The 273108-nt window shown below is 30.7% G+C and overlaps 24 protein-coding genes, 3 long non-coding RNA genes, 1 other non-coding gene and 3 pseudogenes across 37 annotated transcripts; 13 read left to right on the top strand and 18 right to left on the bottom strand.

The window, feature by feature from the left end:
- Positions 1–27332: 27332 nt before the first annotated feature.
- Positions 27333–30665, bottom strand: LOC107639911 (E3 ubiquitin-protein ligase WAVH1). The gene is made up of 2 exons (XM_021122741.2): positions 29297–30665; positions 27333–29204 (listed from the first exon to the last, which is right to left on the bottom strand). Exons 1-2 carry the CDS (start codon positions 29705–29707, stop codon positions 27465–27467), a joined length of 2151 nt encoding a protein of 716 aa, XP_020978400.2. The 5' UTR covers positions 29708–30665; the 3' UTR covers positions 27333–27464.
- A 12524-nt stretch (positions 30666–43189) lies between these two features.
- LOC148563183 (uncharacterized) lies at positions 43190–44076 on the bottom strand (annotated as a pseudogene).
- A 6226-nt stretch (positions 44077–50302) lies between these two features.
- LOC107642308 (auxin-responsive protein IAA9) lies at positions 50303–53897 on the bottom strand. Its single transcript, XM_016345615.3, has 7 exons — positions 53420–53897; positions 52370–52830; positions 52105–52295; positions 51749–51975; positions 51477–51618; positions 50714–50775; positions 50303–50592 (listed from the first exon to the last, which is right to left on the bottom strand). Exons 2-7 carry the CDS (start codon positions 52805–52807, stop codon positions 50555–50557), a joined length of 1098 nt encoding a protein of 365 aa, XP_016201101.1. The 5' UTR covers positions 52808–52830; positions 53420–53897; the 3' UTR covers positions 50303–50554.
- Positions 53898–67169: 13272 nt separating this feature from the next.
- Positions 67170–68208, top strand: LOC107641608 (uncharacterized protein At5g65660). Its single transcript, XR_002362241.2, has 3 exons — positions 67170–67497; positions 67573–68058; positions 68119–68208. It is a non-coding gene; the product is annotated as an uncharacterized protein At5g65660 (long non-coding RNA).
- Positions 68209–79738: 11530 nt separating this feature from the next.
- LOC107642306 (Homeodomain-like superfamily protein) lies at positions 79739–81737 on the top strand. The gene is made up of 2 exons (XM_016345613.3): positions 79739–80394; positions 80826–81737. Exons 1-2 carry the CDS (start codon positions 79846–79848, stop codon positions 81558–81560), a joined length of 1284 nt encoding a protein of 427 aa, XP_016201099.1. The 5' UTR covers positions 79739–79845; the 3' UTR covers positions 81561–81737.
- A 340-nt stretch (positions 81738–82077) lies between these two features.
- On the bottom strand, positions 82078–84206 carry LOC107642307 (transcription factor bHLH93). Its single transcript, XM_016345614.3, has 4 exons — positions 83447–84206; positions 83188–83361; positions 82903–83070; positions 82078–82806 (listed from the first exon to the last, which is right to left on the bottom strand). The coding sequence occupies exons 1-4, from the start codon at positions 84068–84070 to the stop codon at positions 82720–82722; spliced, it is 1053 nt and encodes a 350-aa protein (XP_016201100.1). The 5' UTR covers positions 84071–84206; the 3' UTR covers positions 82078–82719.
- A 24506-nt stretch (positions 84207–108712) lies between these two features.
- Positions 108713–112671, top strand: LOC107642305 (Glycosyl hydrolase family protein). The gene is made up of 6 exons (XM_016345612.3): positions 108713–109540; positions 110025–110191; positions 110310–110407; positions 110486–110833; positions 111135–111551; positions 111893–112671. The coding sequence occupies exons 1-6, from the start codon at positions 108767–108769 to the stop codon at positions 112498–112500; spliced, it is 2412 nt and encodes an 803-aa protein (XP_016201098.1). The 5' UTR covers positions 108713–108766; the 3' UTR covers positions 112501–112671.
- Positions 112672–117492: 4821 nt separating this feature from the next.
- LOC148563182 (uncharacterized) lies at positions 117493–118768 on the top strand. Its single transcript, XR_015883593.1, has 3 exons — positions 117493–117743; positions 117941–118028; positions 118398–118768. It is a non-coding gene; the product is annotated as an uncharacterized LOC148563182 (long non-coding RNA).
- Positions 118769–119857: 1089 nt separating this feature from the next.
- On the bottom strand, positions 119858–124785 carry LOC107642304 (glycine-rich domain-containing protein 1). 2 transcript variants are annotated; one of them, XM_088486593.1, is made up of 10 exons: positions 124648–124785; positions 124038–124209; positions 123766–123883; positions 123419–123673; positions 122605–123060; positions 121926–122464; positions 121582–121765; positions 121147–121302; positions 120341–120812; positions 119858–120277 (listed from the first exon to the last, which is right to left on the bottom strand). In XM_088486593.1, exons 2-10 carry the CDS (start codon positions 124193–124195, stop codon positions 120153–120155), a joined length of 2463 nt encoding a protein of 820 aa, XP_088342719.1. In that variant the 5' UTR covers positions 124196–124209; positions 124648–124785; the 3' UTR covers positions 119858–120152. The 2 variants fall into 2 exon arrangements, with proteins under 2 accessions (XP_088342719.1, XP_020978398.2); XM_021122739.2 differs by having other exon boundaries at positions 119858–120812.
- Positions 124786–125967: 1182 nt separating this feature from the next.
- On the bottom strand, positions 125968–128890 carry LOC107642303 (endoribonuclease E-like protein). The gene is made up of 6 exons (XM_016345610.3): positions 128531–128890; positions 127829–128106; positions 127354–127519; positions 126991–127235; positions 126508–126695; positions 125968–126374 (listed from the first exon to the last, which is right to left on the bottom strand). Exons 1-6 carry the CDS (start codon positions 128742–128744, stop codon positions 126158–126160), a joined length of 1308 nt encoding a protein of 435 aa, XP_016201096.1. The 5' UTR covers positions 128745–128890; the 3' UTR covers positions 125968–126157.
- A 6575-nt stretch (positions 128891–135465) lies between these two features.
- Positions 135466–138533, top strand: LOC107639910 (ABC transporter G family member STR2). Its single transcript, XM_016343470.3, has 3 exons — positions 135466–135988; positions 136592–137307; positions 137506–138533. Exons 1-3 carry the CDS (start codon positions 135479–135481, stop codon positions 138485–138487), a joined length of 2208 nt encoding a protein of 735 aa, XP_016198956.3. The 5' UTR covers positions 135466–135478; the 3' UTR covers positions 138488–138533.
- A 7226-nt stretch (positions 138534–145759) lies between these two features.
- On the top strand, positions 145760–152484 carry LOC107642298 (nodulation receptor kinase). Its single transcript, XM_088486590.1, has 15 exons — positions 145760–146238; positions 146659–147163; positions 147357–147835; positions 148200–148350; positions 148529–148600; positions 148701–148772; positions 148998–149069; positions 149182–149253; positions 149350–149525; positions 150105–150331; positions 150462–150588; positions 150659–150727; positions 150972–151161; positions 151522–151654; positions 151940–152484. Exons 1-15 carry the CDS (start codon positions 146142–146144, stop codon positions 152276–152278), a joined length of 2781 nt encoding a protein of 926 aa, XP_088342716.1. The 5' UTR covers positions 145760–146141; the 3' UTR covers positions 152279–152484.
- A 602-nt stretch (positions 152485–153086) lies between these two features.
- BRK1 (BRICK1) lies at positions 153087–154355 on the bottom strand. Its single transcript, XM_016345609.3, has 3 exons — positions 154223–154355; positions 153655–153934; positions 153087–153455 (listed from the first exon to the last, which is right to left on the bottom strand). The coding sequence occupies exons 2-3, from the start codon at positions 153785–153787 to the stop codon at positions 153331–153333; spliced, it is 258 nt and encodes an 85-aa protein (XP_016201095.1). The 5' UTR covers positions 153788–153934; positions 154223–154355; the 3' UTR covers positions 153087–153330.
- Positions 154356–155324: 969 nt separating this feature from the next.
- Positions 155325–162493, bottom strand: LOC107642300 (putative cytosolic oligopeptidase A). The gene is made up of 17 exons (XM_016345607.3): positions 161980–162493; positions 161694–161861; positions 160900–161023; positions 160406–160482; positions 159955–160098; positions 159636–159866; positions 159476–159566; positions 159086–159207; positions 158395–158502; positions 158063–158308; positions 157446–157591; positions 156914–157031; positions 156500–156659; positions 156284–156315; positions 156069–156134; positions 155790–155861; positions 155325–155541 (listed from the first exon to the last, which is right to left on the bottom strand). Exons 1-17 carry the CDS (start codon positions 162388–162390, stop codon positions 155458–155460), a joined length of 2400 nt encoding a protein of 799 aa, XP_016201093.1. The 5' UTR covers positions 162391–162493; the 3' UTR covers positions 155325–155457.
- Positions 162494–163286: 793 nt separating this feature from the next.
- On the bottom strand, positions 163287–168024 carry LOC107642301 (serine hydroxymethyltransferase, mitochondrial). 2 transcript variants are annotated; one of them, XM_016345608.3, is made up of 15 exons: positions 167572–168024; positions 167373–167423; positions 167163–167249; positions 166774–166895; positions 166607–166683; positions 166251–166375; positions 165889–165981; positions 165608–165700; positions 165295–165492; positions 165027–165131; positions 164552–164617; positions 164364–164441; positions 164077–164188; positions 163721–163831; positions 163287–163621 (listed from the first exon to the last, which is right to left on the bottom strand). In XM_016345608.3, the coding sequence occupies exons 1-15, from the start codon at positions 167665–167667 to the stop codon at positions 163473–163475; spliced, it is 1563 nt and encodes a 520-aa protein (XP_016201094.1). In that variant the 5' UTR covers positions 167668–168024; the 3' UTR covers positions 163287–163472. The 2 variants fall into 2 exon arrangements, with proteins under 2 accessions (XP_016201094.1, XP_088342717.1); XM_088486591.1 differs by having other exon boundaries at positions 166814–166912; positions 167155–167249; positions 167572–167836.
- LOC110271676 (uncharacterized) lies at positions 164099–167110 on the top strand. The gene is made up of 2 exons (XR_002362240.2): positions 164099–164234; positions 166223–167110. It is a non-coding gene; the product is annotated as an uncharacterized LOC110271676 (long non-coding RNA).
- A 1409-nt stretch (positions 168025–169433) lies between the features above and the next one.
- Positions 169434–169507, bottom strand: TRNAN-GUU (transfer RNA asparagine (anticodon GUU)). The gene has a single exon. It is a non-coding gene; the product is annotated as a tRNA-Asn (tRNA).
- An 11606-nt stretch (positions 169508–181113) lies between these two features.
- On the bottom strand, positions 181114–190601 carry AGL21 (AGAMOUS-like 21). Of its 5 annotated transcripts, none has more exons than XM_016345090.3 (8): positions 190469–190601; positions 190141–190342; positions 183845–183923; positions 182424–182485; positions 182181–182280; positions 182020–182061; positions 181634–181745; positions 181114–181495 (listed from the first exon to the last, which is right to left on the bottom strand). In XM_016345090.3, exons 2-7 carry the CDS (start codon positions 190320–190322, stop codon positions 181635–181637), a joined length of 576 nt encoding a protein of 191 aa, XP_016200576.1. In that variant the 5' UTR covers positions 190323–190342; positions 190469–190601; the 3' UTR covers positions 181114–181495; position 181634. The 5 variants fall into 5 exon arrangements, with proteins under 5 accessions (XP_016200576.1, XP_020978395.1, XP_016200575.1 ...); XM_021122736.2 differs by having other exon boundaries at positions 181114–181498; positions 181662–181745; XM_016345089.3 differs by having other exon boundaries at positions 181662–181745.
- Positions 190602–196051: 5450 nt separating this feature from the next.
- Positions 196052–198429, bottom strand: LOC107639909 (L-type lectin-domain containing receptor kinase IX.1-like; annotated as a pseudogene).
- A 1442-nt stretch (positions 198430–199871) lies between these two features.
- Positions 199872–202024, top strand: LOC107639908 (L-type lectin-domain containing receptor kinase IX.1 pseudogene; annotated as a pseudogene).
- A 1479-nt stretch (positions 202025–203503) lies between these two features.
- LOC148563181 (lectin 5-like) lies at positions 203504–204860 on the bottom strand. Its single transcript, XM_088488725.1, has 2 exons — positions 204707–204860; positions 203504–204156 (listed from the first exon to the last, which is right to left on the bottom strand). Exons 1-2 carry the CDS (start codon positions 204858–204860, stop codon positions 203504–203506), a joined length of 807 nt encoding a protein of 268 aa, XP_088344851.1.
- Positions 204861–205788: 928 nt separating this feature from the next.
- Positions 205789–206652, top strand: LOC107639907 (lectin 9-like). Its single transcript, XM_016343467.3, has one exon. It carries the CDS (start codon positions 205789–205791, stop codon positions 206650–206652), a length of 864 nt encoding a protein of 287 aa, XP_016198953.1.
- A 9952-nt stretch (positions 206653–216604) lies between these two features.
- On the bottom strand, positions 216605–219246 carry LOC107642296 (gibberellin 20 oxidase 4). Its single transcript, XM_016345603.3, has 3 exons — positions 218689–219246; positions 217513–217834; positions 216605–217085 (listed from the first exon to the last, which is right to left on the bottom strand). The coding sequence occupies exons 1-3, from the start codon at positions 219189–219191 to the stop codon at positions 216804–216806; spliced, it is 1107 nt and encodes a 368-aa protein (XP_016201089.2). The 5' UTR covers positions 219192–219246; the 3' UTR covers positions 216605–216803.
- Positions 219247–231813: 12567 nt separating this feature from the next.
- Positions 231814–232329, bottom strand: LOC148563180 (uncharacterized). The gene is made up of 3 exons (XM_088489083.1): positions 232186–232329; positions 232080–232092; positions 231814–231998 (listed from the first exon to the last, which is right to left on the bottom strand). Exons 1-3 carry the CDS (start codon positions 232327–232329, stop codon positions 231814–231816), a joined length of 342 nt encoding a protein of 113 aa, XP_088345209.1.
- Positions 232330–236712: 4383 nt separating this feature from the next.
- Positions 236713–242553, top strand: LOC107639904 (uncharacterized). The gene is made up of 16 exons (XM_021103509.2): positions 236713–236780; positions 237535–237586; positions 237844–237965; positions 238113–238163; positions 238371–238487; positions 238684–238803; positions 238904–239039; positions 239373–239549; positions 240083–240229; positions 240496–240602; positions 240705–240798; positions 240906–241047; positions 241185–241344; positions 241569–241685; positions 241849–241975; positions 242293–242553. Exons 1-16 carry the CDS (start codon positions 236713–236715, stop codon positions 242551–242553), a joined length of 1998 nt encoding a protein of 665 aa, XP_020959168.2.
- On the bottom strand, positions 241928–244863 carry LOC107642292 (putative mannitol dehydrogenase). Its single transcript, XM_088488720.1, has 5 exons — positions 244705–244863; positions 244514–244627; positions 243769–244288; positions 242980–243133; positions 241928–242891 (listed from the first exon to the last, which is right to left on the bottom strand). The coding sequence occupies exons 1-5, from the start codon at positions 244800–244802 to the stop codon at positions 242686–242688; spliced, it is 1092 nt and encodes a 363-aa protein (XP_088344846.1). The 5' UTR covers positions 244803–244863; the 3' UTR covers positions 241928–242685.
- Positions 244864–248564: 3701 nt separating this feature from the next.
- LOC107642295 (8-hydroxygeraniol dehydrogenase-like) lies at positions 248565–250907 on the bottom strand. The gene is made up of 5 exons (XM_016345602.3): positions 250627–250907; positions 250291–250404; positions 249515–250028; positions 249137–249290; positions 248565–248883 (listed from the first exon to the last, which is right to left on the bottom strand). Exons 1-5 carry the CDS (start codon positions 250722–250724, stop codon positions 248675–248677), a joined length of 1089 nt encoding a protein of 362 aa, XP_016201088.1. The 5' UTR covers positions 250725–250907; the 3' UTR covers positions 248565–248674.
- A 4288-nt stretch (positions 250908–255195) lies between these two features.
- LOC107642293 (putative mannitol dehydrogenase) lies at positions 255196–260861 on the top strand. Of its 3 annotated transcripts, none has more exons than XM_088488723.1 (6): positions 255196–255379; positions 255908–256021; positions 256762–257275; positions 257869–258022; positions 258490–258703; positions 260423–260861. In XM_088488723.1, exons 1-5 carry the CDS (start codon positions 255279–255281, stop codon positions 258693–258695), a joined length of 1089 nt encoding a protein of 362 aa, XP_088344849.1. In that variant the 5' UTR covers positions 255196–255278; the 3' UTR covers positions 258696–258703; positions 260423–260861. The 3 variants fall into 3 exon arrangements, with proteins under 3 accessions (XP_088344849.1, XP_088344848.1, XP_016201086.1); XM_088488722.1 differs by having other exon boundaries at positions 258490–258717; XM_016345600.3 differs by lacking the exon at positions 260423–260861 and having other exon boundaries at positions 258490–258837.
- Positions 260862–263619: 2758 nt separating this feature from the next.
- LOC107642291 (putative mannitol dehydrogenase) lies at positions 263620–265465 on the top strand. Its single transcript, XM_016345597.3, has 5 exons — positions 263620–263760; positions 263855–263968; positions 264052–264565; positions 264805–264958; positions 265050–265465. Exons 1-5 carry the CDS (start codon positions 263657–263659, stop codon positions 265253–265255), a joined length of 1092 nt encoding a protein of 363 aa, XP_016201083.1. The 5' UTR covers positions 263620–263656; the 3' UTR covers positions 265256–265465.
- Positions 265466–266402: 937 nt separating this feature from the next.
- On the bottom strand, positions 266403–268723 carry LOC107642294 (putative mannitol dehydrogenase). Of its 2 annotated transcripts, none has more exons than XM_016345601.2 (5): positions 268196–268723; positions 267952–268065; positions 267221–267734; positions 266889–267039; positions 266403–266781 (listed from the first exon to the last, which is right to left on the bottom strand). In XM_016345601.2, the coding sequence occupies exons 1-5, from the start codon at positions 268294–268296 to the stop codon at positions 266576–266578; spliced, it is 1086 nt and encodes a 361-aa protein (XP_016201087.1). In that variant the 5' UTR covers positions 268297–268723; the 3' UTR covers positions 266403–266575. The 2 variants fall into 2 exon arrangements, with proteins under 2 accessions (XP_016201087.1, XP_088344850.1); XM_088488724.1 differs by having other exon boundaries at positions 267221–267833; positions 267929–268065; positions 268196–268452.
- Positions 268724–269621: 898 nt separating this feature from the next.
- Positions 269622–272561, top strand: LOC107642290 (putative mannitol dehydrogenase 3). Its single transcript, XM_016345596.3, has 5 exons — positions 269622–269811; positions 269883–269996; positions 270234–270747; positions 270853–271006; positions 272127–272561. The coding sequence occupies exons 1-5, from the start codon at positions 269708–269710 to the stop codon at positions 272330–272332; spliced, it is 1092 nt and encodes a 363-aa protein (XP_016201082.1). The 5' UTR covers positions 269622–269707; the 3' UTR covers positions 272333–272561.
- The last annotated feature ends 547 nt before the right edge of the window (positions 272562–273108 follow it).

The following is a 273108-nucleotide window of genomic DNA, read 5'->3' as shown; positions in this document are numbered from 1 at the left end:
TCATTTATAAGTAATATGGTTGATTAATGAAAGACTGAATCTTAGTTATTGTGTAAAGTCCATTAATAAGGAAAACGTGGGGATTATGTATATATAGTGTTGAATTAGTAATAGTTAAATTGGGTTTAAGTGTGAGTGTGATGCGCGTCAGCAGGTTTAACATTCGGACATAGCAACAAGAAAGGATGGCGAATTGGCGATGGAGGTGCCACATCAGACGTACTTGGCCCCAACCTGTCCGAGGTTTAAAGAAAGAAACAATCACACGCACCTCCCCAACACATTCCGATCCAATTTTTCCAATTTCCACCGCTACAGTATAATACTTGAGTATAATATGATTTCTATTTTTTTATTTTTTTTCACCGAAGATATGAAAATTTAAACTCGTAATTTTTTAAATAAGTATTAAGAAATTATGCTATTTAGACTATAATTTATTATCAAAATGAGTTATTTGATTAATAGTTTTTTAATTATTTTAACCAATTAAATTAAATCATCATAAAGTTGGCCATTTGAACAACTTGGCATTCCTTTAATTTAAAACAATCATTTGGGCTATGAGCCTATGACGTGCCGCTGAATGAGATTTTTCTTTTTTGGCTGGAAGTAGCTGGAATGAAAGTTGCTCATATTTGTTTGATTATGAGTGCGTTTGTATTTTTATTTTTTTTCGCACAATGAACCGAATACATTATTTATTATATAAAATTAAATTTAAAACAATTTTTTATATAATGAATCGAATATATTATTAAGATAAAACAATTGTATAATATTAAATGAACAAAACATTATCCATTATATAAAACTAAATTTAAAATAGTTTTGTGCATAATGAACCGAACACGTTATTAAGGTAAAATAATTATATAGTATTAAATGAACGAAACATTATCCATTATATAAAATCAAATTTAAAACACCTGTGTCTATAATTTAGAGATTATCAATTCAATTCAATTCAGAACACCTGCGTCAATTCAATTCAATTCATAATGAACTGAACACGTTATTAAAGTGAAACAATTGTATAGTACTAAATTAACGGAACATTATCCATTATATAAAATCAAATTCAAAACAGTTTTTTGCATAATGAACCGAACACGTCATTAAGGTGAAATAATTGTAAAGTACTAAATAAACGGAATATTATCCATTATATAAAATCAAATTCAAAACATTTGTGTCTACAATTTAGAGGTTATCAAATTCAATTCAATTCAATTCAATTTAACAATTGTATTTCATTCAATTCGATTGGAAAATAATCCATTAGCAAAATGTTAATATTTGTTGGTGATGATCATAATGAAAGAGGAGAAGAAAAAGAAGAAGAGGAGAAGGAGGAGGAGAAGAAATAAAGAATATGTGTGCACGAAGAAGAAGGAGGAGAAAGAGGTATGTGTAAATGAAAAAAGAAGAAGAAGAAGCGCATGAAGGAGAAGAAGAAGTGCGGGAGAGGAGAAGAAAAAAAAATGCATGTAATGACGCTCTTTTAATAAGAATGGTTTTTATTGGTATTAAACTTATTTGAATAAATTTGGATAAAAAAAATACTTAAATATATAACAATTTTATATATTTATTATATTAGTTGATGTTTAATATGGTTGTTATTGTATTATTGTTGGTGTTTAAATTTAATTTGTATGCATTTCATAAAGACAACTAATTTTTCAATTCATTATTTAAAAAATTATTCAAACGTATAAATTTGATTAATATAAAAAATATACATAATAATATTTAGGTTAGACATAAAAAATATGTGTTAACTAAAATATATCTGACACATAAATACAACAATTCAATTAATAAAAAATCCGCTATAATCACTTACCTCTTCCTCCTCCAAAAAATAAGGTATTAATTTCTCCTATTAGACTTTCATACAAAGTCAACTATGAAAATATTTTATACGATTCTATTGAAGTTTTACGATGACCAATGCCCTACCAACTTAAAAGTTGATTTGCTAACAAATTATTAGTACTTACTCTAATGTTAAAAGTCCCATTAATATACAAATTTTAAAACTAATCACATTAAATATCGGATAATTAAAGATATTTTATCACGCTCTTGGAGACACATCTTTTACTCTCAATGGATAAAAACATGTATACTAAACAAGAGTAAAAAATGTGCATGTCTTTAATAACTTGAAGTGTGTATTTAATTTTAACACAATAAAATAATTTAAGGAAAATTAAATATACAAGAAAGGAAAAACAATATATATATATATATATATGAAAAAATTAAAATTTAAAGTGCCCACCGTTCCTTTGAGTTTTACACTTTATTTGGATGTTTGATGGAAAATGAGAGAAAAAAAATGGAAAGAAAGAAAATGAAAGGAAAATTAATTTTTTTTACATATTGTTTGGATAGAGAAAAAATAGATAGAAAGAAAATAAGAGAAATTTTTTTTTATTTGGATAGAAAGAAAAGTAGGAAGAGAGGAAATTATAATAGTATAAAATTATCTTATTATCCTTACATATATTATATATAAATGATACTTTATTAATGTATTTAAATTATTTTTCTACTAAAAAAAATCTTTCAAATTATTTTTTAAAATTTTAAATATCATAAAAAAAAGATATATATTTATTTTCCAAACAAATACATATAAATAATTGTGTAAAAAAATTCTTTTATACCAAACAAATACATATAAATATGAAAGGGTATATATGTACTTTTGTTCATCTTTACACTTTCATCCTAGCTTTCTTCGTAACTTTGGGCAGAAAAAATTAAACTAGGCCCCACATAAATTTTTTTGTTTTCCATACAATTATTCTAATGATCCAAACAAATTAAAGAAAATTTAAGTTTTTATCTATTTTCATCTTTTTTCTTTTCTTTCCTCACAAATTCCTTTATTACAAACAAAGTGTTACTGAGCTTCTCCCGTGTGTTGGAGAGAAAGTAATTAAAGTAGAGAAACATTATTTGAAAGATAGAAACTTTGTTTAAAAGAAAAAATAATCCTATATATATTGTTAGGTTAAGTAAAAATTAGTGAAAGAAGGAATATAGACTATCTATATGAATATTTATTGAGGTAATGCTTTAAATGATTTCTGAAATTTTTAATTCGTTTTAATTAAGTTTTTTATTTTTTAAAATGATTAAATATATTTTTTTATTTTAAAAAACATAAGTTTCTATTAATTCAAATATTATCAATCGTTTTAATGTTATTAATGTGTGTAGTTAAGTACTAATTTGACAGTTTATTGTAAACTGAGGTAGACAAACAATAAATTTAACTCAAATTAGTACTCTAAATTTGTTTAAAACATTCAAATTGATTTATACACAATTTTAAAAACTCTAACTCTCAAATTTTTATCTTCATTATTTGTTCTTTCTCCCTTATTTTATGTTGTCATTCTTCTCATCTTCATCATTCATCTCTTTTCCCACTTCTCACTCTCTCATTTCGATCGCTTCCTCTTTTTTTCTTCTGCCGCCCTCCGCTTCTCCCCAACCCATACCGAACCTGTTTTCAAGTCTATTTTCAGTGCCAACAGTTTCACTCCCAAAATTGTTCTCTAATTTGACGTTAATGCCGCAACTAGTTTTCCTCTCAGAGAAAGCATCGTAAATGGATTCGAAGTCACGCCATTGTTTAGTGCATTCTTGCTTCAGCTAGCTCCTAGAGGTAATGGTGGGCCTTCTGAAAAAGCTTTCTTCCTCTTCGGTCCAATCGAGAGCGAAAAGAAAAAAATTCGATTTTTTAGGTACTGCGATGAGAACGGAAAATTCTTGATGAATTACGACAACATTCAATTTGATCTCAAGCTCCACCACGACAATGCGTTCTTCGATGATTACGACAACGAGGGGGACGGTGGTGATTAGTGACGACGCAAGCGCTTGCAGACTCCGGTCTACGATAACGATTCATCCAAGTCGAAGTCCAAGAAGAGACTCGTCAATAAGGGCGACATTGGGAGACAGTCGATGGCGCAGGAGTTCGAAGACAAGATGACGAAAGAGGAGTATGAAGGCGAGGCAAGGTTCGCGAGGGAGAGGTCAGAAGAAGGGGGGAAGAGAAAGAAGGGGAAGGAGAGTGAAAGTGGGAAAGAAGGAGAAGAGGCTTAAGGGGGAGAAGAAGTTTGCGAGTGGCAGAAAAAGAGAGATTCAAATTTCAGGAATCTAAGAAAGGAGAGGAGAACAAATAATGAAGATGAATAATTGAAAGTTATAATTTTATAATTGTATATGAACCAATTTAAATGTTAAACAAATTTAAAATATTAATTTGAGTTAAATTTATTGTTTGTCTATGTCAATTTGTAACAAACGGTCAAATTAGTATTTAACTGTATATATTAATAACGTTAAAATATCTTATGATATTTGGACTAACAGAAACTTATATTTTTAAAAATAAATAATATATTTGATTATTTTAAAAAATAAAAGGCTCAATTAAAATGAATTGAGAATTTTAAAAACGATTTGAGATATTACCTCAATACTTATTACTTAGTTTATTTAAAATAAAGGATACAAAAATATAATTTTACAAAATTTTGTCACCTCGACCATATATATAGTGGGGCGTTGAAATTTAGAACATAACTCGGGCAACCAAGTTTGACAAACAAGCTAAGGCATAAATAATAATTCAGCAAGCTGACATACTACAAGATTTTCTTGAACAAGAATCTTAGTTATGGTAAATAGTCAATTCAAGTGGTCATTCCCTCCAAGCTGAGCATAAAATAATTTAGGGTTTATTTTAGAACGGATTTATAATGTCCAAGTATTAATTATACTCTCATGTACAATCCAACTAAAGAAACAATTTTATTTTTAGTTAATATTCAGCCAATACAAAACTTAAATATAACTTTTTGTGAAGCTAGCAATCAAAGAGAGGTAGAGAGAGAAGAGAGAGAAAACTGACTAAATATTTATTTATATAGCTGATTCACAATAGTTATTAAATTTGATTTGATTCGAGCGAACTGATACGTTTAGTAAGTTAAAGCGTATCTCTCCAAGCTTTTAAAAATAATTTTAAAACAGATAGATATTGAAAAAAATCAAACTCAATACTTTTAGATTATGAAAATGGCTCATAAGGATAGCAAAATTTTTCGAGATGCGAAAATATTTGTAAAAATTACTTCGAATAAAAATTTGATTGCGGAGAATTTTTCTCACAAAAATAGAAACAGAAGGCGAAATTCTTTTGAAGCAGACGCAAAGATCCGAGTAGAAATTTCTGCCTCATTTCCGTTAATTTCCGAAATTCATAAATTTATTTAATTGTCTTTAATAATTTATTTCTTATATATATTTTTTAGTTATTTCACATGCTACATATACAAACATATATAGAGAGAGAGGGGGAGGGAGAGAGAGAGATCCAAAATTTCTAATCCTTATTTGCATAACCCTTCTTCAATTTATAGATTTCTAGCGTCGTCCATACTTCATCTAACCTCTTTGCAGCCACCCCCTCGCCACTCTCCCGTCTCACCGCATTGTCACCCCTCACCGTTCCATCACCCTTACCGTGTCGTTCTCTATATTCGCGACGTTCCTTTCCACAACTCTGTCGTGTCCATTTTTCTATTTGCTGCCGCGTCCCCCACCTTGTCCATTGTTCTGTGCTCTGCCTCGCAGTCGTGTCCCCCACCTCGTCCACTGCTCTGTGCTCTGACTCGCCGTGGAGTCCCCTACTGCGTCATTTTGAAAGAAGTCATCATCTTGTCGTTTAAATTTTTTACATAAAATCTTGTTGTTTTTGTATAGGATGGATACGTTCAACTCTATTCTTATGGAAATTAATAATTAGTCGGAATTACTAGAGATATGGGAAATGGGGTCTCGCGAAAAATGGGGCTCTGTGGAGAATGGGATGGAGAGCAATATTTTTCTACGACAGAAAATGGGAACGGAGACGGGGAGCAGAGAGGCATCCCCATTCCCACCCTACTCTGTTGACATCCCTAATGGCTTACATGGTTAACGCTATATTTTTGGTACGTATAAGATACGAGTAAATGGTTAAATTAGCTTTTGAAAAAGGACTTGCTTTTTAAATTGATTTCGAATTTTTTAATAATTTTTTAATTTTAAATTAATTATATTAATTTTTCTATTATTTCTATTATTAATAGTATTAAAATTTATTGATGTGGTACGTTAAATGACACCACAACATACATTTGATAGTTTTAATTAGCAGCTAATATAATAAATTTATAAAATTATATCAAATTAATCCTAAATTGAGAGATTATAATACTTAAGATCCTCTCTTAATTAAATTTTAATTTGATCTAATTTCATAAACTAATAATTTTAGCAGCTAATTAAAAATCTTACGTATATGCTGGAATATCAGTAAATTTTAACGCATCAACAAAAAAATAACAAAAAAAACTAATATAATTAACTTAAAATTTTTAAAAAATAAATAATATTTCGTAATCGAATTTAACTATTTACTCTATAAAATCATATCATATATTACATATATTACACCTTATTTTAGAAAATTACTAATATATGTATCCGTACTTTATATAAGGTTATATATATATATATATATATATATTAATTTTTTTTAATGAAATTATGTATAGTAATTTTTATTATAAAAATTTTATTAAGTTAATTAAATTTAAAATTAACTATTTTTAATATTAAAAATAATAAATTAATGAATAGTAATTTTAAATATAACAATTACTTATTAATAATAATATATAATTTGTAATTAAATTAAAATATTTATATTAGAATTTTATCTTTTTAAAAATTTCTCTCTAATATTAGTAGTTGAATTTATAATATTTTTTTATAATTTATGGGTAAAATTTTTAAATTCTCCCATTTTTATATTAAAATTAATTTGAGTAATAAATACAATTTAACATGAAATAAGATTTATCTTTAGATTATCTTATTTATTAATCTACCTAAAATTATTTTATATTCTAGTATTATATTCATTTTTAGAATCAAAGTAATATGGTTAATGTTGTTATCATATGAAATTTACTGATTTTATCTAGTTTTGAGTTGAAGTAATTGTATTTATACCTATAAATAGTTTCATATTTTTTTGTTAGTTTAAACACCTGTCAAAACTAATAATAAAAATAAGATAATGCACACTTAAATGCATAATATCTTATCTACACGTAAAATAATAATTATTGATACAGGTCCTTTCTATAAAAAAAATATTTTGTTACAATAAAACAGAAGTAGTATTAATTATTCAAAAATCAAAATCGATTTGGCCATTAAGTACAATTATTTTTTTTTAAAAGGCAAATCTTTGTATGTATAAAAAAAATTAAGATATTACTCAAGCATTTATCAAATGTTTCATAACCATACTTTTGATCATGGAATCTTTTTTCAAATTATGAGTTTGATTCTTACTACCATTACTTTAGGGTAATCGAGTTAAATCTCGAATATAAAATTCTCAATTTTATTTAGTAATATTTTGAATTTTAAGTATATCTCATTCTTCTATTATAAAAAAATAAAAATACAATATCACTTAAATTAAAATTTAATGCATTTTAACTATTTAGTGAATTTTAACAGAAATTAAACTCCAAAAAATTGTCATTGTCGTGCCCATGACCATAAAAAAAAAAATCAAAATCTCTTCTCCACAATACACAACCGTAATAACTTTATTAAACATATATTTTGTCTTTTCTCAGATGTGTTAAATAAACAATATAATTGAAGTTATTTATTTTAACTAATCTTTCTCAAAGTTTAATTTTCCTATCGCTATTCTTTTAAATAATAAAGAATTATCTACTTAGTTGCTAGCGCATAAGAAGGTAGTCTTTTAGGATTTTGTCACAAAATTATAAAATTTAAAATAAGCATAACTACTTAATTTTATTATTATACATGGTTAATTCTACACCTAATATATAATAATATTAAAATTTAATTAACTTAAAATATCAATAATTAAAAAATTTATATTATTATAATTAATAAAACTCATCCTTTATGTTTATTATCCGAATATTTTTTATATTACCAACAAATCAACAAAATGTATATAGAGTACATGTTAAGAATTTAAATTTAAATAATTAAATACATAAAAATAAAGTTAAATATAAATTTATCATTATTTATAAATAGGGGCCGGGTATTCAAATAGAAACTAATCCACATAAAGGTATTATCTAATCCAAAATAAAAAATTGATCACATCACACTAATTTAGATTAGATCAGATTCTATTTTTTATAAATTGTATAAATTGGATCAGATTTCATATCCACTTTTCAAATTTTATATTAATATATTAATTTGTTACCTATTTTGATATTATTATTATTTATTAAGTATTTTTTGAATATAAAATGAAAATCATTCATTTTAGTCAAATTAAATAATTAATGTAATTTATTAGTTATAATTAATATGATCAAATAAAATATTAAATAATTTGATATTTATTTCAATTAAATTAAATAAATAATTAATGTATTTAAATAAATTAAATAAAATAAATTATTAAATACTTTCAATAACATATTACATTAACTATATTATTAATTGAAGAAATTTAACTTTAATAATATATAATAGATTATATTTTATTTTTCACTTATTAATTAAAAAGATAAAAGAATGCATCATATATTTTTAAAATATCATTATTGAGAATAGATAAAGAAAATAAATAAAATATTTAAAAAAATTTATTAATAATAATCTTATTACGTGCTAAAGATATATGCTAACAAAAGTACCTCGAATTATTAGTATTTGTTATAGACTAAAAAACTAATCACTAAATTAGCGATATCTATAAAAATATAGTTTAAATTTTAAGATATATAAAAATTGGGATAATTAACTTATTTTAATTTAAAAGTTTAAAAAATTAATAAAAATATCATTTAAAAGAAATAATAGTGGCAACAACGAAAGAATTACATCTTTTTCAATAATATATATGTATATAATTTAATTTCTATAAAAAAAAATTTCAAATCATACAAACAATCAAATGACAAAATAACAAACTTAACTTTCAAACCATACAATCAAATAGCAATGTATTTGTTTTTTCCCCTAATATATATCTTCTATTCTTATTCTTAGTAATTTATTTCACAAATTACTTATCATAATTGTGAATTTCTTGTAATATTTGTAGATTTGTTGAGTTAAGAAAATAGAAATAAAATTTATTTGGTTAAAACAAGCAGTTAATGATTGAGGAATATTAAGAATACAATTAGGATAATAATAACAATGAATAATAGTAAACTCTATTTTAGTGTGATTAAAAGTAAAAAGATCGAACATGACACATCAACTTAAGAAGTTTGGGGAAAAACCCACTTATAATACACGGATACTTTTTTATTGTTGTCGTTGTTGCATCTACAAAAATCCTATAAGTCTTATGATGATGATTAATTATTTTATTTTTTTTAGTGTATGTCTTCTATTTATTTATAAGAGATTATTTCATAAATTAGTAATCATAATGGTAAACTTTTTGTAAAAATTGTAGATTTATTAAATTAAAAATAAAATGTTCAAAATTGTTGTGTTAAAATAGCTAATTTTTTTTTATCAAAGATAGAAAACTCGAATCTGTAACTTCTTAATTGAGTATAAAAAAATTATGCCATTTAAGCTATAACTTATTGACTGTTAAAATAGCTAATTAAAGATTGAAAAGTACGATGAATACGATAAAATAGGAATAACTACTTGGAAGAGAAAGAATGAGCATAATACTTCACCACAAATCACATGATGATGAAAACCTATTTTTAGTATATTTAAAACAAAATTGCAGCTTGAAGTCAATCAGCTTGAAGTCAAAAAGTGTTTAAAGGGCCTATCTAGTGGAGATCACTATGCATGTCAAAATTAAAGTTAATTATTTCTTATCTATCTTTTACACCCTTTCAAGTTTCACCAAGAATTTCCTATACAAGAAGTAACAACTTTTCCTTGTTCACACTTGGGTTTGCGTTACATCTGTAAAATAGACCTCGTTATTAGGGCTGACAATTCATACCCTATCTGTGGGTACTCAACTCGGTCTAATCCGTTCAGATAGGGTAAACAATCCGATTCGCTGCGAGTAGGGTATGATACGGTACGGTAGGGTATTTTTGCGGGTAGGGTAGGGTGATTTAGGGTGTACCCTACCCTATCTTACCCGCACCTCATATATAACACATTTTTTTTATAAAAAATAGGTATATAATGAAAGAAGTGAGAATTAAACCCACAACTTCTCTTATGTAATGACTTACAATAAGTGAACAACCACTAATTAAACTAGTTAGTTAATTTAGTAATTTAAAGTATTAGTTTTTTATTTTTTATGTTATTAATATGTATAAAATTTAAAATGATTGAATTTTATATTTACTTTAAAAAAATTTGATATTTTTGTGGGTAGGGTAGGATAGGGTAGGATTTAGAATTTTAGGGTGCGGGTAAGGTTAGGGTTGAGAGATTCTCAACCCACGAATAGGATAGGATAGAGTTTTAATAAAATTTTCAATCCGTTGATAGAATTAGGGGATCCTATCGTACCCTACCAATTGTCAACCCTACTTGTTATTTGATAGTAGTAGTAATTTTCAAGAAACACAAAGTGATAGTTATTGAATTGTTTGTGTCCCAAATCTATGATCATCAGCTTCATATATATTCACCAAAAATTAATGTCAAATAATGTTCACATTAAATAATAGTCCTCTTCTTTTATAATAAGCCAATTTAATTTGAATTAAAGATAAGATATAGTAATAATGAACTTTTATAATGAAAATGGAAAAAGGTAAGAAAGTGGAGGTTAGGAAAACGGGGTTAATGAGAGGAGATTAAAACCAGGGGAGGGAATATGTGGTAGAGGCTTTGTTTCTTTTTCACATTACAGTGTTGCACCATTCTCGTGACGTTGATGAGTCAAATAGAGACTTATATGTTTCCCATTGATTTAATTTGCATTGGGTTGGGGCCGGTATGGTCACTATTTGTTCCATTTGGGGGAGGTGCTACTCTTATCTATCTATTATACACATCCATATATATTTTATATATATTGTGATCGATGATGGTATCTTCTTGGAGAAATAAATATATTATTGAAATGAGACGAGGGATATGTGGTGGGGTGGTGCCAAGGGAGTTCCAAACTTGGTGGATTAGATGCCCTTTTTTATTTGATGTGATATATATAGTTTGTGTTTAGAAATCCACATAAACACACTAGTGATGACTAGTGGATGTGTTGCTTCCTCCATCTTTCGGAAAACCACCAATTTTCATCGTGTGGTGGAACCTAATTTATTGCATTTTGCTAAACAGAATTTTAAGAGCATTTATTTTACTAGTTTTATGTCTTTTAAAGGAAAGTGTCATTCAGAAAGCGCTTCATCATATACCAAAATGCTAAAGTGTTCAGCATTATACAAAAATGCTAAAGTATGTAGTGTTTTCAATTGTGAATAAGTTCAATGTAAAAAATCAATTTGAATTGATTAAATGATTAATCAGTTTATTAGTTTGTTTAAATAGGTATTAAAAATTCGAAACATGTCTTGTGTATATCGCAATTTATTGTTAATGAAATTCTAATTCATAATAAATTAGTTATTAACCTGTTGAAATAAAAAATACTGTAGGTAACAAAAAAATAATCTAAATATAAAAAGTGTCTTTCATTAGTACTTTTTACATAAAATACATATTTCGCCAAGACGTCATTCAGTATGCGAAAAAAATACGTGTTATCGTAACAAAATGATGACATCTCAATAAATAATTTGAAAATGGTGCCATTTTGATAAGAAAAAAAAATGGTGTATTAAAAAATGTTTTTAAAGATATAATCTTTTAAGTATTAATCGGATCATAATTTAATCTGATTTGTAGCGATGATGAGCTCTAATAAAATATATTAGGCAATACTTAAAGGAGAATATGAGATAGAGAATATAAGTATAACCATAAGGAGAAGAAGAAGGAAGTGAACAACGCAATGATAAAAAAAAAAAAATTCAATAGATAAAAAGTTTGACGTAAGCTAAGTCTTTTAGTATCTTTCTCTTTTGTCGATTTTTAGCAAATTGATGGTGGTTCGATATCTAATGATCTGGGAACGAAACCTACTCCTCTTTGCAGGTACCAGTTTTCTAGAAGTGCATCAACGTGTCTTCGATTAGATGAGATTTGGAAATAAAGATAAATTAAATTATGTAATTTAAGATGTAATTTAAGATAAAAGATGACAACACAAAGTTTTCGAAAAGAAAAATATTAAACTGAAAACAAAGAAAATGTCTTGAAATTAAACAAAGCAGTAAAATGCATTCGACTCAATCAAAGGATTTTTTGAAATAGAAATTAAAGATGAAGAAATGTAAATTGAACAGAAAAATTAAAGATTGCTTGAAAGACAAATTTACTTGAAAAATAAAGTTTACAGAAAATGTAAATGAGAAATTTAAAATGTGGAAGGAACCCTACAGAAATTGAACTCGAATGCAGACTCAGAAATTCGCTGGAAATGTGAGTGTGCTTGAGTGTTTTATGAAGTAAAATTCCAACCCTAATTTCTTAAGACTTCTCGGTATTTATAATCTACCTTGACAATTAATTATAATTAATTACAATTAACTATGAATTTGAAATTTCGAATGCTTTCTCCTTAGTAACTGTCCCACCTTTTGATTATCCGCATTCCCCATAATTTCCTCGCGTGATGGAAAACTTATTTAACTTCTTCACTACTACAACTACTCGAATCAATCTTTTTCGAATAGCCACCTCAAGTATCCCATTCGATTTGACTCGTTCGATTTATCAGGAAACCTCGAAATCAAATCCGTACTAAGAACCTTCACCTAGTACTTGCACATGTGTCACTACTTATACTTTCGACCACTTTATCAATTCGAACAATTCACTCTTATCGAAAATATTTTTTTGATCAACACTTTCATATGGAGTCGTGTTAGAATTTTATTTGGAGTGCTATTCTATCTTAGTGTTAGTGAATTATAAAGACATTAGATATTAGTTATATTTGGTAAAGAGTATTTACTTTTATGTTATTTGTGATGTTATACTATTATATTTGGGTGTGTTAGACTCAGATTTAATTATTTTTTTTTTGTTTGAGCTATTGTAATTTTTTTATTTGTAGTCTTGTATATAATATGAGTGCTGACTTAATCTCTTTTTTAGAGTTGAGACTTTTGCAGATGATCGAAACAAAAAATGAATATAAGACATTTCTTAAAATAATTCCAACAAGATATTTGTGGAATCTTTAATTCCTCTTTTAGCAAGAACACGATCTATTGGAGTGACAAGTAGAGGTGAGGGGAAAAGAAATTTGTGCAGTGAAGAGTAAAATTAGATAAAAAAAAAATGAAGATTATAATTAAGGATAACTTTTAAATATATTAGTATACTGATACAGTAAATTTGATCGTTAATTTTAATGATATATATTATATATATTTTTTATAATTAAGATCGATGGTATATACTACAAAAAAACATTGAGTACCATTAAATTTATCATCAAACATTGACATCGAATTTATCGGCGAATATATTGTCGGATATGGCAAGAAATTCATTAACCTAAAATATTATCATCGGAATTGAGGTTCTAGCAGTGACATCGACGGTGATATTTGAAGGGAAAATGGACAAATTTTGAAGCGTTTACGATCGTCGGATTCTTTAGTGAAACATTGCGTTTTGGTCATAATAATCACTTTATTTTCGGATCAATTTGACGGTAAATCCGACGGTAAAATTGGGACAAAATTCAAACGCGCAGCCCTTCTCCCTCACTTGTCCGAGTTCTCTCTCTTCTCTCTCTCCTCTCGAGCTCTCTCTCCTTTCTCCCATTCTTTTGTCAAAGGAGGTGCTGCTGGCATCACCGCCACTTGTTGGTGCCTGTGGTGCCGCCGCCGCTGGACGTTCTGGAGCTGTCGGTCACCGCATGAAAGAAGGAGAACGCCGCCGTTGTTCTTCATGGCTACTGCCGTCGATGTCGCCATCACTCCTAGAACCGCTACGCCTCCAGCATCCTGCAGCCAACATCAGAAGTAATTTTGACATATTTTTAAATTTTTTAAAGATTTTTATGCGAGTTTAAATTTTTTTGTTAAATAATTTATGAAATTATTTATTAAGTTAGTGTAACGAAATTTGTGATTAAGATTTGATATGGTTTTCAGTTCTTTTGTGACTTTAGGATTTTGTTAGGATTTTACTAAATTATTGATTAAATTAGGGTAATAAAATTTGTGGTTAGGTTTGATTTAGAATTTTTCGTGCTTTATATTTTTTTGTGAGTTTAAGATTTTGTTATATATTTTATTATCAAATTATTAATTAAAATAGGGTCATATAGTTTGTGATTATAATTTTTTATGTTAATTTAACGTAAATAAAAATTATAATTAAGTTAAAGTAGGTTAAGTAAATAAAGAAAAAACGGGGACACATTTGGTTAGAGGTGGCAACAAAATTATAATATGGTCTTACAATTTATTCAAATCCAATTTAATCGATGAATCACCTCCAAATGTTCATTTCTATGTAAAAAAAAATTTAACCTCCTATTGACGTGTCATTATTAACCACTCATGTGTGAGGTAAAATTTGTGTTGTTAACATCTAATTTGATTCATGTTAGTATCTTTTAAAAATTAATTTAAATCGATGAATCATTCAAAAATAAAATTGACTCATATGTAATTTTTTAAAATTAACTCTTTTAAATTATCAAATACATTCTTATTATGAAAGTATTATCTTTTCACTAATTAATAATGACTATTTAGTTTGGAATATTATAGATAGATAGAGTTAAAACTTAAAAATGAGTCAAGTCAACTCATACGTCAATTCAAGTTTGATTTGTTAATAATTTGATAAGTTAAACTTAGAATTGGCGAGTTAGAATTTGAGCCTAAAATTAAATTTATAAATTAAATAAGTCGAATTTATTTAAATTTAGATAAACTCAACTATCTATTAATTCATAAACTGGTTTGATAATATTTTAAGTGAAATTTGAGTTTTACCTCGACCCAATTTAACTCACTTCTATGTGCGAAGGACATTTAATTCAAAATTTCTTAATTTTATTTCAGTATGTTACTGTAATAATTTTAACAAGTGTCCTAAAATTATTTGAGGGAAAATTGTAAACTGAAGTTTAGGAAGGTTCCTGATGGTTGGAAATTGGAGGATACCTTTCTCTCTTTTGATATGGAAAAGAAAAAATATTCAAGGAGTTAGGTTTTTGCGTGTATTGTTAATTAATTAAGTCTCAACACTAAATGGGTATATGACAATTACCTTCTATGATTGGAAAAGAATTGAGCAATTTCCCTCTCTCCGTTATGAAGAAAGATGCATAATTTTTTTTAGAGTTGATATCATTTAATTGAATCCCATCTACGGCACTTAATGATATATACTTATAATATAGGTTTAATTATTGGAGGAATTTTTATAATTTTACTAAATTTATTATTAAATTTTTATTTTTTAATTAAATTTTTTTATATAAAAAATATTAAAATTAATAATTTTTTAAATATATAATAAAAAATCTAATAATTAAATTCTTAGTTGTGAATATATTTAATTTATAAAAAATATTTAGTTAGTTATAATATTTTTTATTTAAAAAAAAATTAATTATAAAATAAAAAATAATATCGAGATTTAATTAAAATATATATATATAAATTTAAGAGTAAAGTATCGTTTTTGTCCCCAATATTTGGGGTAAATCCTATTTGTGTCCCTAACGTTTAAATAGTCCTATTTGTATCCCTAACGTTTGTAAAAGTGATTCAATGTTATCCTGCCGTCAATTATACATCATGAGCGCTTTAGTTTGAGTTTTAAAAATCTTTTCTTGAAGTTATAATACAAATGTCTGGGATAGAATCAATGATCTACTCCGAAAAATAGCTCATTGAAACTAATTCCTACAATATTTACATAATTCACTTTTCTAGGGACATAATTGAATCTAAACACAAATAGCGGGTATAATATTAAAATCGAACACATCCAAGTGATATCTAATTGAAAATGAATACATCCAAGTGAGAATAATTGAAAAATATAATCTGATTTGTTAATATAATTGATAGTAGGATAACATTGAATCACTTTTATAAACGTTAAAGATACAAATAGGACGATTTAAACGTTAGGGACACAAATAAGACTTATCCCAAACGTTGAGGATAAAAACGATACTTTATTTTAAATTTAATTATAAATTTAGTAAAATTATAGAGATTAACCGAATAATTAAGCTAGAATAATTAATCTATAATATGGTTATAATCTTTATCAAGTATGGCTTGTGTGTGACACACACATTACAATCTTAGATAAGGACCACTAGAGGGGTATTCATACTACCAACATCATGTGATGCACCATAGTAACTACTCTTGTTCTTCTCTGATCTACGGTCTCAATTCTCCGTCTACTTTCCTTTAAGATTATCAACGAACAAATTCTTTACTTAATGGCTTTAGGCACTCCCCGGCCCAAGATTTGGAAAGGAAAAAAAAAGGTAAAAATTTGATGAATTTTTAAACTAATGAATTAAGTTTTAACTTAGTGTTTAAGTATTTCTTCTGTCTAATTATTCAATAATTTTGTTGTAAACTAGACTACTTGTTCAATTTATGACATATTCACCATATATATAAAGAGAATTAAGTGAAGGTTGGTGTTTTATTAATTTGTCACTTGTAAATTATAACTTATTCTTTTCATATATTATAAAAGTATATTTTATTATTGTAAGATAAAATTGAATTTAAAATCTCTTAAGAAAAAAGTAAAGTAAAATAAAAGGAACAGAGGAATACTACTGTTGAGTAATTAAGATTTTTATGGATGACAATTAATATTGTTGAGTAAGATTTGTGGAAAATAACAAATCCTCTTAATTTTTATCCCACTTTTTTTTTTTTTTTTTACAAAAAATATGGAGATTCGAACTCGCAACCTCTTAATTGAGTATGAAAAGACTATATTATTTGAGCTATTGCTTTTTGGCTTAATTTTTATCCTACTTGATCTTACAAATTATAATTTCATACTACATATTTTTCCCTTATATATATAATTTTTTAATCCCATATAAATTTTATATGATATAAGATCATATTTTACAAAATTAATTGATAAGATTCTATATATCTTCACCTTATATTCCGCAACAGGAGAATATGTCAGACACGTTGGAAGCAGATAGGGTAGGAATACACACAACTTATTATTAATCTTCTCATATTTTTATATTATAGCACTATGCCACTATGAGCTAATAATAATGCTTAATAATTCTTTGAGTAATATTATATGACTAATAAAATATATTATTTTTAATTAATATTTAATTAATTTTAAATATTAAATATTAAATAAATAAAATATTGACTTAAAGTGTTAATTAATATTAATAAAAAGTGTTGTTCTTTATTATTTCTCTTTTATTAATTCCACTCCACTAAAAAAAAATGAAAAAAGATAAAAGATAAACATGCTAGGCTGCCACTGTGTATGATAATAAATAATCACGTATATCTTTGTATTCCTTTGACGAACCATTATATTATTCGTTCCTGATGAATTGTTCCTTTAGGCTTCAACAATGATGCATCAATTTGGCTGCTAATTGTTTAGCTTTAAAAGGAGGGAAAAATCAAATTGGTTGTTAGATTGCATAATGGTAAGTAATAAATTAAATATTAGAAAATTGAAAAAAAAAAATGAAGAGATAGATTAGACACTTTTTCATCTATATTGGCAGCCAGAACCACAGAGATGTGTGTATTTGGATGGTGGAAATTCAGGTGCAGTCGATTTCACGTGAAATTGATAGTTGAGAGCTGTTAAATGAAAATTTAGTCAAATCAGTCAAATCATCTAACGGCTTTCAACTATCAACTTTACGTAAAGTTCACTGCACCTAAATTTCCACCATATTAAAATACTACTTAGTCTCATTGCATACTTACCATAAAATAAAAAATATTTCGTATACCAAAATCAATCACTAAAATTTGTTATTATATATTTGTGTATAAATATATATGTTGTTTAATTTATTTTTAATGTATATTTTATATTAATAACTAATTTTAATGACAAATTTTGATGTACACATATCATAATTACCATAAAATACAACGCATGTTATCATAATATGTAACTTGCATGGTCACATCACCCATTTGCAAAATTACTGCTAATCCTAATTCAAATTACTGAATTAGTTATAATGGACACAAAAATTAAGCTCAATAGTCAATCCAGAGTTACAGGCATTTGACACTTGACGCGTTGAATAATTTAACTGAATTATTAATTGCTTTGAATAATCTCTGCCGCTAAAGTTAAACTACACTTTATATGTGATTTGTACATTTTGTGCAAATTAAATATCAGTAATTAACGATAGTGATGAGTAACTTGGGAGGTCAACATCAGAGACAGTTGCTTGCAATTTGCAAATAATACCCAGCTAGAATGCAGTCACCTCCTCAATTTGCAAAACTCAAGTGGCATCCATACATAATTTTAGTTTTCTTTTAAATTAAAAAGGAAAAAGAGTAAAACAATTTGACATAAAGATGAGGTTTGAATCTAGAATTTAAACCATTCATCACTGAATTATCATAGTGAATTTTCTATGCTTTTTTGAATAAATAGATTTAAAGTAGAGAATTATTCTCCAAATAAGTTTAATAATTAAAATAAAATAGCTTAATTTTTTTTTGGCACACCCCAACACATATATGGACTATAAACTCTTAAAAATTCTATCTGGGCCTGGATCCTGGGCTCTCTCCTCTTTACCTATATTCAAGGTAATCCACAGCCCAAAACATAGAAGGTTGGGCCTCGAACTTTTTTTGTAGTAGAGAGACCTGGGCTACCCTTTCTCTAACCTCAAAAAGTGATGGTCAATTCGGGAAACTATATGTTAGTCAAACAATGAACCAGACAAACAAGTGTTGGGGGTTCGAATTTCGCTTTGTGCATGCATCAATCTATTGACCAGTGACAAACTCTGAAATGGAGCTCAGTATTATAGCAGATTAATCCTTGACTTGCCGAGCTAGAAATACCGTGAAAAACCAAAACAAAAAACAAAAAATTAATGAAGCAGAGACATGTGAAAAGCAACAAAGTCTATATGCCCCATAATCTCTAGTGCTTAAAATTTGTCGTAAATTGTAATTTGTATGTATGCCGTTGTAACTTAGTCACAAGCATATTGTTATAAATATAATTATACACCACCTAAATTGAATTATTCTTTGTTCCCCATTTCTTTTAACTGTTTTGGACAAAGTGTTACGACAATAATTTTAGGATCAGCCTTTTGATCATCCCAAAATTATGGTGTGTGCCATACATAATGTGTTGGTTGGTTATTAGTTATTACTACAAAATTTCCACCTTTTAGGGGCTTGACAGAGGGGACATAACTGCCAAAAACACTTTTGTTATGGTTCTGTGCTTCTTTGTCAAGGCTGCAAGCGTGTGTTACATTATGTGTATTATTTATCTACTAAGTCAGAAATTTGATATCAAAATTTGGAACAAAATATATGAGTAGTGCTTTGTTTTATGGAATCATACTGATAAAGATTGCTTATTACATTAAAAATTTCAGCGAGCGTGTGAGAAATCTAAATTGGCTTTTGTTTTTCGGTTTTACAACTGGATGTTCTTCTTCTTTTTTGTCTCTTCTTTTTGGATCATATTCTTTTGTTCAGAACAGCAGAGGCTTCTGATTGTAATTTTACATTATTCATAACATTGGGCTTGAAAACTTGGTGATATCCCATGGGCCTTGACCCGAAATAATAACAAAGATGAAAATAAACTTTCGGAAAAATTTCAAGTGTACCGGGAGAATATCGATGTTCTAGTTGTTTTAACCGTTGATTTCAACTAATATATATTATATATATTTTTTATAATTCAGATCAACGATTAAAATAACTGGAACGCTGGTGTTTTCGGTACACTTAAAACTCTTTCTAAACTTTGGGACTTGATACATTTTAGTTTCTTGTTTAATTAATTATTTTTTTAAGACTATCTTAGGTTAGTTGAATAGTCAACTCGTTTGTCTATTTAAATAATTATTATAGTTTCAAATTCCAAAATTCGAAACACAACAAATTAGTTCTTAGTCCGTTAGAATAACAGATATCATGTAAGAAAAAATATTTTCCTATGTGATACACATGACATGTTAGAAATTGAATACGTCTAACTCTTTTTTAATAGCATAAGAGGTGAGAGATATTTTATACTAATAAACATTATATAGATATCTTATCTTTGAGATATGTAGAACCTATACTGTGAGAAATATCTTTTTAAAAATTACAATTCATTTTAAAAACACTAATATGTTACTTTTAAATTTTTCATATTTGTATATAATTTCTTTTAGTATTAAAAAAAAAAAATTAGATCATTAGTAGATGCGCATTGGAATGATTGTAAAAGGCATCATGGTTCACAGAGGTTCTATGTATTTGTTTGTTTAGAAAATATTATGATCTGAGAGACATAAATGAACGTGTGTGCTTCATAATGTTATGATGACCAGGAACCTAGTTGATGGAAATATTAATATTAATATTAATGGGTTATTTATTTGTGCACTTGAGAGAGAAAACGTGTTTAGTGAGGGTGAGGAATGGGCAGCAGCAAACATTAATAAATGACAAATAGGATTTATAATTGAGGTGCATTGTAGATATATTGAAATAGGATTTAATGGTAAAGTGGCAAGTCAAGTTGTCAAAAAAAAAAAAGAAATAAAAGAAAAGGAGAATTTATTGGATTTCTCCTAAATTTAGAAAAGGCCATGTTCATGATTTTGTTAACGAAGATTTTTTTTTTTCACTTTTTGTGCTTTTAAATATTTTTAGATTAGTTTTTATCGTTATTGTTAGACTACTATGGAGAGTTTTGACTATTAAAAAGATTTTAGAGAAAAACAAAAGGAGAGAATATAAAATAAAAATACATTATATTTAACTTAAAACTTTAAAAGTGTCAAATTAATAAATCTCTTATCTTATAAATTTTTTATTTTTTTTATGTTTTTTTGATGTGGGACTAATTTCATGCATTCTTCGTACTAACAACGTTAATCTAACCGTTATAAAAAAGAAAAAGTATATAGAACCAACTCCAAATCAGCCAAGAATGGAACAACTTAATTAATTATAAATATAGTAATTAGTTTTATTTATTTATGATTTAAAATATTGGTCACTAAATATTTCACCACATTCAAATTAGGAGGAGATATGTTCAATATCATTACAACGTAAATCACAGATTCAATTAGCTTCTATCCATTCACCCTCCTTTCTTCTCCAAATGCCTAAAACATGATAAATCAGAAAACAAATTCAAAACCATCCAATTTACAAAAAAAAGAAACATCCTAATGCCTAGCATAAACACAATCCACGTAAAAATTTTGGATTCACCCAAAGACATTTGGCTGATTTTTAGTTGAAACCATCTTGTTCCTAACGTTATTGTATAAAAATTATTTGTATTGGTAAATAAATAATTATATTTGGAAATATTTTTGTGATTTACTCTAAATTCACTTTTTCTTTTGATGTGCATATACAAAGGAGAAAAAAGGTCATTTCATCATCTTCCCATTTTGCTTGGCTCAATTTCTTTTTTTTTTTTTTTTTATAGGGAGAGATATTATCTACAAAAATATTTCAATACTCAAATTAAAGGTAAAAATACCTTTCATCTGAGGTCGCAAAATGTTTCATATTACATAACACAAGTTCCCCCTCTTTCCATCAATTTTAGAAGATGGGCTTGATGAAAAGCAAAATGAATTTGGATTATTTTATTTGCTTGGTAAGTAAAGAAGAACCCTATCCCAACATTTGTCATTTGTATGGACCGACCTCGTGGAAATAATGTATGTATTTGCTGAGATATATGTACAGTAGAAGCAAAGAATACGGCTTTATTGGGATTTACATATACATGTTGCTATCATATATTATAAACACCCTCCTCTTAGAGAAGCACAAATAAATAAAAAAGGTAGCAAGTAAAGGCAATCACTCATGAACACCACTTAAAAATGTGCGTAAATTAGGGAAATTCTCCACCCCAAAAGTGAAGGAAACAGGGTCCTGCAAGTTTAATATTTATGTGTTTGTGTGTATTTTGAAGGGGACCTCTCGGAAGCTTATTAAAGTTAGTTCATTGTCATTTCCTTTTTCTTCTTCTTTTACGCAGATTTAGGCTTCATATATTGCTAACCAACTATTTCCTATCTTTTTGCAAATTTGTCACAAAAGTAATAACAACCTCCAACTTTGTTTTATATACAATAAAGTCAAAATATTTCTCCAACTATTAAGTTGTCGGAGTCATATGATTTATACATATATAGCATACTTCTCCCATTTGAAAATGTAATATATATAACCTATTGATCCCTCACATATTATATCTATCGTTGTTAAGAAAAGTGGGAAAGAAGTAGAGCTGTGAAAAGGACGAGCAAAAATTGAGGAAAAAAAAATGAAAAGGTTTGATAACAAAACAAATTGGTTAAAAATAGCCAAAATTTATATTATTTAGTTTTTTTTCCATTTGAAAATGTAATATATGTATCTTATTGATCTCTCATATATAATATCTATCGTTGTTAAGAAAAGTGGGAAAGAAGTAGAGGTGTGAAAAGTACGAGCAAATATTGAGAAAAAAAAAATATTTGATAACAAAAAAAAAATAAATGAAAATAGCCCAAATTTATATTATTTAATATTCATTAATTTTAATAATAATTAATAAATATTAAATTAAAAAATTTTAATTTTTTTTTAGCATTACTGAAAATTATAATTTAGGGTTTAAAGTGTTTTTGACAAGTTAAACGAGTTGCTTATTTGCATGCTCGATTAAGTCGTTTCTTTTTTTTTTTTTATGTTTTTAAAATAAACTAAATTAAAAGAGAAAATTATAATATAATTTTAATATTTAATTTTTTTTTTTACCAAAAGATAAAGAGACTCAAATGTGCGACTTCTTAGATAAGTATGGGGTTTGTAAAATAACATGTAACTTATTCTGTGTGATGTGTCACATTTTAATTGATTATTAGGTTAACCATATATAGTTAGACTATTTTATAATTAAATTAATTTTTAAAATGGATAATTTTGTAATTTTTTAAAATATTAAAAATTAAAATATGGCTTTTTTTCCTAAATCATTTCCAAAAGATGTATCCTAACCCTCTATAATGGCTTTCGGCCTTTCGCTTCTCCTCCATTCCTTCATTCTCGTCGTGCCTCCCAAGCAGCACTGCCTCGTTAATTGTAATCAAATTATAAGCCGAATAACTAAAAAAAACTGATAGGGAGTTTTAAGAACGCAGAGAAGAGAGAAAACCAACCTGTCCAAGCACGGCGAAGTAGACTCTGGCCAGGGTGACAGCAGCGACGGACGAGGACATGACGACGAGAGATGCACTGGAGCAAGGAAACGCGATGACGCAGAGCAGGGGAGTCACAGACACGACACCGCAGTGTTGGAGCGAATTGGCTTATATATACAAGTGAATTCTATCCGACCCTCCCTGAAATAACATGTAAATTACCTCCTATGATGTGTCACATCTTGATAAGAATTTAAAAGGATAGATAAAGGGGATTTTTCTATTAGACCTCTAAGAAATCTGTTCTTAGCAACCTAGGTCACTGGAAGGGTTTTCCTATTAGACCTCTAAAAAACTTGTTCTTAGCAACCTAGGTCACCGGAAGGGTTTTTCCTACTAGACCTTCAAAGAACCTGTCCTTGACAACCTAGATCAGAGGTATGAAAGTTGAATCACTCAATCTTCTCCATGCAACAAGCAAAGCAAATCACCCACCTCACTTAATCACACTAAAAAGACGTGCATAAAGCACCAAGTCTCCTTGATGTCCAGGATCGGCATGGTATAATTCTTTTAGTATTCAATCCTTGAATATGACAAGATTATCATTCTGCTCATTACCTCTAACATGACAAAAATGTCGTCTTGAGCACGTATCACATCTTAATTGGATATTTGCTTTTAATTTGAGTTATTATTATAACCATAGTTAGATTATATTGTAATTAAATTTTTAAAAGGGACAAATATATAATTTATTAAAAGATTAGAAGCTGATTTTTTTAATTTTTTAAATCACGTTAATGTATGTGACCCTAATCCTAAATTCTTCTTCCTAGTTCTCTCTCAATGTCATTCAGCAACTTTTTCTCACGAGTCAGCCTCTCCTAAAATTTCAAATGGTCGAATTCCAGGTCCAGAAATTATGATCGCCGACTCCTCTAATTCGGTTATTCGATAGTTATCTTTTGAACTTTTTCTGTTTTGGACTTAGCTTATGTTTTGGATTAAAATACGAATAATATATATATATATATATATATATATATATATATATATATATATATATATATATATATATATATATATATGATGGAGATGTTGACGAGCAGGGTCACGACTCATGACAACAAGGTGAAGGAAGGCTATACGTATTATATTATTATCAACAAGATGGGATGGATAAGATATTGGTTTGAGATAAGGTTGTTGTTGATGTTGAGATTCAGTTCTTTTTACCTTGTTCTCATCAATCCTCATTCTATTTTGGTTTTTCATAAGTCAATATTCTTAGGAGAAATTATTGTGTTACATTGACATTTTAGAATATATATATAAAAGAGGATTTACATACATGATTATATATTTTGTTTGAAATGTAATTCTACCAAACTAATAAGGGATAAGGAAACTGTTGACCTCGTAATAAATATGTAATAATAATTTCTGTGTGATTTGATCAAATTTCAAATGTTTGTAGGTAGAAGAAGGTATGCTTGTAGTTATGATGCTGAGTAGTCATGCACTGAGTGGATTAGAGAGTAATTATATTAGAGGGTAGAGTAGTTGGTGTATTTGATCTGTCAACATACAATAATGTTACACCATTAATTAAGATAAGTAATTCAAAAAAGCAAAAGGTTCTAGACCCAATACATATGGAACTAGTCAGATAAGAAAAAAGAAAAAACGATGTAGGTAAAGAATGCAAAAGTAAATGCTTGGTGGAGTAATAATGACTGGTTTTTCATATTTAATAAGCCATTGTTTCAATTATGGAGTCCATTATCTAGTTCTACCCAATTCAAGTATTAATGGATTTCTATATTTATCTGTAAGGTATACTTTTCTAAAAGAAGATATTCTTCGTATTAGAGGATATGGAATAAGATATTTATAGGTTTTATTGTATTTTGTAAGAATATTATTATCAATTCTATAATTATTAAGTGTGAAAATAAATATCTCTATAAAAAAGTAATTTAATTGTGTCTTAAAATTATAATAAATATAATTTTTGTCATCATAGTTTACCCAACATATTTTATTAAAGAAATCTTTTATATATATATATATAAAATCAAAAATAGGAGACTCGAACTCGCAACCTTTTAATTGAATATAAGAAGACTATGCCATTTGAGTTATAACTCATTGGCTTTTATTTATATATTCTTGATAAAGAATTTTCGTTAAAAAAAATAAACATTTTCAAGATTATATATATAAAGGAGGCTAAAAAATTCTACTAAAGAAGAATGATGGATCACATATATCTATAATCATGCAATTTGTTCGGGCGAAAAGCATGAATAAAGAGCAGTGGAGTTAATAAGTTTTTGAGAAAAAGATAAATAGGTTTCTGACATTTTGTTTCGTGAATATTTTTGTTTTTGATTATTGAAAAATACTTTTAAGTTTCTAACCTTTATAAAACTTGGATGAATCAGTCCCTCCGTCCAAATGCTTCCGTCAAGGACTGATTCGTTCAAATGCCTCCGTCAGGGACTGATCCGTCTAAGTTTTGTGAATGTCAGGAATTTAAAAGTATTTTTTAATAGTTAAGGACGAAAATATCCGTGAAACAAAAGGTCAGGATCTATTTATCCTTTTCTCTAAATTTTTTGCTACTATTTATATTTGTTGCATTCATTTAAAAAATAAAAAGTGATATAAAGGTTTTATTTTATTTGTTTGAAAATTGGGTTGGATGTGTGTGATTAGTCACAGATCCACTGAGTAGTTGGCTTGGGATCCGTCTCGTTAGTGAGAGATTTTAGCAACATGAATTCGCTGAGAGAATAGCATAGAATAGAGAAATGGCATTCATGATTTGACGCACCACTCATCATTTGTTTTCTCCTCCTTTTTCTTCTTCATAAAGACTACTACTAAAGCCCCCCCTTACACGTGATCCTCTGCCATACCCAAACTTATCGTATACATTTTTAACACCAATGTTATTTACTTGCTTTCCATAATTTGGCTACGTGTAAGCAAAACCCCACTCGATAATGCGTTACATATGAAGAAAACCTATATTAGTATATGTTTTTTGTTTTGTTTTGTTTCATTTTATTTTAATCCGACGAGTTCCCATAATAACATGCGATGTTTTGTCATATGACCGAACAAAATCCCACATGCACTGGATACGGTATAGATACGATTAGGAAAAACAAATCACTTCCATCCTAAATTCCAAAGCAAATTTTGAAACACTAATATGCCGTATAATGACAAGTAACCACTAATGTTGCAACATTTGTCACCATTCTTTGTCTTAATTATTAAATATTACGGTACCAAAGGAGTAAAGTAATTTCTTTTTTTAACCAACAAACCGTGACTCAATGCAAAAACAAAAAAGAAATAGGAAAGCTCCCATTCTATTTGACAAGACGCAACAAAAACAGGGTTAATTAATCAGCATCGCACAAAGAACCAAAAGGGGTAAAAATAAAAGAAAGAAGCCTATTCCGCCAATATTGTCAATTCGTTTGTATTTTATTCTATGCCAAGCAAGATAAGCCTTTCGAATCAAATGATTATTTGCATACAAAAAAGTTTTTGGAATTTTCAAAATTAATCAAAAGGGAAAAAAGGGCATAAGGACAAAACAGAAGAAAACAGAACACTCTTCTTGCCTAATTAACTCTCATGTGGGTTTTTCACTCATTTTCTGTTTCCTTCCCTATGCTTAAAAGGCTCTAGCCGTCTGCTACCTCTTGTCGCTATTATCATGGCCTGGCCCATTACCATTTTTTTTCCTTTTTCTTTTTACATTTTATCTAAAAATTAATTTTTCACAAAAAAAATTCTCTATTCATAATTGCTTTCCCTCTATGTACTACAACATTACATTCTTCTTTCCTTTTTTTTTTTCCCAATAAAAGGAATATGAAAAATATTACAATTAAAATCTTGCATTCTCAAAGCCATGTAAGTCACTAACTCTGTTCATTGACTTTCTCATGATAGCAACCTTAGCTAATCTCTCCGCGGCTCGCCAAGCCGATGTCGGCGTTAGCGGCTCCACCTTCTCCTCCACTTTGCTAGTTTTAACTTTCTGGCTTTGCAAGCGACGGTTCAGCTCGGCTTGCTCGGCCTCCAGCCAGCGAACGTGTTCCACGGCTGGCTTGCAAGATCGCAACAAGAGTGCACGAGCCGACGATAGGAGATGATAGGCTCCAGAGAAATCACCATGCTCAACAAGCCGGCTCGACTCAGCTACTGCTCGAGCAGTGACATGGAGGTTCCTAAGCCGCTCGATCTTGGGGCACGACGATCGTACGGTGTTGGGACGGGGAACAAGCATTGCATGCTCAACAGGGCTTGCAATCTCCTGCGTTAGCGGGTCCCTGTAGGATGATCGTACGGTCAGAACGTGGTGGGATCCAGCCGAAGCGGCGGGGACTTTAATCTCCAAGAGAAGCTCCCTCTCTTCTTCGGCGTAAAGATCGCCGATGCGGGTGGAACCCGGTACAAGAGATTCGGGTCGATATGTAAGTGAGTAAACCGCGGCGATCTCAACGGGGCGAGGCCGTGACACCACAGCTAACTGAATCCTAACGTCTTGAGCCACGACTTGTAACAAACTCCTAACGGTTTTAGCGAACGCGTCATCGTTGAGCGCGTGGCTGCACTCGCGCTCCCCCGGGAACCTAACCGCGTGGACAGGGACATCCAGTTGAGGCAAGCGCGTGGAGGAAATGAGCCATGATTTCTGAGAGTACGCGACGGAGCGTGAGTAGTTCGAGTCGGAGAGAACCACAATGCTGGCCACGGCGTTCTTCTCACGCCGGTCCTCGAGTACCTTAACGGCTTTCTTGAGGGCGTCGTTCATCACCGGAGCGCCGTCTCGGGACTGGTCAATCACCGCAAGCGCGTCAATGATGCGTCGAGCAGACCTCTGGCCTCCAGCGGTCATTCTCCGGAGCGGCAACAACCTCTTGGATCCGGCAGAGAATGCGACGATGGAGAGACGATCGGCGGAGCTGAGGGAGGAAATCACAAACCGCATCGAGCTCTTCATGAGTCGGAGCTTCGCGCCGGACATGGCTCCGCCGACGTCGAGGACCGCCACGAGGTCAACCGGAGATCTTCGAGTGGCCTTATGTAAAGGCGCCGCCGGCGCCTTCAGCTTTAGCACCACAGCGTAAGTCTCGTAGCTCCTATTCGCCGCCACGATCGCCGCCTCCGGCAATAAAGACATTTCAAGTCCCCTGATCCTCTCTTCCGGAGAGAAACTAACGAAAGGACTCACGTTGAACCCTTGGAACTCGTTTCTCTCGTCTTCTTGCTCATCTTCGTTCTCCGATTCAGGAATAGGGTTGAACCGCGCCACCGAAGTTGGAGACATGAGTGGCTCGTCGTCGTTATACACCTTCAACGACCTTGTTTTGGTGGCGGTTGCGGCGGCGGCGTCTCTGTTTGTTGCCTCTGAGGTGGTTTTGTTATTGTGCTTATTGTCTTCGTGGATAGCCAACACCGGAAGCTCCTTCCAGCACGTGCTGCAGACGGGGCACGTGAGGATTGGATTCTTCTTCGCTTGTGTAGCTATGCAAGGGAAGTGGAAGCTGTGGGAGCATTCGGCCGTGAAAATCGCCGTGCCTTGGCCACTCTTCACGCTCTGCATACATATTCCACATCGACTCTACACAAAAATTTTAAAGAAAAGGTTAGAACTTCCTGAACTTTGTATGTCAGTAAAAATAAGAGAAATTTTATGAATTTTTAGTGTATTACTTTGGATAACCGTAGAGTAGATTTGAATAGTGAGAAGCTTGATGGTGATTTTGGTGATGAAGGGTTTGAGAGTTGGAATAGCCTGGGGCTGAGGGTTGTTTGTTTCTTGGTGGTTTTGGGGTTGCTGCATTGAAGTTTAGGGCTGTTGGGGACGGAGCAAGTGGTTGCTCCGGTGGAAATTGAGGTTCGGCAACGGAGGCCCGGACCCGATGCTACAGGCTGGGACTGGAACCGTGGGGTTGAGGGATTAGAGAAAAATCCGAACTTGGAACTGATTTTGGGACTTTGATTATTGGTGCTGCTGTTATTGTTATTGTCACAATGTTGTTGTTGTTGTTTCTCGGTTACTACTTTGGGTTCTCTTTCTCTATGGATTGATGTGCAAAACGCTCTTCTCCACCCAGTAACCATTCTCTCTATGCCTTCGTTAAGGGGGGTAGTGTATGTTGATTCTAGCTCTTGTTTTCTTGATGGACGGAGGTGTTGGAGTGGAAGGAAGGAAAGAAGGAAGAGAGTTGAGTTTAGAAAGGGGAAAGGAGAGGGAGAAGGAGAAGAAATGGATTAGATTCAGAGACCCTTTTCATGTTGCTCTTTTCCATCTTTCTGTTTTGGTTTCTCACCCCTCTATTTATCTATGTAATCTTTGGGCCTAGGGTCTGTGTATATTTTTCTATAATTCTGTTTCGAGAGCCCCAAAAAGAGCACCCCCAACGGAAAGCCTTTGTTGTTGCTTCCAAATTCAAAACACTCGCCAATTTTGAGTGTATAATAACAAGTAACAATTATCAATTTATCATAATAAACCATGCTAGAGGAGAGCCTAGGAAAACTCCCCCATAGTTGGGAATATTTTATCCGGGAAATGTAAAATGAAAAAATTGTGAAAAAAAAAAAAAAATTTGGGGGGTGGTGCCTTGGGATTTTAACATGGGTAACTGGCAAGTGGAGGTTTTCACAACTACAGTAACAAGTCAACGCAAGCTTAGCTAGCTTAAAGGGTTGCTCTTTGGAATTGTGCAAATTCTGTGTCCCATTCCCACGTTATGGTCACCGACCCATGCAACAGTGAGAACTGAAGGGAAAAAAAAAAACCATCCCCATCCATATGGCATTCTGCAAGGGCCTCATTCATATCATGGTTTATTCTTGTTACTCTGATTCATCCCTTTCGCCTTAATCTTCGTCAGTTTTCCTTTTTCCCACAAACCACATATCAACTTCAAGAGATTTTGATTCTCTCTTTCTTCCCCCTTTTCTCATTTATATTTTCCAAACCTTATAATTTATTATTTTGGCTGATTGATTAAGTAATAGGCGGCAAGCTCGTCTCTTTCTTTGGGTGTCTCAATTTTTATTTGGAGATAAAAAAAACAAACTCTGCTGCTGGTAGAAATGATCTCAATTATTAAAGTCAAATTTCTAACCATTTAGTAAGCCATCATTGGCCAAAAAACATTAAATAAAAAAACTGCATGGGCATGAATCAGAATTACTATTTACTACTACCACCTCTGACGAGTTTCAATGAGCTGTAAAATGTACTGTGGAGTCTGGTGTTGCTTATGCAGCATTAAGTAGCTGAGCAAACTTTGTTGATGTTCCAGGTTCGTCCGCAGTGGGCTCCATTTCGTTGCCCTTTGATATTAATTTTGTGTGGGGAATTGTGATGTTCAGGACATAGGACCCGTCCTTCTCCAGCCAAGGGCAAACTCGTCATTGCACCTCTGCACCTCATTAATTACCATAACGACAATTAGTTCGTGTACCACTACTAGTAGGTCTTCGAATAATAGAATACAATAACGGCCATTGGTTCGGAGGCTTATTATTTTTTCTTCAATAATTATTATTGCACATCGATCCCTAGGAAATACCTAAACCAAAAAACACTGCTAGGAAATTGACCCCCCAGGCCACCACCAACGTTATTAAACCCCTATTTATCAGATTACATATAAATAACATAATCTTTTTAAATTACTTGCCCTGTCTTGTTCCTCTAGATTACATAATCTCTTTAAATATAAATGCTAGTTATTAATTTCATGAAGCCAATTGAGCTGTATCTCATATTCTCATTAGTGCCCCCTTTCCCCCCATCTTTTTATGGTACAGAAGTTGCTTCAGATACTTATTGTTTGAAATTTGCGGATTGGGACATGTCTTAATGACACAAAGCCACATAGAATTTGTCCTATGCTCCAACATCTCCGTTTATTGGGACTCAGTCTCTGGAGGGAAGTACATGGGAGCTGCCTAAAGAATTGCAATGTGGTAAGTAAAGTCAAGCTCATGCATTTATTTGAATCCCCATTGATCTGAACCGGAACCTGATTTATGTAAATGGGATGTCAATTTTCTCACTTGATCTTCAATATGGGAGATGTCCCAAATTCATTTTGTGATGTAGTAATTAATCTGACATCAGAAGGGAAAATAAGAAAACCATGTACACTTTCGTTAAAAAAAGAAGTTACAAAAAAAAAATCATCTATAATTGAGGATATAGAAAAAAATTAAATAAAATTGGACTTGATGAGCTGGTTCGACCAAAGCCGGTTTGCTAAGTAGATTGGATATACAAAAGTTGGTCTGAACCGGCCAATTTTACTCGCATTGATTAGATGTAGAGCTAGATTGGACCATGCTATATGTGATATAATTAATAACTAGCAAATGTTGCTCCATGAAATTCAAACTGTGTCCCTTGAGTCTTCAAGGCATACTCAACCATCACTAAGCTGCATTAGCTGTTCTGATCTTACTCTAAACTATTAGCAAGAGTGCACCTTTTAAATAATGTAAATAATTTGACAAAAGTAAGACACTGAGACACACCAGACACCACCATATTTTTATTTTGAATAACATTATTATGTTTTTTTATATTATTTTTAGCTAATAAAATTCAATTCAATTAATGACTTATGAGATGATTAAATTACTTTAATACTAAAAATCTTAGCAATCCGTTAATCAATAGGGATTTAGCCAACAACAAGCCAACAAATATTTTTAAATTGCATTCTATATTAGTTAAGAACTTTGTTAGGTAGACAATGACTTTTGAGAACAATGGATTCTAAATTTGGCCTAATAAAATAAAAATACACTAAACTCACAAATTACCCACTTAAATCTTAATATTAGGATAACTATTCGCATACCTAGTGAATTGAATATCCGATATATCTATTGTTCACATTGTTTAGTATTTTTATTATCTACCTATATTTTTCATCAATTAATTATCATTAATTAATAATTATTTAAATTTTATTTTTTTAAAAATATAAATTTAATCATTGTTTACCTATACTTTTTCAAAAAACATTTACTTTGCATTGGCATAATTTTGTCTGTAGTCTTCATCTACATTTTTTCGAAGATATTTTTGTATTAATTTAATTTATATATTTATAAAATAATCAGTGGGATAAGAATAATAAAAAAGCTGAAGAAAAAAATTATTAAAGATTAGAAGAACCATGCATGCAGCATTGTCGCATTGACGTTTCACAAACATGGAAACTTTAATTCTGAGATGTTCAGGAACTTATCACATTTGAAGTTAATAATGCTGACTTTGTTATGAGCTGATATGATATTAAAAAGTGAGGTCTATAATAATAAGAGAGCAGGTCTTCTTGCCTCGCTGCGTAAAAGTTCATACTCAGATTTTTCTCTTTGTAAAGTTGTTATCATTCTTCATAAAAGTAAATATTTAGTAATTTAATTTAATCTTGAAACCCTTCATCATCACCAAAATCATCTCCAATATAGTATGTAATGGTATAGGGTTTAGGTAGCTGTAGAAAGTAGACGTAAGAGTTGACTCACCCTCTTCCTCTCTTTCTCTGTTTTGCCTCTTTAAGCTAAGATATTGGTATTTGTATCTTTCCCACATTTAAACGTGATTTGATTCGTCTGCGTCCATTATCATCATATAGTAAGCTTTCTCTTTTTCTTTCTTCACTTTTGTTTACATAAACTCATTCAGAAATTCCATTTTGGTAACTTTGTTTTGTTAACTTTTTATTTTTAATATAATGAAAGGAATGGTGTATATCTGAATTATGGGGTGTATGGTAATTCACTGGCGTATGATGGTTATCCAAGAGAAATCGGACCGTTTGATTAGAGGTACTGAAAACCCGGGTCCGATTTGTGTACTGGCAGAAAATTCTGGGTCGGATTTTAAAAAATTTTGGGTCCAATTTGTACCCCTCTCTCTGCAATGAAATCAGACTCTCAAATTTGTATACTTTCTACAATTTTAAAAAACACCAAAAATTACAATGTTAAAGTATATTACCACTCCTCCTTCCATAATAAAAAAAATTAGCCTTGTTTTGTAAAGAATTGTATTGATAAAAAAATGTCCTAGAAAAATCTTTATGACAAAGTTGTAAATAAAATAGTAGCCAAAAAGTACATTAAGGACTGGTTTAATAAAATTTTTATTTTAAAAAATATGTAGCTTATTAAAATCAGTTTTCAAAAAGATTTTTTTTTAAGTTGTAACACCTAATTTGGTAAATCAGACTAAACATAATTCTCAATAAATACAAGCAATACCAATTATGTTTGGTTAAACCATTTTTAAAATTTTAAAAAATTATAATAGACATAAATATAAAGATAAATTTAGATATTTATTAATATATAAAGTTGTGTTACAATTTTTAATTTTGATAAGTACAATTTAACTTTAAAAAATATTCTTCATTTATTTTTATAAGCTGCAAAGCAGGGTTTTTTTTTATTTACCAAAAATTAAGCAAGACTTATTTTTAAAAGTTTTATCAAATTTAAGTTTAAGTAGCTCAAAGTTTTTTATTTTTCTATTGTTAGATAAATAAAAAATATATTTTAAACACTAATTTATAAAGATATGGAAAAATCTACTTGTGCAAATCAGCTTTAAATATTATGTTTTAGACACTCACTTTGTATTTTTTATTTTTAAAGAAAAGTAAATTAAGATTGGAAACAAAGGTGGAAATAATGTAGAATAACTAGTTACAATGTAAAGAAAAATTCTTCTTTCATGACCATGCATGATGCACTTAGATAAAAGTGTATGCCATTAATGATAGAGTAACATATAACACTATTTGAATAGCAAAAGTTCAAAAAATGAAATGTGTCTTAATTAGTTTGCGATTTTGTTTGTCTCCTCTCCTTTTATTTGACTTAAAAAAACCGAAGTACAGTTTTGTTGTATGTCTTATTTTCCTCAAAAATATACTATCATTCTATAATATGAAGCAATTATTAGTGACGCTTTTAGTAGCCTCTTCTAAATTTGTTGCGTTAATCGCTGCTAGATTCTATTTAGCAGCGATTTCTAAAAACCGCTGTTAAATGTCCGCCGCTATTTACCGATTTTTTTAGTGATGCGTGAATAAAATATATTATAGCCATATGAAAAATTAGTATATTTTTAATATATATTTTATAGAATAAATAATTTAATAATTAATTTTTTTATATACATCTAATATATGGTTGATGCATGGATTATACAACTATGATCCTGGAGCTATATATCTCCACTTTTTTTTATTTTAATCAAATAACAAAAATATATGAAGCTTAAATAATAGTAAAGCCATGTCATATGTACAATAATATAAAAAAGATGGTACTTCATAAACGTAATGCAGCATGATGTGAGAAGGACATTGATGGTGATCAACCAGCAAACAGGGTCACCCATATTGACATGTCATGAAATTATTATTGAGTTCTATATTATATAATAATATTTAATTAAGATAAAGATATTGCTATATAAGCTCATTGCTTTAGGCCTGTAATAATTGGTATTGGTAGGCCATGTCAATTCCAAACTAGTAGTAACCATGATATGATTCCAAACTTTTCTTTTATCCGTGGCCTTAAATTGTGCTCAATAATGAAAACATTGACGTTGCTATTTGGATTTTCTTTCCAGAGGAAACAATTCGAATCTTTTTTTTATTAGATTTCTCTAAAAACAGCTAAGTGCTAAGATCAACGTAGCCGATGAATTATTTTGCTAGAAACCAAATCAAATTAGTTGTACTGCCCATTCCATTTCTTGTTTATTTGTCACTTGGAGAGGGAAGCTAGAGGTTTCTTTTGTAATTGAGTTAAAATAAAAACATATGTGAGAATTAAATAGAAGAGAAAATGACAAATAAGTTTTTGACCTTCACAAAATTTGGACGGATCAGTCCCTGACGGAGGCATTTGGACGGAGGGACTGATCTGTCCAAATTTTGTGAAGGTCAGGAACTTAAAAGTATTTTTCAATGGTTAAGGACAAAAATGTCCACGGGATAAAAGTTCAGGACCTATTTGTCCTTTTCTCTAAAAAGAAAACACGGGATTTAGCAAATAAAAAAAAACATATAATTTGTATAAAAAAAAGTAAGCGACGTCAAGTTAATTTAAAGGTGAAAACTCATGTACAGTCAACTTCACGTAAAGTTAATAGTTGAAAATCGTTAGATAATTTGACTGATTAGACTAAATTTTTATCTAATGACGATCAGTTATCAACTTCACGTGAAGTCGACTGCAACTGAGTTTTCACCTAATTTAAAAAAATAAAAGTTTTCTCTTAACAAGTGATTCTTGTTAATACAGTAATTAATATTAAAATGAAAAGGCACGCGGAAAAACTTTTGAAAACTTCATTTAATTAAAAGCGTAAGAATTCAACTTGGTGTGTGAAAATGTAGCATTGACATTTGACTTTTGACATATGGAAATTTGGAAATGGAATTGGTCTTTATAAGTAACCTTTTTAGTTTACGACAAGCGAAGTATATGGCACCGCCATCCCCCACCGTGACGCCGTTAGTGAAGGCACGGCGTCTGTCAGTCAACCCTGCCGTGGCTGGTCAACTTCGTGGGCCGTACAATTACCGTATAAATTGACTTTCACCATTTTCAGTATCATCGTTAAGTTATTTAGTTTTCATTTACCTATAAAATGAATAAATTTTATGTTATCAATATTTCATTTTAAGAAAGTTGGTATTAAAATACAAAAAATATTAGTTATTTAATATTTTTCTTTATTCTAATTTTTCTTTTTGAACTAACTATCCAATTAAAATATATTAGTTATAAATATTAGATAATAATTTATTTTAAAAATTTACTTTTTATGATTTACTCTTTTTTATATGGATTAACGGTATACATGAAAAAGATATTAAATAATTTATTAAGTGAATAATATTACATCATGTTAGTGTGTTTAATACCATAATAATGTTGTCGATGAGTTATAATTCAAATGGGATAGTCTCTTCATATTCACCTAAGAGATCGCAGGTTCGAATCTACCCGAAGTGGATCCTCTCCAACGGAAAAAAAAACTGGATGCTGTCAAGTGTATAATCTAACCCTTCATTGTTTTTTCCTTTTATTTTAATTTTGGTCCCACTTATAGAATTAAAGGTGAGAGATCACACTTTATTCTCTCAAGTGTTTTTTCCACTGGAGAGGATCTATTTTCGAGTCTACCATCTTTAGTAATAAAAAAAAAAAAAAAAAAAGCAGAATAACGTTACTGAGTAGATGCAAGCTCTCATAATTACCAAGGCCTTTTTTTTTTCAATTTACACATGATCCCAAAACATCTTGATAAGAAAAATAATATTAATTTTGATTCATTAGCCTCTCTTCTCCAACATGTCACACACTCATACATTGACCTTTGACTACACTCTACACACTAAACAATTTCAATTTTAAAATAATGTAGAATATTACCATTCATAATCAGCAATATCAATCCAAAAGGTTTCCTTTGTGACCACTAAACCTACCCCATCTTTCTTTTGACTTAACAATGGATAGTTTAATGACAATTCAAATTTGCATTATAATTAAAAATATAATACATACACAATCAAGCAGCCTAGAAATTAAATATATAAAGAAACTGATCAAGATATATTCCAATGCATCTGATATAAGACTAAAAAACATACACTTGCAAGAGATTTGAAAAGTGCTCTCTCCAATCATGGGTTGTAATGTGGCAAAGCTAAGAGAGCACACAAAGGTGGATGTGGATGTGTCATTTTTTTTCAAAATTTAATTGCATACCTTTGGACATGACATGAGTATGTATAACATTTTTTTAATGTTTAAATTAAAGAATACATCTTTCCACATGAAATTTGGACAGCCCCATATGAATGTAACTGACCCACATTGTCTAGGAAGTTTTAATAATGTATTTTTGAAATGATCAAGATGTATACATATAAAAAATTATTCTTTTCCCTTTAAATTTATTTCAATTTGAGATTGCATTGAAAGCTTCACATAGATTTGATTAAATTCCTTTGCCATCAATGTAACTAGCATCATGAGAGGATCAAGCGAATTGTCACCCCTTAAGGACTTCAGAATTAGTATACTAATACTAGTTTAAGTAACAAGTAACAACAATTGGGAACCACAAAAATCTACATGACTATTTACACCACAAATTAAATCTTTAGTTTTATTCAATTGAGGTATGTAGCCACATAAAATTAGGCAGATAGATATTATTAATTTTCACATGGTATCATTGCATAACAACTTTGTTGCAAGCAATTTGGCACTACCATGGTTGTGCCGTGCAAAGATCCCTCCAAAAACGACAGACACCAATGATAGGATTGCTTGACCTGACATGTCTCTAAATTAAAGCACCAAGGACACATATATAAACTAACACACACACAAGATTAATATCATACATCGTCCTCTTCCCTTGGCCTTTTATTTTGTTTCCACTACTAGAACGCACATGACTAGCGGTTAGACTTGTTAATTAATTCAATTAAGATTCATTCTCATACAATGCTATATTCGTTTATAATTAGAGCTCTTCAATTTTTGGTTTTAGTTCATTCTTTTCTGATAAAGTATCATAATTTATTTTTTATTGTTGTTGTTGAGTCACCCCCATACACATATATATTTAGCCAATCAAATGATTCCGTTTAAAGATAATAATGTCAATGAGTTATATATATATAGTCTTTATGAAATTTAAACAACCCTTTGTATAAGCAATCTAATTTCTAGGTATTGTGATGAGATAATCAAACTTTATATATAGTAATGTTAGTCAAAAACTAATTTGGGTTGGTCGAGTGGTCAGTTCACTCGTTTGCTTAAGCAAGTGTCGGAAGTTTGAATCCCGCTTTGTGTATGCAGCAACCCATTGACCAGCGGTAGACCCTTAAATGGAGTTCAAATCTGCGACGAATTAGTCATTGATCTGTCGGGTTGGAGAATACCGTGAAAAAAAAAGTAATGTTAGCCAAAAAATAACCTAAAGTTATTTTATTTCACTTGATATCTATAATTTCATACGTGTAACCTTTTTAATTATACATTTATTATTTGTTCTTGTATGATACCTGGAGGGAGAGCTCGGTCTCTGAGAATCGACGCCGAGTTGTTATTTTCAGTGCCGACCTTTGAGCTTTGTGGTAATCCGAGCTTTACTCCAGGAGGATGTCCAATCGCGTAGAGCTTTGAGCAAGAAACAGGGAGGGAGTGTACCTGCAAAGACACTCCGATCCGAAACTTAAGTCAGTATTGAGAATTCAATGTATCCTTTGAAGATAAAATAGGTCGGTTACGTTTCTATTGATTATCTGAATTGAAGAGCAATTAATAAGTTTTAATAAGTGATAATGTCTAGTCTTATTTCAAGATGTAGTCCGTTGAATTTGATTGTATGTAACGTATAACGGCGAGTTATAACGTAAAGTGTCGAGTTATAGTGCAAAATGCCGAATTATGATTCAGATTTGTAACGGCCGTATCATTATTATATCTAATATTACGTAATTATTTTACTGATAATTAAATAATACAAAATAAAATAATTTTAAACTAATTTTCTGTTATCTTGCAAATATTTTTATAATAATTGTTACTTAAAATTCACATGGTTAAAGGAACAGGGATAATATAGGTCAGGTTCCACAAATTTAGTACACTAGTTATTAGGGGGGACAATAATGGTTCAATATTTGTGTATGTAGAATGAGAGGTTTAAAGGGATGATAGTGTTTGTGTGGCTGCCATAATTGGAGCACATGCCTTGGCCCTTAAAATGTTAGGATCACCCACCAACCAATTATAAATAATCACATTGCATTATAATGGAACACTAGACTCCAAGGATTTTCATATATATATACCAGCATTAATTATATGCCTTAGTATTTGGCTGGTTTAAAAAGCAAAAACAACATACCTCTGAATCTCTTTTCAACACAACTCAATCATTATTTTTTGTTCTACCTTTTTACCCTTATCCATATTCATAATTCAATAGTATGGATCGAAAAGAATTAGTTAATTTTCACCATAATAAATAGGGTTAGATATTATAAAATACACAATATTAGATCTAGTTAGTTAGTTATCATGATAAGATCGATAGGATTATTGGAGATCAAAATTTTATTTAAGAGTTTAATGATAGCTAAAACGGATGAATAGGCTGAGTACTTGACTAATTGAAATTGACTATATAAAAATGTTTAATAACAAAAAAAATTAACCAAAAACATCCAAAATTTATTTTATTTAAAATTTATTAATTAATTAATTACTAAATAAAATAAGTTTTAGCTTGATTTTTTTTTCCTCTCTAAGATTATTGTTGATTATATACATGTTATAACGAAGGCTTTATTTATTGTGTTTTATCACATGTATGTTATGAGTTAAGTAATGCAGTTAATTGTGAAATTAAAATAATTCCTTTGTGGAACAAATAACAGACTGAAAGAAGATATTGTATCATTTGCTCCATGCAAGTAGCTTTTAAGTACCATAATAAGTTTATCAGAAATTATTTTTTATATAGAATATATATTGGTATATTTACTCAATACTAAAGAGGGAGTGTTTTGTTACGTTGTAGGAGTCAGGTTTAACACGTTGAAGAGCGTGGTGACAGGGTCCCTCAGAGACATGGCAATTCTCCAGCAACATGCAGAAGGGCGTGGTGAAGTGGTGGGCAGGAATGGGTGGCAACACACAGGGAGCGTGTTGCCTCTGAATCTTGGCGAACGATAGTGAGAGGTTAGAGTCTTTCAGACTCTGGAACAAATGTGAGAGGAATTATGTCACTAAAAGAACTCTGATCAACTACTTCTTTATAAACCCCAGTCAAAGTCTTCCTTCTGCAGAGCTAAGCCTTGAAGCAGGCCCTTAAGACTGACTGCGCTTTAGTCCTTCAAGCACCATATTCTTCCTCCCCGACGGCCAACCCATTCCAATCCTATCAAAAGTTCCGAGGCTTTGTTATTGAGAACAACTTTAGCTACTAACTTTTAGTTATCATACTTTTCTGTATATATAGAGGGCTAAGATTCCTAAAGAATAGGTCTCCGTTCGTTTTTGAGGAGCCTACAGCAACACGGGGGAGGAGGCGTGTTGCAAGTGGTCTGCATGCAGGGACAGCTCCCCCACTCTGTAACCAGCGACTCTCATTAAAACTCTATAAATTGAGCATCTTGGTGAAACGTATCATTTGTGAAGTGTGTGTGTGTTATACTGAAAAAGAAGAAGAAGATAGACTGAAGAAGAAGGGTAAAATAAAAAGTTAATCGTGTGTTGTGATGTGAAGTGTGTGTGTTATACTGAGAGTTAGGATTTAGGTGTGTTTAAAAAAAAAAACTATAAAAAAAATTATTAATTTGTGGTGATTAAAAATCGTACATAATTAAACGACACCTGAAGAACATATCAATTATTTGGATTATCCAATTTATGTAAGTTGATAAATTTTATTATTTTCTGTATTTAAATTAAATTTTTTTAATTTTTGTTGTTGTTAGTATTATATGAAAATATAATATTATTATTTTAGTATTATTATTTTTTTGTATTTTATTAATATTTTTGAATAATAAAAAAATTGTCCAATATAATTATATTTTATTTTATATAAATACAAATATCATTTATATTTTTTATTTTTGAATAAAAATATTATTTATATTTATTTATTTTCGAATATAAATAATAATAATATTTATTTATCTTTAAAAATAAATATTATTTAGATTTTTTATTTTTGAATATAAATATTATTAAATATTTTATTTATTTTCAAAAATAAATATTATTTAGATTTTTTTATTTTCGAATATAAATATTATTAAATATTTTATATATTTTCGAAAATAAATATTATTTATTTATTTATTTTCGAAAATAAATATTATTTATATTTATTTATTTTTGAATATAAATATTAAATGTATTTATTTATAATATTTAAATAAATAAATGTTTTTTATTTATGATTAGAAATAACAATATTTTATATTTATGTAAATTATTATTATTATAAATATTTATTTCTAATAATTTTTATTTATTTAAACTAATATTTAGTGAATAAATATATTTTTGTTGAACCAGTCAAACAGGAATTTGATGGTTCGTAAACTGGATCTGCGGTAGACGTGGAATCCGATGGTCGAAAATTATTTACACTCAACGGAATTCTATCACGTCTCTAGGATTGGGTTCATAAAAGGATTTTACCCTTTATTAGCTGCTTTGGTGGAAAGGTGGAGGCCAGAAACTCATACCTTTGTATTGTCGGTGGGTGAGGTTACTGTGATACTGGAAGATTTGCTCATATATTTGGCCTACCCATTGGTGGAGAGTATATGAGCGGCTGGACAGATAGTAGTAGCGACTTCCTACAGAGTCAGAGTATCGCGATATTCGGTCACGAATCGGTTATCAGTAGTTCTTCGAAATCTTATATAAAGCCGGGTTGGGTTCGAGGTATCAGAGACGCAAAGCCATTGGACACTGAGGAGTCTATTAAGAGATATGTCAGATGCCGGATTTTCTGTTTGTTGGGTTCGGCCCTATTCACGGATAAGTCGACCGCATATGCCCACGCGAAGTATCTACCATTACTTCGCGATTTTGAGCGGATCCATACTTATAGTTGAGGGGCAACATGTCTCGTGCATCTTTACAGAGTACTATGCCGTGCATCACGGTATGATACTAAGGAGATGGATGATCCTCTTAATCTGTTGTTTGTTTGGGCATGAGAGCGGTTGCCGTGTATTACACCCGTACGCAGACAGTCCTTTCCACCGGCTGAGATACCAGTTGCCATGAGGTAACAGTTCCTATTTTAGTCCTGCATTATATTGACAATGCATATTTGATTGACGGTATCCTTTTTTAATTTTTTCAATGAACCATATTTCAGATGGAGTTATTCCTATCGGAGGCCGAAGCTCAGCGTGGTTATCGAAGACCGTAGCAATATTTAGGCAGGAAGTAGACTACATGGACGAGGTAAATATTTAGGGTTCGTATGATTCACGTATCCAAACATTAAGATTAAGGTTCTAATTTTCTAATAATATATGACAATTTGTGTGGCGGCCGTACGAAGGGTTGATTATACCTGACGAGTTATATGGACATCTTGAGGTGTGTGATATCGTTGCTCCGTTATTGTCATTCAAGTGTGTCGAATGACACTCTGCGAACCGAGTGATGCGTCAGTTTGGGTATACACAACCCCCTTTCCCCGCGCTGGTAGCAAAAGACATTCTATCAAGAGAGCATTGCATCACTCTTCGCGGAGTGCATCTTTATGACTGGACAGTTTTATATGGGGATGGATAGAGGAATGGGGCAACCTTGATTAGACTTCCGCAATTATAGATTTGACTTTGATGGACGGGTCAGTCTCTACTAATGGCCTTATAGCCTCAGCAATTATGTCCGAGTCCAACATGGAATGATCCTATTAAATCGTTTCCATGGTGCACGTGTGCTTACAGTTGTATCTTCGTATTTCCCAACAACCTTTTTTCCGTATCAAGCTGACTTGGATAAGCCAGCCGCACCCACGCCCATACGTCTTGCATTTTGCATAGAACGTCTGTGGTTCGGACTCATAAACATTATCGACTCCTCTAGAAATAGTATAACTTCTGATTGCTGCGACGACAGACTTTCTAGAACTATACACATTCCGATCCTGAACTGCCCGTCCTCAGGGTTAGCAACACCTACAGAAAGCAGAAATCATCATTTATTGATCCATAAAAAATATAAAAAACACAAAAATATATTATTCACTCATCACGTACCTATGTTTGCATATTTCAAAAATTTCAGTGCATTCATGACGTCAAGATCCAAATTACGCATAAAAGGTGGGACGTTCATCGGTTGACTAACTGCGGGATGAACCACAACATTCTCCGCTGCTACCTCGACTCCCACATCACCATCCTCGTCTTCGTCGCCGGCTTCATAAGTGGCTTCGAAGTCCTCTTCCCTGTCATTGTTCATTCCTTCGTACACTGCAACTCTATCATCCTCTATATCTAAATCATTTTGAATCCCATCTGTCTCTACATTTTCAAACTCAACATACAGCTCAATCTGTGGCTGTCGCATCTGAGTCTCCGGTGAATTTGGAACATATTTCGCATACTTGCTTCGTCAACGATCGGCATAATATCAAACTGTATTAGACCACCAAAAATTATAACTAGATTACGGTACAAAATACTGCTCACTCTCCTCAACATAGCGTTCTCCATGCTTTGACAGATACCGTTTTAAAGCTCCATTAACGTTATGGTGCATGGAAACACAATCGAAAATGGATTCTGACACACAAACATCACTCCTTCATGAGTATTCCGTATAATCTCACCGTTGCGATACACTATCAAATTTGCGGTACCCTCCATTACACTAGCAACACAATCAATGAACACTCAAAGAACACTCTTTCTCGCAATGAAAATGGTATCGAGGTTTGCCTTATATAGAGGGGAGCACTCAACACCCCCCCCCCCCACGTGTTGATTCATCAGTCAATGACAGTTTGCCATGGATAACACGCCCCGTCCCCATGCTGACTCAGCACGCCCCCATGTGCTGCAGTCCCATGCAACCAAACTTCACCACGTGGCAATCATTCCCCCACGTGCTGCATTCAACACGCCCCCGCCTCGTGTTGGGGCTTTCATCTGACACTTCCCCTAATTTGTAAATACACTGATTGCACTTATTTCTAACTAAAACACCAGTAATAAACCCATAACCAATTTTTTTACCCTAAATTTACATTATTATATTATATTGTTTACTCTATCTATTTTAAAATAACTATTGTTTTGAATTCTTCATATATTAAAAATTCATGTATTTATATTTATTTCATATTTAAATAACAGTTTTTTTAGGTAAATACAATCTAACCTTCTCTAAATTAGAGAATAAATTACCCTTTGTGATATATCTTCTTTTTATCAATTGAAATAAAATTAATTGATTTATCATGATTAACTTTAACTTTAATCTAATCTAAATTTTGTTAATTGAATTAATTAATCATGATGTAAATTTTTTTGTAAATTATAAAAATTATTAAAAAATTTAATTTTATAATTTTTTATTTTTTCTCAAATTATACATTTATTAATCAATTTCAATCACAAAAAAAATCTCAAAAAATAAAGAATAAATAAAAAAAAAGGCACAAAAAATTTAAAATTTTTAAAATTTTCTCTCTATTGCTTTTTTAATTTTTTGAAAAAAATAATAAAATATAAAATAAAAATTTTCTATTCATTTTTATAATTTGTAAAAAAATTATACCATAGTTAGTTGATTAGGTTAACAAAATTTAGGTTAGATTAAAAAAAGTTATACCATAGTTAAAAATCATTAGAAAAATTTTATTTTATATTTTATTATTTTTTTTCAAAAAATTTAAAAAAGCAAAAGAAAGAAAATTTTGAAAATTTTAAATTTTATGTGTCTCTTGAATTTTTTTATATTTATTTTTTGTCTTTCGAAAATTTTTTTATTTTATGATTGAAATTGATTAATAAATATATAATTAAAAAAATAAAAATTACAAAATTAATTTTTTTTAATAATTTTTATAATTTGTAAAAAAAAATTACATTATGACAAATTAATTAAATTAACAAATTTTAGATTAAATTAAAAGTTAAAATTAATCATAATAAATTAATTTATTTTATTTTATTTAATTATAAAAAAGCATGTCATAAAGAATAGTTTACCCTCAAATTTAGAGAAGATTGGGTAAAATTTAATTTTTTTTTAACGTTCGAAAAAATTTTCAAAACGACAATTATTTTTAAAAGAAAGCAAGGATATGTCAACCCTTTTACTCCAAAATCCAAATTGAATGAGACTACGCTACGGAGAAGATCAATGATATAAGGAAGGACACATGTTGATTATTTCATCTTCAAAACTATCTGTGTCAATTATATTGATGCAAATATATAATGGTTGACGCAGCAAAAGCAATGAATGTAGAGAATGTTGATGATGTCAGATAGTTTTCAAAACAACTGTATGGGACCTTAACTTTGTGATTATGATCAGAACGACATTGACACGTAACATAAGACATTCCATATGGAATGGATGAAGAACAAACACGTATGGGAATTATTGTACAACACGGAAAGCAATTTTTAGAAAGAAAGAGATTTGATTGTTGCCTAATAAGCTTATTTTCCGGTTCGTGTATGGAGAATATATATTTATAAATGATTATTATTTTTCGAAGCCTCTAGGATAATATAATAATTCATGCATCAATGCAATGGATATCTGTCTCTGCCTTTCATTTTTATTTGACTTAGACACTTTTTAATTTTATTATGGAGGTGAGGATGGTGTAGGATTTCGTTATGAAATTCAGGTGTGTTTTACATGTATGTGGTGTCAGTAGAAGAGAAATTGGACTGAAAGGGACCATATTAGACAGTCCGATTTGCTCCAATAATACAAATTTTAAAAAAAAAATTAACTATACATAGAACACGGACCGTTCGATTTGCTTTGTCGAAAATTCAAAATTTCTCTACTTACAACTCAGACCTTCCGACTTGATCATCACATTTTTCATACACACAACTCGTATGGTCCGAGTTCGTAGTTTTCATAACCGAAAAAATGAGCCATTTCTTGACTCGGGCGACTACCAAATTATTTTCTTTAATAAAATTTTCATTTTAGTCTTTCATATGTCACGATTTTGGATCCATTCTAATATAATTATGTCGGTCCTCAAATTTACTCAATATCTTGAGTTAATATCAAGTTAGTCTAACCTTTAATATTTCATAAGAAAGTTAAAAATATAAAAAAAAAAATTTTGATAAAAAAAAATGTTTTATTACTCAAATATTTTTTATAAATAACTCACATTTAAATAATAAAGTGTTCATTCTACTAAAATTTCATTTTCAATGTAGATAGGTCCTCTTCATTCATCACCCATGCACAGCTTTGACTCTTCAAACAAAAGATATATGTGAAAGTGATAGATATCCTTCTAATTTCTTGATGGATATGGTGATGAGAATGTGACCATTGCTCACACTCTAGCTCTAATGACTCATGTTAGGTATAATTCAGATAGACCTAGAGAGACAACAGGTTAGCTTTAATTTGATAATGCTAATGGGTGAATGTTCTTAGATATATGTTTAGTTAATCATTAATGTTTCCAAAAGATTAAAAATGATGACAATTTGATATACAAGCATTTCATGTTAATGCAAGTTTGAAAAATGGTTGCGTTCAAAGAGTGTAATATAAGCGGTTTAAAGTTTGGATCTGTTCTTGCTGAGTTTGGTCGGTGTATCGCTCGTCCATCGATGAATGTCTTCAAGCTTCTCATCGGGATGAGTTATACGTCGACAAGGAGAGAACAAGGGAATGGATACCTGCAAAAGATACTCCGACGCTAAAGTCAGTAAGTGTTTAAGAGGTATAAGAATAATTTTACGAATATAGAATGTAAGGCATGAAATAGAAGTTATCATGTGTTGTATATTATAATAATTCTATGAATATAGAATGTATATAGAATATATCTAAAATTTCTCTAGAATCTATCTAGAATGTGTATAGAATATATCTAGAATATGTATAGAATATTCGGTGTATATAGAAATTGGTGCCTTTTATAGGCATAGAGTTGATTAATAGAGTTGATGGTATGACCGTTGATCATTAAGTCAGAATAATGGTCATTAAATCGATAATGAAAGTATCGATTACAGAATGAATGATAATTAAGGCCGAGTTATAACTTATAATGCACAATAAAGATCGAGTTATACGGTGACGGATCAGGTTCCAAACCTATATTCTTATATTATTACAAACAATGTCAATAAAGCTGGGTAATTCTATCTAGGTTTGGACACCATGATGTGCATAAAGAATTAAGATGCCTACTCTTTCTTTTTCTTTTCTTTTTTTTCCCTTTCTTTATTCATATTTTTCACCAGGTGGTGGTGGTGCACATAATAGAGCTACATTATTAAAAATGGGGTTAAACAATAACAAGAAGAAATAAATAAAATTTGAACTTTATATCACATACTGGTAAGAACCCAAGAATATTCAAAGAAGCAACAAGTGATACTCAACTTCAATGAATCAATAATTGATACTTCCAATCTCACTAGTACAGCTTTCCTCCACTAATTAATTAGGTAATGATTACAACTACAATTATTAATTAGTCCTAAGAAAAAACACTTTTGCTTTTCTACTAAGTAGATTATATCTCCTATTATTTAGCTTTTTCAAGATTATGTATTTGGATTGTTATATGACAAGAGGTGAAAAGGGGTCATTCAGTTTAAATCAAAGACACATACAAACCTTTGTGATAATTCTCTTGAAACTTCTATATATAACAAGCAAGAATTTTAACGTTGTGTTGGTTCAAGCAATAATGCTGTCTAGTAATTAAGGTTCCTATTATAAGGAATCCGATTATCATTAATCATACTTATTATATGTAGCGTTTGTTTTTAGATATTCAAACTGAGATAAACGGATTCAGTATTATATTTAGTGGTAGAAATTAGAACGAACATTTCAGAAAGAATATTGACAAATATCAACTAGAATATATTTATTTATATAATAAAAACAAATTACTAAAAATATAATCAAATTCGATTTATATTAATATTTCATTTTTTTTTTCGAATTTGAATTCATTTGTTTTTCGCGATTCTATGTTTTCAACACTAAACTAATATTGACAACGGTATTCAAATCTGAATCCTCTAGCCTAGGTTGCACAAAAAAATTATTGAATTGAAATTCAAAGTCCAGGAGGAGTTTTAGAGAATTCAAAAAGGTCTGTTGAGCGCCTATATCTTATGTCATAATAGATTCGAACACTTGCCCCTGATTAACTTCCGGATCATAATTGTTCTTCTTGATATTCAAAATTTTATTACCTCCAGTATCTCCAAAAACTGAGAACATAAAGTACTAAAATTTTTAGAAACAAAAAACTAAAATTTTAATATTACTTTTTAAAAATATATTTATTTAACTATTTAAATTCCAAATTTACCCCAACTTCTATATTTATCTTAAATTAAACATAATATAAAAACAATTTAGTCTAATATATTTTATACCAAACATATAATACAAAAATTTAATTTAGTCTCTATCTCTTAATTTTTGTTTTTCAGTCTCAATTCCTCATCCTCTATAAAGAACTTTGATTGCCTCTCCTAATTAATAAGGTTGAGCCTTATATATAAATATACATAAAAAGTAACATGGAGAGAACATTAACCTAAGCTTATTAGTTAACCTTACAATAAATGCATTCGACTAAACAATACACAAAGTGAGGTCATTTTTACTTTGGAGAAACCTGTAATCTATTGTTGAAGTTCTTGGAAAATAGACTAAAAAAGAAACATGAAAATGGAACTAGATCGGTGCCAGTTGAACACAAACATTCCCTCATGATTCTGTATCTTAAAAAGCTAGATGCACTAATGCCAAAAGCTATCTTGATATAAAGCTTGTTTCCTTCAATGGGTACGCCATCATGTTGCCATTCAACATAACATGATTAAATTCACATTAACATTAGTATCATACATAGAATCTAGAGCAAATGACAAACCCCCATTAATGTCTTTTGTGTATATTTAATTATCTTGCTTCATAATTAATCATGCACTAACCTGGGAGAATAATTAAAACCCATCATCATAATGCTTAAACTAACAAAATTCATAAAGTGTGTTATGACAACCATAAAGTTTAATTAAAATTAACAATACTGATGAGATAAGTCAAAAGAAGTGCAATGAAACAATTAATCAGTTTTTTTTTTCCCTTCTTTGGAGTCTGAATTTATGCTTTCATTGTTTGTAAAAAAGAAAAAACAGGTAACAAGCAGGTTTATATACATGTACAATTACAATAAGATGCATTAAAGACTATTGCTTCCATTACTACTTTACTAGGATCATACTTCGAAATAGAAGTGAATTAATTACAATATAAAAGCACATAGCTGGATACCTGGTAGAATAGGTTAAGTCTTAATAAATCTCAACATAGAGGCAAACGATTTCTTGGTCCTCTTACACTCATATATACTAAGCCGAATAAGCTATGTAGTCATATTTCCTACCAAGCAACATATTCAATATATAATTTTATTTTTGTTTGGACGGGGTTATTCAATATATAATTAATCAGCTATTATGATATGGGCTTCACAAAGATACATGGCCATGCCGGCCCAAAAACAAAAGTAGCAGTTGGGGAACTCATTGACCCAATATTAAAAATTTGTGTTCGTCAGTTGTTGTCTAGACAAGAATGTGAACATAAGAAACCCTTTTTAAAAAAAAATTTGCTAAATAAGAAAGTTGGTATTAAAATCGAAAACCATTTTATATTGTACAAAGTACAAACATTGTATTAGAAATGTTTAGGAGCGCCTTTTTTTTTCAGATGTACAATTAAATGTGCATTAGTTGGGTTACTTTTTTGCTTTTGGTATGAATGTATTAGTTCGTTTAAAAAACTCAGGTAGTACATGCTATCTATCCTTTGAAAGAATAATGGACAAGAAAAAGGTTAGTCAATGATAGATTGGGATGAGTAAATTAGGCTGTAAAAGGCATTCGATTCATCCAAGACAGGTTCCTATAATGATTACAGATTCCACAAACACTAAATCTACCAAGGTAGCCTCATAAGATAACAAATATAACAAACAGAGATAAACACAGACTCTTAATGGACTTAGAAACATAGGTAATCCAGAACTAAGCATATTTAATACACAAAAAACGGCAGTCATCACTTCCAAACATCTGGATACAGCATCTAACACCTGCTCTTGGACTTCTCCATGGCCCTGGGAGCTGCAAAGAACAGAAAGTCTACTTAAGCAGCTGTCCAAATATAGAGGTACTTAGAGTCAAGGTTTCTTCCCTATTAAAATTGCTTCGAAATAAATCATCACAGAATACAATCAATACATACCTAAACCAATTGCATCAGAACCCTTCATGATTTTCAGTCTTTTGCAAGTGTCTATGAACATCCTACAAGTAAATTTGCGGTTAAAACTAGTGAAGATGCAAAGAGCAAAGCGAAAATCTCAATCAATCAATGAATCTATAGTCCATTTTCTCGGTATTCAGTATTGAAAAGAATGGACAAGTTAATTTGCAGAAATACTTAATGCCCGCATAACAACCATTTCAACAGTCAAATTGTAATTTGTAGGCATGGTCAAGATATTTAGTGTGATGTGATACAGTTGAATAAGTATCTACCATATACACAAACTTTTTTAACCAAACATCTTGTGCTAAATCACCAGAAGAGAAGGAAACCAAATTGCTGCATTAAAACCGGTCGATCTAGCACAAATATTCTTATGTTTGATTATGAAGAACTACTGTATGTAGAGTAGCATGCTAAACAACCACGGTGCAGATTAAACTTTTGTTTTAGTGAAGGACAATTTCCTGGTTACTTTTTGGGGTAAGTTGCAATCATATATATTGCCTACTTAATCTTATGTTTTAAATACCTAAAAGGCTAAAACTAGTAACTAAGAATCTAAGATGATTGACAAATATTTTGCAGTTGGAAATTGATTAACTATTCGCACTGATTAATAATGATTAGGACTTTCTAGAGCATACATTTGCTACAGTACACTTGCTCTATTGTCTGAAAAATAAAAATGAAAATATAAAAAAATAGACAAAGCATATAGAGTTCAAATATGACTTACTCCCAAGGTACGTCCCCTACAAGCATCCAATCCCCATCTTTATCCTCGTAAGTGAGGACATACTCTGAACCATGCAGAAGGTCCCTCAGCTTGCTTTCACTCAACATTTCTCTTCCTGGAGATCCATGGGAGCCACACTGACCTGATATTGTACACAAGTACCAAAGGCTATAGTTTAGCTAAAACTATTCAGTAACAGCAAAAATTTGAAAACAAATTACATGATAGAAAGCAATTTTAAGATAAAATAAATCCGAATTGCTACAGCATACCTAGGGTAAAACAAGTGAACATCTTCTCAAGGGCAGAAGATAGTTCTTGATAGGATGCATAACTTCTGAGATCCACCTTCCTGAGATAGGGAGCACCATCCATGCTGACCTTCACAAAGAGTGCGGCCAAACCAGGTTTTCCATCCACTTCATCATTGTTCTTTGATGCGGTTGCCATTGAATTTCTCCTAAATGATCTTATAGGAGGCCAACCAACGACCTGCGCCCTGCAACACATGAGACCTTACCACATTAGATAAACAAGAAACACATGAAAAATCAATTGTTAAGGCCTTCATCCAACTTCATGTTTCTTTCACAAATTGTATATCCATGATCCAACAGGCTTTACTTACTTAGAAGCTGGGGCACTGGCACTGGCACTGGCACTGGCAGAAGGACCCGTTTGGCTATTTAGACCAGTTCCATTAGCTGCACATGGCTGTTCTTGTAACACCTTTGGCATTTCATTCGTCACCGTAGGCTGTAGACCAGAAGATCTAGGTGATAACATTGCACTTATTGCTGTATTACCAGCAAACTTCCCCTGCATCAAATATGTAGTGATGAGTCAGATTCATAATCAGCAGTAAATACTGTTTTACCTGGAGAATTTCTCACCTGAGAAAATCCATCTATGGTATCAGCAAAACCCCTTTTGTTTCCCAACACAGCAACATTCTTCTGGGACGACGAGCAGATACCATCTTTCATAGGAAGCAAAGGGAACAACGGCTTCTCATCGGGCTTCGATGAGCTCAAAGAGAACACATCTACGTCCGGATCCCTTTCAGGCGACTGGGATCCAGGGAGTCCCAGCCTCAATTCAGTAGCCTTCAAATTCAGGTTGCCCTTCTTCTCATCAGACAAGCTTGGTACAGCAGAACTGGAGCTGTCCACTGATGAGCAATCAGACAACCCAAGGTAATTTCGCTCTTTCAATCCTCCACCCCCACTTTGGGAGAAACAGTCCAGGGATTGTGAAGATGCAGAAGCTACCGTGGAGACTTTGCTCTGCCCTTCGTCCTCTGAAACCAGCGCCAGCGCCCGCGGAGACATCAGAGTCCAGAGACACAATCAAGCTGCCACACAAACAGATATAGACAGAAAATGTAAAGCCACAAAATCAATTCACATATTGCCAGAAATAGAAACCTTATACGCTATTAACAAAATCAACAAAAAAAAAAAAACACGCCCTATTAAACAATATCACAATAATCACACGATTAGTAAGCAATTTAAACATCAATTAACCATAAGACAATGCTGCAGAGCACCCTAAAAGTAAAGTAAATCGCTTCCAGAAACAAAACATTTGACTAGCATGCTTAAATTAAGCTTATTTCGCATTCCAAAATGGCTAATAATCAAAATATCCATGAAAGTTTTAAACAAATATGCTGATTTTTCATGCGAAACTAAAACACTACCAAACATTTTTTCCCCCTTCTATTATTCTCCCCAAAACAAAACAGAAAGAACAGAAGGCGCAGCGTCAGCTCAATAGATCCGCGCCCACACCGAATCATCACCCAAAAACAAGGCCCTAGTGTTAGCTCAGGAAAAACAGCTGAATAGAAACACCGATTTCTTTTTTTTTCTCAAAACACACACACACACACACAATGGAGCTGCTAGAGTAGGAAAGGGAAGATTTGAAGCGCGCACCTAACGAAACGAAACAAGGTCTGGTTGCAGATCAAACGCCGAAGGAAACCAGTTCTTGTACTATGCAACTTTTCGGCGAAATGCAGAGAGAAGTAACAAACACAGTGCGAAGAACAGAGAGAGAGAGAGAGAGAGAGAGAGAGAGAGAGAGAGAGAGAGAGAGGTTTAAGGTCCTTCCATTAAGAAGAAAGCAACAAGATGAGAGAAACTGTGTTGAAAACGGGAATGAATGAAAAGAATAAAGGAGGTGCCGTTAAGACATAAAAACCATAACAGCAACGAAACGCGAGGGGGGAGGGTGTAGGGGCAAAACCGGAATATGAGAAAGTCGCAAAAGGCGATGTGGGTGATTTATTGAGTAATGTGGAATGGCGTTGGACGGCTGTGATCGTGTATGACGGAGAGATCGAGACCGTTGGTTTCTTGACGTTGCGGGGGACAGGAAATTAAATATCTTGTCGCTGAAAACAGGTGCTATGAATTATGATTCTCATGGTCTCTTTTCCTTTTATTTTAGTCAAAATTCATGTGTAATTTTTTTAGTATAAAATTAATAGTTAAAAATTATTAGATAATAGTTAATTAAATATATTAAATTATTTAATAATTTTATACGAATATAATTATATATGAAATTTTACAGTTTTTTCTTTCAAAAGAATACTAATAAAAAATGAAAAAGAAAATGGGTAATGTCAAATGTGTTGGTAGACCCAAAGGCAACAGCGACGGTTTCTGGTTCCGCCGTTTTGGTTTTGTTAAACCAGGTTGGGTTTGGAACGGAAATGCAACTCCTAAATGTCTCATTTGCCCCTTATTTGCTTCTGTTAAGTGTTAGCTAATGCTTAACCATACATTACTGACCAGGTTTTGACTAGAGTAAATTCCAACTTTATTTTTAGTCAAGTGTCAGTGGACATTTATAATAGATTTTTTATTTAAATTTAAAAAAAATATGGTTGAACTTATCCTTTAATTCATTTATATGTATCTAAGAATGCATTTCATTATTAGAATTTTTATTTTTGAAATGGATTATTTAATCTTATTTTTTATCATAACAAGTACATTTTTCGCACACCAAATTTTAATATTGGAAAAAATATATACTAGAAGAGAGAGTGGAATCATATGTTATTGGAAAAATACAGATAAATAATTATTAAATAGTTAATTTTAAATAATTATTAATTAATAATAATTAATTAGTATAGAATATAATTTAAAAATATTTATTAATTTATTATTAACTAAATTTTTATTAGTTACTTAGCGACATTGTATGTTATTTAATGATAATTGAGTTAGCATCAAATTGGACTTCTTTTTTTTTTTTCAATGTAAACTTCTTTTACTTTGTATGAGGGTGTAAATCACACGGCAAAAAATTTAAAATTAATTTTCCAGTATAAAGGAGTAAAAGATGAAAATAATACACAATTACTCAATTAGATTAAAATATTTTAACCTAAGTTGAGATTAATTACAATGATCAAACTTTACCATTTTAGAGTGATATTTTTTTTTTCTTTCCAAGATCCAAAATCGTACTTCTCCTTAAGTATCATTGATTACAACTACCAGTTTTTAAAGGAAGCATCAATTAAATTACTTCAACCAATCAATTATTTCCAGTAGTAATAATTATTTCGCATGGATCATTAATTAGGGACGACAATACAGAGCGGAATTAGTAGGTTTGGGGAAAAAGAACAAAGAAAGGGTTAAAAATATGATTTGGATGGATCCGAAAGTGAGACGGTAGCAAACTCGTAATAGATTGGAAACATTTTAAGTGCACCAGAGAATATTGGTGTATTGGGGAGTATTGGTACACCTATTTTAACCGTTGATTTTAATTAATATATATTATATATATTTTTTATAATTCAGATCGACGGTTAAAATAACTAGAATACCGATATTCCTGATGCACTTGAAATGTTTCCTAATAAATATAGATAGCATAAAATATTAATGAGGTAGGAGTGCAGCTGGGATTTCTTTGTTTCTTCTGATAAAGGATATGATGGTGATGATGAAAGACACGAGAGTAGTAAGTAGTAACAAGAATGACAATGTGTGCACAGCAAGAAGAGGGAGGGGCCTGGTGGGTGGTGGGGAGGAGCATGAGCATGAACATGAACATGGAGCAAAGAAGGCAGCAATGGCTGGCTGGCAAGGGAAGCAGTTAGAGCAGATATCAGACAGTTTACTGACATATTTGAATGCCATCATTACTACTGCATATCACAGGAGAGCCCCGATCCTATTCACACCTTCCCCTCAAATTATATTTTCCATATTTTATTCGGTTTAGTTAAGATGTGTTTCTAGTGTTCTTGGAACATATAATAAGTTTATTATTAATGAAAAATTTTAATTTTTTTAATAAATATAAAATAAATGTATAAAAATTTAAATTTTTTGTAATTTCAATAAAAATTTTTAATTTATAATTTTAATATGGTCATTAAGATATAAGATAGATAAATACTATTTTCTATTCTCTGTTTTAAACTAATTGAAGTTTATTTTTTTTATACATTAAAATAAATTTAGATACATTTAATTCACATAAACAAATCAGATGGCCTTTAATATTACATAACGAGGAATGTTAGGAAGTCAATAATTTTTATGATTTGTAGCCTTCAAATAGTCATTAATGATGGTTTTAATGGTATGAGATTAGTGTGAGATTTCATCCAATGGCTCACTTTTCTTTACTGATTACATGCTGGTCAGAATTTAACAAAGTTGCTGGCTCCCTAGACTTTTTCTTACATAATTGTTCTAAAACGTAGAAACTTACGTGTATGTTCGGTTCTGAGAATGAAACTATGTAAATCGAAATTATCTAATTCGATTTACATTTATTCTATATAAATCGAATCAATTAGATTCGATTTACTAAGGATGAGAGTTATTTTAAGTAATTCGAAACAGCTTGTTTTGATTTAGCAAGAGTTTGTAGCATTTCAAGTAAATTGAATATAATTGATTCGACACGCTAAATGAATGTTATAAATCGAATTCAGTTAATTGAATTTAGAAACAAATATAACCTATATAAATATAAGTAAAATGTTAAATATTCATCAAAATGGTACTCATAATGACTAGTGAAAGATAATTTTTTAGCTTTTGTGTACTACATATAGAGGGACGATTAAAAAAATGCGAAAGTGAATGAAATTTACTAATAAATATCTATTGAGTATCTTTATCAAATATTCTACGACTTCTGTTGAATTGTAGGATACTATAATTTGAAAATTAGTACTGCATGACATAAAACGGATAGAGAAATTATTTTATAGATTTCTAAATTCTATTGTTCGAAATGGGGTGAAGTACAACTTTTTTGTAATAGACAATAACAAAAGTTTACAAATTTTGTTTCACTATTTTGATCAATTTTTTGAGGTAAAAATCCATGAATTATTGATCAAATTTAAAGATGTATGTGGTATCTAATCCAAAAGAATTGAATCAAAATAATAAAACAAAAGCTCATAGTAACTCATACAAGAAGAACAATTAGAACATAAACTCACAAAATATACACGCTAACAGAACACCACAAACAACATAAAAACAAACGCCTCATAACCAAATACAACTGAGAACTGAAATTCTTATAATTCACTAACAAAAAGACTCAATATAACTATAAAGCAAAACAAAACATCAACAGAATTCAGTTAACTTAATTATATTACAAAAGACTTATTCTATCTTTGTCATCTGTTAAAAGATTATGAATCTTAACTTTGCGTCACTCTCTTCTTATATATTAATCAAGAGAAATGCTAAGGGTCAGTAACTTTTGTGATTTGTAGTTATCAAATAGCCATCAATGATAATTTTAATGGTGTGAGATTTCATCAAATGGCTCACTTTTTTTTGCTAATTACATGCTGGCCAGAATTTAACAAAGTTACTGGCCCCTAGACTTTTCCATTAATCAATGATCATTTTCATTTTTGTATACATTAATAAGTAGTTAAATATGGATTTTTCAATGTATAAAAATGTAAGGCAATTAATTAAGTGGATAAAAAGTAATTTTTTAAAAATAAAGGTTTTTTTTATTGAATTTTAAATGTGTTGAAATATTTTTTTAAATATTTTTAATAAAAAATAAATTATTTACTTTTTTAAAAATTAATATATTTTACTTAAAAAATATAAAAAATTTTAGCACTTGAATATTCTTTTAAAAATCTATTCATACTGACCTCTAATGCCTAATAATAATAATAATAATAGATTAAGTAGAGTAAGCATTACCATCATTAGCCTTCACGGCACAATAAGTGGAAGCAAGAAAATAAAAAAGGGATAATTACAAGGCCTAAATAACACCATCCTGCAAAACCGACCGCAGTTTGTATTGAATTTAGTTTTCAAGCAGGTCATGATTAGAAGGAGTCAAAGGTGATTAAAAATAGGTTAATGGAGGAAAAAGAAAAGGAAGGCAATTAATTAAGTGGGTTAAAACAAAGGGCAGAAAAAGAAAAAGAAAAAGAAAAAGAAGAGTAGGAAGGGGACAGAAGGAAACAGGGAATGGAGGGGTTAGGAGACAAGAAAGCGGCATTATAAGTGGCTTTGCCGGGTGCTGACCATGACACTATAAACCTCATCCACTTTCATTCATTATCTCCCTCTTCATCATTACTTCTATAAATATTCTAACTTCAATCTCTTCAAAATCCAACACTACTTAATTATCTTTAGTACTCTTCTATTTTTTCTTTTACCAAAAGTAAACTTCCACTCAGTTCCTAATTAATTATCATTTCAATTTTGATGGTGAATATTTTAATTCTAGATCTCTAATCTCTTCTATCCAAAGTAATTTGGCAATACTAACTAAGTTTCTTTTACTAATAACTTAGCTTTAATTTATTATCAAATAAAAAAGAATAAGTTTAAGAGAATAATTAATAACAATGATTATATACACTTATTCACATTTATATAAAAAATAAAATAATTTTACTAGTTTAATCTAACTTGATTAATTACATCTTAAATTGCAATTTTCAAATAATTTATTCTCCCAAATTTAACCAAAATTTTTAATAAAAAATAAAAAAATATATGAAAATAACTTAAATTTTGAATAATTCTAAATTGTATATTTAGTTGATATTTTATCTATGTCATTAAGCCGTGTTATATTCTATCCGTACGGTGTTGAATTTTCTCTTTTTTTTTTTAGGGAAAAAAAAAATAGTATTTCCCTTTCTCTTTCATATGTGAAATGAAGTTTTCATTCCTAATTACTTTTTTTTTTCCTCCCTAGGCTCTACTCAATCCATTCTATAAGCATAGTGTATATAGCATCAAAGGCTCAGTAATTGTTGTTTGTTGTTAGTGGATCATACCTAATCCTCCTACCAGACTAGAGTAGTCTATGACGATCTCTTTGTTCTCACTCACCCTTTTCTTATCAACCTTCTCCTTAATAATTCTCATACCATCACCCCTGCGTCACTTTTCATACACTCCACTTATTAGTTATTAGCTTAATTAGCTGCTAATTAATCAACCTCAATTATTTATAGGGATGACAACACTATCTAAATATGTGAATATCTATTTTGTCTTTATTCGTTACACATTGTTTGGATTGAGGGATTTTGAAGGAAAGGAAAATGGGAGAAAAAAAAATGAATGTAAAAGTAAATTTTTGTTGTTTGGATGAGAAGAGAAAATAGAGAAAAAAGAAAAAAATAGTGTGGGACCCACTAAATTATTTTCTCTTCACAAATGAGAAAAAAATGAAGAGAAATTGGGCAATATGAATAAAATTACACATTTATCCCTTATCATTAATAAATTATAATTTATATATAATATATATAAGAGTATTAATGTAATTTTATACTATTATGATTTTCTTTCTTCTCACTTTTCTTTCCATCCAAACAAAAAAAAATTTTCTCTTTATTTTCGTTCCATCTATTTTCTCTTAATCCAAACAATATACAAATAATTCTACTTTTTCTTTTATTTTCTTTCCACTCATTTTCTTTTCTTCTCATTTTCTTTCCTTCCATTTTCTTTTCTATATCCAAACAAAGCCGAGCGAATAAGTATGGAACGAGTTTTAGCGGGACAGAATCTTAAACAAATTTAAATAATGTCTGTCCCAATATATATATATATAAAATAATTAATAAGAGTGAATATTCTCATAACAGATTAAAGTTCATTTTTTTATTATTCATAAATAAAAGTGAGATAGATTTTATGCGGATTATTATAAAGTAAAATGGTATCAGATAAAAAAAAATCCCGTTTCTACCCACTCTATTGCTACTGCTAATCGTCTACCTCGTTTTTTTTATTAATGTTGCATATTTAACATAATAAACTAAAAATAAAGTATACTTTGTGAAAATGGATTTAGATCCTCCAAAGTTTGAATTTTACTTTAGAGTGTAAAGTGTGATTTTCTATCCTTAAATAATTTTTCTTTTATATTTATTTTTAGTCTCACCTATAAAATCAATAGTGAAAAATTATACTTTACTCTTTAAAATAAAATTTAAATTTTAGAGGATTCAAATAATGTGAAAATAATTTACACGAGGAACTAGCATAAATAGCAAATGAAAAAATTAAAGCAGCTATTATATTATTAGTTAGTCATATTTTTATGTTTTATCAATTATCATTTATGATTTGAACTCATGCTTAGAGAGTGAAAATGTCAGACCACTAATTATTTATTGGATTGAAAATAATTCTATTAAAATCTACAAATCCTATATTATATGAGAGACTTCCTAAATTTTCTGGAGGGAAAAGGGGGAGAAAGTCATAGCACCTACTTGCCCTTTTAAATTGGTCTATGCTATCAAGGTTTATTTATCTATTGATATAGAATAACTGGATAGATCTTCCTATATTTAGTATTGGAATATGTTTTAAAAAAATAAAAAAAGAAAGAAGATAATGACGTATTATTTTATGCTCATAAAAAGAAAAGTCCAAAGAAAAAAAAGTTACAATATATATATATGTAAAGCATATATCAGTCATTTCTAGTTTTTAATTTTGCTGAATTGAACATTTTTTTCCCCGCACAAAACTGATTATTAGTAAAGCAACTTGCTGCAATTTGTTATTTTGTAATTGATTAAATTAACGAAATTAGTGTTGCTGATAAGTTGAGATAGAAAATGGTGGGAGTGCAATCATGAAGTTGACAAGGGATAAGGTCATGATTAGGTTATGGTCGCGTTATTAATTAGATTATTTAGTGAACCAAATGGTAGAAAAGAAAACTCCAATATCTATTAATTTATTCAATCTAATCATTTTAGTTCTAATAATACACATGCATTCTCAGGAAAATAAATAAAGAAACAGCCAGTCACCAAAAAATATTAATAATAAAGAAATGGCAGAAATATTCGGTTTGATCTTTTTTAATAGGCTTTTTTTTATTTTTCAAAAATATAAATTGATTTTCTTACATTAGGTGCAAAATTAGTCCTTGTTAAGCATCGTAAATATTTTATTATAAATATAAATTTATTTTAATTGCAATATGTTTTCTATTCACGTCCATTCGATTATATTTGCATCATTTTTATTGTTTTTATAATTAAATTAAATTCATATAAACTCTATCGAAAAAAATAAATTCATATAAACAAACGTGATTTCTAGTAGTTTACTCTGGTCGATTTTATTGTGTTTATTCATTTAATATTTTTAGAAAATTTAGAAATAAATTGTCAATAATTATAATCTGGACAACGAGAAGGTGCAGGTAAGGTGGAGTGCACGTGAGTTGCTCGTGAGGGGAACGGAAAGGGGGAGACAGAAGAAGGGTAAAAAGGTAAAAAAGAGCGAAAGAAACAATGGGATTGGGGCCCACAGAGAAAGCCCAAAAGTTAGGGTCACGTGTGAAGGATTGAATTGGCGACGGTGACCGTGCGTGTGCGTTCGTGTGTGGTTGGAACTCTGTTGAATAGAGTAGAAAAGAACAGTGTCCAGCGTAGAGTGCGTAGTGTTTTGTAACTGTTGAAGCACCCTATGACTATGTCATCTACTGTGTCTTTGATACTTAGATGTTTCCCCACCCTCTAACTAGCTATCTAGGCACTGTAACTTCATTGAGCGTGAAAACACTCTGATCATTCATGTTACTTGCTTCTAGTTACTAGTTAGGTCAATGCATGTGACTTACTTTTTTACTATTCAACTACTTCAACCACAACATCTTCATTTGCCTCACCCTTTTAGTTTTTTCACCTTATGCTTCTTCTTTTTCCTGTTACTTTCTCAGGATCTTGCTACTTATTATTATTGCTTCAGTTTCAAAATAAATTAGGGAAAGTATAAGGAGTCAATTGAATATTTGTACAATGTGTACAATGAAAGTTTAGGGAGTATTAGAGATATAATCATTAGTGTTACCTTTTTTTCATGAGCTGAAATTTTTGAAATGAGTGGTATCATGACATGGTATTAGAGCTCTAGATTCGAAAGGTCAAGAGTTTGATCCTTGGTGAATCCAAAAATCAGTTTAAGTTTTTGGAAAGATGTTTATTATCCCTAGTACAAATAGTTCATTGTCTCCCTAACGGGACTCTAAATATAATTCGTCTTTTTTCTAATTTTTTATTTTTATGTAAACTACTAATACCTAATTTGCACATTTATGGTGCTTCATGGAGATTTTCACTATTATGGTGGACTATTTTGTTGAAAACAAATTCGAAAATTAAAAAAAAAAAAATTTGCTTCCTCTATCATTGCGTAGATAAAGTAGGATTCAAATTTCAGATACTTGTTTAAACAGAATAATAAAATAGATCAACTCAATTTGGTTGTCAAAATATTTATATATTTCATGGAAAACTTTTTCGGTTTCTCTAATCTTGGGCCATGAAATTCAAAATCCCGAATCTCACAAGGTGAATGCCAAAATGAAAGCCCACAACATTGGGTCCGAATGGCTTTGGATTGGTCTAAAAGGATTTTTGTAACCCTCCTCTTAAAATATGTATATATGAGATGAAATATCTTTTCAAACGAATAAGAATCTCCACGACCGTATACCCAAAAAAAAAAACAAATTCTCCACAGACCAAATAAAAGAATAAAAATAAGAATCTAAAGTTACTTTAATTTTCCTAAGTTTATTGTATTACAAATACTATCACTCGCTATATAACCACATAGTTCAGTAAATCAAACTAAAAATAATTTTTAAAATTTAAGTAGATCGTAAATATAATAATAAATTTGTATATCTATTAATATATGAATTTATATTAGATTTTTTTATTTTAACAAATATAAATTATTTTTAAAAAACATCCTAATTTTTGAAATTGCCGTCTACAGTTCTACTGAGTTAGAGTGTACAAATTTGTCACACACAAAAAAGTGTGTACAAATTAAGAAAGTCAATGGGAATGCAATAACCTAATGCACATTGAACAAATTGCAGGTATAATCTAATGCACACGTTTTATGGCATATTTGATTTAATGGAATGTAGTGAGAGTTTATTATCTAGTAAGTATCAATTCTATGGAATGGATTAGATAATAATGGGTATCTCAGTATCATGAGTATCAGTATCACACCACTGCTAATTAATGGTCCCAATTAACTCATTAAGAGATATCATCATAGATCGATGCTCTTTACAAATACTTTTACCAAACAGATAGATGCTGTTTTTCAAAGTTTCATAGCTATGATTTCAGAAAGTGGTACATCCAGCATAAAATGTCCCCTTTAGCTTCACCTCCATGGTCCCAGAATCCAACTATGAATAATAATATCCGAAAAATTTCAAGTATAGAAAAACACTGCTGTTCCAATTATTTTAACTATTAATTTTAATTAATATATATTATAAGAAGAGTTTTAGGTATATTAAGAATATCGGTGTTTCAATTGTTTTAACTGTTGATCTGAATTATAAAAAATATGTATAATATATAATAATTAAAATCATCGGTTAAAATAACTAGAACACCGGTATTCTCGGTATACCTGATAACTTTCCTATATTATATATATTTTTTATAATTCAAATCAACGATTAAAACAACTGAAATACCGATGTTCCGGTACATTTGAAACTCTTCAATAATATCAGTGAAATGGAATAATAATAGTGAAAATTCATTTTTTCTTGTATTGTAATGAGTCATAAAGGATAAGATAGATGACCCATATATAATAAAGTCCTGTTGGCATTAATTTCAGGGAGACGAGTACATTGAAGAATGGTCCTACTACTATATATATATTATGAAAATATTTTTACATCAATCTTTTTTTTTTTGTGACTGAATATTTCAAAGAAGAGAAAAGAAAAATTAACAGAATCAAGTCTAATTTTTTAGAAAAACATGTAATTTTAGATATCCAAATAACGTTATCTATTATCACACGTTAGATATTATGGTGCTACTTGTATTTGGGAAGCAATATAATGCAAGCTAGCCTCCACTAGCTCCAGCTAATACTCAAGTTGTTGATAGGACTTAATTCCAGCACTACTCAATAGCTTAGGCGAAAATTAAATAAATATCTCAAAACATACATATTACGTATTGCCTAGCTTGCTTCCATCATCTTCATCTTATGTACCATGCAGACTATAGGCTAAACACTACAAACTTTAATATCATCGTCTTCCAAGAATGTTATTAAACCTAAAAATTTAATATATTAACAAATTATAGGTTAAAATATATTTTTTGTCCTTGAAGTTTGACAAAAATTTTAAAAATATCGTCAAGTTTTATTTTGTTTCAATTTTGTCTCACAAATTTTCGATTTGCATCAAGTATATTCCTGACGGCTAATTTTTCAAAAAATTTAAGACCGATTTAACAACAATTTCATAAAAACAACCCCTCAACATAGCCAATCAAGCATAATTTTCATACATTATTATTATATTGGTCTTAAATTTTTTGAAAATTTAGCCATCGAGGGTATATTTGATGCAAATCGAAAACTTTTGGGACAAAATTGAAACAAAATAAAACTTAGGGGTATTTTTAAAACTTTTGTCAAACTTTAGAGACAAAAAGTATACTTTACCCAAAATTATATAAATAACTATATGTTTAATATGTTTTAAATAAAAATAACTGTTTTTAGTTTAAAATATGAATTATGTATAGAAGTTTTTTGTCTTATACCTATATTATATATTTTCTTTGTGAATGGTAAGAAACAAATTATAAATCTTTTGGTTATAAAAATTTTGATACTATATTATAAATTATCTATCTCAAAATTTTAAACTATTAAATAAAAATACGTAAATAATTATGTATCTAACAATATTTTTTCCAAACTACAATGAATCGTCTCCCTTTTCGTTTAATAAATTCTCCTAAAATTTTTCTAAATTATTATATAAATATTATTTTGTTTTATTTAGGAGAGTGTTAGGAAATTTTTGTTATGATATATCAACCACAATAAATTGTTAAAAATTAATCATGTTTAAGTCCAAAATGTAAAAATAGATTATAATAAAAACTAATAATTTTAAGTTGAAAATAGCTTATACACGAAAGTAATATCCAGAAAATTATGATTATAAGAAAAAAAAAATTATTTTGAGTTCAATTGATTTTACCAATTTGATCTCGAGTATTAAATATTAAATACTAATAATAACATAAAAAATTATTTGATATCTATTTTTTTGTAATTATACTACTTAAAAGTAATTCTTTTATAGATTTTAAATATATATAATAGATTATGTTAAAATCACTTTTTCAAATAAAATATCTAAATATAAATTAATTATAGCATTATTATTCATTATTTTAAAAAATGACTATACAAATAAGAATAATTCTTTAATTTTTCAGCGTTCTTAAGTGCATTCTTTGTGACTTCGTTTTACACTAACTTTTTAAAATAAATAAATAAATGCAAGTTGGTGAAGCAGCCATTAGAGGAGGTAGGAGTATATGAACTGTACACGGCATATCCAGTGATGGGATAGGGACAGTGTCCATACCTATCAACTTATCTATATATATTGTCAATAATAACTCATGTTGGTTGTTCCCTTCGATCGGTCGCTTAATTCTTTAGTTTCTTAGTTCTTACTATTATTGTTAATCACAATCAAATAATACTAACGTTATTGTCATTCTTTAATTACAAATGCATACATACTACTATACATTATTTTAGAGATACTATTGCAGCACATGTAGTTTGTAAATAAGAACTGCACATTACCTACCTCACATATATTATTAATCTGTTTAGAATGGTGTACAAACCACAAACTCTCTAGAAATCGTTTGTTAACTGATGATGTTATCTGCCCTAACTCCTGCAAAATAGGTCAGGCCAGATTGAATAACAGACTAGATTTAGTACTTTAAAAAAAATTTATAGTGCAAACTAGTTCAGGTCAATTAATTACATGATAGGCTAGGCCTGTTAAGAATAAAACCTGACCTGACCTGATCTAACCTATTTCCAACCTTAGTGATAAACTAAGTGAGATTTTGATAAGTAAATCAGGTCACATTTTTTTAGTAATGTATCTCTTATCACAAAGAAATATTTTTAGTATATTTTTTAATTATTTAAAAACTTATTTAAAAATATATTTATGCACGCTAAAATAATTCAAATATATTTTTGGTGGTTTACCATAATTTAAATCTATTCCAGCTAGCCGTAAGCAATAATTAACAAGGACAAGGTCATGTTTGGAATATAAATATTATTTATACATCAAAATTGGTTATTAAAATCAACTACTAATATATTTGTCTATAAATATATGTGTAGTTTAATTTATTTTTAAGGAAAAGTCTAAGAAACTAACAATTTTGTTAAATTTTGGCCAGTATGTAACTAGCAAAAAAAAGTGAGTCATTGAATGAAATCTCACACCAATCTCACACTATTAAAACCATCATTGATGACTATAAATCACAAAAATTACTGACCTTAACATTCCTCAATTTTTAATATATATTTATATTTCAATATATTTTATATTGGTAGTTGACTTTAATAGCTAATTTTAGTGTACATATATCGGTACTCTATTTGAAAATGGCGTAATCAAACTGTAGCTGTTGTTACGAAGAATTGGAGATCAAGATAATGAAGTGTACCATTGTAGTGATTAATTAAGGCGTAACTATCGGAGAGAATTGTGATGGAATTAAATACATTATCAATGGAGCATGCAAATTAATTAATTAATTAATGATGAATTGAAAATGAATTGTTTAATTTGTTGAGTCCAGCTCAGCACAGCGGCCGTTGATGACGATAATGTACTAATTTGTGTACTAGGCGCAAAATAAGGTGCGCGCATGTGAGGTGAGTTCACAGCAGCCTTTGATGGCTGCCAAGAGATGCATTGGCCATAGCCATGCTCTCATAAGAGCCAGGTATTAGGGTGGGACCCATGCACCCTCATCCTGATGACTCATAACTCATAACCTAACCCCCTTCTTTCCTTCCGTACCCGTACCATGGCCCATCACGTAAGCCTCACTTTTATTTGTTGTACCTTACACACTAACACTTAACCCACCTAATTATTAATTAATTAATAATCTCTCTAATCAGAAATTCCTATGAGAATAAATCACGTTATTTATTTTATTTAAGTTATTGTTTAACATATATGCTCACATAAAAATATCTCAAGTTCAATTTCCCACACGCTATATATATATATAATGCGTCCAACTACAACACCCTGCATTCACTTTGTCACTTCCATACATGAGTGTAATTGGAGGCACTACGAGTTCAAATAGAAGAGAGAGTATATGGAGAGTAACAATTACTCGGCGGCGCCACACGTACACGGCGGAGACGCATCTCGACCGTCGCTGGGATTCCCCCTGGGGACAGCACTGCTCTTAATAATCATATTCAGCCTAAGCGGAATCTTCTCATGTTGCTACCATTGGGACAAACTCCGCTCCTTCCGTCAATCTCAATCTACACCCTCCTCCTCTTCCTCCCCCTCTCATCCTTCTCTATCCCCCATTAAACCCAACCTCATCTGCACGGTACAGACATATTCCAATTCTCCATCTCTGTCACCTCTCTATTAACTATTAACTCATTTATTTGAATTTATGCAGAGCAAAGGGGACAGCTTGCCGGTCTTGATGCCGGGGGATCTGCTTCCCAAATTCATAGCCATGCCATGTCCCTGCCAGCCTTCCCATCCGGAAAACATCCTTGTCACCGTCCAACACCCGCCGCCCAAACCACCGCGCCTTCCGGTGCCTTTCTATTAATCAATTAACTACAATTCTTCCCTTAAGCTTTCTTTTACTTTCCTTTTCATTTTTTTTCTTTTAGGATTTTGCGAATAATGCACATCTGAACTAATTAATTCAGATGTATTTTTTTCGCAAAATCCTATAAACTAACAGAAATGAAAATAGAAGGGCAAATTCGGTACTTAATTTTCTTTTTCTATAGATGTATGTATATACATGTGGTATGTAGTTGTAACAATTTATGTGATGAAGAACTAAGAAAAAGGTAAAGAAGAGGAGGTAGAAGGTCAATTCGTAGATTAATTATGACCATTTTTTTTTTTCATTTGATTCGATATTTATGTTTTGTTTCTTCTATATATGTAATTACCATTTTAAGGATTTCCAGTTTTACATTAGTAGTATGTTATAATTATCATTTTCTTCGTTGATGCAAATTACAAATTGATGTCCACTAACTAATAAGATCACTATCAATTTTGCTTTCACCAACTAACCCCACCTTGATTAATTGAAGCAAGTTTATGAAACTAAAATTGTCTTCATTATTGGAAAGTTTCTTTATGTCACAGTCGGAAGATTTTCAAGTGTACCGTCATATCAGTGTATCAGTGATTTTTAACCGTTGATTTTAATTATATATATTATATTTATTTTTTATAATTAAGATCAACGGTTAAAAATAACTAAAACACCGGTACGACGGTACACTTGAAAATAAAAAGCACTGAATCAAAGAGATGCGCATTCACTTTTTATCTCTTGAAAAAACAGTGGGCATGCAATGTGCAATCTTGGGGTAATGTTCTTTATTTCTCTTTTTCTTTTTTACTTTTTGGCCACCACGTACGAAGTTCTATGACAAGTATTTGTGCTAGAAGAATATGCCAATTTGTACCTAAATAATTAAACAATAGAAAAAAACTTAAAGGTTCTCCGGCTAGAATAAATGAATAATAAAGAAATATCCTATAAAATATACTAGCTAGTTGATAACTTGATGTGAAAATTACACATAGGTTCTATTATATAAATGTGACTAACGATTAGAAATTAGAATACAGGACAAATTCCATATCTTAGTAAAATTATATATCTTAGTAAAATTATTCTTTATCTGATAACCAGCATCCAGCACGTTACTATATAACTAACTAGTAATGGGCTTGTGTTCCTGAGAATAGGAAATTTGTAATGCCTTAAAAAGGGTATGCATGTACGAATAATTGAAAGTATCATGCATCTAAGTGCAACATTGCGTCCTTCTTCGTGCACTAAGTAAATTAAATTTAGGTGTCTAAACAATTATTTAAATAATTATACAAAGAATTGACTATAATAACTTACGGAATAAATGATAATGCAATATAAACTATAGTATAAGAAACTTATATAATCAATCTACTTATTTAAATGGATGACAATGCCTTAAATGAATAGGTAATTAGGTATAGTTTGTAATAAAGATTATTGTATTGTACATAATTCATTACGTACGCTATGACACAACAAATGTCAAGCACAGCTCTTCATAAATTGTGTGAGGCTAACGATTGCCTTAAGAGAGACTAAAAACAAAAATGGAACAAACTTAACAATCTCGGCTTCGTTTCAGGAATAGAAATGTGAACTTGTGTATACGATCACGTATGTAGTATTCCATTGGCTATGCTATGCTATGTTGTGTTGGTCCCAAGGAAAATTAAAGCCGCCACCACATGAAATGTATAAATAACAAGGTAATATTTGAAAGATAAAAAAAAAACTAAAAAAATATTTAAAAATAAAAAAATATTAGTCAAAATAATTATATTTTATTTAATATTAATTAATTATTATAATAATTAAATATTAAATAACATAATTTTAATTAATTTTTTTTTATTTTTCTAGTATTATCGTAATAATATAATACCAAAATCGGTAGATTATAAAGGATAGGTCAATATATAATCCCATCAACCACGCCAAACGTAAACCAATGACACTTACCGAAAACCAGCACATTAACATGGCACTTAGTTATTAGTTTCATTTATGGAACAGAAGAATCTAATCTAATAAGAATAGTAGAAATTAGAAAAAATGGACCATGAAACGTGTAAACACTACTAGAAAATTAGTTATTACAAATGAATATTTTCGACAAATTTTATTTTATGAAAATATAGACAGAATTTGTGAGAGATTTTTTGTCAAAAACCAACAAAAATGAATTAGCTTAAATTACAGATGGAAAAGAGAATCCGTCAATAATTCTGTCGAAAAATTATTTTTTTTTATGGAAAATGGTTACCGACGGAAATTCCGTATGTATTTAAATGAACAAAACACTATATTTTATTAAATTATTACAGACAAAAAATTTGTCTGCAATTTAAAATATTTTGTCGGAAAATATTAAAATAAGGATTGTCACCGCTACGATCTCTTCATTTCAATCACGATACTGCGTCTCCACACTCATCCCCTCCAAAGTTCTCCGTCACGCTCTCTTGCGTTCCTCGTCCTCCGCCGTCGCCTCCGCTGCCATTGTCAGTCGTTCTCCATTACCTCGCACCACAACAACCACTGCCAGAACCACAAGTTCCTGGATTCCAATACCTTCCTTGAAAGCTGGTGAAGGAGGTTTGCAAGCAGTACATCCACGAAATGGAGCTGCTTCAGATCGAGAAGCAGCGCAAGGACGAAGCTCGCAGAGAAGCCCTTAGAGTTGCCAATGAGGAGCGCAAGAAGCTCAAGGCCGAAGCTGTGCAAATCAGGGCTCAGGAGCGCAAGATCGCACAACAAGAATTCAGAGAAATACTCGTGCGTTTTTCTTTTTCTTCTTCCCTCCCCTCTATGAATTTCGTTGTGCACACCAAGTGTTCGATGGTTTGCTTATTTGTTGGTTTGAGCTAACATGCACATCAAATGTTTGTTAATTAGTCTCAGTGAATAATTAGGTAGATATATGTGCTCAATGTTGTATTCGTGCAGACGAGATGTTTGATCTTATTCAGATTCAATAACCTGTTGTTTGTGGTATAACTTCCTTAGGGTATGACCACATGGATATTCTTGGTTAGTTTTCAATCTTTGTATTCTTGATAATACCTTATAAAATTTATGAATTGTCAGAATATATCTAACATGATGTTGCAACGCCAATGATACTTTTCATTCAGTTTATTTTTATTGGATTCTATTAACAGAGAATACTCTTGGAGAAATTGCTGGTGAGAAGACTGGTATATTTATGGTATGTTTAGATTAAAATATTTTCTCTTAGTTTTGAATATGAATGCCTTTTGAATTCTCTGTCTATCATTTCTTTCTAAATCCATCAATTATAATCTATATTTTCATTTTTCTCACTGCAGGATCAAATCCCAGCTTTTACGGTGCCTCATCCTGACGAAGCAATGCGTGTGCTTGAGGAGAAGGCTTCTCAATTGAATGCAATTGTGTTCTTTCATGAGGCTGTTTTGTTCTTAGCTTCCTGAGAAGAATCTAAATAACTCATCAGTAGGTATAATTGTATAATAACATTAGCACATCAAAAATCAAGTAACATGATACAACGTTCCATGTGTTTGTTCTGTATTAAGAATAAAATATCTTGTATCAATGTGACGAGTTCAGCAGCAATTAAACATGTGCAAGTTCATTAATTTACTTTGTTGAGGCTATATCAAGATCATCATTATCAATATTTGCATTATTTTGGAAAGGAGTTATGCATATCTTATCATATACATTCTTCCTTTGACCAGGTTGTGCTTTTATCTTCATGCAATTTTTCATTTGTCAATGACTATCTAAAAGACAAGGTATATGTAACTGCAGGTACCCCTTCAAGTTGTAACCCCATTAGATTCGAGTTCGCTAAACGGTTTAAGACTTGGTCTTGAAGGTAAGCACCAATATCTGAATGCCGGTCCTAATTATTTATCATGCATGGTTGATTAAAATTTACAATTGAAATCAAAGTCAACAATTCCTACAAGTAATATTATATTATATATAATATAATTCCTACATTTTAATTTATATTATTTATGATGTGAGGACAATGAGAATATAAAATGCTTGCTGCCATACTTTAGGCCAAATTATACACATTATTATTTAATTTATTCTAAGCAAATTTAGTACAATAAAGTATGATATAACAAGATATTCTTCTATAAAGTCAAAAATGGAGACTTACAACTTTCTCCATGTGTTTCTTCACTGACCTTTTTCTTCTACAGTATTCCTTTTAAACACAAAACACTGACTTATAATTATCTATGCTTTATTAATTTTTAATGATGTCCTGGTTCATTTCAGGATTGTGAAAGCTTTCCTTACTAAATTTTGAAGAGTGCCTTGTAACATGCTTGGATTCTCTTGCAGGTTTAATTGCTTGATATACTTTTATGCTTATTATGTTGCTGATATAGAAAATTGGCCACTTTATTATATTCCCTAGAAACAATACAACTACTAAACCTATAAACCAGCCAGCATATTTATTTCTATACTTTTGACGATAGGGATGATAGCCGAAACCCCCACACTCACTCGTCAAAACGCGTCATGCTAGGGAGAGGTATCCACACCCTTATAAGGCACGTTTTGTTCCCCTCCCCAACCGATGTGGGACCTTACAATCCACCCCCTTAAGGAAGCCTAGCGCCCTCGCTGGCACATCGATCCGGGAACCTGGCTCAGATACCATCTGTAACAGCCCAGACCACCCGCTAGCACGATATTGTCCGCTTTGGCACACAAGGCCTCACGGTTTTACTTTTGACGATAGGGATGATAGACGAAACCCCCCACACTCACTCGTCAAAACGCGTCATGTTAGGGAGATGTATCCACACCCTTATAAGGCATACTTTGTTCCCCTCCCAACCAATGTGGGACCTTACAACTTCTGCACCCTATAGTTCAAGCAAAGAATAAACCCTCTAGTTAGCTCAACTCTATATTAAAACTTAAAAGATGTAGATTTGTCAATGTACTGCTGCTGTAAAATGTTTTCCATCATGTTTATTAGTATATATTATTGATTAATTTGTCCTTGTTATTTCTTGCCAGATCTTCCTCTTTAGTCAAACTTGAATCTTAATAGATGCAATATTACTGACGTGTGAAAAATTTTCACGTAAACTGTTGGGACTTGTCTATCTGCTATTTTTGTTTGATAATTATCTATTTTAAAATATGCTCATTTGTTTCAAATTTTTTGTACCATAAGAATTATTGTGGACAAACAGCCATAGAAAACTCTTTATTTTAATTTTTGCAAGGCTGAAAAATTTGAAAGTACTCAACTTGGGATTTAACGACATTACTGATGCATGTTTAGTACACTTGAAAGGTGAGAAAAATATGGACATGTTCTCTCTCTCTCTCTCCACACAAGCCGTCATAATCTATTGCTTTTCTTTCTTTCAAAAAAAGAGAGTAATGATGTAGTCAAATATACACATGCAAAATATATAGAATATTTGATGTTAAAATTCAATTTATTAAAAAAAAATAATAATAATATGATTAACACATGTAGTGAGGTGTGAAGTTTTTCATTTTTTTTTTACTAATTCATTTCACCATATTGTTCAATCATGTATCCAATTAGAGCACTGCAAGATATTATTATGGTTAGGAGTGACATTTGCATCTTAATTTGACTATCCTTATTTTCTTTAATTATTGATGATGTCTCATGTCTGTATTTTCTATGTTAGAATTAATCAACCAAGGAGAGTTTCAATTGGCATTATTCAAGACGAATAAAAAAGAGTTTATTTGCTGATCGAGTATTGTTTACTTCTTTTCATTTGTTTCTAACTTCTTAAACCATGAAGATCTGTTTCCTTGATCTGATTATGGTTAGTATCTCATATGAGCTTCTTGATGTATTCTCTCTTAGATATTTGATTTGTTTGACGCAAAGAACAATGGGATATTTGGTTTCGAAGAGTTTGCTCGTGCTCTCTCAGTTTTTCAGTTTGCATATCAGCATTAGGGTTCTTATAGTAGTTCACTTGGATAAGCAGTTTGCCATTTTTATTGCTCCTATTATGGTTTCATGGTAACACACTAGTTATTATTCCTTTGAATAATTTATTAATTAATTCATTAATAAGCATTTTGTTGTGTTAGTTGTTTAGGATGAGCTACTGTGGGGAGCTGCATGACTTTTCAAAGCAACAAATACTGTCACTTTTTTTAAGGTATGTATGTCTTTCTAATAATAATATCCCAATAGATTTTAGATATCTAATTTTTTAAGATTCTTAAAATTAATGTTTTAATTTGTTTATGTTATATTAAACAGGTAAATAAAGCTCGACACTTGGTTCCTATGGACCAACTAGAAGCCGCACTTGACATGCTCACAAGATGGATGCAAGAAAAATTAAATTAAGTGAAGTCCTCGTCACAAAATCAATTCAAATCAAAATAAATTTATAAATGATTATCTCTTGTATGTTAGAAATATATACCAATGATATTGGACTATTTATAGGAGATTACTAAATGTCTTTGTTCTTGATACATTGTCAAAACCAAACATCATGTTTGGTTCTATTGCTAATATCAAATATTAGTTATTTTGAAATACTATGAATGTTTGGATACAAGTTAGATGAAAATTAGATGAAAATTTATATTCATTAAATTTATATTTATTTTGTATGAAATTAGGTTTATTTTGCAATAAAAAACATCTAAAAAAAACTATTTTACCTTATTGATGGATTTACAGACGGATTTTCCGTTCCGTCTGTATTCAGAGTTGGAAATGTTTTCCCAAGTTTTAATTACCGACGAAAAATCCGTCGAAAAATCTGACGCTAATTACCGACGAAAAATCTGTCAAAAATCGGACGGTTAAACCGAAATTGAAGTGACGATTGTCGAGAGAAAATCTGTCGGTAATGGAAAAAAATCCGTCGGTAATTTACCGACAGAAAATCTGTCGGAAAAACTAACGGTTTTTGGCGAAAAGGGCGGACCATTACTGAGAGAAATTCTGTCGGTAACGGATAAAAATCTGTCGGTAAATTACCGACGGAAAAAAAATATGTTGGTAAATAATTTCTGACAAAACTTTTACAAATGGACAAAAATCCGTCGGTAATTTCGTCAGTAATAAAAAATTCATCGGTAAAAGAGATCAAATCTATCTGTAAATTCATCTGTAACGAGTAATTTTCTGGTTGTGAAAAACTAAAAACACCATGAGAAAGATTAGAGAATCAATTTTTTTTATTTGAAATTATAAATTTAAACTTTGAAATTAATTAATATTAACTAAATAAAAATTAATTTTCTATGAATACGAGTTTTTATGACATAGTGGGGGGAATGTTGTCCACCCTGGTATCTCACAAACTTTAAATGAATTAAGATACGAAAGAGAAAAGTTGTTGGAAGACATGATGAACCCCAAAGAAATATTTTCAAACAGGGGACCCCTTTGCCCGAAACCAAACAAAAAGGCATCTCATGACCTAATTTCACTGTTCCTTTACAACGTGAATCTTCTCGCATTTACTGTTTTTTTTTTTTTTTTTCAACATATATGTTACAACTTGCAAGAACAATTTCCTTTTGCTTTTCATTATAAAAATGTTCATGCAAAATACTTCATTATTCGTGTATTTATTAGCTCACTTTTGGTTCTCAATTGTTACTTAACTACAAACTGTGTTTAATACTCATTTCTCTAAACAAATAATAATTCAGTACTAGCTTATCTTCTAAATTTTCATATAAAGAAGTATTATGTTATTTTTTTTTAAATATATATAAATGTTTATTTATTTAAGAATTAAGAAAATAATTAGAAAACCGAATTAAAACTCTCAATCATCACTCACCTCTAAATTTACCCCAATGTATAGTCATCACATTAGGATATATCACAATGACCTTATATAATTTTAAGTTTAAAAAAAAAAAATGCCTCATGCAATTTGATGATCATAATTCACAAGGTGATATCCATGGTTTTGAGAATCAGACCAAGAGTTTTTAGAAATTAATTAGTTTAATTTAGAAAAAAAATCGATTCAATCAGTTTTTTTTAATGAAAAATAAGTTAAAAAATTAATAACCTTTTTTAAAAGAATTTCTTAAAAAATATATATTATATAAAATATATTATTTTATTAAATTTGAATTCAACTCTAATTTTTTTAACTCTTAACTTCATTTGTTAATAACATACGTAATTTTAACCAATTTGGATTGGTCGAGTGGTCAGCTCACTCGTCTGCTTAAGCAAGTGTCGGGGGTTCGAATCCCGCCTTGTGCATGCAGCAACCCATTGGCCAGTGACAAACCTTTAAATGGAACTCTGATCCGCGACGAATTAATCCTTAACCTGTCGGGTTAAGGGATACCGTGGGCAACCAAAAAACATACCATTGCAATGCTATAATCATAACTATAATAAATTTAAGTATGGATTGACCTCAATTCACGGTGATAATTAATACAAGATGATTTTATCTAATTTTTGCCTTCTTATGGTCACTATAATCTCATCAATAATGATGGCCATCCCTTAATGGCTATTGAGTATAAAAGCAATTAATTAGTATATATATTGAAAAGCCTTCTGATAATGAAAGAAACTTAGGTAAGAAATATGAAATGAAATAACATCGAGTTAGTATGGTAGGTGGCGCATAAAGATAGAGAGATCCCCTGGTTCTGTTCCTGTGCATAGTACCAGTTATGTGTACCATTCCTCCTCCGTGATTATATCAAGGTAGAAATTTAGGTGCAGTCGAATTTACGTGAAGTTGATAATTGAAGGTCTTGTTAGATGAAAATTTAGTCAAATCAGTCAAATCATCTAACGATTCTCAGCTATCAACTTCACGTGAAGTCTCAACTTCACGTAAAGTCCACTACACTTGAGTTTCCACCTTATAATAATATATTATGTTCCACGTTCTCATCATCAACTGCCTCAGCTCTTTTTGCTTCGCTCCATATGATTATATTTGTTATTGTTTCCACTCCACATTCCACAACCTTCCCTCTCTACCACATATTCATATCATATACCTGATTTCTCACGTAAAATTATTTTTTTATAAATAATAATTATTAACATATGAATAAATATTATATTGAGTAATTTAATTAAATTCATTAATATCTCTGACAATTCTTAGAACTTGTTTAATAAGTATTGTTAAATTGTTAAATTTTTTTTTTTATTTTTTAGCGTGTTACAAATTTGTAATAATAAAAATAAAAATAATAGAAAAAATAAAATAATATATTTTTTGTACAAATTTAAAATATTTTATATTATGTAATAGTAATAACAATAATATATTTATTGTCAAAGTAATAAGTTTTATTTATTTTTAAGATTTTATCATTAATCATGAAAAATATAAAAAAATTTTAAGTCAAATATTTTGTAGTTAAAATATTAAAATAAATCAAATTTATTATATTATTAATAAATATATATTTTATATTATTATTACTAATATATATAATTATAATAATAATTATTATTAAAAAATATTTTTGTCAAATGAACTAAAATGTATGTTATTTAATTATTATAAAAAATATATATATTTTAAAATACTCTTTATTTTTAAAATATACACTTTTTTCTCTTGCAACAATTAAATACCATATACACTTTGTTTCCTCTCTAGTTAATAATAATAATAATAATAATAATAATAATAATAATAATAATAATAATAATAATAATAATTCCCCTTTTCATTATTTTGTTTTCCAAGGAGAAATTATTGTATTCCACTATATTTGCCGTTTGTCTTTCATCATCAGCACATAGGAAGGAAGGAAGGAAGAGAGAAATGCCGAACGAATCACTTTTTGAATATTGAAACTATTTAAGTGCTTATTACGACGGGAAAGTGTGGCAAGTGGATATATACCTTACTTTTAAATCTTTAATTCGATTTTTTTTAAGTACTTACTGCTAAAAATTCTTAATTAAAAAGCATATCTAGGATTGGTTTTAGGGAAAAAGTGGGAGGCAAAAAAAAGACTGAAATTAGGTTAAGATGTATGTCATGCATCGCTGAGTCAGAAACTTACTACATATATTATAGTGTTTTTGGGTGGTCATCGAACTACCTTTAACAATGTGCATCAATGGCTTTATTTATCAAATTCACTTTATATTATCCCTTCCATATCTTTCTATTAGTGATTTCTTTTTATTAATCCTTCATTTTTTTCCCTTTAAGATTCGAATCGAATCTTATTACTATTAGGAACTTATCCATCCGAATCAATCTTTAGTAGCTATCCGTTTTAATATGCGTTCTATATATATTTTTTTTCTTTTTATTACCCTTCTCATATTTTAAATTCAAACTCCACATACATAAGAAAAATATCTAATGATTAAGATTTACATTTTTACACTGCTACATCAATTCAATATTGGTTTTCTATTCTTCATTCAATTTAATTTATTCCTCCTCGATCTTCATGATGATAATCGAATAGACAAGTATATAGCTAAGAATTTAGTATTAATTAAGTTGGCTAATTCATATGGTACACGTTTGTTGCACATGGCCGCTATATTTTTTAACTATATAATCAAGTAGTGAGATTAATACTCTTTAATTATTTAGTTAATTAATATACCATCAGCTGCTTTTGGTTATCTAATACGAAAATGTTTGGTAATAAAAAAAAATCAGACAAAAACAGTTATAACTTACCTTATTTAGCATTCATTAATTGTTACGACAATTAATTAATGTTAAATAAGGCAAGTTCTGTATGTTTTTTTTGTCTACCTAACATTATTCTAATATGATTTGTAGTTATCAAGTAGTCATTAATAATATTTTTAATGATGTAAAATGCTGGTCAGAATTTAATAAAGTTATTGAACTAAACTTTTTGATCAAGAAATTGGAAGATAAGGAATTCGTGTAACTACTATGATACATTCAATACAAGATCATAAAACATACAAGACTTTCGCTCCAATATATAGGGTTTAAAAACTTACATAATCGTCATATGCTAACTTTGTAACTAAAATTAAACTATATGCATGAGTGGAAAATGATTCTAGAACTAGAAGGTAGTTTGGGCAACTAGTGATCTTAAAAAGATAAAAAGCATCACACACAGAAAACTTAGTTACTTTTTTTTTTTCCCGGAAATCTTTATTTATTTTAAACATTGAAAACGTGTTTGGAGTTAAATTAAATTAACATAGAGCATTGAGTGTCTTGAACCAATTGTTTGGAAATTAAATGATAGGTATACTTAATTAGTTGGCAATCGTTTTTGCAAACGGAATAAGGGGGAGAGAACAAGAAGGAAAAAAAACCCTCTAAAAACGAGGAGATTAATAAAGTAAGAAAATAAAAATTTAAATCAATATTGAATAATTTGTAACTCAATCGTATCATTGTACAAAAATATGTATTTGGTGTTTCATAATTTTTTTATTATCTTACTATAAAAAAATAATTATTCATTTATACTAAGTTTTATTATTTTGATAGTTAGTTATTTAGTTAAAAATGTGTATTAATATGTATACATGTACACAAAAATATAATTAATAATTTAGTAACCGATATTTAATGTGCATATATCATTTATGTTTGTAATTTTATCAAAAGTGATTAGAATCTTATCTTCTCCATTTAACAATTCTCTTGTTTAGAGATTTTTTTTGTCTATGATATCTCTCAGTTCGGTGTAGCAAGAGTTAATTCGTTGCAAATTAAAATTTTATGTAAAGATTTTTTGTTGGCCAAGAAGTTTTGCTTTGCATGCGTGAGGCAGGAATTTGATAATAAAAACTGTACATCAAAGTTTTTTTTTTTTTTTGTAATTTTGGGACTTCATTAAAGTTTAAAGTTTAAACTCATTTTTAGTTTTGGGTTTCTAGGCCCAACAAAAATAATATTTAAGCAGCGAAAATGGGCCTCGAGCCCAAAGTTACAGCCGAAGTCAAAGCCCATATGTCATAGCGGGTGGGTGGTTTCTTATTGTTGGTGGGGTGAGGGAAATGTTCAAGTTTTGAATCTATTTTCCCTCTCAAGGAAGAGGGGCTTTTGATTTGTCTCAGCATTGAACGCCACCCAAGTGTTCGTTGAAATGCCGCAAAAGAAAGATGCCACAATCACCCACCAACTTCGAAGGTCTTCAAGATTCCTTCAAGAAAACAACGATCAGCTTCCCCCAACAACTCCTCGAAGGTCTCCTAGGTTCCTCAGCCACAACCCCACAACACCTATCGCTTCTAAGCTCAAAGATTCTTCAAAGAAACCTTCCAATCAGAGAAAACCAATTGAATATTGCTCCCGAAACACCAGAGGTTGTACCACTCTGTTGAGAAGATCTCCCAGATTCGTCGAAGGGGAAGTCTCTACTGCGACGCAGCAAAACGACGGGAAAGAGAGCAGAAACGACAAACCCTCGGTGTCCGAGGCGAAGGTGGAGAAAAAACATGTGGTTTGCGGTATTGCGAGTGTGGAAGTTTCTGATGTAAGGAAGAATGAAGGTGGAGAGAAGGCAAAGAGGAAGAAGAGAAAGCGTGGCAAAGAGACAGCGGAAGGGTGGTCCAAGGAACAAGAATTGGCACTGCAAAGAGCATTCTTTTCTGTGAAACCAAGCCCCCATTTTTGGAAAAACGTTTCTAAAATGGTATATGCTTTTTATCGTTTTTTCACACTCTTTTGATCCTTAACAGTTCAAAGATCTTATGTGTTTGTGTTGGCTTGGTTCCTCCGTTTTCAATTTTATCATTAGGGTTACAGGTATGAAATTTTTCAGCGGAAACATATTTTTGTTAAAAACAAATATAATGCTATCAAAGTCATCAAGAACCTGCATGTTCTTTGACAGCTCTGGATAGAAGTGGGTAAATGGTGGTTTAACTTTTTAAAATTTTGATGACAGTTTTCTAAAATTGAGTTGTTGGATAAGGTTTTTGTGTGTATAATGTCTACAAAGAACTACAATTTTACAGTATGGTGGTAGTTGATGGCAAGTTAGATAGATAGATCTTCATGGCTAGCTTATAGCCGTCATATTTTATTCTTATATTCAGTGAATCATTGACTTCCCTATTGCAGGTGCCAGGAAAGTCTCAACAAGATTGCTTTGATAGAATTCATGGTGACCACATGACGCCGCCTCAATTGCATCCTCGATCAAGGGCAAGGACAGTTAAATCATCGCCCATTCAACAATTCTCAATCTCTGCTAGTGAACTGCTCAAACCCACTGATAAGAAGGTTAGAAGACCAAATATTCTCAAACTAAAGAACTGCATAACCCAGAAGTCTGTTGAGAAGCTGTTACAGCACCGTCTTCAAGTCGATCAAGGCCGCAGAGGGGACATATTTTCCATTCTTGAACCAAACATTGATTTTTCTTCCAATGCTTCTCAGCCTAGTGCAGCACTTTCTACTCCAACGAAACAAAAGGAAAACCAAGTGTTGCTGCAAAGTTGCACTGAGACATCATCTTCAAGCCATAAGAAGAAGCAGTCCCTTTCAAGATTTAGCGGCTCCCACGTTACAAATCTTGTTAGCCCCCCTGTGCTAAAGCAAGTGAAGAACAAGGGAATGCATGAGAAATACATCAATCAACTACGTTGTAGGGAAGCAAGGAGAATAGCAAATTCTGCAAGATTACCAATCCCTGTACCTGGAAAAATAATTCAGAAAGGGGATGTGGTTAAAGCTGCAAAAGTTGCCTTGGCTTCTGAAGCTAGAGATGCCATCAACAAATTTCAACAGTCCCAAGTCAATTTCATGGACAACACCTTTTTTTCTGATGAGGAAAACATTGACGACAATGTATAGTAGCCATTTGACATCTAGTTTTAGACTTTGTAGCCTAGTAGTCAAAATCATTTTTCCTGTGATTTTTCTTTTCTGTAGATACAACACTGCTGTTGTTATTGTTGTTGTAGTTAATGATAAAGGAACAATCCCTTTTCTCAATAACATTCAGGCAATGAGATCTATTGCTTTGTATTCTGTTATCATTTTTGGTACCAAGCTTTCGTGACAAGAACTCATACCAGGATGAATTCTATTTCAACTAATACCAGGGTTAGGCTTTGTATCCAACCTCTTTGTTCTTGTTGTTTATGTAATGCTAGGAAAATATAACTAGTAAAAATAATAATGATAGAGAACAGCCAAAAGCACACACTTCCATGGCTACCATTGCATGATGGTCTGATTTGCTTTCTGTTTGTTGATAAGTAGCAGTTTTCTTTTAAGTCACGGACTCTGTCTCATTATTCTTGATTTGTACTACTTGAAATAGTAGATTTTTGGATAGTCACAAATTTTACACCTCATTCAAGCGCACTAAACAATAAAATAATACAAAATTTTACTACCTACAAATTTTCATTGCAATTAAACTTAGGTTCAGAACCTTGCAATTATTGAGAAATCATGAAGCAGCAGAAAACCAACTAAGTGAACCAGGTATTCACACTATAATATAAATGCTTCTTATGCTATTCAATTACCAACATCACCACCTCCTATGCTAGAAATTACATATCTGAAAATCTGACAGAAACAAGAATCTTATTAATTAGTATTTGCATGATATCATCCCATTGTTCTTGCTTGGCCGGCACTGCATGTTACAGAATGACATTGACATGCAATTATTTGTTTAGAAAACAAGACGAGATTTTTAAAGCAGCCGCAAATTCAGGACCTTGATGGCACTTATAGGTTTGGCAAAAATTCCTCCTTCATCATAAATTGCTACTAAAAAAGAAAAAAAAAAAGATTTTTATCACAAGGGGAATGTAATTATGAAGCTTGCACTAAAGGGTAAAAGGGCTATGAAAAATGAAAATGAAATCATCAATCAAAGCCAACTTATTTGAACCTCATTCATTGAAACTACTTCTACTACTACCACCCTAATTCCTCAAATTACACAAGATGAAAATTGTTCTTTTACATAGGCACTTCCCCATCTTTCTTCTCTTTAGACACATCTTCCACCATAGCCTGCATTTTTGAATAGTGCTTGCTTAACATCTTCTGTGCTAATACAGTTTCTTTCCTCAGCGACCTAATTAAGACCATGATATATAGCAATTAGTTAGAAGAATAAAAACTTAATCGGCATTAAGCTACTAATTAAGAAAGAGTACAGTACAAAACAAACCTCTGAGCAAGATGCTTGCATTGAAAAATCATTGAAGCCGCTTATGACACATTGGTGAATTTCAAGGCCTAATGCTTCTAGAGTGTTCACTGTTGACAGCAACAACCCTGGCTTTGTAGCACAGCAGATGCTGATCCTTGTGTCATGGTCCCTCCTCTCAACATCAAACTGCAAAGAAATCAAAAAACAAAAAACATAACAGCACACAAATTTGTTCAGTTACTTAGTAATGAGGTAGTTAGTACTAAGCTAAAATTAAGAAGGGTGTAGTTTAGTTTAGTTTACCTTAGGGGAGTTTCTGAACATTACTTCATTTGGCTTTAGCTCTTTTGAAATTCCCAAGAGGTGTATCTGATTCTTTCCCTCCTCTTCCATTGTTTCCTCTTGCAACTTAGCAATCCTTTCTAGAAGCTCTTTCATGTAATCTATGGTATCTCCTAGAATGGAGGTCCTGTCCATCTATTAGATGAAAGAGTTTTAGAGAAAATCAAAACCTTTTATTTCTATAAATTGATTGAGACATAAGTATAGAATTTAGAAAGACCTTGCTTATCTTAGGGACTATGGACCTCAGCATTGAAAGGCGATCATTCAAACGCTTTCTTCTTCTCCTTTCAGCCATGAGATTCTTTGAGGGCTGCCCTTCAAGTTTCTTTGACTTTGGTACCTTTTTCTCTCCACACATTCCCATGTTGAACACTACAGCTGGCACCTCAAGAGCTTGTTGTTCCTCAACTTTGCATCTACCGCTGTTCCTCTCTTCCAAGCTCTGATTGTTATCATCATTACCAAGAAATCCAAGCTCTTCTTCTTCTTCTTCCACCAAAGGGTGGTTGTTGTTGTTGTTGTTGTGTTCTTGTTGTGGCAAAAGTGGTGGTGGTGAGTGATGAAGCTCTGGTGGGATTGTGAAGGCATCAAGAAATGGAAATGAAGCAGCATAAGAAGAGTCAAATCTGTGGTCTAAAGGTGTTGAGAACGAAGAAAATGAGGGATTCAAAGAAGGGTTATCATCAAGAGAGTCAAAGCTCCAAGAAGCAGAAACAGAAGCAGAAGGAGGAGGAGTAGTAGGGAGTAGATCATTGAAACCATTATTCCAACATGTTTCTTCTACTCTCCTTGGAGCCAGTAGTAGTAGTTCCTCCAGAAAACCAAGTTGAGAAAGCTCCATTTCTTCTTCTTCTTCTTCTTGAAGAGGAAGTGGTGAATGAATTGTGTCAAAATAAATGACACAAATGAAGGCTTAATAAGGTGTGTGTAGTTGAAATGAGTAGTTCTCTTTAACACTCTCATATTACTTTTTAAGCAAATGCTATTTATACATCAAATACTTCTAATATTTGTATAAAAATATTATTATTAATTAATTAATTAATTAATTAATTATGTATTTAAAATTTTTTAATTAACAAAATAAAAATATCTATATATTAATTGTTAAGGGAAAAAAATAGTATTTATTATAAATAAATATAGACATAGCAAGGTTTTACATTTTATCATGATTGATAGGAGTGACATATTAATTTTTTTTAATAAGTGGTTTTAAGTTTGAATTTAGCTGTAAAAATTCAGAGAAATCAAATATTAACATCTTTCATAAAACAAAAATCAATGACATTGCATTGAATTTATGACACATTTACATCATATACAAAACAAATTTGCAATTTTATTGTTGAATGTGGTGTGATTCTCCTTTAAAGTGGAATGACGCTCATTTTAACATTGATAAAGGCAATGACACGAATGGAGTAAAATATAATAGGGTTTATTAATTAGGGTCCCATTGTTCATCAAAAGAGCTATGATTACAGAATGTATTACAGGAAAAGTATAGTGTAATAGTACTTAGAGGAAGGCTTTTGGATCAAAATGGAATATCCTTCTCTCTCTCTCTCTATATAGCAAGGTGAATTAATGTTTTTTTCACCGAAATAATGGAAAATAAATTTTCTCAATTTTTTGTTTTATTTAAAAGAATAAAGTGTGAACTCTCACCGTATATTTTATAGACGAAAAAAAAAATTAAAAAAAATTAAAAAATAAAAAATTATTATTTATTCCTATTTCAAAAGTCATCTGAAACTGAATTATTTTTAGGTTTGAATGTAATTTTTAAACTCCTTTTAAAATAGCGTCTGACTTTTGTTGGTGCTGAAATACTGCCGTCTGAATTTCTCCTCCGATGTTTATGTTAACAAGGATTTAAAGCATATTTTTAGTAGATTGAATTCGGAATATATTTAAGGTATATTTATAGTAGAATCGATAACCTTAGAATTAGTTATTTATTTGAATAAGTCGAGCCACATTAACACTGCGTAGGCCAACCTTTATGAAGTCGAATAAGTCGCAAAATGTGATCTAGACTCCTACCCTATAAACTGAATTTTTAATCATTTTAGACCTAACTAAATTTTGGACCAATACATAAAGTCATAAACAACTCCCTTAATTAAAAAAAAAAATTAAAAAACTCTATTCCCAAATAATTAACCAGACACAATTTATTGTATTAAATCCCAATTCCTCGAAAACTTTGACCCACAAATTCTGTCTTTACCGAAAAAGTGTGTTGTTAGCAAGCCTTTTCTTTTTTTTAAATTCAACTGCCACATTATAAAATTGTTTATGCTTTTTACTAATTCAAAAAATTCATAAATTTTCCTTTTCTAAAAAAATATTTTATAATATATAAATATAATATTTCATTATATTTAATTAAAATATAATTAAATTCAGGTCAAATTTTTTAATCTTAATATCAATAATTTTACTAGTTTAATGACTAGTTCAATTTTCAGAATTTTAAATAGAAATAATAATTGCGACAAAAAAAATATTATCACTGGTGAATAACATTATTAATAATTATTAACATTCAATACTATTTATTAATAATATAATTATTGAACATCTTATTTAACTTTCTAAGTACAACAACAACAACAATAACAATTACTATTACTATTATTATTAAAGTTTTGCTAATAACCTATGCTTTAAGAGCACATCTTAAAAGTACCATAAAAAATATTTGGCTACAAATTATTGAAAAAAATAGTTTTTTTTTTATATTTTAATGCATTAAAAAATTTAAAATTTTTTATTAATATATTCTTAACATGTATTTTTAGGACACAAATTAACTATATTATTATTATTATTATTATTATTATTATTATTATTTGAAACATTAAAGTTCTAAATTATTTGTTAGAAATTTAAATTGAAAGCTAAAATCAATTATGTTAGAAACACTTTACATTAGGCGTTTTTTTTAAGGCTTAGAGTGTGTTTGTCTTAGCGTTTAGAGAATCAAAGGTACGATTAATTTTTTTAAAAGCTTCACTTTTTGTTTTGGCTATATTTTCTTCTTCTAAACGCAAATGTAATTTTATCCTCTGATCCAGGTTTATCCAAAGTTCGAAATTTTAACTTTTGCGTTCACTTTTAATTTAATTAACTATTAAAATTTTTTAATATTATGATTTTAAATGAGTCAATTAATTTTATAAAATTTTTATTAAATAAGACAATTTTACAATCTAAATCTTATTACATTTTTAACTTTTTACGTATTTAATTTACTTTTTGAAATTTCATGTAAAATATCAATCTTCTCTACCTTGAATGAATTTGACGTTTTCTAAGCCAAAATATATATATATATATACTACTATATCAAAAATAGGAACATTGAGAAGAGATTTTAATAAATAGTTTTGGAACGTGTAGTGTGATACGGAAAACCTAATTAGGATCTAAGATTCTATATCAATATATCATCATGTACGCAATTGCATAATTTTTTTTTTTCTTAGTGCAATTCCCTCCCCTTTCATGTTCTAAGAAGAACTTAAAAGCATGCATTTCCTCCTTTCCATCTTGGTGTAGACTCTATTTGGTTTCCCTTAGTCATTAACTTTTATTATGTATAGAGTTTTAAGAAACTTAGAGTAATTAAAATATTGTGCATAGAATTTAGTATTATTTGGAAAAATGTCCATTTCATTAACCACCATCATCATTTTTTTTTCCCTCTTAAAAAATTTTTCCTTGCTACTTTTTTCCCTCTCATGCCAGCCTGTTTTTTTGTTCATATCTTCAATTTTAGTCATAGTGTCTAAAGTGTACTTTGAAAATGGGAAGATTGTGACCTAAGAGCCTAAAAAATAATCAAAAAAAAAAAAAAAAGGAAACAAGGAGAGGGTGGATTTCTCTAATAGAAATGAATTTCGTTTAAAAAAAGTATTAAGTCGTTTTATATGTTTTCTTTTTCATTTTTTTATGTATCTTTTTGCAATGTTATTGGGGAAAAATAAAAGAGCTTAATAGAAGGTTTTGTCTTTTAATTTTAATTACTCAATATTCTCTAAACAGATAGATTCATTACACGTATCACGACTCACATAATAAAATAATAAAATAAAATACATAGTTCCAATCATTCATCTTTTTATATTGTTATGATTGAATAATCCTAAAGTTTATTTATTTTGAGGCATATGATAAAAATTTCAATGGTACGGAATCTAGCCCAAAATATTTTTAATAAAAATCTCGAAATTTTTCACCCAACTCCCGAGGCATAAAATGAAAATATGAAATAGTACTACTCCTATAATATTACTAGACGACAAAGTTATATGCATATGCATGGTTCTGGGTTTTGTGAAATCACATTATGTACCATCATACACTTCAGACTTTCAGAGTGAGAACATGGCAATGTGCAAACCCATGTTCATCAAATCATCATCATAAGCTTTTCCCCCTTTTTTTTCTTTTTTTTTTTTGGTTAAAATTGTTATTTATTTATCATCTCTCTGTAGTAATAATAGAAACACTATGAGTGATGGTGTGGTAAATTTTGCAAATTGCTCTCTCCCTCAATTATTAGATGTCTAATTAATTAACTTTTTATTTTACTAAAAATAAAAAGATTCGAACCTACCACCTCTAAATGAGTATAAAAAAAATTATATCATTTAAGTTATAATTCGTTAGCATCTAATTAATTAACTTGTTCAATAATTACTTTATAATTTAAATAATATAAATATATAATGATCATATCCAATAATTAAGATGGCCCAATTACATTCTTAATTAAGTGATATCTCAATCCAATTTGGCCACTGGTAAGTATGACCAAACTAATACAATTTTATATTCCACTACTTAATCTTTTATGTTTTTGGGTCCACACTCTATGTATATATATGAACAAATTTTTTAACTGGAATACACTATATACCGGTTCTCCAAGTTTTTCATTTTCAAAATTCAAATCTAAAACATTAATTAAGAGCCGAAAGTCAATTAGCTTAGAGTCTTTATTGACAAATTATACATTGATCCTGATGTATATATACATATGGTGGTGTGTCATCATATAAAGTTAATTAAAATTTGCTCATATGTCAATATCAACTAGGATACACCAGAATTGGCACTAGGCCCACAACTGAATTTACATAGCGTATATGTAATGGCAATATATATATATATATATATAATACTTTTTGTTTTTTATAGTAGTAGGGTGTGCATGCAAGAAGTGTTAGAAAACAATAATGGTGGAATAACAAGGGGAATTTGTGGGGATTTTTTTAAATAAAAAAACTAAATTCATTGTTACTTATATATATATTTTTAAAATTATTTATATTTTTTTGTATCATTACGTACTACTACAATGGATAATTAGAGATCAATGGACTAGACTTGTAAAACTGGCCCAAACGTCAGAAGGAGACAGTCTCTGATTTGGTACGTGCCTGGAAGTCGCCGTCCAATGGATTAGGCTTGCAAAACTGGCCCAAACATTAGAAGGAGTTTTGGTACGTGCCTGGAAGCCGAGTTATTTATTTTCTCCATATTTTTTCCAAAGTATTTACTTGCCTTTCTTCAATATTCTTTATATTGTTTAATGTCTTTTATATTGCATCTCAATACTCTTTTCTGTTTGTCTAACTAAGCCTATCAAACACTATTGTTGCTTAATCCACCAATCCTTGTGGAATCGACCCTTACTTACGTAAGGTATTACTTGGTACGACCCGGTGCACTTGCCGGTTAATCTATGGTTAGAAATAACGCACCAAGTTTTTGGCGCCTAAGTCAGCAAAGGATTTAGCAGGTTTTAGAGAATATTGGAACTTAGAGAAACCTGAGGGGTGTCAGTGTATTTATAGTGGTGAACCAATAACTACCGTTGGAGTAGTTTCACCTTTTAAGGTGGGTAACCGTCCCTTTATCTTAGGGAAATTGAGATATGACTCCTGGAAGTGAGTTGAGAGATTTTAGAAACAGTTACTTATTTGAATAAGTGTTATCTGTCAGCTATTTTTCGAACCCGATTTCTTTGAGACGGAGTCTGTGTTGAATCCAATCTCCTCTGAGAAGATCGGTGGACCGTAAAAACCAATCTTTAAATTGGGTCTTTTAGTGTATTTAGACTTAGGTCATAGTGTTTGGGTCAAGGTACGAACAATTACTTGTACAACAAACAAAATAAATAAAAAACATGTGTAAACATTATTTTTATTATGTAATTATGGTTGTGCATTTAATGTGCAGACAGTGATAATATATATGCAGGCTCTATACATACAATGATACAAGTCCGAATTTCTTATGAGTGAAAGGCATTGATCACTGAATTGCATTAATAGTGAGAATTGGGAACTGGATCTCTTTTTTCTGATCGATCACATACACATACATTATTGTGGACTCATCACATATGCTTTTTGAGACCCCTCTGTTCTGAAATGGTTTCATTTTATTGCATCAATTCCTTCAATGACAGATGTAAAAGTTGTGCATGCATGTGTACGTATCTCATTTCATTATTGATTAAAATTATTAAAATACTAATATTTTTCATATATTAAAAAATATTTATGATTCAGATTAATTACTAAAATTATTGCAACATCAATAATATTTTTAAAATATTTAAAATGCTTTCTAATATGTATATATATATATGAAAAGACTCTTATGGGAAAAAGTTTATTATGATATATGAGAATATCTAATAATGACTACATATTTTTTAAGTAATTCACATTTTTCTTAATATAATTATTCTTAGATCCTAATTATTCCATGTCTCTATCATCTCTCTTTCTCTCTTCTCTGCCAGCTCCTCTCTTTCTCTATCCTCTGTGGCTCTCTCAAATACCTAATATCCCAAAAACTAAATAATAATATTCTCATTTTTTACTCTATTAGGCCAATATGAATTTAATGTTTTTATTTATTTAATTGATTTTTTCTTTTTAGGTTTGAATAAATTTGTGCTGGATCATGTGAATCACTTTTCATTCTTAACCACTTTTATAAATCTGATAGTTATTATTAGATCTTTTCATTTGTCAGCATAATAAATATTTTTCTCTTAATTATTAATATATATATATATATATATATATATATATATATATATATATATATTAATTTTTTCAAATATAATTACCTTTTTATGATTACTATTCGAACAATTGTTCTCAAACAGGAAAAAGAAATTGATTATTGATAACAGTGTAATTTTGTTTTTATTATAGTAAATCAAATGTTTATATTTTGAAAGTCACCAAAAAAAAAAATGTTTATATTTTGAAAGCAATACAAATGAAAAGAAAGTAAGAAAGAATAAACTTTTTAAAGATGGTCCATGAAAAGAATATGACAGGACCCCAAAAAAAAAAAAAACAAATAAAAACAAAAATAATTTATCTGATATAGTCCTTCTGTTCAGTTGAGTTTCATGAATCTTTTAATGGATTTGCACATGTGATATATTATAGCATGAGCACTATTTAATTAATTGTGCATCCAAATGCACAGTAATAAAAAAAACATATTTAATAATATTCTCATCTATAAAAGTGTGGATAATTTTCCGTCTTAATTAATATAATCAATTTTTCTATAATTATCTCATTTTATTTTTTTTTTTGTTATCTTATTATCTCTTTTTATTTATGTACATTAAAAATAATTCTATCTAAATTTTATGTGAATCAAATTCTAAAAAAATTTATTTTTATACTCTTGATTATTACATTTACAATTATACGATTTTTTTTTCAAATAAAATCACGAACTAATGCTTTTCTCTTTACTTCATAAGTTATTTTAAGTTAAACAACAAAAGAATTAATTAGGCTATATATTATTATTATCCACGGTATATAAGTCTAACGACTTGATAAACATTTATAATTCACTTGCTTTAAAAAAAAATTATCTTAGCACGATTCAACTCTCCTTCTCGTATTAAATCTTGCCACCTTCTCGTTCATAAGTTTTTAGTCACTATATTTCACTGGATCTTGATATTATCCATGCCAAAAACAATGCCTTTTGGTCTCGGGACCCTGACTGAGGAAATCAAAATAAATTTTTATTTATTTATGAGTTGAAAATAAAAATTAGTCAAATGATCAAAGATTTTGGATTTGGGACTTTTCAAACAAAAGCAAATTTATATTTTTATACGTGTTATACATAAAGAAGCATATATATGTGTTACGGATCCAGCCCACGGATTTCATATCCGGAACGGTCTCCGTCCGAACTCGGTTACCCGGTCCAACCCGCTTCGCCTTTTTAAAAAGTTTAGAACCGGCCCGATCATACTTTAACCAACAATCAAATTCAAATATTTCTCTTACCTTAACTAAATAAGATAAGATAAGATAAGTACCATCACCTATATAAAAGGGAGCCCCCGGCCCCCTCAGGTATGTCATTCACTCTACTCATCTTATACTTCTCAGATCCATTCTGAGTTGAGCATCGAAGTGTCTTTGCAGGTACCACCCCCCATTGCTCCAGTCAAATAATCTGGCATCCGCCTCGACCCGCAAATTCCCATTCCGTCTCTCAAACCCATACCGGAGGCTTCCACTACATTGGCGCCGTCTGTGGGGACTTGCAACATCGTCGCGGAATGACGGACGCATTCGAGGAGCAATCCCCGAGCCACCATGATAACTCCCGAACGAGGAACCCAACCCTCGAACACCGAGAGACTACACCCCATGGAAGGATAACAAGCACTATTCGCCATACCCCGGCGCAAAACAAGGAGAACGGTCCCGAATGCCGATCCCCGAAAACCTGAGAGAAAAGGCAGCACAGATAATCCAAGATCTCTGTCTCCGAGTACAAGAATTCGAGGGATGAGTCCCAGCTAAGGAAAAACACCACGCCGAGGACGGAAGCCACGTGACCTCTCGATCACGATCCCGTCATGAAACTAGACACAGCAGATCGCTCGAATAGTGACACAACAGGAGAAACGATCGCAGCGCCTCTCAAGGACACCAGCACTGTGTGAACGGCAGAAGACACGACAGGTCGCCCGAATGGCGACACGGCAAGAGGCACAACCGTAGCATCTCTCGCGACCCGAGTCCTCGACACGACACCGACAACGACCGACGACATCGAGAAACCAAACGCACAAGAAACGACCACGTGATCATGGGAGCTACTCCCTTTACTGAAAGAATCATGAAAGCAAAACTCTCCAAGGGTTTTGACAAATCCATCGACATGAAGTATGACGGAACCAACGACCCCAGGAACACCTAACAGCCTTTGAGGCCATAATGAACCTGGAAGGGGCCCCCAATGCGGTTCGATGCAGGGCCTTCCCAGTGACCCTAGCCGGACCCGCGATTAAATGGTTTAACGCCCTTCCCAACGGATCCATAACTGGCTTTCACGATATCTCGGAGAAATTTATGGCCTAATTCACCACCACAATCACCAAAGCCAAACATCACATCAGCTTGTTGGGAGTTACCCAGAGACAGGACGAGTCGACGAGAAAATACCTTGACCGATTCAACGACGAGTGCTTGACGCCTGACGGTCGACAGACTCACAGACTCAGTCACAAGCCTCTGCCTAACCAACAGACTCATGAATGAAGACTTCCGGACTTGATAATACTATTAATATTATTATCTAGACTCCATTATAATTAGAGCAAGTAAAATAAATAAATAACATAATAATAAAATTATATTACCATTTATTTTACTTCGGAGTTCGAAGTCGACTCGTCAAAATAAAACTAATCGCTTTAAAATATTATTTTAAGAAAAACTCGCATTAGTGCAAAAATTAGAGTTGTTACATCGGTCGCTAAATGGCGACCAACTTTTTTTAGTCGCTAAATCGGTCGCTAAGTGGGAACTTATATTTTATCAACCAAGCATTTTAGTGACCATATTTTCATGGCTGATCCTAATTTTTAATTATAAATTTTTTACTAAAAGCCAACCCATAACAAATATATCTCAACTAACATAACATACTTAAACAATCACCAAAATAACTCATCAATTTAATATTATAGACAATAACAATAATAAGTATGTTCACCATTTAAAATCTATTAACTAACACAATTACATCATTTAAAATATATTAACTAACTACCATCACAACTACAATGAAATAATCACTCTTCAGACGTACGTTCACCATCTTCATCCTCTCCTATATTTGTTTCTCCACCTTCTAGTTGAGGAATCGAAATTTTAAAATTAAGTTTGTTCATCATTTGTTGAAAGCCTATGGTTATTGAGTTCAAGTCCTTTTTCAACCTAGTTTTCAAGTCATCGTTCTCTTCTTGCATTTTCTTTATTAATTCTTCATGTTTTGACCTTCGCAACCAATTAGATGATTGAGAACGGGAGCCACGATAACTAGGTCTTTTCTCAATTGCAGTGGATTCTATCCCAAGTTCATAAATTCTTTCCTTTTTAACTCCGGCTATTTCACACCACACATCCATCTCATTTGGTACATTACTTCCTTCTTTAGACGCTTTTGTGTAGCCTGTTCTATAGCATTGTTAAATTCATCCTGTTACCAAAAATAGAATGAGGAAAAAGGTAGAATGTTTAATTAAGAAGAGGAAAAAGAAAAAATCGGTCGCTATTCCGGTACTTTCTTGTAATGCACCATCTACATCACCGTCGTCATCTTTGCGCCTGACGTCGCCGGACAACACCCTTGCGGCGGCCCTTCCTCATGGCACTTCCCTCTTCTCAATACGGTCCTTTCTCTCCCTCCCTTCTTCGTTGCGCTTCCTTCTCCTCGTCGCACACTAACCTTCAGTCAGAGTTCGACATCACAGGTCACAGGTTGCTGATCGCAGTGTCGTCTCCTGCAATCGTCCTCCACTACTCTGTCATACGTTTCAGTCCAGTTCAGGAGTGTCGTCGTCCATCTCAGTCCAGTCTCATCGCCTCCCTAGCAGCCGCCGACCCGCCGTGTCTCACCGTCCAGCATCTCCGTCTTCCTTCTTTGTAGGGTTTTTATAATTCCAATGATTTTGGGTTTCAACTTGTGTTTATGATTCTGAATTTTTATTTCTATTTTGATGATTCTGTCATTCAAATTCTGTATTTAAGGTTCTGATTTTTTTATTCTATTTTTAAAATCTGTTATAATTATGTAATTATGGGACTTGGTGTTAAACCTATTTTATTGTTGATTTGTTGTTATTGATTATTGTTCTTTCTATTGAGTATTGTTGTTGATTTTTTGAAATTGTTATTGATTATTTGTTCAATCTATTTTATTTTATTGTGCTTCTGCTTCTGTTAATTTTTTTATATGATTCTATGTCTATAATTTTGATTTGGGTGATGTTAGGTAGCCAAAAAATAATTACAATATAAGAATATTACATAAAATTTTTCATTATCTTGATAAGCAAGTGACATTCACCTCCTTATCACTTATTACTTATCTTCCTTATCACCTACTATTTTGCTGCATGTTTGGAGTCATTAATGTTCTTTTCAAAATTAATTTCAGTTTCTTCCAAATCAAATTCCTAACATCTCTCAATCACATTATTATCCATTAAAATGCAATAATTCTCTCCAAAAAATATGGAAATTAAATTAAAAAGTTTTAACAACTTTTATTATACAACTTATATTTTACATATAGACTATTAGAATATAAAAAATAAAATATAAAATATAACAAAAATTAAAAATAATTTTTTTAAAATAATTATTAACTCATCATATTAAAATTAATAAATAAGCATACATATGAATATTAAATAAAAATATTAAAATAATTAAAATCATAGCCTATTAATGAACATATGAGATAATTTGAAAAATACAATAAGACGTATAGTTTAAAATTTGATAATATTAATTATAAAAATTTATTAATTATAAACATTATAGGTATAAAATTATAAATATTATGAATACAAATTATGGATGTTATTAACATGAAATTATGGATATTATGTGTATGAATTTATAGATGTTATGTGTAAATTTATCAATTGAATAAATTAATTTAAGAATTTAAAATTTTTTTAAATTCAATTATGATAAAATTTAAAAAATATATGTGTTAACTTTATATTTACATATGCAATAACTAAAAAATGATATGTGTATGGACGTAATATCTAATAAACATGAATTTAATTTTTAGATGTTAGTTGTATGTAATTATGGATGTTATGTATATGTACGTATGAATATTATGTGTATGAACTTAGTTAGTATACAATATAATTATAAATGCATATAAAATCACAAAAAAAATTAAATTAGTTTATTACCATACCTCATCAAAACTAGTGTGATTTTTCATATTATCGAGAATTGGTTGACTGACAACAACCTCGTCAGATGAGTCCGTCTGTTGTTCAAATTCTTCATCAGCACCTTCTACCATAGGTACCGTATTAAGGTCGAATTCAAATGCCATACTATTTGCAACGATAAACGTGACTTCTTGTAAAATTTCTTGACTTATATACTATTGTGTTTGCAATGGTATTAGAGTGATGATTTTTGAATGATCATAATTAAATTAATGAAAGGTATATATTACAAAGAATCAAGTGCAAGTAAATGCCTTAACAGAAACAAAGAATTAATGATTTTTTTGTATTTCCATTGATTGATATTAAATACCTTTTGGAAAACAAAGAATTAAGTGTAATTAACTCAATTAATGTATATTATCATTACCGTCTATTCTTATTGTTATTATTAATATTTAATATATTCTTAATTAAATATAAAAATTAAATTATAAAAGGAATATTAAGTATTGATACAAGAATGTCTAATAGTAAGGAATATGATATTATAATTAATATCATTAATAAGTAGAATTAATAAAAATATGATAAGTAGAATAATAAGAGAGTGAGATAAAAAATAAAACTGTTATTAAATGATATAAATGAAGTAAATTATAGAAACTTTTAGCTAATTATGACTAAAATTTTTTTGCTACCAAACCTTTTCCTTTTGATTTTTAATGCATATATTTCCGAACTCCAGCTTTATCTCTTGGTTTAACTACAAGTCTAGCTCTCATAGTATCTCAGATAGTCATAAATGTCACAACCGGTTGCATTTGTTGCACAAAAGTCCCTCAAATTCCTAAATCGAACCGAACCAAATTAAATTTAATTGGTTTAATTTGGTTCGGATCATCTAAATAAAAAACTAAATCGTACTATTAATATAAAATTGGATCAGATTGTATTTCTTTAAAAAATCGAACAAAAATCGTACTGCGAACATCCCTAATTGTGACTTGTGATGACTTGAGAATAGGGGTGAACGCAGATTGGATATGAACAACATCTCGATCCGATCCGTACTAAAATTATCGGATCGGATCTAATATCCACGATTTTTAAGTTTGGATATGATCCGATCTGCAAAATTTACGGGTCGGATTAGATCAGATTTCAGATATATCTGTAAAACATATGAATATTTTAAAAAGTTTATTTTTATTAAAAAATATCAATAAAATTCCTTTTTTTACTCTTTTAAATATGTTTGCTTTTAAAATATTATTAAACATACTTTTATTAAAAAATAAAAATAAAATAATACAACATATATGATATTATTAGTTGAAATAAAATATAAAAAGAATATTTAATTATTTATTTATTTAATTTTGTGGATTCGCAGATATGCGGATCAGATACGCAAATACCTATATGAAATCTGCAATTCGATCTTATTAATGTGTGAATCCGATTCGATTCGATCCGATCTGATAGTCTTGCAGATCGGATCGATATCCATAATTTTCAGATCAGATTCGGATAAATACCTCGAATATACGGATCAGATCCGATTTATGAACACCCCTACTTGAAAATACTTAAAAGAAAAATTATCATTCTAGCATTTATGTTATTTAATTAATGTATTTATTTAAATAAAAACTAATTATTTTATTACTACAAAATAAATTTAATAAATCTTTATTTTAACTAAAGCTTAGTTTTTAGTTTATATTGACAACAAATGTATAATAATTTATTAATAAATATACATACAAATAACTAATTATATTTTTTATGATGTTTTTTAGTCTAATAAATTAAGAATTAATCTATTATAAATTAAATTTTAAATAAAAATTTATGATTAACTACTAAAATACTGCATGTTTAAATCAAATTTAATTTCCTAGCCAACCCAAGGTAAATATAACTCATGGTGAATTTTATGGTGGTTTTATTGTAGTGTTTAAATTGTCTAATTTATTTTTTAAAATAAAAAATAAAATAAAAAATAAATTATTTAAAATTTATTAAATATTATTTATTTTTTTTTTAATAACTTAAGTGCAATGTAATAGCCAGCGTAGCATTTTCCATAAATCTTTCTCTTTTAAATTTGTAATCACATTCTACAAGCACACACAGGCAAAATCAGTGGATCAACGCCCACAATATTGTCCAATATCAGCTTCAAAACCGCCAACTTTTTGTCTTCTTTCCTACATGATTTTAGGGCCCCAGCTCTGTCATTCCCTTGGACATGCATGCAGTAACTAGTTATGTTTGTTATAAAATTATTAATTCTAAAATCTCTAATATATTTTTTTATACAAAGTCTTTTTTCTTTTAGTTTGGGTGAATTTTTTTTATTTGTTTTATTCCTTTTTTTGTTAGTTATAATGATCAAACTCTAATTTTTTTATCACAAAAATTTTGATCCTATATTATAAACAAAGTTACTTATTCTAAAAGTTAAACTAAATAAAAATATTACAATGTCTTTGCAATTTGCATGCAATTATATAATACAATATATACATAATAAATTTATCTATATAATATAATACTATTGTGTTTACTTTATTTTTGGAAAAAAATAATGAGAATAATAAATTATTCTTCTAGATACATATATAATCCATATTTTGAAATAAAAAAGTTTTGATTTTATAAATATTTAAAACAAATAAGAATATTTAAAATGAGAATATTGCTATCCTAACAACTCTTGTAAATTATCTAAAAGTTGTATCTATTTACAAACTGAAAATTAAGTTTGTTTTCTATTTTTTAATTTACTAAAAAACAATGTTATATGATTAATAAAAATTTATTATTTTTGGCCATTAATATTTAACCAACTCTAAATTTTAAAGACTAAATTCTAAATTTAAACTCTAAATTTAAAATTCTAATAGTATAAAAATAAGATGTTGATTTAAAAAATTTGTTAATATTAATAATAAATATTGGATCCCTAATATTTTTTTACACTAAAAGTCCGAAGTTCTTACACTACAAGAGTTATAAATAAAAGAAGAACTATACTTTTATATATATATATGAGAGGAACTAATTCTAATTGAATAATAAAATAATAGTTTTTTACTATACTAGAGAAGAAAACAGGATATGATATTATTTAAACGTTAAGTGATTAACTTATTGTGTATAGTTTGATTGTGACATTACTTGGCTTTTTCTCTATCACTCCTCTTTAAATTTATGGTCACTCTAGGTGCCCGAAGACAAAGTGTTGGTAAATATATCAGCTACATGATTAATAATAGAGCTAATATATATGGATTACATAAAACTTTTGTTGGTTTATCCTTTTTCTCAAAAAATAAAGGTTTAGTAGTTCAAAATATTTTGTCCAGTTACAGATAAGGTTGGATTGGATTGAATCGGGTGCCAATAAAACAACATTTATCTTGTTCCAATACAAGGTCAAAATGAAAACTAATTTGGATTGGTCTAGTGACCAGTTTACTCCTTCGCTTAAGTAAGTCTCAAGGTTCGAATTTTACGCGCCTTATGTATGTAGTAACTCATTAGATAGCGACAAATTCTTAAATGAAGTTCAGATAGACTTACCGTAATGAATTAATCATTGACTTATTGAATTAAAAAATACTGTAAACAACAAAAAATACAAGGTCAGAATGATAGGTGATGTAACTTGAAGTTCATGAAGCAAAAGGCCGCTTTCTATTCAGTTATGATACCAAATTTGACGCTAGATAAATGCAATAACCACATAGATCTTTTATCATCAAAATCAGACTCGTAATCTGAATTTGAAAAAGCAAAAACCCTCATATATTAGCACATGGATAAAATATAAGTCCATGATAAGTTAAACCTGCTAAATATCTTAAGATTCTTTCAACATATTTTCAATGAGAATTTAAAAGATTGATTAAAGAGATAGTGATTGATTGGAAATAGATTCTCTCAATTTTTTTAAATAATTGAGGAAATAAAGTGTGATTTTTTACTATTAACTTTATAAGTGAGACCAAAAATAAATATAAAAGAGAGAACAATAAAGAGTTAGAGATCACAATTTATATTCTCAATTTTTTTTAATAATCGAGAGGATCCATTTTTGTGATTGACTTTATTAACAAAGAAAGATATTTCAAGTTTAATAAAAGTTACATATTGAAGTGATCCAATAATAAATTTTGAATTTATCAAAATAAAAAACTCATCAAACCTGCACAGAATTTTTTTTTATAGTGTTTAACGGGCCGATTCAGCGAGCCAACAATTTTTTAAAAAGGCAAAATTGAAGTTTGTCCTCACTTATTGATTACTCATTCTCTTCCAAACTTGTAGAGCCTTCAATTCACTCCTTTTCCAGATCATCAATCTCTCTTCATAGTCTTCTCCTTTCCCATCACAAAATCACAGTTCCCATAAATTATTTACCTCTTTTTGCCTCTGCCTCTCTAATTTTACAATGAAATTAGTAATGAAATATTTTGTTCGAGTATATATCTAAATAAGTTCTTAAGAAATTTTATGTCGGACATATTTTATTTTCAAAAAAATTTTATTATGTTAAGGTCTTTGAGCTTTATAAAAGTAAAGTATATAAGTTCTTTCGTCACATTTTTTAAAATTTATTTATCCAACTGACGAGCTTGATTAAGGTATATATATATTTTATCTTTATAAAGCTAAGGGTTTCAATGTAATAAAAATTTTTTGGAAATGAAAATGTCCGACGCAAAATATTTTGAGACCTATTTGAATATATATGTATACTTATCATATTTTTATATTTCAATTAATATTTTTATATTATATAATACTTTTTAAAATAATTTATTTTAATATAAATATTATATAATATTATTAAAATTAATTTTTAAAAATAAAATTTTATTAATTTATTATATAAAATTTATAAATGATATATAATAATTATATACCGGGTCAAAATGATTTAACCCATTTTACTTTGGGTTATTAATTTAATTAGAATGGGATTCAAATATTTAAAATATATCCAATAAAATATTAAAATCGATCCTGAATCTAATTAAATTGACCCACCTGACAATGTACATACATTCCTACTTCAACAATATTACTTTATTTATACAAGTTTCGAAATAATTAACAACTGTATTAGACGACAATATGGGAGTAGTTGCAAGAAACATAAAACAAATATAAAACGAGGAGCGAAGAGAGACGAGTCATAGTGAAATTAAGAATATTGATTGATAACACCACATATAAGAGACACTATATATATACAATTTGTAAAAAGTATTAGATAATTAATTAATAATCTAATTTTTTATTTTAATTTTTTGGGTAAAGTATATTTTTTGTCCTTAAGGTTTGACAAAAGTTTTTAAAATATCCTTAAGTTTTATTTTGTTTTAATTTTGTCCCAAAAATTTTCGATTTGCATCAAATATATTCCTGACGGCTAATTTTTCAAAAAATTTAAGATCAATTCAACAACAATTGCATAAGAACAACCCCTCAATACAAGCAAATCAAGTATAATTTTCATGCATTATTGTTATATTGGTCTTAAATATTTTGAAAATTTAGCCTCCGATGGTATATTTGATGCAAATTGAAAACTTTCGGAACAAAATTGAAACAAAATAAAACTTAGGGATATTTTTAAAACTTTTGCCAAACTTCGAACACAAAAAATATATTTTACCTAATTTTTTTGAATCCATGTTCATATGATTTACAATTATTATTGTTTTTCTATATTTTTTAAAAATAATTAGGTTTTATGGCCAAATAAAACAAAATCAACGTGCTAGCTCTACTAGCTAGATAGCTGGCTATAAAATAATTAATACTCATTATTGTTAACTTTTTTTCAAGGACTTTTATGGGTTACCGGTTTGGGAAAGTTATAGTGACTAAGGTTTGAGACCTTGTACGTACGTTTTTCTAATAATATTAATTACATGAAGTAAGATGATCATGGTTGTTGGTGAGGGGATCCATGGGTCCTATATTCCCATATACGAACACAAATAATGAGCCCATAAAAGTGCCATAGAAAGACGAGAGTTTTAACTAACTATATACATTGCATTATTCACAATACATACACTATAATACATGTAATAACATGTATATAAATACGCCCTAGCTAGATAGATTCATGAACTTAGTTCACTACCTTCAACATTTGGATTAATTAGTAGTTTAATTTGGCTCTTCCAAAACTACTACATGTTTCTATCAGTGTATATAGTTTTGGTTTAATTTAGTGGACTCATTTGGAGTGTTTGTCTTTTTGCTGAATTATGAATCAATTTCGATAAGAAACTAACAGGATATAGTCAATAACAAGCTAACAAATATATTTAAATTGTATTTTATATTAATTAATTGTCATTAATTATTGATTATTTAAATTTTATTTTTAATAAATACAAAATTAACGATTATTAATGATCTCTTTTTATTTTAATTCACCTTTTATTAGTTATTATGCAAATTTTAATTTCTCTTAAAAAATGTCCAAACTAAAAAAAAACAAAACCAAAACATAAGATAATAAAAAAATATCTAAATACTAAAGAAAAACATACAAAACATAAGAAAAAGAATCATCTAAATCCTAAAGAAAAAAAAACATACAAAACTTAGAAAAAAGAATCATCCAAAATTAATAAAAAGAATATTCAAAATTTAGGAAAAAGAAACATAAAAAACTAGTTAAAAGAATCATTCAAAACCAAATAAGAGGATGAGAAGAAGAAGAGTCATTGGGTGACCGATGACGACATGTTGGACGGTGTTGCATACACGGTGGGGACTCGCGCTGGCGCGTTGCGAGGAGGAAGCCACGGAGGCCGCACATCACAAGTGGAGGAGTAGTCATGGATCAGAGTAGTTGATTGTGCGTTGCGAATAGGGGTCCGGCGGTAGCTATGTCGCAACGGATGGGGGCTGCAGCGATGCAGATACGTTGCGACGGTGGGGGCGACGTCGACAAAAGAAGGACGGGACGTGATGCAAGGAAGAGGCCGCGCAGCGCGACAAAAGACGCAACGGTTGTCGGTGGGTGGCAGCGTTAAAAACTGCGTGGAAACGGCGGGTTTGTGGAGGGAGAGATTTGACTATTTTCAAATAAATGGAAAAGGATTAGAATTGTTATGGATTGTTTTTAATAATGTGTATTATAAATGTGATTAGAATAAATGTAGAATTTTTTTTTTAATTTTTAAATTTTAATTTTTAAATTTTTATTTTTTTATAAAATTTAAATTATAATAAAATTGGGTTATATTAGCTTGTGCAAAAGTTGTTTCCTATATTTTTCCATTATGAATTTACGATATGGTTTGCGTTTGGCATTTTTCCTGGCATTGAATTGAGCAGCTTTGCAGTTTCAACATTTCTTGAGATGCACCATTAATTAATTGTATTGCTTTATTGGCTTCTCTCCACCTCCCATTGAGCCCCTTTTGATAACTATATATATAGGCATATGATTTGGTTTTGGCAAGTATATGGATTGTCATTTTTGTAATTAAGTGATTATTTGTGCAAATATATATATTCACATGAAAATAATAATTAAAATTAAAGATAAAAGATTGGCAAGTGAGTTCTGTGGGCTTGCCAAAACTCGCCAATAGACGGAGTGGGTTAGTTTGTCTTGCAATATATATATATATATATATTGGAAATGTTTAGTAACAAAAAAAAATCAGCCAAAAACAGTCATAACTTGCCTTATTTAGCATTTATTAATTGTTGCGATAATTAATTAATGCTAAATAAGGTAAGTTCTGACTGTTTTTTTGTCTACCTATATATATATTTCACTACTCTTTTCATTAAATTGACTCGTCATAAATAATTTTTATATACTTTGGGAAGAATTTTAAAAAATATATTATTATTCCAAAAATAAAATTCATAACTTGATAATCAATTAACTAAAAGAAATAATTGATAAAATTCATAAGCTTATAGAAATAATTTATTTAAAATACAAAAAAATATTTAATTTTTTGGCTTTTATATAAAAGACATTCGTAGGTGTTTGCTGGTTGGTCCCACCAAAGCCTGTGGTTAAGCGGGGGGAGTAATTTGGTGAGCATTTTTTTTTTTTTGGATTTAAATTTCAAGCTAATACAAGTTAAATAGGTTAGTTTTTAGCCCGTTTGTTATCTGAGTTATAATTGTTAGATGATTTAATATATATTATTTAAAATATTTTTTATATTTTAATTATTACTTTTTATATATGAATACCTATCTTGTAATTATTCTAAAATAAGGTGCTAATTGATGTGGTTATAGTTGGGTAGTAGATGCAATTACAAAATTATACAAAAAGAAATTAATCTAAAGGCTAAAAAATTGTTTTTCTTTTTCAAATACAAAATTTAAGGTAATATATATGTTAAAAAGAATGAATGAAGATGCAATTATGCATGCATGAAATAGAATATAAACACATAATGGGTTTGGGTCAATAATAGCTGTTGTGTATTGTAAGGTAAAAGAACAAAGAGAAGGGGACAAGAATATATGTCTCTTCAATTTTGCTTACCACAATTTGCGGACTCACCAAAGTTAGAGCTCCATCTTGTCTGGGCCGTCGGCAAGTGCCGAGGAGAGTGAATTAACTGTTAATGTTGCAAGTTTAAGGAGTGTATGAAATTAGTCCCACATCAAAAAAATCAATGAAAAGTGAGAAGTTTATAAGATGAGAGACCTATTAATTAACAAACTACTCTAAGGTTTTAAGTTGGATGTGGTGTCTTCTCATTTTATGTTATCTCACTTGAAAAAAATGAAGATATTTTTATATAGTATAATTTTTGTTGGTATGCTTAATTGCTTATATAGTATAAGTTGTTTTGTTTAAATACAAGACTTGTTCAATGTTCTTGATTTGAGAGATATAGTAAGCGACACTCAAACCTTACTTTTTGATTGTCTTCAATTGTGTTTTCAGTTGTTTGATCTTGTATCTAGTGGACTTTGTAAAATAATCTTCAATTCTTACCCAAATTTCATATGCAAATGTACACCCAACCATCTTATTCTTGAATGTTACATCCATAGATGTAAGCAACGAAAGAATTAGATTATAGTCATCTAGGTATCTTGCTTATACTTTAAGGTTTTAATAACTGCTAGTTAGTTTTCTGGTGAATCAAATCGAAGAGGAGTTCGATTTTGATGAAGATGATCTTGCAATATCTTGGTCCCAAATTACAAATAGTGGAATTAGATAATGAGATCTCCATATTGAATGCCAAGGATGATCAATGGCTCTTTAAGAGTTTCAAAAGTAATAGAAAATGAACGAAAAATAAATTTATGCAGTAAAGAGTGTGTGATATAGAAACAAAAAAGATAACTTGTAATTGAAGAAAACTAAACAACTTGTGTATTTCATATTATTCAATCATACACCGAGTACTTATACCTGTTAATGTTTCAAGTGTGAGGAGTATTGAAATTGGTCCCACATCAAAGAAAGTAAGGAAGAGTGAGAAGTTTATAAGATGAGAGACCCATTAACTTGACACTCTAAGGTTTTGAGTTGGATGTGCTATTTTCTCATCTTATGTTATCTCATTTGAGAGAGCTCCCTAGACAAGAGAGAGAGAATAACAAACTCTCTAACAACTCTCATAATTGAATAAGTCACTCTAACTAACTAGTTTTTCATACATACATATATATATATATATACACGCAAAAGATATAAGATTAATCAATTATGTTAGGTATATATTAAAATTAATTTGTCACTAAAATTAATTTTTAGTATAAAATATAATATATATATATATATATATATATATATATATATAATAAAAATGAGTAAAATAACACATATATATTATATAAATACATAATTATTTAATTTAGTGTCTGACTTTAGTGTATCCATATTATTTTTAAGGATCAATATATTAAATTTCTACACAGATGGATAAATAATTCAAAGAACCCTACTATATTCATGTGAAATCTTGGGCTAGCTCATGGCTAAAGATGCCAATATGTATTCATTATTAAACTTTTAAGAAGTCAATGTTTAGTTATTATATTTTTCACTACTTGGGGATGATTCTCTTTTGTGTGAACTACTGTGGAGAATGAACCAAAGAGGTGATACAACAAGTGGCCACAAGAAACCCTTGAAAATGATCCTACAAAGCGAAATAGTAATAATAATAATAATAATAATAATAATAATAATAATAATAATAATAATAATAATAATAATAATAATCAATTAATTATCTTGTCGTAGCTTATGATTTCATCCAACTTGCTCGGAATTAGTTAGAACTTTAGTGTTGATTTTCAACAATGTTTACCAATGTTCACACAACTAGACACACATTATTTTGCTAAAAGCAAAAGCCAATGCAAGTGTGTGTGATTTTGTATTTAGCTATCATTTTAATTTGTTTTATTTGTTGAATGCTGATGTGATATATCGCAATTCAAAGAAATCAATGATCACTTATTCATTTCACACCATGGAAATAGTTAGGGTGTGCATGCCCGATCCGGTTCGAAGATCCGTCCCGACTCCGAACATTTTAAGGGTTAATTTCGGGTGATTTTATTGGGTTTAGGGTCGGGTAAATGTCTCAAAAATAGACTCTACCATTATTTCGGGTCGGGTCCGGATCATGACTCGGGTCACTCGAAATCGGCCTGGTGACCCGGTCATCATACACAATTGATATTTTGTGTATTAGCGATGGATGATAGCTATTCTTACGTGGAATTTAAGTATTGTAAACCTTAATATTTTGTAAGACTATAAGTTAATGTTTTATGTTTAAAATGCATAAGATTTTAGACTAATTAATACATAATATTGTGTTATTTGTATTGATTTAAATATTTTGTGTTATTAGACAATATTAGTATTGATTATGGTTTTGCTTTAATTTTAGAGAAAAATTGGTTTTTGTTATATTTTTCTAAGTAAATTTTATCATGTCAAATAATGGTTGGAGTTTTAAAAATTTGGATATTTTCACATGCTAGCTTATAAGAAGGTATCAAGGTAATGTAATGTTAATGGCTCGGTTTTCACCCGGTATAATTGTGGCCCGAAAGTGTATATGTTTCATCGGGTCTAGGATCGGGTTCGGGTCTAATAAATAGACCCGGTATATATTTCGGGCCGAATCTAGATCACATCAAACCCGGTTTCATCCGACCCATACACACCCCTAGAAATAGTGGTATTTATGGGTTTTGAAATTTAATCAATCTCTTATGGTTCAGTGTAATCACACTCACTCACCTTTCCTTCCATTGATTATTAGTACACTAATACGCCATAATCTACTTAATTTTATGTAGTTACCAAAAATACTCATTTTTTCTCCTTTATTTTCCAGTCCAAAACAAGTAATATATATATAAAAAAATTCACATGCCAAATTAATTTCTTAAGCAAATCTTGAGAACGTGATGTTACATTACACATTAATAATTTCAAGATGAGAGATCATGATAAATTGACTTTCACAGCTTACTTGCATTTGCATCCAACATGAATTATGTACGACCATGTATATAAGTTCTCTTTCGTTAAAATAGATCAAGGTAATTGTGGAAAAGTCTAAAGTTAAACTAATAATAAGAAATTAAAAATCAATTCATAGTAGTCAAATGAGATGTGATGTAGGTCCTCTTAATTAATTAAATGTAGCATCTTGGACTCAACATTTAACATAATTAATTTGATAATATTGTTTGTTCTATATGGATCGGAATAATGTGTTTGTATAACTTATGCCATTATCCATCTAAGTAGAAAAATAGGCACATAAATATGTCTCTTCTTGACTCTTGGGTCAGGATTCCTTACAACATACAATATATAAGAAGGTGAAAACTCAGGTGAAGTCGACTTCACGTGAAGTTGATAGTTGAGAGTCGTTAGATGAAAATTTAGTCAAATCAGTCAAATCATCTAACGACTCTCAGGTATCAACTTCACGTGAAGTCGACTGTACCTGAGCTTTTACCATATAAGAATATAAATTATGAAAGATTCCAAGAGGAATATGCAGAACCTTGGTGGAAGCAATGAAGCATGCAAAAGAGACAGGGGCTACTGGACATGGAATTTGGATAAAAAAAAAAAATTGAGGTATCTAGACCTGTGAGAAGGAATAAATGTGGTTTCCAATTATGGAGAATCTATTAGAGGGATTTGTATTTTCCAATAGAAAAATGTGAAGAGAATATATTCCCTGGTTCATACTTATTTTTTTTTTTAATCAGATAAATTGGACCATTCCCAATTTTTGGTATTATAATATTTTAACATTATTTAAAGAAACCAAAATACAAGATCGAAGACAAAGATAAGATGCCATTTTTTTTCTTTTTTTTGAGCTGTCAAGTGAAATCAATCTCCCACTGATGACGTAACTCCTTTTAGGAGCAAAAGTGGTGGTAACTAGTTAAGGAATGTTTTTCATACTAAAAGTTAGATTTGAACAGATTTTTTTTTTTTTTTGGGTTCCAAATTTAGTTTAAGATGTTTTTGTTTTTTTTTTGGACTGGAGGTAAGACGTTTATGAGCTTACTACTACTAGATCACATCCATATAGTTGAGTGGAGTGTATGTTTATATATTTTCTTTTTTACATTTTTATTACTATCTTTGGGTATTGTCATGTTTATTTGCTTTGGGTCTGAACTCTCTTGTACAACAATAGGCCCAATAACCTTGATAGGAATTTGGTGGCGCTTGGAGCCCAGATAAGGACGCAAAAGAACCCTAATTTAAAAAAAAAAAACCGTTAAGATAAGTATATGACGTAGATGAGCATTAATATAGACGGCTAAAATTTTTAAAGAAAAAATTTAGATTCTTACAAGACTAACTTTTAATAAAAATTGAAAAAGATAATTTTATACAAGTATAAATAAGACTTCATAATCTGAGATATGAGATATACAACAATAATAAAATACAAAATATTTTCTCTTTCTCTAAATATAAAGTTTTTCTTTTACTTCTCTTTCATATACTACAACATATAATATTAATAATATATTAATCATTCTTATTATATTAAAATCGTAGTAAATATTATTACTATATTTATCTAATTATATTTTTTATTTTATATTATCTCTTTCTTATTTATTTTATATTTATTTTACAACAAAACCCACTAATTTTGACCGACATTCCAGAAACAGAAGCAAGTCAAAAGTCAAAAGCAAATGACAGTGATTGTATCGTTCTCCCAAGATGAGCATCGCCATGAATGGAGGTTTTATCTTTTCTACTTGATCCTCCTGCTGCTTCTTGAATCAACGACGCCGAACCCAGTTGCACTAGATTACCCGTGCAAGCCACCACACCACTCTCACTACCCATTCTGCAACACCTCCCTCTCCATCCCCGCCAGAGCCACCATCCTCACTTCCCTACTCACACTTTCCGAGAAAATCTCACTTCTCTCCGACAACGCCTCATCCGTCCCCACACTCGGCATCCCCCGCTATGAGTGGTGGTCAGAGTCTCTCCACGGCCTCGCCACCAACGGCCCCGGCGTCACTTTCAACGGTGTTGTTAACTCCGCCACGTCGTTTCCCCAGGTCATCGTCTCCGCCGCGTCCTTCAATCGGACGCTCTGGTCCCTCATCGCCGCCGCCGTCGCTGTGGAGGCCAGGGCCATGTATAATGTTGGGCAGGCTGGGTTGACTTTCTGGGCACCAAACATTAACATTTTTAGGGATCCAAGGTGGGGGAGGGGGCAGGAGACTCCAGGGGAGGATCCCATGGTGGCTTCTGCTTATGGAGTTGAGTTTGTGAAAGGGTTGCAAGGTGGCGCGGGAATGATTGGGAATGAGGTGGTCTTGGGGGAGAAGAGTTTGTTAGGTGATGGTGGTGATGATGATGATAGGCTTATGGTGTCTGCTTGTTGCAAGCATTTCACTGCTTATGATTTGGATATGTGGCACCAGTTCTCCAGATATAACTTCAATGCTGTGGTAACCCTTTTCTTCTTTTGGTTAATTGGTTAGTTCTGCAATCTGTATTGTGTTGGGGTGGATTGATCCAATAGGAGGAGGAAAAGAGAGATAATGCTAAATTATAGGTGAAACACTTAACTTCAGAATGAGTTAGATTTAAACCAACATACATGGTTTATGATAGCATATAATGCCATTGTTTGAGTTGTATAGCTGACTTTTCCCCAAGGGGGAAATGGCTATGTTGCACAAATACCAATGCGATTATTGAATAGAACACAGTATGATGCCTAAATACGGCAATTTTATGAAAAGATTAGTCACAATAGGAAGTTGAAGGTAATATAGTGTTTGATGCAAATATGCATACATGAATATAAATAAAGTGTTTATGAATCGTAGGGAAAATGATTTGTTGTTGTTGATGTTGTTGTGGGTGGAATCGGATTGCAGGATTGGCATGCTTTTGGGTGAAAATGGTTCTGCTTGGTTGTGTTTGTAGGTTTCAAAGCAGGATTTGGAGGACACCTATCAGCCCCCGTTTCGTGGATGCATTCAGAAAGGGAAAGCAAGCTGCTTGATGTGTTCCTACAATGCAGTTAATGGAGTTCCTGCTTGTGCTGATGCAGATCTCTTAGGACTGGCTAGATACAAGTGGGGATTTAAAGGGTAAGGCTCCTTTGAGCAACTTATGAACTAATTTGATTGAAAACTTATAGTAATGAATTAAGAGCAGTTTTGTTGGTTATTACGGATGGTGGTTTTGAGTTTTGACTATTTAGTGTAGGTATATTACCTCAGATTGTGATGCTGTGGCCACTGTTTTTGAGTATCAGAAATATGCGAAATCCGAGGAGGATGCTGTTGCTGATGTTCTCAAAGCTGGTATTTATGTTTGTCATTTCATGTGTATTGGTTAATAGATAGTTTTCCTAAATATTTATTTCATCGGTTAAATTTTAGGTGTGGATATTAATTGTGGAACATATATGCTTCGGCATACTGAATCTGCCATTGAGCAAGGAAAGGTGAAAGAGGAAGATATAGACAGAGCTCTTTTTAATCTTTTTTCTGTTCAAATGCGTCTTGGGTTATTTGATGGAGACCCAAGTAGAGGACCATTCGGCAAACTAGGGCCACAGGATGTTTGCACCCCACAGCACTTAACACTGGCACTTGAAGCGGCAAGGCAGGGTATTGTACTGCTGAAGAATGATAAGAAGTTCCTTCCCTTGGATCAGAATAATGATGCCTCCTTGGCTGTCATTGGCCCTATGGCAGTTTCAGACAAATTAGGAGGTGGCTACTCAGGTATGATTTTTCTATCCGAGCATTATAAATTCTCAATTTTGATTGTTTCATTTGTTTTATATTTGTTCAAGTGATGGGATTATATGCTATATAGAGTCTATTAATCCTAATTGAGACAAAATCTTTTTATATTTGTCTTTGTCTCTCCTTCCAAACATTTTCTTTCTATTTGTCTCCATATTTGTGTCGTGCAATACAATCCAAACAGAACCGTTGAACATGATTGATGCTATGCGTGCTTCTCTATCGTTTGGAGGATCCTGCTGTTGCTGAACCATATTTTCTTGTGTTTAAATCGTAGGAATTCCTTGCTCCTCAAAAAGCCTATATGATGGACTTGGAGAGTTTTCTAAGAGGATTTCATATGCTCCTGGTTGCCATAATGTATCATGCAATTCTGATGATGGTTTTGCTGAGGCTCTTGAGACTGCCAAAAAGGCTGATTTTGTTGTTATATTTGCGGGCCTTGACATGGCTCAAGAGACAGAGGATCATGACCGTGTTAGTCTAATCTTGCCTGGTAGACAGATGGACCTTGTATCAACCATTGCCGACGCTAGTAAAAGTCCAGTGATTCTTGTTCTTACAGGTGGAGGACCACTTGATGTCTCTTTCGCGGAAAGAAATCAGCAAATTGGAAGTATTCTTTGGGTTGGATACCCTGGGGAAGCTGGTGGAAAAGCACTAGCCGAAATTATATTTGGAGTGGTCAATCCAGGTATGTATTGTTATATCTATAAAATATCAATGAATACCGTGTTTAGTTGCAAGTTTCTAAATTATTCTTGATTCAATGTTAACTGATTTGGAAGAGCTTAACTAAATTTTGACTTGAATGAAAGAAATATGTAATTGAGGGAAATTCAGGAATCAATCATTCCATTGAGAGTGTGAATAGACAATAAGGATGTCAACAGTGTTACCTGCTTATTTTCATTTGTGAATGCTGAGTCACAAGAATTTGAAATGACAGTGCTGTATGGATGACTATAAATCTACAATTGCTGTTGGTTAATTCTCAAAGGCGATGTCTTGAGTATGAAATTTGTTTTGATGCAGCTGGAAGGTTGCCAGTGACTTGGTACCCAGAGTCGTTTACCAACGTTCCCATGACTGACATGAGCATGCGAGCTGATCCTTCTCGTGGATATCCGGGAAGGACCTACCGATTTTATACTGGAAGTAGAGTATACGGATTTGGGCATGGCCTAAGTTACAGTGATTACTCGTACAAGTTCTTATCAGCTCCAAGTAAACTAAGTTTGTCTAAAACTATCAAACATAACTCCAGAAAGAGTTTATTAAGTCAGTTAATGAAAGCAGATTACAAATTTGATTATATTCGAGTCGATGAGTTGCAAAGTTGCAGCTCATTGAGTTTCTCGGTGCACATTTCTGTGACGAACCTTGGTGAGTTGGATGGAAGCCATATTGTGCTGTTGTTCTCTAGAGGACCAAAAGTGTTCGAAGGCTCGCCGGAAGCACAGCTGGTCGGATTCAGTCGAGTGCACACTACTTCTTACGAATCTACTGAAACAAGCGTTTTGGTGGATCCTTGTGAACACTTGAGCTTTGCAGATGAACAAGGAAAAAAGATATTGCCCCTGGGAAATCACATTTTGAGCCTGGGGGATGTTGAGCACACTTTTTCAATTGAAATGTATTGAATTATTGATGACATGTCAATTGTGTAAATTTATTGATGACATGTCACACAAATAAATGTCTATCAATGCTATAATAAATTTCTTGAAAACTGATATTTGTACTATTTTTTATGTACAAGTCTTGTGGACTTTTTTTTTGGGAGAATAAATCTTTTTAATTTTTTTTTTCAATTGATGTTATAAAACGTGATTTCTCATACATTTTTTAAGTGGAACAAAAGAAATTGTGAGAGAAGTTGTAAGGTGAAATGTCACTTTGTAATCAATTGAGAGAAAAAAAAAATATAGAGGATGTGTTCCCAGTACATGTAACAGTCCTCTAATAAATTTGGACATGAATAAATTTTGATGAACATTAAAGATTGGTTACTTTTAATGGATAGAAACTGTAACAACTAAGCCAAGTTGGAGTTGGTATAAGTGGTTAGAATTCAGGTCTTGGATTCATGGTCCTCATTTCAAGGATTTGATTTTTCTCCTATTCAATGTATATAAATTCTTTAAGGCACTATTTGGAGTAGTTGGAATTGGACCTTCCCTTAATAGAGACTACAAATACTACTAATATGGAGATTGCACAAACCCGAATACATAAGCAAGCAATTGATTTATGCAATTTGATTTTGTGGAGTTGGTGAGTCCAACACATCCTATCAATAAATATCCATGTACTTAACCCCTAACCCTAAGGATAAGACAATTTGTTTAATACTTAAAAAAAAAGCCTCAATTACCGCATGAATTTATAATTGAGACTATAAAAGGACAAGAAAAATGAGACAAATGATTTTGATCCATCCAACATACCAGCGCAGCAGCGAGAATATGTTGAAGAATGCGAATTGCAGAAGTACATTGTGGGATATAGTCGCTATGCATTCCAAATATTTGTATATTATTTATTTTCGCGTGAATTACTTCGAATTAATACTCAATTTGGTCTTTAAATTTTGAAGTTAGATTTAATTTGATCTTTAAAATTTTAATAGACTCACATTAAATCCTAAAATTTATAATCGTAATTAGCATGAATCTTTGAGCTGATTTTCGTTAACGATGTGTTGATTTGCTATATTAATTTGTTGTGTTTTAAATTCTTTACTTATATTTTATGTAATCGAGACCTATTAAAATTTTAGAAATTTGATAAATTTTCAAAATTTTTAAATTAAACTTGTTATTGTCGTTTTCGTAAGAATCTTAGAAAGTCAATCAAACTTATAAATGATGCAGTAGATATCAATTATATAAAATTTAAATAAAAAATTTAAATCTTAATAAGTTAACATAAAAAATTAACATATCGTTCACAAAAATTAGTTTAAAAACTAATACAAATTACTATCATAAATTTTAGAATATAAATTAAACTAATTATAATTTTAAGAATCAATTTCAGTTTGATATCAAATTTGAAGGAGCAAATTGTACTCAATTCGGATACTTCATTGGTCATCCAAATTGTGTGTTCATACTTGATAGTTATGCTGAAACTTGTTTGCGATTGTTGGTCGGCAAATATCATCATCAAAATGAAAAAGTCAAATTTCCTTTTATATTAGGGTAAAAAATCTTAATAAGCCAAGTCAAGAATCATGTAACGTAAATACGCCAAAGCGAAAATCGTTTCAGCAATAAGCCAAATCATATTTTTATATAATTCGAACCATGCTGGTTCGAATTCCATTTCTACATAATTCGAACCAGCTTGGTTCGAATTATACACAAACACATGTATACATGTAATTCGAACCAGCTTGGTTCGAATTACACACAAACACACGCACACACATAATTCGAACCAGCTTGGTTCGAATTACACACAGTAATTCATGGTATAATTCGAATTATGCTGTTAAAAAATTAATAATTTATTTAAAAAAAATTATTAAAAAAATTAATAATTTAAAAATTAAAAAAATATATATTTTTATTTCATACGTTAAAAAAAGCTAACAAAATATTTAATTACGAGACTTCTTTAAAATATTAATGAGCTATCAATTCGAATTCCATACAATACTTTTCTGTCCATTTTTAATAGTTCATGAATATTTTTTAATAAATTTTTTTAAATTATAGTACAAAAAATATTTTATCCTATGCAAAACAATTTAAAAAAAAATGGCTTAAAAAATGTTAGGAGTACTATAAAATTTGTAATGTTATAATAACTTAGGTAAATACATGCATGTACTCAAATTTTAAATAAAATACTCTACATAGTCAATAATAATTTAGAAATGAAAGAAAATATTTTATTCCATACAAAATAATTAAAAAATATATTTTATTCTATACAAAATAATTTAAAAAATGGCTTAAAAGATGTTATGAGTACTATAAAAGTTTGTAATATTCTAGTGATTTAGGTAAATACATGATAAAAATATTTTTTCTTTAATTTCTAAATTATTAGTGACTATGTGGAGTATTTCTTTAATGTCTTAAGTCATTAGGACATTACAAATTTTTATAGTACTTCTAACATTTTTTAAGCCATTTTTTAAATTATTTTACATAGAATAAAATATTTTTTTATGATATAATTTAAATAAATTTATTAAAAAATATTCATGATAATTTTTTAATAAAATTATTTAAATTATATGGTGAGATATTACATGATTCGAATTACGCATAGGGAAGTTCGAATTACTCTGATTCAAATGATATGGTGAGCAATTCGAATTCTATACAATACTCTTCTGCCCATTCTTGATAGCTCATGAATATTTTTTAATAAATTTATTTAAATTATACCACAAAAAATATTTTATTCTATGCAAAATAATTTAAAAAATGGCTTAAAAGATGTTAGAAGTACTATAAAAATTTGTAATGTCCTAATGACTTAAGACATTAAAGAAATACTCCACATAGTCACTAATAATTTAGAAATTAAAGAAAAAATATTTTTATCATGTATTTACCTAAATCACTAGAATATTACAAACTTTTATAGTACTCATAACATCTTTTAAGCCATTTTTTAAAATTATTTTGTATAGAATAAAATATATTTTTTAATTATTTTGTATGGAATAAAATATTTTCTTTCATTTCTAAATTATTATTGACTATGTAGAGTATTTTATTTAAAATTTGAGTACATGCATGTATTTACCTAAGTTATTATAACATTACAAATTTTTATAGTACTCCTAACATTTTTTAAGCCATTTTTTTAAAATTGTTTTGCATAGGATAAAATATTTTTTGTACTATAATTTAAAAAAATTTATTAAAAAAATTTATTAAAAAATATTCATGAACTATTAGAAATGGATAGAAAAGTATTGTATGGAATTTGAATTGATAGCTCATTAATATTTTAAAGAAGTCTCGTAATTAAATATTTTGTTAGCTTTTTTTAACGTATGGAATAAAAATATATATTTTTTAATTTTTAAATTATTAATTTTTTTAATAAAATTTTTTAAATAAATTATTAATTTTTTAACAGCATAATTCGAATTATACCATGAATTACTATGTGTAATTCGAACCAAGCTGGTTCGAATTAGTGTGTGCGTGTGTTTGTGTGTAATTCGAACCAAGCTGGTTCGAATTATGTGTGTGCGTGTGTTTGTGTGTAATTCGAACCAAGCTGGTTCGAATTATGTGTATACATGTGTTTGTGTATAATTCGAATCAAGCTGGTTCGAATTATGTAGAAATAGAATTCGAACCAGCATGGTTCGAATTATATAAAAATATGATTTGGCTTATTGCTGAAACGATTTTCGCTTTGGCGTATTTACGTTACATGATTCTTGACTTGGCTTATTAAGGTTTTTTACCCTTTATATTATGGGCTTGTCATTTAATTTAATGTATTTGTTGGCGTTATGTAGTTATTGTCTGATATATTATTTTCAACGAACACAATCTATTAATTAAGGAAGAAATAATATGATTTGTCCTAAAATGTTTATTATATTATTCTTTTACTTTTTTAAAAGGCAGCAAATGCAATACATCGTCCTATAAGATGAAAATTGTGATATGATTACGTGGGCACAATTTCAATCTGAAATTCGTAGTCCAATTTGTGTTACAAGATCACAAGATAAGGCCTTTGCTAGATTGCTTCCTTTTCTTTTGATCACAAAAGTGCAACCAACATTATCATATACCTAAACAACTCTAAGGCTGCGATTTAAGCTTTTCTAGGAATTTTACTATATTTTTAAAATTGTCTATAAAAAAATATTTTTTTTATATTTATATTTGTTTAAAGTTTTAAATCTTAATTTCTTAATAAGTAATTTATTTCCCTTAATCTCAAAAAGTTGGTATTTAATATTTCTATGTCAAAAGAATAAAAATTACTATATAAGTTTACTATGATATCCTTTAATTATTATATTTCTTGTCAAATAAATCTTTTATTAATATTGGAGATATTTTAAAAATTATGAATCTATTCTCGAGAATATGCAAAAGAGAAATGCTATGGGTCAGTAATTTTGGTGTTTTGTAACCATCAATTGACCATCAATAATGTTTTTATTGGTGTGAGATTATATTTAATGGTGGGAGATCACTCACTTTTATTTTAATAGTTAAGTGCTGGTCAAAAAATACAAAAGTTGCTGGTCTTTAGATTTTTTTTTATGCAAAATATACGAATGCATTTATAATTTATTATTAAAAATATTAAGTAAATGAGATTTAATTTCCAGCTTAAAGTCATAATAAAGATAAGCACGGCATGGGTATTAATTTATTAGTTGCTTAATCCTCATACAGTCACACCTAATGTGGGTCACATGTCCCACTTTTCAGAAATCATTCTCAATTCAATTCAATTTTGGTTCCTCTCCAATATTCCCACACAACATTATCATCCTATGGCTATTAATTGGCCATGTGGAACGTTATGAATTTCACCAAGGAACCAGATGCTGACACGTAGGTATAGTTGACGTGGAAGTGCCCCTATCAAGATGCGATGTTATATAATTGTTTGTTAATTAAGAAAACAGTATTTCTAGAAAGTGCTAGGATGCAAATAAGGACTACCCCAGGACCCAGGTATTTAGTTTATAGTTTTAGTACAAATTTGAAGACAGATTGTGATGTTGTTCTAATAGTCAAAAACCAAGTCCCTTGCTGCTAAATAAATAAATATTGTGCAACCCGGGTTTCATAGTAACAGAATAAATCTCTTTGCTTTGTGATTATTTTGGTGGAAATGAGTGATCCTAAGTATGCATATCCCTACCCTGCTCAAGGAGGTACCCTTTTCATTTCTTAGTTCTTATATTACTATATAGTAATCTTTTGTTTAGTATTAGCTCCTTGTATTGTTGTACCATATAATATTGAAAGAGAACTGCTTCTTTCTCCTTTTAAATTTTTATATACACTAGTTTCTCTCCATATATATGCATGATTTTAATTTCTGTTGTGGCGGAAATTGTTGTGTTGGTAGGTTATTATCAAGGTCCTCCAGTGATGGCACCGCCACAATATGCTGCTGCACCACCACCAAGAAGAAATACTGGCTTCCTTGAGGGATGGTAAGCTTCCCAATTTCATATTCTGCCATCTTTTATTATTAATCAAACATACGATTATGCCACGTATATACTAAAATTATAAAATATATGTTGAAATATAAATATACATTAAAAATAAATAATTATATATGTATTTATACATAAATATTTTTCGGCGTACGAATAGTATTTTTCTTCTTCAAATGATAAGATGAACCTAAAACTGTGAACAAGAAGATTGAGAATGTTTTAATTGGATAGCAATTAGTGTGTCTTTCAATTAAATGCATTAAATAAATGAAATTAAATCCTAACAAATAAGTGTTATATATCTTCTTTTTTTTTTTTTTTTGTGTAACATGTTTTTTCCTTCTTTGTTCCCTCTCTCAGTCTTGCAGCTTTGTGTTGTTGCTGCCTCCTAGATGAGTGCTGCTGTGATCCCTCCATCATATTCATCAGTTGATCATGTGAAATTATTCCTACTAAAAGAAGAAAAAAAATAAAATAAAAAAGGTTCAAGCTAGTATGCAGTTTGATATATATTTCCAGTTAGAATATGGGTAACTTGAATAGTTATATTAGTTTGGTTGGTTTGTGTTTGAAGTTTGAACATAGTGGTTTCCATTTTCCAACTTGGGTCATCATCTTGGTGTGGTTCTGCCTATGCCAGAAGTTCTGTAGTCATTTGATTTGTAATGCGGAAAATTGAACAGTTAATTCTTATGAATCTATTATTGGGTCGGTGGGTCCCTTTTGATTAATCTGATTTTATTTTATTTTATTTTATTGTCTGATTATGTTACATTGTTTTGAAATTCGAATTGGATTTGGATTTGGAATGTGGAAAATAACTTTGTAACATACCGTGAACGTGAATGATAGGGACAACTTTATCCGGGAGGTGATTTCCTTTTTCTAATAATAATAATCTTTCTTAAATCTTAGTAGTGGGAGAAATTGTTGAGTCACGCTAATATAATAATAATAATATATTATTGCATGGGATAGTTAATTATAGAGTTAATTAATATGCTCTTATATGTTACATGTGCTACAAGGACACATCTTAATATTATAAATTAAATTTGTTTTATTAAAAATATAAAAATGTACATTTTTAATATATTTATTGCATATTTATTTAAAAAAGGGATAAATTTTCGTTAATAGTAATTTTAATATATATTCTAAGAATACATAACTAAATTTTAAATTATATTAGGACTCTATAAATTAAACTTATTGTTTTTAATGACAATATAAATTAGAGTTATGTAGTTGAGATTAAGGATTTCTATTATTATCATATTTAATCAAGAGTAGCCTGAAAAATCAGGACATCCATTACTTTCGGTTGTGATGGTGCTTTGCTTTTAACTAATTTAACTAATTTATAATTATATTTAATTAATTTTATTTATTTTTAATTTATAATATTTAATATTAATTGCTTCTCATCCCAAATTAAAATTCTAAATGATACGTTGGAGAAATAAGGGTGGGAATAATGGAACTTTCAACAATCTCGATTCTTAGTATATAAAAAAATTTATAAAATATATAAAAGAACATCCATTTAGTATGAAAAAGAAACATTCTGATACTTAATAAAAAAAATATTTTAATGTCTGTCATAAACACCATTCACGTGAATTCACTCAGAAATATTTGGCTGGTTTTTGGTTGGTACCCTCTTGATTTCCTAGCATTGTTGTATATTATATTACACCAATTCTATACTACAAGTGTTAGTAGAATAAAGTGTTTTAATTCATGTAATACATATCACATTGCCTTTTGAGAATATAACAAAAGTATATTTGATGATGAGAAGATTATTAGAGGGATTATTATCATTAAAAATGCATCTTTGTTAAGTATGGCAATGCATATTGTTTCTTACAACTTTGATTATCCAAATCCACAAACTCCACATGTGAAGAAAAGATTTTGCATGCACACTTGAAGAACATCACACATGCATGAAGCATGATGTTAGAAAGGAAAGGCATAAGAGAACACATGAAATGCTTGGCATCATTATTGCATATTCAACTCTCTCATGTTTATTTAACCAGAGATTAATAGTGCTAATTACAGAAATTAAAAGCTGATATTCACAAATCACCAAAGCAGGCTTCATGTTCATGCAGCCACTGCCTTATTACTGTCCATTAAACCACCACCACAACCACCGCAACCACCACCACAACCGCCACACCCACCACTCTTATTCATGTTCTCACCTCCACATCCTCCACCACATCCCCCTGCACCACAACCACCACTCTTTACCATGCTACCACACCCTCCACCGCAACCACCACAACCACCACCACAACCTCCGCAGCCACCACTCTCTACAATACTTCCACACCCTCCCCCGCAACCAGCACCACAACCACTTCCGCAGCCGCCACTCTTTACCATGTTTCCACACCCTCCTCCGCAGCCTCCGCCACAACCAGAACCACATCCACCACCACTTCTAACCATATTTCCACACCCTCCACCACAAGCACCAGCACCGCAGCCTCCACAGCCACCACTCTTTACTTCATTGTTCCCAAAGCCTCCAGCTGAGCCTCCAAGCTTTTTTGTCAACCCTGCAGCATTTCCACTTGACACATTATTGATGTTTGAGTCCACTCCCTTCAGTTCTATCTTATCTTTTGCCTCATCTGAACCATTCACCTTCAGATCTTTACTCTTAGCAATGATGCCTTCAAACCCTTCTTTCTTCATCATGTTAGAAGCAATGAAAGCCAATATGATCCCAGGCAACACCATCCACTTTTCCTTAGCCTGTTCAATTTTACACACACAGGTTAATATAAAATAATGGGACATTTTTATGTGCATTCTTGTGTATATAGTAGTATATTTCATCTATATGCAATAAAAAAATTTGTACTTTTTTATTCTCGTATGTCAAGTTAAAGCATACTCTTTTATGGGATAATGTTTCTGACCCATATAAGATAGGTTTGACGTATGTCAAGTTGGTGCCTGGTGGAAACCAAATCGGATAAGTATAAATAATACATTTCTTATATTGTTTGGAGCACTCAGCACTTGTAGCTTGAAGAATATTTAATCAAATTGAATTATGTGCCTTCTTAGCATGAGGATATGGTACCATGACAATTCTTGATCTCAAGTCAAGCAATGCTACTGCTTTGCCATAAGGATCTTCTGTGGAGAATTCGACTGCGGTTAACAAGCCCGTTTCATTTGCTTGTTTCCCATGGTGCCTAGCTTCATAGTCTAGCTTTCTTCCTGGGAAGAGCTTCACCTGTACCAGAAATCACAAGAGTTAGTGATCAGTTTCTCATAGATTTCAAATCCATCACCACGTTCAACTTCACTGAACAAGGTTATCATGAAATAATATAAATCAGAGTGAGGTAACCCAATCAATGGATACACTTAAGCATGAAAATTTTGTTTGCCCTCAAGAAAGTATGGCAGACTTGTTTCAATAAATAGGGTCAACTACGTGGATCAAACCACACTAAAGTTTCCCTGCATGCCAATATATTTTACAAACAAATGATTTTGAATAAATGCATACCATCGTGGAGCCAGTAAGCTCAAAGAGATGACCATCATTTTTTATTTTCTTAAACAACCAGAGGTTGTTCATAACAGACCATCCATCTTCCATTGAGTTAGCCAGAACTCGAGTTTCACCAGAATTCATGAGGCCAACAACCTCCTTTCCTATACTTCCTGTGTTTTCTGAGTCCTTCAAATCCCTGCAATATAATAATAAGTGAGAGGGACCACTAATATTGTTTGTTGCCTAACCAAATTTTATTGGAAATCTTATGGAAAAACGATCGCATTGTTCGAATTGGCAGCATAACCATAAGGAATCAATGCATGCATTTATTTCAAGTAGTTCCTAAACTGTACCTCATTAGAAGGCTTATGAATGTGGTGCCAGTTTCATCTGTGGCATGAGTCCAGCTCTTGGCATGGCGAGCCCTAACAGGAAGATTGAAGAAACATGCATTTTTCGAAAATGGGGATGACCGAGTCATTTCAAGCACATATGGAGCAGAAACTGGGACAGTAAAGGAGATGGCTACTCTTAACATGATTGGTTTTGAGTTAATTGTACCAGAACTTGGCACCAACTCCAACCATTTCTCAACAGAGAGTTGTGAAACTGGGTCTAGATAGTCTTTCATGAAGAATGAAGCAGATCCCAATGTCTTTGCTGATCTTCTAATTGCTAAGCTAGAAGAAGAATGTGACATTAGCTCAAAATGTAGCTCCCCTGTAGGCTCACACTGGAATGATGCAACTCGTTTTTCTTTAGATTCCGACAAAATACTTAGTCTCCTTTTAGCATTAAGAAATGCATCAGGCTGTGATTTGGAAAATATGACATGAAGACCTCTTTCTTGTCCCTCGGGTAAGTTTTTAACCCCAACAAACTCTAACAGAACCTGGAAAATAATTCAGGCATAAATTACATCTACAAGAACGTAACTCTTAAGGTCGAGTTTATGCTTTCCCCGTTTCAAAATCTCTGCCAATTTAATTATTTAAACAAAGTAGTTAAGTGAAATATCCATGTATAAAGTACCTCCACGATTTTCCGATCTTGTAGCAAATTTTCATGTGGATTTTCATCTGAAGGAACAACCTTCTTGCGAATCATGGTAGATGAATAAGGGCTACTTGTGATAGGAGATGGAGCATTACCCCTATACATTGCTCCAGACTTCCAATATCTTGTACCAAATGTGTTTTCCCACTGTTTTGTTGTTCCAGAAAAACCAGTATCCAGTTTCTTTCCTTTAGTTCTGTCTGAGTCTGTATCATCATGTTCCAGTACTTTTCCAAGTGCTTCGTTGAGGTCTTTACAATAAGAAGCTGGATGCAACTGGTGAGAGTGCCAGATTAGGTCAATGTCATAAGTCGGAACACAGAAGCGCTTGATACCCTTCTCCTTGTTGCTCTTGATAAGATACAGGAAGCCTTTGTACCTGGCCACGGCTTCCCTGATAAACAGATCATTTTTCATGTGGAGTCTTGATACCTTTCACAAAGGAGAAATATAGGATCCATTCAGAAGATAAACATTTTATGAACTTCCCATGAACAATAATTGACCATTAGTAAAAGAAACTACAAAATAAAAAAAAAAATCCCAAAACCATTTGTTATTCAACTACAAATAGACCAACCAGTGACCTGTGGACTAATCTCACATTTGGTAACTATCTCATGACAGAAATATAGAGATACTAGAAGACATAAATCTGTTCCGAACAGAATACATATATAAAAAAGCAAGGGAAACATCTCTATCTTGGGACAAAATTTTCCTAAATTTGTGGTTACTCAAAAACCTGAGACAATAATAGAAATAGACAAAAACACGAATTCTCCATTACCTGGTAAAAGAATGGACTCTGCCTCTTGGCAGCTGAAACCAGATCATATTTGGTGTATTTTGCAAGACTTGAAATCCTTTCAGAGATATCCTCTGGAAGAAGGTTAGTCAAATCAACATTGTAGGGCTCATTAGGATACATTTTATTCCATATTTCTTCAGTTTGCCTGCTACAAACTCCTTCAACAGTGGAGACAACACCAAAGTTGTCGAGTATCCGACCGTAAAGTTCCTCACAGTCAGACTTGTATCTTACCTGTGGAACAGAACCAAAACATTTATAATTAACATCTCAATTCCATCAAATAATCAGGAACATGTAAATATTTTTCTGGTCTGAAACGCTACCGGGTTGAGCTTGTGACAGTGCCAAACCCATTCACAGTCAAGAGGAACTACCAAAGGCCCTTCAAAGATCCGAGACTGAGAATGTTTCGCGAGCAAGGGAAGCCAACAAGCATTGTACCTAGTTATGCATTTTCATTGAGTTAAACTAGACAAGCAAACCAAGAGTTTGAAGGTTAAATCCTTTCTCACAGGAAAAATATCAAACAGCTGGTAGATGTGAAACTCCATAAACAGCAAGGGAAACAAATAAATATAATTCAGAGAATGTTCACCTATAGATTGCCCTGTCAAGAGCAGAACCATCATAGAGGTGACGATTCCTATCTACAGCTGCAAGGAACTGAAGCTGCTTTTTCGCGGCGGCTTCAAGGTCCACACTTACTGCAATGTTCTGAGCTTTCATCCACTCTAATTCTTGCTGTGGTTCCATTCTCTCAATTCAACCTGCAAAACACACTCTCTTTCAGAAACAATCTGGTATAAACTTCAACCGTTAATATACTTTTTAGGACATATTAGTCAACCATATATGTCATCAAAACTGAAAATTTATCCAAGGAGAAACAAAATTGATCAGATTCTTGTGTTATCAGAAGGAATGGTACCAGACAATGAATGTGGCAAATTCAGATAAAAAAGAGACCTTTTATCACAATTCAGAAGTTGGTCAACGAGAAAGATTAGAGTGAAAAAGAAAGGGACCTAATTTGCAAAATCTTTGAAACCAAAACTTAAAAGTGTGTCCTGATCAGATAAAACACCATGATCATCCACTATGTATCAAGTCAATTGGTTTTTGAATCACTATTCACTACTACAAGAAATAAATAAATACAAATAAAAACAATTGACTCATATTTCTTTCCGTTAACGGTTACATACCTGGAAAGTGGAAACAACAAAGGCAAAAAAGGTGTTGGTTCTTGTACAGAAATTTGCTGAAGGAGAATGTGTTTATGAAACAGCTTCTATATATCATTAAATACATATAATATACAGAAAAATTTTCAAGTATCCGTCGTACCGGTGTTTCAGTTATTTTTAACCGTTAATCTTAATTATAAAAAATATATATAATATATAATTAAGATCAACGGTTAAAAATCACTGACACACCGAGATGACAGTATACTTGAAAATTTTCCATATATATATTGATTGATAAGATATAATTGGATTACATATTTATTGTGCATGCGATTGGCAACATTAATAATTGAGATATCATTGGGATAGAGTTGTACTTGTACTGCAGCTCAAACTAGTACCAAAATTGCACGTCAACAATCAAAGGTAGTACAAGTTTTTTTTTTGTTGCATATGTATCTCTCGGTCCGGATAGGTTAAAGATTAATTTGTCCTGAATTTGACTTTAATAAAGGTGGATGAGTTGCTGTATGTACAAGACGGAATTCAAATTCTTGATACTTAATTAAAGTTTAGTACAAGTTGAAGTAATCAAGTAGCTACCTTATCCAAAATTAAGGTGCTCTCACTTATATGTATACAAATATGTATATATAATTTTAATATGAGATTATAGAATTATTTATAATCTAATAAGTTTGATTTTTCATTGTAGCCAATTATTTATAAAAGTTACACAATTAGTTATGTCTCTGATATAAAAGTTTATACAAATGTAATTTAACCAATTAAATCGAACAAGTCTGTTTGGATTCAAGCTCAATCCGATCGAATTTAATTATTATAGTAATATATAGATAAATAGATAATAAATGAATTCGAGTAGCATAAACTTTGATATTGTAACAATGTCAACAAGAATCTTCATTTTTGAAAATTAAAAATTGCAATGGTTGTGGTGTATACAATTTTACTTTTGTTATTTTCTAAAACTTTTAATCAGTATCTGAAGAGTAATGATTCAGAAATTCAAAGTGAACTTCCCTTGTGTCGTACGAAAAGCTATAAGTATATATGTATTATATTTCCTTTTCTTAGCATCTTAACCATGCCATAAAGCACTTGTTAAAAATATAATTTATATGCAGTCACAAGAAACCCTTTTTGTCAATTGAAAACGTTCTTAAGACTAAATGAAAAAATATTTGCATATATAACAGTTTTTTTGATGGCAGAGATAGCCATTTTTGTTGATGATTCTTGGCTTCTTGCTTGGGTTATCAACAACCTTATTGATGGCAGAAGGTTGAGGTTTCCATTTGTTGATAATTTATATATACAAATAGGTAGCTAGAGAGATGCTTTATTAATTTGCACCTAAAAGAAATACTATCCAAAATTATGCCATGAAAACATGGATTAATAATACAATTCTCCTAAATTTTAACACATACAGTATCCTAAAGTCTACAAATCATTTTTCCCTCACATTTAATCCTTTTCTCTGCTTCAACTTGCTAGTGCCTTAAAACTCATCTAATTTAGACTCCTCTATTGGCTCAGCCTTCTCAATGGGGGGTTTTGCCAGATATTCCTCTTCAATAGTCTCCTTCAGAATAAGCAACCTCCGCATAACTATTGGCTGATTCAATTGCCTTGCTTCCCTAAAATCTGCTTCTTCCTTGTTCAGATTATATGCATCAAGCATGATCTTTATCCACTTGTGCAGCTCCTTTGGGGTACTTCACAATCACATAATAAATAGAGATCACAATATTTACAAAAAGAAGATGCATTTCAAAGAGTTTTGATTTCTATGCATTGTCAATGTAAAACACTTATCTATTTGATTGAATAAGTAGGAAACCCACTCACGTGTATAGAGCATCAGGGATCTTGACTTCATGTTCATCGCCGGGAGAGAAGGCCGTTGCCAATGCAGAAAATCGCTCCTCGGGGTCTGTGATGTTCAACAGATGCTTAAGTAGCTTGATTTCTTTTGGAGTAATACTCCTTAAGCTGCTTTTTGTGGCCTTGTACAATTGGTACATTATATCTTTCACCTGCATAATATAGAGAGCAAAGTAGGAGGAGGTCCATCTTGTACAGATCAATTTAAGAATCAGAACAATCAATTCAGTACATTTCCAGTTAGATCTTAAGACCCTGTATGAAACATTCATGGTAACAACACTTTAATGTTTTTAAAAAAGCAGAAGCGGCAGATACCATTAGATGGAAATTATATCAGCTCACGATGCGAACACAATCTACTTTGTTTGATGTTTTTAAAGCATCAACACTATTGGTTTGCATAATTTTAACAAAACCATTCAACATCAAACTTCACAATCATACCTCTTCCTTCATTGTGGTAGATTCTTTTGCTTTAGCCCAAGCACCATTGATCAACAATATCAATGAAGAATCAAGGTCCTTTGCCTTCGCAAGGCTTTTGATCTTCTCACAAGCTACATCAATAGAAGGAGAATCAAGGATATCATCAAACTTAGCCTGTGCATCATCTAACGTCTCGACATTCTCCAGAGTATTATCATACACACTGACAGCCGACAAGCATCTTGTCCCGAGTCTCGCAATAGCTATTAAACAATAAGTCCAACATAAGAAACAGGCAAGTGAGATATATCAAAAGTATGAGTTTTTATTTTGGCCAAAAATAATACGATTTCTTGCACTCTTATATAGTCTCCAACTTACCATCACGATCCTCCAAGCCATTGAATGTGTCTGCAATGAGATTAAGGTAGCGGAAGAATTCTCCTGTAAAGTCTTTCCTCCTTCGAGTGACTATGGCATTAATGTCAGTTGGGCTATCTTGTATCTCCTTGAGAAGGTCACAGTGTCCTTCCATTTCATCATCAATCTGCAATGCTTACTCCTGATCAAACAGAATCGACGAAAGAAGCTCTAAACCAAGCAAGTGTCTAGATATGAACACAATTTTTTCTATGGATTAATCTATACTTTCAGTTTCTGACAAAATACAATAGTTAAGAAGAAACATGCAAGACAATGAAATGATCTGCAAATATGGATTGAGTTTTTGTTTTCATGACAAAAGGCCAATAGTTTTAAAAAAATTAACAAAAAGAAATCTTTGCTTTTTCCAACTTCCATTCAGCAACAAAAGGCCCTATTCATAAATTCAACATTCTAAAGAGGCATCATTTACCTTCTTCACCCTTCTCCCCAATGAAACGAGTTTTTGTTTCATGGTTGGGTCTTTCTCCATGTCTGCCCTTTTTTGGCACCTGTTGTAGAAGTTGTCCCTGTATTTGTTCCATTCCTCCCTGAATACCAAATACTTCCTCCATTCCTTTGATTTGGTCTTCTCATTCAAGAATAAATCTATGATTTTGTCACAAAACTGAGTCATAGTGTATCCCTTTGCAATTTCAACCTCCTCTTGCTCCTCCACTTGAGCTGTCGACGCGCTGCTAGCTTGTGGACCTGAAATGGAATTTCGATTTTAAGCACGACCCGAAAAAATCACTCCTAGAGATAAAATAGTTTGAAAACCCTTCACAAACAGGACACAAGAAAGATATAAGTAAATGGACTATACACACTATTATTCTGCCATATAGATAGCACTAGTGCTCTACAGAAAGCAAATTATTAACAAGCTAATTTCTTACACCCTCAACGATTAAAAGTATACTAGAACATTCATGTTCCTCCACAACAACAACAACAAAGTGGCAATCACTTCATAGTATATTACTACCCAATTCAAGTAACAGCTTTATCACTTCAAATAGACAACAAAAAACTAAACGTTTTCAAAAACCCATTCAAGCACAGATAATTGAAAGAAAAAAAATAGCTACAAAGAAACCAGAAGAACATGCTAAGTGGGAAAATGGAGACTTACTGGGTAGAGAGGCGCATAGGAGGATATGGGGTTTGAAATTCTGGGGGAAAAGTTTTGTTCTTTGGTGTTTTGTAAAGAAAAGTGAAGACTTGGAAGCAGAAGAGGGAGAAGGGGTGACGTGGCAAGCTGGGGAGAGATTATCATTGAAAGGGATAAGGGTGGGAGTGGTGCTGGTGGTGTTGAAGATTGAGGTGCAAACCTCGTACCCCATCATCGTACTAGAGACAATTTTGCTGTTCAGTTTGGCATAGCAAAGGAGAACCAGGTAGCTTCGTTGAATCTATAGCGTATCCACTATCCAGCTCTTCCAGCAAGAAACACTTTCAAGTTTCAAATGAAAATGGAAATAGATTCTCCCAAATATTTTTTCAAAAGGATAATTTTTTTGTGAAAATTTAAGTGGAGTCGACTTCACGTAAAGTTGATACTTCAGAGCCGTTAGATAATTTGACTGATTTGACTAAATTTTCATTTAACAGCTCTAAAATATCAACTTTACGTGAAGTCGACTTTACCTGAGTTTTCGCATTCTCTTAATAACATATTTTCATAAAATGGAAAGGAGTGTATAAAATTATTTTTAAAAATTAATAGAAATAATATAACATATCTTTTAGATAAATATTTAATTATTTATGAGAATAAAATTTTATTTTTTTACATTTTTCTAATCTACCATTACATGTATATTTTTAAAAATATTTTTTTAATAAAAAATACCTTGTTTAGTCACTTTTAAATAATTAGATTAGAAGTTTTTCTTACAAGTAAAACTTAAAAAATATCTCTATAAACAATTTAGGTACGAAAAAAAATATTTCTAAAAAATCAAATGATACAAAATATCATAAAAGATTTATAAAGACAAAGTTAACTATGAAACGTCAATTTTAATAAGTGATAAACCATTTTTTGTGTTTGGTAAACAGTTTGCACATTTGATTAAAATGTTTTTGGCATCATAATAACAAAAATGAAAAAAAAGCACTTCATGACTAGATACCAAATTTTAATAATAAAAATATATATTAATGATGATACTTACAAAATAATCGTATTCATACCGTTATATATATATATAATTAATGATAAAAATAAATTTAAAAAATACGAACAAAAATTAAGTGTTAAAAAATGGTAAAATTTGACAAAAATAACCAATGAACAACTGAGTTTTTATTGATAAAAAAATATTAAACTAATAATATATTTTTTGAAATGGCAAATTAATCTGATTTTCAAATCAATTCTAAATTATAATTATTACCTAAATATTTAAAGTTTTAAACACTTTATTTTATTTAAAAAAAAAAATCAAATTCTCTTTGAAGTTACTTAATTTTCCCTCTTCAATTATCTAATCCAAACACATCCTAATGTTCATTATGTTTTTCTTAGGGGCGTGCATGGTCCGACCCGGTCCGAAGATCCGTCTCGATTTCGAACACTTTAGAAGCTAATTTGATGTGATTTCATCGAGTCTAGGGTCGGATATGGGTCTTAAAAGTAGACCCGGTCATTATTTCGGGTCGGGTCCGAGCCATAGCTCGGGTCACCCGAAATCGGCCCGGTGGCCCGGTCATCATACACAATTAATATTTTGTATTATTAGTGATGGATGATGGCTATTATTATGTGAAATTTAAGTATTGTAAACCTTAATATTTTGTGTTACTAGTCATTATATATAAGACTATAAGTTAATATTTTATGTTTAAAATGCATAAGACTTTAGACTAATGCATAATCTTGTGTTATTTGTATTGATTTAAATATTTGGTGTTATTAGGCAATATTAGTATTGATTATGGTTATACTTTAATTTTAGAGAAGAGTTAGTTCTTATTATATTTTTCTAAGTGAATTTTACCATGTCAAATAATGGTTGGAGTCTTGGAAATTTGGATATTTTTCCATGCTAACTTACAAGAAGGTATCAAGGTAATATAATGTTAACGGCCCGGTTTTCACCCTGTTTTTACCCGGTATAATCGTGGTCCGAAAGTGTATATGTTTTATCGGGTATAGGGTCGGGTTCGGGTCTAACAAATAGGTCCGGTATATATTTCGGATCGGGCCTGAGTCACATCAAACCCGATTTCACCCAGCCCATGCACACCCCTAGTTTTTCTGTATTTTACTTTCTTCTCTTAATATCTGTTATCGATCATTATCATCATAATTTTGGGTAATGTTAGATAGACAAATAAAAAAAACAGTCAAAATTTATCTTATTTAACATTAATTAATTATCACAATAATTAATAAATACTAAATAAGACAAATTATGACTGTTTTTTGCTGATTTTTTTTTGTTACTAAACATTTTCCCATCATTTTATTGTATGTTTCCTTTTGATTTTAATTCCATATACAAGATAAATGTCACGGTTATTCCTCTTTCATCGTTTTAAATATGACACAATATTTAATTTGCACACATTATAGATTGTTACTAATTTATCCTCTCTTTCTCTCCAATAACCACAAGACATGATGACACTTTTTTTTTTTTTTTTACTAAAGATAGGAGACTCGAATCCATAATTTTTTAATTGAATATGGAAAAATTATGACATTTGAGCTATTACTCATTGACCACAAAACATGATGGCACTTATGAATACATAGTATGTACACCTCCATTCTCTTTAAAGTTGAAGGTATCTCCGTGTTTGTTAGCGGTTTATTAATTTCCTTTTTTTAGCGATTTATTAATTTCCTTCTTTTTTTTTTTTGGTAACTTGTGTGTCTAGAGAATGGCAAAGCAACGTGCATCTTGCTGGCATTGCGTCTAGCAAGCCTTTGGGCAACTCGAGTTTCAGCAGAACGACACCCCTCCCCCTTATTAATTTCCTTCTTTTGAATTGTGTTACTAATTTCATTTTTAACTTTTACTTGGTCACCTTAATAAAATCTAAAATTGGAAAATCAAGCTGTCGTATACGTATGTAGTTTGTCCCTAAAGGGAAATTGGCATTTTGGCGTATAATTCGCTGAGAATATATTATATATAGTTTATGGATTATGTTAGGTAACTAATAATTTTTTTGAATAATATGAACAACTACCAATTAAATCAAAATTCACTATACTTTTAAATTATTCATCTAAATCTTAATATTAAATTAACCATCTGTACACTTAATGAAATGAACATCCGATATATCTATTATTTACATTGTTTAGTATTTTCATTGTTTATCTATACTTTTGCATAGTTTATTACTCCAATGCAAATTGTAAAGTTTTCTTTGTAAAATTGTTAGTTGGATTGAGAATGGTGATTTTGATATGGAAAAAAATTTAAAGACCAACAATTTTAATTTATATGTGCTAGTATTTATAGTTAATAATTTAATATTTTTAATTTGGCAGACTAACATTATATTTTTAGTCAATATTTTTAAATATTATTATTTAATTATTGACAAAAAATAATAAATTGTGTTGATTTTATAGTATTATTCTTTAATATATGCGTGTGAGTGGATACAATGATAAAGTAAAAAAAAAAAAAAAAACCTTTCAACAAAATAATAAAATAATAATGCTAAGAAGCTAATATTTTTTGGTCAACATTAACCAATTTTTAAATTTTTTATTTATTTTTAATTTTAAATTCTAAATTATAAATTTTTAATCTTTAAATTCTAAATTTATAAACTTAAACTCTAAAATTAACTAATATTAATTAATTAAATGTTAGTTTTCTATACTTTCTCAAAATAAAAACATGACATGTGATACTATATGTTTGTCTAAACGACCAACTAGCTAGGTTTTTAAAAACAAAATAAAATAGTAAATATCAATTAAGGTTGTGTTTTGTGGTTAAGTATTTTATTTTATTTTATTTTTTAAAAAGAAACGGTTGTTTTAGTTAGTTTAAAAAACAATAAATTAGTTTTGCCTCATGTCTTCGAACAACAAGGAAATGCCAAAATTGATTCATGATCAAAACAATTAAATTACTAGCTAGCTGATGCTAGAAAGTAAAGTTGCAATCCTAGATAGATATATCATTAATTGTTTCAGAAATGAAAAAAAGAAATTAAATAAATTAAAGTAGAAAAAATACGAGGAGTCAATGTATGTTTTATACAATGTATATAATGAGTTAAATTGAAATTAGAATTAAATTAGAGGTAATTAATTAATTTTGAGTAGTTTTCAATTTAAAATTTGAATCAAATCATGATTATCGTCAGTTATGGAATCAAATTAGGATTACCTCCCTCTCTCAATACGGTGTGAACTTCTTCTCTCACTCTCTCCTCGAAGTAATAGCCAGTATGGTGCCGCCACGGTTACTAGCCGCTGTCAGACATCGCGTCGACACTCTTTCGACTGGCGCCGTCGTCCGCACAGGCCACCGTACGTAGGAAGGACGCGCATACTGTGTGAATCGAGCTCGTGGCACCGCAGCAACTTGGACGTCCAGCACCTCCGTCGCAACCGGTTTGTGCCTTCTTCCCGTCGTCGGATGTTCACTTTTTATGTGAACGTGGATGGTTATTCTTGGGTGCTTAGTTGTAGACGATAATTGCTGGTTATGATTTATCTGACTATCACAGTTTCAAAATATTTTTTTACACGGTCATTTGGTTGGTAGCTAGTCATTTTATAAAGTAATTACGTTGTTATTTATACACGTTCACATTGGATGTTTGTTTTTGTATGATTTTGGATGTTTATTTTCTCAGTTTTCGTAGATGTTTATTTTTCGAGTAATTCAACAAGACCCAAACAGCAGGCTGGTGCTGGGATGATGCGAACGCGGGGGTTTGGGACTGCAATTCACGTCGGCGACGCTGACAGTTGCAGGTCACGAATGTTCGGCCGCGTGAGGAGTGACGGAGGTTCTTCCGGCGAGGGCGTTGGCGCAAGGAGGCAGAGCGCGACAGTTCTGGTCGGCAGGAACGGAGGCTACACGTCGCGCAGAAACAGCGGTGGGATGCAAGTTGCTGCACACACGGCAGGACAGCGAAAAAGGGAAATTTTTCTGCGGAACAAACAATAGAATTTTTTTGGGATAGGATAACGGTGGATGATGAAGGATAAATATAAAAGAATTTGGAGTAAATTGAAGGTAGATATCACAAAACTAAACAGACAAAATTCATCATATTCCCTTAATAATTCTCCCTCAACTTAATTGTTTATAGGAACATACACCTTCTGCTTGGACCGGTCCATGCATGGAAGACAAGGAAATATATATTCAACTTCTTGTGCCGATCGAATACTGAGGAAGCATTAAAGACTCATCAATAAGTCGTGAGATGATACTACTACGTGGATGATATTGATATATTGTTTGTCTTAGTAATATATGATTAAGTGATTAACTAGTTCAAATAGTTTCACATTAATGAATATCTCTGTAATAAAATGCAGCGTTAGACATATCTGTCTTGTTCGTGTGATGGTTGGTTTTATAGTGAGATTTTTCTTTACAAAACCAATGGTTAAAAAAAAATAAATGTAAAACCTAATTATTATCCAAATAAATTACTCATCTCACCAGTCACCACACACTAGTATAAAATAACTTATCAATATAATATAGTGTTATCAATTTTATACATAAAATAAAAAAAAAGTTATTGATAAGTTATGTTATAACTGGATTTTTATTGTATATCATAATTATTTATAATTCAATTTATTTGTTTTAATTCCAATTTTATAATAGGAAAATTTAATGATTATTATTACCAACTTAATGATTAAATGGTCTTGATCTTAATATCATTCATCAATTTTATTCTTATAAAAGATGCATTTTATATTTTAACAAAGAACATATTCATATATATGTAATTAGTTTTATAATTTTTAATATCTATAAAATACTCACGTACTAACGTTTTATTTTCATAAAATTCTTATAACTTTTAATTACTTACTCATTTAAACGTGAAAATATCTATCTTTTGCAAATACAACTCACCCTCTGTATTTTTCTTTACCAAAATATACCTTTTAGAGAAGAAAAGACAAACTTAATCTCCTTTATCTACACAAAAACAATTATCATGGTTATTTTATATAGGACATAGATAGTATAACTTTATTTATTCACTATAAAAAAGTAAGCAACTTTTAACAATCATTAAGAATAGTTATTTTAATAGAATATTTTTTACTGAAAATAGTTATAAAAAATATTTAATATTGTTATAAAAAGATTCAAAAGTACTTTTGATGGACACTTAATTATATTATAGTGAATATTATTTACCATGATTGGTATGGTGTCTATTAAAATATTATTAAAAAATATGGAGTCTATTAAAATGCATTATTGAATAAGTATAATGAGCCAATTGTCTAAGCGTATAATGTGTACAATGAAGATTTAGGAAGTATTAAAAATATGACCATTAGTGTTACATTGTCCTGCCAAGTTACACTTTTGGGATGAGTGATTTTATAATATGAGATGTTTATTATCCCTGATATCATTATTTTAAATAGTACGAGTGATGTTCATTTTATTCATAGACAAAAAATTTAGCCCATTGTACACATGGTACGATGGAGTCATTGGCCTCAAATACATTCTAATAAGACATGAATGATAAACTAATGGTATTGTATGATTTCTATGCAGAATGAGTAAAGAGAAAATTGGTAATTACGTGAGAGCTACAGGTCCATACAAAATAAGGAATTGATTGAAGCATGTTTGTATGATTCATATGAATAATACACAAGGCGTACCCATGCTATAATGTGTCAAATATAACAAGCCAAAACCATGGATGAAGAAAACAAAGAGGCCATTTTCTTCCACTTTCGATGAAAACGACCCCAAACTGGATTCATCAATGAAGACATCATTTCCATAGCTTTGGAACCACCGGCTTCCCACCTTATAATGCTTCCTTACCACACCACTCCCTCAGTTTTCGGAGCCATTTCTTAAATCCTAAATCTTGAATGATGGCTCCTCCGCCACCCAATGGTTATCGTCACGAAACGGTGGTTGACATAAAGAACAGCAACAAGACCACTCAACAAATAGTGGGTTTCAGCGGCGGTCTGGAGTTCTGGAACCTCACCTACACTGTGAGCAAGAAGTTGAAGGTAGAGGGAAAGTGGTCCAGTGAAGACGTGGACTTACTCCACGACATCACTGGCTATGCACCGAAGGGGTGCATCACGGCAGTGATGGGGCCCAGCGGTGCCGGAAAGTCGACGTTCTTGGACGGACTTGCTGGGAGGATCAAGAGTGGGAGCCTGAAAGGAAGGGTTTCATTAGATGGTGCAAGTGTGAGTGCAAGCTTGATCAAGAGAACTTCTGCATATATCATGCAGGACGATAGGCTTTTTCCTATGCTCACTGTTTATGAGACTTTGATGTTTGCTGCTGATTTTCGATTGGGGCCACTCTCTCTTGCTGATAAAAGGCACAGAGTCGATAACTTGATAGATCAACTTGGCTTATCGGTAATTACACTCAACTTAAAGCTTTTTAATTGGAATATGGAAGTAAAGGAAGTGTTAGACTCGCGTATAGGGAGGGGGTGCTTCACCTCGTTGTGGGATTAGAGGAAGCAGAACTCGGACCCTGCGAGTTGTGTTTCTTAAAATATAAAAAAAATTACCCAGAACAAGAAAAAACGGAAGATCCGAATTCCTCGTTTCAAATTTTAAATTCCATCAGCTGCAGATCGAACCATGCTATTTGTAAAATTTCATGACTAAAAAATTCGCATGGTCTGATTTGTGTACTCTGAATTTTTTTCAACTTTTTAAACACAATGTACTCCCATAATTTTAAAAAACATCAAAAATTACCATGTTAAAGTATATCACTTATTTTACTTCCATATCAAAATTTTTTAGCCTCAACTTAATTGATTGTTAGAAAGATTATGCAACGTGTATACTAAAATTAACCACCAATATAAAATATATGTTAAAATATAAATACACATTGAAAATAAATTAAACCACACATATATTTAATAGGTGATTTTGGTATACAAATAGTATTTCTTAACAAATGAATACATGATTTAATACATGTGACTAACTTTTCTTGTGCAGACATCCAGGAACACGTACATAGGAGACGAGGGAACAAGAGGAGTTTCGGGCGGAGAGCGGCGGAGGGTGTCAATAGGAGTGGACATCATCCATGGACCGTCCCTTCTCTTCCTAGACGAGCCAACCTCGGGGCTGGACTCCACAAGCGCACACAGTGTGATCGAAAAGGTTCACGACATTGCACGCAGCGGCAGCACCGTCATTCTCACCATCCATCAACCCTCTTCAAGAATCCAAATGCTCCTCGACCATCTCATCATCCTCGCCAGGGGCCAGCTCATGTTTCAAGGCTCACCTAATGACGTCACACAACATTTGACTCGCATGTCCCGCAGGGTGCCAAAGGGTGAGAACCCTATCGAACATCTGATTGACGTGATCCAAGAATACGATCAATGTGAGGTTGGAGTGGAGGCGCTTGCTGAGTTTGCACGCACCGGAATGAAGCCCCCTCCGTTGAAGGAGGGTGTGTCTGTCGAGCCGTCGCCGTCGCCGGTGAGGTCATCGCATAGGCGTGGGTATGAGGAGAAGTCGTTGGAGGTGTCTGGGACGTCTCAGGTGAGTAGGAGAGTTGCAGATGAGTATGATCACAGTTTGAGGAGTCCGTACAACAAGAATTCGCAGTCGTGGAGCAGCACCCACAGTGCTACGTTTCTCAAGTTCACTCCTTCACGACTCAGGAATAAAGAGTCCAAGCCACACAATAATCCTGGAAGGTAAACCATTCCCCAACATTGATCCATATAATAAAGTAAAAATTGAAGTGCAATTAATATCCAATAGAAATTTAGAAAGTATTAGAAATATGACCATTAATGTTATATTGTCCTGTCAGGTTACGCTTTTGGAACGAGTGATTTCATAATATAGTATTAGAATTCTAAATTTTTACTCTTGTACATTTGTTATGACAGGCATGGTTCCTCACCAGGGTACTACACATACTCAAGTGAGATTCTGGCAGCGACACCAACTCCTCACAGCAGCGACTATACTGTGAACGAAAACGACTATCTCACCCCAACAACTGGCGCCGCCATGCCGGAGCACCTGGCTCCAAAATTCACCAACTCCTTCTTCTCGGAAACCTGGATCCTGATGCGGCGCAACTTCATCAACATCCGAAGAACTCCGGAGCTGTTCCTGTCGCGCCTCATGGTACTCACCATCATGGGCTTTATGATGGCAACAATGTTCCACAACCCTAAACAGAATCTCCAGGGAATCACCAATCGCCTCAGCTTCTTCATCTTCACCGTCTGCCTCTTCTTCTTCTCCTCAAACGATGCCGTCCCCGCCTTCATTCAAGAACGCTTCATCTTCATCAGAGAAACCTCTCACAACGCCTACAGAGCCTCTTCCTACACCATCGCCAGCTTAATCACTCACATGCCTTTTCTTCTCCTCCAAGCTTCCGTTTACGCCGCCATTGTTTGGTTTGCCCTAACCCTGAGAGGTCCTTTCTACTACTTCCTCATCGTCCTCTTCGTCTCGCTTCTCTCCACCAACTCCTTCGTCGTCTTCATAAGCTCCGTTGTTCCCAACTATATACTAGGTTACGCTGCTGTTATTGCTTTCACTGCCTTGTTCTTCTTGTTTTGTGGATACTTCTTGAGCAGCCATGATATACCGGTTTATTGGCGGTGGATGAACAAGATTTCCACCATGACTTACCCTTATGAAGGGCTACTAATGAACCAGTATCAGACAAACATTACTTTTGGGCACACCAATGGCATCAACATAACTGGTTTTGGAATCTTGAATAATCTTCACATTGGGACTGAGGAGTATAAGAAGTGGGAGAATGTGGGAATCATGTTAGGTTGGGCTGTGTTATATAGGTTTTTATTTTACTTGGTGCTTCGATTTGGATCTAAGAACCAGAGGTCCTAGCTAGCAGTTAAACTCAACTATATATATATGTGTGCTTTAATTTGTGTGTGACCAAGTTATTAGTTTCCTTAGCGTTGAGTTATATGATACATATGTTGAATGTGTTTCTTAATTATTAATTAAAGGGACTTTTAAAGGGAAAGTATAATGAGCCAATGGAATATTTGTATAATGTGTACAATGGAGGTTTATAGAGTATTAGAGATATAACCATTAGTATTACCTTTTTTCATTAGCTGAATTTTTTGGGATGAGTGATATCATGACATGATGTTAGAGTTCTAGATCCGATAGGTCAAGAGTTCGATCCTTGGTGAATCCAAAACTGATGGTATTAGACCTCTAGATCTTTTGAGAATATGTTTATTATCCCTAGTACTCGGATGGTTATTCTAGATAGTACGAGGGATGTTCATTTTGTAACTCAATAGTCCATTAGTTCCCTAGCGAGACTCTTAATTAAATTGTTGTATTGTATTTGCAATTATACATATAATTAATACTACACAACACATCATTGTTGTAACTTCAGTTGTGAAGGTAATTAGGAACGTAGCATATCTAGGATGTCAACTTTTTGAGACGCGGAGATCTCTGTTTAAGTTTCTGTTCCTTTTCTTATATGATTCTCTTCCATTTGCCATATTGAGTGAATGTTGTTTTTAGGGCTTTCTATATGTACATAACATCTCTACCTCTATTTGCATTTTTAATATTGATATATTTATTTGTTGAATATGTTTGTTTAACCTGTGTTCTTGCTTTTTTTAGCTATGTTTTTGTGATTTTTGATGTAATTATTTACTAGATTAATTTTTTTTTGTTCTGTATTCTTAATGTAGTTATTTGCTACAGCTAATGTAAGAGATAAAAATTAGGATCCACAAAAACGGCAAAAAACATAGAACAGATCAAAATTTGGAGACAGAAAATAAAAAAGTATCTCCTGTTTTCACCCTGTCTTATTGACATCCCTAAGCATTCGACATTTTTTTTACAAAGATATTTTTATACACGTGTAAAACCTATATGTTTTTCACTTTCTATATATATAAGCTAAGTAATTGTTTATTTGATGATATATAATTAACAAAATTTAACGGTGAAATGTAGGGAATTAATTAGATTTTAAAATAGAATTTACATCAAAATTTAAAAATAATAACAAAATAATTATATACATATTCTTATGAAATACAACATTATTTCAATATATAAAAAAATATTTCTAGTAAGTTTATTTATTTATTTATTATTTATGACTATATGTAAAAAGCACCTCAAATTGGATTCGAAATTTGTGTGCTATGAATATAGTAAAATTTTAAAATTATAACATCAATAATTATAAACATGTATTAGCACAATATTGTATCCCTATACATGAGTTAGAATTGTTCCAAATTTTATAATCCTGTGTTTTATAATTGACATTTATATTGTGTTATAGAATGATTTTGAGTAGAAAAATTCCAATTTTATTGACATGTATTGAAATAGAACGCTATTGATTATTAGGCGGTTATAATAATAATAATAATAATAATAATAATAATAATAATAATAATAATAATAATATATTCCTTCTATCCAATAAGTCTTATTGTGCTAGTAGTTACCATACCAAGTGCCCCTTCGATAATATTTTTGGTTTATCAATACAATTAATATATGGAGAGAGGTCAACTTTTGCAATATTAAATTATTAATTATTGTTTCTGTCATACAATATTATCAGATGATAGAGATTAATAGTGGAATATATGTCAATAAATCCATTGGAAACATCAAATTCGATCTGTTGGGTACAGGCCTGCCAACTAGATCCCAAGTTTTTTATTATGCATGAAACAATAACTACTAATAAAAGCTTTAATCTCTTTAAATTTATTTACATAGTTTATTATAGACATTATTTTAATAATAGTATTTTTCTATTCTAATTAATTAATTAATAATAATTATATTTTTGTATGAATAATATTACAAATACTTGGTGGATGAATAGTATAAAAACTTTGGCTTAAATATAATACAAAATGAAAAAAAATCTTTCTTATATTATACCTAAAAGGCTAATTTAACAAGACATCCCAGCATTAATTTATATATATATATATATATATATATATATATATATATATATATATATATAGGAACGGACCTAAGCATACAAATGAGGGGACACTTGCCCCATGATATTTTTAATTTTTGTTTTAAAAGATATAGTTATATATAATATGTCCCCATTTCAAATTTTAAATGACCCCACTACAAATAAAATAAATTCAATTAGCTAAAGTTTTAAATTTATTTTTTTATTTTTTTATCATTTTGACTATTATTTAACCTAATCAAATTTAATTATTGTACTATCAATTCTTTATTCTCTTAAACCCTCTTCTTATTTTTATATTTTCAACCTTCTTTTTCTATTCCTTGTCTAATGGTCGTCTTCTCTTCATCAAAAAGTAAATTTTAAATTCTCCCATTTTTTTATATAGCTCTCCATGACTCTATGTATCTTTCAATTTCATTATTTTTCTTTTTGATATTTTCAATTGCAATTTTTAATTCAAACAATTATAGTTTAGGTATCAATCTAATATTTTATTTTTTTCGTGACTTTATATATTTTATTTTATTCTCGATTTATTCATCCTTATTACTTATTTTTTATCTTTTGTTCTATTATATATACCTATGTTGCATATAAAATTTTAAAATGAACTGATTAATTTATTAATTTAGAATTTATTTTTTATTTTTAAAAATAATGATAAAAAATATTTTAATTATAATATATAATTAAACAGATACATAAAATATTTTATCTAACATTATATCAAAATTAAATTAAAAAATATATAACAAATTTAATTATTTTAAAAAATAAAAAAATTATAAAAATTATGTTTTTATTATTTTATATAAACATACTTTTCATATAAAGATTTAATTTTTCTAGTATTTATATATAATTCTAATTTCAAATTATAAATACTAATGTATTATTATGCGCTAATATGGCAGTTAATTCAATCTTTTATTATTAAATATGTATAAAAAGATTAGTTAGGATAATAAATTATCTATAATTTAATTGAAATATTTTAATTTTAAATTTTAGAAATAAAAAAATATTTTTTACAAATTATATATAATAAATAATATTTTAAGAATAAAAGTGTTTGCTAACTCTTTTTAATTTTTATATCTCCATATAATTAATAATATTTAACAAAATTTATTTAATATATATATAGTGACGGATCCATAAAATTTTAGGAGTGGGGGCAAATATATATATACATGTTGCCATGGATTGATGATGTTTTTGAGAATAAAATCGAAGTATATTATCCTTGAAATTATTAATTAAACATGGGTCCTTTTTAATTTCTTCTATCTATCTCCGTTGTCGAAGATTACGGTCAATAACCATTATTTGTGAATTACGATATCACTTCTTTCAATTGGCTAAAGATCATTTTCAAAACATTTTCTTTCAGGAACAATAATGAAGGAGCGATGAGACTAGGCAAAATGTTTTCTATATGTTATTTTAATTTTATTAGTACCACATGACTTGGCTGGGCTCTTGTGTGATTTATAAAACTCATGCTTTCCTTCTCAGCGGGAACCTTAGTTGTGTAGTTGACCTTATTTTGCAAATTTTGGTGCTTTTTTAACTACCAATCATCAGTTAATAAAAGAGTAATGTTAAGTAATTAATTTTTTTCAGTTAATATTAATTAATTTTTTTAAAATTATTTAGTTTATGTTCAATTTTAGATTATAAAGGTAAATTTTAAAATTGGCTAGCTAACTAAAAGTTAATTTTTCGTACTTTTTATTAATAAAAATGTTTAAACATTGGTATTCTCTTTTAGCCAACAAAAGAGAGAAAAGATAGAGGAAAAAATTGATTAAATATTGTTAGAAAAAATGTTAATTCTCTCTCTTTCTTATTTATATATTTAATTTTTTTAATAGAAACTAAGTGACTTACAATGAGAACAAAGATAGAGATTATTTAGTTTGATCCTTACAAAATGAAGGAAAAAATCACTCTTAGTAAATGGAGTGATAGTGAAGTCATTTTATTGTTAAAAATATAATTATTTATTATCTATCTTATAATCTTAAAGAAAAGTAGTTTTATGACATTTATAATCTATATGTATATGTTAAATTTTCGTTAATATAATTTTACTATATATATATATATGGTGAAAATTTACCATTTTTTTTATGTGAAGTTGATAATTAAGACTGTTAGATAATAATTTAGTTAAATTTATTAAATCATCTAACGGTTTTTAAATATCAACTTCATATAAAGACAAATGCATGCGATTTTTCACACACACACATATATATATATATATATATATATATATATATCTATTTTTTATTTATTATATTTGTATAATAATATTTTTTTATATAATAAAAAACATTTGAAGATGAAAATTTGTGCACCCCAAAGCTTTTAAATATTCATTATTTATAGATTGTTTGTATTATGAATCTTTCATAACAATTACTCCCAATAGAGGTCATTTTCCAAGTCAATTCAGGAAGAGAGAAAACCTGTGCACTTTGAATAACTGATTAATGATTAGCTAGTTTCAAATTTAAAAAACAGCTATAGAATATATTCCTGGTAATGTATACTTCTTCAAAAAATGCTTCTTCTTCATCATTTTCATAATATATATAATCCAAATGAGAAGGAGGAAACTGAGGAGAACCAGCTGTGCCTAGACCCAATTTTTGAGGACATGGTCCGATCCATGGATACATTAAATTTTTTACAATTATTTGAACCGTTTTAATACTCAACTTTGAAATTACCGGCACTAGTTTTTCTTTGCAACTTTGTTAATGTATAAGGACGCAACTTGACTCATACTATAACTATTAATAATCAATCTCGCTACGTTACTAACAGTATTTCTGTCAATTTCTGCCGATTCTCATTCTCATTTATGACCGTGTTTAATGGAATTGTCTTTATAGATGTGTCTAATAAAAATGTCTTTTTTATAGTTGTATTTAATAGAAGTGTCTTTATAGATGTATTTTCTAGATATGTCTCCTTATACATGTATTTAAAATATAATAATTAATTATTATTGGCAATAAGTTAGCAGATAATATATTGGTACCCTATACTTTTTCATTAATAATACTAGAACATGTTATTTTATTAAACGAAAATGTTTGGTAACTAAAGAAAATCAGCAAAAACAGCCATAACTTGCCTTATTTAGCATTTATTAATTGTTGCGACAATTAATGAATGCTAAATAAAATAAGTTCTAGCTGTTTTTTTTTTTTTTGTCTCTCTAACATTATCTTTTATTAAAATATATAATAGCAACTCGGCTACTTGAAGAGTATATATACTATTGGATTGACAAAGTAAAACGTTATATATCAACATCTATCCTTTCTGTATTTACAATGCCTTCCAATGAATTTAATCTGAAACAACTCATCCTAACCTTTTTCCCAGTTAGTGTTAAGATGTGACTACTTCTCCCATAATAGTTAATTTGGAAATTAATCTCAATGCATAAAAATTAAAATAATGAGTAAAAGATACTAGTGGGGACGGAATCTGGAAATAAAAATTTCCATTAGAGTTCTCATAAATTTAAAGGGGAAAAAGAGGATTATTGTTATTAGTTAGTATTACAACTTGGCTTGTTGAAAGTTTAGATGACTTCGGCATAATATTATAGATTTAATTTCTATACATACACTATTAGTTTAAAATAAATTAACAAAGACATTGAATTTTATATATTATCACATCTAATCAAGCAAAAATAATCACTTTTATATACTGACAATTTTGAATGGTCATTCAGATAAATACATTTAATCAGTTTACACAGTATAATAACATTTTTCACACTAAGGTTGTATTAAAATTAAACTTCATTATTATTATTATACATTGCCATCAACATTCCCTTTATGTGGAGTATAAAACATAAAACATTCGGAAAACAAGAAAGAGTAACAACAATTTTAACGTTAAAGAATGAAGAACGACGAGTAATAGTTCTACGTGAAAGATATTATTCACAGGCTAAGTTTTATGTTTACATTATATTTAATTATTGATTTTTTTTTTTAATTTGTCTACACACTAGCCACTAGGCATCAGTATATCCGACAACTTCAAAGTTCAAACACAAATATGCAATGGATTTGTTACTGAAGGATATATATCTATCAATAATATCTTCAAATAGTAGAGATATATATAAAGAATTGAAGGATGCTGAGGCTGAATTGAATATATGGGAGTGGTTATAATCCTTTTTCCTTTTATAGTGCATATAATTTATATTTCATATAGTAGTTCCTAGGTCTGGACCAAGCTATATATTGGATTAATATATATAAATATGTCATTTTTTTAATGGATTATGGCCCACAATTTGTGCTAAATATATGTAAATGGATGCTATTTTAATTTCAAATGTAATTTTCAAGCAGTTCATGCTGAGCAGTTAGACTAATGCTTCAAAGTTGCCAAGGGTTTACCTGCCTTTTTGGGGTTTTCTCCAGCCACTTCTTCGATTCCTACTTTCTAAATTCCCCCATTTTTCAAATTTCTATGGGTTTTTTTTTTTTTAAATAAGAATATTATGGACTATAAATATTGGATGATGATTAATTGTATAATAAGATAAAACATAGTGTTAATTTCTAAGTTAAACATGATAATGATATAATAAATAAGGAACAAACTTGTATTGTATAAAAATCTCTTTTTTTTTCGAACTATATTTTTCTTTTTTTTTTTTTAGCCACCTAAGACTTTATTAGCTTGTAATTGCATGATATAAAGAGACATAGAAACTTGACATTAATAATCATATATAGAACTGCTAGTTTAAAACATTGGTCAATATTTACACCACAATAATAGAGACATTAGCATTATTTTATTAGGAGCTTATACAATACTTTAATATATTAAGTACATATACAATACATAACTAACAATTTGCATATACGTATACCAGAAAAGTTCAAATTTGTTGCAATTTACTACTACTATTTAAATCATGTATATTGCATCAATAAGAGGGAAGAAGGTGGAAGAAGACGAAGGATCATTGGTCATAGTAATATTATATACAAGTAATTATGTAACCACCACCTAAACAAAAAGAAATTAATTATATTGGTTTAACATCAACAATAATTAATGATTAATAATTAACAATGAATGTATACTAATTCAATCTCTCTAACTCATCTTCCATCTCTTTCCTAGCTCCTGCACATTCCAGCCTTGAAGTCAAACCTACACATTTGAGAGAATCTTCTTTCTTCTTAAACCCTCTATATCCAAATCCAATTGAGCAATTTTTCAAGGTGGCTCCAAATTTTTAATGAGGAGATAATGAAGTTATTTGGTATAGTTTCAATGATGTATATGATTAAGCAATAAGGTTCTTTGTTCTAACTTTACCATAATTAAGTCCTACAAAGATGTTGGTTTTCAAGACAGATAAAGAAATGCAATTGAGAAGGAATTTTATGGTTCTTGGTGGTAGATACCAAGTTATTTGGCAAGGATTCAAGGCTGAGAATACCATGGGATGACCTATCATTTACATAGATGATGGATTTACAAGATTATTGGATATTAAGATTGGTTTTTGTTGTATATGTTCTTTGTGTCTACATATTTATCAGATCAGCTTCTGCAAGTGAAGGTTAGCAACTTAAGATTGTAACTCTAAAAGAATTATTATAATTACTCAATCCATTCCAAATTGATTAGTCATTTTTCTGATATATTCATAAGTCAATGTTTCTGGATGCAATTTATTTCTAGCTAGATATATCAATTTATGAATGTATTAGAAAAGTCAAAACAACTTTTTTCCTTTTGACGGGTAAAACAACTTTTCAACATGGAATGGAAAGAGGACCGATTTCTTTTCATCTAGAGTGCAACATATGTTATCATAGTTCATAAAGAATCTGCCTTGAAAATGCAGAAACAAAACAAGGTAGTTTCATATACTCCAACACCTAGAAAATCTGGAAAACAATTCACACTTTCTATGAGGAAATCTATTTTGGTAGCACAGAATGTTTATAATCTATAACATTTTTCTACCCTTATGCAGGGTTTGAGAGCATAGCATGCTGTGCTGATTCAAATTATACAGATCCAGTGACCACCTTAAATTACACAACAGATTACAGTTCTTTCCCTGACAAGAAAAGTTGCCGGCACCTATCTGAAACCCTGTTACACCAAATTAGAGACGAAAATTTTCGATTGTTTGATATAAATGAGGGAAAGAGATGCTACAACTTGCCAACAACTCCTAACAAAGTGTATCTGATAAGAGGCACATTTCCCTTTAAGAATTCATCAAATTCTTTCTTTGATGTTTCAGTAGGAGTAACTCAATTAAGCAGAGTGAGATCATTCGGGTCTCAGGACTTAGAAATAGAGGGAGCTTTCAGGGCCACACAAAACTTCACAGACTTCTGCTTAGTGAAAAGGGTGGGTAGTCCCTATATTTCGCAGCTCGAATTAAGGCCACTTCATGAAGAGTACCTGCAAGGTTTACCTGCTAGTCTTCTGAAACTGATAACCAGAAATAACCTTGGAGGCAACATCAGGTATGTGATCTAATTTTACTTTGAGAGTAACTCCAACTCTATTTGATAAAGTATACCACTAGCGGAGTAAGAAAATTGGCACTCCAAAAATGGCTCTTGCATGGGAAAATGTGTTAGATACGAGACCATATGTATGTGTTCTACTCTTGCATGATGCATGAATAAACGGTCTTATAATTCGACAATTTACCAGTTTCAGGTACCCTGTTGACAAGAGTGATAGAATATGGAAAGAAACTTCAAGTCCATCATCATCAGCTCTTGCATTATCTTTAAACATCACCAATTTTGATCCCAAAAATAGTATCTTCCCTCCCCTGCAAGTCCTACAAACTGCTCTTACCCACTCTGAGAGGTTGGAGTTCATCCACAATGGCCTCAACACCACGGATTATGAATACCACGTGTTTCTCTACTTCCTTGAATCAAATGGTACTCTCAAAGCAGGACAAAGAGTGTTTGACATCTTTGTTAACAGTGAGATCAAAGAGGGAAGATTTGACATATTGAATGGAGGGTCCAACTACAGATACACTGTCTTAAATGTATCAGCAAAAGGATCATTGAACCTAACCTTGGCCAAGGCATCTGGTTCCGAGAATGGACCACTTCTGAATGCTTATGAGATCATGCAGGTACACCCATGGATTGAAGGGACCAACCAAACAGATGGTAAGTGTAGTAATGGTCCAATTATGTGTGAAATTGTTGCCATTGTTTTTATCCCTTCCTTGTGGGGGTAGCTAGCAAGGTAACTAGACTTGAGAGTTCACCTAAACTCTATGGAGCTTAGGTGAACCTGAATTGTAAGACTCAACCTGGAAAATTGAAAGCTCAATCCAGGGACCTAAACCTGCAAAACTTACAAGGAACTTGAGAGTTCGATGACCTATGTTGCTAGTTGCCATAATTATCTATTTCGCATTCCATTTTTAATTTTGAGAACTGCACCATTTTTTCCCCCATGTTTATGATATATTATTCTATGATACGACCCTCTCTTTCTTACTCACACAAAACCTTGTTATTTCTTCAGTGGAAGTGATTAAAAAGGTAAGAGAACAGTTATTGGTGCAAAACCAAGACAATAAAGTGCTGAAGAGTTGGAGTGGAGACCCTTGTATTCTTTCCCCATGGCATGGAATAACATGTGATCATTCAAGTGGTCCATCTGTTATCACTGCTTTGTAAGTCTTTCCATCCTTGTAAAAATATTTCCACAAATGTATCAAACTCAAATTGATGGCGTTAATTCAAGGTCTCAAGCTAAGCAGTTTCTGTTTTTGGATGATTCAAGTCTTATACTCTTATTTATATGTCACTGACATAAGATGTTTATTATTATGTACAATGTTATTTATGCAGGGATCTTTCCTCCAGTGATCTCAAAGGACCAATTCCTTCCAGTGTCACTGAGATGACCAACTTGAGAACACTGTATTGTTTCCAAAACTCCTATTCAATTGCTTCTGCATTTATTTTTGGTGAGTAATATGGTACTGATTTTTATGTATTGCTATAATTTTGTGATGTGCAGGAACCTGAGCCACAATAGCTTCACTGGTGAAATCCCCTCCTCATTTCCGCTTTCTTCCTTGTTGACATCAATGTAACTATTCCTTCTTTTTCAAAGTTCAACTATGAACTAGTCTGATTTGTATAGCTATACCTATAATGCACTTATATTATCCTTGTCAATGTTATAGTTAACATCAATATAACAATCACAACATAACTTCATATAATTCTCTATACAAAATGTTAGATTACTGTAAAAGGTGAATTAATACTACCACTGGATTTTTCTTTCAAATGTTGATTGATTTTGGAGCAGAGATGTGAGTTACAATGACTTAGAGGGATCCCTTCCAGAATCCATTTCCTCACTGCCAAATTTAAAAACACTGTAAGTTTTATATATTGGCATTTTGCTTCCTCACCACTATTAATAATTGTTATCAATTTTAGCAGCATATGTCTTCCATAAATTTAGGTTGTATGCTATTCATTACTTCCAGATATTTTGGTTGCAATGAACATTTGAAGGAAGACATTCCACCAAAATTGAGCAGTTCACTAATCCAGACAGAGTAAGGAGCAGCCTAAGAAACAAAAAGTTCTATAAAAAGAATAATAATAACAATGTAAAATTGACCGCCTTTTCATTGTTAATATGAATATTTCAGTGGCGGAAGATGCAAGGAAGAAGACTCCAGACTTGATCAAGTAGTGGTTATTAGTGTGGTTACATGTGGATCACTATTGATTACTTTGGCTATTGGAGTTATTTTTGTTTGCCGTTATAGACATAAACTAATTCCATGGGAAGGATTTGTTGGAAAGAGATACCCAGTGACAACAAGTAAGTATCTTATTGGTTCTCTAATCCTTTGTGTCCTATGTCTCTCTGCAATTCTACAGCAAAATATTGCCTTTCAGCCTAAACTGAAAGTATAGTCATATCATATATCATTATCTAAGGGATGTTTATTTATAGTTCTATGACAAAAGAGACAGAGACATCAAGAACAAAAACCATGTTTGGATAAGAGTATGTCAAGATAATTATGTACTTTTAAAATAGAGGGAACCAAGCAATCTATTTTGCGGACTATTTTTAAGACAATTTCTGTACAACCAAAAAGAAGTGACATAGATGTGTTTCTATCATCCCATTGATTCCTTCATTGTCTCTAGACAGTAAGCAAACATTACCTAAAGACAATATCAGATTTCAGATCACAATTTCACTAGTCTTTAAAAATGCCACCTTTAATACAGAACACATGGTTTTACATTTTGCATGCCCGCTAACAAGGACAAATTGTTATCAACTTATCATGATAAATGAGGAGGTTGTGTACAATTGGCTCTCACTATTTGTTCATTCTGTATAAGGGAACTTCTGACATGTTCTTGCGTGAAAAAATAAAAAATGCAGACTTAATTTTCTCTTTGCCAAGCAAAGATGACTTCTTCATAAAGTCTGTGTCAATTCAAGCATTCACTTTGGAATATATAGAGGAGGCAACAGAGAAGTACAAGACGTTGATAGGTGAGGGAGGGTTTGGTCCAGTTTACCGGGGCATGCTAGACGATGATCAAGAAGTGGCAGTGAAAGTCCGGTCAGCCACGTCGACTCAGGGAACTCGAGAATTTGACAATGAGGTACAGTATGTGCCTTTCAATGTATCATCCATTCTATATTCCCATGAAAATTCCCTAATTTCAATGCCTATTAGTTACTTTCTACAGTATGTCATCTGAGTATCTGACTGGTCCGTGATACATATTGCAGCTAAACCTACTCTCTGCAATACAGCATGAGAACCTTGTGCCTCTTATTGGTTACTGCAATGAAAAGGATCAACAGATTCTCGTGTACCCTTTTATGTCCAATGGCTCTTTGCAGAATAGACTATATGGTAATATCCCACAATTTCTTCCGCTGATATGTCTAAATGTATAGTGATTCTAAGTATAACTTGGCAACAGGGGAACCAGCAAAGAGAAAAATATTAGACTGGCCAACCAGACTCTCAGTCGCACTTGGTGCAGCTCGAGGTAAGTAATATGATGTTTTGCTTTTTCCTAATCCAGAGAAAGGCTTGACCAAGAAGAAAGATGGGAAATATTGAATTAGCTAAATCTGATCATTTGCTTGTATTTGATCCATCATGGATCTACTGAGATTTTAGCAAACAGCATAAAACAATATTCAATTTCTTATCAAGCCACTAGTAACTACAATTTTCATCTATAACATTTTGGAGATACTAGAATCCTTACAACCTTTTTAATTGAGCAGGGTTGGCATATCTTCACACATTTCCGGGACGTCCTGTAATACACAGGGACATAAAATCTAGCAATATACTCCTGGATCATAGCATGTGTGCAAAGGTTGCAGATTTTGGGTTCTCAAAATATGCTCCACAGGAAGGAGACAGTAATGTTTCACTTGAAGTAAGAGGAACTGCGGGCTATTTGGATCCAGAGTAAGTGAAAACGGATTATGTGTTGACCTTATTTCATACTGCACTGTTTTAGCACTTTAGAATCGTCTGAATAAAAATGACCAATAAAAAGTGCGACTTGAAACCGTTATTTACAGCATTCAGAATTTGCTTTAGGGCGACTACAATTAGAGATAAAACAACGTTCTTTTATTATATTTCCTTAATGTACTTTTATATGAAACCACATAACTCAGACCGTTGTGTAAGTAACTACAGATTATCAGGGATGACTCATCTGTTTGAATTCAAATGAGATGATGAAGGATCTTAATATTCCTAGTCCTATATGTTAATGTGTTACAGAATGCAACACAGAAGCTGACAAGTATCCCTATGCAGGTACTATACAACCCAACAGCTATCGGAAAAGAGTGATGTCTTCAGCTTTGGTGTGGTCCTACTTGAAATTGTGAGTGGTCGAGAACCTCTCGACATAAAGAGGCCACGAAATGAGTGGAGCTTGGTTGAATGGGTATGGTCCATTTCCAAAATATGTTATTATCATTGGACTGCACCAATACGAGAAGAGTTTTATACTATCAATCAATCAAATGTTTGTATTTGTATGACTTTTGAAATAATAAGTTAAGGAAAACACTAATGACAAAACACTATATGATTGGATGCTTGTCTAAATATTATTTTTACACTCACAGTGCATACATATTAAATCTCTACCAAGATTACATTTTTGCTTATCCATTTTCAATCCTATATGATTAGCAGGCACTAAGAAGTAACTTAACTTTTCATGCAGGCCAAGCCATACATAAGAGCATCAAAGATAGAGGAAATTGTGGATCCTGGAATCAAGGGAGGATACCATGCAGAAGCAATGTGGAGAGTGGTGGAAGTGGCACTGCAATGTATTGAACCATTCTCCGCATACAGGCCATGCATGGATGACATTGTCCGCGAGTTGGAGGATGCTCTGATCATAGAAAACAATGCATCGGAATACATGAAGTCCATAGACAGCCTCGGAGGATCGAACCGCTACTCTTTCGTCATGGATAAGAGGGTTCTGCCCTCTACTTCATCTACTGCAGAATCTACCATCACATCACAAACCTTGTCCCTCCCACAACCAAGATAGTAGAATGGGTCAATGAAATTTTTTATGATTCATTGATTATTGGTTTAGCCATTATCTTTTTATTCTGAAATGGCAAACCAGAGAATATGCTTGTGAATGTACTTTCATCCATTCTGTGCATCTTGAAACGACTACTCTCTTGCTCATCCCCCATTACTTCTGGTAGAAATATAATTTGGGTAAAACGTAATTGATATTCGGTGGCAGTATCTATTGCTAAGTCCAAACTTCACTAGTAAAGGCCGCATAAACCAACTCGATTGTGATTTAATAAAATATAGACATGTGATTCTGGAAGAGGATTTAATATGTTGGCAGAAAGGTCAAGCACATTTAGTTGAGGTTGTTAGGTATAACTCATTAAACTACATATCTTAGCAAATTGAAGTATGAGGGTTGCAGAAATTATGAAATACTGCTGGCAAAAATAATTGGGAATCAATTCACTAGAAACCATCTATTCTCTTTTCTTTGAACTGGTCCTCAATATGGCCATTACTTCAATGCTATTGAGGACAGGATAATGACTATAATACAGTATGTTATCAGCTTATCATCCATTCCTATCTAGTGGAAGAAATCCAGAAATTTTCTGCCAAAGCAACTTCCTTTCTCCTTATAATATAAGATACCACCAGTACTCTTAATTGATGTGATCCTTGAACGACAACTAAGATTACTGCTTTAGAAAGCATGTTACATTTGAAAGCTGGTTTCAGAACAGAAAATATGAATGCAATTGTAGGATTACAACGTAAGGAATGCATCATGAACACATGAACGATTTAGAAGGTAGGATTTTAAAGGCTTTGATAGAGGTACAACGAACTAAAAATATGATACATATGAACCATAGGGTTTAGCTTGTCCAAAGTTACAAACAAAAGGAGTGCAGTAGTAACTAACCATCACAAATAAGCTGGACAAAAATTGAAATTGAAGAACAAGATTTACATAACACAAGGCAAGATACTAACCAAATATTCTCTCTAGATTTTACATTATAGGTAGGAGGGGAGGTGCTTACTGGAAAAAGCTGTAAGTAAATGGCATCATGTAGCAAAAAGAGATGGGTTGGCTGATGCATTGGCCACTTGAACTTCAAGGAGTTCCAGCCTACGCTCCAATACATCAAGCTTCTCATTCAACGATGCAAGCTTGCTCTTGGTTGTAGCCTCTGAATGAAGCAAAAACACAAACAATTGGTACGCAATATGAATTAAAGGACTCAAATTCAATTAACTAGGCTCAAAAAGGAAAAGGGATCCCGACAAACAAACAAAATATTCAAACTTGAGATGTTGCTGGTGTGATTCAGTACCCAAAAAGAGCATAATTTGAAGTGCAGAAATCAGAAATGGAAGAGTTAGATATACCGAATTGGACGAGGAAGTCGAAGAGGCGACGAACGTTGAGGGAAATGTGAGAGATGAATTCGCGGTTCTCCCAATCGGCTTGCACTGCTATTCCCACGTTCACAGCGTTCGTTATCCCTCCCGCGCGAGCCATCAATTCTTCTTTTTCTTCTTCTCTGAATATTGCAGATCCAGATGTAGTAAATACTCTCACACTCTGCAGATTCGACTTCGAAACAGGATTTTTCTACGTTTCTTCTTCAGACTTCAAGTACCGAACACTGATTTTTGACTAACCAACCTGCGAAAAATGGTCAAGTTTAACTTTTTGAAATTATAAAAAAAAGTTTAATTTGGATTGAGGTAAACTATTTTACATTATAGTTAATTATTCACCCGTGGATTATTAAAAGTAATTATTTTTGCTGTGGTGATATTTGTAAGTTTTTTTTTTATTTGTTAGTGTATTAAAATTGTATTTATTATAAAATGTGTGATTCCAGAGATCCGACTATGGAATCATGGGAGTGGTGGTGAAGCGGTGAAAAAAAGAAGAGACTCAAAAGAAAAAATTAGTCAAATAAGTTACCTTCTATAGCAGATTTGGTTGTTCAGGAAGACTCTCATTTTTTAAAATTGCAGAGTTGAAGTTGGAGAAATTCTGTCCCAAGCTCTAACATTTGCGGAAGAATTTGGGCGACTTGGGAGGCATAGCAACTGAAACTAAAGAGGAGAGAATAGCTTGTCCTTTTTGTTTTAATCCCTACTGCTTTAGCTTGGTATTATTGTTTTTGGGAGTTTCCCAAATTTTTATTATTGTATATGCTTATCCCTGTTTATGTAGATATTGTAATTGAATCAATTAATTGCAATAAAGGTATTATCTTTGGAAAAAAAAAAAGATTTTCCTGTTGTGGTGGAAGAAGGTAAAAAGCTATTACTTGGGTAATTGCCATTTAGCAACTTGCTTACCCACCATGAAACCAGAAAGGAATTTTATTTGAGTATGTGGGGTTGGGGTTGATCTAACAATTGATTTATGTTTTGATTAGCAATTAGGTAGTAGAAAAACCTTGTTAGAAAATATAAATATTTTAATACAACAATTGATTAAATTAATCTTCTATCAGTTAGACGGTGATATATGTCATAATAAGTTTGTAACACGCGCTATTATTTAATTAAAAATCAGTTTAACTGCTGTATTATTCAAAGTAAAAGATGGTAAAAGACGTAAAACCCCTTCCAATTTGAAGTCATTAATGATAAATAAAAATTAAAAAAAAAGTGGCAGAAGAGTCATGATTTAAGGATAAGATTACTCACAGCATTAGTTTAGATACATATTCACTTAAAAGTAAAAGTAGGCTTAGTGATAAATATATCCACACAAAGATTATTCGAATGTGTCTTAGTAACTTAGAGTGCTCATGATTCATCATTTTGCAAATGTACAAATATATTTTGTGAAGAAATGTTCATCATTTGTTTGCTATCTTTATAAAATAGTGACAAAGGTCTTTCAAAGTAGATGACGCACCCACTTTAACCATAACTTCAACTAGTTCGTCCCCATCCACCACTACCTCAGCAAAGACGTGAAGGCACCGAATCCAAGTTGTTAGAACGTAGCCTTCACAATTAGGAATTAGCTACATTTTTATTAGTCATGATGATTGGAAAAAAAAGGCAGATAAAGCAAAAATGTATATTTCTATTAAATGTTGTAAACTGAGGATAATATTTTAAAAAATGTAACTCTAACTACATGAATGTTCAAAAAGAATTCAGTCCCACTTCACATAGTATTGAACAACTCCATTATCATGAAGCTGCAACAGATAGTAGGCCATTGTGCCTAAGCAAAGCATCTGGTGTTGGTTCTCTTCCACGGAATTGCACAAATACCTGCATGTAGGCACAACATATCATGATCAATCGCGAATTCGAGACATTAGATACGCATCTAGATGCTTCGTCAAACATGGACACGCGACCAAAAGGGATTATGCGATATAAAGTATAAAGCGATTTTTCTTGAAATTTTTAATTATATGATGGTAGTATATGTAAATTATCCTAAACCATAAACATATCCATCATGATATCTTCTAGAACTTATTTTCCATTAGTAGGGTCAGGGTGCATTATCTGACCTCAAGTGGTGCTTTGCCGCCTCCGAGAGCAAGAACAGTCTCACGGAACCTGTGGCCTGTTTCCTTAACAGCCTGTGATAAAAAGATCATGTTTTAAAACCACATTGTGCAGAAAATCTTAATATTTTACAAGAGTGCACCATTTGTTTAATAAATTACAAAAAAAGAAGTGATAGATTGTTATACTGTATATTTCTATTAGAAAATAATTTAAAAAGTGGGGGATTTTTAAGCCTAAAACAGAATGGCATAAAACGGATGCTTTGCTTTTAAATGTACCTCATTATTTTCCAATCCAGCATCTTCGAATGCTGAGAATGCATCTGCAGACAACACCTCAGCCCACTGCACGATAGATAAAATCATTGTAAGGTACAGTTTTCTTTCTTGCTTTGTTAGAGATGCAAAGTGGGTTCTATAAGGAAACGAGGGAGATATATATATACCCTCAATATGAGAAATTTCAATCAATGATGAAGTAATAAAGATTATACCTTGTAACTATAGTATCCAGCAGCATATCCACCTATAAGAAAATAAAATATGCAGAAAATTAAATAAATTGGAGTTACATTTTGTAGAGATATTTGCATGATGCTAGTACTTGAAGAACATCAAGCATCTCATACTACTCGATGCGGGACTTCGGGAACACCATAATACCCAAGTTCCTAACACATGACTACAAAAGTATAAGATGCACAGCAAACCTGCAAATATATGCATGAAGCTGCAAAGGAATCTGTCTTCTGGTAATGGAGGAATCACTTGAGTTCTCTCAGAAACTCTGCGATCAACGTCATAGATGGATTCTGGTCCACCTGGAACATATTTTGTATGAAGTTCAAGATCTAGGCTAGCAAATTTTATCTGCACGTTACATTAAAGGGGAATAAATATTAGACGGTAAGTCACTTAATAATATAAATAATCCAAACTCAACAATCAGCATAAAATTTTGAAGTTCAAAATGCATAGATTACTAAAGCCTTAACAAGTTAAATCATTCATTCAAGATTTAATTAAAACCCAATAAGATAGATTTATAGATGAACAAATATTACAAGAATCAGGTTTATTAATTTCATCCTTCAGAAACAAGCAACAAGAGAAAGAACTCTTACCTGTCGAAGACTCATAGACCCAGCACGAAAAGTCCTAGCAGCAACAAGCTTCAAATATACATCTTCAGGAAGACTCTCCCCAGTCTCAAAATGCTTTGCAATGCCCATTAGTGTCTCCCTAAAGCCCAAAAAGGAAAGAGAAAGAAAAAGGAGCTATAAAAGAAAATGCATAATACTAATACCGTAGTTGAAATATCATAACTGGCTACTCAGAAGATACAAATGTGCAATAAGTTGCCACTATAAATAAGATTAAAAGGGATTAGGTTGCTCAATCAAACTGTCAACAAGTCCAGGAATTTCAATTTTCACAGTGCCCTAGAAAGAAGAAAAGGAGAAGAAATTGGAGTGTAGAATATTAAACCAAGAACACATTCTATTGATGCCCAAAGTATTAAGACAAAAGAATTGATTTTCTAAATTGTTTATATGGCAAAACCATAAGTTACTTGAGAGGGATCACTCTAAAAGATGACGAAAGATATGATCAAACAGAGTGGGGTTAGACAATTAGACATATATTGCTCCTTACCTATGGTAACACCAGTTTTCCATAAACTGAGAAGGCAATTCAACAGCATCCCACTCAATCCCTCTAATACCAGCAACCAAACCCTCATCTTGCTTAGTAAGCATATGCTGAAGTGCATGGCCAAATTCATGGAAGACAGTCTCAACCTGATAAAAAAAGAAAGGGAAAAAACGCTAGTTTATGAAGCAGTTATGAATTCATAACATGTATACAAACCAATAATTACATCTTGTTCTACAAGTTGAGAATTATCCAAAATCTACATTATCCTAGCCTATATATCATGCAATATCAAGCAAACTCATTACAATTTGCCACCTTGTGTAAGCAATGGTGGTTTGACCTTTGGCAGAACCACAAGAGAACCATGACTGCTTTTAGTACACATCGACTTTGCATAGAACACATCAAGGTAGATACCCACTTAAAACCTGAGTTCAAATTTTAAAATATGCAGTTATTTGGGATCTTGAACTGAAAAAGCACACTGCTTTTTCCATAACTTCTTAATTTGGGATTTTGAAATGATAGAATGCATAGCTAAAGTCACATCCAAGAAGGAATCTAAAATAGGCGGGAAAAAATAAAATAAAATAAAAAAGAACAACTAATCTTACCTCACGGAATGTCATCAAACTTGGCTTGTTGCCCACCGGAGGTGTTTGATTGCATACCATGTGAGCAATAGGCAACCTTGCTGAGGTACCATCTCGTGACAATACGCGACTACGAGCGACAACTTCACCCATCCATGCACCTCCCTTTTTCTCAGAAGGACGACTATAAGGATCAAAATAGAAATACGCAATTGGATTACCAGAAGAATCTTTCACGCGAAAGAACCTGACATCAGTGTTCCAAACCTTAAAAACAATAATCATGCATCAGTAAATTTAAATAGCTTTTCTCATTACAAAAACCAAAGCTGAACAAACATGAATTCAGTTACCGGAGCTAGACCATCAGCCGGCTCAATTTCAATGCCAAAGAGTGTTTTTGCTAGGTTAAAGAGTCCATCCATAACCTTTGGCAGAGAAAAGTAAGGGCGCAGTTCTTCCTACAAGACAAAAGCAGAAGTCATCAGCTTTTGAAGGCAGATTAAAGACAAAAAAATTATTACAAGAAATGGAATCTTGACACAGTTGACTCATTATTCAAGAGTGAACAGGGATTAACTAACCATTAAAATATAATAAGAAGAAAACACCAAGGGAGGAAGAATTCTGTTAGGATTCCAATAATATATGCGCTAGTTATCACTAGTCACTAGTATGTGTTAGTTAAGAGTAGTTAGGCAGGTAACTTGATTAGTATAAATATATGTGATAGGATAGAGGTAAGAGTGACTTGTCATTTGAGTAACTTTTGGTTGTTAGGAGTGTTGAGAGGCCTCTTAACATCCTCTCTACCCTGTCATTGCGTGTAATACATCAATAAACACTAGTATTCTGATTCAGTTCTAATATTCTTCCTATAAATGGCTGCATGAACAGTGAATCAAATACTCCATGATGTGGAGTGGAAATTAATCTGTTTTAATCACTTCAATTCTGGTAATCGTCTTGTTTTAACAGTTAAAAGTCAAAATTAAAACCTAGTGATGTTTTCCAAGTAAAAGCTTTTTGGGGGAGGGGAGAAACCTCGTTAATGTCATATTTTGACTCCCGAAGCCTCTCACTCCAAAAGGTAATGTCCCAATGTTTCAAATCATGAGCTTCCAATGCACCCTTATTTTTGGAGAATTTCTTTAGATCTTCCATATCTGCTTGGTAAGAAAATTAAACGCTTAAAGATGTTACTTGATTAAAGGAAAATGGATATTTAAAAAAAAATGCTATAAGAAAATCACGTGTCAGAACTTGTGTCAAGGATTCGAAACAGAAAAGCCATGAATTATTACTATTATGAAGAATTCAATTACAGTGACATGCTAACTCCATCAAGATACATGATGCATCTTTACCATAAATAACTAATAAAGCAGCCAGTAAAGAAATAGAAACAATATAAAGAGGTGTCCTTTGCACTACCTTGCACTGCAGCATCCCAGGAAACTTTCCTAAGCTTTTCTAGAAGTTCTTCTGCTTTATTAACAGTTGCCATTTTGGTTGCCATGCTAATCTGATGGATTCTACGTCAGCAGCCTACAACAGGATTCTACTCTTAATAAAGAAAAGATATAAAATATACCTCAGCATAGTTATTGTAGTTAAGAAGCTTGGCCTTTTCCATCCTAAGCTTTAAAATTTGCTCAATTATTTTAGTGTTGTCCAAATCTCCAGTAGATGCACGGGTTATATATGCACGATAGACTTCCTCACGCAAAGAACGATTGCGCGCATGTTGCATAACAGCAATAAAACTTGGAGCATCCAATGTAATTATCCATGGCCCATTATCGGCAGTGGCATTTTCATGTCCCTGCATGCTCCCACTAAGTAGTTAGAATTCAAAAAGATAGCTGATTGTCATAACTTGAAAAATAACATAATATGCCAACATGGCAAACCTTGGACACCGCGATTTGTGCAGCTAACCCAAGAGCAGTGGCAGGTAACCCTTCAATGTCTTTCTTATCTGTGATTAGCTTTTCAAACTTCTTTGTTGCATCCAGAACATTCTCCTCAAACTTTTGTGATAACTTTTCCAGCTCCTATGGATAAAATTATAATTAAAAGAAAATTCTAAAACAAAAAATTTAAGTAAAATGTACCTCATGAAATTTTGTTTTGGTCCTAAAGAATTAAAGCTCAATTACTTTGGATCAGGAATTATAGCACATGCGTAGAAATATAGAATCTTTCAAACACAATCTTATTAGCATATTTGAAGTACTTGGGAATCAGGATATTATGGGTGGGGGAGACATATATTGCCAATGCACTTGGAATTTCAAGCTGTAAAAAGAACAACTTGGGAAACATATTAGCATTTGTTTTATAATAGTCATAAAAACAAACCTGTTCAATTTTGTTAAATTGTTCTCTTTTATCATCTTCAAGGGACACACCGTTAAGAACCGCCTCCTTTATTTGGCCTGCAAAAGCACAAGTGAAACTGTTATTTGGCAATTATAAAATGACAAATCCGATCATGTGAATAGTAAAACATAACCACACTTCCATATTCAGAACAGTGTAGAACTTATTCTGTATAAGTTGAAAAACATAGTTACATGGATTCCATATTACGTGCCAAACACCAAAAACAAAAGGCACGACACATAATTGTCCATCTTGGGCATAGTATCCCATCCCAGCATCAAACTAGCAAAAGAGAATATCTATAAATAAGGAAAATCCTCCAACTTAATAGATGAAATCTACAAGCTAAGAAGAAGCTTTGGGGATATAACACAGAGCATTTCAAGCAACTCAACAGTAACAAGCTAACACCAGTAAAATATCCAGAAAAGAATGTCATTATAGCATCAGAAGACATCTAAAAAACTTACTTTCAACAATACGTTTGCGAGCCTCACTCAGGGTCTGCCAATCGGGTGACTCTCGAATGGCTTTAAATGCATTATAAATAGGCTTACTCTGCCCGAGCTTAAGCTGAAACTTAACCTTCTCTGCCTGCAGACAAAACCCAAGCCCATCTAGTCGTTAGTACAACAGCAACAGTACACTTGGAAACCATTTAACATGAGAAAAGAATTCTATTTCCTTTAAGAAAAGAATTCATTTCTATTTGAAACTCAATTCCATGATTTGGAATGACTATAATATATTAATAGAATAGAATTCAAATTTGAAAAGTGTGAGTGGATTTGGAAATCAGACCCCTTTTGGTCTGATTTACAAATGAAGGAAAAATGAGAATTGGAATTCTCAAAGGAATTCAAATCATTCATTTTTAGTTGTTCCAAAGCAAGAAAAAGAATTCAATTCTTGAGTGAATTCTAATTCCTAGCATTTGAAACAAGCTCTTATAGTTCATAAGCGAAATACACACTACACAAGAGTTGACTAAAAGCTAAACTGCAAGTTCCAGATTACTCTCAGAGTCTAAGACAAAAATCTTCTACGCAATATTTGAGGGGGGAGGACAAGACAAACATGCTACAATGATATAGTAGTACTTGCAACAAGAAAATGATCATATGTTAAAAGTTAAGAAACTCTTGCACAATATCCCAAATTAACAAATTCACAGAAACAAACAGAATACATAATAGAATTTAAACACTCACCAGAATATTTACAAATTCACATAACCAAAACAAAAATACGCAGAAAACAATACCTGAACATCTTCAATGGCAGAACGGAGCTCAGAAGTATCCTTCACAGACTTGAGGTGATTGACAATGCCCCAAACAACAACCAAACTATCCACAATCTTCTCCAACGGTTCCACCAGCTTCGGCCACGAAGGTTCCACGTTACGCTCTAGTTCCTCCAATTCTCCTTCCTACATTAAAAAAATCAGGAAAAAAAAAACGAATTTAAAAACCAAAAACGACGAAGACCCATTTCCCAAAACGCGAGGAAAAGAGACCAAACGAGAAGAAAGACTCGAACTTGCATACCAACTGCCTGAGGAGAGTTCGGATTGCGGGTCGCACGTGCTTGGCCTCTACGGCGTCGAACGGCGGGAACTCAAAGTCTTGAAGCAAAGGGTTCCCTTCAACGACGTCGTCGCGTGAAGAAGCTGCAACTGAGAACGAAGAAGAAGAAGAAGAAGAATGAGAGTGAGAAGGAGCGAATGGTGTTGGCGAAGTTGGCTTATGAATTGCGTCGAGGCAGAAGGAGAGAGAAGAAGACCAGAGGGGACAGGGACGGGATTTTGAGAATTGTTTGGGGCGAAAAATGGAAGAAGAGTAACGCCTTAGAAGTGGGTTGTGGCGGTGAATGGTGGAGAGTGTGAGAGTGAGGCGAGTTGCCATTAGCATGTTTGCTATAAGAACTGCTCCCACCACAATTCTCTCTCTTTGTCTCATTTTTGAAACGCTTTCTGCTATGTTATAATCTTCGATATTTTTCGGGAGCTACATTATGGAAAACAAAAATATATCTGGTATATCATATATGGTATTATGAATAATGTCAAATATTTTTTTTTCATTTTATTTTATCCTGTGATTAGTGATTAGTGAGTAGAGAATTTTTGTGCATTTCTGTTTTCTACTTTTCTTAGCTAAATGGTAGAGTCAAAGATGAAATTTGATTGCTATACAGAGGATAAGTTGGTAAAATAAAAGCCAATGAGTTATAGCTCAAATGGCATAGTCTCTCCATATTCAATTAAGAAGTTACGGATTCGAATCTTTTATTTTTGGTTAAAAAAAAAACTGGATTTTATACCATGAAAGAGGCCGATGAAAAAAGAGGAGAGAATATCAGCAAATTTTTTTATGATAATGCAATGTTAAAGCTTACAAGCAGGTTCCATATCCATACCAGATAAATTATATAAGTAGGAGGCATGACAATCTTCTAAGCTTGAGTATACATATGTTTGGCAGTTTACATAAAAAGATTCATAAATTTTATATGCTTGGAACTGGGATTTCACTCTTTTTTCCTTAATTATGAAATGAAATTTCATGCAATAAACTATAAAAACACAACAAAATCAACATAAATAGATCTAAATAATTTCATCATAGTTAGAACTTAGAAATATGAGAATACACTAACAAAATAACCACCTGAATAAATCAACCTAGCAAAGGAATTCCGAAGCGCAACTGAGTTTGCTAGGGTTCGTGTTTTACGCCCTCTTTTGTATAAATCTGAAAAAAAAAAAGAAAAAAGAAAAAGAAACGCAAAACAGCGTCGTTTTAATCAGCCGCGTACCCAGCCGTACCGGCGCGGTGCCATGCCGCACCGGCGCCGTAAAATTTGATTGTTTAAGCCTTTTATTGCATAATAATAACAATAATCTATACATTTTTTTCGAGAAAGTATCAATATCGATCAAGTTTTTTTCTACGTTCATATTCATATCATCATCAACATATATGTTTTTTCTTTGCATGATGAAAAATTTGTTCTCTTTCTCTTTCCCTTTCTCTTTCTCTCAGTTCTTGTACTTCATGGTTGCTTTATCGAAACCAATGGTTGGGAATTGTTTCGCGTATTCCTCCACATCGTGACGGAGCTTCGCAATCTCTGTTTGGAAGTAAGTAGACGACTGAATTGTGGCTAAGAAATCCTTCAGCTTTGTTCCTGATTTGAAAAATAATAAATTATAAAAAAAAAAATCAATATTTGATGAAATAAACACAAGTTCCAGAATCATAATTGAAGATTTTATTGGATTCTAACCTTTGCTCTCTGCCTTTATCTTCACAGCCAAATTCACTGCTGCATCGAAAAATTCTGCTACCTTAACAAAATCCTCCTCAACAAATCCCCTAGAAGTGAGAGCAGGAGTTCCTGAAATCCCCAAGGTAGTCAAGATTACTCACAAAGGATTGTTTTGCTTACGAATTCGGCCAATATGCCCTAAATGTTTGATCCTTTTGACAAAATTTACTAATTTTGTTAGCTATAGTCTTTTAAATTTTGGTTATTTCATCAGTAATCTTTATCAGCCACATGATCTTATGCAGAAAAATATGGCAGTTCACTCCCCAAGTTCAAACAATAAATATGTAAAGCAATGGTGGAGGTTGTAGTACCCATCCTGATGCCACCAGGAACCATGGCAGACACATCTCCAGGAACTGTGTTTTTGTTGGCTGCAATGTGCACTGCTTCCAACACCTTCTCAACTCTGGAGCCATCAATACCCTGATTCAAGATTTTTGAGAAAGAACATTAGACTCACTTTATGAAGGTATGAAAATTTTCCCTAACTTCATCTCAGCCCTATGGCTATTACATAGAAATCATTAGAAATGAATGTTATAGACTCAATGGTTACTCAATGAACCTTGCATGCAATATGAAGATAGTTGATTGTTACCTTGTTCTTCAGATTCACCAAAACTAGATGATTCTCAGTTCCACCAGAAACAAGCTCATAGCCCCTCTCACTCAGAGCCTAAAAATTTAACAAGGAGTTCATTCATGTGGTCTAACATGTTGTAAAAAGTAAAAACTAAAGATCTGTGTCTAAGAGAAGAGGCAGTTTATTTCCCCCTTCTAATATACCTGTGCAAATTTTGAGCAATTACTGAGAACCTGTTCTTGATATGCTTTGTACTCTAGTGTTGTAGCCTAAATCCACACAAGGAAAAGAAAAAATTGGTTACCATCAATTAATAAATATATGCAGCGCTTAGTATGCGTTCGCAAAATTGCAACTATTTGCTAAAGACAGAGCTAGAAAGAAAGTGATGCATCCATATAAATTGGTTCCAGGATGATCATTTGAAAGGTTCACCAGGATAACAATTCTTGTTTGTTTTTATAAATTTGCTTCTAAGGTTGCCACACCCACACTCATTATTTTCTCACCTCAATCTTTTGGAATTTTTGAAAGGTACCTTTTGAAGTAAATCCAATTGATATCACTCAATACAATGTCACACTCTTAATCAACTCCCGAAAACCTTCAATATATATACCTCAATATCAAGCAAAAATAGTGACAGTAAAATTAACGGATCAATCTCTATTTGTGTACCTGCTTCAGTGCAACAGCTAAACCAGTAATAGTGTGGTTGTGGGGGCCACCTTGCAGTCCAGGGAACACTGCTTGGTTGATTTTGTCCTCATAATCATACAACACCTTCAAATAAGTAAGGAGTATTAGCATTCAGCTCAAGCCTTGAATTTACATTTTTTTTTTCCAAGAACCAAACACATACTGGCAAACAAATGAGAAAAATATTGAGTGAGTATAATAAAGTTAACTGGAAAAATTGACAAATGAATTTTGTTAAGGAATGCACCTCTTTTCCTTGTTTGTTAATTTCCTTCACCCCCTTCCTGAAGAAGATCATAGCTCCACGTGGGCCACGAAGCGATTTGTGAGTTGTGGTGGTCACTATATCTGCATAATCAAAAGGGGATGGGATAACACCAGCTGCAACCAATCCACTGATGTGTGCCATATCTGCCAGCAGCACAGCCTTATGTTTATCACACACCTGAAACATGTTTCATGAGTTCAACTTTGGTCCTCAAAAACCATTGAGTAAAAAAGAAAGAAGAAGAACACAAGACAATCTATTAATGTTCATAAAATCATTCTGTACGATATACCTTGCGGATGCGTGCATAATCATACAGACGTGCATAAGCACTTGCTCCAGCAACTATTAGTTTTGGCCTGAAAAGTGTAGCCGTTGTCTCCAACTGCATTTGAATGTTGCTCAAATCTTAAAAAACTCTTATTAACACAAGTAGTATACAAATATTCAAATTGAGAGTAGACTAATTTGAGGCAAATGGGGATTGGAAAATTTTCTATCACTCAGCAAGTGAAAAGTACAATTGAAGGTTATACAGAGACCATGATACAAGACTGCAATGTGCAAAAATACCTGGTCATAGTCGATATATCCTGTGCTTTCATTCAGTCTGTATGGCATTGTCTCAAAAAATATAGAGACTGCAGAAATCTTTTTGGTATCAGTCTGCATCATGACAATAGTGACTATTACTTTCTTATCCTTAATTGATTGTAACTCTATACAAATGTTAATAGAAAGAGATGCCCCCATTGCTGAAATGAAAATCCATTAATCAAAATAATCTTATGTTTCATAAAGGACTGCTAAGTTATTCTAGTGAATCTCAGAACTTTATTAGGGGGGAATATGACAACAGTGATCATTGATCTATTTCCATATATCTAACTAGATGTTATTGAAACAGGTAAATGAGTGAGGGAAGTTGATAATACCTGGTATCCATGAGAAAGATGCCCTCCATGAGGAAGGTCAAGCGCCATGATTCGCTCGTGAGGTTTCAGCAATGCGGTATACACATGAAAATTTGCAGGTGAACCAGACAGAGGTTGCACATTTACTGCAAAATAGGGGCAAGAGACACATGAGCTACATTTCCTTCTCTCTTGTTTTTTCTTTTTTTGATTCTTTTCCCCCTTCCTTTGGGAATTAAAACAACATATTGAACACAGAAATATTCATTGGAGAAAGTGTGAGATGTGAAAGCAAAGTCCTATGAAGCCAAAACAGGGAAATTTGTCCATATACAATGAAAAACAAATCAGGTACTATGTTAGTGTTGTGTGACTACCTCCCCATTTCGCCGGATCCAACCGGAACGCTTCCAAGGCACGCTTCTGGCATAGTGTTTCAGCCATGTCAATATACCTGAAATAAGAAAGATCAGAAATCATTGAATTGATTCAATATTTCAATGTGACACTCCTATAGAAGGAAGAAAGCGAAAGAGAGACATACTCATTTCCACCATAGTATCTGGCACCAGGATATCCCTCACTGTATTTGTTTGTCATGATAGACCCTACAGCTTCCATCACAGAGACAGAGGTGAAATTTTCTGAGGGTATGAGTTCCAGCCCCTTCACAAAAACAAAAACAAGAAGTCAATCGATATGTATGGTGAAAACTGAAAAGCAAAACTCTACCATCATCTCATCAATCATCATATATGATAGGCAATCAAACATTCAATCCAATATTCCCCCCGCTAGGAAGAATCATAATATCATGCAGCATAAACTCAGCAATATCAAATGTTTTGCATAAACTCAGATAGTTGGATAATTTTTTTCAAGATTTTCTATATCCCTGGCAAAGATGCAAGTAATAATAAACTAATATATTACCTTCCATTGTCTAGCTTTCTCTAGCTCAATTATATCAGCAATCTCAGGATCAACTTCCTCAAGTGAAGCATTCAATTGCTTTGGCCACTGCAAAGGCAAATCAATATATTACGATAGAAGTCTGATTTTTCTTCCTTTCTGCTTGAAAGTTGAAACAATATGTATATCTAGATATGCATAACATTAACTGTAATTATATAATAAGCTTACCGAAACTCGGGATTTTTCTTTGTCGTAAACAGCTTCATCAGGTAAAGAGGACTACATTCAAAAGCAAGGGAAAGGAATGGCAAGTAGTTAATTGGTTAAGGTAGGGGAGCATAGAAGATTATGAATATGAATATTTGTTATTATAAAGATAATAATATAATATAAAGCATATATGGTTGGAAATTTGATTAAAGAAGACCTTGTAGTAAACAGTGGTGCCTGCACTGAAGAGAGGACGTAAAGGCTTGTCCATGGAAGACGAAAGCCTGCGAAGAAGCGCCATTGCCATTGCCATCTCCAAGACACAAAACACAGGGTGTGTGTGTGTGTCTGTGTGTGTTGTTGTGTGTGTTTTTTCTCTTGTAACTTAGTTTACAGGTTTTGGTTGTTTTGTTTGTTTCTGTTGAGTTTTGATTTTGGTGGTTGGTGGCTCTTGATGATCCACTCCTTATTCCTTAGCCCCACTTCTAAGTAAGTTATGTATAAATAACTATCAAATATTTTTATTTTATTTTATTTCTTCCTTAGATATTTGATGAGTTTGATTGTCATGTATAAATTATTCAATAAGATCTTTGCATTTGCATTTGCATAGTTCTAAAACAATAAGTTGTTGAGTTGAGTACTTTTGTTAACATGATTAGATATTCATGTAAAATACTTTTTAGCATGATAATATATAAATTAAATTTTAAGTTTAAATGGTTATCTTTTAAAATAAGGTTGTGATTATAATATATTTTTAATGCGAATTTATCATATGATTATTTCTCTATATATCTGATGTTATGCTTAATAATAATAATAATAATAATAATAATAATAATAATAATAATAATAATAATTAACAATGAATAAAATTAAACTGTATATGGAAAGGAACTAATTTTTGGCTTATTATAAATTTAATTTTAATGTGTTAATAATGTAAAAAAAATTTTACACATATATCTAATTATATAGTCATAGTCATATTAATAAAAATAGCTTTTTTCACAACTAATGTGTGAAACCAAAAGAACAAATTAATTATAATTAAATAATTGTGTTAAATAATTTTTATTAACAATGTATCACAAATAAATTAATTATATATACATAAAAAAACAGGCATTTGTGTATATGGAGACAAGTTAATGGAAGTTGATATGTATACTTTGTGACTTTGTCTTATAGTCAATCATGATTTTTGTGACCGAAATTTAAGATATGTATTGGTTACAAGTGAAGGTGGCCATGAAAGGCCTATCCACAACAACCATTTCTTGGCCACAGGGTAGACCTTTGGCATATGTTTGGTTCTGATAGGGTTAAGTGAAAAATGATTGAAACACATTTTGCCACCAAAGCCTTGTAACCTTTTTCTCTAACAAATGAGGACTCTTCTTTAGCCAACTTCTTGTGTTGTTTTGTGGGAGTTAGAGATGGCAATTCTACTTAGATTTGCTAATATTTATCCCACTCCTATTGGGTAATTATCCTATTTGTCCTTGTCTATATATATATATATATATATATATATAATATTGTATTATTATAAAATTTTGTATTTTAATTTATATTATGTATGTGATTATAATTATATAAAATATATATTAGAATATAAAATATATATTAAAAATAAGCTAAACAATACATGTATTTATATATAATTATATGATGGCTGATTTTAATAGTTAATTTTAGTGTATAAATAATATTTTTAATTTAGATGGTCTAATCTAATAAACTATAGCCAGGAAAATGAAAAAGAAAAATACAATTTTCCCTCCAAAGACAAACAAAAAAATTGGTGTTATCCCACATATACTTTCTCCTCCAATCCAGTGCCTCTTCTCAAATGAGGGTTTTGTATTTTCTTTTTTTTGGTCCAATTAGAAACTTAGAGCTGGTTGATTAATAACCTTGAAGCCCAAGTGGTAGTTATTTAAAGGGCTAAACCAATATATACTACCACGAGAACTTGTATATGGACTTTTATCAAAGTATATATTTTTCTCAGAAAAAAAGAGAACATATTAAGATAACAATTTATGAAACAAAAAGCAAAATATTAATAAACGCTAGAAGGAGGGCTTGAACCTCCGACCTTGTGGTTAACAGCCACACGCTCTAACCAACTGAGCTATTCCAGCTTGTTAGTTAGATATGAAAATAAATACTATCTGAAATAAATATTTAGATGGAGTTTAATAATAAAGAACCCTCCTAATTATGTTTTCTATAAACACATAAATTATGAGATCAAACTCAGAGTAAAGTATTTTCACTTGGAAGTTTAATTTTCTTCAAAGTATATAGATACTATGAATAATATTCAACCAAAATTCATACATTTGTAGCTTAAAAGGTATACAAAATGGCTATGCATATATCTTGGCGTGATATGTCGTTTTGCTTCAGTTCCACATCACATGTAAGATGTTCGGTATAGTCATCTCTCTTAATTTTTATTACTGTACATATGCACTATGTACAGTAACCCAGTAACCCAGTGGCCTAGTCATATGACTCGGTTAATTATCGGTTCGGTTCTGATAAATATGATACAAAGAGTTATGCAAATATTATTTCTTTTAATATAATACATGCATCCTAAAAATTAAATGTATTCACATCTCGATTACATTTTGGATATGAGACTTTTGATATGTATATCTTTTACTTTAAACTGTATCTTAATTAATAAAAAAAGTTAAAAATATTATTTCAAACATATTTGAATACACCCAAATAAAATGATGTGTAACCAATACGTATAATTAAAATGAATTTAAAAATAATATATTATTAATTATTAACATAAAAATATTATTTAAAATAGTTTATATAATTAAAAAATATATTAAAAATATTTTAAAAAGTCAATCAATTCTTTAATATTAATAAAAATATAAAGATATTTATCAAAAAAATTATTTATATTTGTATATAGTATTGTGCTCATATCTAACTAGGGTAATGATATGGTTAAAAAAAAGGTATTTTTCAATAAAAAGTCAAAATTGTTATTTTTATAATATAAAAAAAATATTATGTGCAAATATTTAATTACAATCTTCATTTTTCATCTAATAATTTTATGCTTTATCAAAAAAGTTTTCATCTACTAATTTTAAAATTAGTGTATCTATATATCACATATTGTATCTTATCTCGTATCCATATTTCATAGTATGGTACGGATATATATATATATATATATAAAAGCATGTAATAAAATCTTCAAGAGCAAAGTAGTGAAATATATGGTCAGGTTTTGGACCATATATATATATACAAGTGCAATTGATTGGATTAATAATGTGAATATTGATTTTTACAGTGTTAAGTGAATAGAGGTATTTAAGAGTAATATTATATATTTAATATAAGTTTTTTTTATGAATTAAGTTTAACCAAATTTAACAATAAAATTTCGTACACAAAGTTTCACAGTTTTGTTTTTGACAATAGAGATGATAGCTGAAACTCCCACACTCACTCGTCAAAATGCGTCATACTAGGGAGAGGTATCTACACCCTTATAAAGCATGCTTCGTTCTCCTCCTTAACCGATGTAGGACTTTATAATTTTTATTATATTATATCAATTTAATTATTAATCTTAGTTAACAAAAAGATCTAAATGTATAGCATTATTCGGCATTTGATTCTCATATTAAGGAAGATAGAAGTGAAATTTTTCACCTCAGATGAGAGATGGAAAAGGATTGATCAATGGAAGGGTGGTGAAGGTGCATTAAGCATGATGCATGTGGCCATTCTACTCTCTTTCTGTGCCCATCCCTTCTGGCTTCTGGCTTCTGGTTTCTGCTCAACATGTGCCTTAGATTCTAGGCCCCACTCTTGGTCTTCTTCTTGTCTACGTTCCTCATGACAAAATATTCTTGCACTAATTCAAAATCACTTATTTTAATTAGGGTTTTGCTAATCAAGATTCACTCTTTTCAAAATACCTTTTAATTTTCTTCTTATCGAGATATATAGCTATTTCCAGCACCATACATATAATTTGAAGGAAAATGAGTGAGATAATTTGTTTGAAGGTTGAATTTTTTTATTATTAACGCAAAAAATACCAAGTAATTAAGAACAAGTTCATTCTAACGTGTTAAGATTAACAATGAAAAAATTTTGTAATCAATTTGATTCGTCTGAGTGGTGAATTTCGTCTTCTACATGCAATAATTCATTGACTAATAACAAATATTTAAATAAAATTCAGATTATAATAAATTAGTCATTAACTTGTTATTAGACCGTAAAATATTGTAGACCACCAAAATTTTGTATAAAAAACATATAAAATTTAAATTCTTAATATATATATATATATATATTAATAAAATAAAAATTTAAATATTTTTATTTATGATAATCTTAATATGGATTTTTATTAAGATACGTGTTGGTTAAATCCATTTATAATCTCATATATTTTTTTACATATATTTTTTAAAAAAAAATTACGTGAATTGTTATATATATATATATATTTAAAAGGAAGAAATCATCAAGCCATATGACCGGATAAGTGATTTGTAAGTGTTTTAATAAATTTGAGAAATTGATTTTCAATTAATACATCCTTAATATATATGTATGGCACTAGTTTAATTAGTTCAAGTCAAACCATATCTTGAACCTATATACATAAAAGTTCTCATTTCATGTTCCAAGTGACCTTTAGTTGATTAAAATAGACCGTTGCCATATTTTTATATATAACCGATGGAAGATGATGATATAAACTATAGTTTGAATGTGGGAATTAAGAGGTGAAACGCATATATCCAACTAAGTTGAAACAATGCATGCAAGAGATAGATGAGCATCAAAACCAAGGGAAAGTGGCTGAAATGTTTAAGCAAACGGACACTGCCCTCTGATTCATTCATCTCTTTATGAAATTAGAAAATGACGACATATTCCTCAGTCCCCACAACACTCTCATAGTCATAGGATGTAGCTCTCTGTTATGTACCAAAATCATCACATGCCACATTATTCATATACTACTATTATTATTATTTGTTGCACTTTTTTTTAGGGTTGTCAAATGGGCTAGTTCGGTCCATTTAGGCCTGGCCCATTAAATTTATGGGTTAAATAGGCTAGACCGTTTAAGTCCGTTTTATTTATGAGCCATAATTTTTTAGTCCGAACCGTTTATGGTCAGTTCGTGGGTTAAATGGGTCAGCCCGTTTATCTTTCTATTTTATTTTTTTAAAAATATTTTGACAAAAAATATTACTTTTAAGTCAAAAATCTTTAAAAAATAATATTTTTTTAGTTGATGGGTCGGATTTTCGAGTCGGAATGAGAAAAAATATTGACTAAAAATACTATTTTTTTTTTTAAAAAATTAAACGGGTCACTCGTTTAGTCCGCAGATTAGCCCGTTTAACCCGCCATTTTTTACGGGTTAATCGGGCTCAACCAATTTAGCCCGAAATTTAAACGGGCTTAATTTTAGAGATAAAGCCCGCCTATTTAAATAAATAAATAAATAGACTGTCCCGATGAGTTTGACCCATTTTGACGTCCTAACTTTTTTTTAGCTACCTAGCTATATAGCTAGCTATATCATTCATATTTTTTTCTTCTTATTATTATTATTATTACCCTCTATTTCAAATTTTACTAATCAATCAATCAATGGGTAGTTCGTAATTTCATTTATTATTCTTCGTCTATCTTTTTCTTGAATTAGTAATATTCATATATATTTTTTTTTTGTTGCGAACATTTTCTGAGTTGAGTTGCTTGGTTTGGAGTGAAATAATTAGAAAGGACTGTGTCCTTTCCCTTTCTTTTATTCATTTCATTCGTTAGGACATTCGGAAATGGCTAAATGCATGTCCTTATCATCAATCCTACCATAGTCTAGTTTTCAATAATGAAAACTTTGATGTACCCTTTGTCGGTAACTTTTGTTTCTCATCTGTAAATAATAATAGTCCATTATTATCAATTAATTACTACCCCTCCCAAAGTTAAATAAGTTTATAGCAATAAATTAGCTAGCATGTGGTTCAAATTGTATCTAATGGATTTTACTAGGAATAATAAATAAAGATCCCTGCTATTTTTCAGTGTGGGAATATACTAAGGTGGGTACTCCGATGAAGATATTATAATTGTCTTTATGTGATGATTTTTCTTTTTGACCCTTAGATAATGGATTGTAGGGTTAGATTTTGATATATTATAAAAGTGTTGTTTTTATTTAAAGTGTGGCCAAATTAATAAATCACACTTTTATACAAAGCATCTTCATAGAAAGATGTTTTTTGCATCTTCATTTGAGTAGCTCCCATATACTAATATAGTAATATATATAGTTAACGAGTACCAAAAGTAAAAATGTTGTAGCTTTCATGAATAAAATAATACTCCAAAGGAGTTAGAACTTAGGACTTCTTCATTTGACTCAAATCATTATTTAATTTATTTATAGTGCATATTTAGGTGTATATATGGTCATTGTTTATTACTTTCTTTGGCTGTTTTTGCTTTGCAAGAACTAATTTATGTATCTGTTATTACCAGAAAGAAAGAAAGACAGGTCACTTAGAAATAAAATATGTAAAAGGTATTAACTATTTGTCTTTTCATTAGCCAAATAATTAATAATAATGTGATTAATTATTTGCCATATTAACAAAATAATTCAGTTAGCTGGTTTTCAGTTTTCCCTAAACAATATTACATTGCAAATAATCTTTCTCTTCTCTATAAATTCCAGCTAACTAACAAAATATATATTTTATAATAATTCCCATAAAACTAATTTTCCATTAGTTAATTGTCTCATTTTAAATGGTCTTAAATTTAAGTTTAGAAACAGAAAAAATAAAACAATGTTAAAAGAGGCAATTATCATTCTTGTAACAAAATTAGTCAAATTCTTAATAATAAGATTTGGTTTCAAATACTGCAAAAAGTAGATAAACTTAAAAATAAAAGGAAAGAATTACAATTTTTTTTAATGTATCTCCTAATCTGATAAAACAGGGACTAATTTATTGTGGTGCGAATTTGAGTTTTATTTAAAAGTATGTCGTTGGTCAATAAATTATTATATAAGGCGAAATTTGAATCCTAATACTTTTTTTTTTTTTACCAAAGATAGGAGATTGGAACCCACAACCTCTTAATTGAGTATGGGAAGACTATGCCATTTGAGTTATTACTCATTGGCTTGAATTCCAATACTTACTTAAACACAAAATATATATTTTATAATAATTCCCACAAAACTAATTTTGTATTAGTTAATTCGTCTCATTTTAAATGGTCTTAAATTTAAGTTTAGAAACAGAACAAATAAAACAATGTTAAAAGAGGCTATTATAATTCTTGTAACAAAATTAGTCAAATTCTTAATAATAAGATTTGGTTTCGAACACAAAAGTAGATAAACTTAAAGAAAAAAAAAAAGGAAAGAATTACAATTTGTTTATATGAGTTTTATTTAAAAGTATGTCGCTCGTTAATAAGTTACTACATACATAAGTCGAGATTCGAATTCCAATACTTATTTAAGCAGACACGTAAATTAATCACTCAACTATTCAAGTTAGTTGAAAGAATTACAATTACAATTACCACTTAATTAAAAGAATTACAAGTGCCAAAACAGTAGCAGGTACTTAATAAACCGAACTCCTCTTACATAGAACTCAATACCAAAGAGAAAGAACATCATTGAGAAGATAAAGCTAATCAAGTTTCATTCAAACACACACCACCTTACTACTCCATTGAAATAATGGACAAAGATCTCAGCAGCACAGTAACAACAACAGTGGTGCACTCTTCTTCTTCTTCTTCTTCTTCATACATGATGATGTCTTCTCCTTCTTGCTGCTTCCCAATCCAGAACGAGTTCCAGTACTCAAGAATCCACCATTTCAGTAACACTTGTAGTTGTTGTTGTTGCTGCAGCAGCAGCAGCACCATGAAGAGGAGGAGAGGATGGAGATGGAGAAGCATCCTCAGAAGGCTCATGAGAGAGAGCAAGACCACCTTGATGTGTAGATCCAATAAACCTGTTTCGTTTCAGTATGATCCTGTTAGTTACTCTCACAACTTTGATGAAGGTAGTTTCCATCTTCACCACCACCACCAGGAACCTTCACAACTAGTGTTTCAAGATCATAGGTAATAATAATTAAGATTTCAATGTAAATCTATTTTCAAGATTTAATTATATATGTTTCTCTTTAATCAAAATGGATCTGCTGCGCCAAGAAGCAATAGCTCAAATAGCATAGTCTCCCCATACTCAATTAAAAGGTTGCGGGTTCGAGTCTCCATATTTTCAGTAAAAAAAAAAATCTACTGCGTTTGTTAACTGTCTCTAGACAGAAATACAAAAGAAAAATGTATTTTTATTTTTGTACCATTTTTCGTCTCTAATTTTAATTTTGAATATATAGAAATATTTCGTTCTTTTATATTTATCTCATTCTTTTAATATATTTGAATCTTCTAGTTGTGTCTCTGTATTTTTAAGTAATCTTTACATATGCTGATGCAATTCTTTTTTTTTTGGCAGTGGTGCTGTTTTTCATAGGTTGGATTCTCATTGCAAAATATGAATTGAATGATTGAGTAAAGTGGAGTCCAGAGTGTGCCTAACTCTTTGAAAATAAGAAATCCTCATCACTTCAAAATATCTTGGGTAAAGATTAGGAGAGAGATTCATCACTGCAAAAGAACTCTGATCTGAAACAAAATAATAGAATAGAATGCAAATTTTTGTGAGGTACAATTAAGTTTATGCAATTTTTTGACAGTGAAGATCTCAGAAATTAAATCACCTTGTATATGGTGCTATATTTGATGGATTTAATTTTTTGACTAAGATAAAAGTGAAATTGTAAAGATTGTATTGTACAGCATTTGCAAAATTATGAGACATTATTACATATTAACTTTAATTTGCTTTGTTTAATTATCATCATCTTGGGGAGATTTTTTTGGATGTGGGGTATATACCTTATTAATTTCAATGGACAAATATAATAAAACATGTTAGTGGTCTCTACAGTCATTATAGAAATCTTTTATATATATATATATAACTTAGATACAGTTAATTTTATGATAATTAAAAGTTGTTAAATAATAATTTAGTCAAATTTATTAAATTATTTAATAATTTTTAACTATTAATTTCATTGAATTTTTAATATATATATATATATATATATATATATATATATATATATATATATATATATATATTATTTAGTCCTTTGGTTGATACTTGTTATTCGTTTGGATTAAAGCAACAAGAGTTATTCTTGAATCATATGCTGTAATCTTGAATTGAAAGCAGATTTGAAAGTTTAATGACAAGAATCATCATGCTTGCATTATGGTAGGGGAAAAAAATGAAGAAAGCGGTAGAAAGAATAATTAAAAGTACGCACCTGTGGAACTTTGTTTTTTCAATGTTTTCTTTATTTTTTACCATATATTATATTCTATAATCATCTTTTTTTTTTAAACGAAAGAAAGAAGCTCAATATTAAAGTGGAGCTAAAGAAAATAGAAAATCAAAAAATAAAAATAACACCTATTGTAATTATTTAGTGACTTTTTAAACTAATAACTTATCTCATTTGTCATTTTTGGCATTGCCATCAATAACAAAGGGGATTCTCATACCTCCACTCTTGTAGTTACTTAGAGACATGTTGAAGATTTTTTCCGCACCTATTCCGGTATTCTGAAACAATCTCCTATTCCTTTTCAACCAAACGTTCCAAACAACTGTGAAGAAGCTGATGAACCACTTCTTGCGCTCCTCCTTCTTCATTGTAGCACCTGTCCAACTTTAAAAGTGTTTCTTTAACGTACCCGGACAGGACCATTGTCTACCAAAATTACATAGTCAAGCATACCACACCTGCCAAGTAAATTCATAGCCAAAAAACAAGTGGTAAATATATTCTACATCCTTATTACATAATACACACAAATTATCATTCTGATCAACAATTCCAAGTCGACACAACCTTTCTTTTGTATTCACCCTGCCTATCAAGACAAACCAGGCAAGCAGCTCTACTCTTGGAGCGACCAATCCTTTCCAAATAGTTTTAGTGAAACTATAGCTTGTTACGTCATCCGGAAGCGTTTCTTCCTGTAACACCTGCACAAAAAAGTTAGTAGAAAAAATACATTGCCTGTCAAACTTTCAGACAACACTATCTTCTTTATCAAAGACTAATTTGACCGGCCTCAAAGTCTCGTGTAATATTAAAGAATTACTATATATTTATTTTAATTGTCATTTTTTAATATATTCTTAAATCAATGTATTTATATGTAAAAGTAATAATTATGACAAATAAATGAAAACAAAAAAAATATCATAAGATAAACACATACAGGTTTGAATATATATAAAGCTCAGCTTTAATGAATCAATTCTATGTGGCAGAAATTGATTTTGTGTTTTCAAATGTAATAAAAAAATAAATCAATTATGGCTCCTAGAGTTAATTAATTCTTAGAGAAGTCATAGTTTGTTACAATTACTTTTATGGAGAACGATATATAAACCACTTTATATCATTATTAATTTTAACATAATCAATTATAATAAAATTAATTTACCAAAAAATAATTCTTCAAAGTAGAGTTAAATCCACAGTATAATCACGCAAGAGATGGGTATTTATTGACATACGTAAAACGTTTAGATAGGACCAAATAAGAGTAAACATCCAATTCAATTTTTGTCTATTTTTAAGAAGAATAAAATAATTTTTGTCTAATAAAAAGTAATATTTTGATCATTAACTTTTTTATTTTGGAATAATACGATTTATCTGTTAAAAAATTCATTAAATAATAACAAAAATTAATTTTGGGGATAGAGTTTTATTTGTATTTTGTGGGAATTTTAAACTCCCACAAACTATTAATAAGTTTGTTTTTGAAAAAAAAAATTTACCAATGGTGGTTAAGTGAAAAAAGACCATTGATAAAAATGATATCGTAAGAAAAAGAATAATTGTAGTACGAATATTTTTTAAAGGAAAAAATAACATCGAATAAAAAATTAAAGAAGAGAACATTAATGTTGATGATATTGGTATTGGCAATGATGACGGTAAAGGAGATAACGATGATGATATTGTATGGTTACACGATAAATATAATAGAGGTAGAAGTGATAATGATGAGGATGAAGAAGGTGGTAGTATTAGTGATCATAGTTAGTTATATTGTTGAAAATAATTTTGTGGGGGTTTAAAACCCTCACAAAATACAAATAAAATCCTACACAAACTAATTTTTATTATTCTTTAACAAAGAGATCGTATTGTCCTAAAATAAAAAAGTTGAGAGTCAAAGTGTTTTTTTTTACAGAAATCGCTTTGTCCTTTATAAAAATGAACAGAGACTGAATTGGGTCTTTACTCGACAAATAACAATAAATAGTATGAATTTTCTAACAATAATACAAGTGGTCCTTCAGATTCCCAACTTTCACCATTTTAGTCCTTTAAATTTAAAATTATCTATACTGGTCTCCAAAATTCAGTTCTGGCACCATATTGGTCTCTGAACTCTTTCTTGTACAGAATCAACGAACTAAGTACTGAATTGGCTCAAACTTAGCTTGCCATGCTGAACACATTACTAAACAACGTCATTTCGTTTTACCACTTAAACAAAGCAAAAACGAGAAGAGAAAAAAGAGTTTACATGATGTGCAAATCATTATATCTCTTTATTCTCCAAAATAACCTCGGTTTTACCTTATTTAAGAGCTAAAACGAAAAGACAATATTTAGTCATGTGTCTAGCATTACAAGTCAGAGCTAGTTCAATATTTCGTTCATTGACTCAACGTTGAAAAGAGTTCAGAGACTAATATAATACCTAGAGTTGGATCTCAGAGACAGTATAATAAATTTTAAATTTAAAGAATTAAAATAATAAAAATTATGAATTTTAAAGACCAACTATAAAGATTTAGTTTAATATAAGTACTAGAAAAGTATAATATCTAGAGAAACTAGAAAAACCAAAACACTCCAAATTAAATAACTTATTATGTATAGTAAAAGAAAATAAAACCAAGATATCGAGAAGAAGAGTGCTAGGGATTAATAAATTTTGTGATTTATAGTCATTATTTAATTATTATTGGTATTTTTAATGGTGTGAGATTTCATCCAATGATGTAAAATTATTCATTTTTCTTTTGTTGGTTAAGTGCTGACCAAATTTTAATAAAAGTGTTGGTCTCCTAAACTTTTTCTATCAAAAATACTATCTCTTGCGAACAGTGGTGGAGCTTAGTTCAGACAAGGGGTGGCCATGGCCCCCCCAAACTTTTTATAAAAAATTTAGTAGTACTTTTTCAAAAGATAAAAAATAGTTCAATTGACTTAAATACGTTACTATGACTTAAAGTATCTAATAAGTTCAATAAACAACAGTTACAACACTATCTCTATCTTTAGGTTCAAATATAAAAAATTAGATATCTTTTATTTATTTAATTTAATATTATTTTATATTTTACTATTTATTTAATTTAATTTTTTATATGATAAAAAATAATAGAATATTCAATAAGTATTAATATTATTGTATTTGTATAAATTGATAAAAAAAATTCAATAAATATTATAAATTTTAATATTTGTCCTTCTAACTTATTCTTTATATATTTTACAGGATATATATTTAAATTTTTATATAAAATAATAATGAAAAATCAAAGAATTGATACATTTTTTAAGAGGAAGACTAATATTTAAGAAGGAGAACATATAACTTATACAATATCAACACATGTAAATAGTTCTTCTACTTTAATGAATCACGAAAAAAGCGAGATATAACCTTCAAAAATTCAAAAAGTTATATCTGATGACTTTAACTTTAACTTTTTAGAACGAGATCTTGAAAAAGGGCTTTAAATTTGGCAGTATCACCCAAACCAGAGAGATGAGGTTAGACGAGTTTATCTTAAATGAGGTCCATATAAAAAAATATTTTGACAATTATTTTCTATTTGGCCCCCCAAAATTTTGTTTCAAGTTCCGCCACTGCTTGCGAATCCATCATTTTTTATTTAAAGATGAAATAAAATAACACCAAAAATAATTATTAAATTAATTATTATATATTTATATAAATATATGTTATTTAAAATAAATAAATCTTCCGGGCAAATCATCATACAATAAGCATTTCCATAAAAATAATTTCAATTGAGAAATGTCAAATGATTAAAATTTTTTATTAATCTTAACTAATATTTTAGTTAATATTTATTTTTATATTATTAAAATTTAAAATTTAATTTTAATATTAATTAATTATTAACAAAAAATAATAAATTAATAAAAATTCAGGTACAATTATCTTTATTTAAAGTAGTTAAATGATTTAATAATGCACTCGAACATTCCGGATAAAAATTTGAAACAGTGCGTCATGTTTTGCTAGCGTTTGTAACTTTCGGATAACAAAAATCAAGAAAAACGAATTTAAAAAATAAAAAATAAAAAGCGTTAGCCATGGACGTGGGTAGCAACTAACCAAGCTTTTTCCTTACTTTATTAATGACGGATTAATTAATAGAAAAAAGAATGAGATATTTTTTGACTCCCTCAGATATTTCCTTCCTTCTCTGTTCTCTCTCTCTCGCCTATATAAACGAACCAGAATCGCGTTCTGTGTTAGCAAGTGAAGCAAGTTAAAGTAAGTAAGAACCTGTTCATTATTTTAGTTGCATGCAAATAAATCATATTTGTATATGCATGCATGCATCTTTATTAATTCTTGACATATACGGTTGCATTGCATCTTTAATTTTTCTTGCTATGCTATATTAAGATTTTCCATAAGCAATTAATTTTACATCCACATCTCATTTTGTTTAGAGAAAGTCTTCACTTGTTCATGTGTGATTATCATTTTGTTGCACTTGCTGAAGTCTCACACGCTTCTTGCTCTGGCTGGCATAACTGAAGTTGGACTAATTCCTGTGAGCCTCCTCCTCCTACTTGAATACCATATGGAATTGGAATAAATCCATTTCTGCTTGTTGCTTCCATTTCGCTTGTGCCATACACCTGCTACATCACACTTTCATTCTTAAGTCTATTTCTGTGTGTTTGTTTGCTACTTCCTCTCAAAATGATTCTCAATAGTTTCTAAGCATACACAAAAATAGCCAAAATTTGAAATTGATTTTTGGTGAATGGGGATACCCTATATAGAGTAATCAAGCTGGACTACCTTTCTGCATAATTGTGTGTTTTCTTCCTGCATCAGGTTTACTTTCTTAAAAAGTTCCAAATTTTCTTGATGGATAAGATTGCCCTGAATTTGCAAAATAGTTAAAAAGGTAAGTCAGGGTTATAACTTATAAATTTTTTTAGGGTTACGCTAGGTGTACACTAAAATCAGCCACCAAAATCAGTCACTAGTATAAAATACATGTTGGAATACAAATACACATTGAAAATAAATTAAACTACACATGTATTTATACACAAATATATTGGTAGCTGATTTTAGTAGCTGATCTTAGTGTACAAATAGTATTTTCCATTTTTTAGAGAAAGATTATTGACCGTTGCTGCGCCACACACACCTTTCGGTTCAGCTCCTTGATTTCTTCTGTTAGAATTTGTTCCTGCAGAATTTGATTCAGTTAGTTGCTTTCTGGTGCTTAAGTTTTTTTTTTTTAATGGGAATAATCAAGTAATCTATCTTTGTTCCTTCTTAGTGAGAATTCCAGAAGCAGTTGTTGACCTTTTTCATTCGGACACCTTGGAGACTCATTTCTAGTTGGTTCTCTAGATCTTGTAGGTTTCTCACACTCAAACCGTAAAGATGTTGTCCCATCAATTGCCTGTGTCATCATATTTTAGCAGCTTAATTAGATCAGATGTCAAAAATTCACTAACTTCAATCATTCAAAACAGGGGAAAAGAAACATTGATTGTTGGACTATGAAAAAATAAATGGCTAAGTACATTAGTATAAAGGCTGTACCGATGATTTTCTTGGAGGTTCTGTAGTTGCTGCCTTAAAATTTCTGCCTCCCTTTGCCAAAACTATCAATTATCAAGTGAAGTGATGTAATGAGTAATGCAAATGCATAAAATGCAAAAGGGATCATTTTCTTCATTTTGAACTAGATCCAACAGAGGGCTTCAATGTGACCAGCAATGAGATATGGGATAATATGGTAACTTAAATTTCAAAATGTATAGTGAGATTTAGAATGATCAGGTGAAATTCTTTCTTTATGAAAGCCAATATGATTCTTCTGTTTGATACTACCTCTCATAGAGTCAAGTTGCAATATCATGAATAATCAAATACTTGCAACATCTTTATTGTTTAATTGAATAGAGCTTATATAGTTTGTTCTGGTGATTTTCATTTTTTCCTTCCAGTTTGGAGGAGAAGAATTTGTTGGCATTTGAAATCGAAGTATGGAATTGATTCCATAACCTTACTCTATTTCAGATTGCCAACTCAAATTCTTCCTCAGCCTTTTCTCTTTTTCCTTTCATCTCAAGCAAGTTTATGGCCTAGTCATCCATTTTAATTCTGAGTTAATTTTGGAGGACTTTTGCTTCACTTGCATGTCATTATTTGAAATTTATATAATTATTATGTTGAATATTTATTGGTTAATTACTGGGGTATAAAAATTCAAATATAATAGTTCAACCTTGTGACTTTAACCGAATTTTGAAGATATTCTAGCAATACTGTAACAGTCAAGACAAACAAACTATTTCCTAACGGAGTTATATTCATATGACAAGTCACAGGCTATAACTCCATTAAAAAATAGTTCGTTTGACTTGGCTGATCAGGATTCTAGAATATTTTTACCAAAAATACGTTTGAGTTTTAGTTCTGATTGAAGTTGCATTTAAGGAATAATGCTTCATCCTGATTTTCATTTGTCAGCATGAGCAATTTATGTGGTGGTTTACTGTTATCTTCTGAAGATTGTTGATGTTATTTCATAATGTTTTTAGCTTTTACTGCATATTCTATTTATGCATTTGTATTATCTATGCTGACCAAAGGAGGATGGGTTGATGGATTGTGATAAGAATCTTAGGATAACCACACCACAAAAATTAGATATTGTGATTGCAGAGCCTAAGGTCTTATCCTGGAATCTATTTAAAATTTGTCTTATTTAACATTCATTAATTACTGCAACAATTAGTGAAAGCTAAATAAAACAAGTTCTGACCGTATTTACAGAAGGACAAACATAATCCAATTAGCTTAGCTCATCAGATCATATACTATGATTAGCTCATAGTAAATGGTTCTGATAGATTTGGCCATAATATATATCACAGATTTAGTGTTGCAATTAAACAAATTGATTAATAAATAACCTAATGATGCACTTATAAAATAAGGCTGTGATTAGAGCAGACCTTAACCTCAGATTCTGGATTTATGAGTTGTTGTTCTTCCTCCTTGCATGAGTTATATCTCTCGATCACTGATTTCATGCTGATCACATAAATGAATTGTCATATTTTTACTTGTTTTATGAAAGCTGTGTTAATACAAGACATAGGAAAGCACATTCAGCATTTATATCAACTCAACAATATATGTTTCTCAAAGGATGAAACAAATTTTATAAGTATGAACAAAAAGATTAGTAACTTATTTAAATAGTGATTTTTACATGTTATGAAATTATTTTTCTCAAAAGATCTAAAGTTTGATTAATATTGACCTTAAAAAAAATTTAATATAAGACAAATTAAAAAAAAATGAGTATAGTACTGTTTTCGATTCCAATATTTGGGGTGAATTATATTTTGATATCTAACATTTTAATCGTTCTATTTTTATCCTAAAATGTTTAACATGGCATTAATGTTATCCCACCGTCAAATTCTTCACTAACAATTAACGAAATTAATGTACTATTAATAATATTTTTGTTAAAGCTATGTTTGTTCAACTTCTATCTTTTCCTTTCACCCTCTCAATAAGTCTAAGGACCCGTTTGAAAAGCTTTAAAAATAACTTTTTTGAGCGTTTGACTTGTGAAAAGTAGTAGTATTAATGTCTAGTTCAATTTTCAAAACCAAATTGCAGCTTTCTAAGAAGTTATTTAGAAGCTTATAGAGAAGTTAAAAAAATGACTTCTTTCATAATACTATTACTTTTTATGACATTTCTATAAAATAAGCACCTTTAGAACTAAAAATCAAAATACAAAATAATTTATTTATAAGTTACTTTTAATATAGCCAATTATTGTTTAAGCTATTTTTTCAAAAGGAGTTTAATTAAGCTGTTTACCCAAATTGGGCCTAAATCTCATTCTTCTATTCTCTTCTTTCTCTTTTTTTTACACTATTAATTCTGCAAGAGGGATATGAGGGAAAAGAAAAAGGGAGTAGAAAAATAGAGTTTAAACTTATTGAGAGGGTGAAGGTGGGAGAGGGAGATTGAGCAAACATAGCTTTAACAAAAGCATTATTAACAGTACATCAATTTCGATCATTAATTGTTAGTAAAGAATTTTACGGTGAGATAACCTTGATATTATTTTAAATTTTTTGGGATAAAAATATGACGATTAAAACATTAGAAACCAAAATAGGATTCACTCTAAATGTTAGAAATCAAAACAGTATTTTATCCAAACAAAATTTATACAAAAATTCACATTAACTTAAAAGATATTCTTACATGAGAGAGGTATATTAGAGATATATCTATTTATATATATTTTTTTATCAATTTAAGTTATTGAACAAATAGTTTTATTACATTACAAAATTATATATCTCAATTTTGGACATATATATAATATTTATATATTTTTTTAAATATAGTCTCTTGTGTTGCTGACTTCAGTTTAATGACTATATATGGAATTCTAGTTGTGTTAAATGATCGAAGAATTTTGCTAAGTAGACAATGATTTTTGTGAACAATATGAATAATAGATTTTAAAATTAGTCTAATAAAATAAAAACATATTATACTCCTAAATTATACACCTAAATTTTAATATTAAAATAACTATCTACACACCTAGTAAATTGAACATCCAATCTATTTATTATTTACATTGTTTAGTATTTTCATTGTCCACTTATATTTTTGTAGGATTTAATTCTTGTATATATTATTCAAAAACTTTCTGTATATATAGAATACAGGAAGTATATATCATTCATGACATAACTCTATATTATTGAAGAACTTTCTGTATATACATAGGATACTGTGTCATTGGGAGTTTAAGATATATGACTCTTGTCATACATTCCCAGTTCTCGACTCTTAAATGTTGATGCATATTTAAACGTAGTTCTTTTAATACTTGAGAGAATAAAGTGTAATCTTTCACCTTTAATTTTATAAGTGGGACCAAAAATAAAGAGAAGAGAGGGAACAATGAACCTCTCATGAGTCATGAGCATATACATACATTCAATTCATGGATTACGCTAAGAGAGTAGAGTTCTAGTAATTCTTGGCTGAATTCTGATATCTTCCAATGTTTATGATTTTAGTTATATTATGACCTATTCATTACTAAGGGAATGTGCTCCTCCTTACCTATTAAGTAAAGACCGTTCCTTTCTTTGTTAATGAGACAAATTTTAGTTCTTCAGTTATTATATTTATATTAATAGTTTAAATTTATATAATTTAAAATTTAAGATTTATAGTATTTTATTTTTATTTTTTTAATTTTTAATAATAAATTAATATTATATTTGTTACTTCCTCTGAAAGGCATTAGTAATCTCCCTAAGGATATGAATAAAATAAAAATGTACACATTTTTGACAATCAACCATAATATGCATAATAAAAAAATTATAGATCTTTTTTATATAACTAATGCTCCTTCAATAATCCTTTCACTCAAAATTTTAAATATTTTACTCTCAAGAGTCCCACTTCAAATTAAATATATCTAATGTAAAATGATAGTTTTTTTTTTTTTGCAATTTAATAATTCTTATATAATAGTGTAAATACAAACTTCTATATTGACATTTAATTTTAAAAATTTTAGTAACTTGTTAACTTTAGGTATTTTAGAATCAAATATTTTTGTAACATATGATTGGTTGATAGTAGTGTATAAAAGGTTTATATTATCAGTATAAGGCTATGAAAATTTAATTCAAATTAAATTTTTGTTGGAGAACATACTACAATGGTAAAATGAGAAGATTAGATAAACACTTATTATGATACGAATCCAATAAATCAAATATAAATACAATAGTAAGATGATATAAATGTAAATGCACAAAATTTTATGTGCTTTGATAATCACATGTCTCCATCTAGAGAATATAAGAGAGAATTTAGTTCTCATTTCCAAAATCTTTGTACACTCTCTCATGGCCTCAACCTAAAGTACCTCTGCCATAGTTTTTGGGTCTCTCGGTATCACACGCGATCGAAACTCAAGTGCAGTCGACTTCACAACTTCACGTGAAGTTGACTGCACATGAGTTTCCACCATGACACGTCTAAATTATTGATTTTATTCTTAATTAACAAGAGTGATTTACTTAAAGAGTTATTATGGCATGTTACTTAAATAAATGGAACCGAAGCTAAGTCTTTGGATGGACACAATGACACTGTTTTTGCTAACCATTTATTAATGGACTTGTTTTCTGCATATAATATAATCCAAAGCTTATACTATCTTTTATTATATGACTATCATATGCATGTAGACTTTATTTTATTGAAAAGAGAAAACATACTAACTACTTTTGGGTAGATTTTAAAATCTTTGTATTTCATATGTGTTATGTGTTGTTTGTGGTTGATCTTTCTGTTGTGTATTATGTCTCTCTTTGTGCCAATATAATGTACATATAAGGATTCTTATGGAAATATTTAGTAACAAAAAAGAGTTAGTAAAAAACAGTTAAAATTTATTTTATTTAGTATTTATTAATTATTATAATGATTAATAAATGTTAAATAAAATAATTTTTTTTTAATCTTTCTAGCATTATCAAAATTCTTAATAAATGAGATATGTCTTATGAAAACTACATTAATCTAGTTAGAGTTCAATATAATGTTTATACTCTACTAAACTTTGCTCAATATAAGACTCATTTGGCCATAGAGAGTTGAATTTTGTGAGTGCATGTGTTGTTTTATTTTAAATTTTGGATAATTAGATAGATATTATATGGTTAATTATTATAATTTTAGATAATTAGATTTTATTATTTTAATATTTTTTACTTAATAAAATTTAGACAATACAACATAGAAGTAAAATGATACGATTAGTATTAATTAACAATAAAGATATTCAACAAATAATAATGAAAATAAAAATCAAACCAAATTAAATATTTCAGATTTCAGATTACACAATAGTTCCTACTATGGCATGATTCAGCATATATAATATGTATTTGAAGATATTTTCACATATATAATATCTCTAACTGATTTCCACAAGGGTTGAGTTATTACTATCATTCTTTTGAGACCAACACTTGTTCATATAATTATATTTTTGAAATATGCAAGATTTCTTTCTATGAATGTATATACTTTTTTTGATTCTATTTTGTTAAGATGCTTCCTCCATACACACCAACATATATATATGTCTAACATTATATGAATTTATAATTTTTAATATATTGTTTATCATATAAAGAAGCTCAATAATTTTGCTTTTCAACTATATGTCAAAGAAAAAAATACTAAAAAAATCTAAATAAGGAGATCGATTATTCCACTTAATTATTGAATGTACCATGGATTTAGTTTAACTAGCAAGGGGATATAAAATAAACTTTAGAGAAAAGTTAAGCTAGCTCAAGGATCCTAAGAAAGTGGTGGGTTTGTGCTTAAAATTTTGTTGATTACTTTGGATAAGGACTAGGCAAAAAGTATAAAAAAAAGGAAAAAAGGGTTATAAAATTGCAAGGAAACTAGAGAATGAGGTGATTTCAAACCTAACAAATCATATAGCTGCTTAAATTAGTTAGAGATTCTTAAAATAATTATATTATAAAGTTGTCTATGTCAAAAAACTAGTGGCTAAAACGCTTTATTTGATGCATGTATTTGCCCGTGACATGAATTGATCCTAAATGGGAACTTGAATTGAATATTTGTTTTGGGATGGGACATGTTCTTGTGTAATTCTATTCCCACTTTTTCACATCCTGAATGATACTTATTGACATCATCGATCGGCTAAAAAGGCATGGTATCAACTAACTAAATCATTTGGATTATTGGTAGTGGCTAAAGTTTTGCAAATATTGGAATCATTTATATATATGCTTCTATGTGCTAAAACCTTCTGAAATTGTCAAAACCAACAAATTGAGATGCATGGTATTATGAAAGATATGGATAAGTGGATTTAATAATTTGTATGTGTGATTAATGTAAGAATATATATACACATATATCACATTACTAAAATATCTTATTAAGTTGTTTAATTTTATAAGTTTTATAAACATAAATATTTGATTAGATGATAAAGTAAAATTTGTTTGTATTATGAGTATTCATGTTAGATGTACACTAAAATTAGTCACTAAGATAGAATATACATCGAAATACAAAATACATATTAAAAATAAATTAAATTACATATATATTTGTTCACAAATATACAGTGACTGATTTTAGTGTATAAATAATATTTTTAAATAATTAATAAACATTTAACTCATGAAAGATAGTAGCCTAATAGCTAGGAAGCTGAAATTATTAAATCGAAGTATATAAATAATCTTACTATAATAATTGCTAATATGTTGAGATATATATCCTTGCTCCTTAGCTTATAGATAAGCAGGATAAAAAAGGTCTATACCCCAAACACTATATGTGAATATTGAATATATTTCTTCTTTGAACAAACTATATATACCATCACTATAGAATAAACCATATAACTGATTTTCATGATTAGGAAAAGTTTTCTCAATGTTCTGCAGTTTATACTTACTTAAGATGGAAGGGTGATAATAATGAAAAGTAAAATGAAAGAAGCTATATCTGTTTTAGAAGATATTTATATATGAAAGACAATTTTATTAGAGTATTTAAGATCCTATAAGGGATATAGCTAGTTCTTTTAACCCCAATTTTTTCATTTTCAAAACTCAAATTTAAGATACTCTTGAATTGAATAGAAACTCACGTGCAGTTGTCTTCATACGAAGTTGTTAGTTGAGAATCGTTAGATAATAATTTAGTCAAACATGTTAAATTATCTAACGATTTTCAATTAACAACTTCACAAGAAAACAACTGTAGGTAAGTATCTATTCGACCACAGAAATAAACTAAGTTACTGAATACTAATTAATTAAGATTAAGATACTAGATCTCTTCTCTCTGCAGCTCTGTCTTCGGATGAGCACAACATAGGGCTTAGCTTTATTAAGCTTATATATAAAGCTTGTTAATTAGAAATGTAACAAGCTATCGATATATAAGATTTTGGTCATGCATAATCATCAAGAATACTATATATTATGATAAATCATGTAAAATACTCCCTCGGACTATAATAATTATCAGCTTAATTAATTTAATCAGTGCAGTTATATATGAATATGATGCATCGAACATATATAAGAATAAGCAGAAATGAAACCTACATACATAGATATATATAAGGTTATTAAGATGGAAATGAATTAAATGAAGTATGGTTGAAAGTTGAAACCTTGTGTTAGCATATTCATAAAGTTTTGAAGTGCTGGAGAATATAACAAGACCAACTTCTGCATCGCAGAGGATAGCAAGCTCCTTGGCTTTCTTGATCAAACCCTTTCTCCTCTTTGAGAAAGTAACTTGCCTGCTCGTCGAATTATCGATCCTCCGAATCACAATCTTCCCTCTTCCCATTTTCAATAACCTAGGGTTTCCTAAAGAGCAAAATAATATATACTTCTTCATTATTGCTTAATGATACACAAATTAAACTATATATGTAATTAAGCTAATGAAATGCTTAATTAGTATGGAAAATTAATTAAAAGATTTGAGCTTACTTGGTAGAGGGAAAATTAAAGCAAAGAGAGAGGAATCTTAATTGGAGGTTAATGGAGATGAGTAGTGAGAGGGTGCAAGAATATTATGCTTATGGTGGTGGTGGTGTTGGTGCCTTTCCATTTTGTGTGTGGCAATGGCAAGTCCAAAGAGGCTTTATAATAAGCACAAAAGTGGGTTAATTAATTAAGATTAATTTTATAGAATAATTAGAGATCATAATTAAGTTAATTAGAGTTGCATTGTGAGTTGTGACTATAGCTTTAGTAATAGTGTACTTTCTACAGTTCAAGTATTCGATCGAGGAAGAGAATATTATATTATTATATTATAGTATGTAGTAATATTTGGACTAAGGAGTAAGGACTATGCTATTACAATATTTTTTTCATCAGTTTTAGAATTTTTGTGGCGCCGTCAGCCGTATTAATCTCTGACACGTTACACGTACAGATATTTGTTTTTCTCTTTCAATATATTTTTCCCTTTGCTTTGCATTTTTTTATTTATATTAAAAGTTTAGAAATAATGGACAATAATAGTTTTTAGGCTAATTGTATTATTTAATTTGTGAGAGATGCTTAAGTATATATAGTGGGCATGTAGTTTTAGTTGCATTATCATTATTATTAATACTATTATTCATTATTATTATAGCTGGAAAATCATAGTTAGTTAATTATCTTTTTCTGGTTTCGAAAAGAATAAGTATAGGGAGCTAATTGTCTAAGCGTACAACGTGTACAATGGAGGTTTGAGAATTATTAGAGATATAACTATTAGTGTTACATTGTCCTGTCAAGTTACACTTTTGGGATAAGTGGTTTTATGATATAGTATTAGAGTTCTAGATTCGAAAAGTCAAGAGTTCAATTCTTGGCTCATGTTTATTATCCCTGGTATTCGGATAGTTATTCTAGATAGTATGGGTGATGTTCATTTTATTCACATTGTACGTTTAGGCCATTGGCTCCCTAGAAGTACTCGATTGAATAATCGGTCCTTGAAAAATATATAGGGGGAAACCTCTAAAAATATACGAGTGGATGTGGTACGGTGTAGTTTAATTATTTCAATATAAAATCAATATTAAAATTGTCGCTTTTTCGTGGATATATATATTATAGCACAAACAATAATCAAACGTTTGTTAATATCTTGAATTAGTTATATAAATTAAATAGTAATATTTTGATGAATATTTTTATAAGAAATTTTTAATGTTGAATTGCTTAACACTTTACAAATGGTTAAAGGGACAAATATTATAAAATAAAAAATAATTAATTGAAGAAATGTACTTCCTAACCTAATTAAACTCCATAAAAATATTAATAACAATTAAAATTTATTCATTACATAATAAGAATTTATCTCAAAAATACTTTAAATAAAGACATTCGTCCAAAGAATAAAAGTAAAAAAATTTAAATACAGTAATTAATTAATTAGAAACATACACTATGTAACGATTAAAAGTTTAATTGAAATTTATGCAAATAACAACTAGTATGTAACTATGTATTAGAGTAATTTGCTAGAAATTTCAACGAATTGAGAAATCGATCAATTAAATACACAACTTCAATCTCAATAAAATTATGTTGTCGCCGTCCAATAACAAATTTTAGTTATTGAAAAAATATTATTGGAAACACAAAAAGATCAATCCAAATGTATATATATATGATATAAATATAATAAATATATAAAAAATAATTTAAGTAGAGACTTACGTACAATTATCTTCATGTAAAATTAATAACTAAAAATTGTTAGATAATTTAATAAATTTAACTAAATTATAATCTAATAATTCTTAACTATTAACTTCGTATGAATATACTGTAGGTACGTTTTTACGAATAATTTAAATTGGTGTTAGAAGTGCAGTGTAGTGAGTAGAGACAGAGAGAAGTGTTGATGAGATGATAGATTCTGATTCTGAAATGAGGAAAAGTCAAAGGCATGGCACGCCTGAGACCAATGGTAAGCAAACCATACATTTGTTTGCGCAAACCGCAAAGGTTTTGATTCATAGGAATTGAAAGACTGATGAAAGAGACACCCCCATGCCCTATGATGCTATTCTTAGAAACAATGCATCTTGGTTTTGGAGTCACACATAACTTTGTACCATATAAAATACTCAATTTGGTTATATGAGTTTCGCTAAGAGTATAAGCTTTTCTAATTGAGAGTTTCAAATAAAAAAAAGGGTAAATGTGGTAAATACCTTCATTTTTTTTAACAAGAGGTTTCAAGTAATAAAAGACGGGTAAATGTAGTAATAAGCATTTTCAAATTTGAATATCAACATTAGAACAAAAATTAATTAAAACAATTATTCTTTTTATAAGACTCAAATCAAATCAAATCAAATCAAGTTTAGTTTAGTTTATATAAACTAAATTTTACATTACTCAACAATTCTTTTATTTTCCTTGCTTTTTCTGTGAAATCCCAATTTCCAAAGCACCGTTATTAAGAAATTATTAGTTAAGAGAGTAATTGAAATACAATATATATAGATATAATGTTAATGTCTCGAGGACCTAAAAGTTTATGTTTTTTATTAAAGATTTTTATTTTGTAATATCTTTTAATATGAATAAATGATGTTTAATTTTACCAGTAAAATATAATGAATCTTTTTTTCACTTTTTTTTTGTTTTAAATTTTTTGTCACTTTAAAATTTTGATATATACATGTATATATTCTACATTCTTATATATATATATATATATATTGATAAATTAAGCACCATATTTTGAAAGTAATAATAAATATTTTAAGAATATAAATTTTAAAAATGCTGTAAAAAATAATTTATTAAAAAAGTTAAAAGATATTTTTTATATTTTAATGTATTAAAGATATAAAAAATAAAAAAATTGATTATTATTGTACTATTAAAATATTTTTTTAAGATAGAAAAGAGCTAAATTGATATTTTAAAAGGATTGAGAGTAGTTCTTTAGCATTTGTTTTGAGGTACTGAGACAGAGATTGAGAGACTGAAATTCAGTGTGGTGTTTGTTAGTTTAGAGACTGGTACTAAAATTTCTGTCTCTGTCTCTAAAATTTCAGTATTTCAGTATCTCCAAAAAGTAGAGATACAGGGGACTGAAATTTTTAGAGATGAAAACTGAAATTTTAATAACATTTTATACCTAAAATACTTTCATTTCAATTAATTAATTCCAATTTTACCCTTTGTGCAAATTAAATTAGAGTTTCATTCTTGTTTCAATTCCTGTCTCTCATTTTGCACCAAACAGAATACTGATATTTATTTCAATCCCTGTCTCTTAATTTCTGTCTCTCAATTTCAGTCTTTTCGTCTCTATCTCTCCACCAAACGCTAACAAACCTTGAATGAATGGCCTTTTAAGACATTGTAGTTAGAAGTTAGAAGAAAGAAAGGTTATTATATGTAGTAGCCAACAGGGGGCCAGGTCAGGTGCACCGTGCACATAGTCATAAAGCATGGTCTATTGTCTCTAATTCTGCATTTCAATTGGTTGAACCCATGTGATGAACAGTACACAAGATTTGTTTCACCAATAAGATTCGTTCTTATTACCACAGGAGGCATGTTAACATGTCACTTCATCAAATTATAAATTAATGCTTAATGCTTAATGGCACATTAATAAGTCCTAATTTAGTGCTCCAATGAAGGAGTTTAGCCAGGTGTCAATGATCAGTAAATCATTCTATGTACAGAATCCGAGCAAGATAGACTTTGCCTTAAATTTCATAATTATTAATTATATTTCTTAATCCAGCTTTTACTTCTTTCAAGTTTTGTGATGGAGAATAGTAAGTTAATCAGTGAAGGCACATGAAACTTAATCATTAATATAACCTCCCTTAGCACTTGGGGAAAGATGGCATGGCTTTTTCTTGGGAGTAGGATGTGTATGTCCCTTTTGAATTATGATTCTCATGACCTACTTGATCATCATAAGCGTTACGTGTTGTGTTTATAGATAGATGAAGGCATCTTTGCTTCCAAACCCTAGCTACCATGTTTACTTTTTCTTCTTATTAGTTCCTAGTCTTTGCCCTCACTACAATCCAAACACTTAAATTCGATCGCCACTATGGCATGCAATTAATTTTCCAAGTATACTACTTGTTCAATGCGTCAAGAACATTCACAAAGTAGTAATTGATACTTGAATAAGGTATAGTAGGAGCAGCATGCTGTTAATGTTGCAAGTGTGAGGAGTGTTGAAGTTAGTCCTACATCAAAGAAAACAAAGAAGAGTGAGGAGTTTATAAGATGAAAGACTCATTGACTTAATATCTTAAGGTTTTGAGTTAGATGTAGTGTCTTCTCATTTTATATTTTTTCACTTGATTCTTTCTCGAAACCTCTCGATGGTGGAGAGCGTTGCAATGACATTGATCAAGTTCTATCTTAGCTTGATCGTGAATTTGATATCTCAACTTTTTTTTTTGTCTACATTGCCTTAGTTTTTTTAATTAGAAGACAAATGTGATTCTAACTTGATAAACGAAAGTAATATCACACAAGTGATGAACAATATAACACTTATAATGATAATGTTATTGAGACAATAAAAAATCAACTTAGACAATTTAAATTTGTTTTATTTTGTATTAATTGATTATAGCGATAATTAATAAATGTTAAATAAAATAAATTTAGTCTATTTTAACAATTTTTTTTATTTTTTAAATATTTTCACATAAATAATAACATATACGTTCTAGCTATACTAAAAAACAAAATAATATCCTTAGTTTAATATGAAAAATCTCAAAATTATGGGAGAAAAATTACAAGCCAGAACTCTAAAATATTCACTATATTTAACGATAATTACAATACAGTGTAATTATAATGAGATATACTTTTATTATATAATAACTAATAAATACTAAAAAATTTATCTAAAATCCAGTGTATTACTTACAATAATATTCTTATTTTATACCACACACCCTTTTCAACATTAAATTCACTACAAGAAAACTCTCACTCACAATAATTACAAGAAGCTCAAGCTTTGTGTTGCTTTGCTTCTTTTGATTGTGTACAAGGAGCAACGATTGAGTCTATTTATAGGGGAGCAAAGCACTTCGCGTATATTTCATCTACCCATCTAACCCATTTAAAACAACTTCAATTTTAACACTTTAATCCACTTTCATAGGCTTGCAAGTTGCAACATAAATTTCTTTGGTGTCATACATTGTGAAGTAAACCCTTATATGAAGAAATATTATATGCTAATGAGTTATAGCTCAAATGACATAGTCTCTCTATATTCAATTAAGAGGTTGTGAGTTCGAGTCTCCTATTTTTAGTAAAAAATATATATATATATATATATATATGAATAATTTTTTAAATAATTTTTTATTTATATTTTTTTATTAAAAGTAATTGATAGAAAGTGAAAAAGATAAAAATTTATGTTTTAATTTTTGGTGGTGATGCACTATTCTTGTGTGGGGTTGGATTTGAGGTTCAGGAGTTTTTGTTTTCTTAGTAGGGGGTGGAATACTTGGTACTAAGTTTTCTGTGTTGCATTCATTAGTGACATGTTTACCTCTCCTGTTGGTCGAGGCTTTGGAACCTAATTATGAAAAAATATATATAAAAAAGTTAGATACAAAAAATAATAAAATATCATTTCTCTAAATAAATATAAGGCTATACCTAGGCCCTATCTTTTTTCTTGGTCAGGTACCTAGGCCCTATATAAACTCTCAATAATCCGAATTAGCAGCACCCTTTCTTTCATTCTACCCATTAGATATACCAATTTGGGCTAAATTCGCTAAAAGATGGGTCTTTAAAGCTGCTCTAAGGCCCAAAATTATTGATTTTCCGGGTCAATGTGAACTTGATGGATCAAGATTCAAGACAGAGATTTTTGGTCGGGAGATTCAAGACACTTAAGAAAGGCAATTGTTCCGGATTCTCAAGCTTTGGGCCGTATTATTTTCTTTCATTTCACGTTTGAATAAACAAAATAAAAAAGTTAATTACCAAAAAAACGTTTATTAAAAAGTTAATTAAAACATATATAAATTAGCTCTAAAGATATATATTAAGATAATTATTAGTAAAAAGTATAAATTTTTAGTTTTAAAAATATATAATAAATTCATTGAAAACTTAAATTTTATAATTTTTATTTTCAATTGATAATTTTAATATGTATTCTAATAAAACTCAAAATTTATAATTTTATATGAGGACTTTTTCAATTGATAACTTTAACACATGTTTTTATAGTACATATTAACTAAATTTAACAGATTATATATATACCTTTTAATAAATTATACTTTTATTTTGAACTTTTTAAGAAATTTTAATAATATTTTTATCTTTAATTTAATTTTATTCTTAATATTTAAAATAAATTTTCAATTTTTTTTGTTGAATCTTTTTATGGTTGAAATCAGTCAAAATATTATTTTTCAATTTACCCCTTTCTATATGTGATATATAGAGAGAGAGAGGTAATTGTGGGAAAAAAAATATTTTTAATTAATTTTGACCACAAAAAATAGAATTAAAATTTCTTTCAAATATGAATGTAAAATTGAATAAAATGAAATAGTTAAATTATTTTTAAAATAATAAAAAAAACTAATATTCTAAATAAGCATTTTTCATTTATATACAAACATGCATACACATCTGACTTCTTACTTATCCTACGACTGCTTATATATTCTGGAGCCATGTAGCCAATAGTTCCGGCTAAAGCCGATGTCTGAGACCCTAACTCATGATCTATGAGCTTAGCCAAGCCGAAATCACCAAGCTTGACATTGAAACTAGAATCCAACATCACATTGCTTGGTTTGATATCTCTGTGAATAACACATTGTTCCCATTCTTCATGAAGATAGAGAATAGCAGAGGCCAATCCAAGAGCTATCTTGTGCCTCAAGTTCCAAGATAGTGGAGTCCTATTCCCAAACAAATGGGAATCAAGACTACCATTTGGCATATACTCATAAACAAGAAGGAACTCACCTTGATCATGGCACCAACCTATGAGTTGCACAAGATTCCGATGCCTTAACCTGCTAATGACTTTGACTTCAGTTACATACTCTCTTCTCCCTTGTCTTGATCCACTTGATATCTTCTTAACAGCAACAACCAAATCTAGATCAGCAAAGTAGCCTCTATACACTGCTCCAAATCCACCTTGGCCTAACTTCCTGTACCTTCTTGGTCCAGCTCCTCTTTCAAAATCATCAATAATAGAGCTCACCCTCTCTAACAGCTACGAGCTCTCGACAACCGGAGAGAATTCAAGTGAGAAAACATAAAACATAAGATGAGAAAACACCACATCCAACTCAAAACTTTAAGGTGTCAAGTAAATGGGTCTCTCATCTTATAAACTCCTCACTCTTCCTTGCTTTCTTTGATGTGGGACTAATTTCAACACTCCTCACACTTGCAACACTAACACGATGCAACCACCATCTTCCAAGTCTTTTTTGAACTCTTTCCATGACTAGGCTCTGCGTCCAGAGTAGAGCTGAACTCCCAAGATTGAACAACATGTCGTTCTGTGTAATAACTTGTAGCCGCGGAAAATCCAATTGTAACCGATTGAGGCAAGACCTTGATCAAATCAATTTGATGAGAAAGGGTAGTATTCTCTTGAGAGGTAGAGGTTGTTTGGTATTTCCATGACACACTTAGAATCTTGCTTGTTGAATTGTATGATCCATGCATCAGCAATGTCATTACTATGCTTGCTAGCATTCCAAGCAGTGTAGTTTGCCGAAGAAATTGAATTAACGTTGATTCCCACGTGCTCCATTTTGGTATGGCTTGTCCTCTGTAAACTATGTTTGGATCGCCAGTAGTAAACCTAGATATTTGGAATTTGATTGAATAAGTTTTCAGAATAAAAACATGGAAGGATGAGAATAAAAGGTGAAGAAAAGAATGCCAGTTTGCAGCCATGGGAATTCAATAGCCCAAGATCTTTTTAAATATATGCACCTACCTAGCTTCATTAAGATGATAAGATAAAGTAGTATATCATGTCAATAATTTTCTTATTATTGTTTATGTTTATCTTCTTGTCTTCAAATAAACTTTCTTAAGATACAAGGAGTTATTTGTATTTTACGTTGATGACGATTCATTGAAAGGAAATATAAAGACAGGTGTATGTTCTTCATAAGTCAACCTCCAAATATAAGTCAACTTTTGGCATCGAAAAAGAGAGGGCTCAATTTAATTAGCTGGCACATTTACGTTGGTTCCAGGTGCAACACATTGTTTCCTCTCTTTTCCCCCTTAATTGACCTGTAATATATTCTTCATCATTGTTTGAAATGAAATGAAAAGGAAATTGTTAGGAAGTTCAAGGCGTCTCAGATAGTTATTGTTTGTTACTTGTTCTTTTTTTTTTTTTTTTAGTTGTCTTACTAAAATATAAAAATATTTTTAGAATCCTTTATATATTTATAAATGATGGAACTGATTCAACTTGAGAAGGGGATTGAATCAAATTTGCTCAAAATTAACTTTTTAAGTTTTGTTTTTGCAGAAGCTGAAAATGTAGAAAATTTTTTCGTTTTATCTCATCATGAGCAGAAAGGAAAAGGAAGAGGAGAAAGATGCCAGCATGTATCCTTGTTCGGATTCTAAGTGCCATAAATTCTATGTCTAGTCTCCACCACAAATCATGGTGAAATTTTTACTATAATCCACTGATTACAATCACCAATACTATTGAATTACAACCTAATTCAACTAGTATCTATCACTAAACTTTCTTCACCAAAGTTCAACAACCCAAAGTGCTGTCCCAATTTGGAAGGAAAATCTACACAGATTCAAACTCACCAAGTGCTAACCCAACTTGGTAAGGGGAACTAGTATATTATTAAGTGTGTCACAAAAGTATAATACATAAGAATATATATATAAAAGAAGAATCAAAGTAATAAAAACATACCATCCTATAATTAATATACATATATTCTATATAAATATAATTTATACTAATTGATCTAAATTAATTGTAATTATTCTCTAATAAAAACTAAGATATCATGTTACGAAATCATCACTCTAAAATATTTAAACTAATAAAAACAAAGACCCTTTCTAGAGCTTACGAATAACCTATCTAGATTTAAATAAATGTGGTTCCTTTCAGTGAAACGTAATCAACGTGTAACACAAATAAATCCTTGTACCTTAAGAAAGTTTATTTGAAGACAAGATAAACCTAAAGAATAATAATAAGAAAATTATTGACGCGTACGATTGACTTGATCTTAATGAAGCCACATGCGCATATAATAAAGTCACCAACATTATCTTGAGCTATTTAATTAGTTATCAACCAACTTCAGTTGTGATAGCTCACCTTCAAGATTCCACAAAACCATGGCTACAATTTTCTGTTATCCATCACCAACCTTTCTTTACCTTTTGCTCTCAACCTTCCTTGCATTAAACCTCTCAACTTATTCGATTCAATTCCAAATATCTAGGTTTACTACTGGCGATCCAAACATAGTTTACAGAGGACAAGCCATACCTCGTGTTGGAACAATTGAATTGAACAATAACATTGATTACTTATTCCAAGTTGGATCAGCCATATACTCCAAAGATGTTCCACTTTGGGAATCAAGCTCAGGAAAACAAGCTGATTTCAAAACACACTTCACCTTTGTTATTGACACTCAAGGGAAATCTCAGTATGGTGCCGGGCTTGCATTTTTCCTTGCACCTTCTGGATTCCAAATACCACCAAACTCTGCCGGCGGCTTCCTAGGCCTTTACAACACATCCACTGCCGACTCGTCGCGCAATCAGATTGTTCATGTTGAGTTTGATTCCTTCCCTAATCCGGAGTGGGATCCCAAAATGGAGCATGTGGGAATCAATGTTAATTCAATTTCTTCAGCAAACTACACTGCTTGGAATGCTAGCAAGCATAGTAATGACATTGCTGATGCATGGATCACATACAATTCAACAAACAAGATTCTAAGTGTGTCATGGAAATACCAAACAACCTCTACCTCTCAAGAGAATACTACTCTTTCTCATCAAATTGATTTGATCAAGGTCTTGCCTCAATCGGTTACAATTGGATTTTCCGCGGCTACAGGTTCTTACACAGAACGACATGTTATTCAATCTTGGGAGTTCAGTTCTAGTTTGGACGCAGAGCCTGGTAAAGGAAAGAATTCGAAGAAGACATGGAAGGTGGTGGTTGGATCAGTTGTTGCAGGAGCTGTTTTGATTGTGGCAGTTATTTCAACATATGTAATATTTAGAAGATGGAAGAAGAAAAAGAAAAATGATGCTCTAAGAGAGAGGATGAGCTCTATTGATGACTTGGAAAGAGGAGCTGGACCAAGAAGATTCTCTTATGAGGAGGTTGTTGTCGCCACCAATAACTTCTCCCCAAACAGGAAGTTAGGCCAAGGTGGATTTGGAGCAGTGTATAGAGGCTACTTTGCTGATCTAGATTTGGTGGTTGCTGTTAAGAAGATATCAAGTGGATCAAGACAAGGGAAAAGAGAGTATGTAACTGAAGTCAAAGTCATTAGCAGGTTAAGGCATAGGAATCTTGTGCAACTCATAGGTTGGTGCCATGATCGAGGTGAGTTCCTTCTTGTTTATGAGTATATGCCAAATGGTAGCCTTGATTCCCATTTGTTTGGGAATAGGACTCCATTATCGTGGAGCTTGAGGCACAAGATAGCTCTTGGATTGGCCTCTGCTATTCTCTATCTTCATGAAGAGTGGGAACAATGTGTATTGCATAGAGATATCAAACCAAGCAATGTGATGTTGGATTCTAGTTTCAATGTCAAGCTTGGTGATTTCGGTTTGGCTAAGCTCATAGATCATGAATTAGGGTCTCAAACATCGGCTTTAGCCGGAACTATTGGCTATATGGCTCCAGAATATATAAGCAGTCGCAGAGCAAGTAAGGAGTCAGATGTGTATAGTTTTGGATTGGTAGCTCTAGAGATTGCCACCGGGAAAAAGGTGTTTGATCTTATAGAGGATGAAGATAGTCAAAAGGGGTTAGCAGAGTGGGTTTGGGATCATTACGGAAGAGAAGAGCTTCATATGGTTGTGGATGGGAGACTAGAAAAGGATTTTGATGAGAAACAAGCCATGTATTTGATGATTGTTGGTTTATGGTGTTGTCATCCTGATAAGAATGTGAGACCATCAATAAGACAAGCAATTCAAGTGCTGAATTCAGAAGGTGCACTGCCACAACTTCCAACAAAGATGCCTGTTGCTATATACCATATTCCCACACCTTCTGTCAGCTCTGATGGTGCTTCCGTTAGTGTTAGCCTCCAATCAGGTCGGTGAGATGTATATTTAAGATGGTGCATGAATAAGATTTTATATTTCCTTTAATGGGAGAACTAAGTGTTTTGGTATCAATGCATAAACCTTAGCATATTCGCTTTCGGTGTAATATATATTGTTGACCCCGACTATATTTATCATGCATGCTTATGATATGTGAATTATATATAGAACTTTAAATTAATTAGATAACCACATGCTATATGACCAAGTTATTTTGGTAAGGTACCAACATATTATCTGCCAACTTATTGCCAATAATAATTAATTATTATATTTTAAATACATATATAAAGAGACACATCTAGAAAATATATATATAAAGACACTTCTATTAAATACAACCATAAAAAAGATATTTTTATTAGACACATCCACGAAGACACTTCCATAAAACACAGTTATAAATAAGAGTTGGCAGAAGTTGGCAGATATGTTGTTGGTATGGTTGGAAGTGAGCCGAGCTGAGTCGAGTTAGATCAAACTCAAGCTCGGCTCACGAAAATTGAGCTTGGCTCACGGCTTGACTCATTAACAATCGAGCTTATTTCTTAAGCTCAAGCTCGGCTCACCAAAAACTCACGAACTGGCTCGAGCTCACGAGCTGGCTCAAATAAGAGATACATAAATACATAATCTATAATTTTATATCAATAAATTATAACTTATATATTTTTAAAAATATTTGAAAAGATCAATTTTATATATTGTTTATCTATCAATAAATTATAAATTTTTTATTTATATCCTATATTAAAATTATATGTAAAAAATAAATATAAATATTAAATAATTAAGATTGTTATAATATATATATATATATATATATATATATATATATATATATATATATATATATAATCGAATCAGCTTACGAGCTAATGAGCTGAGCTTATCCAAACTCAAACTCGGCTCATTTAATTTATGAGCTCAATTTCAGGCTCAAGCTTGGCTCACCAGCTCACGAGCTGGCTTGACTAACTTCCAACCCTAGTTGTTGGTAACATAGCGGAACCGTTTTGGTAATAAGTTTAGTTAAGTTGATTTAATAGTTTATTAATACAATAAATATCAGTCAAACGAAAAAAAAATACATAAGAGAAAAAAAATTATTTTTGATTAAATTTAGTTATAGAAATAACTTATTCATTTAATATTTTTTTGTATGTTGTTTTCATAGACTTTTTTTTAATTTTATTAGAGATATATTAGAAAGTCATCAAAATTTATTATTTTTAATCATTATTTAAATATTAACTTAAAATTCTAGTTTTTAGTATAATAATTTAATAATATATTTTATTTTATACTTTTAAACATTTATGATGACCAAAAATAATAAATTATAAAGATTTTTTGTCATTTCTCAAATTATTATTAATAAATTATGTATTAATTCATGACTTTAAGCTTGCATTTATTATAAAGGAAACTGATCAGATGAGTCCCTGAACAAATGAAAGAAACAAGCTAATAAGTAGAAAAAAGAAAAAAAAAATAATGCAAAACACACCAATTAAACCGTAACATAGCTAGTCACCAAAAAAAAAAAAAAAAAAAACCATAACATAGCTAACTCCTCAAATAGTCTCCCTACATGCACTCCATTTTTTCTCTTCTCTTGGCTTCCCATCAGTACTATTCCTTGCTCTACAAGGAAGTACGGAAATACCATGAAAGAATGTCATGTGTCTCAACCAAATCACCAGTAGAAGCAGAGAATCCAACAAGCGCCCATTCCGATTGCAGAGCATTCGCAAAATCAACCGGATACGATAAAGTAGTTACAGGTACGGTACTGTTTGGATAAGAAACAATCACACTCAACAGTTTTGAGGATGACCCATATCTTATAGATGCTTTCCCTATTGCACCATCTGGTTCAGAATCCATTGGCCATTTCGCAGTGGCCACCGATCTGACGCTGTTAACATCGATTCCTATGTGAGGGTATGGTGAGTAGGGAGGATCCCAAGTGTTCCCAAAGGTATCAAACTCAACCGCCACAACCTGGTTTGCAGAGGCATTGAATGCAGTTTGAGAGTCGAAGAGTCCAAGGAATCCGCCACTCGAGTTGTCTGGGAACTCATAATCGAGTGATGCGAGGAAAAAGGTGAACCCGTCGCCGTGAGGTTGCACACCGTTTGTTTTCACGGTGAAGTTGAATTCTGTAGTGAAGTCTGCAACTTCGCCGGTTCGGTTGTTGAAGAGCCGAACTGCTCCGAAAAATAAGGCCAAACCAGAACGGTCTGGAAGAGCTTTGCCTGTATTCGGATCGGTTTTGGTCAGGTGTAGCGCTCCATCTGTTATTGGTGGAGAATTATAGGTAATAGAGAAGTAAGATCATTAAGTCAAATAGAAATCAAAGTGAAAACTTTGACAATTGAATATGATTAAATTACAATTCAATTATCAAATAAAAACAATTACATATGAGTGTCGCTTAAAAATCAATATAAAAGTTCAAGTTACTTAAAGTAAAATTTTTTAAGTAATACGTGGTACTAATTTACTAATAATAATATCTTATAGAAATACACAAATGTATATATTTCATAATTAATTTTTATTTATATGTATAACTACTAAATTAGAATTATATTTATTATCATAATATAAAAATAGAATGACAATTTAGTTTTGATCTTCATGAGAAAGTTGATTATTTTAGTAAACTATTATGCTATGAAAAAAAAACATATAAATATACATAAATTATTGATATTTTATTCTCATTATATTATGTAGTACAGTACTACTTATATATAGACGATTATTTATGAGTACAACTATACAATATAGCTACATTATTTTATTTGACCGACTCAGTAATGTTTCTCATAACTCTAATACCTGAAATGCTAGAATCTTCACCGTCCAACAGAAGATTTCTAAGACCCGGCGTGAAACGTGGGTAGTTGAAGGACAATGAGTCTGATTTGGCAATGGTTATGAGCATGAGTGAAAACATGAAGATCATTAGGAGTTTTTGGTCGGAGTTGGCCATCTTTTGTGGTATTTTGAGTGATAACCAATAGTGGTTGTGTTCTTGTGTTTAATGATGAATGGAGCAAGTAGAGAATGCATATATATAGGAGGCGAGATCTTCTGAATTGACGTTAGAAAAATAAAATAAATAAGCAGGCCGAATTAAACTAGGTAGCCAGCAATTTTGGTCAAAGCATTGGTGAAAAGAGCAAGAAAGTTTAACTATATATGAGATATTTGTCTAGATGTTTGTGGACGTAACCTCTGTCCCAAGGAGAAACTGACGAATTTGTTTCAACTTGTGTGTTTAGTCCATATTTTTAAGAGGTTATTAGATTAATAAACTATGATATATATGAGCAAGGTAATTTGTTTTTCTTTTTAAAATTTATTGTATAGTTAAAAAAACCTTTCACAGTATAGAATATGAATTTCGTTTGGGAGGTAATAGAATATATGTACAATGTATACAATGGACTGTTTATTTAGTTCAATATGAAACATCCAGAATAAAATACTACTAATTTCTCAAACACAATACATTCATACTATCCAGAATAACCATCCAAGTACCAAGGATAATAAACATCTGATATCCTACTGATCAAACATCCCTACACCCTCATTGTACACATTGTACATATATTCTATTGGCTTCCTATACTTCCTCGTAGAATATACAAAGTTTATTCTTGCTTATTGCCAATTGCCAAATCATTTTGAAAAGAAATATAATATCCTTTTTGACCTAACATTTCGGACATTTCATGGAAAAACTTGCCATCGGTTTTGCCACCAGAAAAAATAATTGTAGCTGTCAAATATGGCATGAGTTGCATGAACTGTCTAGTCGCCTTATTCCGGCAATTTAATTTCCCAACTCTATATATAATCATTTTCGCTCCGATCCAGACATCATACACTTCACACACATTATTCATCACAAAATGGCTTTCTTCAGCTCAAAATCATATCTGCCACTTTCTTCTCCACTCAAAATCTTCATCTCTTTGCTCTTGCTTCAATTATTTAACAATAGTGTTAACTCACAATTCCCAACACCGCCGGACTATGAATCCGTTGACTTTGGCTTCTCCTCTTTCGACCCCAACGACCCAAACCTAGGCCTTTTTTCCGATGCCTCAATATCCAGTGCCGGAATTCTACACTTGACTGAAACTGATTACCAAGGAAAAGCACTCCAAAACAGTGTCGGCCGGCTGGTGCATGCAACACCGGTGCATATCTGGGATAGAAATACCGGAAACCTCGCGGACTTCACCGCAGGGTTTACTTTCGTAGTAAACCCTGGCGATTCAGAAGTCCGCGGGGATGGATTCGCTTTCTTCCTTGGACCACTAAGACAGGATATACCCCAGAATTCCACCGGAGGGTATCTTGGTCTTTTCGACCCTAAAACAGCGTTAGACCCAAGCAAGAACCAAATCTTAGCTATTGAGTTCGATACTTTCCCTAACGAATGGGACCCTCCTGCAGCAACGATAACTCAAGCCCCTCACGTTGGAATCGACGTTGGGTCTGTTAAGTCGGTGGCGACGGCGAACTGGCCGGCTTATTCCATTCCGTCATTTGCGGTTGGGTCAGCGAGCATAAACTATAACTCTGAAACGAAAAGGTTGAGTGTGTTTGTGAGTTACCCTGGGATAAGCAATGCCACCGTCTCACTCTCCGCCAATGTTGATTTGAGGAGTGTTTTGCCGGAATATGTGAGGGTTGGTTTCTCTGCTGCCACCGGTGATGTGGTTGAAACGCATGACATTTTTAGCTTCCATTTCGAAGCTGCCCTATAGATTCAGTACCAGAATTGGAGTGGTTTTTGCCATTATTTCAATAAGAACGTAATGTTTTCCTAGTTGTGTGCTTTGATTTCTCTTCTTTTTATTTATTGTGTCCTGTACTTGGGGAACTCGTCAAGTTGACAAAATGAAAATTAATAAAAAGATTTATTTATGTGTTCTTCCTTTTATAATATTCATCGTCGCTTTTGTGTTTACTGTGATTGGAATGCATATTATGGAAAAGTTTAGTGCAGCAACTTTTCTAAATTCTGATAAAAGTGAGTTATTGGAGAAAATTTTACACTAATTTTATATCATTAAAATTGTTATTAATTGTTATTTGATGGTTACAAATAACAAAAGTTGCTAATCTCTTAGCACTCCTTTTGGTGTACAAGGCATTTTAATAAAAGAGAAAGTCTAGGAGTCGGGCACTTTTGTTGAAATCCATATTATTCATACAAATTTAATCTATGTCGTTAAATATATTAGGATGGTGATTGGCGTGGTTTAGTCGCGACATTAATGTGATAAAAGCTGCGGTAGTTCCATATCTAATGAATGAGACGGACCAAATTGTTAAAGTAATGAGAGAAATAGCATTCAGATGCGCGCATAAAGTTTATAAGGTGTAATTATGTCAAGAAATAATATATGTATAACTCAAGTGGGAGATTGTTAGAAAATTATTTTAATTTTCTAATTTGTTTGTGGGCAATACATATATTAATTGTAATAACAAATTATGCTATTTCAAATTAAATGACTTATATAATGATGATATCATGCATGTCTATTTATATTTGAGCATGACACCCATTAAACCCTAAATCCCAAATAAAATAGTATTTAAAGCCTGCACTTAACCATAAAAAAAATGATTAATTCTACACCATTAAATCTTATCTCACACCATTAAAAATATTGATAATGATGACTAATTAATGGCTAAATATCACAAATTCTACTGACACTCCTCTTAATAAAAAATGAAAATTATTTTTTTATAATAAAATACCAACAAAAAAAATTGTAATGTACAATGCATATATTTTCGGCTGATGTTCATAAATAAAGACAAAAAACTTAATTACAAGAACGAAGGATTTGAAAAAGAATTACTTAATGATCGTAAACAAGAACGCAACATAAAAGGCGTAGTATTTTTAGAAATATTTGAAAAATAATAAAAATTAATTTAAATTATTTTATAAAATTATCTTATTTTATATTTATTAATTATTTAAAATAAATTTATAATATTAAATTAAATAAAATAATTTTAAATTATTATTTTTCTAATATTTCTAGGTACTTTAATCATATCATTAACGTTAATGACTCAAAATCATCAACTCTAACTTTACTTCTTTAAAGTCTCACATATATTTAGTTTCTCTCGTTTAAATTTCGCATCATCTCCTCCCACTCTTTAATTGATAGAGCTTTCTGGCCTTTTGTTTGTAGCTCTCTACTTATGAGAATACATCAATAATAATAAGGAATTAAGATCAATATTTTTTTCCCTCCATTATTATTGGTATTTGACAATTAGTATTTAGTAGCACCAATTCTGTACGATGATGAAGTAAAATTTACTTTAAGTCACTGCACTAATATGTGGAGTCTGTTGGTGTCTCTGGTGGTTTGTTATTAATGTGGGATGATGGTTTTTTTTAATATGCGAAATTGCTTTAAAGGTGAACGATGGCTGTGTGTTGAAGGGGTACTATCAGAGAAGTCTGTTAACTGTGCATTTTTCTTGGTTTATGGGGCTCACATTAGAGATGAGAAACGTGTTGTGTGGGAGGAGCTGAGTTACATGGCTGGCTTATGTCCAGGCGCCTGTTGTTTTCTGGGGGACTTTCATGAGATTGCCCAAGTGGAAGAAAGGCGAGGTCTAGAGAGCTTATCTCTGTCGGCACAGGACTATAAGGTTTGGGTACATGACATGGGTTTGGTGGACCTGCCAATTTCAGACCGTAAGTTTACATGGTTCAGAGGACAGTCATGTAGCCGTATTGACAGAGTTTTGGTTAGCTTGGAATGGCTTGAGGCATTCCCGGAGACTCGTTTGAGAGGTGGGTCACGGGGGTTGTCAGATCACTGTCCTATCATAGTGGAAGAGAAGAGACTAAGAGTTGGACCGAGGCCGTTTCGAAGTCTAGATTCGTGGTTTACTCATGAAGGGTTTCTAAGGATGGTCAAGGAGGAATGGAGAGGGCTGGGAGAGATACAATTCACTGATAAACTGAAGGCATTGACGGTTCCTTTGGGGAGATGGCACAGAGACAACTTTGGTGATATGGACAGGAAAATTTTGAAGTTTGAGGAAGAGATACAGAAGATTGATGACATGATTGGGAATGGAAACTATGATGAGACAGTGGAAGCAAGAAGGAAGGCGTTAGTTAAGTGCTGTGAGAAATGGTATTTGAGGAAAGAATTACATTGGAAGCAGATGTCAAGGTCGAGGCTTGCAAGGGACATGGATAAAAATACGAGATACTTTCATAACTTAGCTTCGGCGAGAAGGCGAAATAACAGGATTGATACATTAGCTATTAATGGAAGATTGATAAGGAATCAAGCTAGGATTCAAACTGCCATCAGAGAGTTTTACAAAGAGTTATATCATCAAGAGAGGTCCCCTGAGATGGGCTTCAGAGATGGTCTGGTGGAAAGGATCAGCGAGGAGGATTCTCTTGCACTAGAGGTGCTACCATCACCTGAGGAGATTAAAGAGGCAGTGTGGGATTGTGAATCGTCTAAGGCCCCAGGATGTGACGGGTACAACATGAACTTCATAAAGAAGTGTTGGAATGATATAGGGTCGGACTTCACGGCAGCGGTGTTGGGTTTCTTCCGATCTTCAAGGTTGCCGCCTGATGCTAATGTCACATGGGTGGCGTTGGCCCCCAAGTTCCCTGGTGCTAAGGAAATAAAAGATCTGCGCCCTATTAGTATGGTGGGGTGTGTATATAAGGTAATCTCGAAGATACTGGTTAGGAGAATGAGAGGGGTTATGCCAGGACTAGTGGGCGAGACACAGAGTGCTTTTGTAAAGGGTCGGAAGATTCATGACGGGGCTCTTATCGCATGTGAAACGGTTCAGTGGATCAAACAACGGAAGAGGAAAGCGGCAATAATAAAGTTGGATTTCCAGAAAGCATACGACAGAGTCAAGTGGAGTTTTGTAGACCTTGTATTGCAGAAGATGGGGTTTGGTCGAAGATGGAGGGGTTGGGTGATGGAGTGTATCAGCACGTGCTCTATGTTAATGTTGATAAATGGTTCGCCATCCAAGCCGTTCAAGATGGAAAGGGGTCTGAGACAAGGGGATCCTCTGTCCCCATTTCTCTTTGTACTTGTTGTTGATGTCCTGCATAGGATGATCGGAGAAGCTGTGAGAAACGGTCACATATCACCGTTAATGGTTGGGAGAGATCATATTGAGCTGTCGCACCTACAGTTTGCAGATGATACTGTTTTGTTCTGCCCGCCAGAGGAGGACACAATAAAAAACTACAGGAGGTTGCTTAGATGCTTCCAGTTGATGTCAGGTTTAAGCATTAACTTTGATAAATCCAGTTTGATTTCTGTTAACTGTGATGAGCAGTGGGTACAACGTATGTGCGGTGTGTTGGGCTGTAAGCAAGCCAATCTACCTGTTAAATATCTCGGTATCCTGCTAGGAGCAAACCCAAGGCTGGTGAAGACGTGGAAGCCAGTAATAGAAAAAGTAGAGGAGAAACTTAGTCTCTGGAAGGCCAAGATCCTCAATAAAGCCGGTAAGCTAGTACTTATCAAATCTGTGTTAAATAGTTTACCGGTTTATTATCTGAGCCTCTATAAGATGCCAAAGGTTGTTGCAGAGAAACTGATTTCCTTGCAGAGGAGATTTCTATGGAATAAAGAGGATGGAAAGAGTGGTATGGCTTTGGTTAAGTGGGAAGTGGTTCAGGCCCCTAAGAAGTTAGGTGGATTGGGGGTTGGGGATGCTATGATAAGAAATTCAGCTCTTCTGTTTAAATGGTGGTGGAGGTTCTCTAAAGAGGAGTGTCCTCTGTGGAAGAAGGTTGTATGTTCCTGTAACAACCTCAATCCAAATGAGCCCCTGTTCTCTCAGGAACTACCTATCCGAGGTGGTCCGTGGAAGGATATCTGTCAGTTACAGTTCAAGAGTCAAGAAATCCGACAAAAGATGCTTACTGGGTTGTCTATGGAGGTGGGGGATGGGAGACGAACTCGGTTTTGGGAGGATATCTGGATTCATGGAGGTTCTCTGAAAGACCGCTTTCCAAGGCTATTCTCGGTTTCAAACCAAGCAGGATCAATGATAGGGGATTGTGGGTTTTGGGATGGGTTAGATTGGATATGGAATTTTCAGTGGAGGAGAGAATTGTTCCAATGGGAGTTGGATCTAGTAAACCAGCTTCACCTCACTCTGAGGCTGGTCAAACTTGATCTTGGGAGAGAGGATAGAGTTGTATGGAAGTATGATAAACAAGGAATTTATTCTACTAACTCATTTGTGCAGGTGTTGCAGGTGAAAATGGCTCCAGAGGATATACATAGCTACAGCTTCACTAGGACCATTTGGAAAGGCCTTGTCCCACCCAGAGTATAGTTGTTTGTCTGGTTTGTCCTGGTTGGCAAGGTTAATACAAAGGAGAGACTGAGTCGACTTGGGATCATTTCCCAACAAGATACTTTGTGTGTTTTATGTAACAGTAATGTAGAATATATCCACCACCTATTTCTTGGTTGTAGCTTTGCTTGGCAGGTATGGTGTGCTTGGTTGTCATATGTTGGAATGCAGTGGGTTTGCCCAGGTGCAGTAAAAGACCACTTCCAGAGCTGGACTGAGAGTTCAAGTACAAAACAGGAGTGCAAGAGATGGATGGTGTGTTTATGCGCGATCATCTGGAACTTATGGTTGGAACGGAACCGAATGATTTTTCAGAACAAAGGAAAAGGAGTTGAGGAAATTATCAACATGTCTACATTGAGCTATAAGGAGTGGTTAGGGGTTGACCCTTTCTGTTGTTGATGGCAATGCCGGAGATGACAAAAGGGTATCTACAGTTCGTTTGTTCGGTCTATTTATTTAGCTTTTAATTTGGTTTTTCTATGCTGCTGGTACTTATGCTCCACTTGTTGTGTTGAGCTTTCATTCAAAAAAAAAAAAAAATACTATTACAAAATTCATATTCAACAATACGTGACATTCTTTTCCTCTTTCAATTTACATAAACCAACCAAAGAAAGACAAAATAAACTCAGTTATTTATGCATCAAATTCAATCTCAGACTCATAGTCATAAAAACTATTATAACAATACTTATGAATTATGAGTACATTTTTTCAAAGAACACTACACTCTAGGGTAATGTTCTATTGATCAATAACATATTAATCAAAAATACAACCTAGCCGTACTAAATAGACTTGTCATTATATTGTATTGTCTATCATTATAGAAAAAAATGATAGATGAATTTTTATACAATATTAAATTTAATTGATATACTGTATAAAAAAAAGAATTATAATTTATTATTTTGACTATAAATATCTATTTTATTTTTTCATCTTCGGTGTATTTTTATTTCATTTCTTCACCATTTAGTTTTTTGAGTTTACTTTTGTATACTCTATTTTTTTCCTAAATGTTGTTTTTTTCATTTTCTGCGTTCATATGTATTCATCGTCGTCATCTAGTTTGATTTCTTGAGCTATTCAATTATGTGTGTGTCATCTTCAGATTTTGTTTAGTGATTTTCTTTGTTTTTACGTCAAAAAAAATATTACAAATATTATCATCTTAATATATTTTAATGAATCTATTGTAATTTGTTATATAAAACTATAATTTTTAAATATAAAACCAAATCTTCTTAAGTGTTCTTGAAAACATCTTTTTGAAGGGTTAAAAATATTAATTTATCAATCTTTAAATGTTGTAAAGATAGTAGTAAATGTAGGATTTAGATTTTTATGCTGTTTTATTAACAAAAATATTAGTTTTCGAAATTATGATAAATGAAAGTGATGTGTAGACAATATTTCGCAATTTTAGTAATTTTCAAATATTTTTTTTTTTTTTTTGCATTTTGGAGATGTAATAAGTTCTAACTTCTATCTGTGATTAAGAACAGCTAGCTAGTCTAGACTAACAGGCCACACCAAAAGATTGACCCACCAAAAATGAATTAGAAAAAGGTAATATATTATTAAAGTAATTTTTTCGAGAATAATTAGTGGAATTTTAAACCTAACTTAACAATGCAATGTATGTTAATCTAATTTTATTGCCATCATCTGAAAAAATTTTCATAGACACTAATTTTGTAGGCGCACGCATCAACACAGAGGAAGCTTGCTTGCACATCTTTCTCCCAATCTAAATACATCTTCTCATTCCATCCTGCCGTAGTGGCAATAATGTGTATCACATCAATAGTGTCAACTCACTCGTTTGTTTAAGTATTGGAAATTTAAATCTCGTTTTATGCGTATAACAATTTATTAATTAACGATAAACTTTTAAATGTAACTCAAATTTACGATAAATTAGTCTTTAACTTATATATCGAGTTTTAGTAACAAAAAAAGCTATAATTAGCCAAAACTTTTCATAATTTATTTCATTTACATCACTTAATAACAATTTTATTTTTTATCTCACTCTCTTATCATTCCACTTATCATCATATTCTTATCAATTCCACTTATTAATGATATTAATTATAATATCATATCCTTTACTATTAGGCATTTTTATAATTAATATTTAATATTTTTTTATAATTTAATTTTATATTTAATAATAATAATAATAATAATAATAATGGATAGTAATCATAATATATATTAATTGAGTTAATTGTACTTGATTCTTTGTTTTTCTTAAGACATTTAATATCAATCGATGGAGATACGAAAAAATCATTAAATCTTTGTTTCTCTTAAGACATTTTAATTGCACTTGATTCTTTGTAATATATACTTTCCATTAATTCAATTATGATAATTCCAAAAATCATGACTCTAATACTATTGCAAGCACAATAGTGTATAAGCCAAGGAATTTCACAAGAAGTCGCGTTTATCATTGCAAATAGTATGGCATTTGAATTTGACCTTAATACGGTACCTATGGTAGAAGGTGCTGATGAATAATTTGAACAACAGACAGACTCACCCGACGAGGTTGTTGTCAGTCAACCAATTTTCGAGAATATGGAAAACACATTAGCTTTGATGAGATATGGTAATAAACTAATTTAATTTTTTTGTACTTTTATGTGCATTTATAATTATATTGTACTAACTAAGTTCATACACATAATATTCATACGTTCATATACATAACATCCATAATTACATACAACTAACATCTAAAAATTAAATTCATGTTTATTAGATATTACATCCATACACATATTATTTTTTAGTTATTGCATAAGTAACTATAAAGTTAAAACAGATATTTTTAAATTTTATCATAATTGAATTTAAAAAAAATATCAAATTCTTAAATTAATTTATTCAATTGATAAATTTACTCATAACATCCATAAATTCATACACATAACATCTATTATTTCATGTTAATAACATCCATAATTTGTACTCATAATATTCATAATTTAATACATATGGTGTCTATAATTAATAAATTTTTATAATTAATATTATCAAATTTTAAACTATACGTCTTATTGTATTTTTCAAATTATCTCATATGTGCACTAATAGGTCATGATTTTAATTATTTTTATTTAATATTCATATGTATCCTTATTTATTGATTTTAATATGACGAGTTAATAATTATTTTTAAAAATTTATTTTTAATTTTTGTTTATATATTTTATTTTTCAATAGTCTATATGTAAAATATAAGTTGTATAATAGAAGTTGTAAAAATTTTTAATTTAATTTTCATAATTTTTGCATAGAATTATTGTATTTTAATGGATAATAATGTGATGTAGAGGTGTTAGGGATTTGATTTGGGAGAAACTGAAATTAATTTTGGAAAGAACATTAATGACTCCAAACATATAACAAAATAGTAGATGATAAAAAAGATAAACAATAAAAAAATATATGTCACTTATTTATCAAAAAAATAAAAATTTTAAATAATATTTTTATATTGTAATTATTTTTTGACTACCTAGTATCACACTATCACTCATTAAAAAATATGATGAACAACTAAAACATAATTTGATATCATATCTTCTCTCTCATTATTAATTTTCCCTACCAATCATTCTATTTCTCTTTCCTCCATTATTTTCCTCCCCTTTCCCTTCTTATTTTCCTCTTTCTTGCATTACTCTGCCCCACATGTTCAATGTTACGTTTTTCTCTCATTATTAATTACGACTTGGATTTTACTAATAAATATTTTAATAATATTCATTAATGTAAAATGAGATACTTTCGTATACTGTGTGAAGTAAGAAATTCTTATTTCATGAAATAAATTTATTAATTGAATTTAAAAAAAAAGAGAGAAATGAGAGAAACAATAATAAAAAGTAGATAAATGATGTGGAGAAAAAAAATTCATGAACTAGATAAGAATTTTTTTTAGATGAAATTAAAGTAGAAGAATTTTATAAACAATTTTTTTAATGATATTAAATATATACAAATTTCTTTCTTATTAATAATAATAATAATACTAAGACATTATAGGGAGGGAGGGAGGGGTCAAACTTTTTTTTCTATTAAAAAAATCTTCTATACCTAATATTTATATCATATATTTATATATAAAGAGAGTATATTGTTATGGTATATTGTAAAACTTAAAAATAAATTCCAAAAATTGAATTCAACTTTCAAAATCTATAAATTTAATATAATTAAATTTATAGAATAAAATTACAAAATAAAAATAATAATAATAAAATAAATTTAAATATTCAATAAGAATAATATATTTAAATTTATATATTTTATTAATCTATTAAATTTTGAATTTATTCAAAATCTTCTATAAAAATTCTCAAATTGAATAATATTCAATATTATTTTATTTATTTATTCTATTTAATAATATAATACTTGTTTATTATACATTATTTCAAAATCATAATCCGTTAAATAATTTAATCAAATATAATTAGTTAAATATATTAAAAAATTTAACAATTCATAATATTATCTTCACACAAAAATATTTTTATTAAAGTAACCACCAAATAATTTTTAGATATATAATTTTTTTATATAAATAAATTCTCATTTTTTCTTTTCGGTTGTCTTTACTCTTTAGTCTTTAGAGATAAGTGTATATCTTGTGAAGATGGTATATACAATAGACTATAAAATTTTAGAAGAACCATCATCATAAAAATTAGTTCATATATATTGAAAGAGTTTATAATTTTATTAAAAAACTTTTTTTAAGTATTGATGGCACGAGACTCATTACATAGCTTCTTCTTTAAGAGTTGGTATCTCAACGACTTTATCAATATTTTACTCGGTTTTTTATTGGTCAAAATTTTCTATAAATAATCCTTTTAGGTAATGAATTATAAAATTTTGAAAGAATCATCGTCATAAAAACTAACTCATATGATAAAAGAGATAAGACTTTATAAAAAAAATTTTAAATTATAGTCTCATAAAATTTATAACAGTATATTTATCCGCTCAACTTTCTTAAATAATTAAGTACTATTCTAAAAACCGTCGCAATTAAATAGCAGGACACTTAATTATATCAGTTTTTAAATTGACGTAACACTTTTTGCGGTATTAAAAACCCAAAATAGCGTTTTTTTTTTTTTTGTAGTGTTAGAGACTAGCGATTTATTCTATTGTAGGACGCCATGCATGCATTTGTGTCTTTTCACTTTGAGAGTCAAGTGCATTTCAATTATCAAAGTTGATTAAAGTTTCTTTAACTTAAGAGAAGAAAAACCAGCCATATAACTCACAACAGAAAAACAAGCTAAAATTTAAATAAAGTTCAATGTAATTTATAAATAAACACATTAATGACTATATGGTCCAACTACTACTGAACCCTTTATTCCTATTAGCATTGGGTTATTATTATCAAATTTATTACTCCACACACAATTATATTAAGCACCTACTATACTGCTTCTGATGATATCATCATTCTTCAATTCTCCTTGCATTGCTGCTGGTTTTGCTCCTCAACCCACTTTGAGAAAAATTCAAGGGTTGTGGAGTCAGTCCTGTAAAACTTCTGTGTGAATTCAAGAAAAGTTGGCCACGTGAAATCTGGATAGAGCCTTGGATTCTCCTCCGTGACAAGTTCTTTTGGAGGAATCACTACTTTCTTTCCGTTTGGATTCAGAAAAAAAGCAATCGATCTTCTCACAACTTTCTCGTTCACAACCACTCTGTGCAAGCAACTCTTGTAAACTCCGTTTGTCATAGCCTGACAAATCAAAATTCATTATCAATTATAATTAGTAAATGAATTTAAGTAATTTTCAGCCTTTTAGTATTATACATTACAAGGAAAATTACACTTATTTTTATTCTAAATTCATGCAACATTCAATATTTATGGATTTAATTTGTCTTATTATCATATTTCAAAAAATACAGAAAAAAATTTAGTGCAAGTTTTACTAACAGAAAAGGATGGAAATCATATATAATTCTGCTTCATTTTAAAAAAAAAATCAGTGTAATAAGTCCCTATTAGATGTTAATTCCTAAATGTTCAAATTGTAAGATAAATTCATCAAAGACTAAAGAACTAATAAACAAATATTAGAAATGAAAATGATTATAATAAAAACTAGAGACTAATTTAGAGTTTTAGTGTAATAATATAATGTGATCCATGATATCCATACCGTGAAAGTGTCACCAATGTTGACAACAAAAGCTCCTTGTTTTGGAGACACAGAGTACCATTGATCATCCGCAAACACTTGTAGACCACCCACTAAATCTTGATGAAGAATGGTTAAGGATGTAGGGTCACAATGGGGCCCAATTCCTAGGGCCAAATCAGGTCTCTGGCATGTAGGATAGTAATTCAGCCTCATCACAGATTCATTGTCTTCATAGAATTCTCTAAAATATTTGCGCCCAACACCTAAGCTCAGTCCAAGCAGCTCCATAAGTACTAGGCAAACATTACTCATGGCTTCACCGTACTCTTCCAAGGTAGTTCTAGCAAAAAACAAGAGAGGTTGTGATAATCAATCGCTAATTAATTAACAAACATTTTACACATTTGAAAAATAAAAAAAAAAGCAGATCTAAAAGTAAAATATAAAAATCACACATTCAAAGTTTCGAATATTTGATATTGGATTTTATTTTATAAGTTTGCCTCTATTAATTATTTTAAATTGAATTTTAGTATGTTATAACAAAATTAAATAATTAAAAAAATAATTTAAACATAATTTAAACATATATACAAAATATAATTAATAAATTATTACATATACAAAATATAATTTAATTAACTTTTGACTATTGATTAAACGAACGAGTGATTTGAGTACTCAAAACTAGGGGTGGCAACGGGGCTAGGGGCGGGTTTTTGCTCTACCCGACCCCGTCCCGCCTGACAAAAAACCCGCATAAAACCCGCCCCGCCCTACCCGCGGGTACCCGCCCCTATAATTATTAAATCCAACAAATAAAATAAAATTTTAAAAATTATATAACCACCATTTACATACATAACATAAATTAAAGTAAAAATTTATATATGATATAATATTATTAATCATTTTACTAATTATTTTATATATGTTAAATATATTATATATTAAAAATATATATATTTATATATATATTATATATACCGGGGCGGGTTTAACCTAAACCCGACCCCGCCCCGCCCTGCCCAAGAACCCGCCCCGTTAAAACCCGCCCCGGTGCGGGGCGGGTAATTACCCGCCCCGAGCGGGTAGGGGCGGGGTGGGTACCCGCGGGTTCGGGTAGTGTTGCCACCCCTACTCAAAACTTATAAATGACAAATTTTTGAAGAGAGTGAAATACGTATGTCTTACCCAAATCGCTTGTAATCATCCCCCAAAACCCTAGCAAAGTACTCCTCCACAGTCCTCCGATTAGGTTCAGCACAGTAATTTATTGAAAGAGTTTCCTTCCATGGAAGAGTGGAATGGAACCTTCCAAGGAAGCTACTAGCATACCCCCAAGGACTCGGAACCACTCTCTCAGCCCTCAGCTTCTCCTCCATGGGCAAGGTAAAGAACTCATCGATTAGCTTTTCGGTGGTGGCCACGAGCTCCGCGTCGACGCCGTGGTTAACAAGGATGAGGAATCCATGCTTCTTGCAGGCGTCGTTAACCTCGGCGCAAAGAGTTTCAACGGTTTTAGGATCCCCGGAGAGGAAAGACTTCAAATCGATCTGTGGAACTTGGAGTTCTGGAAGGTTCAGACGGTTTTCGCTACCAGGCCATACGAATTCGGTGGGTACATTTGAAAGCTTTCCCCAAGAAGCATCAAAGAGTGTCCTGGATTCTGTTGGGGGAAGAACAGAAGAAGCCATTGTTATTGTTATTGTGATTGTGAAGAATGAAGATATGTGGTTTCTTGTAGATTGGTTCCATATATATATATAGATGGAGGAGTTCTAATTAATAACTTGAAACAAGGAGCGATGAGGTCAGCAATGACATAGCCCTATATGAATGGACACAAGGTTAATTGCATTTTGCATAGCATATACACATATATATATGAACAAAAAACTTAAATGAACATATAGCTAGATATATTTTTCTTAAAACAGGAATGCTAGGATCAGCAACTTGTGTGATTTGTAGCCATCAAATAACCATTAATGATGGTTTTAATGATGTGAAATTGGTATGAAATTTCATCCAATGATTCACTTTTCTTTGCTGGTTACATGCTGGCCAGAATTTAACAAAGTTGCTGACCCCTAAACTTTTCTTTCCTAAAATATGATTTAATTTAATCTTCATAAAACATGGAATTAGTTTGATAAATTATCTAAAATGGATATTTTGTTGGGTTATTTAGTTAAAAGATGTAAATTTGTTTTTCGGCAATTCTATATCTTCAGTAAATATTATTATTTTATTTGAGTTTGTATTTAATTAGTAATAATTTATATACATATTTACAAAAAATTTGTACACATAAAATACATAATTTATATTTATATTTATCAAATTTTGTACATACGAATCAATATAAATTATATCCACATTTACCAAGTTTAGATACATAAATTAGTAAAGTTTATCCGTTTGGAAATAATAATTTAGTATTTGTGTTGACTAATTAATGACCAAAATTGTTAAAATTTGGTGGTCTTCAAGACTTTCTATATAATAAATCAGCTATGCTAGGTGAATAACAAAATAAAAAATTAGTGTAAAATATATATTAAAATATAAAATATATATTAAAAATATATTAAAATACACATATATTTATATATAAATATAATGATTAATTTTAGTGATTAATTTTAATATATAAATAATTTTTTATGTTTAATTTTATACTCTGAAAAATTGATTTAGTTTAACAAAATTAAGTAATTAACTAAAATAAATAGTTTGTTAGATTGTGCAATCGAATATTATGGATAATTTTGTCAAATTAATCTAATTTATATGGATATTGAATTAATTTATATTTTTTGTAATTAAAAATTGTTCGAGCTCATAACAAATAGTAATTTATTAAATAGTAGTTATAATAGAATTATTTATTTTAAAAAATTTAAATTAATAAATAAAAATATATAATTATATTCTCATTCAAATATTATAAAAATACTTATCTAAATAATTTAAATTATTAAATAAAATACATAAATAATTATATCCTTCCATTAGCAAAAGAATCTATAAGCGAATACTATTGATTTTTGTGAGGAGAAAATTAAAAAATTGGTCTGCATAAAGTCCGTTAATAACTGATTTTTTAACCTATTATTTAGATTGTTCAAAAAAAGTGTCATTTTTCTATACTTTTTCATATATAATTGCAAATAAAAAAAAAATGTTAAGTGATTGGCACCTTTTTTTTTTTTTTGGCTTTACATTTGAATTAATATTAGTCAAATTTTGACGTCCTTTAAGGCTAAATGTATTAGTTCTTAATATTTTTCTATATGAAAATCACAATCTTTGTTATTAGAAACTATTTTTTTCATCAATAATATTAGTGAGATAATAATTTAAAATTATTTTATTTAACTTAATATCATTAATTATATATAACATCTAAAATTATTATTTTTTATATTTGATATTATATATTTATTTTAAAAAATAATAAATATAAAATAAAATAACTTTAAACTAATTTAAATCAATTTTTCAAACACAAATGTAGTAATTAAAGAAATAAAGAATAATCTACAACAAAAGATAGAAAGTATTTATTGTTATAGATTTCAAAATATATATCCAGGTTCACGAATGGATTTTGTTTTTCTTTAATAGGTATGGTTCATGAATGATGAATCCAATAATATGGACTAGCATTAAAGAATGGATTTAGTAATTAAAGAATAATATATGTTTCTTGTTTTATATTTTCAGTAACAATAGAAAATGTTAGTTATAAAGAATTCGAAATGTTATATATATATATATATATATATATATATATATATATATATATATATATATATATTAGTTGAGAACACTTTAAAAAATAATTTTTTATTAAATTTATTATAATAATTTTCTTTTTAGTGTTAGACAACTAAAATTATTTTTGTGTTATGGAACTAGATTTTTTATGTATTTTTATCCTCTTAATAGAAAAAAAAAGAAAGAAATTGAAAAATATGAACAAAGAAAAAAAAAATAAAAAGAGCATTAAAAATATAAAAAAAAGTGCACATTGTGTGAATAGTTTTTGTTAAACCTATTTGCTGGTTAGACTATATTACCAAAAAGGCTTATTCATCCACCACTAACAATATCTATTATTCATTTTCTATTATGTTCCATGACCTTTAAACATTAAAAAAAAAAAAATAAATAAAACTTATGATCTCGTACACCTTTAAAACACTTTCCTGGCCACTATATCTACACGGTTTTTCTTTTGGATAATCAATTATTAACTTTTTATTCTTCAAATAAAAATATATGTTATGTAATGAATAAAAATGAGCCTAATAACTAAGGTGATAGTGATATAATATGTAGCTTGAATGGAGTGAATTCTATTTTTTTTTTTTTTAGAATTTTTTATCAATAAAATTATTTTCTCTCTATTTCTCTTTACTATAATTGATTCTTTTCTATTTTTTCTATTTTATTTTCTTTTTTTATAATAATATTTTATTGGTTACTATTTTCTATTTTTATGGTAGTTTGTCAGGCTCAATTAGAGATCAAATCAATACTACTAGTGAATACTATAATGAACTACTAACTTATATTATTAGTGTTAGTGTGAACAAGCCTAAAATTTTAATTCCTTGCGTTATCAATGGATTGAAAATCTATATTCACAGAAAAGTTTTTGAAAAAAAATTACGATTCTTTTTTAGATGTACGGTTAGGTGCAAGGATTTCTGAAATTAATTATCCAAATTCGACTTCGTCTTACTTTGTGAGAGATGGGATAGGACTATAGGAGTGAATATATGCAAATTTGAATAGTGTTGTTATTTCTAATTTTAAATTGAGGAGTGCTAGTAAGTTAGCAAGTTGTGTGATTTATAGTTATCAATTAATTATTACTGATATTTTTAATAGTGTAAAATTTTATCTAATAATGTAGAATTACTCATTTTTCTTTTGTGAATTTATTTGTGGTCTTCAAATCCAATCTACTATAAAAAAAGTTTTTGATATTGTTTTGTCTAAGTCCAATAAAAAACAATTCATAGAGACAAATAAATATATTATGATTTATATTTTATTTAAGAGTTATATTTTTTTCACAATTTTAAGGATAAAATTATCGTTAAAAAAAGTAATATAATAAATAAAAATAAATCTAATAGTTCAATTAGATATTTTTCATTAGCAAATAAAATTTACTATAAATATAATAGAGGTAATAGTGATGTAATGGATTAAGTATAAATAAAGTTTAATTAATTTTTTTTTTCTAATCTTTCTCCTATTGATTAATTTTTTCTCTATTCTATTTCCTTTTTCCTTACACGTTATCTACAATTAAAATAAAGTTAATCCCCCAAAAGGTTTATCAAAGCAATTATAGAGTAAGAAACCAAGAGTGGAGAGAGCAGGGTTCCTCGTGTTACGAAAACACATCAGTTACACTGCTTTGCATGGTTCATCGATTGAGAAGGGTTTTGAGGCTTTGCAGAGACTATGAAACCGTGGATGTTGGGTTTGGATATGAAACCATGCATTCAACTAAGCTCCTCTTAAACATATCTTAGAAAAAGAAATATTGTTTAACTTTAACCCTATTATTGATGTTAACTTCAATTCTAAAAGAAAAATAAATTACTTTTTCTAAAGATAATGTTATATAGAAAAAAAAACTTATTTATTATCCTTATTATGCAATTTACAAAAAATATATATATTTCAACAATGAATTTTTTTTTATTAATATAATGAGTAAATTTCATTATTTTTTATGGCCACAGAAAAGTAGCTTCAGACATTAATATCCAGTTTATTAGATTGATAATTTTATTTTTTGTCATTTTCAGGTTTAAAATTTTACAAAAAAGATAAACATGATTTTAAAATATCTCTTTTTGACCGGACCAAAGATTTTTCACTTTCTAAGTGTATGGTGTTAAGACAGGTAAAGAGGCACAAGGTCAAAAGCTAATCAAAAAAGGCTAAAAAATTGTTAAAAGCTAATAACTAATTATATTGTGTGTATTATTGTTATGAAAAGACTTTTATCATTTTATATAAATCTTTTGAGTGGAACGTAACAGTAAAAGGGTATCAAAACTTTTAGTAATTTATTGAAAGGTATTTTTTAGTTCAATTTAATTGGTGGTACATTGCTTCCTTTGCATCACTTGCTCTGCACTTTTTCTTTCTTTACTCTTTTATGGTATCTGAGCACTTAGGGTTTCAAGAGATCCATGGCTGCTAGCAATCCCTCCTTGTCTACACCTGCCAACAATGTTCCTCCAATTATCTATCAGTAACGATCGTTCAATCCAATTTCAGATAAATTATGTGAAACAATTTTCAAGACCTAGTAGCAACAAGCACTCAATGCAATTCAAGATTAGAATTTTGAAGATCATTTCATCAAAGAACGAAATCCATCCCAATTCTCATCCAAGTCTGATCAAAAAGCAAGAATTGAATCCTCCCTCTACAAACAGTGAAAGCAAGATGATTGTCACTTAGTTTCTTGGATGCTTGCCTCAATTGACAATGCATTCAAGAACAAAATGGTAGGCTCCAAGCTCAGCTATGAAATGTGGCAGAAAATTAAAGATTATTTCGCAGAATCTACCAAATATCAGATTAAACAACTAAAGGGTCAATTGAAATTGATAAAGAAACAAGGTCAATCAGACAACTAGTGACTACATTTTCAAAATCAAGAATGTGACTGATTCACTTGCAGCTTTAGGTTTTCCTCTCTCTAAGGAAGAACATGTGGAAGTTCTATTAGAAGGGCTTAATGAAGAGTACCAAAATCTTCTTCTTACTATTAATGCCAAACCAAAAATTTATAGTCTTGTGCAAGTTGAAAATCTCATCATGTCTCATGATGACATGATAAAGAAATTCAAGAAAAATAGGACTGGCATTCTTCAAGCTAATCTCACCCAAAATTCCTTTCCCGTGTTTCACAACTCTTCTCGGGGCAATGGATTATGAAGAGGAAGAGGGGGACATTTTTCTAGGAGAGGACGTGCATTTTCTCAGCAAAATCAACCTCAATGTCAAGTTTGTGACCGTTTTGATCACATTGCGTGGCATTGCTTCCATCACTTTAATCAAGATATTCCACCCCTTCCTAAAATCAAGAACAACAATTCACAAACTTGACTTATAATTAGAATTACTCAACCTCTTATATTTCTCCTCAAGGACCTTCAACTGCATCCACTACACCTCCCCTTCCAGCACCATCCTTTCCCCATCCCACTGCTTTTTTTACTACCTCCAATACTATTGTAGATCCTGCTTGGTACCTTGATACTGGGACTTCTCATCATGTGACTCCAGACCAATAAAACTTGCTGACATGTTCAGAATATATGGGCCTAGAACATGTTCAAGTGGGTAATGGTAAAGGTATTTCCATCTCTCATATTGAAAATTCTTTTCTATACTCTTTAGATTCCAAAAAATATTTTAATCTCCATCACTTGATACACACACCACAAATCACCAAGAACTTGATTAGTGTTTTGAAATTTGCTAATGATAACTGTGTCTAATTTGAATTTTTTGCTAATTTTTGTCATGTGAAATGCCAATTTACACAAAAAGTGATCTTACAAGGTATATGTAAAGGGGGCATATATCAATTTACAAATGTTGCTGTCTCTCAACCCTCTCATTCACTCAATTCCCGTATTACTTTTACTGTGTCTTATCCAGTGTTACATTTGTGGCATAAACGCCTAGAACATTTATCTCTTAAATCTGTTAAATTAGTTCTCTCTCAATGTAACATTCAACATTCGATGAAGCATGTAAATGAGAATACTCATGTATGTGAAAATTGTGCACAAGAAAAAATGCACAAGTTATCTTTTTCTGATTCTAATACAATCTATATTACTCCTCTTGAATTGGTGTTTTCTGATGTCTGGGGCCCCTCTCCTCATATTTCTCATCTTGGATTTCGATACCATTACCTTTATTGATGTATTCCAAAGATATACTTTTACCTTTTTATTAGTTACAAAATCACAAGTTTTTTTGGTTTTTCAGCAGTATAAACTGTACATTGAGAACTTGACAGGACACAAAATCAAAGAACTACAAACAGACAATGGAGGCGAATATACCTCCAATGCCTTTTCTGAATTCTTGTCAAGAGTAGGTATTACTCATTGCTTTTCATGTCCCTATGTTCATGAACAGAATGGGACTGCAGAACAAATACATCGACATCTCATAAAGATGAGTCTAGCTATGCTTTCCACTGCCTCTATGCCATTGCTTTATTAGGATGAAGTAGTTCTTACTTCGGCTTACTTAATCAATTGTATTCCAACTCAGGTTCTTTCTAATTTATCTCCATATGAAAAACTGTTTAATAAGAAACCAGACTATAGCCTCTTTAGGATTTTTGGAAGCAACTGCTACCCTTATATTAGGCCTTACAATAAAAATAAACTTGAAAATAGATCAATAAAGTATGTTTTTATTGGCTATGCTACTAACTTTAAAGGATATAAATGTTTGTCTAAAAGTGGCAAGATTTATATTACTCGACATGTAAAATTTGATGAATCTGAGTTTCCATATGCAAAATTGTTCCTAACGATGCCTGCAGCCTCTTCCTCTCCACCCCCTGTACCACAGTCTGGTGATGGCTCTGCCCTGTTTCCAAAGGCTACTTCCACTGCCAGGTGTAATCCAGTTTCAAACCCAGCCTCTTGTCTTCAGGTTGATGATCCTCCCTCTCAATCACTTCCTGCACATACAGAGACTGCAGAAGAGCCGGCATATACATCAATTTCAGCTTCTGCCTTACAACGTATAACAGGTATCGAAATTCAGCTTCCGCTTGTGGAAGCTGAGTCTCAACAAACTCAAAATTCCACTTCCATCTCTTCCTCTCACAATCCAAATACTCACCAAATATTGATAGGGTCTAAAACTCACTCATCAAGGCCAAGAGCATTAGTAGCCATCATTTTTTCTAACAATATCTTTTAACAACCTCTAAAATCAGCTGCTAGTGCTCTAAAAATTCCTCATTGGCATCACACTATGAATGAGAAATTTAGAGCCTTGATGAAGAATAACACTTGGACCTTGGTACCGACACCTTCTAATGCTAAGGTTATTGGGAGTAAATGGATATTTGCTGTTAAAAGACATGCAGATGGGACTGTCAAAAAATACAAAACCAGATTGGTATCCCAGGATTTTCATCAATCAGAAGGCTTTGATTTTGACCAGGTGTTTAGCCCTGTGGTGAGGCCTGCAACTGTGAGACTTATATTGAGCATTGCAGTGTCCAAAAACTGGATAATTCATCAATTTAATTTTAATAAAGCATTCTTAAACGGTGATTTGCATCAAACCATTTATATGCATCAACCAGCTAGTTTTGAGACACAAGCTGCTTAGTATGTTTGTAAATTAAAAAAGTCCCTATATGGATTAAAGCAAGCACCAAGAGAATGGTTTGACAAATTGAGTAATACGTTAAAATCCTTTGGCTTGTATAGCTCTAATTCTGATTCTTCTCTGTTTATTAGATTTAGGTCATATTCTATTATGTATATTTTGTATTATGTGGATGATATTATTATCACTGGTAATCGTTCAAATGATATTAGTAACATGACTATTCAATTGGATAAAGTGTTTTCCTTAAAAGATTTAGGTGAACTAAGTTATTTTTTGGGAATTAAAGTTTAAAAGACACCTCAAGGGCAGCTTCATTTGTCCCAAACAAAATATATTAGTGACTTGCTCTCTAAACTAGGAATGAGTGAAGCAAGCAAAATGCCTACACGTATGATTTCATCATTACAGTTGATGTCCAGTGGGTCTGAATGTTTTGATGATGCTAAGTTGTATCGTAGTGTGGTAGGTACATTACAATACTTGTGCATAACCCGGTCAGATATATCCTTTGCAGTGAGCAAAGTGAGTCAATTTATGCATTCTCCTTTGCTTTCTCACTGGAAGGCGGTAAAGAGAATCCTCAGGTACCTACAGGGCACTAAAGAGAATGGATTGTTGATACATCCTAGCAGTGATTACAGGCTCTATGGATTTACAGACGCAGATTGGGTAGCAGACTTGGAGGACAGACGTTCTGTCTCTGATTATTGTGTATTCCTCGGTCCTAACTTAATTACTTGGTGTTGCAGGAAATAAACTACTATAAGTAAGAGCTCCACTGAAATAGAACTTCGAAGCTTAGCTGCCTGTGAAGGAAAGTTGGTGTGGCTCACAAATTTGCTGACTGAATTGAAGATACTCATGAAGACAATTCCTACAATTTTTTGTGACAATCTCAGTACAGTTCTTCTTATTGCCAACCCTGTTCAGTACAATCGAACTAAATACTTTTAACTTGATGTTCAAATTATTAGAGAAAAGCTTAACGTAAATTCTCTTCATGTAGTACACATCCCGAGACATAAACAGGTAGCTGGTATACTAACCAAGCTTCTTTCGGTGACTACCTTTTAGAGATTGAAGGACAAATTTCGAGTGATTCAGAGACCTCACTCGAATTTGGAAGAGACTGTTGAGGCAGGTAAAGAGGCACAAGGCCAAAGGATAATAAAAAAAAGTTAATAAATTGTTAAAAGCTAACAACTAATTGTATTGTGTGTATTACTGTTATGAAAAGACTTTTCACACTCTGTATAAATCTTTTGAGTGGAACGTAACAGTAAAAGGGTATCAAAACCTACTTTTAGTAATTCATTGAAAGACATTTTTTTAGTTTAATTCAATTGGCAGTACATTACTTTTTCAGTTTTCTACATCACTTGCTCTGCACTTTTTTCTTCCTTTACTCTTTTAAGTGGCTCCAAGTTTATGGCTTGAAGACAAAGTTAAATCTGTGTCAACAAACCCTATTATTGGAACATTATAAAATAAATTACACACTATTTAAAATTTAAACCAACCTATTAATCTTAATCTTTATGCCTCAGTTGCCAAACACCGAAGTGGTTCGCTCTATTTAAAATCTAAACCCTCCCTCAGAATGCTACAAAAATTCAGATGCATATCTATCTTCCATGCACAACACGATATTTTCTCAAGTGTGACAATTATTCTTTGGTCTAATAAGAATGTTGCACTTTTTTTTTTCAAAGATGAAAATTTTGAAATTTGCATTTCTCTTATAAAATTTACAAAAACTATAACTTGACATATTATCCTCTTTAAAATTATTTATTGCTATTACTTTTTTTATTGTTATATTTTTAATATAACAGTTTTTTTATTCAAGATCATCAATTAAATCCTGTACATCGCATGGTCAAAAATCCAAATAAAGTATCTATGACTGATATAAATAAGGTGAAATAAATAGTAGAGAGAATATTCGTTGAGATACAATACTAACCAATAAATAATGGTCAACATGATCCAATGTCAAAAACATTAACTTCATAATTAAAAGCTAATATTCCTGCCAATTTTTACCAAAAATATTTAGAACACAAAAAAAAATCAGTTTAAAGTAATTTAATATTTTTATTTTACTTTTTTATTAATTATTGTTGAAATAAATAAATAATTTTTAATATAATAAATATATAATTACAAATATTATATATAAAATTATAAATATTCTCTTTTTTTTTTCTTTAACGAAAATTATTCATATCCCACAAATATGAATTTTTAGTCAATGACATTCAATTCCAAATTTTGAAATTATTTATACAAAGATCCTCTTTCGTATTGCCATTTCTTGTTAGTTGTTACTCGTCTTACACTATTTTATTCTCCCCATTTTTTTTCCCTTGATCACCATTTCATTCTCATTTATTCATATGCACGATCTTTTCAGTTTTTTTTTACTCATCATCCTCCATCATTTCATTATCTTTTATTATTTTTCTTCATCACCATTTCATTCTGAATATAGAGCCCTTTTCTGGAATGTGTTCCCAGCTGTCCTAGCGCACTATGGTTAGTTGTGATCGGATAAAATAAAAAAAATAAAAGACAAGATATTTTAACTTTTTTTAAAATACAATTTTTTTTTGTAATAAGGGTAATTAAATTCGTCATACCCCCGACGAATTCTATATAAATTATAGAGTTCGCTGCACTCCGGCGAACTCTATGATGAGTTCAGCGCAGTATATAAATCCAGTGGGACCATTTTCTTTTGTCCCCTTTTTTTTCAATCTCTCTTCTAAATTTACTCTGTTTCTCATTGCTGTCTTTTCGACATCCATAAAGTTTAATGTGAACGACATTCTCAGTTTCAGGTCAGTAAACAATAAATTAGTTATAGTTAATTTTTTTTAGTTTAGTTAGAATTTTTTTTTAAAGTTAATGTTTATATGTTAGATAAAATTACTAGTTATAGGTTCCATGTTAGTTAGAATAACAAATTTACTGTTTACATATTAGTTAGACTTACTGTTAACTGTTGTTATGTTAGGTAGATTTTTTATGTTACTGTTTTTAAGTATAGTTGCTATTTATTGTCTATAAACATGTTAATTAGTATAACAAAATAAATTGTTAGTTAGTTTAGTCAGAGTAATTAGTTTACGTTGTGAATTAGAAGGTAATTAGTGGAATAATTAATTAGGTTAAGTTAGACAAGAAAGAAACGTGATTAGTAAAATTTAGGGTTCAGCTAGTTATTAATCGATTAGTTAGTTGACGGCGTCAGTTAGCTAGGGCAGAATTAAAATTAGTAAGTTTATAAGCTATTTTGGATTTGAATATTTTTTTAGTAATTTAGTTAACATAAAAGGAACTAAATTCATTCTGTGTGATTTCATTTTACTAAATTGTGTTTAGATGGAGCAGCAATTATTGGGTTATGAGGATGAGATGTACAGATTGGATCACGCTGAGCACATTGCTGGGAGGCTTAATAATTGAGTGGTATACTTTTTTTCACTATTTTTATTTTATTGTAATTAATAAGCAATGAACTTGTTATTATATGGGTTCACCGTCTCGGTTTTTTTATTTTTGTTTCCGTTTGGTAGGCGCCTCAGATGTTGCACATTAGGCGGAATCTGATAACACGGTCGCCGAAGCAGATTAGGCCATATCTCAGACGAGTCGGGTTTGAGTATGTGGCCTATATGGTCGAGTTTGAGCACGATTGGCCTCTTGCCTTGGCGTTGATAGAGAGGTGGAGGCGTGAGTCCCATACGTTTTATCTACCGTACGGAGAGATGACTATCACCTTGCAGGACGTGGCCTATCAGCTGGGACTCAAGATTGACGGTGATCCTGTGAGTGGATGCATTGGTGGGTGGGAGCAACACCATCAGGGACGAACCATTGAGGAGTTATGTGAGCAGATTCTGGGTGTTGTTCTCGGTTTAGAGGACAGACAGTTACAGACGAAGTGGACTGTGAAGTTTACTTGGTTCCACAACACAGTTTGTGGAGAGTTGGAGCAGAATGCCACAGAGGAGCGCCTGATGAGGTACACGAGAGGGTACATCATGCAGCTTATACGAATTATCTTATTTCCAGATGCATCTGACTCTCGGGTGCATATCAGGTGACTCTCGAGTGCATATCTGCCTGAAAATACCTACAGTCACACTTGCCCTCATCAAGCAGCACCTGATAATTCTGTTGCCTGGACCCAAGAACTGCCGCTAACTCTTCAACCGTGAAGTTTGTCCTCGATCGATCAAACTGGTAAACATTCATAGTGTTCACATGCTTCGAGTTGAATTCAATGGCTTTCACCAACGTCTGTGAGAATTCAGCACCGACCTGAAGTTGGGTTAGTGCCTCGGAACCCTTCCTTGCAAAAAGTTCACCCAAACAGAAATAACTTGACTTAACAAGAGTCGTGATTGGCAAATTACGGGAACCCTTCATAACAGCATTAATGCACTCGGAGATATTGGTCGTTATGTGACCAAATCGACGACCCTCATCAGCATATTGTGCCCACTGTGACTGAGGCATTTCTTCAAGTCAGTTTGTGATTGCTACATTTTCGCCCCTCAGACGGCCAAAATAATGAGCGAACTCACATTGCAACTTCCAGTACGTTGCGTTAATAAGAACCTTCTTCAAGTCTTTGTTCTTAAAGTGAGTCATGAAGTTGGCTGCAATGTGTCTTGTACAAAACGCCTGGAAGGCGTGAGGTAGTTTCCATAAACTCCCTTCGGCGTTCAGTGCACCATCAATGGATTTGTGTCTGTTTGAAATCACTAAAATCCTGGGTTGTGGTGTCACATGCTCCCGCAGATACAAAAGAAAGAATGACCACGCCTCCTTTGTCTCACCCTCAACAATGGCAAATGCAATAGGCAGAATGTTTGCATTGCTGTCTTAAGCTATGGCCATCAGCAAGGTTCTACCGTATTTACCATATAAGTGAGTGCCATCGATCGAGATAAGTGGCTTGTAATGCTTGAAAGTCTCAACACATGGTGGGAACGTCCAAAAGACTCGATGAAACATGACAGTGTCGGCAGAACCAGGCCAAGGCTGTGTCACTAGTTGCACCCAAGTACCTAAAGAGACATAATTAGTGGGCTTACTGTACACGTCTGAATTATTTAATAGCAAATAACCAAACTTGAAATAAATCTTACCAGGCAAGTACATCTGCATAGCAAATAATCAACGAGGAAGCTCGTTGTATGACTCTTCCCAATTGCCATATATTCTAGCAATGACTCTCTATTTTGCAAGCCAAACCTTTCTGTAGGACGCCTTGTAACCAAAGTGACGCTTTACACCTCCTTGGAGAACCCTGATGCTGATTGTTGGATCGACTTTGACTATTGTAAAAATGTGTTGCGCAATCACCTTCGAATCCAACCTATGATGGTCTTGTCCCATCGAAGTTTGCATGCAGATATGAGGACCAGTGTATCTCCTAACCTCCCACTTTTCTTGCTTTCGGCAATATGATATGAGTATGCTTCAATTACAACCGGGTCCGAACTAGATACATTGTGCATTGTATCTCAACTGGTCACTCTCTACTATTTTGTACTCCGCAATCCTCTTGATGTTTTATTGCTTAACTGCCAACATGACTTCTTCCTTGTTCTCAAATTGTTGTCCAACCTCAAACTTGTTGCTTGTATCCTCTTCAAGGCCTCCCTGGGTAATAGACCAATCCGAAGTCATTGCATTGAGATTCAACCTCGTGAAATGATTCGGCCGGTCATATGGTCGAGAAATGGCAGGCTGTGTCAGAGCGATTTGTGTGTCACCGTAGTAGTTCATCTCTTCTTCTTCGTCACCATCATCAGGAATTTCGGGTGGTTTTTCGTCAGCATTGTCTCCGTCATCAGGGTTAACTTCATACTGATCCATCATCAGATATCTGATAGCAGATCCATCATGACTTTCAACACCGTCATCCATTAAGTCAACGTTATAAACTTCAACATTAGACTCCTCCTGACTACCCTCAGGTGGCATATTTAGATATACCATCGTCCTTCTGATAGTTCGTCTAACAGCTCCACTCAACAGACTATCATTAACAGTATCTGTAGATGATCCTCGATCACCCAACTCAACAAGAAACACGAATAATTCCAACAGATGAACATTTGCCCATCGGTTGTGCCACGACTTTATAAGCCGTACATCCTAGTCATCGCGCAAACGGTACTTAATTCAAAACAATATAAATATTTCTCACAACTGTGGTCTGATAAATATACTAGTAACAGAGAGAATACAACTGTAATATACCTTTTATAAAACAAACTATCATCTACTTCGGTCGGATATCTGTAGTAAATTTTTTTCATTATTTTTGCCTCTTGCTGTCCAATGGAATGCAATATCAAATTCTTCAAAGCCGTTAAACAGTTGACTACCGGTGTCATATAGGTAATTATCAGTTGCCCCGATCTAAATACGATTGAACCTTCTTCGTCGTACACTATTTCACCATCGTAATAAATGGATAACAATGAATTCCTTGACATCGTGGACAAAATGTCAATAGTGAAAAAGGAAGTAAACAAAGAAATTGTGCCTTTCTCTGATCCGCTCTCCAACAGGCCTATTTTTATTTTGGAAACTTAATATAGAGTTCGCCGGAAGTACGGCGAACTTACCCTTATTATCAAAAAAATAAATCATATTCTAAAAAATAAAGCTAAAATATGTTGTTTGAAAAAATAATTAATTTTTTATTTTATTTTAAAAAAAATCCCTTTTTATAACAACGTGGTTGCACCAAGCATAAGGTTTTTTTTTTTTCTTTAAATATTTATTGTTCTGGGCTGACCCCTTTGTGTTCAAGACCCAAAAAAGAAAATAAGAAAAAAAGAAGATACGTTCTATACTATTGTACATCTCAAATTTATACCACTCCTCCTGCGAAATTATTTCCCTTTCCTTATACATTAATTAAATATCATATGAAATTAATACTGTCATCACGTTTGCTTTATGTCGTTTATGAAAAAATCCCTACCAACATTATGGTTTGGTTTCGTGACTTATTATTATTACTATTTATAGTAGAATATCGTAGTAATAATTTCTTTCCATAGAGAGAAATTCATAGTATAAAAAAAGGTTCCCGGCCTCTCACTTCACTTGAATCCAAATTAAATCAAGAAGGTGAGGGATAGTTCACAAACATACATCAAAACAACACCAAGATACATGAAAAATAAAAACTTAGGGTCAAGCTATCTCTAATGCAAACTTAATCATACTACACATTACACAGTTATTTCTTGTTTTATATCTCCTCCATATTATATTGATCTCTTTTTATTTATGTGTATATATTTAAGTGCTGCTTCCAATTTCTACAGTCCCCACACATGCATATCCGATGATTGTTCCAAGGCTCATCGATCATCCTCCTCCTTCAAACTAAGACTTTAGGTATTATATACCCTCTTTTTTTCTTTATCTTTTATTCTTTTTAACAAAAATCTTTGTTTTTCTTTATAACTGTTTCAAAGGTTTAAACCCAAAAATGGACAAACAAATATTATATAAACAGATACAAAACAAAGAAACCCACCAGTGAAAAAAAGAAAGGTGCAATATATATGATCATTTCTGTCTGATTTTATCCTTATATAAAAAAATAGTGGGAAGTACAAAAATTTTTTTACAGTTGTTTTGTATGTGCTAAATCAAGTTGATTTTCGAAACAGTAAATTTTTATTTTTATTCATAAGAATTTAAAATGTTAAAAAATCTTTTTATGAATAAGCGAAATTAAAATTTATTTTAAACAAATGAATAAATTATTATTTCTATTCACAAAAATTTAAAATTGTAACAAATTTATCTATGGATAAAATTAGTGTTTGAGTATTTTTGTCATTAAAAAAATCATCTTATGTTAAGACAAAATTAATTTCGTTCATTTATCGATAAGTTTATCAATATTCTGAATTTTTATAAAAATAAAAGTGATAGTTTATTCTTCTTAAAATTTGTTCTGGTTCTAACAGTAATTCCGTTCATTCTTCCTTATTTTCTTTTAAAAATTTCACATAAAAATTAATTTAAACGAAAGCGTTAAATAAAATATTAAAAATTGTGATTTTCGTACACAAATTAACAATCATAAATAACTTTAATTCTGACATTGATCGTAATATTATATTTTGTCGGTAGATAAAAAATTATTTTAAATGAACAAAAAAACCATCTTCATATTTAATTTTTTTCAATCTACTAATTGGTTCATCAAATATTAACATCAACCAAATATTAACATCAACGAATGCAATTAAAATCATTAATAATTATAAATAAATACAATAAAAATTTATATTATAATAAACTTTCAACTTTCATAATTGGTTTCATCATTATTCTCTCCCAAGTTATAAGAGACAAATGTATAGGTATATTATTACTGTCTTCTTAAAAACAAGTTAACAAAGAACTTTTAGCAATTGATGCACTAACCATTAGGTTGTACTATTTATAGAGTTTGTGCACTATATGTTCCATGTCCTTTCCTTCCATTGTCTTCTGAAAAAGAATCAAACATCTTTGACACGTGTCCTCAATGATTGATTAATCTAATTTTTATGTATTCTCAATATAAAATATTCCTACATAAATATTTAATCACTTCCAAAATTGATTGGTTTACTATAAAAGTAAACCTAATAAATAATAATTATTTGGCAGAATTTAAAAATATTTTTTCCTTTCTAAATATATATAATCAACACAATTGGATAGTACTTTTTAATTCCTTTGATCATGCAATAAAATCTTCTTTCCGAAATCATCTATTCTCAATCGTTTTGAAATACTATTGTGCCCACATTTGGAATCTAGTCCACGTTTCAAAGTAACTCTTGCTTTCTTGTAAAAAAAAAATTGAAAATTGAAAAAGGCACTCTACAAAACGTGGCTATATCATAGAGAAGTTAAAGTTGTTTCTTGAGTTGCCTTTTCTCTCTCTCACTCTCACACACACACACCAATGCATATACATATCGGTAATATATAATATTCACTTTAGCCTTCAAGTTTTTAATATATGAAGGTCCTTTGAAGTTCCAAAGAGAATTCAGTGACAACATATATATATAGAGTTAGAAGAAGTCATTCCAACGAAAATTCATATAAATAGGGCATAAATATTTTCGTCTCTTCTCTCATGATGATCCTTTCATATATCATAAAGAGATTAATTATTGATTTTCAAAGGTTAGTACATTTTTTTCACAATGCATGTCACTGAAATTTTTTTCCCTGTTCCTGAGGTTTACTCAATTGAGATCATAATACAAGTTTATTTTGGTAATTATTAGAGATATGTATTAAACTACTTTTTCACCTTAGCTCATGACAACAATAAAGAAGTCTTATGACTCACAAATTTAGTGTAATAGAATACATAAATTCAATTACAATTTTAGTCTTTATTATCTTATCTTATCTTTATCTTATCTTTATTTGCTTTTATCTTTCACAGAACAATGTTCTATATATATATTTAGTTATACTATGAAGGTAAAACTAAATATATATAGAACATTGTTCTGTGAAAGATAAAAGCAAATAAAGATAAGATAAAGATAAGATAATAAAGACTAAAATTGTAATTGAATTTATATATTCTATTGGGTTGAATTTGTGGGGCACGAGACTTCTTTATTGTTGTCATGTGTTAAGGTGGAAGAGTAGTTTAATAATATGAAATCAAACTATGAAAAAAATTATATTATTTAATTTAATTTGCAGGTTTATTACATTGGCAAGAAGATGAAGGTGGTCTACGTTGCACTGCTTTTCTTCTTGCTGGGTGCATCTTCTGTGAAGAGCTCATTTAGGTTTTCTCTAACACTTTCATTCCTTTATTATTCTTTTTCTTTTACAAAAAAAAATACAAATGATGCTTTCCTTCTTAGCTTATGATTTTTGTACGTTATTACTCATCGGTAAACAAATTAAGTAACGGCAAGCATAAGCATTCAAAAGGAAAACGTTCTATATATATATGGATATGTAGATTAATTACTTCTATCTTTATATTCAATTCAATCCTCATATATGCTTGAAATGTAATCATAAGTACTTAAATAGTAACGGATATCGAGAAATAAAAGCAGACTCCCATTTCTTCTAAATTAATCACATGGTGAAAGCTTTCAAAATCTCATCATGTAATTTTTTTTAATTATTTTTTATTTTTGGTGAAGAACATTATTGAAAAATAATTTAATTATTGAAAATTTAAAACTAAATATATGTGATGTTCATTTCTTTTTCTTTGTAGAGTTAAAATGATTCATTTTATTTATTCGTAAAATATTATTTCACATTACTTTTATGGTTTTGGCAAGTATGTATGAAGTAGTTCAAATAACTTTTATGGTTTTAAATTTACAAGTTAAGTAGATGTTTAATGCAATGCCAAAAACTTCTTTTTTTTTTCTTGTTAATTTATGTAGGACTGATTTCTCAAAATCAAAAGATATTTTGAAAAAAAAATCATATTAAAATGACAACAGAATTCTTGTAACTAATTTTTTTACCTTATTTTCACTATTTCCTTTTCATATGCATGGCTTCTACTCGCTGAAGAGATTCAAAGGCGAAATTGACATCTCCAGTTATTCTGAATAATTCTGACCGGGTAATAAAAAAGTCTTTAATTTAGTTTTCTTGTTAAGTATTGTATTTAACCTTAAGAAATTTTGTTACATTTAGTGCATAAAATATGATATCAACTAATCCATTATTTTATTATTTTTATAAAGAAACTTCTTAACTAGTTCTTTTTATATTTTATCAGAATTAATGGTTAAAATATTTTATAAAAATTTATTACACAGAATAAAAAACATGTCTTATTATAAATACACTCATCACACAATTGATTTGGAGTTTCAGGTGATCCTTCAAAACGGTATCGTTTCCATCACTTTGGCAAAACCTGGGGGCTATATTCTTGGAATATCATATAATGGAATTGACAACATACTTGAAGCTCGAAATGACAAAAAGAATAGAGGGTACCTATTTCTTCAATCTTAAATAAATAAACTTTGCTTAGCTTATATATTGATCTAATATGCTTTATTATGTCATGAAATTAAATTTGGATTAACATATATAAGTCATGTTTGAATTGATAGTGACCTGGGCCTTCATATTTTTAGGTACGTGGACTTTGTCACAAAAGAACCAGGAGAATCTGGCGGCGAACCAAAGTAAGCTTATATTTCAGCGTTATTATTTCTTTTACAGTCTTCCCATATTCAATTAAAAGGTTGCGGGTTCGAGTCTCCTATATAAAAAAAAAACTATTATTAAAGAGTGTTCAACATTTTTAAAAATATGTAAATTTTTATGTATTAAAAATAGCATGAGAATTAGGATTCAACAATAATATTATTTTTCATATATATGTACTGCAGAACCGAGACGACAGATTTTAAAGTTATAGCACAGGACCAGAATATGGTGGAAGTTTCATTTACAAGAACATGGTCACCTTCACGAGGTGGTGGTGTCCCCTTCAATATAGACATAAGGTGCATCATAGCATGTTGATACGTTTATTTACACGTGTATTTAATTACGTATCACATCACTATAAATAATAATTAGTTTTTTATGTTGATTGCATGGAGAAAACATTTTACCTCATCAGTATCAAAACTTTGAATTGAGTTGCACTAAATACTACTAATAATATTATGCAGAAGATTAAGTTAATTGAATTTGCAGGTATATATTGAGAAGAGGGGATTCTGGGTTTTATCCATACGTAATATTGGAACGCCTAGAAGGATTTCCAGCTGTGGAAATTGATCAAATTAGGATTGTTTTCAAGCTCGCCGGTGACAGGTCATCTCAACTTACTACAAAAATATATAGTCAATGTACTAAATTAAATAATTTGTGCTTAGCTGATGAGGAAAATAATACCAACACATGATGATATCAGGTTCCACTATATGGCTATATCAAACACAAGGCAGAGGATGATGCCATCTAAAGCAGATAGAGAAAATGGTCAAACCCTAGATTATCCTGAAGCCGTTCTCTTAACCAAGCCATTAGAACGAAATTTTCTTAGAGAGGTATCTATGGATTTTTTTTATTTTTAATATTAAATTCACAGTAGTATTTTTTTCATATTATGAATTGTTAGTATGTTAATTTCAAATGTAATCCTGTTTAATCTGGAGTCGACTGGTTTTTAGAAAATACAAAAATCGAATCTTTTAAAAGATAAAAATTTTAAAATACAGAAATTAAACCTTTTAATTTTAATTCATCTCAAATTTAAAAAGAAAAATAAAAAATTAAAATATTAGAGTATGTTACTCAATACTCATCTTCCTTCTATAAAAAAAACATAGTCTTGTGGTAATGATATTATAGTTATTATTATGGTGTGATTTTTGGGTCAGGTGGATGATAAGTACCAATACTCAATCGAGAATGAAGACAACAAGGTTAATGGTTGGACAAGCCCATATTCTGAGCCACGTGTTGGGTTCTGGATCTTAACACCCAGCAATGAGTTCCGCAATTGTGGGCCTATTAAGCAAGATCTCACCTCTCATGTTGGCCCAATTGCCCTCTCGGTAAGAAGTTTTATTTTAAAAAAAAAAAAAATATTTAGGTCCAAAAAAAAAAACAAAAAATTATTGGATAGATTAGTTTTTTGTCAATATCAGCTAATCTTTTAAAATTATTTTTCATTCTATTTTAAATCCTAAATACTACATCATAAATTTTAAAATTTAAGTCCTAGTTCTAAATTCTGAATCCTTCTAAAAAAATAAAAACTGAGAATTTTAAATAAAAATTATTTAATATTGGCTAATTAAAAAAAATTAATTTCTTATATTTAGATTTTTAGAAAAAATGAAGATAGAAAAAAAAATTTCCAAACGATGATTAAATTGAGTCACCAAAAAAAAAACGATGATTAAATTGTCTTTACGTGACTCTAAAATTATAAATTTATGCTGTAAAATTAAGCACCGATACAATTATTAAATTAGACTGATGCGAATATTTGTCCATGAAAAAAATGTTAATAATTACCCATGCATCATTGCATGAACGAAATCAATTAATCAAATAACAAGGTTGATGTTTCCAACATGTGTAGATGTTTGTGAGCAACCACTATGCTGGAAGGGAGGTAAATATGAAATTTCAGGAAGGGGAACTTTATAAGAAGGTTTTTGGCCCTGTTTTTATCTACCTCAACTCTGGTCCAAGTAATCAAAATTTGTGGTTAGATGCCGTACAAAAGGTACTTATCTATTAAATTATCTTTCAAAATTTGTTATATCGCATATAGTAATAATTCTTAGGAGAGTGTTAGGAGAACAATGAAAATTTTGAACAACATGAACAATTACCAATTAAATGAAAATACACTACACCATAATTTAATGTTACTAATTAAATTTACTCTTTTAACCTTATTAATTCACATTATTTACACATTGTTCAAAAATTTTGTTAGTTACCTATACTTTTTCTAATTCTTAATCATTCTTTTTCACAATTATGTAGCAATCCAATGAAGCCAAAAGCTGGCCATATAATTTTCCTCGATCAATCGATTTCATTCCAGCCAATAAACGTGGAACAGTGTCAGGAAGGTTGCAAGTCCAAGATAGGTATGCAAAAATCACCTTTTTATTTATTTATTTAAGTTCTGGAAAACTAACATTATGTGATTATACAGTATATGAATAATGTACTTGCTTTAATTTTGATAGGTTCATCAAAGGACAGAGCCTTCAAAATGCTAACAGTGCGTACGTTGGTTTAGCTTCACCTGGAGATCCTGGATCATGGCAGAAAGAAAGCAAGGTCTACATTTATGTTATTAATAAAAGCAATAAGAATAATTTTACATATTCTAGCTACAACTCTTAGAGCTTTAGTGCTTATTAGAAATAATTCGAATGCATTTACAGGGTTATCAATTTTGGACTCGAACCGACAAGAAGGGTAATTTTGAAATAAACAATATTGTACCCGGTGATTACAATTTGTATGCATGGGTTCCTGGTTTTATTGGAGACTACAAATACAATAACACAATAACCATCACACCAGGTACAATATTCATTCTATGGTGGGTTTTATTAAGCTTCTGCACTCAGTATTCTAAAAACACTTGATAATTTCTATTGCACATAATTAACTTGTTATGGAAGAAACGTTTCACTTGCATATATGGACTGTGCATGTAGGATGCTCCACCAACTTGAATACACTTGTGTATAATCCTCCAAGAAATGGTCCAACACTTTGGGAGATTGGAATTCCTGATCGCTTAGCTGCTGAATTTTTTGTGCCAGACGCTAACCCTAAGCTCATGAACAACTTATACAAGAATCACACCATTGACAAGTACGTTAACTAGTCGTGTATTTTTTTTTCTATCGGCTTAAATTTTAAGGATATTTAGTTTATAATATGATATCAGAACTTTTATTTTTAACTAAAAAATTCATAAAAATCTAAAAGAAGCTATTGCGTGAAGAGACGCGTTAAAAAATATAATTATTATTATTATTACATATTTGTTTTCCATTTACTTAGACAAATTAAATTTGTTTCCACAACTCTAACAGATTTAGGCAATATGGATTGTGGGAACGTTACGCGGAATTACATCCACATAATGATCTTGTATTCGTTGTTGGTGCTAATGACTATCGCAAGGATTGGTACTTTGCTCACGTTACAAGGTAAGTTCTGTTAACAGTGTTATATATTTCTTTCCATTTTAAATAAGTGGAGTAATTTAGACACAAATTTTCTAATATATAAAAATATTTAGAATTGGACAGAGTAATTTGGAGTTATATATGTTAACTTTTAACTCTAAATTGTGTTGTGTTATGTATGTAGGAACATAGGAGAGAAGAAATACAGACCAAGCACATGGCAAATTGTATTTGACCTTCCAAATGTCACATCCAGAGGAATATACACACTACAACTGGCTTTGGCATCCTCAACTGAAGCCAAATTGCAGGTTCAGTATTTTCATTCTAGCATACACAATTTAACATTCCTTTTCGGAAAAGTCTAGGGAATCAGCAACTTTGTTAAATTCTGGCCAGCAAGTAACCAACAAAAAAAAAGTGAGTCATTGAATGAAATCTCACATCAATCTCACACTATTAAAACCATCACTGATGGCTATTTGATGGTTACAAATCACAAAAGTTGCTGGTCCTAACATTTCTCTTTTTTTTGGATATGCAGTTATGCTTAATTAGATAACATAGTTTATAAGTGCTTAGATACTAGAATACAAATTTATTTTGCATGAAATGGATTTTATTTCAGGTTTGGTTCAATGACCCTAAAAATGCAAATCCTGCACACTTCACAACAGGACAAGTAGGAGGAGACAATGCCATAGCAAGGCATGGCATCCATGGATTGTATAGGCTCTATAGCATAGGTGTAAGTGGGAAGCATTTGGTGAAAGGAAAGAACATCATCTATTTGAAGCAATCTAAAGCTTTAACTGCTTTTCAAGGAGTCATGTATGATTATATCCGCTTAGAAGGTCCTCCACCTTCATCCCCTGGATTTGATCACTAACTTGTAGTAGTAGTAGTGGAGATATATAGAAAGATGTTACAATAATTTAGTTCTATTTATAATGAAAGGAAGTGCATAGTAGTAGAATAATATATTAAAAACGCAAAACACAAAGATATGACAGTAAATGCTTCAAGTGGTAGGTTTTAGAGTGTTTCCAATGTCGATGACAAAACGATATTTGACATCAGCTTTGAGTAGACGCTCTAATGCTGTGTTAATATAATCAATAGGAATAACCTCAATTTCAGGTTTCACGTTATGTTTAGCAGCAAAATCAATCATCTCTTGTGTCTCTTTCATCCCTCCGATGGTACTACCGGCAACTGTCTTTCTTCCTGCATCCCAAAATAATGATCACTTAATTAAGGTCACACCATAATATGTTGATTTAACTTGTAACGTATTATTATTAATTATGTATACCCATAATTAAAGGAAATACTGGCAGCTCTAGAGGCTTCTCCGGCGCACCAACCATTACAAGCTTCCCGTGACACTTCAATAAACTAATTAGAGGCAATAAAGGATGGAAGGCAGAAACTGTGTCAATAATACCATCAAAACTGCCCGTTGCAGCCTGCAAAATTAACACAAAATTTAAATATTTATTCAATAAACCATAGGGGTGAGCACGGGTAGCGGGTACCCAATTATCCGTCCAAATCCGAACCGAACGAATTAAATTGGTTCTAAAATCAACGGGTAATCGGATCCAATCCGAATTAAACTGATGACTTTTGTTAGTGATTGGTTCGAGTATCAATTTTGGGGTGCGGAACCCGAACCAACCCGCGAACCCGATCATATATTAATTAAATAAAAAAAAAATATATGACTTTTTCATTAGACAATGATTATTCATTATTAATATGTTTGGATTTTAATGAGTTTAGTTTTTAATGTATTTGGTATTTAACATGTTTGGATTATTTTTATTAATATTACATATTTATTGTACTTGTTGAATTTTTAAGATAAAAATTTAGTTTTTTTTTTTATGAATTTGAAAGTCATCAAGTACCCAATTACCCGAATCGAATCAATCCGTTTTTAATCAGTTTGGTTTGGTTCGGATACATGTACAAAAAAATACAAATCCAAACCAACCCAAACCAATTATATTTTGATCGGTTTGATTCTAATTTTACTATAAACCCCAACCAAACCGATATGTGCCCCTAATAAACCATCCAAATATATTCAAACATTCACCTGCATCTGATCATGGTCACGACTTATAAGGAAGTGATCAGCTCCTAAAAGTTGAATTGCTTCATCCTTTTTCTCAGGGGAGGTGCTGATCACCGTTACCTTAACCCCAAAAGCTTTGGCAAACTTAACAGCCATGTGACCTAACCCACCAAGACCAACCACACCCACATGGAGTCCAGGCTTGTCAAGTCCATAATATCTAAGAGGGCTATACACTGTGATCCCGGCACAAAGGAGAGGAGCAGCAGCATCAAGAGGAAACCCTTGAGGAATTCGAACCACAAAGTTTTCATCAGCAACCATTAAGTCAGAATAGCCCCCATAGGTGATGGTGCCATCAGTGTCTTTGACACCATATGTGAGAATCATTTGTGGACAATAGTTCTCTAGAGCATCATTACAGTTTCTGCATGTGTTTTTGCGGCAAGAACCAACCATGCATCCAACACCAACTTTGTCCCCAACTTTGAACTTGTTTACCTTGCTTCCCACCTCTGTCACTATGCCTATAATCTCATGCCTGCATGTTTTAAAGAAGAACACATTCAAAATACGCAAAACTTTAAATACAGAAGTAAAATGAAGGAGGTGGAAACAACACCTTCACGTGAAGTTGAAGTTGATAGTTGAGAGCCGTTAGATGAAAATTTAGTCAAATCAGTCAAACTATCTAACGACTTTCAGCTATCAACTTCACGTGAAGTCGATTGCACCTGAGTTCGACCAATAAAGGATTATTTATTACCCAGGAACTATTGGATACAGGGAAAACCCCCATTCATTTTTCAGCATGTGTATGTCAGAGTGGCATACCCCACAATACAAAACTTTGAATGCCACGTCATTCTCTCTCGTTTCCCTGCAAAAATTTCACAAACCAATTCTCAATGAAGTTGCAAGAAATCAATTGAAAAACTTGATATGAGTGAAGCAAACCTTCTAGAGAAATTAAAAGGTGAGAGAACACCAGAAGTATCCCTAGCTGCCCAACCAAAGGCCTTTCTAGGATGCTCAAATTCAGCTTGTGTTGCCATTATTATAGTATGATTAGTATCTGATCTCTAATATACTTGAAACTAATCAGGATCCAATTGCAAAACACCTCCTTAATATCTATCCTTTTATAATCATTATTTGTGCGGTAGTATGTAGTACTGTTTATTACGTCTTTGGTAACGTATGTACTTTTATATATTTACTATTTTGAGAGAAAAAGGTTACATGGTAAATAAATATTATTATTTTTTGTCGATTATAATATATACAGAAATTTTAAATATAAAAAAATATATAATTTATATTTAAATTTATTTATCAAAAAATAATTTAATATTGATAGTAGTTAAATGATCATGACAAAAAAATTAAAAATTATTGGACAAAAGTTTTTTCTTTGACAGATATACATATATTCCACACATATTTTAAATTATGAGAGACCAGACATCTTTTGATGTTCTTGTATGCAGAAAAAAAATCTTTTGATAACATATGGAAGGATTAAACTCAAAATCTACAACTATCTAAGATCACAAATTTTTTTTAGAAAATTAATTTACAATGTAGTAGTAGATGAACAAAGACTAATTAAGAGGAGAAGAAAAAGAAAAAGGAGGAATATTAACCGGTTGTTAACTAAATGCAAAACCAAAACAAAAAATATTTTATAAAGTCACGTTAACATTGTCATCAAAGATAAAAAGCACATTACACCTTATGTGCTAACAACCATGAAAACAAGAACATAAGAAAAGACTGTCTATGATGTAAGATATCTACACCAACTCCATATAATAATTATAATATAATGAAATCAACTTGGGTTGGTCGAACGATCAGCTCCCTTGTCCGCTTAAGCAAGTATTGGGGGTTCGAATCCCGCCTTATGCTTGCAGCAATCCATTTGTCAGTGGCAAACAATAACAATAATATTGTCCATGTCCTCTTCATATCGTACATGATATTGAAAACAACAATATTTGTCCCTAGGCCCTAGACTTATTATACATTTGAAATGAAACTTTAAATTGCAAGTTGTAGAATAATTATATATCAATTAACAGAAAAATTGAAGCAGCCTATCAAAAGCATTTTTTAATGATGTTTTAACGTCATAGAACTATAGCCTCGCGTTTAATTTTAAATTAATATTGACCGTTGAGAATAATAAACTTTGAACAACTTGCTTAATTAAAAACTCATATAAGAAGGATAAAGATGTAATTTAACTGAAAATTACGACAAAATATGAGTCAGTAAGTGACGAAGCTTCCAACAAGCAAACCGGTTCGTTTGTTTTCCTCTTAAAAGCTAATTATTGGCCTAATAAGGGAGACGATAGAATTATACATTATTATTATCTGCCGCTAACAAGAATACTACTTCCCCATAAATACACTGAAGATATTATTATTATTATTAGTCTTGAACAACTGGTTCTAATAAAGCCATGCAACTAGAAATTTATTAAAAGTTGTACATCGTTAGGATATAATTTTCATAATAAAATCTCTATATACCCGGAAGATACTTTTTATCTTTGAAATAGCTTTTAGCAAAAGTTGACACATCACTCGGCAATATACAACACCTAATTCTACTGTAACTCGGTGTAACTCGGTGTAACTCCCAATTACATATCTAAATATTTTTGTATCCAAGTCTAACTAAGCAGGTCCAAACTCAATAAAAACTAATTTCATTACATCAGCAGCGTGTACACATGCGCGTTTTAATAACGCTTCTTCGTTTTTGTTTTTGCATTTTTTCTTTTTTGCATTCTTCCTTCTTCTTTTTTTCGCTTTCTTCCTTATTCGTCTTCGCGTTCTTCCTTCTTTTTTTTTGCTTTCTTTCTTCTTCGTCTTCGCATTCCTCCTTCTTCTTCTTCGCGTTCTTCCTTCTTTTTCTTCGCCTTTCTCCTTCTTCTTCGCGTGTTTTTTCTCAATCATCATTCTTTTATTGTTACTATTATTGCAACTTTTTTTCTTTTCCTCCTTTTTATTGAGGTTCATTTGGATCCAAAAATAAATTCGATGTATTTTTGTTGATGATTGAGTCTTTTTGACTGCTTATTTAAAATTAAACTAATTTCGATTCATTTATGTGTTAATTGAGGTTTAGTTGATGCTGCTGTTAAATTTTGACCAAGTTTTTTATTCCTTAAGTAATTTCGGTTTATTTATTAATTTATTTGAGGTTCATTTGGATCTAGAAATAAATTTGATGTGTTTTTATTGATGATTGAGTCTTATTGACTACTTCTTCAAAATTGAACTAATTAAATGGAATGAGTGAAATCTAATGCCATTGAATAAAGTGATAATGAATAATTTCATTTTTCTTTACTAAAAAATTTGGTTAATATTTATCAACAGCATTAAATGAACCTCAATTAGCACACAAATGAACAAAAATTAGTTCAGATTTGAAAAAATAGTTAAAAAGGCTCAATGACTAACAAAAACACATCGAATTTATTTTTGAATCCAAATGAACCTCAATTAAACTAAGAAATGAACCGAAATTACTTAATGAATAAAAAATTTGGTCAATACTTATCAGCAGCATCAAGTAGGGATGGCAATGGATATGGTAGGGTAGGGTTTGGAGCCAACCCTAACCTTACCTGCGAGTTGAGAATATCTCAACCCTAACCCTACCCGTTCTTAACCCGCGGGTACCCAACCCTACCCGTGGGTTACAAAAAAAGATGCAACATTATTATATAACATGATGATAATTTAAAATAGAACTGACTTTTATGTAAAAAAAAATTAAATTATCAATTAATGATCTTCTTTTAATGACTAGAGATCCTTTGCATTTAGTGAGAAGTCTTTGGTTCAACATCAACTTAAAACATATTTTTATATAAGTATATAACATATACACATATAGGGTGCGGGTTGGTCGGGTAGGGTTGAGGCACAACCCGCACCCTACTCGACCCGCACGAGAACCCTATCCGCATCCTACCCTACCCGCTGCAGATCGGGTTGGCAACCCAACCCGACCGGGTGGGGTCGGGTTAGGTACCCGCGGTAGGATACATATCACCACCCCTAGACTATCAAGTGAACCTCAATTAATACACAAATAAACTGAAATTATTTAATCATAGCATCAAAGAAAATCAAAATTAATAAAGATGTTAGTAAAATGTTGGTGTTATTGGTGATGACGATAATGAAAAAAGAAAAAAAAAAGAAGAAGACGCAACATTGGAAAAGAAGAAGAACCTATGTGTATAAATTTGGGAGTAGGAGGAGGAGAACGAAAATGAAACAAAGAAGAAGAAGAAGTCGTGTGATTTGATGAAAAGTTGTTTTAACAACTTAATTAAACTTGGTTCTTGGTTAAATATTTTGCTTGAATATAGAGTTTTATTATAATTTTTAATATTGGTATTTAATTAATAATTTTTTAAATGAAAGCACTACATCCCTAGTGTTATTTACATTTGTTATTGAAGAACTCGACACCATGTCAATCGAGTGCCATTGCATATAATTGTGTGAAAAATGTGATATGATGTGTATCACGTTTTACTTAAATTTAAATTCATTATCTTTCTGTAACCTATTCTTAAATGTCACACATGATTTTTCTTTTATGGAGGAAAATTTGCGTTCCTTCTTAACCAGGTCAATAAAGCGTGTGAAAGGATCTAAACCTGACGATGAAGATAGCAAAGAAAGTTTCCATAATTTTTGAAGACTAGAGGCAATAACGATTAAATTGTAATGTCTTCCAACCTCTCCTTAAAATGCAGTAAAAAACTAATTTTATCATCGGCTATAAAATATTTAACTTAGCTCACTTACTTACTATATATTATTATTCCCCAACATACAAAGAAAGATCAAAAAAAGGACTCTTAAAATGTTAATGATGCATATTTTGGTATTTAAGAGGTTGTGGCATTGAGAGTGTTTCCGATATCAATAACAAATCGATACTTGACATCTGCTTTTGCGAGGCGCTCCATTGCTGTGTTTACATAATCCATTGCAATAACTTCAATCTCAGGTTTCACGTTATGTTTAGCAGCAAAATCAATCATTTCTTGTGTCTCCTTCAACCCTCCAATAGAACTACCAGCTATCATCTTTCTTCCTTCAAATGCCAAACAATAATAATTAATCCTCTATTAAATGGCATGTTTAATAAATTGGTTATTAATGCTATTCATACACTAAAATTAGCCACTAAAATCAACCATCAATATATTTGTGTATAAATACATATGTGATTTAATTTATTTTTAACGTGTATTTGTATTCCAGCATATATTTTATATTGGTGACAGACTTTAGTAGCTGATTTTGGTGTACACGTAGCATAGTACTTTTTTCTAACATAGTCTTACCCGTACAAAGAGAAAAGATTGGCAACTCCAGAGGCTTTTCGGGTAAACCAACCATCACAAGTTTTCCATTAGGCTTCAATAGAGCCAGCAATGGAGCCAAAGGATGCACGGCAGAAACTGAGTCTATAATACCATCCAAGCTATACATTGCATCCTAGAAAATGAAACTTGTTAAAAATGAATTAAACTACATAACATTTTTTATAAAAATAAATGTGGTGCAGTTGACTTCACGTGAAGTTGATAATTGAGAGCTGATAAATAAAAATTTAGTCAATTCAGTCAAATTATCTAACGACTCTCGGTTATCATCTCGGTTATCAACTTCATGTGAAGTCGACTGCAACTGATTTTTCACCAAAAATAAAAGACGTGTACCTTCATCTGATCTTGGTCTTTACTTAAGAGAAACGAATCGGCTCCTAAACGTTCAATAGCTTCCTTGTGTTTGTTAGGGGAAGTACTAATGACAGTTACTTTAGCACCAAAAGCTTTGGCAAACTTAACGGCCACATGGCCTAATCCACCAAGACCAACCACACCGACGTGCAAACCAGGCTTGTCAAGTCCGAAATACCTGAGAGGGCTATACACCGTGATCCCGGCACAAAGCAACGGAGCGGCCACATCCAGTGGAAGGTTATCCGGGATGCGAATGGCGAAGCGTTCATCGACTACCATTGAGTCAGAGTAGCCTCCGTAGGTGATGGTGCCGTCCTTGTTCTTGGCACTGTATGTTAGGATCATTTTCGGGCAGAAATTTTCAAGATTTGCAGCACAGCCCTGGCATGAGTTGCAGGATCCAACCAACACTCCCACTCCCACTTTGTCTCCAACTTTGAAATTTTGTACCTTACTTCCTACCTCTGTCACTACTCCAGCAATCTCATGCCTGTAAATCAAATGTATGTGTTGTTATTTGTACAACTATTTGTTTTGATTAATAAGAAACGAAGTAATTTTGAAGAAAGAAAAGTGCTAGGGGGCAGCACTTTTGTTAAATTTTGGCCAGCATTTAACCATCAAAAAGAAATTGAATGATTCTACACCATTAGATGTAATCTCACACCATTAAAAACATCATTGATAGCTAATTGATGGTTAAAAACCACAAAATCTGCTGCCGCTAAACTTTCTCTTGAAGATTAGCATACCCAGGTACTATAGGAAAAGTGGTATTGCCCCATTCGTTCTTTAACATGTGAAGATCCGAGTGACATATTCCACAGTACATCACTTTGAATGCCACATCTTGATCTCCAGTTTCCCTGGACAAATTTCCGTTTAACAAAATATATAATTTAGTTTTCGTTATCACTTGATGAAGCTAGTAAGCAATTATCAAGAATTAATTAACATTGCTATCAAGTTTTGTACGTTTTGATCTGCTCCAAAAGATAATGTCTCACTAACCCTAGATTTTATTGTTCACAAGAAATTAAACATGTAACGAATGAAACATGAATGGGGGAAGTTAGTTATAAGGGTACCTTCTGGAAAAGTTGAAAGGGGATAAAACCCCAGAAGGGTCCCTAGCTGCCCATCCAAAAGCCTTCTTTGGATGCTCCGTCTCTGGTGACGCCGCCATAGATCAGATCAGATATCGATGGCTTGAAAATGAGAGAGCAATTATTAATAATCAAAGTGATGAGAAGAACGTATCAAACGCAAGGGGGATCGGGATTCAAATATTGAATAGGCCAAGTTATAGTTTTTTTTTTTTGGTGACTCGGCCAAGTTATAGTTGATTGTGTGTGCATGTGGCTCTAATACTTATGAATCATATGGTGCCATAGTAGTTAATTCCCTTGGATATGGATATTTGAGCTAACCCTTGATACATGAAAAGTGAAACATCCTTTTAATAGGAAAGACAAGATTTTGAATATTCTAAAAATAGTATGTACATAAAATGCATTTATTTTTTCTATGATAATATTTAACCAAATCAGATGCTTTATTCTCCAGATTTTATAACATATATACAAATTAATTTTCAAGATTTAATTTCTACAGTCAAATTAGTTTCTATCCAAGTTATTCCATAAGGTAGTTTGTTTTGAGCTACCGAGATAGAGGTCGAGAGACTAAAATTCAGTTTCATGTTTGTTGGTTCAGAAGACTAGTATTAAAATTTCTGTCTCTATATCCAAAATTTCAGTATTTCAGTACCTCCAAAAATTTGGGACATTAGGGACTAAAATTTTTAGAGATAGAGACTGAAACTTTAATAACATTTTATACCTAAAATACTCTTATTTCAATTAATTGATTCCAATTTTACCTTTTGTGCAAATTAAATTAGAGTTTCATTCTTATTTCAATTTTTGTCTCCCATTTTATACCAAACAGAATATTTATTTCAATCTCTGTCTCTTAGTCTTTGTCTCTCAGTCTTAATCTTTCCGTCTCTGTCTCTCTACCAAACGCCACCTAAGTTACTAACAAAAAAATAGTAAGATATTGACATGAGTGTTAAATTTTAAAATTATTTTATCAAACAAAATTTTAAATTTATTTTTTGTGTTTATTGAAAATTATTTATGTTTAGTTCAATTTATAAAATATAGATACTATAATTTTTAGAAGGATATTTTTTAAAATTAAAAAATTTTAATAATATTTGACTAAAATTTCTATACAGGTATAGGAATAATTATTGAATTTAAAAAAAATAATATAATTATTAAATTATATATTTTATAATAAATTATTTTAATATAAAATAAAAATAATAAAAATCAACTAATATTAGAGTCATTATTAAGTGTTTTTAGAGTAAAATAAAACGATCATCTCTTTCCAATCAATTTATATCACATACGCCAGCTAAAGTGATTTTATTATAAAAACTTATTAATAATTTATCATTTAATATATATATAAGAGTTATAATTTTCACCTATAATATCTAATAATTTTTTCTAGTACTATCTCACAACATTTTATATAAGTGCCACACCAATCATGTCACATAGTTGAAATACTATATATAATCTATTTTACGATATTTTTTAAATAATTAATTAAAAAAGACAAGTTCTAATTTTTTATGTAAAATAGAATAAAATAAAATATATAAATTAAATAAGTATAAATATGGAGATTATAAAATTTTATTAACAATTTTCTTGTACAAAATTGTTATTTATAAGACTATATTAATAATAAAATAAATTTAATATCATAAAATTTATTTTAGTGTTTATTTAAATATAATTATTGATTTTTTATTCTTATAATTATTAACCATCTAAATAAAATAATATCCTATAATTTATTATTTCATTATCTATTCTAAAATAATTACGAACATTCTATTTTCTAATTATTTTGTAATTTTATTTATCATTTTTTTCAATCAATTATATTAATATAAAAATTAAGTTAAATTAAATACGATAATACTTGTACCAATTAACATAACTTTTTAATTTGGAATTAACTATTGTTCAACTTAGTATCATTTTCTATAGAAAATGATTATTAGACAAAAAACAAATAATAATATTTTATAGTTCATTAAAAAAGTCAAAGAGTAGAAATAATACATCATAAAAAAAAATAATATCGAATGGAAGACTAATTAATAAAAAAAAATGAAAGCATTTATAGTTTTTTACGATGAATAAGTTATAAAATATAGATATAGGTAAATAAAAAAAGAAAATAATGAAATTGTGTTTTTTTTTTTAACAATACAAATTGAAGAATATTCACGATCATATGTAATTGATGGTGAGCATATAACTATATTAAACAATAAGTTCCAATAATATTAATAGAAATATTAGATTTAATATTAAAATAAAAAATATAAATAATAAATAAAAATATGAAATTTAAAATCAAAGAACGAAATGAAAAAAACTTTTGATAAACAATAACTCAAATATTAATGTGACAATAAATTGAATTAAATAAGATATATATTTAAATTAATTAAATTAAATAATTAATATAATAAATTAATTATAATTATTTAGCTCAATCAAGTAATTTAAATAAATAAAAATATCTTATAAATATATTATATAAAATTATAACACTTTTAAAATTTATTAATCAAAATACATAAGACAAAAAAATTAATACAAATAAAAATAAATCAATTTATTTATTCTAGTAAAATCAAATAGTTAATATAATTAATTAGTTATAATTAATGTGGTCAAATAAAATATTAAACAATTTAATATATATTTCAGTCAAATCAAATAAATAATTTATTTTTTAAAATTATTAATTAAAATACATAAAATAAAAAGTTAATGGAAATTAAAATTAAATTAATTTATTTATTTCAGTCAAATTAAATAATAAATGTCCTTGATTAATTATAATTAATTTGGTCAAATAAAATGTTAAATAGTTTGATATTTATTTTAATCGAATCAAATTATTAATTAATTAATTAACGTATTTAAATAAATTAAAATAGAAATAAATAATATCTTTAAAAATATATTATATCAGTTATATTATTAATTAACAAAATTTGGTTTTGATAATATATAATAGATAGATAATAGAATTCGTATATACAGCACCAAAAAAGAAAAATGATAGAGAAAGCTAAGCATGAAGTTAATTACTTTTCAGACCTAAGCTTTTTGAATAATCATCAGAAAAAGATCAATCTGATTTGATTTTGGCTACACACGAGTTAAATTTCATTGTACAACTAATTTTAGTTGTGTACGTTTGTAAGAATAATATTCACTCAAATGAAATACACGAGTACAATTAATGTGACCCTTCTATCTGAACCTAGATCGTGTATTCATTAGGATCACATATGTTGTGTAGACTTTGAATTCTTCGTTAACCACCGCCTTATTGTTGGGAAAGGTGACAGTGATATTGAGGCTAAAAGTAAATCAAACCAGTGGACGAATCGGTTCCCACTTGATTCATTAATAGTTCGATAAATTAATTTTGGAGTTGGTGAGCTAAGATTGAACTTAAAATTAAATTTATAAATTAAATAAGTTGAATTTAAATTTAGATAAACTCAATTCATTAATCCGTGAACTGATTCAATTATATATATAATATTAAAAATATAAATTAAATACATATATATATATATATATATAATATATAATTTTACATATATATTAATATTTTTAATTATTTAAAATTTTATAATTATCTTTTATATATAATTTTGATGTAAAAAATAAATAAAAAATTTATTATCGATAGATAGATAATATATAACTTTATTTTTAATATATATATAAGTTATAATTTATTGATATACAATTATAAATTATGTTCCTATTATTTGAGTTTTTGTTGAGTCGAGTTTGAGCTTACCAAATAGGCTCGATTGTTAATGAGTCGGGCCGTGAGCCAAGCTTAATTTTCGTGAGGCAAACTTGAACTTAGTCTAACTCGACTCACTTCCAGTCCTAATGATACGTATTAACGAATGTTTCGGAATAGAAAAATATTCCCAACCTTTTGAAAATTTGCATTCACATCCCTAAATAGTAGTTTTTCTTTAAGTAGTATTTATTTTGAGATATTAAGAAGAAAATTGAGAGACAGTATTATATTTATTAGTTTGGAGACTAATACTAAAATTTCAGTCTTATTCTTAAAATTTCAGTATTTCAATACTTTAAAAAAAATAAAGACTCACAAAATTAAAATTTTAATAATATTTTATATTTAAAATACTCTCATTTCAATTAATTAATTCTAACTTTACTCTTTATACAAATTAAATTAAAATTTTATTTTTATTTCAATATCTATTTTACACTTTACACTAAATACAATATTAAAACTTATTTTAATTTTAATTTTTAATTTCTATCAATCTCTCAATTTTTATCTCTCTTCTAAAGATTACATAACATCGGTAGGAACAACTAACGAACGAACTTACACGACAAGCATCGGAAAATTAGTACATGACACATAAATATTGTCACCTTAATCAAAATTAAAACATCGTCGACAACGTCAGCAAACACGTCAGCTAAAACCTCACTCTCGCATTATATAAGCAACGCTAGCTCTTTAGCTTTTAGTTCATCCATAATCACCAGTTCACCACACTCAAGTGACACACTGACACTGTATATCGTTCTCTGTTTTTGAATTATAAATTACAAGACTCAAATTAATTATGGCATCACAACAACCTGAATTTGAGCATCCTAGGAAGGCATTCGGATGGGCAGCTAGGGATACTTCTGGTTTCCTCTCTCCTTTCAATTTCTCTAGAAGGTTAACTCCTCTTTCCTCTTTGTAATTATTATTATTATTATTATTAACAAAACTTTTTTTTTTAATCGGACACTTTGTTTTTGCCGAAAAATCTTATTTAATTGAATTACTAAAATTTGGTGGAAATCAAAATAGTTGATTATAAAATTCAGTATGAATCAATTTAGATTTTTATTTTTTTAATTATCAAATAAAATATGAACTTATTAAGAAATAAGTTTTGCACCCGCAGCAAATACATGCATGTTGTTTTTTCTTTTCTTAAAAAAAAAAAAAATATCTGTTAGGTCAATAATTGAAATAAAAATAACACTCTTATTAAATTGAATTACTAATTACTTCTTGTGGAAATTCACAATCAGCATCAATCAATAATAATTTGGCTGATCTTCTAATAATCTATTTACTTGCCTTTGAACTAATACAAGATCGTTTACTGATAATGAAATTTGATTTCAAATGTTCCATAATTATATGTTAATAGTTACTTATTAATTAATTAGCTTTATAAATGGTAAAAAATTTCAGGGAAACAGGAGAGAAAGACGTGGCATTCAAAGTGTTATACTGCGGGATATGCCACTCAGACATGCACATGGTGAAAAACGAGTGGGGCAATGCCATATATCCTATGGTCCCTGGGTATGCCTTAATTTTATTGCTTTCTATTAATAATTTAGGGTAAAGTACTAAATTAATCCTTTACGTTTTGGGCGTAATCCTATTTTGGTTTTTAAGGTTTAAAGTGTTCTATTTGAATTCAAAAAAAATTCATTTAGTTTCAATTTAGTCCCACTGTGAGGTCAAAGATAAATAATTAATAAAATATCTTACAAGACAGCAGTATAAGAACAAGGTTGATAATTTGGAGAATAGGTACAAGCTCTATAGGCACAAAATCAACCGCGGATGCATCAATACATGTATTTAACATTTTTTTTAGTTTTATAGAAAATATTTTAGTTTAATTATAAGAAAAATAATAAATAAATGTATTGATGCATCCACGGTTGATTTTATGTCTCTGGAGCTTGTACTTATTCTCTAGATTATCGACCTTGTTCTTATACTGTCATGTAGAACATTTTGTTAATTATTTATTTTTGACCTTCGGTGGAACTAAATTGAAGTTAAATGAAACTTTTTTGGATTCAAATAGAACACTTTAAACCTTAAGAATCAAAACAGAATTATACCCAAACGTAACAATTTAGTACTTTACCCAATAATTTATTTAGTTGCTTTCTATATATACGAAGGATGCTGCTATATATATCAACTAAAAATCTCAAACAATTATGGTTATGTACCAAAGTTGATTTTTCATAGCATTAATTGAATTGAGTTAATAAATATGAAGAAATTGTGTACAAAATAAACAGGCACGAAGTAGCTGGCGTAGTGACAGAAGTGGGAAGCAAAGTACAAAAATATAAAGTTGGGGACAAAGTGGGTGTGGGATGCATGGTTGAATCATGCCGCACTTGCCAAAACTGTGTTGAAGATCTTGAGAATTATTGCCCAAAAAATATTTTTACATATGGTGCCAATTACATTGATGGTACTATCACATATGGAGGCTACTCTGATTCAATGGTTGTTGATGAACACTTTGTGATTCGCATTCCTGAAGCATTGCCTCTTGATGCTGCTGCTCCTCTCCTTTGTGCTGGGATCACAGTTTATAGCCCACTTAGATATTATGGGCTTGATAAGCCTGGTTTGCATGTGGGTGTTGTTGGGCTTGGTGGGCTGGGCCATATTGCAGTCAAATTTGCTAAAGCTTTTGGAGCTAAGGTTACCGTCATCAGTACATCACCTAATAAAAAGGACGAAGCAATAAACATTTTGGGCGCTGATTCATTTTTGTTAAGTCGTGACCAAGATCAAATGCAGGTACACTAATGTTTCAATATAATCAATACTTTTTATATATTTTGAGACAAAACATTACGGTCAATAGGTCTATAAATTTTCAATATTACATATTCTTTTCCTTTAATCTGTTTTCATTGGATGTGATTTTAATATTGTTATATTAGAATAAGAAAATAAATTCTCAACTTCGTGGTTAAAAGTTCGTCTGTTCTCTAAATTTGTCTTCAACAAATTTTTGTTAATCAAATTCCTTCTTTAAAAATTTTAAGTTGGTCACATTGTTAGTTCTTTCATTATTTTGACACCATCTTAATTGACTTTTAATATGATAAGTTTATGAAATTTGATCAAATTAACTTCTGAATTTGGGATTGATTTGATCTAATTTTATAAATTTGTCATGTTAACCGCCAATTAAAATTATGGTATTGTGGTCAGTGTAGTGTTACAATGAAGATAACAGAATGACTAAAGTGATTAATTTAAAATTTTTAAAAGACAAATTTAATTACAAAAACTTTTGAAAATTAATTTAAAAAACGATAATTTTTTAGAAATTACTCAAATAAAAAATGATAATGAATTAAAAAAATTTTGCTATTATTTTATAGGCTGCAATGGAAACCTTGGATGGTATTATCGACACAGTATCTGCTGTTCATCCCCTGGTATCTTTTATTGGTTTACTGAAGTCTCATGGAAAATTAGTAATGGTTGGAGGACCACCAAAACCTTTAGAACTACCAATCTATCCTTTGCTTAAGGGTATGTGTTATGTAAGCATATACATGCATAATATTTCCACAAGTTGTGTATGTAATTATAAAGGGTGAATTCGGAAATTTACTTCTATTATTACTTATTTGCTTACGGTTCCGCTACGTTGACAACTTCTGCCAACTCTTATTTATAATTGTGTTTTATGGAAGTGTGTTCGTGGATGTGTCTAATAAAAATGTCTTTTTTATAGCTATGTTTAATAGAAGTGTCTTTATAAATATATTTTTTGGATGTGTCTCTTTATATATGTATTTAAAATATATTAATTATTAGACACATCCACGAACACACTTCCATGAAACACAATTATAAATAAGAGTTGGCAGAAGTTGGCAAATAATATGTTGGTACCCTATACTTTTTCATTTGCTTAATGCGAAACTTGTAACATGAACGCATATCAAGTTAACACAAATTTTGATATTAACAAGTATTGTTTCTCATATTGCTAGGGAGAAAGATGGTAGCTGGTAGTCTGATTGGAGGGTTGAAGGAAACACAAGAAATGATTGATTTTGCTGCTAAACACAATGTGAAGCCTGAGATTGAAGTTATTGCGATTGACTATGTGAACACTGCAATAGAACGCCTCGCCAAAGCTGATGTGAAGTATCGATTTGTGATTGATATTGGAAACACACTCAAACCAAGCTCTTAAGTATACAAGTACAATTTACTTGGTACTCTTTTTCCAAGAGAGAATTCAAGTATTATTTAGTAGTTATTAGTTTATATTTTTAAATATTAAAATATTTAATTTAATTTTATATATTTTAATTTTTTTTAGTTATTAGATTAAATTTTATCGTAATAAATTTATTTTTTTTATTTTTATCTAATAAAAGATTATAAATATTTCTTAAATTATTATAATAGTTATATATAGAGAATAGAAAAATATTAGAGTATTTTTTTATTTTGTGATAAAATTATTATATAGACAAATAAATTTGAATGAATCTCTCTTTTATTGTATCATATAATTAAATAAAAAATTGAGTAAGTTCTTTTGATTGAATTTTCAAACTATTATAAACAAATTAGCTAGGTTGAATGAATTCCTTTTTTGATCAAACAAAACCCATCTTTTATATAAATAATATTAATTTAAATTTTTCGTCTCACTCCTTTATAGTTAGAAATATCTATTTACTTTGATTCAATTATCGAAAAAGTAGTAATATCTTTGATATATAGACAACTAAAAAAAAAAGGTAACGTACGTGTTCAAATTTCGGCATCATACTCAGCTGTGCCTGTTGGTTGAATGTTCTCACCAAACTATGGTGGAAACTTAGATATAGTCGACTTTACGTGAAGTTGATATTTGAGAGCCGTTAGATAATTTGACTGATTTGACTAAATTTTCATCTAACGGCTCTCAGATATCAACTTCATATAAAGTCGACTTCACCTGAATTTTCACCCCAAACTATACTTGGTTTTGTTTTGTTAACTAATATTTTTTTACCACATGACACTATATACTAGGGTTTTATCCATTAGTAAATGAAAAAATTATTATTTTTATCCATAAAAATTTATAAATATATAAAAAATAAAATTAACTTTTTATTTGTAAAAAATATTTTTAATACGGCAAAAATATTTAAATTTAATTTTATTTGTAGGTAGATTTATTAGTATATAATAATTTTTTATGGTTAAAAATAATAAATTAATTATACTTTAAAAAAATACTAAAAAAGTTAATCCCTTTAATTTATTTTTAAAAAATTGTCCCAGAGCAAATATATATATAAGTGAAATTTATTAATAGTGTTTAAAAATAATTATAAGTAGATAAAACTACTTTCAAATAAGTGAACATATGTAATTAATAATTACTCAATTATCTCAATAAAATTTTTAATACATAACTTTTAGTTATAACTTTTTTTTGCAATATATTTCTCAAGTATATATCATATATGCACGTAAGTACTTAATTAATCGCTTAAATAAATTATATATATAATTAATTCTTTATATTTTAATTTAATTAATGAATGAGATTGGATTCATCAATTCTTTAAGTCGATAGGGATATTTTTTTTTATGCGAACTGTTGTTTTGAAACAAAAAAATTTTTTTTTTTTGGCATTTGGTGGATCTGGAGGCATCGAAATCAGAAAATCTTTAATCCATATAAAATTTGGACACAATATAAAGTTGTGATCTTAGCTAGAAGATGGAAGATGGAGTTAGATAAGGCTCAGATTTAATTTCGTCATCTATCTTTGTCCAAAAATGTAAATTGAAAACTTTCTCAGTTTAATTTTTTGAAAGTCAAATGTGATTCTAGTATTTTTTTGGAAGCTCAAAATTCAGGTTTTGAGTGTGTGATTAGAAATAATGAAGGTGTTTGGATAAAAAATTGTTTAGGGAGAATTTCAATTTGGAGCATCAAAAGATCCGAACTCTTTGCAATATGGAGAGGGATGGTTTTAGCGTGGGAACATGGTTTAAAGAAGATTGTGTGCGAAACAGATTCAAAAAAAGCATTCATTGTTGCTCAGAGTTAACCTACTTCAGAAGATAGGGAAGATGCGAATCTGGTGGTGCGAAATGCTTGGCACGGAGTGGGAGGTTCATTTTAGCCTAGTACTTCGAGAGAGAAATAGGGTGACCGATCTAATGGCAAAACTCGGAGCTTGGAGTCAGAATCAGTACGTTGAGTGGTTTGATCCTCTTTGTAACATTGTCGAAACTCTTTTTCAAAATCGAGATGTTGCTTGGGTTATAGAGGTCTCTTGTGTATCTTTTTTTTTTTTTTGTTTAGTTTCTTTAATTTTTGTTCAGACACAAAAAACAAAAATTTGAATTAAATAATAAAATTCACTGCATTTTAGTTGGAAAGTATTGGCTTTCAAACTGTCTTCATTTCCATCCATTAACATACATGGTAGTATAATCATAGTGTTTTCTCGTTAGAATAAGGGTTAAGTACGATTTTGGTCCCTAACGTAGAGGCCAAAAATTTATTTCATCTCCAATTTTTTCGCTACAAAATGATCAAGAAGGTTCTAGTTTATTTTAAAATCGTTCTTTTTACTAAATTTTTAATTTTTATTCTAAAAATACTCCTAACTTAAAAAAAAAAAAAAAACGTTGAATAAGGGGAAAAGGGGAAAGGGAGAACTGGGAAGGGAATCACGCACGCTTGGGGGAGGGGGGAGTTGGTTCAAAAGAGGGGGAAGGGGAAGGGCCGCCGCCACCGCTGCTCCTCTCCCCTTCACGCTTACCCCAGAGGCACCGCAACCCTCTCCCCTCCTTCTTTCCTTCCCTATCTCGGACCTCCTCGGATCAGAGCTCACCGTCGGCGAGCCTTCCTTGCTTCACCACCGCGTAGCAACGTGGAGACCTTCTTTCCCACTGTCCATTCGCACCATCTCGCGGCTGCCTCCCTCAATCGCTGTCGCAGAAGGAACCAGAGCCACCACTGCCCGTTCCCCTCCTTTCAACCCCTTCTCGTCATTCCCAGACCGCCGGCGGCGCTCCACCACTGCCTCCCATTTCCCCTCCTTTCTATTTTCTATTTTCTATTTTCATAATCTAAGTTACCATTTTGCTTTCAATTTCTGTTTTTTATGAGTGTTAGTTCCTTGATTTGATTTTGGATTAGTGTAGCTGGATTTTGATATTTTGTTAGTTGATTTAGGTGGATATGATAGAATTAGCTTAGGTTATTGAATTGTTGAAAGTTGCTGCTAAATTGTTGTTGTTGTTGTTGAATTAGCTTAGGTTTGATAGAATTAGTTTAGGTTATTGAATTTCTATTAATAGTTAACTGTATACATGATCCATTGTTATTATACTATTGTTCTTCTTCGTCTGGTTGTTGTTGTTTCATTGATGTTGCTTCTACTGTTCTTCCGCTTCTGGTTCAGCTTCAGGTTCTGCTTTTGTTTCTGGTTGATTTTGGGGAAGAAGGTGAATGATATTTTCGTCCGAATGACGATTTTAAAACAAACTGAAACATTTAGGACCATTTTGTAGCGAAAAAAAGTCGGAAATGAAATAAATTTTCGACCTCTACGTTAGGGATCAAATACTTAATCCTTAGAATAATAAATATAGAAAATACAAATTTAAAATATTTATTTCATATATATATTATTAGAAATTACTTGTAATTAAATGCCATGATTTTTTTCTCAATGATTCATTAATATCTATAGACAATCATAAATATTGAAAATAGTATAAAATCAAATACCCATATATAGTTGAGATAATCCTTATAGTTGAGATTTAAATAAATATTCTGATGAACAAAGAAGATTGAAGCACGTACACCTTGATCCGAACGAAAACTGATTCACGGTTATTGTAGATTAAATGAAATTAATGTAGTATTGTGAAATCGATAAATATTGTAGGAATAAATATAGAGAATTAATTCCTTCATTATTTGATATTTGTAATTTTTTAATTTATATTTTTTGAAAAAGTTTAAGGTTTAGAATTAGATTTGAAATTTAGAATTTAAAATAAAATAATTTAAAAAAATTAATTGATATTAACTGAAAAAAAAAAGATGGTTCCACACTTGAACTCATACTATAATATAATCACCAGTATTATTGTTTATCAGGGGCTCATGAAAATTAAAATTTAAACAAAATATCTAAGAAATGGAAACTAAGAACTCAGGCACCTTGATCCAACTGAAATGCGATATATTCGCAATGCTATTTTCTTTTTTATGATTAATTATTGAATATTATTGGCTACTATTAATGTATCTCTGGCGTCCACGTTGAAGGAGAAGAAACCATTTTTCAACATAGACAACGCTATACAGTACTTATTTATTGTATCCAAAATTTACACCCACAAAATTGATGAAAATATGATAATCTTAACAAAAAAATAAAAAGTGGTTTCTTCCGAAAAGAATATGATAATATTTAAGAAAATGTAAAATCTTTAAAACACTAATAAAAATAATGAGAAGATTTTTTTTTTTTTTTGCTTTTTTTAGTGCAACATTTATGTGGTGTGAACTATAAAATGAGTAATGTTATATATTTAAATTTTTTATAAATTAAATTTAATCAAACTTAAACAATAAAATTTAAAATAATATTATTTATAATTAATTTTTGTTACATATATTATATCAAATTTAATTAATAAAAAAATTTAAATATATAAAATTATTTATATAAAAAAAATGTTAGAAAATTAATAAATTTTATAATTTATAGTCATCAAATAATTATTATTAATATTTTTAATAATATAAAATTATATTTAATAATATAAAATTATTTATTTTTCTTTTACTAATTAAGTGCCGATACGGTAAATTTTTTCTTTCTATATAAAATAGAAGGTATATTTTCCAGTTACGTTAAAAGTAACGATCAATAACGAACGTAACTTTGACTTGGCATGAAGTCAATGAATTAAAGAACACAGTTTAGAATTCCAATACAATGAATCAATGATAATAAAGTAGAGTAGATTCGTAATCTAAGTCGTCATAATAGCGTCATGAAAGACGTCAATACTCTTTCACTGCCGCACTTATAAATAGCGCTCTTGGTTTTATCCTCCATCACCATCATCGTTAAGATCACTAATCAGTTAATCAGTGTTACTCTCTTCCAAATGGCAGCAACACAAGTACCTGAATTCGAGCATCCTAAGAAGGCTTTCGGTTGGGCTGCCAGGGATCCCTCCGGTCATCTATCCCCTTTCCATTTCTCTAGAAGGTTCCTTCACTACTGCATGTTACAACAAGATGCATGCTTGTTACCTATTTTCTTATTTATATATTAAGCTTTGGTTTTTGTCATAAATTTTCAGAGAAACCGGTGACAAGGATGTGGCATTCAAAGTGTTGTACTGTGGAATTTGTCACTCGGATCTGCACATGGTGAAGAACGAATGGGGCTTCTCCATCTATCCTATGGTCCCTGGGTATATATGCTTTCTACTTTCTTTGCTTAATTCTACTTGCATTGTTAGATATAACAAGTTATTTATGTTGGAAATATTCACAGGCATGAAGTTGTTGGTGTAGTGACACAAGTGGGAAGCAAGGTTCAAAAGTATAAAATTGGAGACAGAGTCGGCGTGGGATGCTTGGTTCAATCGTGCCGAACCTGTCAAGACTGTAGTGATAATCTTGAAAATTATTGCTCCTCATATACTCTAACATACGGTGCAAAATCCAGCGATGGAACCATCACATATGGAGGTTACTCTGACTCAATGGTTGTTGATGAGCACTTTGTGGTTCGAATTCCAAATGAGTTACCTCTTGATGCTGCTGCTCCTCTGCTATGTGCTGGGATCACAGTGTATAGCCCTCTCAGATATTTTGGACTAGACAAACCTGGCTTGCATGTTGGTGTCGTTGGTCTTGGTGGGTTAGGCCACATGGCGGTCAAATTTGCCAAGGCTTTTGGGGCTAAAGTCACTGTAATTAGTACCTCACCCAACAAAAAACAGGAAGCAATGCAACATTTAGGAGCTGATTCTTTTTTGATAAGTCGCGACCAAGATCAGATGCAGGTATATGAGATTACGCGAAGACTGACTATACAATTGTTTTTATGTAAAGTTGATAGTCGATAACTGTTAAATGATTTGACTAAACTGTTAATTATCGTTTTTCAACTGTTAACTTCACATGATAACAACTGCAGGTAAGTTTCTACGATAAGATTATGAGATTACTAGTACAAAAGTAACTGATGATGTATATAACCAAAGAAGAAGTCATAAATCTGACAACTTTTTTGCTTATTTAGGCTGCAAAGGAAACTTTGGATGGTATCATTGATACAGTTTCAGCTGTTCATTCTCTCGTGCCTCTCATTGGTTTATTAAAGTCACATGGAAAACTTGTAATGGTTGGAGCACCTGAGAAGCCTCTAGAACTGCCAATCATTCCATTACTTATGGGTAAGTACGTGTGTGTGTGTGTGTCTCTCTATATATATATAAACAAAATTTTGATATCAAAAGATAAATATGTATGATTCTTAATATGCAGGTAGAAAGTTAATAGCCGGTAGTGGTATCGGAGGGTTAAAAGAGACTCAGGAGATGATTGATTTTGCTGCAGAACACAATGTGAAACCTGACATCGAGCTCATTCCTATTGATTATGTGAACGAAGCAATGGAGCGCCTCATCAAAGCAGATGTGAAATATCGCTTCGTCATTGACATTGGAAATACTCTAAAACAAAGCTCTTAAGCCTTCTTTACTCTTGATCATCATTTTTTGAAGAGATTAAACAACAATAATAATGGAAGAATATAGTGCTGCCTCTTAGCTTCCTACTTTTCATGGGAATTTCAATTGTCAACTTTGTTTTATATTTTGTGGATTATCTTGAATAAAATACATGTTTTTTTTTTTACCGAAGATATGGAGAATTAAACGGTCGAACCCGCAACCTCTTAATTGAGTATGGAGAGACTATGCCATTTGAGCTATTGTTTCTTGGCTTGAATAAAATACATGTTGCTCGCCTAGTGGAGTCATGTTTTATAATAAAAATATTGTAGTAATTTTTTATAAAAAATAATATTAATTTACACCGTTCAAAATTTAATTCACTATTTTTTCGGTCAAATTAATTTGTTTGGATTAATTTTGACAAAAATAATACAAGGTTTAATCGATTATATGTGTTAAATTTTAATTATTAAAAAATATCTTAAAAAAAAACGTTTCAAACGTCTTTATCTAAGTGACTCCCTAATTTAAATTTTAAAATGTTTAATTTGTAAAAATGTTCATAATTGATTGATTTATTCAATACGTAATCCGAAAAGATTTTAATAATAAAATCGATATTTTAATTATTTTGGATAGAAACAGAAAAAATATTATGTCTTTGATTTGTACTTCTTTAAGAAAGGTACAAAAAATACAAAAATTTATATCTTAAGATAGAAAGAATTTTTTTTGTCTCTATCTTTATATTTATCACCGAATTCTCTTATTTATATATTCAAGCAACTAATTTGCATTTGAAATAAAATACAAAAATATGCTTAACAAGAGCTCTAATCATATTATAGATTGGTTTATTGACTTTTAATGACTAATAGAAAAGTTCCAAGGCTCTTTAATTATTTCCAATAATCTTCTCGAACGATGCATGTGTAAATCTGACAATAATTTTATTGTTCAGTATTGCCACATACTGGTGCAATTACGGAATTACCATCATGTGAGCACAGCTCATAAATCTCTTCTTACAGAATTTTATGTTGTCAATACACAAACCAATTAAAGTAACCAATTTGCATTTGAAACCGCTCATAAATCATTAATAAAGAGTAACGTATAAAAACTTTGATTTGTAGTTAGAGGAATAACTCCAATAATCCCAGATCACGAACAAACCATCCTTTTATTTAAGATATGAAATCACACAAATACATAATAATTTGGAACCTCAATGATAGATGACAGTAATAAAACTAAAAGTTGTCATACTAATTCATTTCTTATTATTTTTGGGCATGGTTCATTTTGCAGAAATTTAATTAAGTACAGCAAAGCTTAAGAGCTAGACTTGAGTGTGTTTCCGATATCAATGACAAATCTATATTTCACATCTGCTTTGTGAAGACGGTCCATTGCTGTGTTGATATAGTCAACAGGAATGACTTCAATGTCAGCTTTTACATTATGATGAGCCGCAAAGTCAATCATTTCTTGAGTCTCCTTTAACCCTCCAACGCTACTACCAGCTACTATTTTTCTCCCTGCCACGTTATGAAAAACACTTGAACAACTTCATAGCTACTAGCAAATATTTTATTAATTACTTAGTCATAAAAAATACAGATTTTTTTTTTATTTTTATGCTTACCCATGATTAAAGGAAACACTGGCAGCTCTAGCTTCGCTACTGCACCAACCAATACAAGCTTTCCATGAGACTTCAACATTCCAAGCAAATGTAACAAAGGATGATCTGCAGAAATCGTGTCAATAATACCATCCATTGTACCAATAACACCCTGCAAAATGAAGAATTACACATTTCTTTATAAGCTATAAAACACAAATTGTCAATACCAAATCTATACCACAAAATAATGCATGTAATAATATTTTTATTTATTTGTCAATAGTGTCACTCATCGCAAAAATTTAAATCGATAAAAATAAACAACATAAATAATTATATCTCTAATATACCTGCATCTGATCTTGGTCAGTGCTTATGACAAAGGAGTCAGCTCCCAAATTTTCCAACGCCTCCTTCTTTTTATGAGGCGATGTACTAACAACCGTGACCTTAGCGCCAAAAGCTTTGGCGAACTTGACAGCGAGGTGGCCTAAGCCGCCAAGACCAACCACAGCAAGATGTAAACCGGGCTTATCGAGTCCGAAGTACCGGAGGGGGCTATAAACTGTAATCCCAGCACAGAGCAGAGGAGCGGCTGCATCAAGTGGTAGTCCGTGGGGAATTCGAATCACGAAGTCCTCGTGGGCTACCATGGTGTCGGAAAAGCCTCCGTATGTGGTGGTGCCGTCGACATTCTTAAATCCATAGGTGGGAATCTTTTTTGGACAATAACTCTCAAGGTTGTCAACACAGCTTTGGCATGAACGGCACGAGTCAACCATGGTTCCAACACCCACTTTGTCCCCAATCTTGAACTTTTCTACCTTGCTTCCCACCTCTGTTACTTCCCCAACTATCTCATGCCTGTATATCATTATCATCAAGGATTTTCTTAGTAGTTGATATCTCTGGTTATTTATTTCTGAGACAGAACATAAGAAAATCCATTTTAATTTCAAGTTGCTCTTTCCTCTCTAGTCTGTACCTTAAGCTTTTTAGATTATTATGTGTAAAAGATATAGATCATTTCTGAATATGGTATAAGAATTTTTCTATACTATGAATTAGGAATGAAAGATACCCTGGTACTAATGGATAAATGGAAACGCCGAAGTCGTTCCTGGACAAGTGAAGGTCAGTGTGGCATATTCCACAGTACAATATTTTCAAGGTCACATCTTTCTCACCCGTTTCCCTGAAATAATTAAATTGGACATTCATTAAATCCTCTCTTCTTTTGGGCAATCATAATCATAATTAGATCTAACAAATTACTCACTACGAAACGAAACTTATTCAGTTCAAATAAGGTAGAGTGAATGAACCTTCTTGAGAAGTTAAAAGGGGAAAGAAAACCAGTAGAATCTCTTGCTGCCCATCCGAAAGCCTTGTTGGGATGCTCAAATTCATGTTGTAATGCTGCCATTTGAATCTCTCAGGTTCACAAATCTTAAGGGAAGACAATAATGGCTTTCTAAGGCTAATAAGTGCTGTTAAGATATTTAGTAAGTGCTGTGATGCACTAAGAGTTTGTACTCATCTGTGAGCTCGCATTTAATTTGCCGAAAGCGATTATTGGCTAAGTCCAACTCCAACCTCGGCTTATTGGCTTGTTTTAAGATACGACTATGATTTTTTTTTTTTTTTTTTTTTACTAAAGATAGGAGACTCGAACCCGCAACCTCTTAATTGAGTATGAAAAGACTATGCCATTTGAGTTATAACTCATCGAGTATACAGACTATGATTTTGTTTCTTCATAGATATCGATGTATATTAAATCATAAAGAGGGCTGCGTTATTATACAATTTTATTACCAGAAATATGTCTCCTTTTTAGTTGTAAACTTGTCAACGTCTTACCCCGGGGGCGGCTAACATTTTATACCATTTTTGTTAGCAATTCTTTATCATTTAAGATGCATGGTGTATGTTACCTCACAAAATACAAATAACATTTTTTATTTTTGGAATCTTTCTATACAAATTACTTTACTGTTTTTTTTTGTGCACTTTAAAAAATATGTATTTTTTTTCTTTGAAATTAATGCATATTATTAAATTTATTTTTTCTCACCAATTACTTCTATATCCAATATAATAAAAAATTGTAAGTAACGATATACCAAAAGATTAATGAAAATAACAGAATTCTTTTATATACTAGTACTTTGCTTGTTGACGTATTGAATGACCTATATAGACGTTGACAGTGTCTGCTGATAATATTAAAAGTTTAAAACAGTAAAAGTCAATTTTTCATCTTTGATAGTATTTTTTTTTTCCGTTTATTTACATGGGCCAAATCCTCCGTCGACTTGGTCACGTCGCGCTCTCCCACTGGATCGGATTCAAATCCTCTTTATTTATTTATTTATTTGGTACGGTGAAATTGTTTATAATATGTTAATTTTTTTTCTTAATAAAAAGGAGTAATTTATTTCCAATGAGTAATAGCTCAAATGACATAGTCTCTCCATACTCAATTAAAAGGTTGCGGGTTCGAGTTTCATATCTTTGAAAAAAAAAAAGGAGTAATTTATCACGAATCTAAACTTTATTTAAAAGTCTGTTGTTAGTCAATTAATTATAACATACGAGATTTAAATTTTAATACTTGTTTAAGCAGATGAGTGACCCAACGAATTCAAATTAGTTTAATGGATCATATTATGCTAATTTGATAAAATAAAAAAAAAAGTCACCATCTCACTTAGCCTATAAATAACGAGCAGAATACTCATTAGCTCCAACACACTCAGAATTTTATTTGTTTGAACATAATTATTACGCCTTTGAAGTGAAATAAATACAATAATACACTAACATAGATTCAAATGGCAACATCATCACAAGCTGAATTTGAGCATCCTAGGAAGGCATTTGGATGGGCAGCAAGGGATTCATCTGGAGTTCTCTCCCCTTTCAATTTCTCTAGAAGGTTCACTCCACTGTTTTTCTTAATATAATGAAAATGGACTGGGTGCTGATCATGAATTTTCAAAGTTGCAGGGAAATTGGAGAGAAAGACGTTGCATTAAAAGTGTTGTATTGTGGTATATGCCACACGGACCTGCACATGGTGAAGAACGACTGGGGCAATTCCATCTACCCAATGGTCCCCGGGTATGGTTTCTACTTCTTTATGAATTAATTTTTGAAGAACTTATTTTTCTTCCTCTCTTAATCCCTTCTGGTTTATCAAACTATCAACATCACAGCTTGAATAACTTAGGACATGAGATTTTCTTCAAAATTAGTGATTTGTATTAAATTTTGATTCTTGTTGTCTCGTTGTACTTCTGATTCATTTCAAATTTTCAGTATAAGATAATAATGTGAATATTTATGTGAAATAAACAGGCATGAAGTAGTTGGCATAGTGAAAGAGGTGGGAAGCAAAGTACAAAAGTACAAAGTTGGAGACAAAGTGGGTGTGGGATACTTCGTGGAATCTTGTCGCTCCTGCCAAAATTGTATTGACAATCTTGAGAATTACTGTCCCAAAAACATTATAACACAAGGTGCCAAAAACATCGATGGTACCACCACCTATGGTGGTTACTCTGACTCAATGGTTGTTGATGAACGCTTTGTCATTCGAATTCCTGAAGGGCTACCTCTTGATGCTGCGGCTCCTCTCCTTTGTGCTGGGATTACAGTGTATAGCCCTCTTAAATATTATGGGCTTGATAAGCCTGGTTTGCATGTGGGTGTAGTTGGGCTTGGTGGGCTTGGCCATATGGCAGTGAAGTTTGCCAAAGCCCATGGGGCTAAGGTCACTGTGATCAGTACTTCACCCAATAAAAAGGACGAAGCAATAATACATTTGGGAGCTGATTCATTTTTGGTTAGTCATGATCTAGAGCAGATGGAGGTAAAATATAAATCACACTTAGTCATTTAATTTTTACTCCTTAACCAGATAAAGTCTTAATTAGAAATAGAGAACAATGAGGAATTAACAATTGTCATTCTATAGGGTGCAAAAGAAAGTTTGGATGGCATCATTGACACAGTTTCTGCTCTTCATTCCATTATACCTCTAATTGGCTTACTAAAGTCTCATGGAAAACTTGTTATGGTTGGGGCAGTTTCGAAGCCTCTGGAAGTGCCAGCCTTTCCTTTGATTATGGGTAAGTGTATAAAGAATATCTTCACATGCTATGTCTTAACACTAATATAATGCGTAACTAGAAGTAGAAATGATGATGATGGATAATAGATTTTAGAGTAAATACCATTTTCGGTCCTAACCATTTGCTCGATAGACTTCCACAGCCTAAAAAATTTAAACACTCAAATCGGTCCCTATCTACTTTGATATATGTACATTCCAGTCTCTAGTTAGGGACCGAAAAGGGCATTTACTCAAAGTAGATAGGGACTGAAACGTACATATATCAAAGTAGATAGGGACCGATTTGGGTGTTTAGATTTCTTAGGGGGTGGGAAGTCCATCGGACAAATGGTTAGGGATCGAAAAGGACATTTACTCTAGATTTTACAAAAATGTTATTTGTATACTAAATCAGTTACCAATGTATTTGTGTATAAATATATATTTAGTTTTTTTTCTAAAGTTAGGGGTGAGACTCAAACCCGCGTATGGGGAGAACATGTGTAATTTAATTTATTTTTAATATGTATTTATATTTTAACATGTATTTTATATTAACTAATTTTGGTGATTGATTTTGGTGATTGATTTTGATACATACGTAACATAATTAGAGATTTTAATATGATATATCTAACTAAGAGTAAGAATTGATAATCAGCAAAATAAAAAGAGAGAAAATTCAGGTAAAAGAGAATTTTATTAACATTCAATATTATTTGTATATTATAATTTCGTCTAACATTCTTATATATTAGGAAAAAGATCAAAATTTTTAAGTCAATAATAATTACTCAACATGTTTCTTATTCCTTAATTTTTTCTTTTGATCTCTTATTAATCTTTGTGAATTCACTATTTTATTCTTATTTATACATATTTGGATACTAGAAAATATTAAAAATTAACTTTTTAAATTAATCATAACTAGCCAATATTTGTTTCTTTCTTTAATTTTTATTTTTTGCTCTCTTAATCGTTGTCAATTTACTATTTTATTAACTGATTGTTAGTTAGAAGAAAATAAAAAGAGTTAATGATTAGAATAACATTAAAGAAATTAGGGTGGACCAAATGCTAGTATATGTCAACATAAAAAGGTTTTGAAGTTAACAAGTAATTTTCATTATTTTTAGGAAGAAAACTTGTTGCTGGTAGTCTGGTTGGAGGGTTGAAAGAGACACAGGAAATGATTGATTTTGCTGCAAAACATAATGTGAAGCCTGAGATTGAAGTTGTTCCCATGGATTACGTGAACATTGCAATGGAGCGCCTCGCTAAAGCTGATGTCAAATATCGATTCGTCATTGATGTTGAAAACACACTAAAACCAAGCTCTTGAGCTTTTTGCTCCAAAAAAGAATAATTGGTCAATCAATGAAGAATGATTAAAATTAAAATTGAGAGTTTCATCTTTATCATGTTTTTCATTTTAATTTCCTTTTTATGTATTTTAAATAAAGTTGATGTTTCTGTAATTTGGCATTTTCAGTTGCCAACAAAATTTACATCTTATAAATAAATTGAGTATGTTTTTGAAAGCTAAAATAAATATGATTCCTTTTTTTTAACTGTCTCAACACAATTTATTTATTTTTATCAGTAATTAGTTAATAATATTTAATATAGTTTCTGGAACTAAATTTTAGAGATCATAGTAAAATTTAGATCTGAAAGAATAAAATAATAAAAATTGTGAATCTGAAAGACTATTTTTGGAATTCAATCTTCTCTCACATACTAACACACATAGATTTTATAACTAGTCACTTTTCATGTGTATTTTTTTTTATTAATATTTTTTCACTTTTTAATCCATTATATATATATTAATCTTTTTCACTTCTTAATCTTATCAATTATTTTAATATTAAAAATAGAAAATATAAAAGAAAAGTGTAAAAGAAAATATATTGTGTCATAACATTCTTTATTTTATTTTTTTTGGTTAACATAACATTCTTTATTACTAATTATATTTGTTTTTATGGGCCTTCTTTTAGCAACACATTTTTTCTGGTAAACTCTCCAAGGTACCCTTGTCCTGGGCTTTTTAGCCCAATCATGTTGAACTTTTAATGAACATCACAGTGCCAAAATGTTTATTTACGAATTCGC

This window comes from Arachis ipaensis, chromosome B5 (genome assembly GCF_059453495.1).
Source record: "Arachis ipaensis isolate K30076 ecotype BB chromosome B5, ASM5945349v1, whole genome shotgun sequence".
Classification (NCBI taxonomy): domain Eukaryota; kingdom Viridiplantae; phylum Streptophyta; class Magnoliopsida; order Fabales; family Fabaceae; genus Arachis; species Arachis ipaensis.
Note: the sequence above shows the minus strand (reverse complement) of the source record. Positions and strands in the feature narration are given on the sequence as shown.

Bases quoted from the DNA above. Each gene is read 5' to 3' on its own strand.
- LOC107639911 (XM_021122741.2), bottom strand. From the start codon at position 29,707: ATGGTTACTGGGTGGAGAAGAGCGTTTTGCACATCAATCCATAGAGAA. The intron at 29,205-29,296 runs GTAATACACTAA...ATTTTTGTGTAG, and splicing joins CTACTCTACGGTTATCCAAA to AGTCGATGTGGAATATGTAT.
- LOC107642308 (XM_016345615.3), bottom strand. From the start codon at position 52,807: ATGTCTCCGCGGGCGCTGGCGCTGGTTTCAGAGGACGAAGGGCAGAGC. The intron at 51,976-52,104 runs GTAAGTAAAGCC...CATGTGTTGCAG, and splicing joins GCCAGTGCCCCAGCTTCTAA to GGCGCAGGTCGTTGGTTGGC. The intron at 50,776-51,476 runs GTAAGTCATATT...ATTTACTTGTAG, and splicing joins GTAGGGGACGTACCTTGGGA to GATGTTCATAGACACTTGCA.
- LOC107642306 (XM_016345613.3), top strand. From the start codon at position 79,846: ATGCCGCAAAAGAAAGATGCCACAATCACCCACCAACTTCGAAGGTCT. The intron at 80,395-80,825 runs GTATATGCTTTT...TCCCTATTGCAG, and splicing joins GGAAAAACGTTTCTAAAATG to GTGCCAGGAAAGTCTCAACA.
- LOC107642307 (XM_016345614.3), bottom strand. From the start codon at position 84,070: ATGGAGCTTTCTCAACTTGGTTTTCTGGAGGAACTACTACTACTGGCT. The intron at 83,071-83,187 runs GTAAACTAAACT...ATTTCTTTGCAG, and splicing joins TGTTCAGAAACTCCCCTAAG to TTTGATGTTGAGAGGAGGGA. The intron at 82,807-82,902 runs GTTTGTTTTGTA...GGTCTTAATTAG, and splicing joins TGCAAGCATCTTGCTCAGAG to GTCGCTGAGGAAAGAAACTG.
- LOC107642305 (XM_016345612.3), top strand. From the start codon at position 108,767: ATGACAGTGATTGTATCGTTCTCCCAAGATGAGCATCGCCATGAATGG. The intron at 110,408-110,485 runs GTATTTATGTTT...GTTAAATTTTAG, and splicing joins TGCTGATGTTCTCAAAGCTG to GTGTGGATATTAATTGTGGA. The intron at 111,552-111,892 runs GTATGTATTGTT...GTTTTGATGCAG, and splicing joins ATTTGGAGTGGTCAATCCAG to CTGGAAGGTTGCCAGTGACT.
- LOC107642304 (XM_021122739.2), bottom strand. From the start codon at position 124,195: ATGGAACCACAGCAAGAATTAGAGTGGATGAAAGCTCAGAACATTGCA. The intron at 123,674-123,765 runs GTAGCGTTTCAG...TCTGTTCCACAG, and splicing joins ACTGTCACAAGCTCAACCCG to GTAAGATACAAGTCTGACTG. The intron at 123,061-123,418 runs GTAATGGAGAAT...CCTTTGTGAAAG, and splicing joins AGAGTCCATTCTTTTACCAG to GTATCAAGACTCCACATGAA.
- LOC107642303 (XM_016345610.3), bottom strand. From the start codon at position 128,744: ATGATGGGGTACGAGGTTTGCACCTCAATCTTCAACACCACCAGCACC. The intron at 127,236-127,353 runs GTAAGTTGGAGA...ATTGTTTAATAG, and splicing joins TGGCTTGGAGGATCGTGATG to CTATTGCGAGACTCGGGACA. The intron at 126,696-126,990 runs GTATGATTGTGA...TATATTATGCAG, and splicing joins CTACCACAATGAAGGAAGAG to GTGAAAGATATAATGTACCA.
- LOC107639910 (XM_016343470.3), top strand. From the start codon at position 135,479: ATGATGGCTCCTCCGCCACCCAATGGTTATCGTCACGAAACGGTGGTT. The intron at 135,989-136,591 runs GTAATTACACTC...TTTCTTGTGCAG, and splicing joins TAGATCAACTTGGCTTATCG to ACATCCAGGAACACGTACAT. The intron at 137,308-137,505 runs GTAAACCATTCC...TTGTTATGACAG, and splicing joins CCACACAATAATCCTGGAAG to GCATGGTTCCTCACCAGGGT.
- LOC107642298 (XM_088486590.1), top strand. From the start codon at position 146,142: ATGATGGATTTACAAGATTATTGGATATTAAGATTGGTTTTTGTTGTA. The intron at 147,164-147,356 runs GTATGTGATCTA...ACAATTTACCAG, and splicing joins AACCTTGGAGGCAACATCAG to TTTCAGGTACCCTGTTGACA. The intron at 148,351-148,528 runs GTAAGTCTTTCC...TTATTTATGCAG, and splicing joins CCATCTGTTATCACTGCTTT to GGATCTTTCCTCCAGTGATC.
- BRK1 (XM_016345609.3), bottom strand. From the start codon at position 153,787: ATGGCTCGCGCGGGAGGGATAACGAACGCTGTGAACGTGGGAATAGCA. The intron at 153,456-153,654 runs GTATATCTAACT...TGCTTCATTCAG, and splicing joins CGACTTCCTCGTCCAATTCG to AGGCTACAACCAAGAGCAAG.
- LOC107642300 (XM_016345607.3), bottom strand. From the start codon at position 162,390: ATGAGACAAAGAGAGAGAATTGTGGTGGGAGCAGTTCTTATAGCAAAC. The intron at 156,316-156,499 runs GTTTGCTGTGCA...ATTTTCTTATAG, and splicing joins CTTCATGCATATATTTGCAG to GTGGATATGCTGCTGGATAC. The intron at 155,862-156,068 runs GTACATTTAAAA...TTTTTATCACAG, and splicing joins CTGGATTGGAAAATAATGAG to GCTGTTAAGGAAACAGGCCA.
- LOC107642301 (XM_016345608.3), bottom strand. From the start codon at position 167,667: ATGGCAATGGCAATGGCGCTTCTTCGCAGGCTTTCGTCTTCCATGGAC. The intron at 167,250-167,372 runs GTAAGCTTATTA...TTGCCTTTGCAG, and splicing joins AAGAAAAATCCCGAGTTTCG to TGGCCAAAGCAATTGAATGC. The intron at 164,189-164,363 runs GTAACAATCAAC...ATCTTGAATCAG, and splicing joins TGGTGAATCTGAAGAACAAG to GGTATTGATGGCTCCAGAGT.
- AGL21 (XM_021122736.2), bottom strand. From the start codon at position 190,322: ATGGGAAGAGGGAAGATTGTGATTCGGAGGATCGATAATTCGACGAGC. The intron at 182,062-182,180 runs GTCAACAACTGC...CAAATTCTGCAG, and splicing joins AAGGTGTCCGAATGAAAAAG to GAACAAATTCTAACAGAAGA. The intron at 181,746-182,019 runs GTGTGTGTGGCG...TTGCAAATTCAG, and splicing joins TCAAGGAGCTGAACCGAAAG to GGCAATCTTATCCATCAAGA.
- LOC148563181 (XM_088488725.1), bottom strand. From the start codon at position 204,860: ATGGCCAACTCCGACCAAAAACTCCTAATGATCTTCATGTTTTCACTC. The intron at 204,157-204,706 runs GTATTAGAGTTA...CACCAATAACAG, and splicing joins TGAAGATTCTAGCATTTCAG to ATGGAGCGCTACACCTGACC.
- LOC107639907 (XM_016343467.3), top strand. From the start codon at position 205,789: ATGGCTTTCTTCAGCTCAAAATCATATCTGCCACTTTCTTCTCCACTC.
- LOC107642296 (XM_016345603.3), bottom strand. From the start codon at position 219,191: ATGGCTTCTTCTGTTCTTCCCCCAACAGAATCCAGGACACTCTTTGAT. The intron at 217,835-218,688 runs GTAAGACATACG...GTTTTTTGCTAG, and splicing joins GATGATTACAAGCGATTTGG to AACTACCTTGGAAGAGTACG. The intron at 217,086-217,512 runs GTATGGATATCA...TTGATTTGTCAG, and splicing joins ACATTGGTGACACTTTCACG to GCTATGACAAACGGAGTTTA.
- LOC148563180 (XM_088489083.1), bottom strand. From the start codon at position 232,329: ATGGGACAAGACCATCATAGGTTGGATTCGAAGGTGATTGCGCAACAC.
- LOC107639904 (XM_021103509.2), top strand. From the start codon at position 236,713: ATGAAGGTGGTCTACGTTGCACTGCTTTTCTTCTTGCTGGGTGCATCT. The intron at 240,603-240,704 runs GTATGCAAAAAT...TAATTTTGATAG, and splicing joins AGGTTGCAAGTCCAAGATAG to GTTCATCAAAGGACAGAGCC. The intron at 241,345-241,568 runs GTACGTTAACTA...CAACTCTAACAG, and splicing joins AAGAATCACACCATTGACAA to ATTTAGGCAATATGGATTGT.
- LOC107642292 (XM_088488720.1), bottom strand. From the start codon at position 244,802: ATGGCAACACAAGCTGAATTTGAGCATCCTAGAAAGGCCTTTGGTTGG. The intron at 244,289-244,513 runs GTAATAAATAAT...TAAAACATGCAG, and splicing joins CTGTATCCAATAGTTCCTGG to GCATGAGATTATAGGCATAG. The intron at 242,892-242,979 runs GTATACATAATT...TTTGGGATGCAG, and splicing joins AGTATTTCCTTTAATTATGG to GAAGAAAGACAGTTGCCGGT.
- LOC107642295 (XM_016345602.3), bottom strand. From the start codon at position 250,724: ATGGCGGCGTCACCAGAGACGGAGCATCCAAAGAAGGCTTTTGGATGG. The intron at 250,405-250,626 runs GTACCCTTATAA...AAATTTGTCCAG, and splicing joins CCTTTCAACTTTTCCAGAAG to GGAAACTGGAGATCAAGATG. The intron at 249,291-249,514 runs GTACACGTCTTT...TTCATTTTCTAG, and splicing joins AAGACCAAGATCAGATGAAG to GATGCAATGTATAGCTTGGA.
- LOC107642293 (XM_088488723.1), top strand. From the start codon at position 255,279: ATGGCATCACAACAACCTGAATTTGAGCATCCTAGGAAGGCATTCGGA. The intron at 257,276-257,868 runs GTACACTAATGT...ATTATTTTATAG, and splicing joins GTGACCAAGATCAAATGCAG to GCTGCAATGGAAACCTTGGA. The intron at 258,023-258,489 runs GTATGTGTTATG...TCATATTGCTAG, and splicing joins AATCTATCCTTTGCTTAAGG to GGAGAAAGATGGTAGCTGGT.
- LOC107642291 (XM_016345597.3), top strand. From the start codon at position 263,657: ATGGCAGCAACACAAGTACCTGAATTCGAGCATCCTAAGAAGGCTTTC. The intron at 263,761-263,854 runs GTTCCTTCACTA...ATAAATTTTCAG, and splicing joins CCTTTCCATTTCTCTAGAAG to AGAAACCGGTGACAAGGATG. The intron at 263,969-264,051 runs GTATATATGCTT...AAATATTCACAG, and splicing joins ATCTATCCTATGGTCCCTGG to GCATGAAGTTGTTGGTGTAG.
- LOC107642294 (XM_016345601.2), bottom strand. From the start codon at position 268,296: ATGGCAGCATTACAACATGAATTTGAGCATCCCAACAAGGCTTTCGGA. The intron at 267,040-267,220 runs GTATATTAGAGA...TTCATTTTGCAG, and splicing joins CTGACCAAGATCAGATGCAG to GGTGTTATTGGTACAATGGA. The intron at 266,782-266,888 runs GTAAGCATAAAA...ATAACGTGGCAG, and splicing joins AGTGTTTCCTTTAATCATGG to GGAGAAAAATAGTAGCTGGT.
- LOC107642290 (XM_016345596.3), top strand. From the start codon at position 269,708: ATGGCAACATCATCACAAGCTGAATTTGAGCATCCTAGGAAGGCATTT. The intron at 269,997-270,233 runs GTATGGTTTCTA...TGAAATAAACAG, and splicing joins ATCTACCCAATGGTCCCCGG to GCATGAAGTAGTTGGCATAG. The intron at 271,007-272,126 runs GTAAGTGTATAA...CATTATTTTTAG, and splicing joins AGCCTTTCCTTTGATTATGG to GAAGAAAACTTGTTGCTGGT.